This window comes from Buteo buteo, chromosome 4 (genome assembly GCF_964188355.1).
Source record: "Buteo buteo chromosome 4, bButBut1.hap1.1, whole genome shotgun sequence".
NCBI classification, from domain to species: domain Eukaryota; kingdom Metazoa; phylum Chordata; class Aves; order Accipitriformes; family Accipitridae; genus Buteo; species Buteo buteo.
The window spans coordinates 51,182,122-51,452,650 of NC_134174.1; the positions used below are offsets into that span (position 1 = coordinate 51,182,122).

At 38.2% G+C, this 270,529-nt stretch overlaps 4 protein-coding genes across 10 annotated transcripts; 2 read left to right on the top strand and 2 right to left on the bottom strand.

Moving 5' to 3' along the window:
* The first annotated feature begins 2,716 nt into the window (after positions 1 to 2,716).
* Positions 2,717 to 54,151, top strand: TBC1D12 (TBC1 domain family member 12). Of its 4 annotated transcripts, none has more exons than XM_075026059.1 (14): positions 2,717 to 4,564; positions 24,115 to 24,238; positions 31,657 to 31,713; positions 38,388 to 38,503; positions 40,510 to 40,592; positions 42,220 to 42,337; positions 42,680 to 42,786; positions 43,444 to 43,524; positions 46,785 to 46,879; positions 47,609 to 47,680; positions 49,593 to 49,721; positions 50,040 to 50,149; positions 51,957 to 52,215; positions 52,442 to 54,151. In XM_075026059.1, the coding sequence occupies exons 1-14, from the start codon at positions 3,492 to 3,494 to the stop codon at positions 52,508 to 52,510; spliced, it is 2,493 nt and encodes an 830-aa protein (XP_074882160.1). In that variant the 5' UTR covers positions 2,717 to 3,491; the 3' UTR covers positions 52,511 to 54,151. The 4 variants fall into 4 exon arrangements, with proteins under 4 accessions (XP_074882160.1, XP_074882161.1, XP_074882163.1 ...); XM_075026062.1 differs by lacking the exon at positions 2,717 to 4,564 and adding an exon at positions 4,971 to 4,985; XM_075026060.1 differs by lacking the exon at positions 31,657 to 31,713 and having other exon boundaries at positions 2,720 to 4,564.
* A 397-nt stretch (positions 54,152 to 54,548) lies between these two features.
* On the top strand, positions 54,549 to 72,462 carry NOC3L (NOC3 like DNA replication regulator). Of its 2 annotated transcripts, none has more exons than XM_075026070.1 (21): positions 54,549 to 54,624; positions 55,929 to 56,136; positions 56,553 to 56,679; positions 59,551 to 59,708; positions 59,820 to 59,876; positions 60,932 to 61,062; positions 61,710 to 61,871; positions 62,652 to 62,745; positions 62,955 to 63,130; positions 63,348 to 63,476; positions 63,942 to 64,073; positions 64,399 to 64,479; positions 65,065 to 65,165; positions 65,633 to 65,705; positions 65,783 to 65,846; positions 65,934 to 66,005; positions 66,979 to 67,160; positions 67,399 to 67,527; positions 68,172 to 68,269; positions 70,117 to 70,201; positions 71,936 to 72,462. In XM_075026070.1, exons 1-21 carry the CDS (start codon positions 54,616 to 54,618, stop codon positions 72,065 to 72,067), a joined length of 2,400 nt encoding a protein of 799 aa, XP_074882171.1. In that variant the 5' UTR covers positions 54,549 to 54,615; the 3' UTR covers positions 72,068 to 72,462. The 2 variants fall into 2 exon arrangements, with proteins under 2 accessions (XP_074882171.1, XP_074882172.1); XM_075026071.1 differs by lacking the exon at positions 54,549 to 54,624 and adding an exon at positions 54,722 to 55,339.
* Positions 72,463 to 74,092: 1,630 nt separating this feature from the next.
* On the bottom strand, positions 74,093 to 240,328 carry PLCE1 (phospholipase C epsilon 1). Of its 3 annotated transcripts, XM_075026066.1 has the most exons (35): positions 240,136 to 240,328; positions 212,782 to 214,381; positions 169,783 to 170,071; positions 135,398 to 135,714; positions 120,078 to 120,223; positions 117,976 to 118,234; positions 117,057 to 117,265; positions 114,465 to 114,506; positions 112,108 to 112,774; positions 111,422 to 111,604; positions 110,421 to 110,538; positions 109,869 to 110,028; positions 104,404 to 104,526; positions 104,182 to 104,318; positions 102,959 to 103,197; positions 101,905 to 101,966; positions 101,623 to 101,788; positions 99,683 to 99,790; positions 99,139 to 99,255; positions 98,897 to 99,055; positions 97,762 to 97,885; positions 94,889 to 94,930; positions 94,014 to 94,138; positions 93,175 to 93,292; positions 88,794 to 88,925; positions 87,329 to 87,619; positions 86,372 to 86,535; positions 85,183 to 85,444; positions 84,165 to 84,283; positions 82,874 to 83,002; positions 81,913 to 82,122; positions 79,927 to 80,088; positions 79,590 to 79,808; positions 78,613 to 78,822; positions 74,093 to 77,565 (listed from the first exon to the last, which is right to left on the bottom strand). In XM_075026066.1, the coding sequence occupies exons 2-34, from the start codon at positions 213,967 to 213,969 to the stop codon at positions 78,646 to 78,648; spliced, it is 6,963 nt and encodes a 2,320-aa protein (XP_074882167.1). In that variant the 5' UTR covers positions 213,970 to 214,381; positions 240,136 to 240,328; the 3' UTR covers positions 74,093 to 77,565; positions 78,613 to 78,645. The 3 variants fall into 3 exon arrangements, with proteins under 3 accessions (XP_074882167.1, XP_074882169.1, XP_074882170.1); XM_075026068.1 differs by lacking the exon at positions 114,465 to 114,506 and having other exon boundaries at positions 240,136 to 240,327; XM_075026069.1 differs by lacking the exons at positions 94,889 to 94,930; positions 114,465 to 114,506 and having other exon boundaries at positions 240,136 to 240,327.
* A 6,822-nt stretch (positions 240,329 to 247,150) lies between these two features.
* Positions 247,151 to 264,425, bottom strand: SLC35G1 (solute carrier family 35 member G1). Its single transcript, XM_075026072.1, is given in 4 exon segments — positions 247,151 to 259,233; positions 259,756 to 259,936; positions 264,040 to 264,132; positions 264,135 to 264,425. Coding segments are annotated over 4 exon segments (1,134 nt in total). The 5' UTR covers positions 264,235 to 264,425; the 3' UTR covers positions 247,151 to 258,473.
* Positions 264,426 to 270,529: the final 6,104 nt, after the last annotated feature.

Consider the following 270,529-nt stretch of genomic DNA (forward strand, 5'->3'; position numbering starts at 1 on the left):
TTCACAGAGTCTTATTTGGTAAAGTTGCCTCCTTCATAAGGGTCACCTTGGAGAGAGCCAGGAGCACAAAGGATCTATGTTATTACATGCAAATTGCCCTAATCATCAGTTTGAGAACAATACAAAATCACGGCCTAATAATTTATTCACAATGTTCAACTAAGCAGCTATTTTCTTTTCACTAATAAATTATGCCATTTCTCATGTGATTATGTCTAAAACATTGGATACTAGGGATCTCACTACCAGATCAGAACTATAGTATAAATACTGTCATTTTTAACAGTATCAGGCAACAGCACAGTTACTGTATGGTGTGATTGAGAATCCCGTGTTGTAATTTCTTCAATGTCAAGGTGAAGGTAGGAAGTTCCCACTCTGGCCAGTCATTCCCAACCTCCAGCCACAGTGTAACTCTTTCACTTGTGATGATTCAATTGTTTGGGAGGCCTTGCCCTCAAAATGAATCAGTGAAATGATGTGGCATTTTGATTTTCTGAACCAGGTGATTTCACAGGATCTGCTGTAATAATTGTAACATGGAACTGCACTCTTGCAAGGCTCAAAATGTGTTTCTTCGCTCCTAGTTCTTTCGGCAGCCCTGCTCTTAAAATTCCTGGATTTTATAACCACCTATCTGCTGTTTAGTCCCCACTTCTTCCCTGCGGATTGCAGACAACCCTCTACAGACTCCAGATTACCTGCTCATCCTTGCTTATACAAATCAGAATGACCTTCTAACATGAAACTTGTTGCCAAGGGGAGCATGCAATTTTCTGTGAATTATCGCCTTGACTTTCAGATACTTGGCTCAAAGCTGTTTCATTATCAGCTATGTGAGAACTGTATAATGCATATCCCTGCTAATGACATCTTTAATTCTTTAGTTCATCGAGATATTCCCCAGGATTGAGCATTTCTGGAAAATACAATACAGAGCTTCAAAATCCTCATTCAGCTCTAAACTGAATCCCACAGGAGTGATTTAAAATCCAAAATATTATCAGGAGATCTGTTTTTAAAAATATATATATATGTAAGATTAGTCTGCCTGTCTTACAAATCCTAGAGGTAGAAATCAATGCAAGTGCAGTGAACCAAGTGGTTTCATTTTGTGCAAAACAACCTGCTATCCTTTGGAATCCCTGGCATAATTACTAACTATCTCAGCTGCACTGACTGAAATAAGTTCACCATAAGCCAATCCTGTGTTACAATCTCAGTGCCCAGCGTGTGCTATAGAGGATGTTCAGTCAGCAGGTGTGGTGATCAGACCCCATGTATCTGAGATGACCCGGATCACAGAGGAGAACAGAAAACCTCCCATCTTAGTTACAGCAAAAAACTTAATTAAAAAGCTTTAGTTAACCAAAAAGCTTAATTAGTTCATCTTTGCTAACAGTTTGTTTTGACCAAAATGGCCTCCAAAGTGCTCCCACAAGCAGTTCAGCTGGCATATCCAAAGGATAGGTAATCCTGGCAACCTTAACCAGGCATTTTTGCAAGCAGCTGAGGCCAATGGTCCTTTACCTGGCACAGCTGTAGCTGGATGAGGCTGCATGCCTGCTATCAAGATAGGCAAGACAAAACAAAACAAAATCACATTTGATTCTTCTCCAACATCTGGGATCCCAAGTATTTGCCAGCTACTCAAGTCAAAAGGGGCAAGATCAGACTTGTTACATGTACAACACCCAGTGTTGCATGCCTGACCTCAGAAGTACAGTTACAAGATGGGGGGGGGGGGGGAATCACAAACTTCCTTTGTTTATTTCTTTACTAGAGCAAAGCCCAGAAGGCTTTATATTGCAAAGTCCTAACAAGAAGTCATGACACAATGAAATGCATCAACTTTTTATTTAGGTGGAGATTCCCAGTTTAAACCTTTCTAAAATGTCCACAACTGTCAAGAAAAAACCAAAACATTTCCATGTGGTGGGTAAGGCCTCTCTCTCTCTGGGCATGCCCCACTTGCCTGCCTTTAAAAGCAAGGACCTCCACCACACCACAGGACTTTTGAAGGTGGGGTTACCAAATGGAAGACTTTTCTGGCCAAGGATTTCCAAGAGAATGGCGCTTCCCTTGTCACCAGCTGTGAGTATTTACTGTAGGAATAGAAAAGTAATCCGTTGGGTCGAGGTGCTCGCCTGGGATGAGTGGTAGCCTGCTAGACCTATGTTGTTACTGCTTCTCCCCGTTGCCTTTTCTTTCGCCTGTGGCTTTCAGCCTTGCTTCCTCACTGGGCAGAGGGTGCTGCGATAACTTGGTTTTTCCTCTGAGAGATGCGGTAGGAAACACGCAGGTGCTGAGACCTGCCTTCCTGCGTGTCCTCCCTCCCTCCACCTCCCCAGCGTCAGCCTGAGGAGCTTGGCGATCCCGTCGCCGCTCCGGAGAGGGTCCACCCCACCATTTCCAAGTGCCCACCCCGTTTCCCTCTTCTCGCTCTTCCGTTCCCCCCAAAAGCCGAGGGACGTCCTAGCTCCTCCAGAAGGAGCCCCGCCCGACCCGTCCCCCGCGGCCGCCGGCACCGCCCGTTGGCCAGGCGGCGGCTCGGCGGCGGGGGCGGCCCTGCGGCGTCCCGGCCCGCGGGCTCGCACTTGCCGTGCCCCCGGCTCTCTCCTCCGCCTCTCCCACCCCCCGCCGCGGCCGAGGAGCCCCCGTGGGACCGCCCGCCCCCTGCCCTATCTGAGGGGGGGGGAACGGACACCGACGCCGGGTGTCCGTGGGTCCTCCGCCGCCCTCAGAGCCCGCCCCGCTCCGAGGCCCGGCACTGCGCGGGTCTCGGCGCAGCCCTGTCTGTGCGACGCTGCCGCCTTCCCCGTCCTGCCGCAGCTCCCGTTAAGCGCACCTTAACCTACGGCACCAGGCGTCCCTCGCAACACCCTCGCTGCTGTTCAACGTCTTTTTATTATTGTTATTCCCTCAAAAAAAGAAAAAAAAGGAAAAACCCCGTCAAAAGTGGAGCCGCTGAACGCCCTGCGGTCCCCTCCGTAAGCCCGGGCGTCCTCTGCCTCGGGTCTGCGGTGCCCCGTGCGCTGCGGTGCCGGGCAGGGCGCTGGGGTGGTCCGGGGGCGGGACAGGGCAAGGCGACCGCGGGGCGCGTCTGTGCGGCGCGGCCCCCGGCCCTGGGCGCGGGTGGAAGCGGCGCGCCCGACGCTTGCGGGGCTTCTTAATCCCAGCGCGAACGGGCAGGCGGCGAGGGCCGGCGCGGTGGCGCGGGCGGTAGGTGCGGGCCCGGCTCTGGCGGAGGGAGGAGGCTGCCGGCCGGCGGGCCGGGCTTTGCCGTAGCGGAGGGGCGCGGCAGGCCGGCGGAATGCGGTAGAGGCTGCGCGCGGCGCGCCTTTAGCTGGAATACGGTAGCGGTGGGGGGGGGCGGCCTCCGAGGCACCTCTCTGGCGGGGAAGATCCTGTCTCGTTGGCATCTCTATGGTCCCGGATGTGGTTGCGCCGGGGAGGGCGGGCGCCGCTCGCTCTTCCTGCCCTGCCTCTCGATGGTGACTTTCCGGGGGGAAGGGCCGCCGGCGCCGCCGCGCGCCTGCGTGAGCCGGGCCCGCTGCCCCCCCGCCGAGGCCGCTGTCCGACGCGGTGAGCGGCGGCGGCTGCCAGCGCTCGCGGCGCCGCTGGTGCGGAGGAAGGCGCGCGCCCCGCCCCCCCTCGGCCCCCGCCGCGCCGGGGGGGCCGCGCCCCCGCCCCGCTGCGCCGCTGGCATCCCCGGGGCTGCGCGGCGGCAAATGGTGGGGCCGGACGATGCCGGAGCTCCGGGCAGCGCAGCCGTGCTTCCCGCGGGCCGGCAGGAGGCGGCGGCGGAGGAGGCGGCGGAGGAGGAGGAGGAGGAGGACGGGGAGCGGGATGGGAGCCGGGGCTTGAGCCGGAGGAGCGGTGGGCCGGGGCAGGAGCGGCTGCTGCAGCGGTACCTGGCGGCGGGTGGGAAGCGCTGCCCGGAGAAGCCCGCCAACGGGGCCGCCTACGCCGTGGGCCCCCGCGGGAGGATGACCAACGGGGACGTCGGCTTCCTGCTGCTGCCGCCGCCGCCGCCGGAGGAGCCGCCGCCGCCCCCTCGGGCTGGACGGGCCGAGCCGGGGCGGGATGAGCCGGGGCCGGGGGAGGAGGAAGCGAAACTGCAGAACGGGGGCTTCCTCCCCTGCCCGCCCGGCCCGGGGGGCGGCGGCGGCGTCCCCGCGGGAACCGCCTTGGAAGAGCCGCTGAGGAGCTGCCGGCTGCGGAGCGAGGCGGAGCGGCGCGGGGGGGCGGCGGCCGGCAGCCCCCCGCCGCCCCGCGGCCCGGGGGACGACGCCGGCAGCCGGGCGCAGGCCGCCCCCGGCGTGCGGACCGCCCGGTGCCGGCCGGAGCCCGCTGCCCCGCCCCCGGCGCCCCTCGGCTTCACGGACGTGAACCTGAACTCCCGCAACACGTACGAGGTGAGCCGCCGCCGCAGCGCCCCGGAGCACCTGCCCCACGGAGGGCCGGCGCCCGCGGCCCCGGCGCCGCCGCAGGAGCCGGCGGAGAGGGCCCGGCGAGCGGGCATCGCCGGCGCCGGCAGCAGCTTTGCCGAGTTCTTCACCAGGTAAAGGAGCGGGCGGCGGGGCCGGGGCCGGCGCTCCCGGCAGCGCCCGGCCCCGGGCCCGGGGCGGGGGGGAAGGGATGCCGCGGGAGGCGGGGGCTGAGGTCTGCCGGGGCTTTCAGTTCACGGGGGGTGGTGAGGCTGTCTGGAGGACCGTGTCTGGGGTCGGCGGTCAAAAGACTGCCGGTCAGATGGCGAGCGGTTCCAGCCCCGACGGGCTCTTTTGCCCCCAAGTCAATATTGCTGCAGCGAGAGAGAGGCTTTGCGTTGGGCGTGAGGGTGGTACGGTGAAGGTACTCTTGCCGCTACAAACGGTGTGGACTTCTCGCTGGAATTTGCTTCCTGTGCCAGAGCGTTTTACTGTCTGAATGAACCCATGAGCTACTTTCGGGTGATTCTGAGAATCGTCGCCAAAGTTGCAAAGGTCCGTAAAGCTCTTGCTACCTGTTGATGCTGTAGGTACCTTTTACTTATTTTTTCTGAAGCGTGGCGTGGAAAGCTTCAAGGACCAGGCTTTTTGCTCAAATTAATTCGGCTTCCGTTAAGTTTCTAGCACAACCCCAAAAACTTTTAGGACATCCAGCTTTGTTACCCTGGGGACTCCGTAGCATCGCTCACTTTGTAACATATGACACAGGAGATCCATCTTGACTGTAACAGTTTATGGCATACTCTATATTACTTTTATTATGTTTGAAGAGGGGAGTTTAATTTCCAAATTTCTAACAGGTTTTATTTTCCGAAGCCCCAGGGTTATAGTTGTTATGTGACAGCCACTCCGATAGCACAGTGGGTCTCTAAGTGTCTTGAGAAGACCGATTAAATCCATTAGCTGAAGAACTGACATAGGAGAGGTTTGATCTCAAGGCAGGATCCCAACTTGAGAAATAGGCTCCTTCTGCCAACCCTCAGGAAAGGGAGAGATGGATTCTTGCCTGAGGATAAGGATGGTGGCAGTTGCAGGGCAAGTTTGATGCCTCTACTTTGTTTCAAGGATGGGTTGAGAGATGTCCCTCTATTCCCACTATTTCCTATTAGTGTTCTTCCCTCCCGCACTTTTTTTTTTTCTCCCTGCTGTACATGGACTGCAGTACATTACCTTCCTTTTGCCTCATTACTTGAACTTTGACCAGTAACATTGGTACTTGTTGCTTTTTGCCCTAGAGCAATATCTTAATGACATTCTGGAGAATTTTCCTCATAGAAAAGGCTGAACTTGATGTGCAGTAGAAGTTGTTGTCAATATACACTGACATTTGCTGTTTTCAGTGAAGGCTTGGGTAATACATGGAAAAATTTAATTGCTTCTATCCTGGCAAAAGCTATAGTGCTGGCACCTCAGTGAAAAAAAGGGTTTGCCAGGGAGCCAATTTCATAGCCTGACTGGCCCAGCTGTCTGTGCCTCTTGTACGTTTGGCCTGGTGAGCAACACTGGCCTCAGAGACTTTACCTTCAGCTCTGCCTATATGTTCATAAAAATGCCTTAGTTAAAGCTGGTTTCATCTGAGCAGCCGAAATGAGATCTGCTAATAAAAACCACTTTTACTGATCTTTAAAAACAAACCCAGACTTTTCTTCCTTGATAGATTTCTCTCTAGATACAGTAACACTAGAGTTTGTAATCTCCATTGCTTAGGAAAGTGGTAATAAAACTTTCTTTTCCTCATTTTTTTGAGTAGTTCTTGTCTTCTAAACTATTCCTGAACCTTTAAAAGCTTAGACTTCTCACTTTTTTTTTTAAACTGCTCAGATTCATTCAAAACTGACAGTTGCCATTGTAAGTGGATTTTTTCTCTAGTTCTTAGAGAAATACCTTGGCTCTCAGTAATGAGGGCTCAAATTGTGTAAAAATTGTCCTGTGATTGAATGTTGGTAGCAGCTATTCTTGCTTGTAAAGCTTCTCGGCAGATGGTTGCTTGTATTTTTGAATGAGCACAGAGCCATAAATGATGTTGCTCCCAAAGTTTAAGTTGTACCGGGTGGCTGTATGCTATCAAAAGTACTTGCTGAGAGAGAACAACTCATTCATGTGTTGTCAGAATGCGTACCTGCTCCCACAGTGTATGAGAAGAGGTACTGGATGTGCTAAACACGGGTAGTTCAGCAACCTGGAGCATCTTATATAGGATATTTCACTTGTAATGCTCTTCGTCTATTTTACAAACTGTCTAAAATTTGGTAGCTCCAATTGTTTTTTTCTAATAGTCCTAATTACATGGAAATCCTTTTAAAAGGTGGACATTTCTTGCTGTTAGTTAAAAACTGAGAGAAGGCAAGGGGGAAGTCCTACTGCCTTCAGTGTGAAAGCTTCATTGTTGTAATTGCCTGGTCAGACAAACTGTTTGGTCATGGCAGATCTGGGTTAGGAGGCTGCTGTTTCCAGCTGCTTGTTCTCAGCTCTTCAGTTATCAGACTGGCCTGCTTTGCAGTTCTTTGAAATCATCCATGTTAATTGTCTGTCTTCATGTCACTGAACCAGAGGAGAAACCGATGAGGTGAGTTAGGGGGAAAAAGTGAGCAGCTGTCAACAGCAGTATCTTACCTGAGCTCTGTGACAGAAAGAGTGGCTGTGCCCTTGAGATTGTCAGTCACAATTAATCTAAGATCATGGGAAGGTTTACATCAATGATTAAAACTATTTTTTTTTTCAGGTAGGTATTACATGTAATGTTTGGCCCTGGGATCTTAAGTTGTGTTTGTGCCAAATTATTAAGCCTGTCAAATCAACACTAACAGCTTTTAACTGAAAAATATTTTTTTTTGCTGTCCTCTTGCTCTACATCTTTGTTTCTCTCAGCATGTGAAGTGGGATGCCTCAAGTAAATCAGAGGTATGTGGAGCAGAGTGCCGTGGCAAGGAAAATTGCATGACTATGGTCACTTGTCTCCACTGTGCTACTGTTATGGTCAGAACATTAAGTGGCTTCTTGAAAGTCACCTGTCACTGCTTCGTACTCCTGTGTATGATTCATAATGCAGTCACATGTAGGCACTGTTCTTATGGTTTGTGGTCTTACATAGGAGCTTAGAAGTGCAACGCTCTGTTCTTGGGTTACTGGATCTCTTTTGGGTAGCCCCAGTGGATTGCTGTTGAGTACAGAATGGTTCAGCAAGCAGGAAAGTTGTGTGGACAGTTGAATTAAAGCCATGATGATTACCTTGATTGCAGTATACTTCATCCCCCGAAGCAGCACATACAGAGCAGAACAGTAAATCAAGGGCAAGCAGCAGTGAGTATTCCAGGGCTGAGGTAAAGCCACGGTGATTCTGAACCTGTTTTAAAGATGCATTGTACTTCACAGTTCTGTATGTGTACCAGTTCTGTACCAGGCATCGTCTTAGCTTGTGTAGATATTGTTCGCTTCTGAATTGTGTACTTACTAGATAAATTTAGGTGCCTGGTAGTTGGCAAAGTTTCTTATTCTTGGATTCAAAGCTTTTTGTTGACAACAGCAGTGAACTTTGTTGTAGTAAAGCACTGTTTTCCCAAATACTTGTTTTCCAGAATTCCTCTTAACAAGTTTTCCTGTTAAAATTGCGAAGAGCTTAATTCATAACTGCCACTTCTTATGGGTCTTTAGAACGTGCTGTGAGCAATAGGTGTAAGGGGTTGTAAGCGTATATCGTAGTTGGCATACATATCCTTATAAAATCTGTCTTCAGTCTCATACACCCTTCCTTCCTCACCCAGAATGGTTGTGCTTATTGTCCAGAAGTTTTGAAAAATCTTCACTTGGGGAGATGATGGAAAGTTGAAGGGAGTCAGTATATGTAGGACCAAACCGAGAAATCACTGAAGCCCACATCTTTTTCTCCCTTTTTGTAAACACAGTTCTGTGGTTTAGTAAGTAGGTAGTTCTTCAGAAGCTCCTAATCTTCTCGTTCCTACAGGTGTCCTTGACAGAGACCATGGAAGGTTGCAAAGAGGTTCACTCCCCTGAGTATTGTTACTTGTGTATATAGTAATGTCTCTAGATCTGTAGTTTATATTTCAATTTATTACCAAGTAGTACCTGCAGCTCTTTGAGCTGTATAGGCATATACCTAGTCTACAGTTGCATCTTGTGAATGTTTAATACCAGAATCAATGTTTCTCTTTGTATACAGAGCTTTTTTGTTTCATAAATCAGCATGAAAATTCAGGGGATGTACTGTGCCTCTATGGGAAAGAAATCTGTTTTGTGGGGTTTTGGTCAAAAATGAGAGTCAAATGGGGAATGAGCTATCTTAGTTATGACAGATCTTCTAAACCTTCTGTTTGTGTGAAGATCAAAGAACAAATTGATGGGGGCACTTCATGGTGCTTAATTTATATTCCTGTATTGCCTGTCATATATCTTGGTCAGCTCTTGCTGATGTCCTGAAGGACTTGTGTGTTTGGTTTTGATTTTGGGGGTTGTTTTTACCCTGTCCAAATAAACCAACCAACAAAAAAACCCCCAAAACCCACAATAGAGTGCCCCTAACAGGTCAAGGAAATATACTGACAATATATTGGGAAGATAATTGGAGGGAAGAGCTAAGGGAATAGAACAAAGCTTCACCCAAAAATTGTGAGAGCACCCTCCACCCTTCTGTCTTTGTCAGACCTAGCTTTTTGCTTTGTCTAAACAATCTTGTAATTTAAGTGAACAAGCGGATACTTATATTTGATTTGAATTAAAGCTGACTGGGGAAAGTAGGCAAGAGCACCTGGACCCAAATCTGTGACTAACTTCAAACAGTATTCTCTTTTCCTGAGTCAGAGACATAGTTAACTTGGTATAAATAGGAAAAAACGTTCATGAAAAAACATTATATCAAAATGAGAAGTTTTTCTGTAGATTCTTCATTCACTGTTTGCAAGAATGATTTATTTTATGAAGTTGTGTTGACATGTCCAGTTTCTGGCTTTCAGTCATATGAGTAACAAATATAATGACAACTTGAGTAAATGTAATCTCCAAAGTAAAACAAACTGTAGCAAACTTTGAAGACGAATGCTCAGTACTTACCTTTTTTGGCTCCTGACTTTTTTAATAACTGTGTACATAGAAAATTTTACCCAAATTATATGAACTCTTTATTCATAAAAAGGTCAAAGAAATATCTCTGCACATCTAAAGTTTTTCTCACAAGTGTGGATGCCACTGTAGCAAATTAAATCTATATGACAGCAGCCTTGTTTTTTTTAATGAACCAGTTCCAAGCAGCTCATGAAAATGAGCAAGTCCTCAAGGTCTAGGAGTTGAAAATACCTGTTTGAGAAAGTTTCACTCCCAGGCTTCATGATGCAGTGGTTTTAAGGGGTCTTGTGTTACCAAAAAACATTAGCAATGGGTGTTTCACCATACGTATGTAAGATGCTGTGCACCTGTGTTGTCATTTTGGCTAGGATGTCTGTTGAGTAGCAAACCAAAGTTAAATTTCAGGCGCACAAATGGAAGAATCATATGCTAATTTAACTCCGGATAGGTATCTAATTGCTATATTGCTCCAATTTCTGTCTGCAGTCTGTCTCCTTCCCCCCCGCAGCTGAATAAATAGATGTCACTTATAAGACCTTAGAGCCATATGTATAATCTTTATCAGTTTAAACTACCTGAAGTATTATTAGCAATTTCTCTGCTCTCCTTGGTAGACAGTGTAATATTCTATGTTGGTACAGATATTTGCACTAGGAGTCTTATAATCCTGACAGGATTTTCTCTGAAGTAAGGTCTCATTAAACTAATGCTGTAGGGTTTTTTGGGGGCGTGAGGTTGTATGTAGGTTTTTTCAAGTCAAACAGCTGAAATTGCTGTTTAGTGTGCAACAATCTGCTGGAGTCATAGCTTGTTTTGCTAAGGAGTTTTTACAGAGGCCTTTAAACTCAACTTGAAAGTATCTCCCCCCCTCCATTTTGCAGAAGGCCTTTTTCATTCCTTGGTCTCTTCTGCTTATTTTGTGTCACAGAATTTCTTACAGACTCAATGTATTGAGAGTAGTGTGACAAAGTGAATGGGACATTTCTTCTGAATAGCCTCTGACTAAAAGGAGAATATTTTACATGGAAAACAACAACCGAAGGAGGTCGCTTTAATCACAGCTGGCCTCTAAGAAAATGACAGTTTTATGCTTTTGCTCTCCTGGCTGTTCAATTATTCATTAGGCTATTTTGTCTTGATTGTTTAAGAATAAAAAAGGAGTTTAAGGGTTTTGATCAAATTTCATTCACATGGATGCAAAAATTGTTGTTCTCTTCAGTTTCTGGGAACTGCTGAGATGTTTATGATATAAAGCCTGTCCTTTTTTTTTTTTTTATCCCTTACTGGTCTTGTTTGTTGTTCAGCTGGGAAGGGACTAGGTTTGTTAGACTGGGTGGCAGGCATTGCTTTCAGTGTCTCAGCTTCAGACTGTGCTGTGCTTCTCAACCTTTTTATTATTGCTTTCTAGGGAAGTGAAGCTTAGGCGGTTACTGCCTGGTCTCTCTAATAATGCAGCCTCTTAGCTAGGTTCAGTCAAACTTCTCTAAGATTGAGAGGACTCGAATATAAAAATCCTACAGGTTTTTGAATGAAGGCTGAGCATAAGGAGAGCCTACAAAAGAGACTCTGTTAATTTGGCTCTATTTGGAGGAAACAGTCTGTTGTGCAAACCACCTGCAGAGCATGTTGCTTCTAGCCCGTCACTGGAATAGCAGTGTGAGAGGTGGATGGATGTTGTGTGGGTGAACTTATGACTTTGATTAGTGGAAAACTAGTTCTGGTGGTCATAGATGAGTTTATTCTTCCAGAACTTCTGAGAGCCAAACACTCAGACTGGTGTTCCTGTAAATTCCTTTCATGCTTTCTTACCTCCTGACTGAAAATAATACCTGTAGCCTATAGGAGGAAGTTCTTTTCTGTTTTTCTCCATCCTTCTCCAAGTTACTCCTTTATTAAGAAGAAGTCATGTTCAATTTCCATTGTTATATTGGGAACTTTTATTTAATGTGCTCTTGGGTAAGTGAAAGAGTCTCTCTTGATAATGTAGTGTAATAAAAGCTGCCTTGTTGGCTTCCCTCACCTAGGGGAGTTCTGTTGATCTAAAACTTCTGAAGGCCAGCTATAGGAATAGGCAAACTAAGTGATTGTCTAGAAGTGAAGGAGAAAAGACACCAGAGATACAGAGAACAACAAAACGGCTATAGCCCTTCTGCCTCTGCTGGAGCCACAGACACCCAGGCTTGCTGCTGCTGCCTCTGTTGCTGAGGTCTGGTCTGATGTGCTGAGGAAGATGCTATGAGAGAAAGGTGTACTTCACACGTCTTACTTGCTCTCCAAGAACAGCAGAGTTGTTGATGCCAGCTCCTCTGCTTTCTGTAGCAGGGGAAGCTTGGCCCTGGCTGTGTCTCAGACCCCACAAAGCTCAGTCCTGTCTGTATTGCTTCAGTTGCCTAACGCATCTGTTAATGTAGGATCTGGTCTGTCTTGCTGCTGGGCAATAATGAAGCTGTTTGTATGCTGGATGCCAGAATGCTTTAAAAAACCAAACAAACCATGAACTACCAAAGGTATTTGGGCAGTTGGTAGCTGTGAAATGGGAAGCAGCGGAGATTCCAGAGCACAAAATATCTCTGCTTTGGGTGGCTGAGGGAACTGGAGTTGTTTAGCCTGGAGGAAAAGAGGCTGAGGGGGGAGACCTTATTGCTCTCTACAACTACCTGAAAGGGGGTTGCAGTGAGGTGGGTGCTGGTCTCTTTTCCCAAGTCACAAGCAATAGGATAAAACAGCCTCAAGTTGCTCCACGGGAGGTTTAGATTGGATGTTCGGAAAATTTCTTCGCTGAAAGGGTTGTCAGGCATTGGAACAGGCTGCCCAGGGAAGTGGTGGTGTCACCATCCCTGGAGGTATTTAAAAGACGTGTAGATGTGGCACTTGGGGACATGGTTTAGTGGTGACCTTGGCAGTGTTAGGGTAATGTTTGGACTTGATGATCTTAAGGGTCTTTTCCAATGTAAATGGTTCTATGATTCTAGCTTTTTGTTGTTGTAAACTTTAGGTGTTTTGCAGGTTGCTTGCTGTTCCTCAAATCCTGTAGGCAGCCGAGTGGTAGATTGGGAAATTTTGTCCTTGCTTTGTAAAAAGCCATCAGGCAAAACTGAAGGGAATCAGGCTCTACATATTAATATCAGCTGTGTAACAGATTAAAAATGGATTCTTGCATTTTGTAGTATTTCTGCAATTTATCACTGGAGCAGTGACATAAAATGTATTGTGAATTGCTAACCACAGCAGAAACCTGATACGCTGAGTGGCTACAAAAGTAGTACAGTAGTACTTTGTAGTGCTACATTACACAGTCGAGTAGTTGACAGGCACTCTGTCTGGGACCAGAAAGGAAAAATACTAACTGAGGCTTAACCAGGCTGGTTGGAGTAGTAAGCATCACCAACTCTTGGGACACTCTTCAAAATAAAACTCTGCTCAGTGTTTGAACTTACAGTTCACAGACTTGCAGGCTGTGTCAAAGGCTGGAAATGTTTCTCACCTTTGTCTTGACAATGTATCTTTTATAGGAACATTTGGACTAGAGGTATAGTGACTGCCCTGATAAAGCTGGTGACTTTTGCCTTAACTGAGAGCGAGTCATTGCTGGAACAGTTTTAGGTAGTTTGCTTCATTGGGTTGTACTTTCTTGAGATATCTTGGTGAGCTGATTGAAGAATTTGCTGTTATCAGGAGACAAAGGGAATGTCTCTTCCCTGCTTCTGGTATTTATTTGATCCTCTGTGATCTGCTGTAGCTCATTAAGCTGGGGAATGAAAAAATGTGGATGGTTTTCTGTGGGATTAGTGAGTTGAATTGACTTGCAAGGTATGGAGAGTCTCAGAATCGATGCAGCAGAGGGAGTGCAGTACATTACTGGTGCAAGGAAGAGAAATGGGCTTCCCCTTAGTGGAGCTGAAGCAGCTTGGCCATTGTGTGTGTGTGAGGAATACGTCTTATTCCTCTAGTGCTGTCTTGCTTGGAGTATGTTGCTGGTTAACCAGCTGTGGCTTTGTTGGAATGGATATTCCTGGCCATACAAGAAATAGCAGAACATCTGTAGTCAACTGGTAGAAATTCTTCACTTCTTGCAGCTGTGATCTAGGATTTTGGTTTCGATTCTGTGGGCAAGTGATGTTTGATTATTATTACAGAAGATTGACCACAGTGTTTGGTGTAGTGTAAAAATAGCTGCTGAACTGCCTGGTAAAATATGAAGATGATAGAATAGTTTGGCATAGAGTTCTGTTTTGCTAGTTCACTCTGAAAAGTAAAGGTGAGACTACACTGATTATTTTCCTTTACTCTTTTTGTACTTGAGCATTCTGAAATTTAACCATGTCTGTTACCTTCTGTATGTGTCTGCTTGTTTACATATGTTTTTGAATGCTTGAGCCTGTTTGTAAAGCTGACCTGTGCAACAGCTCTTTAAGAGTATAATGTAGACTGTTAAAATACTGTTTACCAGTAAGTGTTCTGTACAGAGTGTTCTGTAATATTGCTAAATGCTTTCAACTCTTAAAACTTCCCAAGTGTTTATGTACCTGTAGTAAACCTGTTTTGCCAGCAGAGTTTGTAAAGCCACTTGGGGACTGGTAGCAGTACTTCTGTTAATGTCTGTGGCCTTTCTAGGAGGCCAGAAACCTCCTCCTCCCCTACCCCTCAATCCTTAGCAGCTACTCGTTGACAGTTCATTAGATTTTAGGTATACCTAATTGTAGCTGAGGCTTTAGTTGACCAGTGATATCAATGGAAATGTCATAGTTTCATTAAAGAAAAAATAATACTGCAAGCTTGGTCTTGCTGAAGATGCATGTTCTCCTGGATAGGATTTTTTGGTTTCCTTATTATAATTCTTTTGGGGGAGGAGGAGGAAACCAAAAACTTCCTTGTATAGCACTTAAGACTGTAGTTTCATACTGTTACAGGTGCAAACATTGAAGTTCTGTTGGAGAGGGTAGTTTTGTATACTCTTTGGGTTGTTGTCCTGGTTTTGGCTGGGATAGAGTTAACTTTCTTTCTAGTAGCTGGTATATTGTTGTGGTTTGGATTTACGTTTTTCCCTGATTCCCTCCCCCATCCCACTGGGTGTGGGGGGGAAGTGAGCAAGTGGCTTTGTGGTGCTTAGTTGCTGGCTGGGCTTAAACCATGTGTGATGGGTTGACCCTGGCTAGATGCCAGGTGCCCACCAAAGCTGTTCTATCACTCCCCCATCCTCAGCTGGACAGGGGAGAGAAATATATAACATAAAGCTTGTGGGTTGAGATAAGGACAGGAGAGATCATTCACTAATTACCATCACGGGCAAAACAGACTCAGCTTAGGGAAAATTAGCTCAATTTATTACAAATCAGCCAGAGTAAGGTAATGAGAAATAAAATGAAATCTCAGAACACCTTCCCACCACCCCTCCCTTCTTCCTGGGCACAGCTTCACTCCCGGATTTCTCCACCAAGCCCCCCCAGCGGCACAAGGGGGACAGGGATGGGGTTTACAGTCATCACACGTTATTTTCTGCCGCTTCACCTCCTCAGGGTGAGGGCTCATCACACTCTTCCCCTGCTCCAGCATGGGGTCCCACCCACGGGGTCAGTCCTCCACGAACGTCTCCAACATGGGCCGTTCCCACGGGCTGCAGTTCTTCACGAACTGCTCCAGCATGGGTCCTTTCCACGGTGTGCAGTTCTTCAGGAGCACACTGCTCCAGCGTGGGTCCCCCACAGGGTCACAAGTCCTGCCAGAAAACCTGCTCCATGGGCTCCTCTCTCCACAGATCCGCAGGTCCTGCCAGGAGCCTGCTTCAGCGCAGGGTTCCCACGGGGTCACAGCCTCCTTCGGGAACCCACCTGCTCCGGCGTGGGGTCCTCCCCAGGCTGCAGGTGGAGATCTGCTCCACCATGGACCTCCCTGGACTGCAGGGGGACAGCCTGCCTCACCAGGGTCTTCCCCACGGGCTGCAGGGGAATCTTCGCTCCGGCGCCTGGAGCATCTCCTCCCCCTCCTTCTTCACTGACCTTGGTGTCCGCAGGCTTGTTTCTCTTACATGTTCTTACTCCTCTCTCCCGCGGCTGTTTCCCACTCTCCCAACTTTTTTTCCTTCTTAAAAATGTTATCACAGAGGCATTACCACTATGACTGATTGGCTCGGCCTTGGCCGACGGCGGGTACGTCTTAGAGCCGGCTGGTATGGGCTCGCTCTCTCTCGAACACAGGGGAAGCTTCCAGCAGCTTCTTACAGAAGCCACCCCTGTAACCCCCCCCCGCTACCAAAACCTTGCCACAAAAAACCAATACATTCCACCCCTAGTGGAGAATGCGGGCAAGGAAGCCCAACAACTGGGATCCCTCGCTAGAAACCGGGGAAAAGCACCCCATTGTGACCGGCCCAGAGGCCCCTTGTATCCTTGGCATAGACTACCTCAAGAGAGGGTACTTCAAGGACCCAAAGGGGTACCGATGGGCTTTTGGTGTAGCCACTGTAAATGCAGAGAAGATCAAACAGCTATCTACCCTGCCTGGCCTCTCGGAAGATCCCTTCACTGTGAGATTGCTGCAAGTTAAAGAATAGCAGGTGCCAATTGCTACCAGGACAGTGCACCGTCGGCAATATCGGACAAACCGAGACTCCCTGCTCCCATCCATGAGCTGATTCATCACCTAGAGAGCCAAGGAGTCATCAGTAAGACTCATTCACCTTTTAATAGTCCTATATGGCCAGTTGTCTTGGTGTGGAGAGAAAGAAGAGATCTTTGTTCTGCTTAAAGGTGGTAAAACTAGAAACATCCTGTAATAGGTCTGTGTTTGGGGGTAACAAAATTTTAAGAGAAGCTGGTGTCCAGCTTCTCCTTGTAGCAAGGTGGTGAAAGATGTGAACTGTAAAATCAGCTGGGTCACCTCTCCTCCAGTATAGGGCAGAACTTGGAAACTTGTGCTCAGAGCAACTGTATAAATGTATTGAATCAAAATGGGCTGATGTTATTCTAAATTATTGAAACTAAAAATGTAGAATGTGTAATAAGTTCTAAATTTATCAGTGTTTTGTTCTAAAAACAGTTGCATGTTAACTTACAAATTAAGGTTGAAATGCGAGAGTAAAGGATGAGTTGATAAGTATATTTGTGAACTAGGGGATATTTGCTCTTAATGTTTTTATGTTCATGTCACTTTTTCAGCCATAACTAATAATGTGAGAAAACACTTCTGAGTATGTGAAAGTGAGCAAATAGCTCCTGGACAATGTCATATAATTAAAATCTAAAATAATGGGGACACCCTAGCCATTGGTCTTAAGAAATAATTACTGTGTGCACTCTGAACATACATTGCAACTTTTTGGATGCTTTTTTATCAATTCCTACAAATGATGTACTGTATATAAACAATTTAAAATGTAGAAATAGAATCCTACTTTTGTTGCTTTGCAAGCTTTGTAAGTGGCTAACCAAAAAGGTTTTATTTCCTTTTAATGATTCATTATTTATGCTTAGAGTTGAGTTACATTTGTTTCTGTATGTAAATTATTGAAAAGTCTTGTTTAAAGCAGAGGAGCTAATTGTGTATAATCAAGCAATGTTTTTCTGCTGTTATTTCCAAATTGTTGCACTTAAGACCGTAACAAATTCTGCTGTGTTCTTAAGCAGCTTATGCGTTTTACACATGGTAAAAACATGCCAATGTGAATGCAATAATTCTTGTTATGTACTCACTTATAGTCATGAAGGCATATGGAGTTGCAGGCTTGCAGGGGCCTTCAGAATTTGTGCAGACTATTCTGAAAGTATGGGTTTAAGTAAAAATGATTCATTTTAATATTATACCAGTAAAAATGCATCTGTAACAATTCCTGGGACACACCTCTTCTAACTCCTTACCGATACAGCTCTCTGGGTAAAGATTATTAGGTACATAAGTAGTTTCCTTATCAGTTTGTCTTTGGGCTAATTGAAATTTCAACAAATTTTAAACATGGACCTATTTTGTATGCCTAGGAAGCTTGTTTAAAAAATAGCATAGGGGTGGAGCAAGAACAGACTGTGTGTAGAAGCAGAACTCTGTTCTTTCTGGAGATGCAAAATCAATTGTATCGTAATACATACACAGTTTTTAATGAGTTTTGTACTTCATATTCCTTTTACAAATTCTGAGGCTTTACTGGAAGCAGTGGACTTTTAATGTACTTTAGTTATTGCAGAGAAATGCAACTTCCAGGGTTTTTAACTGCATTTTTGTAATTATATTTAAAACAAACGAACAGAAAACCTAAACTGTTTTTTGTCCAACTTGGTGCTCATTTGTAGCATTAATTCTATGCTGGATTCCCCCTCTAAGCCTCTGTGATTCTGGGAGGAAAAGTTGTATAGGATAGAGTGAGGATGTTCTTGGTGTGATGCTGATTCCTTCCTGTTGGTGTCTTGCTTCCCTGGATTTAACATGAGACAGTTGTCTTATGCAGTGTCTAGATGCTTAATAAAAAGGAGAATATAATCAACCCTCACTTCCTTTGTCAGTTTTTGTGGCTTTCAAAGCTTGTTTTCTCGGTGCTTCCCTGTTATCATAAATCTTGAAAGGTGGATGCAATGAGAAGAAATTATTGTTGATTGAAAATGACAGTAAACCAGGTTGTTATGTGTGTAAAGTAAAAGTCAGAAAAATGTTTTAACAGTAAGGGTATTTAAGGGCATTTAAAAAAAAAAGTCATTTTTAGTAGTCTAACTTAAAAGGTCACTTGTTGGAACTACTTTATTTGTAGATTAGTGAGTAAACATTTTGAGCAAGGTCAAAGTTACTTTGCAAGGGAAATAAATTAGAGAATAGTAGTCTAGCTTTCAGCATCAAGATTTAAACACAATGTTTATTTATTTTTAAGATAACTCTGAATTCTGAGTATTGTGTTTGGAAAAAATTGTTTCTTTGGTGCCATGCTTCAAGTTTTGCAAGGATTGCTTTCCAGGGATGCCCACAGTTTTTTGTTGTCTAATATGGTGCAGTGTTTTAAATTAGATTTATCTGTCTATTAAAATGAACCGTAAGGAAGCATGCTTGGTTGCTCTGGTGTAACAGTAATGATGATCATGTGTTTTATGCCCTCTTCTGAGACTGTATCCTTGTCTCAGTAGTTGATACCACTTGATTTTTGCTGTTTTTCATAGTGCAGGATTAACAAATTGGAGAAAGGTAGGCTCATCTTAATATGCTTCATACTGATACTCATCTTAAATGGTTCAGGTGTAAGACTCAACCTTCCTCTGCACTTGAAATTTGTATCTAGAGAACTAAAACCAGCAGACCAGGTGAAGCTTGAGTCTGAAGGTGGAGTTCTAATGATTTGATTCTCTAACACTTAAGAAGTAGAATGATGCTGCAAGCTTTCCTTTGATACGGAGGAGGCAAATCCATGTTAGGACACCTGTCTGCTTTGGCTGACTAATTATCTTTGAGTTTGCTATGCCTTCTAGAAATCTGATTGAAACTTCATTACTAGAATCACTGGCTAAACAGTTAGGATGGCTTTCTAGGCAATCACATTAAAATTACTTTAACAATGCAGAGTAAGCTATACAGACCAGGACTGCATTTTAGCTTGCCATCTCACAGCTTAGTTGCATTTCACAGATTTCTAAACTACTGTTTTCTTTCCTCTGTGGTTCTAGCACAATTCATGCTCCTGCTGCTCTACCAGGTTAGAGTAGCAGTGCTACCAAATGACTTCCTTTAGTCCTGTAGTGTTGAAAGCTGGGGTTGGAGCTTAACAAGTGCTGTTGAATGTATGGGTTTAAAGGCTACATGTTACAGTTTCATGGAGGGAGTGGAGAGATGAGTCAGGATCTATATCTTGTTTTAAAGCTAGAGGACTAAGGGCAGATACAGGCTTATGAATGCTGTTTCCAAGTGTTACTGTTAAGAATGCTGGACTCAAATGGGAGTTTTAGGGAAAAATGGGAAGTAAATAAAGTCAATTGATTCCAATAATGCAGTACTATATCTCAACAATATCAGAGCTCTGAATCCTCAGAGATTATTCTTCTGGCAGGCTCCTTGGAGGCTCAAAGTTAAGATTGGAAACCCAAGGATGTGCATTTGGAGTGGGAAGGAAAGCAACTTCAGGTTTTGTTGGGATGCACAAAGCAGCAAAATACTCACAGCCTGTTGTTACTGACACACAGTGGAGTTGTAGAAAGGGAAGATCCAGATGTGTGATTTTTGTTGAAAGAACTGTAGCAAAATGACATCTAGCTTGAAACTAGATTTGAGTTTGACATTTTTGGTCAAACAGAAGACTATCACAAGACTACTTGGCCTTATGGAGAGGTGAATCAATTGTACATAGAGGCACAGTACTGGAGTTGTGTCTAGCCTGGTGCCTTTCCTGCCTGCTGATGTTTGTGGTTGTTGCTATTCAGAGCACTTCAGCTTTCTTTGAGTGGCTGTTGTGCAAATATGGCAATTCAGTTTCTAGTCTGGTGTTGAATGAAATTTAAAATTAAGCTTGAAGTAATTGTCTCTGATGTTTTTCAGTAACTTCCTCTAAAACATGGAAGTCTGTCATCCTCTTGGGCTAGCATATAGCTAGCTTAAAAAGTGGAAAAAAAATTTTTGGTTTCAGATTTTAAGGGGGGGGAAGAGAAGCCCAAACCCCCAAATAAACAACAAAAAAATCCCATTAAAATATCAAGTTCCACCTGTCCCCTTCTGAGACTTAATTCTAACTGCATTTAGACTTCACCAATTTACCTTAAACAGCAACAAAAAAGTGATTTGAAAAGCAAAAGCAGAGTGGAAACAAGCAATTACGTTACTGAACATCACATTAATGCCACCTGTGGAAATGGTTAACATCTTTGAATTACTGTACCATCAGTATGGTGAAACTTGCACAGAGTGCTGTGGGCACAGGCAGGAATAGTTGAAAAAATGTTGTTAAATAAGGAAGAAAACTGCCACTTGTAGCTGTTACAACAGCTGTTGTAGTTGTGTGATCAGAGCCCATAGGTTTTTGTATAGTGTAATCCAAACAATGTTAGGAATAGGTGTCTTAGTATGTGCCAGTAATGTCGTCTTGTTCAGCGGCACTTCAGTTACTTTTCAAGCTCTTCAGTGCACCTACTGAAACATTTTTGAGTGTCATTTGAGAGTGTTAATATGCATTCCAGTGTGGTTATATAAAACTAGCAGGGAAAAAAGCTTGTAACTGTTCCACTGGGCTTTTGTAAACTAGAGCTTAATTCGGTGAACTGATTTAATACTTGTATCTCACAGGTCCTTTCAATAGAAAGCATTATTCAGTTCTAAAGTGTAGGCTTCTTTTTAAGGAATTTTGAAGTTTTCAAATGGATTTTGAGATTCTGTACCAAAATGCTACTGACTTTTCAGTCCATCTCAATGGATGACTTTTCCTGGGATCAGTGAAACTCATGAATATTCTAAGCAGCCACAAATACATCAAATCTAGTACACTTCCTGCAATTCAGTGAATGCAACTTGTAAGCATTCACAGATGCTGTTCCTTAACAGGGCTTTTGTAAGGCTTTACTGTTGTTAACAACACATCAGATGTGATACTGTTAGCTGCCAAAACAATGTATTATAAGTGTCCTTCCATCTTCAGAAAAGCTTATTTGTAAACATCCCAGTAATTTCTAATGGATTAGAATTCCTGTGTGAGGTTTATTCTGACATGATAGCAAGTTTGACCAGCTTTTTGCCTTTGCAAGAAACAGACTTCAATGAATATCTACTCAATAAAAGTGAAATTGTATATTTTCACTCGTGCATTTATAAAAAGTGAAACAAGCCTTTGCTTAATTCAGTACACCAAAGAATATTTTAAAAAACCCCCAAGATTCATTATGGCAGGGACTATGTTCTGAAAGGTTTGTTTTAATGTTAGATTTGTTTTTTTTAAAAAAAAAATCTTGTAAGAGCCATGAGTGTGCCTAAATCTTTTGTACAGAAATATTAATTAAAACCTTCTGTGTGTTTACACGCTTTGCCTTTTTAAATCTGCCAGCTTCCTGGTTAATCATAAACCAGTTTTGATACAGTGACAGATTGCCATCAATGTTAAAGGCGTACATCTTTCAGCTTCCACAAGTGCTAGAAGCAATGGAGCTGAACTGCCAGGTAATCCTGGTGGTATTCTGTAGTATGTGCAGAGACTGGATGGTCATTGCTATCCATGAAGTCAGGATGCATGAGCTATTTCTTATTTTAAGAACAGTTCTCCAGAATGTGTCTTCCTGCGTACCTGCTCTTGGGAAAACAATCTCCTCCAATTAGGTTTCAGATACAGGTGTATCTGCAGTAGTTGCAGATTTAAGGGCAGGCTGTAGTGTAGTATTTAGTTGCCTGTTGTCTTTAGAATGCTTTGTCTTGTTTTCTTAATGATTCTTTGAACACTCCTCCTTCCCTCCTGAAGACAATGTAAACCACTGTGAAAGGTGTCCTGTACTTGTGAAATGAGCCTTTGTTATTAATGTGAGCACACTTTTTGCATCTTTTTTTTTCTTTTATGGATGGACCTGTTCATTTCACTAATGGTATGCAGTCCTGGGATTGACTGAGGACAGTGTCTTTTAAAGATGTTTGTACCGTGGCTTGGCTTTTTCATCAGCTCTTCCTTCCCCGTCATGTGTCAGAAACAGCTAGTTCGGTGTTCTGGGTGCTTACTTTGCGTCCACAGGGATGGACTAAGATACTGCAAGTTTCCGTGATGGGGACAGAGTTGTGGGATGATCACAACCAATGCTACTAGAACACCTTGTATTGATGAAGCTAATATTAATAGCAACAGCTCTATTCCATTAATGGCAGGTAACTGTTCATGCAGTGCAAGCAATTATTCTCAAACATGTTTACTCAGTTACTGGGTTGGAACAACAGCTGGGACACCTCCACAGAAGTGGCAGGGTGTACTAATTCACCAACAGCTTCTATGTGGGTGTTCAAAAAAATCTCTCAAGGCCCTCCCTCTTCCATCAGGTGTGTGTGTAATCCCATACTCCTTGCCTGCCTATAGCAGCTGCTGCTTTCTTGAATGCAGTCTTTTTCCTTTTATTTAACAAGCTGTTGTTGATGGTAGTGTGGGCTGGTGGCCTTGGACAGACAAGCAGAGTCTTGGTGTTCTGAGTTTCTCTGTTCTCCTGGATTCCACAAGACCGCTAGTCTTGAGCTTACCGGTTCGTGGGAGACTTTCACGCTTTATCAATACCTGCTTCTACTCTCCAGCTTGCTGTTTTCCGGTGGTTAGATCTTCAGCTACACACAGGCATCTATAGAGTCCATTCACACAGACTTGCACAGAAAGGATTTTTGTGACAGGCATTTGCTTGTTTCCCAAATAACAAAAAACATTCTGGAACTGAAAAGAGAGTTTGTATGTGAAAGCTATGCAATGTCTTACAAACACTAACAGTTCCTAATTGTAAAACTATGCTGCATGGTCAGAGACCTTGACAACGCTGGAATTTAAGAGCGACTGTGCGCTTTTTGGACAGATGCAGTTGTTGAAGCATGCAACTTCTATCTGGGCAAAGCCATGAGACTGTTTTCTGTGCACAAATGTGAATGCATTCAATTTGAGAAGGAAATGTATTTTAAAATACAGCAAATGCTGTAAGTGAAGAATAAATCTGGGGATCTCTTTCCAGAGGAAGAGTGTGAAAGTACAAGGTTAGCTAGTTAACACTGCACAAAAACATCTTCCAATAAGTGCTCTATATTTTGTTCGCTCAGAGGTCACCGTGTAAGCATCCTGAGAAGTAACCTTACAGACTACTTAACTTTTAATCTCTTTGTGTTTTTCATAAGTTTCTGGAAAGTAACTTTCCAATATTTAGAATAAATGCACTTCTTTCATTTTCAAAGCACTCGTACATAGCATGCTCTGTGGGAATTTGTGATTGAAGTCCAATAGTACAGCTGAGTATCTGAACAAATGGTTGCTAGTATGATCTTGTGATGGTTGGCTTTCTAAGAAGTAATAGAGCAATGCAGTCATCTGCCTGTTTGCCAGTGTCTAAAGCAATTACACTCAAATTTTGCCTGCTAAACTGAAACTGTGTGCATGTTCCCTGGTTTTCTAGTCCATGTTGTAGAAGTGTGAAGGTTGCTGAAAATGCTAGTAGAAGTAATAGTTCACAATTTCTTTTTTAAATCGAAGTTACACAGTGATTTCCAGCTGTTTTCTTTTCAGTCTCCAAATAGTTCCATAAGATATGCTAAAACAAACCCCAAATAAAAGTCTGAGAGCTGTTGCATGCTGCTAAATTACAGTTAAGAAAGTGTCCAATATTACTAAAAGAGCTCTGATATTGCATAAAGTAGCATAAAATTCAGAGGTAAAACTAAGTCTTAAGTACAAATATTAGCATCAAAGCACCTGTAGTGAAAGCTGCTGCACTTCAAGTTCATTATTTTAAAGTATAAGAGAAAGCTAAGGTAGCTGTGCATTTGCTGAGCAGTAAATTTCTACAGTGGTGAACTTGGTTTAAAGAACTGTAAGTGGGTACAAATATCATTTGTTTACATGCTTATAATAAACAAAGAGAAACCCCTCCTCTCTTTCCAGAAACTTTTTCACTAAAAGGGCAAAGGAACTCAAACCTGCTGTCCAAAGTGCTCCTGGTTGGAAGTTGTTTGGAAAAGTCCCACCCAGGGAAAACCTTCCGAAAGATTCTAAAATTATTCAGCAGGTGAGTAAACATCACACAACTCTAGGTACAAAACTTGTAAAAATTAATGTATAGGTATTGCAGTTCTCTGCTGTTATCTCCACGTTGTTACTGTACAACCATAGAGTGCTCTGGGAAGACTCTAAAGAATAGTAGTTACTGAGAAGAAGTTTGAGTTTTATGATTATCTAGTACATTTTTCAGTAAATCTCAGTGCTTATAAAGAGGTGATACATGTTCAAAAAGTGTTTAAGCTGTTTTGATCAAAACATAAGAACTTGTAATAATTTCCTGTAAAACTCTGCCTTATTTAACATGATATGCTACAATTTTTTTAATGGTAAAGTGATTGTAAAATGCTCTAGGCTTCCTTTATGAAGTTCAGTTCTGAGTTACTTTTGCCTGTGTTGTGCAACAAAACCATAGTCATACTTTGTGTATTCAGTTTTTCTTCAAACTAGATATTACTCTAGTAAAATTTATCCTCTTAAAGCATTCTTGGATATTCTGGTGTTACAAAAGTGTTGGTTTCTTTTTTTTTTTTTTTTTTTTTTTTTTATCTAACTCATCTTTCTATAGTTGTCCTTGCCTAGAAGACTTACTATCTGGGTAACTTGTGAGAAATTGCTTAGAATTCTGAAGCATGTAATCTTGTTTCATTTAAACTTTTAATCTCACTCAATGTATTTTTGTTTCAAAATAGTACTGTAAGTTGAACTTGTTTTGGAGTTACTGGGGTACTACAGAAAGGTAATTCTGATTTTCTTCCCCTGATACAAAGTTGCACTTCCATACATTCATTCCTGCGGAGTCTGTCTTTAATTTGCTAAAATAATAAAATGGCATAGTTTTTAAAGATGAGCAATTGGTAATGTATTGTAACACTTAATGTTAACATGTGATCCTGAAGTTGAAAGATTTGTTGATATAAGAAAGTGAGTGTCCCTTGTGTTGGTGAAAACAGTAACTTGAATCTCTTGAGAGCTGCTTTCTCTGTCTCCTTTCTTAAATTCCATATAAGCTGATGTGTTTGGCAGGTGCAAATGGCTGTGAATGAAGCAGTGTTCAGCCATCTTCTAGAAAGAGCTTCATGGCGAAGAGGGCCTTTTGGGAGCAACTAAAGTGAAAAATAAGAGGTTCTTTTTGAAGGACTTCAATGTAATGGGACTTGTCATACAGTAAAATGTTGTAGGAAAATGATGAGATTATAGAAAGTGCAATCTTGGAGGTTGGACGAGATGACCTTTAAAGGTCCCTTCCAGCCCAAACCATTCTGTGATTCTGTGATTTACTCTGAAGTAAACTGAGTGCTTTTTTCAACATTTTCAAATACAATTTTCCTTATTTAAGTTGTTTCCCTTTTTGGGTGGGAGAAGGCAAGTGTTCTTAGTTTACTTGCAGATGAATGCTGTTGGCCTTGTGCTCTGAAAATACTGTGGTAAAAATCCAGATGTCTCTTCCTTTCTGAGAAATGGAGAGTGTGCACAATGCTACCAGTCATCTGCTTCCCGTTTTCTAGTAATGAAGATGTTTGTTCTGGAGACCAAGTAATCATCTGCAAAAATAGTCTTATTTTCTTACCGTGTTGTCTCTCAGTGACTGTTTTTCTTTTAAACTGTAGTGTTCCCATTTTTTTTTTAACTTCTCCGAAGTGGCAGAAAAGCAAATAATTAAAGCAATGCATTGCCTTTTAATGTGACTGAGTTGGTCCTAGCCACTAATCATGTGGTTTGTGTTATAATGGTTACCAGATTAGGGTCACTGTTGGATTTATATAATCTTGAGTAATGTGTCAGTAATAGCTAATGTTTTTAGCTTTTAATTTGGCTAAAGCAAGCATGGTCTTTAGATAACTGTCTATCTTGGCTCATGATGCTTTATCAAAGGGGTATCCAGATTGACAGTATACTCTGCACAGAGTTAGATCGGCAATACCTCAGAAAATTTGATTCTTAAATTGAGAGGTGACCCTAATGTCTCCATATTTAACATGTATCAAATGTCTTGCATGCGTGTTTAAAATTTATGATATAGCTCCTTGTGCATGTGCCTTTTAAGAAAAGGCAATGGTTTCTTTTCTGAAAAACATTCAAATTTGCTAAGCCGGTGATGGGTTAGAATGAATATAGGCACACTTGGTTATTGAAGTTATTGACAATGAGTGGAAAACAGTATCTTCACTTTGGAATGGCTGACTGAAGTCCCTAGACTAAATTCCTCACTATGCAGGAGATTTGAGTGAAAAGAATATAGGTAAGAATGCAGTTATGAGGCCTTTAAGAAGTTGATAGAAATATGATGAAAACTTACTGTTCACAAGTAATTCTGTGAACCTGGCAGAATACTTCATATCCTACAAGGAGTGTCTCTACAAACCTCCACTTTGACTTTCTTCTAAGTTGAAGTCAAGGGATCAAGTGTGATCTGAAACACAAAACCTGCATTTTTCCCCAGTTTTTTTAGCCATATGTGGTCAGAACAATGGCTACTCTCTGTTTACCAGCTTTTGTAAAATGAGCTTCTGGATGTAAGACTATGCAGGTAGAATGGGCTTAAGCTGTAGGCAAGCTGCCTGTGAGGGAGTTTAACGGTAGTTTATTATTAGCAAAAGGTCTCGCCATTCCTGAACAGCTATGGCATTCTCTATGTTGAACACAAAGTCCTCTGACTTTACTGATGCCAGTGGCCAGCTGTGGGAGGGTGCAAATAAACCCTTGGTTAAGGAAACTCAGTAATGAGTCAGCATCCTTCAGATGAAAAATGAGATCTTAAGAAGCCCTTTTGCAGGAAAAATTAACTCATGGGAGGAAAAACTTTGTAAGTAATAGAAGGAGGAAGCCTCTTGGGTAAGGGTAATACTTATATCAAAGCTTTATGGCAATAGTGCCAAGCTTATAGGACTTTCCTATCAGTAAAACAAGCAAAAAAATTGCATCATGGTAAATTTATAGTCAAAAGGGTGGTGGAGCTCACATGCCCTGTTTCCATCCTGGCTGATGGAAGCCTCCTTTGTTATCTTTGTTTTGGTAAGGATGATGTACTAAATTGATAATTACATTTAAATGATTGCTTGTGGCTCCCAGTCACTGTCTATCAACTAGACATTGCTGTATATGCCTCTGCAGAGAAGTCAGGTAGTGATTCTAATATCTTGAATAACTTCCAAGAAAGTCTGGAAACTTAATTTGGGATACTGTTTCAGACATTTTTCAGACAACAACACTAGCCAGCTCTGGCTTTAGAGACTGTCTAATGAATCTTACTGTAAATTACTTCTTTGCAAGTTTCTTAGCATGTGTAGAAGATGATAGATATCTTTGTCGAAAAGCAGCCTGCAGGGTTTGGCTGGCTGGGGAGACAGCAGAGTCCCCTGCAGCTGTGCTGCCATCAGCATGCTTTGGGCGAGATGCTCTGGCTCAAACTGGGTCAGAGGTTGAAAGTTCTTGGCAGCTGCATCTCCCTGCTCGCAGCTGCTGGCATGCTCGGCTCTCCTTGGATTTAGAGCTGCCCAAGCAGGATGTGATTGAGGCCAACTCTTTTGCTGGACATCCCCCTTCTCTGGGCTTCCTTCCTTCACTGTTTTTTAAAAAGGGAAAATAGCAACTCCTTAGGACTGCAAATGTCAAATGCGTTTGACGGTTTTAGGAAGTGTACCTTTTTTCATGGACTGCAGCTAATAAAACTGGCTATTATAAGAAGTACGTGGTCATTAATGATCAGCATGGTAAATTCTTTTCGGTCTGTACAGAAATCTGCTTTAGGTTAGACTGCTGAAATATTTTAATACAGAAGCATTTAAAGCAGAAACCGACTTCTGGGCTGATGTGTAACATTTTGGTGTGTATTGACTGAAGTCCAAGTTCTGTTTAAAAATGCAAGCTCAATTTTACTTTTCGTGCTTATGGTTAAAGAAAAGAGCTTTTAATCTATGCTCAAAATGATTCTGAATGTCAAGCTATTAAGTTTAGCTCTTGTTTTATATTAAAGCAATCTTGAATACTTTTATTAATTTGTTTAAAGAAGTATGGTGATTTTTTTCCTAATATGCCCCAATTAAAGTAAAAATATGGAAATACACATTGCAAGATAAAAAAAGTAAAACATACACCAAATTCACTTTATCAGCAAATACACATTGCAAGATAAAAAGTAAAACATACACCAAATTCACTTTATCAGCAGTTTTAACAAAGTACTGTCAGTGACAGACTTAAATGGGGGTGGGGGAGGCTTCTTTTCTATTTAAATCTGACACACCATGAAAAGCTTGCAGTGATTTAGGAATGATCACTTACTCAGAAGAGAAGCCATCTTTTCCAAAAGCTGTCACCTTGCCTACAAAATGAAAGGTATTAATGTTAGTCTGTTAAATACTAATGCTGATTTTGATGACTGGGTCACTGTCCTACAACTAACCTCTGAAAATATTTTTGGGTGGCTTTGAAATCTTTTTTAAAAAAAAAAAGTACTTGATGGTTAAAAAACTCAGTGTCTTCACTTGCATATTTTTCCAGTGTTGTTATCCCCAGTCTGAAATCTAATGGAGAAATTGCATTCACTGAATCGGCAGAACTCCCATGGTCTCCCAGGGACGAGAGTTGTCGGAGGTTTCTATTCAGAGGAACAGATGCATTTTGAATCAGTTTTCATATGACTCAGACCTCCAGACCTCCTAACTTGCAATATTAACTCTTCCCTCCAACCTTTGTTGTTTTAGTTTAATAGTGCATGAAGCTCTTAATGCTTTAGAAGTGTATATGGCATGTTTGTCAACAAATCTAAGGACTTAATATCTGAAAGAAGTAGGTAAATACAGTGCTAGATGCTTTTGTTCATAGGAGTGTTCTTAAGCAGATTGTTACCTAGATAGGGGTCACATTGGCTGGTCTTGCAGTACTACTGGAGAGAAGAGAAAGGTGAGACTTCTACCTCTTTAACACATGTAGGGTAGAAATAGATTGGTAGCAAACTGCCCTGAAACCAGGACAGACAATAAATGGGGGTATTGGTTCTTGCAAGGAACATGTAACACCTGAATAACAATTTGTCTACTAGCAGCAGTGAGAAGGCTGTGGTGGTTTTCTTGGCAGACACTGTAGCAGTCAGATTCTCAAGAAATGTCCCTCATCTTTCCAGAGTCACACATGTAGTCAGTAAAATCCTATGTTAGAGGTGAAACAAAGGCATTCCCCAAGGTTTTAGACTTTTGCAATGATTATCTTGTCAGTAAAATGATAATAAAACTGGTAGGACCTCAGTGAGACAAATGCTTCCTTTTGTTTGCATAAAGGGCATAAAATAGAGTTCAGCTCCTAGTACCAGGACTTACCCAGCTGCTTTGACAAGGAAAACTTGTCAAGGAGAATTTCACATGATGTCAGTGCTATGTTGGTGGCACAAATGCATCTTCAGGGGAGTACTCTACAGTGAGCATGCGATTGATGTTTTGGAAATACTGCAGAAGTGTTGACTCTGCTGATGAAAATCCTTCTGATTGCTGGTTTGGTTTTTTTTTTTAAAATAAACAAAGTCTTTGAAGTCAACTATGAAGAGTATTGAAGCGAACTTTCTTTCCTGAAGCTTGAAAAAGAAAGCATAAGCATTGTACATATTTTCATTTCTGTCCTTGGAAGTTGCTGGGTTTTGGGGAAACAAAGAATATAGAAACAATCTTGAGGTAATAAAAATGATAGAACTTCTTTTAAGTTTGATTTGGTGGGACACTAGAGTGGGTTGTTTTTTAGTCTTCTGGATCCTCTTTTTGATGGATTGCCTCCTGTTCTATTGGGGCTTTGAATTTCTTTAGCAAAGAATGACACAGATAAGAAAAACCAGTTATTTTTAAGAAGTGAGCGTTTGCCGGTTAAGCAGACTTATGCTGGTGAGCTTGAGGTGCTGCGATAGCAAAATCATCATCTAGGCAGACTATCAAATTCCAAAAGGATAGGATTTAGCAAAAAGATTCAGGTGGTAAAGATGCTGTCTTTCATGGACTTTTTTTAAGTGTGGGGTTTGGGATTTTTGTTTGTTTGTTGGTTTTGTGGGGTTTTTGGTTTTGTTTTTTTTGGGGGTGTGGGGTGTTTTTTTTTGGGGGGGGTGTTGGTTTTTTTTTACATAAGCCTTATCCTTCTGAGGCTGGCATGGTACTTCAGTACTGAAAAGGAGAAAATAGTATGGCAAGGGAGAAGGAAGCCTTTAAAATGCTTTTGTTAGTCTGGGGTATGCATGGTACAAGAACATTGCAGATATGTTCAGAAGTAATGTTGAAGGCATGATAAAAACCTTATTTTTCCTTCTTTCAGGTGGTGTAATCCAATGCTTAAAAGCAATGGCTGTGTCTTCCTGCTTCCCTCCCCACCCTCCACCCTTAAGCTTGGCTTTTCCATTAGAAAACCAGCTCTGACTTTTGAGCGGAAACCTCCAGAGCTGTGGTTGTACAGGGTCTCCTGTAGTTGGGCATGCTTTTGCCTGATTGCCTGGCTGCAATGTGGTATGAGGGGTTTCAGACTGCTGCTTAGAATTGTACTCTTAATTTAAGTGATTGTTGCTCAAAACCTTAGAAATGTATCTTTGTTCTCATCAGCTCACCAGTGAGGTTGAGGTGTAGTCCACTTCTGAGCTTTCAATTTAGAAATACTAATTATAATACTAATACTAATTAAGGTGGGGGACTTAAAGGCCCACTCTAAGTCACTGTGCTATTTAATGACATTTTCTACCCTCTCATGTTAAATAGAAAAACCCAAACACTAAATGTGAAAGTTCTGTTTGAAAGCTACCCTAATATTTTGTTTCCTGCCAAATGCTTATCCAAGTCCAGTTATGTTTCTTTTCCCTTTCTCTGCAGTGCAAGTACTATTCTTGAGTATTCAGTTTAAGCTTTAAAGCTAACGAGCTTACAGGTAAAGATCTAGTTGGGTGTGAGATGCAATCTAAGATGCGCTGAATGAAAGCAAGGTCTTCAAGATTCATTTTCAGAGCAGTTTATTTTCTTGGGTCAGCCTATAGACAATGTTCTTTCCTTTTTAACATGTATCTTCCACGACTACTGTTTAAGTAAGTGTAACTTTTATGCTGATGTGGACTACAGAGAGACAGCATATCAAGGAACACCTTTTGTTCTGCACCTGAGAAATGCGATGGAAAAAGATCTCCCTTTGGGCAAAGCTGCTGATTGTAGAAAATATACAACTTCAATTAAAACAAAAAATTAATCCAATAGATGTCTATACACATCATGCACAAGTGGGAAGTCTTTGTATGTGTGTTTGTATATTTTGAGGGCTGGAGAAAAAGGAGGAACAGACACATTTATGTTTCTTCAAACAGAGTATAAATACTCTATATGTGAATTTAAATTTTGGCTTGTATTTTGCTATATTTTAATGGTCTTTTCCTTCATTTATTCACTAAGGCTTTGCTTCTGTTTTTCTCATTAGGATGACAGTTCTGGCAGTCTTGCGTCAATATCTGCTCTCAGTCTATTAAACACGGGGGTATGGAATTTAATATATTTTTTTTAGTTGTATTCAATGCCATGCATGGGACTACGTAGCACTCATTGAAATAGAGCAAACATCACATTTTCACGGTAGCATGAATATTTTATGGCACTAACCATCAACTCATTAGATATCATTAGTAAAATAAACAAACAAATAAACTTCACATGTGAATCTCACTAACAACTTAGTGATAGAGTATTATTGTTTATTGTTTATATTGCATGTTCTTGAATTGTGGGAGATAGGTAATGCTAGAGCTTGACAGTAATTTACTTTCTGTGTTTGCTGTGCCTCCTTGCTCAATGGTAAAAGTTGTTAAAAGGCTTCATTTGTAATATTTTTGAACACCTTGTATTAGCTTTGAAAATTGATATCCTAGAATTTTTTTTCCCTGTCTCACATGCTATTAACAGCGGCACTTCAGAACTCCAGATGCTTTTAATCACAGTTTCCAATATGAAATTGGAAACCTAGAAAAGTCTAGCTATTGAAACTTCTGTTATATGTTGTATCTTCTATTTGCTGTGACTGGTATCCTTCTGAAATTGGTCCAATGCACATGCCTGTTACTTTGAAAACTTTTTATGTAATCCCACACTCTATGTTAAACAGGAATAGTACAAGTTGGCTTTTTAGTTCTGTGGATCTGTTACTCTGGCTATGTGAAATAGAGCAGTAATGTAACTGCTAGTTGATACCTGATTCCCATGGTTCATGTTAGGTAGTCCAGCCTCTCTTAGCTCTTCTTTACTGGGCCCAAAGCCCCTGGCTTCATGCTCTTTTGTAAACAACAGAAGATGAAACTTGTTGCAACTTGTTAAATAGCCAGTTGAGGAAAAAATAAGGTGAATGAACAATTGAAGATGGGTGGCATTAATTTGGAAGGTTGACCTGGAAACTCTTCAGTGTCTGTTTGGTTGTTCTCCTGTACTATGTGAAGATTAGTATTTTTCCCTCCTTTGATATAGGTTCTTTCTATATCACCTGCAAGTTAGGAAAGAATGTACTGTTCTGTCTGTCCTGATAGCATCTGGCATTCTTAGTCTGGAAGAATGTCTGGTTTATGACTCACAGAATTTTTTAGTGACGTCTACTCTTGCTATAAGCACCTTGTAACCAGTGCTAGCTCAGCAATTTTAACATTTAACCGGGGGGACACACACACATGATGACATAGGAGGGAATCCTTATGCATTAGCAGAAATTCTTCTTACATAAATTTTCTACTAGTTTTATCAAGGTGATGTAGATGGGTGCCCTCCTAAGCAATTCTATTAATGCTTCCATTCTTGGATGATCAACCCTGCTTGAATGAAGGGAAATAATATTTCTGATGATATTTCTAGTTAGCTGTACAACATTGTGAAAATAATCATAGACATGTTTTTAGAGGCCATTCTGTGCCACAGAGTCACGTGTGTGTAGAGAGGAGAGAGGTTTAAAACCACCTGCAGAGTATATGGCAATCCGCATTGTTTCCTCAGGAGAAGTCATGATTGATTGAATAAAACCTGTTTCAGTTTCAGGCTTAGAATTTTGGGGGAGTAAAGCATGTTAAAAGAAACTGTCATACATAGGGTTCATGCTTTATTTAATTGGAGTATTGGTATGCCTTGACATTTACTTTAGAGGTAATCCTCAAGGTAGTGAAAGTTAATTCAGTGTTGCCTATCAGGTCACTTTCTCCTCCAGCATCCCTAAAACATAATTGGATCTGTGGTACTTAATCTATATAATTGGTACTTTCAGGACTGTGAGGGCTTTCACAATCCTTGTAATCCAAGGCTTTTATCACTCATTTCCAGGAGTTCAGCTTTTGTTGTTGGGTCCTAGATAGATCAGAATTTATCCCACCAAGATGCATGTTGAATTTCATGGTCAATGTTTATTCCTTTAAAGCTCTATAGTTTTGGCACTATAAATGCAAGTTTGTCTTCTAAAATTGAATCATTACATGCAGACTTAGTGAAATGCTTTATCCCCACAAGCATATCCTACTCAAGGTCAACTAATGCTTTTGGAATGGAGCTGGTTTTCCTTTCTGTAAGCTAGTTTGCTTAGATGCTGGAAGAAGCAGCTATGTGCAATTATGCCTATGTTACACAGTGCAGTCCAGTAGTGTTTAGAGATAATCTAAAATAGCTCTGAATGGTCTAGCTGTTCTATATGGTCCTTGTAAAGAAGGATGAAAGAAACTTCAGTTTTGTATGGTTTTCCATATAGATATCAAAAAGGTACAGGTAATAAAGACCTCTGCAGGTTTATTATTTTTCTTTTGTTGAAAAGACCAGGGGATTTTTTTGGTGTGTGGGGTTTTCTTGTTTGATTGGTTTTTTTAGAAGAAGATACAGTGTGGGATATCTTTACCTTCTTGAGCACAAAGGCACTTTATAAGCAAAAGACTTTTTTCCCAGCCCCATTTACCTGTTATCTGTCCAAAGGTTAATAAGCTTATCTGTATTTCTGTAGAAAAAAAAATTCCAGAAATACAAGTCCTTCCACATATGGAAGTGCTCTTATAAATATATTGTCACAGTGTTTTTCAGGAAAAACATGCTTTCAGCCTGTTAACAGGTTAATTATTGGGAGTAGATGAGAGGATGCAGTTCCAGCCTTAAGGAGATAACTTTTCTTACTTTCTATTAAAGCTGAGATTTGTTTTCCTTTATTTTGGGATTGTGAAATGTTCTGTAACTTTCAATAAATACCAGATATGTTGCAATAAAGAATTTTTTTTAACAACATTCCCTAAGCTAGTGAAACCATGCATGTGACACATCCAAAATTTATTTTTTTTTACATAAACACGTCTTACATAGTCTTCAATCTTAATTGTCAACTGTTCTATCCTCTGGCATATGCTCTGTGTGTTAAGTATTTGACAAGAAATTTGACTTTAAATTGTATTTTTACCTTGTTATGGAAGAGTATTAGCTCACATCTTTTGAAGTGAAATTCTATGTCACCTTAAGCTGCTTATGCCATGCCAAGAATTTCAGATTCTGCATCAAATGCATGGATAAGGCTATTGGATTTTTTTTACATCTAGTCATACAAAATATTCCGGAAGAAAGTGGATATTTTAGTTGCACAAGCTAGTGAGTTCCGTGCATGTCTGGTGGTTCTGGGATCTAATCTTCAAATAAGTTTCCTAGAGCACAGGCTTCTTGAGGAAGAATTACCTTCCATTCGGAAGTTCTGATACTTTGGAATATATTTCATCTTAGGGAATGTGCATTCATGACAGTTTGAGCCTGAAGCTGTTTTGGTCTCTGCTTTGACTCTTTCTAGTCACACTTACAGTTTTCCTTCCATGTGTTCTTTTCCTGCAAAAACAAACTGTTCATAAAGTGTACTTGCTTCCAGAAACACAGCTGGGTGATGAGTTCTGTCTTTTGTGGGAATCCCTGTTGAAGATTTTTTTTTCTTTCTCTGTTGCTTTGGAAATAGTATATCAGTTCTTAGCATGTATGATAGCCAGAAGCACTAGCACCATTCAGATATGTTGCTTGTAATAAAAAGGTGAGAGTGGCTTCATTTCTAATGTCCCATCTTGCAGTGCTTTTTTTATTTTTATGTAACTTGCATACAAAATAGGTATGTAGGAATGTTGAAAAGGTTGTTACTGTTTGAGCTTCCTCATCTCTGACCACTAAATGAACTTGATTTTGTGGCTTCTGTTACAAAGTACTGGAAAATGTTGAAAGTAAATTAGAACTTCTACCAAGAATGTGAGGGGTGGCGTTGCTACTGTACTGCAGCCTGGATGCTGACCTCCAGGTGCTATCACAGGATACATTCCTGATTAAGAATGTGCTGGGGTATCCTGAGGTATAAAGTATGGCAGGAGTGCCTATAATGTCTCTGGTTTTATGTGGAATGAAGTAATTTTAGGCTTAAGAATACATATATTCATTTATACAGTGAATGTTGGTTTTCTGATGTTTCTGGTGCTTGTGTGAATTACAACAGAACTCTACCAATCCTATATGTTCAGTTGTTCAAGATGCTTGTTTGATTGTGCCGAATGATGTTGGATGCATATTATTTCCAATCAAAAGTTGTCTTGAGAATTGCCCTTCAAGAGAAATATGTTCTAGGAAATTTGTATAACCACTGTTCTTGGCCAGAGACTTCGAAATATTTAGAACTAAGTTGTATTTAAGAACAGTTGGCCAGTAACTTTTAAGTCATTGTGTTTACAAAGAATTAGGTTTTTAGTGTGAATGTATGTATAAGTGATAGCAAACAGCTGCCTGCTCTTTTTTTTTCCTCCTTTTTTTTAACAAGGTGCACATTTGGGCTCTTTTTTTGAAGACAGAAAAGCAACAGAGCTTCTTCTCTAGTTGAAATAGTAGGCTGATTGCTACAGATCTGTGCCTGTCTTTCCAGGGTGCTAACATGGAGTTATTTGGTATGCTGCCATGGGGCAGAGTATGGTACAGTGGTGAAAGGGTGGATAGTTGGAAGGATAGCTGAAGACTTTGGGCAGGGGGGCAGGGAGCTGAAACCACTTCAAAAGATACTGAGAATGTTTCAAAACCATTCTTTGGCTTGTTTTGTGGAGGTGCAATCACCTTTTCTCATCAGTTAAACTATTGTTCCAACTCCCACAGGCTAGAAAAAGAAAAGGGCAGGAAGTCCAGGTAAATCCTCAGGATCTGAAAGGTATAGTGGCATATAATGCATATGGCCTTACCACTGTGAACACACCCAACCTCTGATCTCTGAAGCTAACGGGTTGGGCCTGGTTAGTACTTGGATGGGAAGCCTTTTGGGAATACTGGGTGCTGTAGCCTCTGACTAGCAAGAGTGGAGTCTCTGTCCTTGATGGTATTAAAAATCTGGCTGAACAAGGCACTGTGCGACCTGCTGTATTTGACCTTGCTTTGCTCAGGGAGGCTGGACTAGATGATCTCCAGAAGTCCCTTCCAACCTCAGTGATTCTGTGGTAACTTCCTCTTGAGATGAGATTAACATGACATCATTGAGGTTATACTTTTCAGATCATTTAATTTATTATTCCCCATATGGAAGAACAGAACTTTTGTTAGAGTTAAATAAGATGGGTAGGGTAATGACGCTGTTGAGCAGAAAGCTTTAAGCCACCTTCATGTTGGGCAAACACTGTGCCTTCTCCAGAAATCTGAGGCCGCATTGTTGCATTTGTAAGAGGTCTTTTCCCATTTAACCTTATGGACTTCAACTGTGTACTGAACTTTTAAGCTATGTAGTAGCTTTAAAGTTGTCAGGTCTGTTTCTATAATGCTGTCAATGAACACTGAATGTATAAAGCCCTCTGTTTCTCCTTGGGAGAATTAATGTGTACAGGAAGGTGTGTATTAGGTGTGAGATTCATTTGGAAGCCATTTCTACAGACCACTTATGTTTGATTGGGAAGATACATGACCTAAGCAGTAACTGATCAAGTTTTTCATTTTGGTGGCTTAAACATAAGATACTTTGGTTAATCTGAGACTGAATTTACTTACACAATTATTAAAGCAACAGATGTGCAAGAATAAACTGTGTTTAGATTAAAAAAAAGCTTGTACAAGTTAGCGCTTACTTGGCTGTGCTTAAGACTAGAGCTGTGTGATCTGTGAAAGTACATTACTAAAGTACATTGAATTTGTTCTCTTAATGTGATTTTTTCAGTTCATAGTATTCTATGTTTGAATTTCAGCATGTGGAAGACTTGCAGAGAAACTAGTATTTAGCCTTCATGCCTAAGGAGAGTGTGAACCCACAAGCTAACTTGGTTTGGGATTAAGTTGAAAGTCTTCTCACAGATAACCTTTTAAGATTTGCTGGATCGTAAGAATGGGTTTCCCAGTAACTTGGCAGTATATTTCTATTTACAGAGGCTAAAAAAGAGGGAATGTGAGATCTGAGGTTTTCATCTGGCTATGTCTAACCTTTTTCCTAAAGACTGACTTGTATTTCTGTTTTGTGGAGTTGCTCTTGTAGAAAAAGGAGTGGGATTCTTTCTTCCTCAATCTTCTGTGTATTAAAGGCTGCTTTTCTGTATTTTTTTCTAAGTATCAAGTTTTAGTAGTTAAGTTTTAACTTCTGAGAAAGAAATGATGTGAAACAGACTTGCAATGATAAATACTGTTAGATTGCCACTGAGTATAGTGTAGGTAGTTCTGGATAACATGGGTTTGGTGGTCTTGCTAAAGGCTTCAGAAACATGAGGAGTACCGGATCTTAAGGGTGGCTAGAATCAAAGGGGAGGAAATGGGAAGAGACACACATTCCTGGTTGGTGGTTTCTGGTGGTGGTGGTGGTGGTTGGGGTGGTTTTGTTTTTTTGTTTTTTTGTTTTTTTTTTTTTTTTTTTGTCAACTTGACATATTACTTAAATATACTTGTGCACTAATTAGTTTGGGAAGATTATGCAGATTTCCTAATGAACCGATCCTTGGACACTCACTAGTAATATTGAACTAGAATAGATCAAAGATTAAGTTGATACAAGAAAGTGCTTTCTCATTCATCTTTACTTAACAGTCCTGGAAAGCCGCACTGTCTTGTTATAAACAATTTCAGCTTGTAATGTTAGCTCCTTGCTTATTAAATAGTGTTAAACAAGTAATATTATGCTCGCTACTTAGAAGTGAGGCTGAAAGTTGAAATTTAATTTTTATCAATGATGTTGTTTAGGAATATGAAGCACGGACAGGAAGAATGTATAAACCTCCGCCCCCATCAGCAAGACGTAAAAATATTGAATTTGAACCCCTTTCAACTACTGCTTTGATTCTGGAGGATCGACCAGCGTAAGTATGGTTCTGCTGTGGAACTGATGATGACTGAATTTATTAGATCTGCTTCTGATGAGCTAAACTTCACAAGTCTTACAGGAAAGTATCATTGGATTATTCCATCCCAGATGATAGCCTAACAAATACCTCCAGAAGAACCTTTAAGTATATTATAGTCTATATGAGGAATTTCTCGCTGTAATGGGGCCACCGGTCTGTTATCTACCGTATATCACAGCTGCCTGTGACAGTGTTGTGGGCATCCTTAATCAGGAAAATTCCTGAAGACTTTTATGGATTTCTTCACTGCCATCTCAGTGCGCACTCCCTTCTCCTTCCTCCATTCTGGAAACTTAATTTCCTAGACCAGTTGGGAAGACTTAACAGTGGCAGTTGTCACTTCAGGAAACCTGGACTTGGCTTACCAGAAGAGTTTTTTAAAAAAGAAAAAGTATTAGGTAGGTAACAGCAGGAGTGGGAGGAATTGCCTTTGAAACACAAGAAATACCTTCCTGTCACAAATGCTGAATGCTCATTTTGTATCTGGCAACTACAGTTAAATGCTTTGTTGGTACCAAGATGATAGTGTTCACTGAAACTGTTCCTTGCCCCTCTTCCAGTTATGTTTTCATGGCTCCTTAAAACTACAGCTGAAGGCAAGGAAACAGCAGATGAAGATGCAACAAAAACTACATTAAGTACAAATAAGAGTAGAATTAAAAAAGTGTAATAAATTGGTCAGTATTTTCAGCTATACACTCTTCAGCAATTTGAAGGAAAGAGGAGGACCTGCTGACTAGGAACACATGCTGGAGGAAAGCAAATGGAGCAAAGCTTTCAAATTGCACCTTGAGAAAGCTTGTGATGACACTGTTAAATGTTTGCTCTAATCAATTCCAATTAGGATTCCTTCAATATTTTCTCTAGTGGTATATAAGCTCATTCAGTGCTAAGACAGAAATATCCTGAATGAATGTATGGATTGGTATGGTGTTTTTTTTTTTTTAAGTGCATTATTTCTTTTCCTGTATGGTAGAGAGTAAGATATGCAGTAACTGGTTTGCTGATGCTTTTCTGTACTTTCAGAATACCACAATTCACAAACTACCATAAGTATGTTTTTACAAGTGACACTTCCACTTGTTTCAAATTGGAGTGCCATCCCAAGTGTGTAATGGGTTGCCACAGTCTCATCCTTGAACATATATTCTGCTCTTGCTTTCACTGGAAATGTAGTAAAGTCATCTTTTCTGCTTGCATAAGAGGAGATGGAAAACTTCTCCCTGCCGCCCCCCCCCCTCCCCCCCCCGTATTAAAAAGACAAAACTGTCTTCCATTTATTTTGAACCAAAGTAAACTAGAAATTGGGTAAGAGACTGAGACCAAACATTGTGTCGTGACTTGTTTTGGAATGAGTCTGCTTGGTCAAAAGGAAGTGTGTTTGGCAATTAGGAGATCACTGTGCAGCCAAAAACACATCTTAAGCTGGTGAACTTGTAGCACTGCAGCAAGCTTCCTTAGCTTTACCTTTGACATAAATGGGGATCTATCCTTTCTTCCATTGGTAAACCTGTCGTATTTTGTGGGAGTTTTAAAATGCTAACTATAATGAATAAAAACCTTTACATTTTATTGAAAATAGTTCATCATAGATTTCAGATGAACAAATAGAGTATCAATATGCAAGTATATTTAATGATTAAAATACACATGTGCAGAAATGCATTGGAATAAATAACTCTATGGAATATCAGTATTTCCCTTTTGTCACTTCATGCAAACTTCATTTGAGCATCATTCTGGATGTTCAACAAATCCAATAACCCTGCTTTAGGGGGAAGCTATAGAAGAACTAATAAGCAGAAGCAGTAAACATCTGGTAGTCTCTACTGCTGTTACTGAAACACTGGTAGTGTGACAACCCCAAAGCTCACCTTAGAGAGAAGCCAAATTCAAACCTGTTTTGAAATGGTTTGGAGTGTCATTTTTGTGTATTGAATTCAGGAACAACTTGTTTTCAGAAATCTTCCTGCCAAATCAGTGGAGGAGGCTTTACGTCACCGACAAGAATATGATGAGATGGTGGCAGAGGCAAAAAAACGAGGTATGTTAACTGCCAATAATCACTATAATTCTTTTTAACTGTGCAGCAATAATAAAGTAATTTCTGGCTTGTAGGCTAGTAGATACAGTAAAGAACAACCTTGTTTAATATCTAGGTTATCCTCTGGTACGTATGTGCATGCAGTTTAAAACAAAACTCAATGATCAAATTGTTTTCTTACTCCACCATAGTGAACGCAACTAGGTTCAGAATTCAGTTTAATGTTTTCTTTAACTTCTAAGTAGAACCTTGATGATTACTTGTGTAATGTGATCAGCTAGAAACTTTCTGGGTACTTGGACTCTTTTTTTCAAGCTGTGTTGCTGCAGTTGCCACTGAGAGCCAAAGTATAATAAAGCTGACTGCTTAAAGATCTTTTTTTTTTTAGGAATTTGAGATCAATTTCAATATGAAGACAGATGAAAACTTTGGGTGTTTTTTTTTTTCTAACCAGCTGTACCTGTGTGAACCTTCCTACTCCCACTAGATCTGTTTTTTTAAATTAAACATATCTGTAGCATCTGGTACTGTGTCAATCAATGATTAGTTGTTGAAAGGACTTCTGTAGCCTCATGCCTAGTATTCAGGGAATAAGCTATTTTAAGAGTCTGTGCTGCATGTTTTACTTGGGCTGTTGTCAAGAGATACAAGCTTCTGAACTGGTTGAGCCTCTATGGATCTGTGGCAGCTTACTCTGAAAGATGTAATAAGAAATCCCAGGCATCTGACCACTCATTTCTCTCTCCTCTTGCGGTGTGCATCTTGTAAGGTGTGATCTGTGGTCCATGTTCTCTGACTGCATCTTTGGAGAGTCATGCATGTGTAGTGTTTTGGTACGTGTGCCCTAGTATTCATTAAATTAACTATTGCTACACACACAAAGCTTCGGTAAAAACTTAATGAAGCTGATCAGCTGTATCAGTTTACCAGGGATGGCATGTTTACTCCATTGATGTATCTAATGCATGCATAAATAGAAAATGTCCTGCAATTTCACAGTGGTGCTTAGTGATGTCAAAATAGCACTGCTCTGTGCTTCTTTTAGCCTTTTTAGTAAGAGGGATCCACAAATGATCCTTTTTTAACAGAAGGCAGAATACTCTTCTCTTGTTCAGCATTGTAGCTTTGTCTCAGATCTTTAGGTCCTCTTTCCAGAAAAGAAAATACATAATCCTTCTAGGTGGCAGTTTCAGTACAATTTGAGTAATTTTAAAATGGATGTAGAATTGCACTTTTGAATAATAGTTTTATCTATAGTTATTGCTGATTAGTCTAAGTAGTAAGTAAGGTTTAGGTAGAACGTGATATGAAAGTCATTACAGGAAAAACAGCACTGATGATGTACTTGCTTTTTGTCATTCTGTGTGCTGCAGAAAGAGTGCTATGAGTTTTCTAGCCAGATTTTTGCTTGTCTAAATTGCTGTGTATTTGAATAACTTAGCATAAATTAAAAAAATTCCTGATAAATACACCTACAATCAACAGAAATAATACCAGCTAGCCCACGCGCAACTGTAATTTACCCTTGATCTCTTTCAGACATCTAAATAATTAAATGATAGCGGAATTATTTACCTAATAATTTATATACGCTAATACAGAAATATTAACGTGTTATGCCTAACAGAAATTAAAGAAGCACATAAAAGGAAAAAAATAATGAGAGAGCGTTTCAAGCAAGAAGAGAGTATTGCCAGTGCTATGGTGATTTGGGTCAATGAAATACTACCTAACTGGGAAGGCATGTAAGTAAAGTTCTGTCGTGTAAATGAGGCAAGGCTGCTGACTTGTTTCTCCTCGGGAAACAGGGGACCCACATACCTTATTTTCCTTTCTGTTTTGTCAAGAAGTCAGTTTTGTTGCAATGGTACAGTGAGAGGTCATTACAGAGCAACATGAAATGTGCTTTCTGGGAGCTTAATGGTTTGGGTTTTTTAATGGAGCTTTAGTGTAAGCAGAGATCCTTGAATATTGATTTGGGAAGTAGTATGTTATTTTGCTTGTAAGTTGCCCAATGATCGTAGAAAACAAGATGTGCAATATGCTTTTTTTTATTTTTTTTCCCCTCCCCTGCTTTCCTATCGTAGGCGTGCTACCCGAAGAGTTCGAGAGCTGTGGTGGCAGGGATTACCGCCAAGTGTACGTGGGAAGGTTTGGAGTCTAGCTGTGGGAAACGAATTAAATATCACTCCTGGTATGCCTTAACAGATCACATTTTAATGCAAAATTAAGTTGGTTATTTTAAAAGAAAAATTTAAATTTTTTTTAAAAAGATATAAATCAGGGTATATTTATTTTTTGAAGAACTGTATTTTGCAACCTTAGGAACAGCTGTTTTTTACAATTAGATGACATAGCCTGGTAAATTATGGAAACAAGGTTCAAAACCTCCTTACAAAAACATTTTAGTCTTATAAGAGTTAAGGTGGCACTTCCCCCAAAAAAACAATTTTTATGTTGAAAATTGAGAATTTGTAGCTTTGCTTTCTTAAGGGGGTGGAAAGGGGGATTGCTTTATTTCACAATTAATGATTTTGATGAACTGGAAATGTTATAACCTATTCACAAAAATAAAAATCTGAATTATTTAAGACATGATTTCCCTCTTGTAATTTGCATGTTCACCACAGAAGACAGCATAATACAGTGCACACTATAAAACTGTGCACAGTAGTACTCCAGTGGTTAGTGGTAACCATCTAATTGCTTCTCCCCCTGCCCCCAGTGGCTAAGATGAAACCAAGCAACAAAACCAAAGCCAAGAATACTTAATGTGCTTTTGTTTTTGATGGGTGCTTTTCTTACTTATCTCTTCCTTTTTTGTTGTTGGTTTTGTTTTTCTTTCCTGCAGAACTTTATGAAATCTTTTTGTCGAGAGCTAAGGAACGATGGAAAAGCTTCAGTGAGACAAGTTCTGAGAATGACATAGAAGGTAAGATCTCCTGAAAGCTAGACAGCCTCCTATTCACTTTTACAAACCCAGGAAGTCTCACAAGTTCAGCTGCAATTGCAGTATTATGAATACTTGTTGAAAGTGCTCCAAGTCATTCCCTACTTAAATGTTTGCTTTCTTATAACAAGTCGGTGAGCGAGAGGCTTAACGGTATTTACTATATCAATAAAAGATGCATTGAAATATTGCATGTGCTAGTTCACTTTCAAATGAATGTATTTTCCTTTTGAATTCCTGAAATACCAGGAGTAAGCTCTCATGAAAATTTTACATGAAATATGGAAAGAAGAAATGGGGAAACTAAATTACAATATATGCTATTGCTTAGCTCTGCTTAGATGGTTCTTACGTTGGTATCCCTTCCACACTTTTGGGAAAGAAAAAAATTATTCTCTCTTTTTTGATTGTGGAACTAAGAGGTGAAGAATGTGTAACATTACACATTTCAGGTCCCACTTGGGTTTCCTTGGCTGCCCAGGTGCCCTTTCCTCCCAAATCTATAAGTGAGGATGTTAGCACACTTGGATGTATAATAGTTTTATCACTGGCATGTTGCTGTCTCCTGTGGGTATTCTTTCTGTTAAAAATAGCATCAATGATGTTTTTAATAGTGGGTATATCCTGTCAGTACCAGCTGCTGTGAAATAACTATTTATTTTTGAGTTGGTCTCTTTTTGGGCAAAGAAAATGGCATTGTAATGCAAGTAATTTTTTTGTTTGCACTTGCTATAACCAGTCCTGACTAACTGGCTACTTTGACTGGAAATTATTTGGGTCTTTCTTAGGCTACCTCTGTGACTCATCTGAAGCTTGTCTTGAGACAAACTGTTTGTAAAAAATTCTGTGTGTACTTTTTCCAAGGAAAAGCATATTTACAGTCACTTGCAATGCCCCTTGGTTTGTAGGGTGGTGGTTTGTTTGTTCTTCTGTTGTGGGGGTGTGGGCTGAGCATGGGGGAAAGCTTAGGTAACTTGTTTATTTTGGAAAGATAGTAGTTCTGGATGGGAATGAAAGGGGGAAGGGTCTGTTTTGATTGTGTCATGTTCTGGGAAATGTAGTAAAAAGAGAAAACTTAGAGTAATAGGATTTTCGTCTCTGGTCGAAAAGCAAACCAACCCCCTGTGTTTATTACTAATTTTTGGTAACAAAGTCTGGAAGATCAATTATTTTAGCCTCATTTAACGTATTTAAGTAGTTGTGAGGGTTTTTCCTGTTCAAATATCTTTAACACTTTATTTTGGCAGATAAAGATTAAAGCATGAAAAGTATCTTCTTGTGTCTTGTCTTCAAGACATTCATCAAAAGATGTTATCTGTCAGATCTGTTCAATACGCTGCCAGCCACTCCTCTTTTGGAGTTCACAGGACTGAATTTCTTGTATAAATCCAGAGTTTCTTGTGCTCTACATCATAGATTCTCATCTTCCTTGGGAATCACTCTAAGTGGATACTGTCTGAAATGAAATGATCCCAAATGATGCCATATAATGCCTGTGTCTTTTGAAAGAGAAAGGAAGGATTAAGCAGCAGTTCTTGAACTTTTTATTTTAGATTGTGTATGTTCTTTCTCTGTAATAGTAATTGCCTTCTTTCTCCCAAATACCACCTAACACAGCCTGCAGCAGTCCCACTCACTCCTGAATGCAACTATCGTAGTTGTAGGATTGGAAGGAAATGCTGCTTTCCAGGCTTCAGCAGAGCAGGTTCTGTTTACCCTGTTCATCAAATTCTGTGATCTTCTACTTCCCAGAGGGCTTTTGGTTGGTTAAAGCCCTCTGAAAGAGCCTTTTCCCCAAGTGCCACATGTATTTTTCTCCTCGCTATTGCTAGTATTTGCATCATGTCCCTGTGTAGAGGATAGGACACAGATCACTCAAGGGCCAGCTAATTTCTTCTAGAGGTTCTTGAGTGAATGGTGCCTTCTTTCCTGCTTTTTGAAGAATGCCAGTCCTAAGGATGCAAAAAAAAAAAGTCAAATGAGAGCTAACGAGAGCTCAGGAGTAATGTAACTTCTGCAGATCGTAACTGTGTGGTCAATTCTGGAAACTTCAGGGAAGTGATAATGATGTAATTAATCTTTTTTCCCTCTACTGTACATAGTATATTTTAATGCTGCTGGTTGAAATGAGCCACCAAATGAGCTGATAAGGAATGAAAAATTTGAAAAGTGAGATCTCACTGGATCACGTTTAAATCAAGAGCAGTACTCTCATTCTGTGCTCTCAAAACAGATTCAGTAACTGAAGTCACAGTAGAATATAAGAAAAAAAACCAGGATTCTGAGGACTGGGCTGCACAAAGTTCAAATTCTAGTGAATGCAGGGCCTGGGCCTGGATAGAGTATTATACAGAAGTGAAAGGTAACCTGTTGGTTTTAAGTCTGAATGTTGTAAAGGTGTATGACTTGAAAAAGAACGAGTAGACAGGTAGTAATTACTGATAGTTTCCCTCACTTTTTGGAGTTGCTGGCATATACCAGTGCCCTGGTTTCAGTTGGGATAGAGTTATTTGTCTTCCTAGTAGCTGGTACAGTGCTATGTTTTGAGTTCAGTATGCGAAGAATGTTGATAACACTGATGTTTTCAGTTGTTGCTCAGTAGTGTTTAGACTAAAGTCAAGGATTTTTCAGCTTCTCATGCCCAGCCAGCAAGAAAGCTGGAGGGTCACAAGAAGTTGGCACAGGACACAGCCAGGGCACCTGACCCAAACTGGCCAACAGTGTATTCCATACCATGGGACGTCACATCCAGTATAGAAACTGGGGGGAGTGGGGGCGGGGGATTGCCGCTTGGAGATTAACTGGACATCGATCGGCGGGTGGTGAGCAATTGCACTGTGCATCATTTGTACATTCCAATCCTTTTATTATTACTGCTGTCATTTTATTAGTGTTATCATTATCATTATTAGCTTCTTCTTTTCTGTTCTATTAAACTGTTCTTATCTCAACCCACGAGTTTTACTTCTCCTGATTTTTTTTTTTCCCCCATCCCACTGGGTGGGGGCAAGTGAGTGAGCAGCTGTGTGGTGCTTAGTTGCTGGCTGGGGTTAAACTGTGACAACCAGGTACCTGTGGACAGTTTTAGCTCTTGAAGTATAGCACTGTAGAAGCACACTCCAAGAATTAGAACTACGTAACTTTTTTTCCTTAAATCCTAAAAGTCTCTATGTGCCTATGGCAGTTTTATTCTGAAGTCTGTAGAATTTATCAGTTTTAGTAAGTGTTGGTTTTGCTTGCAGATGCAGGTGCATCTGTTGCTGATCGTGAGGCCAGTCTGGAGCTAATTAAGTTGGATATATCACGCACATTTCCATCTCTGTATATTTTCCAGAAGGTGAGATTTCTGTAACTTTTAGTTATGACAATTTTAAACTTTTGAATGGTTAAACAAGAAAAGAAACTTAGCTGGCTAAATATGGAATGGTTTCTAGAAGTTGTTTGTATAAAATAACAAAACTAGTTCTTTTCTACATAGAACAGCAAATGGTCATCTCTTTTATTTTATTTTATTTTTTATGAGAATGAAGTAGGGACACTTCATGATGGACTATAATTGCATGTGGTTCCTATTAATGTTTATGAAATTACATACAAAAATGAGATTATTCTCACTGCTTCTACAGAAATCTTGATGTGTTTTAGTACACATTTTCAGGCTTTATGATTTTTACATAGATATAATGTATGCACACACATGTATATAAAATAGCATGCACTATTGTAATACAGTAACTTGTGTTACTAAGAATTAAAACATTCACTGTCTCTGAAAAGGAAAAACCAACCCTGGATGTGTACCAGATATCCTCATTTTCCATTATGTACTGATTTCCACTTAATTATTTCATAGGATTATTTGTCTGTTTACTTTTCCTTTAACATCTTAAAAGCATACATGGTAATGCTTAGAGTAAGAACTGGTATTATTTTAGATGTGAATAAAGCAATAATTCACTGGTGTGCTTGCATCTTAAAATACTGGCTTGTTACCTTCGTGTATTTATAAAGTGATCTGAAAAAAACTTTTGTTTTCTTTTCCCCCTCCTCTCTCACCTTGTATTAGGGTGGTCCTTATCATGATCTCCTGCATAGTGTTTTAGGAGCATACACATGTTACAGACCGGATGTGGGATATGTAAGTATTTGCTGTAAAATGTTTATAACATGGCAAATAAGCTTAAGATGTCATGTATTAAAGAGTATTTAATAAGTAGGTTATCTAAACCTTATGCTACTAGCACTTAAAAAAAAAAAAAGTAATTTGACTTTGTCACTTACTCATTTCATAGCAGTTACAATGATGGTAATTCTTAGAGATAATTAAATAGCTGAAAATTTACTGAATGTCAAGGATGAGTATACTATCTGGCTTGCAAGGAAATTTTTAAACAGATGTGTTCACAAGGCATTACATTTATGACAGTCCCAGAATATCTACCAAAAAAAAAAAAAGCTACCAGACTTCCAGTGAGGATTTAGCCTGCTCTGTCCTAGTGTTGCTCCCACTGCTGCCATTTCCATAGTGATACTCTCAGCTTCACTACTGCACATCCTAAAATCCAGAAACTCATTGGTTCTTGTTGTAAAAGATTAATTGCTCCTTCAGAGTTCAGTGAAGATAAGATTGTTTGCAGCAAACATTACTCTGTTTAAAGCAAAACAGAAACCATAAAAAACTGCCAAAAAGACACAAACCAACCAACTAACCCTAACATCTCTCTGAATGGTGCTGGCTTACAGAAGCAGTTGAATAACAAACAGATGCTTTTTTTTTTTTTTTTTTTTTTTCTTTGTTCCTGGGGGTAGCTAGGAACACCTTTCACGAGCTCTAATTGCTTCTGGGCTAAAAAGAACTTGAAGAGTTTTGAGTCTGATCCATGCACCAAAGCATTATTTAGCACAGGGTGTGTTTTCCTCTTTAAATCAGATATGCTTGGGATTGCAATGATATCTAGTTGGGTTTTTCATGTTCAAATGTTCTTAGCCCTGAATTCTGTCATCTGTGACCTCATTTTTGGAGACTCTCCCATACTCTTTAAGTGAGATTACAAACTCTGCAGGTTCTGAGACTGCTTGTTCCCAGGGTGGAGTTTTAAAAGGCAAATAAGTAATTTTTCATGGATAGGTTTTCTGTTTTTTTCATTTAGCAGCACAGCTAGCCTGGATATTTCTGATCACAGATTTTTTTATTTTATTTTAATGTTAATATGGCAGTAAATTAAATGTAGTCTTATTTCCACACCCATCTATCCCACAGAAATGGAAAGCTGCTGGACTGTTTCTGATGCATATCCATACTGTTTTCCCTAGTTGGTTAAAATACTGAGTGCACTTTTTTAAAATGAGGAACAGGGAGCATAAATGGCTAGAAACAGCTGAGTAATCATCATTGCAGTTGAAATTGGTAAAATTATTTTTAGTATAATGAGTATTCAGATCATCAGTTAACAACTACAAGAATAATGCTCTTCACTTTTATTGCAGGCTAAAGTGTTTTTGAGAGAGTAATCATGGAAAAATGTAAACTTGCATTGTAGCTAACCACTTAAAAGTAATTTTACGTATGTGAACAAATACTGTTTGGCAAGTGGTAAGATATGTATTGACTGTTCTGAAACAGAATTTTGTCTCAATTCCAACGTATCTGTCTGGGTCTAAACTGTCCCATATGTGAGGTTTTTCTTCATGTCTGCTTTTTCCATAGCTTAACAATGAGCTTAAGGCCAAGTTTTGTCTCTTTTGAGCTCTGCGTCCAGCCTGTGTGGTTTTAACTTTCTTGCATTCCAAGTCCCGAGGACTTGTGATCACGAGACCTCCCAGAACTTCCATCAAGCACCTAAAACCAGCATCTGAAGAAACTCTCTATTTCTTGCTGAAATCAAATTGACTGCATGCATAAAAATTATTTGTCAGTGTTGTTTCTGTTCATCTGGAAATGTTACGCAATGGTATTTGGTATGTTGCAGACTGTAAATATTTGCATTTCCAAAGATAAGATGTACTGAACCTACTCACCTATATTTGCCCGATGCTTTTCCCACTTGAAGGTACAAGGGATGTCCTTCATTGCTGCTGTGCTCATTCTCAATCTGGAAGAGGCAGATGCTTTCATTGCCTTTGCTAACCTTCTAAACAAGCCATGCCAGCTGGCCTTTTTCCGTGTGGATCACAGCATGGTACGCACAGAGTTTTCTGGTTTTGAACCATAACATTCCTTTGACTTGAAGCATTTGATTTATTGATGACTTCCTTTTGTCCTATTGAATAATGGAGAACTCTAACCTGTGGTTACAAAATTGAGAATATCAGATACTAATCCATAGAACACATTCTACAGTTTTGATTTTTCCTCTCGAAACACTTTGTCGTTGTACTTATCCTAAGAAGTCACATAATGCTATGTTGACATCCTCAATTCTTGGTGGGGTTTGTGTTATTCTACAACTAAACTTTCTTTTGGTGACTGCTTATGAGGTGCTTTACTATCTCTACAGATGCTGAAATACTTTGCAGCCTTTGAAGTATTCTTTGAAGAAAATCTTCCCAAATTGTTTCTTCATTTCAAATCATACAGTCTTACTCCAGACATATATTTGATAGACTGGTGAGTTCAGAGAACATAGCAAACCTAACCTCAGAACTGTTGTAACGCTTTTCATTTTGCTATAGGTTTTTCAGCCATAGAAATACAGCATAAAAAAAAGCATTTAGTAGGTGTTTGTGTACCTTGGCTTTCTAGGTATTGTGAAATTGTGGTGAACTGTTTTGTGCAACCACAGTTCCTCTGGCAGGATTCAAACTTTATGAACTGGGATTAGGAGTGACATCTATTCAGATAGAAAACGAGACACACAGGACTCCTATGTGTCTCACTTTCTAGTTGCTGCAGGTAAGAGTCAGCTGTGTGTAACATAAGTAGGGGAGAGGCGGCTACTACACCATACTTGTCTTATGACTGATTGTAAGTGACTTGATGAAATGAGCATAATCAGCGACTGAAGAAAGTATGACTATAGGAATATAGACTTTAAAGCAGAAGGAGGGTGAAATTTAGGACCTGGTTTGGGAAGGGATAAACTTGGAAATACAGTGAACATTTTGAAGTAATGAATGTTCTAAAGCAGAGTACACCAAACTACATTATGTGCCTGTAATGGAAGGCAGTAATGCAAGCATCCTCGAGGTGTGTGTAGTGCTGCCAAATACGGAATGTCTATTTATAAGTGTGTGTGGATAAGGATGTGCTTTATACAGGATTATTATAGGGGTTAGAACTTTATAATAGAGTAAATTGAATTGGGTAGAATTAAGTAATAGAAAAATGTCACATCATCTGAACTTTGGCTATAACGTGCAGCTTATCAGTTAACATAGCTTATCAGTAAGTCTCAGCAGGCACAGGTTATACAGTAGCAGCATTGAGTCAAGAGTGTGCTGCAGTCCTGAGAGTTTAGGCAGATCAAGAGGTATATATATATGTTGCAGAAATAGTGCTGCTGTACAAAGTACTAGAATATTCTGCTTCCAGTTACCTGTGAGAAATGAAGATTGTTATTCCTGCACATGTTCCAAAGATGGCCTTGAGAGAGAGAGAGAGCTCCTTTTATAAAGAGACAGTAGAAGAGGTTATGGTAGTGTGCGGCAAGGAGTGTTCTGAGGTTCCTGAACCACTTCTCCATAGGAATAATAGGGAAACAGAGAACACTGTGCTTTGTATCAAAGGAACCACTACGATTTTATGGAAGAGGTTCTACAATATGGTACATGACAGCAGACTGAACTCTCTGCCCGTGTATAATGAATGTTTTTTAAAAATAAACTTTGCAAAAAGACATGCAATTGGACTCTTCCCAGTAAGAGTAGAAGAGTGACTGTCTTCAGATTTTGGCAATTTTTAACATGACTAGAAATTCAAAATGTATCACAAAAATGTAGTTATTGAATTCTCATTAGTAAATTAGTGGGATGTAGCCTTCTATTGAGATTATTTGTGGCTTTAGATTCAGTTTAGAAAACAAACAATGAACAGAGCTATTAAACTGTATGGATTAAATAATGGGAAGTGTTAAGTTACACAGTTATGATCTTTGTTGCTAAAATTCTTAGTAGTATATTATACCCTGTTTGAGTGTAAAGATGTTTGTAACTTCTCTAGCCAGAGCTTCCTAAAGGAGGTGGCTTTCAAACAGAGGATTTCCTGTAGCGTAAAAAGAGATGCTTTTCAGTGTAGGAGTTCTGTCATAAAAAACTGGAGACTTGGGGATCTTTGAAATATGGAAAAAATAAGAACATACGAAATAACTTGTCACCTGCTCGCTCTCAGCTAATGTAACTGAGATTTAAAGGAGGTTGTATTTTCCTCTTTCTGAAATAGATGAAAGTTATAATTGTGGCTTTTTTCTCAATTGTAGGATTTTTACACTCTACAGCAAGTCATTACCACTTGATCTGGCCTGTCGTGTCTGGGATGTTTTCTGTAGAGATGGAGAAGAATTTTTGTTTAGGACAGGATTAGGAATCCTTCGGTTATATGAAGATATTCTCCTGCAGATGGACTTTATTCATATAGCACAGTTTCTAACAAAACTTCCAGAAGACATTACATCAGAAAAGCTTTTTAGTTGTATTGCAGCTATTCAGATGCAGAATAGTAACAAAAAATGGGCACAGGTGAGTTTCTTGGATATACATGTCAAAACAGACATGCCAGCACTTGAGTATATGGGGCACTTAATGACTGCTTTATGTTGCATGTCTGCTTTCTGAGCAATGGGCACTTCCTTTCTAGGGTCTCATTCTAGAAATTAATCTCCATGCTAATATTGTGTGGGTTAATATTGATCTTTTTTAAAAGACTGGCTTTTGTTAATATTCATTAAATAATTTTCTCTTCCAGGTGTTTGCCTCACTGATGAAGGACAACAAAGAAGGGGACAAGAACCATAGCCCAGCACTGAAAAGCTAATCGTAATGTTGAGGTCAGTTGAAAATGTGGAAAACCACTTGATGACAAAGGAGTTTTCACATCACTTCTATGTGGAAAAGCGCTATAGAATATGTGAAAATGAGATGGGAAAATGACACAGCTCTCGGTGGAGTAATGAACTGATGAAATCTTCACCCTTTTGCCAGTATTAGCTTTTGTTGTGGGAAGACTTGTTTTCACACAGAATACTAAAACCTATGAAACTGAGAAGTGGGGGAGTTAATACTTAATACTTTAAAAGAATCAGCTCAATGCAATAAGCATTTGTAATAACTTCTGTTGGTACTTTAAAAAAAATTTTGAGGCATAACTTTTTTTACAAATACCACAAAGGCACTTTTTGGGGGGGATGAGGGAAATGCTAAATCTTAAGGCCCCAAAACTGCTATCCAAACCAAATGCTTTGGTACAAATATTACCTCCAAAATTAACCATTTGAAAGTATTGAGGACCAAATAAGGTTGTTGGGTATGTTTATGTGCAAGATGGTTAAAATTTGAGAAGGGGTATTGTCTTATTTACTCATGTTTTTTGTTGGTTTTCCTTTTTTTTTTTTTTTTTTTTAAGTTGCAGCTTCATTCTTCAGTCTGGGCAAATGTAATTAACTCAGGAACTGTGGAAGTATTGTGCCCAAACCTGTTAGAGCAAAAATCATCTGAATTTTAAAACAGCAGTAAGATCAGGGCTATTATTTTCAGAGTGTACAGCTTTCAAAGCAAGTGGTGTTAAGCATTTGTTTTGGTGTATTGGTTGTGTAGCTTATTAAAAATGGAGTGGGTATTCTGTGAAAGGGTTTTGCCACCACAAGTTTTATTTTGTTGAGCCATTTCCAGCTGACAAATACTTGTATGCAATGGTGAACACTAGAAAATGACAAAGTTATCTGCAGACTTTGTGTTGTCAAAGGAGCAGCCACTTTTAACACTTAGGAATAATGCAGACACAGAATTGGTTTTGAAACTATCTTTTATTAGTGTGCAATACTGAAATCCAAAAAGCGTCTGGTTTAGTGATACTTAATTCTTTAACATCTTTTAACTGTGAGACATAAGGTCATATTTTATGTGTCACAGCAGCTATTTTCAAACATTTCCTGTTCTCAAAGATGTTGTACAACAACTTGTGATTGTAGAGGATGGAAATTTAAAATGGATAGCACTGCAGGTGAGGAACACTTGCGCTCTCTTGGTCCATTTTTGCTAATATTTAATGTAAATAAATTCCTTACATGTGGGTTTTTGTAACTGGTCCCTCTGTGGAAATCAAGTCAAAATTACCATTATGTGTTTTTAAATGCAGGAATCTTCCAGTTGTCTGGTGTTTAAAAGCTACATAATTGGGGTAAAGATTTAGTGTGGTGTAACTTACGTTGCTATCTGGTTTAAAAACTACATATACGCTCCTCATAACATTACAATTTGAAATGTAAATGTCAGATTTTTCTTAACTTATGTATTCACTACTTTAATTGGATCCAATTTGTCTTATATTTTTGTGTTATCTTGTACAGTTTTCTTACTTTTCAACTATAAATCTGTATATAACTGTAAATAGAAGGATCAAAACTTCCTTTAAGACCACTAGTAACAATTCCAGTGTAAATAAAACTTATAGCAGATGCGTGCTGTGATTCTTTTCGATTCCCCCGTAACTTGCTGCGACATAGGGCAGGAGAGTGCCTCGAGGGCAGTGGTGTACTGATGAGAACGGAGCTGGTTACTGCACTAAGTAACCCCGACTTCGGTACCTCGATTCCTTGCCTCCCTGAGGAGCTGAGGCGAAGGGCAGGTTAGTACGCTTCGCGGGTAGACGGGCTCTTTTGAGGCTCGGGGGTTGGGCTCGGAGGCGGACAACTGTGCTCCCCGAGGGAGCGTTTCGGTGCGGGGCAGAGGGTGGAGGATTTATTTATTTTTGAAGTGGGAGCAGCCCTTCCGCCCCCCCTCAGCCCGCCGGAGCCGGCTCGGCCTCCGCCGCCAGGGGCCGCTGTGGCGGCGGCGGCGCGGGGCGGGGCAGGGCTCGGCTCCGCCCCCGGCCGCCACTTCCGCTGCACGTCTCCGGCAGAGCACGCGCTGGGGGCCGCCGCCATGAAGCCGGTAGGGCGCTGCGGTGGGGGACGGCGGGGCGGCCCTCGGGCCTCCGCCGCGGGCTCCGCGGGAGGGGGCTGCCGGCCTGTGCTGGCTCCGCCTGCCCTCGGGCCGGCGCTGCCGCGGGGCTGTAGGAAACGACGACGCTCCCAGCGTCGGGGGGCGGGTGGTAAAATGCGGCGTGGCGAGGGCGGGCAGCAGCTCTTCCCCTCACCGGCGGGTTCCCGGCAGAAGGCAGGTTCGCTTCTCCCCCCCTCGCAAAGGTGATTTTGCCAAGGCTGAGGCACGGAAGAGGAAGAAATGAATCGCTGCTGTTCGTTATACCGAGGAACGAGGCGTGGGAGCTGTAGCAGGGAGCGGGGTGGTCTGCGTCGTGTCCTGCTCGCAGGCGCTCGGGCGGTGAGGTGGCATCGGGAGGGGAGAAGTAGAGTCCGAGCTGACTTGTGGGCAGGGGCAGCGCTGTCTGTAGCTGTTCTAGCTCAGCGTTGTGTCTGGGGTGCAGGGGCAAGCGTCAGCGTTGCTTCTGTCTCTTCGGCACCTTCCCAGTAGTCAAAACTAAAACGGGAAGCTAAAGGTGAACTGACAAAAATTCCACATTCGAGGAGCCCCACGCTGGTCCAGCCACTCGTCCCCTTACTAAAGGGACGCATCTCCCCCTACCAAGACTCAAATACGATGGCCCATTTTCTCTCCACAGCCCTTGCCTTCCCACGCTCCTCAGTAGGTAAGGTGTGCCGCGTCCGTTTCCATCCCGAACGCTCTTGGGAGCGTTTTGCAGTTTTGGCACGTACACAGCTTCTGCATCGTGCTGTTCTGAGCCTTGCAGTGGGCAGCCTTGTCTCGTCCATGCAGCTACTGCTCATGGAGAGTCCTCATCTGGAGGACGCTTGCCTGAAGCTGTGGCCTCGTACCAGTAGCTTAAGGTGCTCTAAGGTACCTTGTACCTTGTTGTGCGTTGGGGGAGAACAGCATCCTGAAGAGAGGAGACAGAGTGCTTGGGAGCGCACAGGGCAAAGAACTGTGCCCTAACAATCTGTTTACCATACTTTGAGTGTTCATGTGTCTAAAAGTGATAGACAGCAGGTTTAATAAATAGTTGTCAAAGAATGTTTCTGTAAAACATTCTTTGCAGGTCTCTCTTAAAAATGTAACGCAGTTGGGTAAATTTGGAGCTAACTGATGATATTGTTTGGAAGAAACACATTGTTCAGCCCTGTTAGAAATATCGACTTAATGAGATCTGAAACAGTGAAATAAATTTCACAGAGGCTATGAACATGTCAGTTACTTGTAGTTTTCTGTTTGTTTCCTAGAGAAAAAACACAAAACGAGTTCCAAGCTTTCGCAAATTACTGAGAACTAGTAAAATAAAACTTGACAACAAATTAAAGAATAAACAGTACAAGCAGCAGAGTGCTGCTAAGAAGTATCGAAAAGAACAAAAGAAGTTAAGGGAGGCTGTCAGAGATGCTATCTCTAGAAAACCTTTTCCATTGGAAGAATACAAGAAAAAACAAGTTGGTAAGTGTTTGCTCAGAGTTATTTTTTGTAAGCAAAAAGGTATGAGAGTTACTAAATATCGTGCTGCTTCATGTTGTAAAATTATGTATCAAGAAAACAACATTTCATTTTCTGTGTGCAAATAATTGCTGTTCTTGTTTAAAGGAAAGGGAGAGTTAAGAAAAATATAAAATGTAGCCATGCTGGCAACAAGATCTGACGGTTGGGGATGGCAGAAGTGCATTTGCTCTGATCGTTATTGGATGTTACAATAATGGGGCAGTTTTCAAGGATAACACAAAACACGTGCATGAAGGTTGATGAGCTCCAGGTTGAAGTAAAGTGTAAAATGGTCTCACAAGTGTAGGCAGGGTTAGGTTTCCAAGTTTGAATATACATACAGAATCTTAATCTGTACACATCATCTTCTAAAATAGTTGGAAAACGGGAAGAAGATGAGGAAGAAGATGCTCTTCCACTGGACATGATGGATGAAGATGACTTAAAATTAATGGAGGATTTGGCTCAAAAAGCATCCTTTTTAACCAGAGATCTTTCTTCTAAGTGAGTGGTGTTGTGATGTCTACTTTTTGTACTAGTTCAACTTTGTGTGGTTACTATGTAATCAATATGTAATGTAATACAAATATCAGGACCTTGCTTTCAGTCTGGTATTTCATTGCCGTTCTGGCTTAGTGTTTCCTTAGTCTGTCAGTACATTCAGTATTAATGTATTGATGTGTATCAGTACATTCACCTGCTCTGCCTGACCTTCAGGATACTGTTTCTGCACACTGTTCCTTCCCATGAGATCCCTGGCTGTGAAATGAGTAGCATTCCTCAAACCGAAAGAAATGCTTTAATCTGTATGCAGAGTCTTTTATTCTATGTAGAGTACCCTGGACGTTCCCTGCACTTTGGGCCACTGTACTTTCCATGTTGCATTGCTAATTGCTATTAAAAAAACCCAAGGGTTCTGGAAGCCATGTCTGTAAACACATGTGACACCAAAACATTCATACAAAAAATTTGTTACCAGTTTTCCGGAGCAAGGTGTTAGGTCGAGTTCGCAATGAAATACATAGAAGGATAACGCTTCTAGTTGTAGAATTGTAAGTCTTTACAAATAATGCTTCTGCAGAGTAGTCTGGTTACATGATTGTTTGACAATCTTAACTTGCCTTTTTTGGTGAATGTGAAAAGACTGTATGCCTAGCTGCTGTAGAGTGGTTTTAATTTTCCATGTAAACTTCAGTTTTCTTTAGTTCTGGAAGTGGTTGTTTCAGACTAAACGTTGAAATGAGCAAAAAGCATTTTTTTTATTGTTTTCAAAAATAGAGAGCATTTCTTCTAGCTTTTTTTTTTTGCTAGTTCTAGTACAAATTGTTAATTACTAATTAATAGTTTAGTCTAGTTTCTAAGGAAAGTAGTAAATGGCTTTTTATTTCCAAAATTGCAGTTGTGTTGTACTCTATTGTATGGTCTCTTGTAGCCGCATTGCAAGTTCTTGAATTAAAAGAATTTTACTTTAAACCTTCCCTTCCCCCCAAACTAACTGGGTGTCACATAAGTTTCAAGTCTCGCAAAACTCAAAATTTATTGTGTGTTTTTATTTAGTGACAGTTTGCAAGATGCAGTTCTATGTGTCTTGCATTCATTATGACAAGGCATTTTTAGAATAGTGGAAAAACACAATGGAAGTAGTTGCTCTTTTACCTGTTTTACTGTTACTAGCTTTTAGCTCCTTTCATAGTGTTCCCTTAAACTGGAAAATTTGTCTTTTTAATCTGTTTGATCAACTGTAATCATTTGTAAGATCTTGCTAAATATTACCTCACTTATAAATTATGTGTTCATATTAGCACAGACACTAATACTTGTGTTCTTATATACTTACGTGCAGGTTAGAAATATAGCCTGTGAAAGGGTGGTACACCACACTGCATTATTTCTTTTATCCATGGAGAGTCGGGTGTGACACAGGCTTTCCAGTGAGCAGAGTAAAAAAGCGATAGTAGTAGTGGTAAAAGTTAACATGGACTAGGGTTAAATAAAAATGTGCACTGACCCACTCATTATCACATCCTGGTTAAGTGTCAATTGGGAGGTCAGGGCATCAAGGCACGGTAGGGGAGAGTGAGGCTGTGGGATATCTTAAGGAAGACACTGGACTGTTTGTCCAGTGAGAGGGTCCTAGTCCTGCTTGCTTGCTGGTGGAGTCCTTCATGGCACGACTGCTCAGGGTTAAGTTTTCAGTGAGCCTCAGCCCTGCCAGGGCACCTGCTCATGCAGTGGGGGAGCACAGTGGGGAGGGAGGCAGGTAAAACAGCACTCTGGCATAGGTGAGAGACAGGCTGTGCTGATATCTTAGTAGTTTCTGTTTTGCATCTTTGTATTTTCCTTACTATTTTCCAAAATTTTTAATATTTTAGAGCTGAAATCATGTTTCCAGAGGATGTTTGCCTTTACAAGCTTCAGCTGATTTGTTCACTGTTGCCTTACTTTGAAGGGTCCCCAGGTCCCTTACTGCTACATGAATGGGAGCAGTGCCATCTTAAAACCAGTCAGCTAGTACTAGGGTTTCCACATGTGTGGTATGATGCAGAATTTCCCTTGTTTTCACAGCAGCTGTATTTTCTTCATGCCCAACAGATCAATCACAGACGTATAGAATTCCTGTGCTCATTGAGTAGGATTTGGGTACACAGGAAAGGTTTGGTCTGCACAGGGACAGCAAAGCTGAGGCTGGTGCACTGTCCTTACAATGCATGTGTAGGGTGACTGTGTCATGTGTGCAGGGAATCTGGATAGACTCTGGGATGTAAAACTACTTCTCATGCAAGTGATTTTTACTTTCTGAAGCCTCGCAGTGTCTGAACCCAGAGCTTTCAGAGCCCTTCAGATGTCCATAGTTGAAACTCTGCCCCTTACAAGAACAAAAGCAGTGTTCCTGTTACAAGACAGACCATGTGGCATAAAACAGATAACACACTTCATGTACCTGTACTATAAGCAGTTACACCATTTAATTAATTTTTTTTTGTGAATTCAAAATCAATGCAAGGATTTTGCATGCATGTGTTTGTTTACACTCATATGCCAACATTTCAAAATTCATGGAGTTGGCTGCCTTGCCAGATCAACTAAATCTCATTTTGTCTTTGCTCCGTTCACATTTAGTTTCCTATGAAAAGGAGATGGGAAGCACTGTATTGTCCTGAATTCAAAGATTCTATATGGATACACATTAACATTGTTCGACTGAGTGGTGACTGGTGCTGTCAATGGTGAACACGCTCAAACATTCCACTTAATAAGATCAGCCATTATTTATTTTTCTAAGTGCAGACTTTTAATCCAGCTAGTATACTGTCATACATGGTTCTTGTCTAATTAGATGGGTAATTCATTTAGTTTGCCTTGTATACTTTTTAGTGAACCTGTTCATGTCAAAAAACGAAAACGTGAAAGTGTGATTGACAAATATGAGAAGGTGCCAAGACGCATGCAGACTGAGCCAGAAAAAGAAGTCATCCATCTGCTCCCCATCAAAGACAAGGGTGGCATTATTCCCCAAACTGTGGAAAAACCAGGTAAGACACAGATTCTGGAATTGGTATAGTAGCCAAGATGTGTATAATTTATTCTTTTAAAAGTCCACAGTGTTTGTTACATACTTGACACTAAACACTCTATTTTTGCAGTTGTCAATGTTGCACAGGATGAAGAAGAGGATACAGAAGAAATGGAGGAAGAAGAGGGTAATAGGACATCATGTTTGCTTTTTGTTGTTTTTTTTGGTTTGTGGTGTTTTGGTTTGGTTTTTTTTTTTTCAAATCACTGACATATCTGAAGAGTACTTTGCTATTCCCTAAGGAAGTTTGTAACTTAAGTGTATTTTGTTTAGGGTGTTTTTGAATATGTTTATTACCATGTTGTCCCCAAAGCGTAACAGTGATTCGGAGCTTGCTTTCTTACCTATTAGGATCCCAGGACCTGAGGAACAGCTGGCTTCATAATCTGTTCCTTAAAAATTATTTTTATTTTCACCTGGAACTGATGTTTGCATGAAGTTCCTTATATCAATTGTGTCATCTTTGCTAGTGAGAAGGGAAATCTTGGTCTTACTTAAAGAATATATGCTGTGGTTCTAGTTTGATTACTCTGAGATCATTTTGAAATGCAGTTCAGGGCACAGACTTGTGCTTAAAAGCATCTGTCTTTGAAATTTTTTACTTAAAACATCAGAATAACAGGAAATTCAGATTTCGATTTGTAGTTTGCTATCCAGTTAAGAGTCATATTCAGATGCCAATTGCAGTTGTAACTCTGCCATTTCTGGGTCATTATTCTCTAAATATAATCTGAAGTTGAGGAAGGACATACTTGTAGCAAAATAATACTCAGAAAACACAAATAAAACAATTGTATTTTAAAAGAAAAAGTGAATAGTGAATAATTTGCTGCAAATTGCAGAGCACTGCAATTTCTTGGCATAGTTGGGGTCGTATGTTGAGTTTATCTGTTCCCACTGTACTCAGGGAATACCGTTTGCAGATTCAGAAACATTTGGTGCATTTCTTCTTGAAAGCATAAGATTTTGGAGTGGAGCAAAATTAATCTCTGGGTTAATATAAGCCCTAGCAAGGTCATTCTTAAAGCTTCTTTTACTGTGGAACTGCATGTGTTACTCTTAATGTGGGGTTATCGTGTTACCCATCTGAAATGCAGTATCTAGAACTGTAGTTCGCAATGTGGTATTTGTAAAGCGGCTTCCCTAGTGACCCTCTTTTCTAACTCTTGCACCTTGTGCTAGACTTTAGTGAAGAACCCCTGCCTGTTTTCACTCCTGAGGAAATGGCTGCTCAAAGGAGACAAAAGCTACAGGAAAGGAAGATGCACATAGCTGCCTTAGCATCTGCCATTCTCTCTGAGCCAGACAACAATGTAGGTAGCATGCATGTATGTGTGCCTGTGTTGTGGTCAATAAATAAAGATCTGAAGTGACCATACAATAGCAAAAGCAGAAAAATACCTGGGTAGAACAAGGAAAAAGGTCAGTGTTGTATCATTTGTCAGGGGGTGGCAAACAGTGAAACTGCTGCCATAGGTTGTTACAAAGGATTTGAATCAGTTGAAGATCCAGGTGACTCTCTTTGCTCTGTTTGGGAGTAATTTGTCCCTCTGAATATTTGTGGCTTTAGGAATAATACTGTCTGTGGTATTTCCTATCCAAACTACCTTGTTCCTTAAGCATGACCCTTATTTAAGCTCTTATTTTGTGGTTGTATCTGACAGTTCTCAATGTTTCAGGATATGCTAGTAATTTTCTGTAATTCTGTGCAAGTTTGTAATAGCAGGATAGTTTGAACGTTCCCAAGATAAAAATTTTGTTGGGATACCTAGCATTTCTTGGCCCTTTATGCAGTGCTAAGTAGTGTCTGAGTAACTGCTGAGGTAATGGCTTTCTCTTTCTAGTATTTAAAAACGAGGCATGTTTCTTATGGCAAACTTTTGCTGAAATGTACGTTGTGCTTGTAGATTGGTTTGTGGCTGATCATCAGCTGACTTCGTGTGCCTCTTTTCTTAATCAGATTAAAAAGTTGAAGGAGCTGCGTGCCATGCTGATGGAACAGGATCCTAATGTGGCCGTGATTGTTCGGAAGCTGGTCATGGTTTCTTTAATGGAGGTTTTCAAAGATATTGTGCCTTCTTACAAAATTCGGCCTCTGACTGAAGCAGAAAAAGCTACCAAGGTGAAATATCAAATTTCTTTGTATTGTGAGTAGTTCAGATTTTTTTAAGTTATGCCAAATACTAATACTGATTTGTTTAATATGAATTCATAGTTTTGAGTGAAGGGTGACAAAGACACAAGTACTTGTGGAAATTCTGAAACTGTGACACTTTCAAGGGCAGAGGTCTTCGTTTTGAACCTTTAATTCTTATGTACTTCCTTCAATAAGTAGGTGACATGCTGGTGGTAACGGAGGGAAAAAATAGTATATGAAAGTAGTATACCAGACCTGGGATTAAAGTAGTATACCAAACCTGGGTGACTTTCATTATAAACCTTGGAATAAGATGGTGTTTTGTGTCACACTGAAGGGAACTAGAAAGAAAGCAAATTATGCAACATTGTCACCTAACTGGCACAGATTTCTTTGAAATGTATTTAATGATTTGCTGAACAAATGCAGAGTAACTTGTTTTCTGGAGTTTGTTTTTAACAAATTCTTGAGAAAGTTTCTTGAATAAAGGTAGTGCAGTTTAGACTCATGGCTTTAAAATAACATCTAGTTGAAAATTTCACTATAAATGAAATAGGCCTAGTTGGAAAAAGCCCTCTGAGCGCAAGAACATGTATAGAAATATGCAGAAATGTTTTGGTTTTAATACATTTCTAGGAATGTCTGTCTAGATGAAAAAACTACTTAGGTATCTGATATTTGTTTTAAAACTTTGGGTTTTTTCACCATTGGCTAATTTCAGGATTTAGCTCTCCAAATAAAATTTTATTTGTGTTATGTTTACAGGTTAAAAAAGAAACTCAGAAACTGAGAGAATTTGAAGAAGGCCTTGTAAGCCAGTATAAGTTTTACTTGGAAAATCTGGAACAAACAATTAAAGGTACAGTCAACACTTCCCATTTTTTGTAGTAAATGCAAAATTGTTTGCAGCATCACAATTTACCTCCTCTGATTGAATGTTACCTGCTGTCTTTGAAATAGTACTTGCATAAAATATGCAGGAGAATGCCTGCAATAACTAAAAATGTAAATATTTAGAAGCTCCCCTACATTCTGAACAGTAGTCACTAAAAATAATATTTTGTGCAGATTGGAAACAAAGGAAGTTGAAGAAAAGCAATGTCATCTCATTAAAAGCATATAAAGGTCTAGCAGAGATAGCAGTGAAGTGTCTGTGTGAGCTGCTTGTGGCCCTACCCCACTTCAACTTCCACAATAACATTATCGTTCTCATTGTTCCGCTCATGAATGATGCATCAAAAATGGTAAGTGATTTTCTGATTAGGGAAAGAGTTTTTGTTTTGCATGAAAAATAATCTGTTTCTGAGCTTTATTCCACAATATCCAGATCTTGTGGCCATATCTTTTTGCTGTTTCACTGGCTGTGTCCACTTTCTAATTAGTAAATAACATCAGTATTACCAATTAGCTGTTGTGGTGGACTTGGCTTTACAGAAGAATATGTTTGAATTCACTTTTCAGATTTCTGAACTGTGCTTTGAGGCAGTTAAGAAGCTCTTTAAACAAGACAAGTTGGGCTATGCTTCACTTGGTGTAGTTAAGGTCATTTCTGGCCTTGTGAGGGGTAGAAATTACGATGTCAGACCTGAGGTAAGAGTCTTTCTGTTGTACTACACAATTTTCTTCTGTCAATGGTTTAAAAAAAATCTGAAAGTTCAAGTTAGTGCAGCTGTTGGCTATAGACAAGTAGAATTTTCTCACTCTGTCAGAACACAGGCAGCTTAGGAGCAGGCTGAGCCGGAGGGTTAGGAAGAGAGATACGGGGCAAGGGAAGGAGACTGGGAGGAGGAGATCAGATCCTGACAGAGACGTGGGTTGTTAGGCAGGGAGGCTTGAATTGAGAGAGGCAAATGGAGGAGTGAATAGAAATGGACAGTGCTGGGGAAGGAACTGGGAGCAGAGATGAGAGATAAAGGTGTGAAGGAACAGGAGAGGAGTAAACAGAAGAAGCTTGGGCCAGCAAAGCCCACTAGCTGGAATGGAATTCAGGATTTCTTGCCCTCCATTCCTCTGTTGTGGATCACCTTGCATTGTATTTATTTTATTTTACAATAGGTGTTAAAAGTATTTCTTCATTTAAGAATTAAGGAAGTAGAATTACAAAAAGATTCTGAAGACATTGCACCAAAGAAAAAGTTCATGACTTACAAAGAGAAAAGAAAAAATCTTTCAAGAATGCAAAGAAAGGTATGACCTGTGCTTTCTCATGCTTTACTTCAGTGAATTTATCTAGCAATTTGTTCTAGCAATGATTGCACTTGTCCTGTTGCCATTGTTAACTCTCAGCACCAGTGATTAGTGTTTGCGTTGAACATTTATGAGGTTCTACAGGGAATTGGTTGTTTCTGATAGGAAGGAATATATCTAAGCTGGTTACCCTATAGCATCACAGGGTAACTTAAGCAACTCACCAGGCGTGGAAGATTTGTTCTCTGGGTATCTTTGGAACCGGATATCCAGGCTGGTTGGAAACATTTAATCTGTTAGCTTAAAATCAACTGTATGTTTTCAGTGGAAGAAAGCAGAAGAGAAACTGGAACGAGAGCTCTTGGAAGCAGAAGCGTCAGAAAGTAAAGAAAAAAAACTGAAGTTGGTAAGTAATTTAGAGATTATTTTCCTATTTTTGCAAAATAGCAGCTCCTAACCCTTTTGTAACCAAGTGTCTCCTCTCCATTCCAACCTGTCAGCATTCCACACCTCTGGATAATGTTGGCAGCTTAAAAACATTTTGCCTGTGCCAGAGGTCTAGGTTTTAGTAAACCAGGCCCTCTCAGTTTACCCAGGAAAGCCAACTTAGCCATTCCTATTTCCTTCTGTTATCTGCACAAAAAGGTATTTGAATCCATTGACATATGTCCTCCAGGTGCCCTGTTCTATATGACACTATGTAATGACTGTTACCAGCCTCTCAGAGTGGCCTTTAGGCAAAGGAAGAGTGTGGCTAGCATGGACTGAGGGGTAAGAGAGGCTGTTTAGCTAGGAGAGTGTGAGGGGACAGAGTAGGGAGCAGGAGAGCAGGACTTGAGCTTTTCAGCATAAAAAGAGCAGAGATGGCAGTGCCAGGACTGGTTTGGAAGGCCTGAATGCAGGCTTGGACAGAGGAGCATTTTCAGTTGAGTTTAAGTGCAGTAGAAATGTCTGTTTTCCATGCTTAAGTATTTTCTTTTCTTTTCTTCAGCACACAGAGACCTTGAATATTGTGTTTGTAACTTACTTTAGAATCTTGAAGAAAGCTCAGAAGTCTCCACTTTTGCCAGCTGTGCTAGAAGGTCTTGCAAAGTAAGAACTTGTCCACCTTCTTTTGTGTGTGTTAGAAAAGACATAAAGCACTGAAGGGATTTTTGACTTTGAAAGGGATTTACAAGCAGTGAGAGAAGATGGTCCCTGACAAATTGGTTGAAATTCTTTTATATCTCAGCTGAAGTTTTCACCTACTTCTAAACATATTTCAGTGTGATGTGAAATTTCCCATGATAGAACAGATGTGATGCAAACCCAGCAGGGAATGATGTGATTCCATTATTTTGTTTGATTACTTCCTGAAGAACATGAGCATGTCTCTAAAGCTATAGGGAAGCCGTGATGAGCAGCTGGGGGGCTAAATCATCCATCTATGTGAAGATAATAGATGTTCAGCATTTGATTTTGCTCCGCTTTTAAGGTGCAGATTTTGGCAGTTCAAAATACTTTGAACTGAGTTTGCAGATAATGTTATAGTTTAAAAATAAAAATCTCTTTGATTCAAGGTTTGCTCATCTGATAAATGTGGAATTTTTTGATGACCTGCTGATTGTCCTTCATTCTCTTATTGCATCTGGGGTAAGTTGAGCGAGCTTCTATTACAGTTACCTTAAAATTATGTTCTTTTGGGTACTTAATCAGTTTTGTATTCTTAGGGTTTAAGCTATCGTGAGAGTCTTCATTGCATTCTCAGTGCTTTTCATATACTCTCTGGTCAAGGTAAGAGATCTTTAAAAACAAACTTTTGTCTAATATTCTCTGATAAATTAATGGAATAAATGTATTTATTTGGGATTATGTTAATAGGTGATGTTCTTAACATTGATCCGATGAAATTCTACACACATCTTTACAAGACACTGTTCAGCCTACATGCAGGTAACTGCAGATTCTTATTTTCATTTTTTTTATCTAGATAATATTTATTCTGCTTGTTTGGTATCATAGCCTTAATATAGTGTTAATAAACTACAGTTGTTTTAAGATACCTGAGTTCTGATGAGATTACTGTCTATTTTAATGTACTTTTTTCTCAAGTTGCACATTGCACTACTGCAATACAAACACTAGAAGTATTACTGCAATACATGGTAACAGGTTCTAATCATGTAATTTCATTAGGGAACTCTAAGTATGTGATCTTGGATAAGCATTTATCCTGACCTCGGTTTATGTTTTTTGACTTTTAGTTGTTTCTTTTAGTGGCATTTTAAAAATTATCTATTTTTTCTCTAATAGAGAAAAATATCTAATTTTTTGTAATATAATTTTTAAAATAATTTTAATTTAAATTCTGTTTCCTAAAATCTTCTGGTTTGTATTTCTCATTTTTATAATTCTGATGTTCTAATTTTCTAATCTAAATTTTCTAATAATTCCCAGAAGCTGAATAGTTTATGAAAAAAGATATTTATAAAGTTTGAAATTAACAATTTTAATTAAATTCATAAATGTATATTCACTAGAGAGGAAAGATTGAGAAAAAACATGGTACAATTCTGGATGGGTAAAAGACTAAATCTTTGCACCATTTAACAATTCATAAAAGATGATATAATGAATGTACTTAGGGTTAAAACACTAACTGCTTCTAATGTTTAGACATTTTTGATGGAACAAATGTTTTCTTACAAAGGAGTACAGAAACAATGATACATTTTTTCTGTTCAAAGCTGGACTATTTTTACCAAAAAAGGATGGATGCTTATGTCTGTATCGCATTAGTGCTGTGTTTGAACCTCCTAGCTTTCATGCTATTTCTCAGGTTCCAGTGTACAGTCAATAGCAGAGTATTTAGCTGTATGTTCCTCGAAATGGTTATTTACTCTTTTTATGAAATTCTGCTTTTGAGGTGGTACCAATGGTGATACAGAGATTGTGCTCCAGTGCCTGGATGTCATGTTTGCCAAGCGGAGAAAGCAAGTTTCCCAGCAACGAGCTCTTGCTTTCCTAAAGCGACTTTCCACGCTTGCTCTTCATGTACTTCCAAACTCCAGTGTTGGCATCTTGGCAACAAACAGGGTGTTAATGCAAGTAAGTTTTACTTGTTGGAATTTTTAGCTTACTGGTTAAAGGTTATTGGGTTTTTTGAACAAATCGATTTTATGCAAAATATTTTGAAGCATCTTAAGCAAGAGTGATGAAAACAGAGTATCCTTAGATGCTGCTGAGACTGAATAACATGGAATGAATCCTGAACTTAACTTAACCATGGTATAATTGGATGTGTAATGTAAGCTACTCAGTCTTTTTTTTTTTTTTTGTGTTGTAGACATTCCCAAAGATGGACCTCTTACTAGACAATGAATCTCAAGGCAGTGGAGTTTATCTTCCAGAACTAGATGAACCAGAGCATTGCAATGCTCAGAACACAGCTCTGTGGGAGCTGCATTTACTGCAGGTTAGTGAGTAGCTGAGTGATTTGGGAAGCAAAAGTCAGCAGTAAATAGCTGCTAAATGTTTATATGCTTTACACAAACGGACAACAGAGGTCTTCAGGCTTATCAATCAAATCTGGCCCATGTGAGCCTATTCCATACAAAGAGGAAGAGCAGCACAGTGGTATAGGGAAGGAGTGAGCTCAAAAGGGGTTATTACACAGCCCCTATGATAGTACCACACTGGATCTTGCTGTAGGTTGCCTAATAAGACTCCTTTAGAGGCTTTTTCAATCTGTTAAGTTCCCTTGCAGTCCAGCCCTTCTCCAGGGAGTAGCTGACACCTTGCTCTGTCATTCCAGCCAGGGCTTAGAGTTTGGGGCCTGGGGACGGCTTCCTCTGCCCTTTTTCCTGCCTCCTGGGAGTAAGAGTTAGATTAACTGTGCAGAGTTATGCTCACAGCATGACATACTAGTGAATAAATGTATGACTGGGTGTTCTCATTCACTTAACTCCAGAAACTGACTGATTTTGGGGTGCTTAGTTTCTCTGTCTAAAAAAAGCAGAACCTTCCATCTTATTGTAATGGAAATAAATGTGAGAATCCATGATAAATACATTATCCCTTATCCCTCGGTCAATTGCCTTCTTTCTTCCTTTCTTTCAGAGACACTATCATCCAACAGTGCAGAAATTTGCAGCTCACCTTATTGTTGGAGCTCCAACTGAAGGCTCAGGAGCTCTTTCACTTGATTTGAGCCAAAGGTCAGTTGTCAAAGAGTAGTGTTTTTAGAAGTAGTGCCCTGAAAAGATGCTGTTGCTCATACTTTATTAAAGGAATCCCTAAAAATAATTATCTGTAAAATTAAAAGATTCTGTTCTTCAAACTCAATTTCTTTGTTCTTCTGCCAGTACAGAATGTTGGCTGCTTTTTTCTTTTTTTTTTTTTTTTTCTTTTCTTTTGAGGCTTGTTGCCAGGCTGTGACAAGGGTAAAAAAATTTCAAAGTGCAGTGTGCTTTCTTCCCACGGGAGCAAAATATCTGCATTTCCTCAGTAGCAGCCCTGATCTGAATATGAATCAGGATCACTGAACCATGACTGTCCAGTGTAAACCGGAAACCACGTTGCAGCGTAATGTCCATAGTATGTTAAAACATAAGAACAGCCATACTGGTTCAGACTAAGGATCTAATTCAGCATCCTGTCTGGCAGTGGCTGGAAGCAGGTGCCTCAGGAAGAGTAAAAACAGGGCAAGCATATAAGACACATGCTCTGAGCAGTGTCCTAGCCTCCGACTGGTTTCAGCCTGGTAGATTTCCTGAACCTGATACCATTTTCTGTTTAGTACCTCTTCATGGAATTCTTTTCAAAACTCTTCATTGTCCTTTGAACCAAAGCACACATCTTGCAAATACAGCATTGTTTGGTAAGGGTTCCATGAGTCCACAGCTCATTAAGACCTACCTTCTTTTGTTTTGAACCTGGTGCCAGCATGCATCATTTAACAGTCCCTGGTTCTTGCTCTGGGAGGTGAAATAACAGTCTGCTCTAATACACTCTTTCTGTGCCTCACATGACTTGGTGGACCTCTATCATATTGTCAGTCTACCATCTCTTCTGGCTGAAGGGATCCGGCCCAGACAGGAGCTGTTCCATACTTTTCATCATCCTTGTTGTCTGTTCCTGAACTTTAACCAATTCAAGTATTTCAAGATGAGGAAATTGGAGACTCAGATGCAATATTTGAGATGTGGGCGATTGTGGATTTATACACTGATGTAGCTATTTTCTATCTGTTCTCTGTTTCTTTTCAACTGCAAACAGCATTAAGGTCACAATCCCATGAAAGTACCTATCATAACAACAGGATTTTTTCTTTAAGTGATAGTGGTCAGCTCAGAGCTTATCATTTTTATGTGAAGCTGAGATTGCTTTTCTCTCTGTTTTTCTCCACACTAAATTTCATTTGCCATTTTACCAACCATCTTATACAGTCTATCTGCAGTTCTTCACAGGCAGCTCATTCTTACTGCCACAAATAACTTGGTACTCTCCAGCTTATCTTTGAGTGTATTGAAAAGCGTAGGTCCTGGCACAGACCTCATAGTTTCTTCCTGCCATGGCAAAAACTGATCATAGACTCTTGACCTCTGTTTCTTGTCTTTTAACCAGTTCTTCTCCCATGTGATGGTCTTCCTGGTTCTTCCATGGCTGCTTAGCTTTCATAAAACCTGTTGGTAAGGAACTGTTGGAAAGTCTAGCAGATTGTATCAGCTAGATAACCTTTATCAACTTTTTTTTTTACTTTTTCAAATATGTACAAGGCAAGCAGGGACTGCTTAGAGCTCTGCCAAGCCAACAGAAGAGTTTTCTTGTCTCCCATTTCTTCCTCTGTCCCCCAGCTGCGTATTTAGACACATTTTACGTGCATTGTTTCCCAGCTGTTAGCTTCTGATCTTTTCCAGGTGATGCTCATCACTCTGAGGTGTTCCTTAAAGCATGGTGGAGGGTGTGAATGGCGTGCGTGGGACAAGCTGCTTTTGGTTTGGTGATGTATTATTTGAAAAATGTATCTAAAGACATTTTTCTTTAACTGTGTTTTTTGCTATAGGCCTGCTACAGAACTTTTTGAGGCATACAGTATGAGAGGAATGACTTTTAATCCCCCTGTTGCATCAGTAACACCCAGAAGAAAGGTACCATCTCATCTCTCTGTGTCCTTTTTTAACCATGATATACCAATATAACCTGTATCTGCTGGCTCACTATGCAGTGCCCAGGCATTAGCACACCTAGTTTGGCTTTCTGGTTTCTGTACTTTCTGTGTCAAGTATTTTGTTTAACTGGCATAAGATAGCACTGACTATAAAGAAGGAAGAAAAGCTCTATGAATAGTTTCACCTCCCATAGCATCAGTTAATGTAGCAAGATGAATGTGGTAGCTATTATTTTACTTACTTACCTTCTTTTGCATTTTGCAGTGGTTCAGTGCAGATTTCTTGTCCCTTTTCTGTAATGATGAACTAATGTTTGTTCAAAAAGCAGTAATAAGAAGCTAGCTCTCTTTCCCCAGTGTGGGTAGCTGGATTTCCAGAGCCTTTCATTCAGTATGTAGAAGGATACTGATGCCCATTAGTGTCACTTTATAGCTTTAAAGTGTAAATTCAAAGGGAACAAATATATAGAGGAGAAATGGGTGAACACTTTTTAAATCCTCAGCACTGGATGTGTTCCAGATGCCAGCCTCCATTAAATGTCCAGTGAGTGGTGTGTCCTCTTAAAAAGTGGTAATTAATTTTCTTTCTTCCTAATGAAAACATTGTAACCTATTAACCTTGTTAGTGCCTCCAATTTGTAACTCAGTAATGTCAAAGCCTTGAGAGCACAATTTTTTTTCCATTTTAGAGAAGCAACTTCCAAAAATGTATTTGTACTTAATTATTCTGTCTTTTTACAATGACTTCTTGACGTGTCTGTCCTACTAGGGTGTTAGATTAGCAGCCCTGACAGAACAAGGCTGGGAACAGCAGATAGGAGATTTGTATAGGGCTTGAATAAGGAAATGCACAAGCTCTTTAAGGCAGCAGAAACAAAGAAAGAGGCAGATAACAGAACAGACTGTGCATAGGTGGTTATAATGGACATAACTGGGAAAATTACCTTGGGGTCTTGCCTGCTTTCTGGCTGTTTGGCTCATTTATCAAATTTTGGTAGTATCTAAGTTTTACCGTACCTGTCCTGCATATTTTTCTCTGTGTGCCATGCTGCCATTGTCTGTCAGCACCTCCTCCCCGCTGACAGAAGCTCTGAATTGGAGCTTCCTTTCCCTGTGCACCACTAAAGAGAGGATCTTATTTGTCCCTGAAGTGCACAAAGTACTCGACTCTGTGAGTGTTAAGACTTTAACAGGGAGGTATAAGTCATGTGCATGACTGTCCCCATCTGAGCACCAGGAAAGAGTGGAGGGCTCCCAATCTGGCTGCAGGCAGAAGGGGTCTCTTGAGGCAGGGTCAAGGCATTCCTTTCTGACTCACAACCTCTACTGTTAGCATTATTGCTTTCACTGGCCTTTTGATCAGAGATGCTCGATTTATTTTTATAAGGTGTGTTGAACAGGAAGCAGTGTGTAAGCACCTTCAGAGCTGGAAGCTGTGGCTATTTGTACTAGGTATTCTTCCAAAGCCCAGCTTACAACAAAAAAAAAATCCTCACGAAAACCATGAGCTTATGAAGGACTGCCTGACACATGGCTTTGTTGCTAGCCAAGTGAAACTTACTGGCATGCCAGATATACATGAGCTGCCAGTTCCATAGGTCTAGTCTAGATGACCCGGGGCATGGGAGGGAAACAGGACTGCTAATTTAAGCTATGCATGGAAAACACATACTGGCCTTGTTTAGTAATGCAACTAATATTCTGTAATTTTCAGGATACATTCTCACAAATGGATTCATTTATAGATGAAGAGCTAAACAAACAGCTTCAACACCACATCAGTGAGACTGTTGTTCACAAACCCTTGGATTTTGCTAAACACTTGAAGGAATCATCCTTTTCGTAAATGTATCTATCAATCAGTCGTGTTCAGTTGGCTTCTTAATTATGGAGGAAGATTGGCTGAAACAGATATCCACTCATCTTTAAAGGAATTCAAGTAGGCTTTTGTCTGAATATAGAAACACACAAAAAATGTAACAGCTTTTCTTAGCACGGAGTTACAAGGCCTCTCCACTTAACCACCAAGCCCATGTGCTCAGGCTTGGGAACCACCATAAACATTCACATCAGTAATTTAAAAAGACACAAAACCAGGTCGTTTTAAAATTGTTTTAAACATGCATTGTAGTATTTTTGTTTATATATTTTCTAATTTTTATAACAGAATATAGACATGTTTCTGAAAAATCACTGGGTTGTGTTGATAAATTAATAAATATATTGGAAATTTTAACATAATATTGATGGGTTTGATGTTTAAGATACCTAGAGATTTGGAATATGTATTGCATTTTTTCTGTTTTTCTAACCATTTATCTCATCTTGAAATGATTTTGCAATTGGTGGGGTTTTTTCCCTCCCATGAATCTTGGTATTGGCAAATTGACACTACTGAATTCCAGTTCTGAGCTATCATCTTGATTGAATGCGTTACTACAATGTCTTCAATAAACCATTGCTGTCAAGAATACTGGACAAATTAAAGGTAAGAATTTAAATTTTTATTTTTTTTTTCTTGGAAGTAATTTTTCTCCCCATTCTCCAAATATTAGTTACTGCTTGGTTGTTTTAGAATCCATTTTCAGCTGCATGTTGGCTTTGCAAACAGTAAGTAGAATATATGAAATAACTTAAAAATGAGTATTGGCTTTATGTGAATTCCATTCTACAGGGGAGTGTGGTGGGCTGTCCCTGGCTGGCAGCTAATACATTTTGTAGTGTTTAGTCTATGATGTGATAATGATGATACGTGTTGTAAGTTTTGCAAAGCTTCTGTTCAAGTCGCTTAACCTCCTTACAATAATCAGAAAATGATTCTTTTTCTCTAGGTATTTAGTCGTTTATCCTGATTTATGGTTCTTAGATAGTTTTATAAGTAATTTATGTTAATACACATTTTTAGTATTAATCAGACTAGTTCACCAAATTTCAAGTAGTTAAACATGAATTCACAAACATTTTTGGAAGACATCTATCTAATAATGGATTAGAAAATAGATATTTTACTATGTAGATTACAAAACTGCCTACATAATACTGATGGTAATACATGTGTTTCTATCTGTTTAGGGTGCCATTCCCATAGCTTTTGAGTAATTCTTTTTAGTGGTTAAGTGTTTGCAACTATGGATGTGATTTAAATTCTGAAAAATTCCAAGGGGGCCATTTTCCAGTACGTCGTCAGTTCAGGAAGGCAAAAAGCAAAGAGTCAACATCTTAAACCATTTATTTTTTTTACAACATATACAAATACAAGTTTATTCTTCAAGTCAGCAGAGAGAAAATAGTCCAGGTGGAAAAGTAACTTTTAAAATTGTTCATTTTACATAGTTTCCAAACAATATTATAAAGACTGGCACGTAGTGACGTTGCATTGTCAGAATACTTTGACAGGCAGACGAAGACAACTGTACAACTAAGTCATTCTGAAATATCCTATACATGTATTGGAGCGAAATCTGTTTACTGTTGTTTATTTTTGTGTTTAATTTGTTAACTCTGCCAAATGTCTATCACTATTGAAGTTACAAAATATTTATCACAGACAGGAAAAATGCCACCATTGTTTGTTAACATTTAGTGGGCTACCCTAAAAGTAAACTGAGTTTTATAGTGGACTAGTAACAGCCAGTGATTAAAACCCAAATGTTAATTGAAGCATTCAGAGAGCTAGAGCAGAACAGACAGTTCAGTTTCAGAAGCTGCAGACTCAACCTTTCACTGAAATGTAAAGCTACCCACAAGTTTTTTTTTAAAGACAAACTATGTAAGAGAATGTGTTCTTGAAATACTTAGATATTTCCATGTTAAAGTCTTTAATTCTTGAAAGCACGTGATTTCTAGAAGCAGATGGCTTTCTGAAGATGGCTTTTGAGATATTTCATCTAGTAAGATTTGTAGCAATAAAAATAATATGACCAGGTTTTAAAAATTGAAACTGACATAATATTTTTTATTCTTATAACTACTAAACTTGGGATCAGTAAGATAGATACAGGAAACCCTCCAGGCGATAGGAAGTACCTCCTGGTGTGCCCCAGTTCCTGTAAACTGAGTAGTACTGCAATGAGGCCAGGATCTGTGGCTGCCCAGCTTTTGTCCCGTAGTGTCACACCACTGCAAGCAGCACATGCTACACAAGGAAAATATGAGAAATTGATAGAAAAGTAACAGTGGTTTTAGAATAGTACAGAATAAAATACTTCTGTATTTTTGCCAATAGGCAACAGCGCATGAGATTTCCACCTGTAAACTGTTCAGCGTGAGACTGAACACAGACTGCATGTTTCTGGAAGGTGTTGATTATTTACATTCCTTTCTTTCAAACTTTATCCTGGAAGCAGCTTCCTGTAAATAGTTTGTAATGTAAAAATGAATGTATTTTCCTAATTGATGTCCATGCCCAGCCAAAAGCACAGAAACGGACAAAGTTATTTTATCAGTCTGTCTTTCTTGTCATAGGAATGTGTGGACAGGTATTCCTGCAGAAATAAAATCTGTGGCTAAGCAGAATAAACTTTCCTATTAGAATAATAACTCAGCACATGAAATTGGTTTAACTGGGCTTTCACAAAAGTTAACATCCCCCCCCCCCCCCTTTAATGCTTCAGCTGGTGGTGTATTTTCGTTATTACAACACTTGGAACCAACACAAAGGGAAGGATACTGTATTCCTTTCCAACCCCAAAATATATACATTTCGCTAACAAAAGTTTACTCAGATGTTTACCAATACCTAAACTTGAAATTGATATATGTACATTAATGAAAATACTGGAACAGTGTAATTAGCCTTACACAATTCCAGATGTCTACATGCCTATAAAGTTGGGGGTTTTTAATAGCCAAATATTTTGTTGTTCTCTTTCACTGTGATAAACAGCAGCAAAAGCAGCTTTTGTCTTTGATGAGGAAGATACTTATATTAATAAACTATTCCCACAGCTAGAAAATTATTGTATTAGCATCAATAGTACAAAACTACTGTTTTTAAATTGCCACTAGACTTGAGGCTAGTCTTAGACCTGTGTTACACAATGTGACATTTTCTCAAGGTTTTTTTTCCTTTTTAAATCTATGTGACAAAACCATTAGTGGATGATGACATGGGCGTAAGAACTTTCTCTGTTGAATCTAATGAATTAGCAAGCATGTCTTCCAGGCTACTGTGATACTACAGGTGATGTTAAGAATTTTCAGTGCTGCTCAATATAAGGGAAAAAAAAAAAAAAAAAGCCAAACAGGTAACGGTAAACTCCATAGGAAAGTAAGTATTGTTTCTAAAATGCCATAAAAACACCAAAAGAAAAAAATTCTTAGTGATGTGAAATTGCTACTGTTAAAATAAGAGCGAATGAAACTAACATTTAAAAAAAAAAAACCAGTTGCATTAGTTGAATTGTGCAGTAGGTTGATGTAACTATTTCCCAGTAATTCCAAAGTATTCCAAAGCAAACTGCATATGAAACTATGGATAAGTTGTCACTTTTAACATTTTACTCGCTATCAGTCTTGCATTATGCATGTGCCATGAGGGTGGGGCAGGGAGAGAGCATACCTCATACTTACAGAGGCTGGCTCTCTAGTTAGAATTCATAACACGCAAGTGAAGAGGCTGAGCTAGGAGGTGGTTGGGTTTTTAATTGGATCATAGTGCTGAATTGCAAAATGCTGTTTTGCTACATCAGTATTGAAGATAAGCAGTGGGAAATGCATGGCCTCTGGGAAGGTACACCATGGGGAAATTTGACTTTTTTGTGTGTCTGTGGTTATTTTGGTTATTTTTCCTGCAAGCTGGAAATGACCTCAAGAGGGCACTTTTTTGCTTTGGTAATGGCTATGTTGTAGGAATTTTCTGTAGTGTATAGTGAAAGACTTCATAGCTTCTGGTGACAGAATGCAGGTTCTCTCTGCTTGCTTGTGTGCCAGTTAATGACTTTGCTTTCTTTTATTTCATTTTCTAATTACTGGCGGGTGGGGGTGCTGGTTGTCACAGGACTACTGCCTGTAACTTATTGCCCTTTCATCCTTGCACTATCAAACATAAACCTCATTTTAGTTACACTGCTGTTTTATCCATTGCCTGATACAGCTGCTTAGGAGCAGCAGTGTTTCGTACTCAAGTGCTGAAGTTGATGTGGAATAATGGAGTACATGAATCACTCCCTGTATTCATGGATTTCTTGATGTAGTCACACCAGGTAACTGAAATGCTTTGTTTAGGGATTGCTCTAGGGAGACAAAATGGAGCAATTGTTTCGTTTGTGCCCCTGTAAGTGGGTATGGATTCTTTTAATTAACTAAACATGTTAGTAACTCCCATGGAGGGGAAGAAGAGACAACCACAACTAACTTAAATATCAAAAGATGAATTCAGCAAACATAAAACTTTACAACAGTGTTTCTATGTAAACAAAAACATCAAGAGTTATACTATAAGAGCTCTTTATACTCTCTGGGTTTAACAGACAGGTAAAAAGACATTTCCTGACTGTATGGAAAAATGTATTTTGAATTCAAAATTTTGAAATATTAATTACATTTATCAATGCATTGTTTTAAGTTTGGTCAGTTTGGGGTATTAAACATCTTGTGCTGAAAAGAAACAACCAGAAAAGTTCAAACATTTTTTCCTCTAAATCCAGAGAGAGGTAAAAATTCTGCATTTTCTAAAAAGTAGTATATGATAAATATACAATGGCATGTACTTTGGAACATGATAATAAATATTCTTTCTTTAAACACAAGCCTGGAAAACTAGAATTCATAAGAAGAAAATGTTGTTCCTTGTCAAAGTACCACTACCAGTTAGGTGTATTTAGCTATTGTACATTATTTTGTTAAAGTAGATAAACCATAAATAATTTGAGCTTTTTGTGTATATTCACCAAAGTTAAACAGATATGCGAAGGAAGTTACAGTATATTTAAATCTCTTTACAATCACTTAACACAGTGTTTAACAGAAATCTCCAGGTAAAAGTGCATTATTTTAATATAATACACATAAAAGAACACACTGGTTCTCTGCCTTCAGTTTCCCTAGAGACAACTAGCTAAAATTAACTTTTGTTTAAAAAGGGGAGGGTGACAACACATGTTTGTTTACAACATATAGTCCAAGAAAACTTCTTCATCCTCCTATTGAGAATCTGCAGATGTGAAGATACAGGAAGAGGAGAATATTCCAATAGCTGACAGGCATCTTTCAAATCTATGGCATCCCATTTAGGATTCCCAGATTCTGGATGTTAATCCAGCAGCATTGCCTGGATTAAGCACCTATAGCACAGGGCACACAATTGCTGACCAGTTCAGTCCGCAGCAGGTTCCTTCAAAGGCACTGCAGAAGGATTCAGTGATGTAAATTCCGGTTTTCAAAAAAATGAAAGAACAAATAGAGAAGAAGAGGGAATGTGATGGGGATCTCTCCACAATTTACTTTGCTTTTCTTGAATTCGGATTGTTTTGAGCATTTAGGGTTTTAATAGTAGCCTAGAAATAAGGTATCAAATTTGTGCCTTCATATTTGAAATATTTTGCAAATTAAAGTATTACTTCAATTCTGTTAATGTAATGATTTAGCAATATTATGCCAGTGCATGTCAAATAAAGCTTTAATAATTAGGTGTATGTGAAAAGAAAAATGTAATCTTAAATTGGCCATATGTGAGATGGGATTATCAACACTGAAAAAGATTTCTTCATTTACAATGAGCTGTAACAGCACTATGCAAATATCGGGTTAGTGTACATCAGTGGACAAGTTACATGTACTATCTTCCTGTAAACAGGACAGCTTATGTTGTGTATTCCATTTTTGTTTTAAGTAAGTCAAGCAAGATGGAAGAAATTGAAGAGATACAGAAAGGATAGTAAAAATGTTTAAACATTTCTGGCAGAATTTCCACAGAGAGAAATTAATACTATGAACTTGTTTTAACTAAAAAGATCATCGTCAATCCTGATGATTTTATTATAAGCATGTAATAAAAATTAACAAAAGCTCTACTGGATACTTCCATTTACTTTGGCCCAGAGCAAAAGAGTAACAGGACATTGTTAATTAAGCACAGTTAGTTGATTAAAATGCGCATTATAAAATCAACCAGGATGCAATTTTTTGGGTTTGTTTTTTTAAATGAGCAGAGAAAGTGGGTGAAACTCCAGTCTTCACACCGTTCTGATTCACTGTAGCAAATGCCATAATAAATAACCAGAGCCCTTGCTGATCTTACCATGCCGATGCATACCAATGCATAAGGCTTTTAATGGATCTTTCTGTCAGTCCCTTGTACCTCGCTATCATTTAACCAACCACAACTTTGAAAAAATATTCTGTAAACCCTGTATTAAATGATTGCTTAGCGTTAGAATCAATATCTCATACCTGAATAGACCGTACTGTAGGCAGTGGTGGTTATTATTCCATGTCACTAAAAGTCAAACTGCACGCAGACCTTTCATCCTTGCTCTGCGGACTGTCTGGCAAGACCTGCAGAGGTGGCGATATGAATCCCCGATACTGTTTACTTGACTTGGTTAACTTCTTGAGTTCACTGGTAAAGGAAATGCCTTTTCTTTTGTCATCTCGTGCTGCCTGTAAAAAAAATAATTTGGATCATAGAAGTGGTTTAACAGGCTGTCTGTTAGCTGTGAAATACAGAGTTAACATGAAAACACTTAACGTATTTCTAAGCAGGCCTCCCTTTTGAAATTCAGTGTTTCTGTGCTTTCATAGCCAGGCACATTCTTCTGATTGTTCTGGATAAATTAATTGAAAATTATGTGTTGTCAAAGATAAGTTTAGCAAATTTGGTATAAACTATATAAAAATCTGTGCTTATGACACAGTTAGTTACTTTAAAGCAACTGCTGTGGATTGGTGGCATCTGCTGGAAGGGAGAACACAGCTCCTTCTCCCAGCAGGCACATACTTTGTTCCTGCCATTTTCCAAAGCCTGAGATAAAGCAACAGAACAACTTTTTCACTGGACAGGAATAAAGAGGACTTTATTCCAGTAGTTTTTAAATTAAGTTCTGCCCATTTGAATAGTCCTGCTTTACTATGAGGGGGAGCATGCCATGCACAGCCAGAAGATTTTGAAAACAGAAAGCTGGTAGCAAAAGATAAAAGTAGTCCTGGGATTTGCAGGCTGTGAGGGAATCATGTTGCTGGATTAACTGATGCAGGTTTGCAAAAAAAGTAAGGGAAGTGCAGAGAAGAGAGGAATCTGCTTTTTGTTGTAGTCTCTTCTCCCCACTAAGCCTCTTGCCAGTCGTGTCACCCTCCCGTTGAAAGTAGGTTCCCATTAAGCTGATCATGCACCATCTATAAAACCTGCTGCAAAGTATTTAATCTTTTACCTGAACCTGTTCTTTGAGTTTAAGGATAAATTTTCCTGCTCCCTTCCACTTGCTTTGGGCCTGAAACACACACTCTTGATCAGAGAGAATCCTCTGAGATGGTTTAGATGTCGAGGACTTTTTGTTTGCTGGCTCTTTCGTCACCTCTTCCAAGAGCACGTAATCGCTTGGATTTGGATTGCTCAAAATGCTGTAGGAGTATTTGGCTTTACAAAGAGTCTGTTTAAAAGCAGGAAAAAAAGAAGGCACTCCCTGAGATTCGATTCCTCAGCTAGTGCTGAGAACCAACCTCCACCCTACATGTTACAGACCTACTGAATGGAAATGTGTTGCTTACCTGCTGTATGACATCCTGAGCTGTGCTGAAGCGGGGAGCTTTGATGACGGTGCGTGGCTGCTCTGGGGAGACATCATGTACCTGAACAAAGAAACTGTCATCCTCAGAGCTGATGGCTGCATCTTCCTTTGCTTCTTGAAAGATGTTTCTCTCATTTAAATTCTATAGAAAAAAAGGAGAGCCAAATTAATTTACTTCAGAGTGGTAACTTCATAGTTGGTGGTCACAAAAGGTTTTTAACACATGAAAATTGGAGACTGTGCTGCTGCCCCAGCTCCATTTCATTAAATGCAAGTCTTCTACGTAAGAGTTTTGACAAGTCACTACTGCTAATAATAAATACCTGTGTTTCTAAAAATCAGTGTCTGAAATACCTTTCTGAGTAGGTAAGGAATTGGAGACATATGCATGGTACCACATTATGCAAAAATGAACACTTAAATCCTTTATTTCCTTATGTATGCAAAACCATATTTTGTCATGTAATGGTGGCATTATGATAGGAGATGGGGGAAAGTGTCCTCTTCTCTCCTTGTCCCTGCATGAAAGCCAAAAGAATTTAGAGAGCAAGAAGTCTGAGGGAACATCCTGTGGAGCAAGAGGAAGGCTGCTTCTCCGTCCTTTTTCAAGCTCTATGACTACTGCAGTTTTTAGACAGAATTCCCACCTGCATCTTCTCTCAGATAATGCATTTCTCTCCAACCCTTTGTAACGTAGCTTGAATTCATAAACTGTAAATACAGGCTGCGTTATCACACCCTACAAGTGGACCCATTCCTTGTTTTTCCATGCAAATTTGCAGCTTCATTTCTAGCTCCAAGTTCTGAGGCTGCTATCTGCAGAAAGGCTCAAAATTACAGATAATGCTTTGGGGTACTAGCACCACAGAACAGAACTACAGCATAATTTTCACATAATGCTAAGACAGATTTTAACCCATGTTTTCTGAAAGAATGGGGTTTGGCAGTGACACGTTTGTGGTCACATACACTTGAAAAGTAAGTGTTGCAGTCAGCTGAATTCAGTAGGCTATTTCCACAAACAAATTTTACCTAGTAATTTTTTGCTCCAAAGATTAGAAATAGAGGAAAACTACAGATTTGTGTAATATAATGGTAATTTGTCAAATTGAAGCTTTATCAAAAGTTGTATCAAAATAATCAGTTAAAAATACATTTTTTCACTTTAAAGTATCCCAGAGTATCTCCGTCATTTGTGTACATAAAATCTGTGTATATAAACATATGAGTACATATATTACTGTGTTCAGACTAAGGAAGCATTATTATATGCTGAACTGACCACAACAGTGCCTCTAAAAATGAGATCAGTAAGTGTCTTTCTGCTTTTTTATATGTCTCTCACAAGCCTGGGCACTAGCATATTTTCAGGCTGTGCATGTTTTGCTCATAGTTTAAACTAAAGTCATTGCTCCATCTTCCTCTTTTAAATTAAAATAAATCACCTATTTCATTATTTTAGGCTATCATTGATAATTTAATCATCCTTTGAGGTTTTTAGACTTCTTTAATATTAAAATCCTTTCTGATTTTTCTGAACAGGGAAGAAGTTGCTGACATCTAAACTGACTGGTAATTGTAGTCGAGTTCTGTTATCTATGATTCTTTGGTATTAACTATTATCTTTCTTTCTTTATATGAACTTCCTATCACATCAAAATCTAGATTTGCTTTAAATTAGAACTGTCAGTCAAAACAGTAAGCTAGTGGCATTGAACTGTTGACCAAGTGATTGATTAAACACCACATAGCTCACGCTAGAGCTGAGTGAAGTCAAGTTAGTGTCACACAGGTACATAGAGTCTAGCTGTGCTCACCCAAGAGTTATGTTTGGTTTTAAATGACGTACACAGCATTGACATTACTCACCAAGTAGTGAAACAAATACTGCACCCTTTTGTTTCCTGGTCCTAACAGGTATTTTTAGCTACCTTTGTAAATAACAATTTATCTAAAACAGACTTACTTCCTCTCGGGTTTTAAAGATAATCCTTCCAACATATCCTTCTTCTGGGAACCAACTGTTCAAAAGCTGCACTAGCCCTTCTTCAGGACCAATCACTCTCTGGAATGGTGGTTTTCTGCATTCACTCTTTTCTTTAGATATAAAGCTTTTCTCTTCCATCAGAAAATAGTCTGCAGCACATGACTCGGTGCCTTTTGTGGTAGCCAAGAGCTAAGACAGACCACAATAAACACACAGCAATGAGAATGCTAAATATAAACACTGCATAATTAGTAGTTATAAATGAGAATGAATAAGGAAGCTTTAAGAATCAATAACTATTCTGATAGTGCAGGGAAGATTTCTGATGTCCTATTTATTATTCAGATATTTTACTTCAGGGTAATGTACTGTTCTCTTTAGCCTTGCCAAGCAGTTCAACTATTCCAGACAAGGCAGTACTATTTAAGCTTATTTCTGTCCTGTGTGGCTGGCCAGACAATTTATTCATAATCCCAGGACAGTACAGTCTTTTCCCACTGCTAGAATAACAATCCCTGTTGAGTTAACTGGCTTTTCTACTCATGAACTTAGCCCTCTAACTTTTACTCTGTATTCCTTTGGTGCTCAAGTTCAAAGAATTGCACAGAAATGTTTGCCCTTGTTTTAAGGACAGCCCACTGCCTCTGTCAGAAAGACTGTTTTTCTCATTTGCTTATGCCCAAATATTAAAATACTAACAGGGAATATGTTCTAAGATTATAAACCCATTCTCTGAAGCCAAGATGAGGAAAATTTCACTGATGATACTCTGTGTTTGCAATGTAATTAATTCTACTGCAATGCATTTCTAAAGCACCTCCTTACTGTGATGAATGGACTACATCGACCCTGCATGTGGGAAATGCAGGGAGACAAATGTCCAGAATGATGTTAGTGTTGATTCTTGCAATTAGAGTCTGCAATTCAGCGGGCAACGTACCTGATGGAGAAGCTGTGCAGCCGTGGTCCCCCCACTTACATTAAAAACAGTGAAAGGCTCCGGGCCTGGAATTCCATGAATTGTCACTTTGTAAGTCACAGCAGGTTTCCTTTCCGCCATGCTAAACAACTGTTTGGACAACATTCAACAGGTTACTGAATTGTTTTTACACAGGCCTGTTATTTTTAGGTTGCTTAAAAGAAACTGTACGCAGAAGTTGTAATGACCTTGACAGAGCAAAGCTATCGAGCTAATACATGGCTCTTACACTACAGATCAAGGCATTACCCCCCCCCCGCCAACCCAACCCCCCAAAAGACCCCACTCCACCCTACCTTGAAGCTGAAGAGAAAGAAGAAAAAGGAAGTTTTACAGTGACAGTACATAACTGCCACTGGACAAAGGGTAGACCTCCATTGCTCATTATCCATTCTAGCTGAGCTCAGACTATTTGGATTTAGCATATGAATTAACTGGATGAAAATCTATAGCTTCGTTTTACCCTCCAAACCATTTATGTTCTTCCTTTCTGCCCCAGTAATTCACCAAGATACGTGTTCAGCACGTATTCACAGCAGGATAACATCTGCAACACATCTGCTGCACACACAGTAGCTCAGGAGGTTTTATCTAACACTTTAGGAATCAGCAAAATGATAATATACATGCTTAGAGTTACTAAAACACAAGTAACTCAGGTAACCTAACATTATGAGCTATTTAAAAAAAAATACATCATATCCATAAATGGATACATACATACATATTTTTATATATTATACACACATCTGTATGTGTATGTATACATATTTGTACATATAAACATAAAGATGTACACACATATACATAAATACGCATGTATTTATGGAAATACAGACTCCCATCTTTTCCTGTAACAGAATTCAATTTTATTCTCATTATCTCAAAGTTGTTGGTAATTTGCATCTTTTTTTGTCCCAAACACATTGCCTATGATTCATGCATAAAGGAATACATGAGGCAGCTTTGAACCTACTGTTCAACCACTCTCCTCCAGCACAGAAGTTCTTGTGCTATACCTAAGTACACCAAGAAGCCGGACTTTGAAAATATTTACCCTCCCATAGTTTCAGCCAGGTGGGATAACCTTACTTCCACCGAAGCCCAAAAGAATTAGGCATCAAGGTACTTCTGAAAAATGGGCAGGTTTAGAGGTTAACATCTTTGAACATTCTGGTTCTAGAAATCTTCAGACCATAGTAGTCATTAAGACAAGAATACATGGCATTCACAAAAAAAACAATTAAATTACCATCGATGCAGGCAGAGTGTTTCCAGAGGGACTTTCTTCCATTCTCCGACTGTTTATGAACAAACTAGAAATTTCCAATGCTTCATTGTGCAGGTTGTGAAGCTGGACGTGTCTATAGCCTAAAGAGAAAAAATCCTTCTGTAAGTACTTTGCCACATCCTAGGACACAAGTCTCATAAATGGAATTTCCCACACCTATAGGATTTAAAGCACTGTAACAACACTGCATTAACACTCTTTGTCTGTACAACAGTGTAACCCAAATGCTATGAACTACTGAGTGGCTCATATAGCTGCCTACCTTTGTTTTGCCATATTATTCAATATATTCATAAATGATATAGCTAAAGATTAGAATATGAATGAAACAAGGACAAATTCTCACTGGGAAAATGCACGTCTGTGGCCACATCTCCTCATCTACTGAGACCTCTCTGTTGTGTTACAGGGGCACAAAGCGAATGTGAAAGTATTTTTACTGTTCTGCTAAAGAGCTGCTGGCAATATGGAAACTCCCTCCCTCAGGTGCCACAGAATTCATGATGCTTCCTCATCTCTCTCTCACCTTTTTTCACCCTTCCTTCACCTCTCCTCCAGCTATGGCTGCAAGGAGTGCAAATCCCCTCTGCCCAGTGATCACCAGTTACAACAGTTTCTTGGGCAAAGGACAAGGCAGGGAGTGAAACCACTCCACACTTCCTAAGGGAGCACCAAGTCTCAAGGTGAACACAACCTCACGACCACAGCTCAGGATCGGTGCAACTGCCTACAAGATGCCCCTGTCTCTGCAAGAGCACGGGGTCTGACTTTTTACAAGTCACTGGGGCAGCCTCCAGCTCCCAGGGAGTCTATTAGATCAGCATCATACTGCCAGGGCAAAGTATGTTGTCTGATATTTGCTCCCTGTCTCCTCTAGAAAAATGCAACCAGTTGATTAAAAATATCCCTCCGGCAGGACTCAGTCCAGGTGTCTGCTGCACCATTTTGGCATAGGATGTCACTACAAACTATACTATACCTCTTTTTAGAGCTTTTAGGGGAATGATTCTCTGAGCTGTTACCGCTGAGCTGTTATTTTCAACAACTGCAAACCGAAGAAAGACCAAATCTTCGAAGTGAACCCGGAAAAGGAACTGTTCATTCCACATGGGGTTGAGAGTGTTGCGATGAATGGGCTTTGTCCGGAAATGGCAGCTATCCAGAGGCATCCCCAGCACATCGATCTCAATGCACGGACTGCCTGTGCTATTGCTAGGGCAGACGTTCTGTCCAGACACGATCTGAAGCCGAGGAGTACACAGAGAAACCAATTAGTGGAGTAATTCTTTTACTGTCATGATTCTGAGCTAAATATTGTTTAGCACACTGCTAAGCACAGTTTGTTAACATGCTGATTTAATTACAACATTCCCCTACTTTGGGAATTGCCAGGGCAGTAACTTCAGAAGCAGAGCTGCTTCAACCCCCCCGCCATGTCATTGCTATGGTATCTTTCCTTTGAAAAAAATACACTATACATCACAAGTGTAACCATTCAAAGCATCTGAAAGTTAATCCAGAAAGAATGTACCAGTAACGTAGTCAAAAAGGATCAAATTTTCGTCTCCATTACTCTGGGGTGATGGCACTGACCTCTGGCTTGCTTTGGCATACACAACAGAAGAATTAGGTGTGCAATGACCGCAGCTGGGAGAATTTTGATTCTTATGAATCTCACTTTTCTGAAACATTTCCTGGAAGGGACTAGCTTCTTAGAATACATTTTTTTTGGCCATAAATCCATGAATTATATATCTTACTATATAACTTTTAAAAATATTTTTTTTTTAAGATTCAGTACAGCTTTTCATAATGGCTTTTTGTGTAGCTTCTCAAGTGTTCACAAACATGTGAAACATCCAGGCGCACATATAATTTTACACAGTTGTGTAGTCACAGGGAAAATGCTTTCAGGACTGGGTTTCAACAAATATTGTGAAGGAAACAATGAAAGTAACTATGGATACAAACCAGCCAATAAAATAAAATAAAGACAATTATTTGCTCCTTCCCCCTGCAATTGCTGTTAGTTATGCTGACCTTCAAAAGTACAAGCAACAACTAAAGGTTCAATCTTTTCATACACAAGCATGATGGGTTAAACTGTAGCTAAAAGTTGTCTACTTCTATCTGTTTGGCTGTATGAAATTCCCTTTTAATTTACTTACTGTTAAAGAATATATAGCTGGCTCCTTATTATCAAGATCTCTTTCTAATGGACAAAACTGCTGGTACATTGAACAATTTTTATCCCACAGAACAGGAGGTTTCAAAACATATCCACATCCACCATTAGCCTCAAACATCGCTGCATTAAGTTGCAGAGGAAGATCTGTGAAAGTAAGGCAGCCAAAACTGACAAAGAGCAATGGTACAGTGGAAAAACTGTAACAGTGAAGACAAAGACACGTTTTAAGTATTTTTTCTTTTTAGTTGTGTACTATCAATTCATTCTTGGTTTTCAGAGACAGCTGTAATTTATGTATCCAATCTATCTAATATTTATACAAAACTATAAGAACAGTTCATTCTTTTCTATCCCTTTCTGTTGTCTTTATCCAACTGTAGGGCTTACCTACACTTACTCTCTGAGAAGTTTCTAGGCATTTTCCCTGAACTGCAGAATGAAAAAAGCATTAACTGTGTAGCTTTGTAGATGACTTAATGGATTCCCCATCAAAAAGGTGAAGGAACACAAGATAGGATAGAAAATGGCCCAAAAATGGTTTTGATCAACATTAAACCAGCATCCAAGGTGGCACTTCTAATAAAAAATAGTTCAGTACCTTTTCATACTTGAAATTATCAGAAAGGGATAACAGCTACTTGAACTGGGGGAAAAAAACAACCTTCAGCAATAAAATAAAAATAAAAACGGAAGGTGTTGCTGTCCAGGCGCTTCCGTGCTATCAGGAGATCTGCTGTATTGGCATAAAGCTCCTGAACTCTGGGATCGCTACTCTCAAGGACCAGATTGTGATGGTATGAACCTGCTTGTGGTGGGGTGCACAGACAGGTACATACCCTCATGACAGGGGTAAAAGCAAACGTTAAATACAAATTCACAGTTTAAGGACTTATTTCACGTTTAAAATGTATCAGAATGTGTGTTCGTGTACCCATACCATCTGTTTGGTAGTTAAGAGCCACGAGCTGTATGCCATGGAGCCAGAAGATCAGTGGATGGGGATTTGAGGAGTCAATGCGCGTGGCAGCGGGGTAGGTCCTCAGGAGCTGACAGGTGGTGTGCTGGATCAGCTTCTGAGAGTACCGCCTGCACAGCCGCTTGGCAGCGTTCTCATTCAGGGAGGAGATATGATAGCACTTGGGCGTCCTTATGATAGCACTGAGAGAAGCTGGAGAGTTGTAAGGAGAGCAAGGATCTTCCCAGGTCTGCCGCATCACGTCAAAAGGACCTGGAAAATAAACAGTACCCTCAAGTTACAGCTGCAGATCCAGAGACTCCAAAAATTCAATGTTTTCTAGTGAAGTATATGTGCATACTTTGGTTATTGGAGAAAAAGGTGATCCTGGAACATGACACTACTCAGTGTGTCACATTCCTTCTTACACAGTAAGAACAATCCATGAAGGGAAACATAATGTTCAAGTATTGAAATGATACCGTGATTAGATGTGCTAACAACCATTTTCATAAATAAATACTTAATTGGCATTTGTCTGAATAAAATAAAGGAATGAAATTCTATTCTTCCCATTTATACATTTCACATGACAAAGAGAGGCAAGATTGAAACTCATCTGGTAAGTCTCCAAACAGGCAGTCTACAGAAGCCATAAGAGTTAGGGGACAAAGCCAGCAAAATACTTATATCCTTTACAATTAGGCACTAGACTTCTTCCTTTTTAGGACACTGGCCTCTAGAAGGGAACTGAATCTGTCTGCTGCAGCCATGCCCTTGGGCTGAAAGAAATGCAATGTTCCTTGAGCCAGAAAATGAGTACAAGAAAGGGTACAACTCTGTAACTTTCTGTTTATGGCAGTCACCTGAAAGGCAGGGGTCTGGGTCTCATCCCTGCTCCAGAACCTTTTCTGTACTTTCTTTGTATTTCTTTGTATCTGTTCATATGCAGAAGTACAATTTCCAAATTCACAAACTGAATCACCTGTGGAGCCTAAATACCTCCAAGGTGGAATGTGGGAATTTGCACAATTACACGTTTGGACTTGGCTGAATTTTAGGCAATTAAGTCCTACTTCAGACACTAAAAATCCTTTTCTGGATCCAGCCCAACAGTTCTGCCTTCCATTTGTACTTTGAAAATACTCATTCACACCTTTTAAAATACAAACTTTACGATACATCACTTAAAATGTATGTTAGTTTTGAATCATTTATGAATTAGGGTCTTCATACTCCTGACCAAGTAATCCTATTTTAACATTCCACACTCAACACTTTGGTTATAATAGTGTTACTGTAATCGCTGCTGTGCTAAAGAAAAAACATTCCGAAGTTCAACATCTTACACATTGTCAAGTATTTGATCTTTAACAACTTGGTCTGGTACATGTGTTGGATTAGAGAGTCATTCCACGTGACTGGTGAAAGAAGATGCTAACTTTACCTTTTCCAGATGCTTTGGCAAGAGTAGCTGACTCCCCAGGGCTCAGCCTGCCAGGATTGTTGCCAAAAATGGACTTCCTGCTTTTTCTTTCTTTTCCTCTGCTAGAGCCAGATGGGTTTAGAGTTGACAAGCCTGTTCCCATAAATGTAAAATAAATGAGCCAAAAAACATGACCAAGAGGGCATGACATTTTCCATCATATTTTACATTATTTTTGAAGGCATGAATACTCCTGTTATATAGTACACAGGGCAAGCAGTGTATTTTTCTCCAAAATTTAATTTTAACATCTTTACATACATACATGCCTTTATATATGTATATATTATGTATGTTTATATAGAAAATGTATATAAAAACTTTTATGAAGCAATACAATATACAGTTATCTCTCCGTGATATAACTTTTCTCCATTTTACTTTTTGACTTGAGGAAGGTAGTGGCTCTGTCTCAAATAACCAAATGGTCCTAATTAATAGTAAAAACATCTGCAGTAACAGTCCCTATGTATTCATCCTTAGAATAATTAAAAAAAATTATCCGTTTTACAAAAGCAATAAATCTGTACAGTAGTGAATATCATGGAATTCATCTAGGATAGGATACCTACATAATTAAATAAATGCAAGAATATGATTTAAAGATACAATGTAAAGGAGCAAGCCCAAATGCTGTTGGTTAAACAGTTTAACCTCAAGATGTTTTCAGAGTTATCTTCTTCTGTTTAGAATTTGTATTTCAATGATGGGAAATATGGTAGGTGTGCAAAATCCATTAAGCATTTAATGGCCAGTATATACTAGAAGTGGAACTGGAAAGCTCTAGTATAGCTATTATTTAAACATATGCATTCTAGCAAAATAATCATTAAAATCATGATCTAAATCCCAGTGAAGTAAACAGACTTAATCTCCCTTAAGGTCAGTTTCTTTCTGTCGACCTGGAGAGAGCACATGGCAGACCAAAATTAATGGAAGTCAAAAAGCACGATAGTTATTCTGATACCCACAGCAGTGAGGTGTGGGATGCTCCGAGAGACCCAAGATGCATTTGTGATATAAAATATAACAAAGCAAGTACCCTGTTATTTGCCTAACTGTGACTCATAAAACCACCCTCACGAACTCACATCAATTCACACCTGCCTAAAGACAGTTCTGGATTTAATACTAATATTTCAACTACAAATGTAAATCACAAGGAGGACACATTGGACGCTCTTCTACTGAAGTCTGTCCACAGCTGTAAATTTTCAGCTCTTAATCTTTACGGCATGTCTACATGTACTTAGTAAAATTATGCTCATAGTTTCAATGGAACTGCTTGGGTCAGTAAAATTCAGGATATACAAAAATGTTTTCAGCATTGGAGACGTACTGTCTCTTTGGGCCAAAGCATACACATAAACCACAGAAAATGGTAGAAGCTGAGATAAAGGAATATGAACTGACTAGAAGAATGAGGAGTTAGGCACTGTGTGCTTCCAGCACTATTTAATTCCAGTTTTCAGTGGATCAAATGGATTTGGCAAGCAAGATCCAGGTTTCAAAATCCTGTTGTGGAGACAGTCACTGAGGAAACAGAGTAACCTCATAAATCACCAGGGAGTGCAATACAAAACACCAGGGTTAACGGAGCCCAGTGTGACGGCCACATGGTAAGCTGCAGCTGGGAGTTTTCTTTCAGTCTTTCCCATGGCCATGCTTTGCATGTGACACGCCTCCTCCCAGAGGCAAGTTCCATTTTTCACTCCAGTTTAAACTTGACTCCAAGATACAGCATCACCTATTCACAAAATCATAAATTCATACAATCATGGAGGTTGGCAAGGATCTGGAAGTCATCTGGTCCAATGCTCTGGTCAAAGCAGGACCAGCTTAGATCCTACCATACTGCACGTAGATCCTATCATTCTGCCATAATGACAGAGTAAAGGGTTTGTATATCCCTCCAACCCCTATGCTATATCCTTCAAGTTACAGAATTTAGTGCCTGTCTCTCGTGTTAGATATAACTACACTGCTTTACTGCTTTTAGATTTTTAATCCAGAGGATGGCAAACTTCTCTGCCCTTCTTATACTAACGATGCTAAAGTAACAGGTTAAACTGTAATTGTCACCTTCTCACCACGTGTTCCAGACCAACAGTCAGTTAGTCTGCGGGTTTGCAGACCTTGAAAAAGAATTTACGGAACTTTTGTATGTAGGGTGCCCTTTTTTATGTTCACTTTAATTTCTTAAAAAGTGATACCATAGGGGCAGATAATCTGATACAATGGAGATGGTGACTGATTTTCATGCTGGTTAGCTCAGGTGACTCCCTGCTCTCTGCGCTTGATTGTGCAGATCCTCTTTTTATCTACTCGACTTTCTCTACTTTTTGTGTAAGGATCCTCAGCACCAAGGCAACGAGCCATGTGCCAGTGGGCTATAGTAGTACTGTGCTCAAGTATGCTTCGCTGCCCTCATCTCGGGTGACCCAAAAGAACAGACCTTCACCCTCTTACAATGGCATGATGATATCCAACAGACTGAAACTGAAGTTAAGCAAGAACTGTAAGGGTCACAAACCACTGAAACAACCAGAGCTGTGGTGGGTTCCTTGTTACCAGAGATTTTATAAACAAGAAATGTTATTTTCTTGACATGATAAATTCTGTTTTGACCAGGAAGCACTTAGGGAAGTCTGTGTTACTCAGTACAAGTAATGGTTCTTGTCCTTTTTTATAGTCATAAATCACTGATTAACATTCAGGGACATAGGCAACTGTAAACACAGAACAGAAATACGTGAAGACAGAAGAACTAAAATATTTACACCACTGATCAGCCACTGACATGAATTCTGCCCTCCCTATTCCCAAACCCTTGCATTTTCTGAGTTGGTTAGGAACCCAGTCAATAGAGCTACATAGTCATGGATCTACCAGCCTTGTTCTCATTATTAATGGACAATACTGGGGTATGGCAGTGCACCATGTCTGTGCCCTCTAGCTGAGCAGAGGAATCAAATCAGTAGCATGGTGGCCATGGAAGTCTACATATCTTGCAGAGAAGGCAGTGTTTGTCTCTAAGGAAACAAAGTCTGTTGGAAAACTAATTTTACAGCTTCATGTGTCCACCTGTGAAAGGAACTATTTTCCTAATTGTTCTATTCATGTCCCCTTTAAATCAAGAGGAAGAAATCCAACAAGGAAAGCAGGTATTTCTTTTCTATCTGAAATTACATTTAAAAACTGAAATACTTTAAAGTCTCCTTAGAACATCAGAACTTTTTTGTGTGTCAAAATGCTTGGAACAACTTAAACTATCTCTGTTTAATCTTGGATATCATTCTTTGAAAGAAAATATTTTATTTGAAAGATATCTCATTGCAGATTTCATTAAAAGGAGTATCAGATTTGAATTTTTAGAAGTTATTATTTTTACAAGTGACACCTACAATTCTTAAATTTACAGAAGATTATAAAAGAATGTCTCTCCATTTTTCAGCATGTTTATCTTGCCTATTTGACACTGTTTTATGTTTGGATAGCTTCTCTAATCTGATTATAGTTCTATTTGTATAAGATCATGATTTGGCACAATTGTTCACTTTTCCACAGAGAACCACTCCATTAAAAAGCAGACTTTTTATTCAAAACATTAAACACATCGATAAACAATAAATTCTCAATTTAAAAGTATTTATGTACATGGTATGAGCCAAAACATACTCAATCTTGTGTTTCAGTACTGAACAAGTAACTATCAGTGATTTCCTCTTCAGTTACTCCCTCTCCTTTTCCTCTGCAAACATTATTCTTCCTACTGTACAAAAACCCCTCCTATTTCCTTAACCCCTTCCATAAAGAGTGTGTGTGAGCATGCCATCAGCTGTCCTCACCCGCCCCATGAAAAGGCTGCTTTACCCCCCCCCAAATGGCTCCCCTCCTATCCACTTAGGAAAGAACAGAAGATGCAGCTGTAGACAAAGGTGAAACGCACTAAAGTGAGGTCACTTAAAGAAATGTGACAAGTTCTTCCTGTAAGGTTTTATGAATATTTTCCTTCCTAATTCAGTAGGTCCTTACATGGAATCTCGGAACTCTTAAGATAAAGCTTTCTGTCGTCTGTAATTTGGCAATGATGCAGTTGTCTAAGTTGTGAAGACTGGCAAATTTCACTTTTGTAAACATTTTAATATGACAAACAATATGTCTTCACATAATTTATGAATACTACTTCTCAGCCAGGAGCTATTATTATGTAGACTACCAAATCAAGAAAAAAGCTCCTCGACTACTTCAGTTTGAAAATGCTCATACTAATTCAAAACATAAGCATAATGTCTCCAAGAATTAGAAAGTTTAAAGCAGTAAAACAGGACAGTGTACTTACCAGGGAACTTTACAGCTTGACAGTAAATGACAAGATCTGATAGCTCTGGGGCTATCTGTCTGCTTTCCTTCTTATTTTGCGGAAGATAGAATTCTTCACCCAGCTCCATGTCATAAACCTAAGTGACAATTCCAAGAACATGTAATAATAAAATCACTGAATGTGAAAGTACTCTTGCATATCTTACTTATGTCCTTACAATACTTTATCTCATTCTTCCTGTGTGGTTTACTGTCTTCACCTAACACATCTCCATGCGCAGGTTTATGCATCAATACCTGTTACTGATGCTGCGGTAGTGCACAAAGGCCTCAATCAAAGTCAGTTCTACAAACATTAAGACAAAAACCGTCTGTGTTCAGGAGAAACTACAATTTGCTAAACAGCAATGCACTGGTTCAGTTGTCAGATGATTTAATATAAGGTAATGTGGCCATCTGCTATCACAGTGCAGTATTTTAAAGTTATTTAGATACACAAAGATGCTGAAGATTCAGATGAAATCTTCAGTTCCATTGATTTTAATGGAAAACAGTTATCTAAACAAACTTCAGGATCTAGCCTCAATGAAGTCTTTCACTGAGAGCAACAACAGTTAAAATTTTCAGCCAAACAGCCTGTATATACAATAGCCTCTGAGGACTTTTCTTGAACAGTATGTTGCGCATTTGTTCTATTTAATCTATTTTCTCTGGTGTGTTTCCATGCTTTCTACTATTTGTCTTCATTAAAGCACATTTGCCATCTGATGTCTCAGCTACCTAAACTGCTCAAATTCTTTTGAAGCTAGTTATATATCAAAGTGTGGCTGAGAAGAAAGGGGGAAAAAGCAGAACTACCTTTCCTTTATTATTGTAAGTAGCACAATCAGCCTTCTTTATTCGTTTGGCAGTCTCTTCATTATATTCAAACTGCAGTTTATCACTTGATAATTTATTCTCAGGTCGGTCTTCAAGAATGTTATCTAAAAATTAATGGGATTTTAATAAACATAAAGCCAAACAATTTCAACTGGAAAATTAATTTGAATTAACAATATTTGTGGACAATGCTGTGAATCTGAATAACCAGATGCCAAAATAATGCACTTACTGGTCAAAGCATTCTTTTTTAGTACTTTCTACTTCAAAAATTTAATGCTCGGCTTTGGTTAATATGTTGCACTTCTTTTAAAGCCCATCCTTTTGTGCTCAGAAGATGCTTAAAACAAAATCAGCTAATGAATTAATCTTGCAATCTGAAAACAACTGATATTCCTGAACAACAAAGAATTGCTCAAGTCCAAACACAATTAACCACACCAAACATGTACACGTCTTTGTACAGCGAGTTTTGGCTTTCCTCTCCTTACATCACCATGAACAAATATTTTTTACATCTACAGAAATTCCTCTTCAAAGCTGCATATTTATCAGAGAATAACACACCTACTAATTTGGTCTTTCTGGACCAAAATACTGTAACTGTCACAAAAGGAATGGTTTTGTTTCATTCCTGATATTCCTGATGCTTTGACCATATTCTTTTTATGCATAACCAGTGCCACACATGCAGCCTTCTAACAGTTCCTGACCAGTTAACAATGCCATATAAAAATATCTGATTGCATTTTTAATATGAAGTAGAAACCATATATTCACACTGTCACATTTAACAGGCTGGAGATGCAGTGCTGATTTCATGCAGTTAAAATGCTCAACCAAATGGCCTTTACCTTCCTGGCTGTTAGGAGCAGGAGAAGCATTAAGGACATCAGCTACAGGAAAACAGAGTCAGAGAGGGAATAAGAGTAAAGGAAATTAAGATTTACAGCCAGAGAAATGAAAATTAAGTGTCAGTTGTAAAACTATTAGCCTTACGCAAACCTAATATATCAGTAAGGAAAATAAAACTGAAAATCTTTTAGAAAGTTTTCAGACCATTATTTAGATTAGTTTTGCCAAAATATTAATGTAATTAAAGATCCCAAAGAATAATAATTGTAATAAAGCAGTAAACCATGCTGCAGATTCCTTCATATATTGGAAGACGTGAATGTTTCTTGCTAGCTTCAGATTTCTCAAACCTTCTCTTAACTAGAACACTGCTGAAACATCACTTACTGCAGTTAGCTCACAATATTTTCCTGGCAAATCTGTTAACAGAGATCTAAGTTTTTCACAGCAATTTACATCTACACTATCTCCACCCTGTCACACACAAGGAGTATTCCCAAGTAGCCAGTTAGGCCAACTTTCTAGCAAAATGCAACTGAAGGCAACACTGGCACCAAACTCATAAATTTTCATATTAGCATAAATAATACTGCTATCCCACAAGCAGTGTCAGGTCCTGAACTGCATTCATTAATTTTGTGACTATTTTTTAAGTCATTCAACACAGAAGCAAGTAAATTAAATATGAGACCAACTGGAAAGAAATCCTGTGCTGCAGGGCATGCTCAAGCCTTACATCTTCTCTGAACATGGTACCTAGAACTTAAACAGGTACCCATTAGACTTGAAGGTTCAATGAGTGAAGTACTTTACTGTTTACCTGGGAGAACATGCGCAACTGCGTCAGACCAATGGTCCATCTAGCTCAGCATTCTCTTTCTGACAGTGGCAACAGCAGATGCTGTTTAAAGAGAGCATCCAGCCACTAGTCAAGGTCCGCTTCCCTAGTACCACCCTAACATCCACAATTGCTGAATATTAGGGACGTTGGACCATCCATTTCTACCTGTAACATTTGCTTATAAACCTGTCCATGAATTTATCCAACCCTTTTTTCAATCTGCCGATACAGTGCCTCTGCAATTTCCCATGGCAGTGAATTCCAGATGTTTACTACCAGCTGCACAAAGAAATACTTTATTTTACCTGTTTTAGACTGATCTTCCACTTGTTTTACTAAGCACCTCCTAGATCTAATGAGTAACAGTTCTGTACTCCCCTTATCCACCACTTCATGATTTAGTAAACATGCTTCAAATTCACCCCTCAGTCCTCTTCACTCCCAGCTGGAGAATTCCAGCTTTTTCAGACTCGTGCAAGGCCACAACCACATTCCCTTTACTTTTTTGGTTGCCCTTCTAGCTTCCTTAACTCAACCATATCCTTCTTGAGATCTGGAGGCAAGAACCGGACACAGAACTCAAGTTGTGGCACATCAAGGTTTTATACAGAAGCAAAAAGATGTTTTGTTTTCAGTACTGTTCCTGATGATCCCCATCTTTTGGCTGTCACTGCACACAAAGCTGAGGATTCAGAGAACCTTCAATAATTCCATGATCTCCCAAATTGATACTGTCATTGTTGAGCTTAGAATCATACAAGCAAGGTTTAAGTTTTTTTCCCCAAATGTATTACCTTATGTTTATCTACACTGAAGCAAATCTGTAACTTTTTTGTCCCCTTGGTCAGTTTTGTGACCCATCTATGGAGTTTAACAGTGGTGCAGCATTTAACTACCCAAAGAGCTTGGTATCACTTGTACCATCACTGCTGTCTCCTTGGGTAAATGCACTGTGATCTACTTTGATATATTCTCTGAAAATTTCCGACTAAAAATAACAAGTAACCCATGTAGATGCATCCAGCTTGTTCAATCTGTGCATGGGAGTTTTGACAAATGTCCTTTCACAAAACTTTAGAGGATTAAATGTTTCTGACTCCAGCTGTTTAGTCTACCAGAATCTGCCAGCCCCGCAGCAAGAGAAGCAAAAAAAGGACGCATGACTTCAGCTCAGCTGCCTCAGTGTGGCACATTCTGTCCTTCATCTGTAGTTGAATCAAACGTGTCTGACCGAACCGGAGAGCTAAGGAAGTAGTGGAAGTTACTAACTGCAGTATTTTTTTTTATCACCTCTAGCATGCCAATCATTATATCCAATCTATAAACTGCTCCTAAAGGTGGATTTATGCTAACCTGCCAGTTCCTGAAGGCTAGGACAGCTGAAGCGTAGACAGCACATGAACTCAGAAGGCAAGTCAGTAAGGCATGACTTGCCATTTTTTCACTCATCAGCTGAAGCTTTAATAAAGCCATCTTTATTGAACAAGCCAAGGACTCAGGGGCTTCTCTACCTTTACGCATGAAGTGAACAGTTGATGCTGAAAGTGTAACTAAAACAACTACTTCAGGGGTCTCTGGGATTAGACAGTAACCACAGAGGACTTTGGAGAATCTGCATCTTAGGTCAATTTAATGGCAGTCATACAGATGCAAGAGCTAAGCCTGTTGTGAACCTTGAGCTTTCAGGTGTTTAAACTCCTTATGAAAGACAATACAGGTGAATGTAGACAGAGTACACTATGAACACAATCATTTTTGCATAACATAACTAATATAAAACACAACTTATAAAGACTACAATTTAGCATACGCTGCACAGTTAAAACATCTAATGGTTAGAGTTAAAGTCACACTCAAGTACTCTACACAGTCAAATTATTTTCACAGTATTATAGACTATTGCACCAAAGGGCCACCAAGGACATTTAGTACATCTTCGTCTCACAAGGTAAGATCAACTTACCTACATCATTCCTGAACTAGAATATTTACATGCCTTATTGCTACAGTAATAAATAAATATATTGTTACCATCAGAGAGAGATTCATAGTCATAGTCATATTCATCCTCTTCATCATCCTCCTCTTCATTGGTAGGTGTGGGGTTGCTAGCACCATTGCTAGCCTGTGCTTGCATATGTGCCAGCTGGTGAGCCTACAGCAACAGAACCACTTATTACATTATTGGTAAGTACTTTTAAAAAGCAAAAGAGTTTTCATGACTGTTTGCATCTTATTTTTATTTATATGAAAGCACTGAATATATATAATGAGAAATAAGTAAGATTGTTAGGATCAAACTAAAATACCATTTTAAGGGTTTGAATATAAAGAAAACATGTATTGATAGAAAAACACCCAATAAGATATGAAACCTTGATTATGGAAAACTGTCCACTTTGCACGTTATTCAGAGCAAGACTGCCTTTTTCCAGTCTGAGGTATGCTGTTTTGGAAGCAATTTAAAACTTTTTTTAAAGAATGTCCATATAGTGGTACAATTAGTGTGATTTACTTACTCTGATATAAGAATTCAATTCTAATTCAATTGTGTTTACATTTTGGGTAAAAGCAATTAGTTTTCAAGGATTCAATCTAACTGCTGACTAACCACAGACATTGTTAAATTGAGGCTACCAGAGATGCAGCCCTAAATTTTAGAAACCAAAAAAATCCCCGTATAGGTATAAGCACTACTTGAATAGCACAGTCCCACCAAAAAGGGAGTAGGAAAGAGAGTATTTGCCTGGCTTGAATACAAAAAAAAGAAACAAAGCAGAATTCTGCTAGAAATTACTACATACTGTATATATACACACATACTCAATGCATATCACTATTTCTCAACAAACATGAATAGCAAATGCCATAGCCTCTGAGTGTAACTTCATTTATGTTTATCACATAGGGCATGTGGTGCTAATCATAATATTACAAAGTATTATAAAACTAAAATACACTAAAATTTTGCTACACTGTACCTATACTTTACTATATGTCTTGTCTACTTATTTGAAAGTGTTGCAATCCACTGTGAGAATTCCAAGCATGAATACGCATTAGATTATTCTGCTGTACATATTGGAATGGCAAAAACTTCAAACGTAAATGAATTATTTCTAACAAAAGTTAGGGCTCACTGCTTGCTATTAGGGAAGGACTTTACCTTTTGTTTCAATATATCCACTGGTGTTTGATGGGCTTTAAGCTTCTTGTTTTTAAGCAGGATTTTTCTTTTCAGTTGGCCAGGTGAAGGAAGCATGGGATCATCAGAAAAGTCACTCTCAAATAAAAACTTTGTTACCAGCTTATCTCCAAATACATTCTGCAATATCAAGAGCATGTGATACAATACGGAAAAATCCCAAGGCGTGTGCTTAGAATAATTTACCACAATTTATGGCCTACCTTGAATATTTCAGCCATCTTGCGTTGCTGAGGCAATGAACAGTGGTTTTCTATTGATATGATAATTGGCATGTCAGAGGTGATAAATGCATTGCGATCAATAGCTTCAACTACCTCCTGTGAGAAAGAAAAGTCATTGAAAGAACATGTGATTATTTTGCAGCATTCAGTTAACTTACTGTTAGTTGAAAGGGGAGAAAGGAAGGCATCTGTTTTCCCCTCTAAGAAGAAAGAATCCACAATTTGCTTTCAAAACAAGCTCCTACAGATCAACCCTGCATCTTGTTACAACAGAACCGGTAACAGCTACTTATGTTAGTTATGTTGACAATAAAAAGACAGAAAATTACAGTACATATGCTACAAAAACTAATTTGAAAAGCATAATGTTTACAATTGAGGAGTTCATGTCTGACGTACTCCATATTCTATTAGGATTTAGCCCATTAGGATTTGTATTTTTCTAGTAGGCAAATTTTTTCCTTCATTAAAAGTTACTGATTTTCTTCTCATTTTTTGTTTCTCTGTGCAATTAGCAGCATACCTTAAAAGAGATCTTAGTGGTAAGAGTGTGCCCATGATAAATGATAGGCATCCCATCATCGCCATCCCAGCAGTCTAATTCTACACTTCTGCAGCCTTGTAAAAGAACCTACAATGCAATTGAACAGTGTAAGCACGTATAAGCCATAGTTTCATGCCATCAAAGCAGAAGACAGACATTGCAGAGCTAAATGAAAGCCCAGTGATTCAGCAACAGCGCTGGAAAGAGCAATCTCTGTGGAGTAAACGTAGCCCTCAGAAGCTACAGTCCCCCGCTAACTGCATTCCCTAAGTTGAGAAAGAGTGGGAAAATTAAGAAAGCATTTATGTTCTTAGGAGAAGTACCATAAAGCTTTGAAATTCATGGTATCTTACAGGACACATGGAATCTGTTTGCAGAAAGTGGTTCTTGATGTATAGCTTAGTGTTCTGAGGGAGAGAAACATTTCCATATATCTATCTGCAAAAGCAGTTATAAAGCAACATAGCAATTTATTCCAGGTTGCTACCACGACAGCTTATGGGCACGGCATCTGCAGTTTGTTTGCTGGTTCTTTTTGTTGATGATGTTAGTTTTTTAAATAGAAGATGGTCTGAAGATAATGTCTTATGAACAACTTCCATGAGGATAGTTAGAATGGAAATGTGCCAGGCCATCTTATTTAATGATATTAAGCTAATTTACAGCCAGCCAGCCATCCACCCACCCATCCATCCACTTTTTATTTATTCATTTGTTTATTTCAGAAAGCCCTGCTTGCTAGAAAACTACTGAAGAAAGCAAAGAGGAAGGATGGAGGGAAAGATAAGCTAACTCATCTGTTGGCAGCCCAACTTATTATTGCTATCAATATTTAGCATGCCTGTCATTGAAAGAGTTATCTATATTACAATTTAGCATTTTACTGAAAACAAAGATCTTGATAATCAAAACCATTTCCAGCAAAAACATTCATGAACAAACTAAAAATTACCTCTTCTATTCGAAACCTGAATAATTAGATTTCAGGCAGTTGTGTCCATAGCTGGCACACCACCACTTCTGTGAGAGGCAGACACACTGAGCCAGAACAAAGTGCCCCTTCTCTTTGGCAACAACTGCTTGAGGGACAGGAAGAAACTCTTCTGCATCATGCAAATTTTGGAGCCAGCTGAGCTCTCTCTCACTTCCCATCTATTACCAACACAATACTCGCATACCTCTGCAGTGCTACCACAGGAACCTCCTTTGCAATTGCATTCTTCAATGCAATCTTGTTATTTGGGCTTTCCTAAGACAGCCTCACCCTCTGTCTTATAACTCCAAGCAAAGCAGCACATGGGATGCCACATGAGCCCTTCTCAATGGTGAGTCATTAACATTTAGAGTAACGAAAACACTACTCACAGGAAGTTTGCTGCATTCTCTAGCATTTGGTAAATACACAGACACACAAATATATATATACACACAAACACACACAGAACCAAGAGCCCTAGGGAGAAATCGCTCTTTTCCTGTCCACTACCAATCAGGCATAAAGTCTAAAAAACTGTAGAATCTTCCTAGAAGTAATGTTTTTAGAAGTTATAGTTCTATTTGAAATTTGTCCTTGCAATGCAACGTACAGTATTTGAGTACTGTTTTTGACATCTGAATGAACTAAAATATTAGATCAGTCTTTCCTGTGGGAAAGTCTAATTTTAGTAGTTTGGGTCAGACCGACTGATGTCTAAACGCTATGAATCTCAAACTAAACCTATTTTTTTGCCTTAGAAAAGGCATCTTGAGCACAACTGTGCTTACAGGCAGCTTTCCCACACATCATGTTTTCCAACATTTTGCAAGCAGAGGTTTAGGACATTTAGATTTTTCAAAGCAAAAAGGTCACGTTTCTGAGACTTGCCAGTTAAACAAAGAAGTTCATGCTGAAAACTACACAATGGTCCAATCCTCCATACCTGGCTGTAGAGCTCTACCGACGACTCCCCTTTAAGCTGATGGCCAGTAAGGTAAGTATTGTGTGAAGATTCTATGTAGTAATATGACAGTGGAAAGTGCAAGTCCTCAGCATTCTCTTGTGACTCATCGTTTTTGGAGGCAAAGTTGTCTTTATCCATCAAAAATCTAAAGGTGAGAAGATGTGAGGAAATTTTATGCTGTGCTGAGGATTTTGTGACTGTCATACAAACATCAATACACTATATATATATAAAAATAAAAATTTACACATAAATATTTACCTTGCAAATCCTTCAAAAGATAGCAGCCCCTGCTGGCACATGTTCACACTGGGTTCAAATTTCTATAAAGATGGAGAAATTTAAGAGATCTGTAATAATAATTCTTAGAATTACAGCTTTTTCATACTTTCAAAGTGTAGCCTGCTCATTGAACTAACCAGTTAGTATGTAAAACCAGTCTGTCTGTGGATAAAGTAATTAGGTGCCCGCAGTATGCTCATGCTTGTTTTACAAATCACTAAACAAGCATACTAAATTCATAATTGTAAATCATAGAATCATTTGGGTTGGAAAGGATATTGGGAGGTCATCTAATCCAACTTCCTGTTCAGCACTTAAGATGAAATTAAAAAGGATCTATAATCAGGCATCCTCCTATCTATTGTGCTTAAACACAACACACCACCATTTTGAATTAAAGAGATTTGTGGTATGCTAACTTGATGTTTCTTTAGAATTTCTGTCTTTTAAACTTTGCAATTTTATATTACATGTTGATAGTTGAAACATACAGTTTTTAGCCTTTGTTAACTGCCAAGTGAGGGCTTAATTTTGGAGTATATTATGCATGTTTGGAAGAATTAAAAATTTTCTACATACTTTCTAATCACTTCAGTCATTGTACATAAGGAATAAAATGTCCATGTTTGCATAATATTTTTTGGTAATAAAATAAAAATATGTGGAAATGGTGGGTTTTATGTTCCAAATTAGGGTTAAGCTCTATCAAAGGTGGTCACAGACAAGGAGAAAACAATGCACTGTCATGAGTGCTTTCCCAAGTGGTGACATCCCTGTCCAGATAAAGCACACGTAGCCAATAAACCTGTTTATCTGCATGATTTTTTTTAATGGACATCTCCACAATATTATAGCCCAGAATAAAGATAGTATTACATTTTAAATTCAAGTATACTGTAGTGATAACATCAGTGTGAAAGCAGATATCCACATAGATATGCTATTCTAACTACAAGGCAGACAATGCTAGTGAGGAAAACAGAAGTAACAAGAGCTCAAGTAACAGGAATTGCACGATGTTTGTATTACAGACCTGGATAATACTGAGGATTTCATCATAGGTGCAGTGTTCTCCTTGGCAATTCACTAGGAAGTCGTTTAGCTGCTGGATTCCCACTCCAAATATTCCCAGCGATGTGCTTTCAACTCCAGTACCATTGGTTACAATACTGGCAGCAGCAATAGCATCAGATATTTGCCTCTGGTTGTCTGATAGTTGCTGCCTGCTCTTGATGAACAAACCAAGGTCTGAAACATTCCTCGTCAACAAATCTTAAAAGAAAAAATAAGGAAATATAAGCTATATAATTATGTGTATTATATATACTGTATATAATATAATGTAATATATAATACACATGAATATCTGACTGAATATTTTAGCACTGACATAGTAAATTAGAACAAAACCATCTTGTTTATATTCACTAATAGAAGAAAGAGTATTAAGCGTGAAGTATGAAAGTACGTATATATTAAGTATGAAAACAGTGAGAGTAGACTGTAAGTGTTCAATTACTATAAACAAAATCCTGGAACCTTTAACATGGATTCACACCCTCTCACACACTGTCACCCAGAACCCTCCTGCTTCCTCTCACCACCACGTACAGCCTCAAAGCCCTTCCTTCGCTGTGTACAACCCCATACCCTTCCTGTATGATCACCATTTATCTTGTCCTAGTCCCATATGCCAATTGTACTGTACCCTCCCCACGGGCTGCTTGGCAGAAAGACTGTTTTCTTTAAATGTGGACAAAGCTCCAGACTTAGATTATGGTAACTGGGGAATGTAAAGGGCGACAGAGGTTTCCTTCCCCCTTGTCCCACACAAAGCAGATCTACTAGGAAACCAGATAGGAAAAACCCAACCAAATGAGACACAGGGCACAGCCTCCTCATTTCTCCTTCCTACATTTCTTTGCTCAGTGTTTTAGCCCTTCCAGAGCTCCTGCAACCAGATACAGATCCCTATGTTGGGCCCAGCCATTTGGCAACAAGTTTTATGCCTCCGCTATATCGGTTACAAATATATCTGGCTAATGTAAAGCAGCAATACTTTTCCTCCCCATCATTTCCGAGCAAAGAACCTGTCTTACATCCTGCTAAATAGGTATTAGTGGAGGTACAGCAGCAATCCTCTACTTAAATTTATAATTGATAGCTCTTTACAAGACTGTCTGAGACACTTTTTCTTAAGGCCAATAACTGAAGCTGTTCAGCAGGCTAACAGCTGTATTTTCCTCTTTAACAAACCTAAATCAGGCTGGAATCCACTGCTATTTTCATCAATCTTCAAACTAGTGTAAAGTGGAGCAGGCTCTAAACGAGATCGATTGCAAGGCACAGCATAGACATCAAAAAGGTCTTTCAGATCCTTGCGGCTACGGACACTGCGAAAAGAGTTTAGAAGTTCAATTTTTGCTCTTTTATAAACTTGGATGAATGAGATCAGTACAGAATAAAAATATATTTTACCTGAAAGATTTGAAGAGCTCTACAAATTCCACAAAAGTCATGTTACTATCAGACACCATGAAGTTCTGAAACCCCTTCATTCCTCCTTTAACACGGCCATGCCAGCTACTGCTGCTCCATGTGCTAAATCAGAAAGAGACTGCTTAGTTTGGCTACGTTAAATTTCTACTTAGTGAAATATTACGCATTACTGCATTAACACTTTGTTTGTGCTCTCCTTAATGCATTTATTACCAATATCTGGAAGAAGCAAATAAAGCAGTATCTTATAAGATGCATAACAACAGTTTGTACCTTCTTGTTTTATAGCAGCTATTCTTTGCCCTCAAGACAACTACAGCCTTTGCCAGAATTAATAATGTATATGCATGCTATTTAAAACTCTTCCATGTGCAAAAGGGCCTGATGCAAATGGCATAAATGAAAGCATACTCATTTTCCCTTTAAAGAAAACAATGCTAGCATTCTTGTAAGCACAGGTTGTTTATGAGGTTCGTTGAAGATTTGCTAAGGGAAATGGATGTAGAATTCCTTAAAGCTCTGCACTGTCAAAATAAAATAGTAATACTGTGACTGGATATGCAAGAAAAACAAATATTTTCCGTATGAACCTGGGGTTTCTTATATCTGGGAGCATTAAAGGTGCAGATTTTAAGAAGTATAACCCTTCTGCTTTCCTGGCACTCAACCCTCATTGATTCCCAGCCTATGGGTTTCCCAGATACTTCCCAAGAACAATTGGGATTATCATCAGATACCTCAAAGACAGGTCAAGCTACAGTCCTCTTCTTTTAGGCTTGGAGGCCATTTCCTTCTAGAAATGACATTCTAATTATTTCCTTCTTTCAGCATTGTGGGCTGAAGGAAGTAAAGTAGACTGCAATTTCTTGAGAGCAAAGGCAGAAAATGATCACTGAAACAACTAGCTGTTTGGTGCTAATTATTTTAGTTGACTTGAGTAATACCAAGCCCAGCCAATTTCATTATAACTGCAATTGTTAACCTAAGTTGTGCAGCTGAACAAAGTTTTTGAAGCAGAACCAGTAAATTTCCAAAAGCCACATCCCAAAATCTTTAGGCTACTACAGGATTTACACTAGTAAGGGTAGTTAGGCACCTACTTGAACTATCCCTTGAGCACTATGAACAAGTCCTTCATGAATTTTATGTACTAATCTGCAATGATGGGCTGAGCTCTTGAGCCCCTTCCTGGGCCTAAATACCAATGAACACACACTGCAGGAATCGGATCCGCCAGCACCAGCATCCTGAAAACAGAGGGATCTAAGCAGCCAGCACAAATACCAAGAACTGTCTAGTTTAAACCATAACTAACTCCATAAGTTACAATATTTGTTTCAAAATATCAGACTAGGTGACTGTGTGTCAGACTTCATTGCTCTGTAACATTCAAATCTACAAATCCATTAATCTATGAATTCTGCCATCAGGTTCAGTACAAGTAGCTCCAACAGCTGTGATGGAAAAACAGGACCAGCTTGTTGTCTACTGTTCCTAAAGACATTTCCAGTCACCTGCTGCAAGCAGGCAACTTTTTACGTAAATATGCTAGATCAGATTCCTCAAATCTCTCCTGGCCTGGGATGGATGCATGCAATTGAAAACAGAAAGTTATTTAAAAGTATTAAAAAATACCATCTACTTTAGTTGATAATGTTCAACTTGTTTGACATCACTACGGCAAGTACTGACATACTGCATATCACTTTTTGGTTAAAATCATTCTTAACATTTTTATCAGACAAGAAAAATAAACAATGATGAGGAAAGTCTCTTGACTCCAGAAAACAGACTGAACTGTAGAGCACCAAACGGAAGACCAACAGCAGATGATAACGCTCAGCATTTCACTAGATCTGATCACTAAAGAGTATCATCCACAATCATTCCACAGGTAATAAATACAGGTTGTTAAAAAAAAGGCACTAAAACCCCCAAGAAACCCCCACTACCACCAACAACCAAAACTGTAATTAGTAGCAGTCTAGATTATACCTGTATACAGCTACTTTTACTCTCTCTCTGCAAAAAAGCCCCCATCTCTAATTTTCCATATCCTGTTATCTGTTTCCCAGTGGTGTTACCACCCATTCCCCTGTTTCCTCCACCTTACAGGCAGCACTAGATTTCCAAAGAACTTGGGAATTTGCTGGATGCACATCTGCTTTGAAAGAATGACAGAAGACAGCTGCAGGCTACCCATGTTTGGAAATCATCTGGACATCTGGATTGTACAAGGATTTATTCTCAACGTAAATTATTTATAAGGAGGTCAGGAATATCAAGGTTGTGAGTTATATATGTGAAAATACTGATTTTCATTCTCTACCTATAAGAATTACTATTATTTAAAATGTACAACAAAGATAGCCAGGTCCTCCTCTTTTAAAATTGCTATCGTTATATTTAGATATTTTTTTTTTCACTTTAAGAAATTTTATTTCATTTAGCGCTTCTCTCTTGATTGAGATGTTGATCTAATTTACTGGTCAGATAAAGTTAATGCACAAATTATATGGCAGGAGAAGAAGAATTAGAAATCTCTCTTGCTCTCCTGCTCCTAGCTGCTACACTGCAGCTAACAATCATTTGTCACCAGCTCAGCTTTCTGTACTGCAAAGGCTTCTGCACAGCTGGTTGGGACCCTCTGCTCCCTGCTCTCCTAAGCTCTGGGTTCTGCGAGGGATCATGCACTCACCGAATGCGCACAACCAGCATGTGTCCAACACTGCCTCCAACTATGAAGCCTTGTCAGTGTTTCAGTCTAAATCCAGACGCTAATCTGAATTAATAAACTCTTGGCTCTAATCTGTGCAGAGCCATACAAATGCGTACAAGCACTCCCAGTGGATCCTGTATTTCCTAGGTTATTTCATTATCTAGGTCATTCCAACTTTCTGTTACTTTGGAAAATGGATACTTGACTTTATCTTAATTTATGATGCTACTGACAAAACTGGTTGGATATAACTAAGAATATAACTTGATTTTTATAAGACTGCAGAATTAACAATAAAAATGGAGCAAAAGGAAACAAAAGATGTCTGTGTTCAGCCTGTGTGGCTTCCCAAACTTACTTTGCTTGTGTATCACCGCTCTTAAGAGCGGCAGCTTCCAGGAAGAATATCACACTGCTCACAGCCTATACATACCACAGCTTGTGGACACTGCCCCAGTCTGCTCCTCCATCAGTTATACCTATACTGCTAAAGGCATCTATCCTGCCACTTTTTCTGAGGCTCAAGTTCACATTGCTCTGCACTGCCCAGCAATTGGCTCAGGTCTGGTTTGGTCCCCCATGGTGCTTGCCTGTCTCTAAGACATCATTTTCATTTTTAATACGGTTTCTATCTGAAGTGGCTGTAATAAGCTGTGGCATATGTTATTGCCTGACAGACCGCCATTTAGTTAATGTAACACAAAGCAATAGGACATACCACGACTGTGCGTGGACTGCCTGAAGGTAAAATCCTTGCAGGGAGTGTGTCCTACAAGACAGTATATTGTAGATGGTTTGAGACTGAGTAAGCTCTCCATCCATACTATCTAATTAGAGATCTCTCTGGAGCAAATATTCCCAGAACTGTACCTACATTCCATCTTGGAGGCAACCAGCTGGTTTACTCTAGAAGAGATCCCAAGAGTGAATTAATACACATACAGGGTGGGTGATCACAGGACTTTGCAGCAAAGTAGAGAGCCAACTATTTGATAGCTCAGACTTACTGATCACAGTTGAGGCACTATAGGTATTTCTTTCTTTTAGCACATGTGAAATGTCCACACACACGAAAACTGGCAAGCATAATTCAGACCTATCAAGGGTCCAAAGGGTAAATACCAAGAATAAAACTCTCTCCACTGCTCCAAGTCTCTTAATGGCTCATGACAACTGCGTCAAGGTAATGGATAAAACATGTAATTCTGTTCTGATGAAGATTTCCTCGGGACAGATGAAACAGGCATACAGCTGTATCCTGAGCAAATTCTAGCAAGAAGGGTCGTATCAAGTTGGGGAGAGCTCTACCAAGCGATGCTGTGGGGTTTCCAGACAACTTTGCCAGGGAAAACCTGTCATAACTCAGGGAGGCCCACAGTGCTAAGCTGCACAGGGATCTGTACAGAAACCCAGGACTGAGAGGATTTAAAGGAACGTTAGCTGTCCTTCCCCCAGGAATGTGAATTCTCTGTTGAGCCTTTTAATCTCATTTAGAGAACAAGAATTATTTTGGCATAAAAACAAAAAGCAGATTTGCAAAACAGAGAAGCATTTTCCAGAGGTAGTAAAGCAGTATTTCTTCAGTGTAATGTAAGAGAAAGCTGTTCCAATCCTTAAAAAAATATGAGAAATGTCTTACAGAGGTAAATCCTAGTCTGGCATGTTCATCCCATGGCGGTGAATGACAGTGAAGAACAAAAAGTAAAGAACATAGTAAGAGTCTCAGACAGCAGTATTAAAAGGAGAAGCAGCCAACCACAGATGTCCACAGGTGGCCCTAGTACTCACACCTATTTCCAAACCCAGTCGGTTTAAGTGTAAAAAAACCCCTAAGAAATACACAACATAAACCATTACATAAGACATGTCTCTTCAAAAATAATGTTCTACCAGCAGCAGTTATCTCTTCCACTGTTTACCATTGCTCTCCTGGAAACCCTAAGATTCATACTCATAACCATACCTCAGTATTCATTCTGCTAAAAGGCATTGGAAGGCCTCTGTTGAGACTGTCTTCTTGTATGTCATAAAGTACCATCCACAACCCCAACATATTAGCACTGTTATATTATTATTACTGCAACTACTAACACCACTACCATCACTGTTTATAGAATTAATACAATAGTGCACCATGTCACTGCACAACCACAGCATAACTTTTTGCACTGCCTAAGTGACACAAAAAGGATGAATGTTCAAGGAGGAGAGGCCTGTGAGAGAAAGATTTCAAATCTTTTCCTCCAATTCCCCAAGACAGTACTACAATCATCACCAGGAATGTCAGCAAAAGTTAATACTCCCCCAGGTAGAAATGACTTGTGCTGAGAAACCTCAGAACTTCAGTTCACACATCTATAACATTTCTGTTGATTTTCATTATATAGAAGACGTCTATAACTATGTTTTGAGGAAGATCTGGAGAAAGAGTTAAACTCCATATTTGTGTAGTTTTGGAACAGCATTCCAATCTGCTTCTGTAACACACATAAACTGAAGCACGCTGCTCAAGGACTTGGTACAAAGCCATCCTCAGATTCATGGTATTTCAGCTTAAATGTCCTAAGTTGTTCTACAATGTTTTAGATGTCTATCAAAAGGCTAATGACATTTCTAACATTGTTTTTGTCAGTTTTCATCAGTTTGGCATGAAAACCACATTTGATGATAATTAAGTAACAGTAACTTTTTTCTTTTTAAATCAAAGCATTGATTTTGTCCTTACCTAGACTGACTCTTGCTTGAAGACATTACGGGAGAGGAGACCGGTCTTGCTGGTGAAGATGTTGTAGCTCCCAAATTAGGAGATCCAGATGCTGTCAGAGAGTGAGCTCTTCTTGATGGCAGGTTGTTAGATGGAGAAGCATTAATAATAATATTGTGATCTATGGAGAAAACAGAAGTTTGCAGCACGATTACAACATCTGGCCCAATAAAAATGCTTTTGTCCAGGAGATTTATATCACAATTCATTAACACATAGTAAGACACTAAAGGGATTCTAGGTTTGTCCCAAGACAGTCAAAAAGATACATTCTGAACAACACTTATATACCCATTTCATCTGAATAGAAAGGAAGTTCTACTGAAACTAAATGAAAGAACAATCACAAACAACTACAGAAATTAATTTAAAAATTTATAGCATTTGGAGTTTCAACTGCAAAAGTAGGCTTATATCATAAATGTATTTTTAACACCATTAAAAAAATGTCTATATAAAAAGACTTTGAGCAAAACCCTGAGGAACTTTTAAGTACTGAAGCGATATATCTACCTGGTTCTTCTTGTTCATCAATATCTTGAGGATCTGAACCACTTCTATTACGATATTCTTTACAGCTTTTGGCCTTCCGAGTTGCCATTTCGTCATCAGTGGCCTCTCCACTTTCACCCTAGAGATAATGAGCACCATAATAAACATCCCAAAACCACTACTATTCCCATTCTTTACCAGTGCAATCTGTAAGAAACCATGAGATAAATCAGCTATTCTTTATGAAACAGGCTCCTGTAAGGCTGATACCAGCAGAAGAGACAACTTAAACAGGATATGTAGTGAAGTGTGGGACCATTAGGTGTTACCTCAGTTTGACATCACACAGAAGATGACAATGATTGTGCCTGTCTAAAGTGGTACAGCTGGTTTTACACTATTCTACTGGTGCATAGGAGCCCTAAAGAGGATGGATCTTGTCACTTGAGGATCTCCCCCACCTGCCCGCTAGAACACATGGATAGCGTAGAGCTACTAGCCCCTGCATTTTCCTCTCTCCTGGCTATTGGTGAAAGTGGTTGAGCCCAGGAAAAGAGCGGAGACTGCCAGACGAAGTCCTATGTTCCTGTCACCCACATAAGATAAAACTGCGTGCTAACCTGAGGCAGAATAACTGTGGTGATGTTTTTGGGAACATGAAAACAAAAAGGAGAAAGAAACTGACACCAGTTTCCAAACGTCACTTTGCACATTAATATTTTTATTACCACCAATATTTTACCTTTATCCTGAGGTAGCACCTAAAGATCTCAACAAGATTCTGTCCCCTTCTGTTAGCCCCAGTGCCCACATGTCCTGAGAATGGTTCAAGCATGAGGAAAAAAAACCCCAAATTATTGGAAAACAATAAGCCCAAAACCTGATACTGCAATAAACAGTTTTTAAACTATCATCTAATTTCTTTTCTCTGGTTCAGAATACAGTTACCTACACAGTAACTGTAGAAAGGAAACAAGTCGGCCAGATAAGCAACAAAATCCATGAATAACAAAACAGTCTACCCTCGTGAGAACTTTCTTCTTTTTCTTAGCTGCACTTATTCCCAGAGTGTTGTTTCTCTGTACACTAGGTTTCTCGGTGCTTTTGGTGAGAGTTCCTGTGCTTGTGTTTCTTGCACTCCATCGTCTGCCTCCGAATAGTTCAACAGCCTGAGCCAAGGTTGGGCCTTCAAACCTTCCATCCTCCTACAAAAATTCTCAGCGTTAACAAAACAAGGAGAATAAGAACAGACACATTTTTTTAAGCAATAATATAGACATCTCTAAGGAACCAATGAAAGACAAAACATCAAGAGGAGGCAATTTTTAATTACTGCATGAATACCAAAGGGCTATTTTGTTTGCTATTTTGAGGGGTTTTTTGGCCTTAGCTCTCATCACTCAGTATTTCAGCACCCTTTTCAAGTACAGTCATTGCTTTTTCTTTAATAAAATACTTATTCCAAAACTCCAAACATATGAAGAGCTTCAAAATAAAAAAAGATTTAACTTCAGAGTATTGAAAACATGCAAGGTTTGACAGAACATTATGTGGAGGATCAGATCTTCCTGATTTAAGCCATGTTACAAAGTTGGAGATTTGGTGCTCATCTTTAATCTTAGCTTACTTATAATAGAAACTAATTGCTTTAAATTAAGTTGTTGACATCTTTGAACTTTTCTTATAAAAAAATCACAGCATCTTTTACCTGGTAAAGGCTGACATACTGTTTCCGTAGCCACTGTAGTCTTTGATCAGGGAATCTCCTCATTTTTCTTACAGCTTTAGTCAATTCCAGCAATCCACCATACAGCATTCTGGCAGTGTATTTTGGAGCAACAAAGTGCAGCAACTTATTATCAGTAGTCTGAAGTCCATAAAGTATTGTTATACCATTTTCTTCAAGGGACATGTTACAAAGTTTATTCTGAACACACACAGTGTGCATATCAATGCCGGAGTGTCCCATATATACAGCCTTGGCTGAAAACAAGTCCAAAAAACCTTCCACCAGTCCAGTATTACCAAGAAACTGGTATTTGCCAAGCTCAGCAGTATTACCCAGCACACTCAGTTTTGCCTTAGCATTTGCAGGGCAAACTGTTGTGGGTTTTGTCCAAGTCAAGGTACTATTATCAGGTTGAAGTTGAAGAAAGCAACGTGCTGAGAGATGTGTCTCCTGGTCATAGTGAATGACAGTTGCCCCTTGTTGCATGAACTGATGGACATCAGCCCTGATGGATAACACGTACCAGGGTATGAGTTCTATTCCGTGGCAGAAAGCCTTCTGTTGCTCTTCTGTTGAATTTGTGTCCCATTCCTTCAACTGCTCAAATATATCACTTTCAGAATCTGAAAGATCTCCAATAATAAATCTGCATGTGAACAAATATGAGAGACTTATATTTAGTGATACATGTGCTGATTTATGCTATGATCGATGAATTTTTTCTGCTTTAGTTTAACTAAAAAGAATACTATCATCACTATATAATTTGGACTTACAGGAGCAGCTGTAGTTTTTACATTATTGCAATTTATGTTATTGCAATTTTGAATTAATTAATAGATGCTACTACAATTAATTATTACTCTCGCAACAATATGATTATATTTTCTTAGAACTTACCAAACATTAGATTAACAATAAAAACCATCTGTTTGGATCTTAAAGCCAAGTGATTCCAGTTTCTAAATCCACAGCATAAGATAGCTTCAGTTGAAATATCAAGTACCATATGTGGAAACTGTTAGCAGTATCTACTGGATTGAAGACAGGACTTCTAATCTCTATTCTACTATTGACTTAATGTGCAGAGCTTTCACATTATATAAATTCTCTGATTAACACTTGTAAAATAGTGGTTAAAATACATACCTTCCTCATAAGAATGCAGCAAGAATTTGATCAGATACTTTCCATTAGAAAATTTAATTTTACTTAAGCAAAATATTAACATGAAACTTGTATGCAGCAACCAAAATTTTTGAAATATTTTACCATAATTAGAAACAGCAGATACAGAGCAACAATGCTGAACTAATAAATGAGGTAGTTTAAATAGAATTTCTTCCCTGCAGAAGCTTCTAACACGTATGAACGCACAAATGTTCAATATTTTGATACTGCTTTAATGAACAAAAAAAGAGCAAACTGTTCTGTCTACAGCAGAACTAATGAAGCACATTTTTCTAAGGATATCCAGCCAATAAAATCCAAACCAGCTTCCTCTGCATATTCTTCAAGGCATCTTGTCCTAATACCCTCAGTACTTCCCCTTCATATTGCCACAGTACTCTCAGCTCCTGCCCACGTCCCACCAGCTGAGCAAAAGCCGATTCATGTTGTGCCTCGTTCCAAGTCACACATACTATCTCCTTAACCTAAACAGCATGGATAACCATGAGCTCTTCCTCAAACTCTTCTCTACTCAGAGCACTAATTAATTTTAATTCTTCCCTTACTCCATACATCAATTCTAATGATTCCTCTATGAATTTATTAATCAGCGAGATCTCTACCTCTCCACCAAATCTAGCAAAAAGTGGCCAACAGGCTGAGGATTTATTGCTTATGGTGAGGGGTTTAGACAGGCAGAATAGCTGTATCAGCCTTAACTGTAGCTCTATTTCCTTAAGAAATCTTCCTAAAAATAAAGGTCATGCATTATAACTGAGCTGGTATAAACTGTCTTACCAGAGTCTTACCAGACACACGTACATTAAAATATTTACCTGTATTATACAAGATTAAGATTTTCAAATTAAACAACTAAAGCAGGTCTTTCTCCCCCATGCCCTCAAAACAATCAAATAAGTCTCTGCAAAAATTCTAGAAAATGTATTCTGAGACTAGATGGCTGGAGGAGTCTTGTACAGTGGAGACAGAAATGGCAGAGCTTTGTTTATGCCTTATTTCACATTTGATAGCACTGGCATGCTGCAGATTAAAATGTACAAGAAGCAGGTAAGCCAAGCACACACACGTAATCATATCCAGAAACATAACCTCTGACATGAGCTGCCAAAAGCAACACAGCTCTCAGTTCTTGAGAACACACTTACAGAACTCGGTTTGAATCAGAAGCTTTCTTTATATGTGCTGCACTGAGGTGCAAGGAAATGAAAAGAAAAGATAAAGGAAACATTAAAACAGATTTCAGTTTTAGAGGGAAAAAATGCATGGGATACAAAAAGAAAAAAACTTGAGGTTTTCCCCTATTATTTTAAAAGGTATTTACTGTAATTAGGAAAGCTTAAAAGTGAAGATGAGATCAGGCTAATAAAGTGATGCATCAAAGTTTAGAGTATCTTAAGAGGTCATTTGGTTAACAATTCTACAGAAACTGTATTTCAGATTTGAATTTTTTTGTCTTTTCCTACCTACCTTTGTTTATTTGAGAACTGTCAAGACGGAGTTCTAATAAAGATTAAAGTTTGATATTTATCTGGCATGTACAGAAATTCAAGGTGATTAGACAGGTCACTGATTACAGAGTGATAGACTTTGTTTGCTAACACAACTGGGAAAGTAATTATACCCACTATGCACTGATTCTATTAGATGCCTTTCATTTTTTCTTCAAATCAAACTAACCTACCAGCTTTGGTGGGTTCATGTTCCACAATACTAATGGAAATCAGCAAAATGCAAACTAATTGAAAATCTTCCTTGCAATTTTAAAGTAATGAGAAACATGTTATACAGTGTATTCTTCTGCCTTTATGACCATAATACTATGATTATCAGGTAATACATAATTATTATATAACTTAGATTTTATAATACTGTATGCAGTATGACTTAGGTCTCACAAGAAAGAGAACTAAGTTTCTCCCTTAGAACTCTTTAGGTGTTCATAGCATTAAAAATAAACCAAACATTGCAGCCTCCATACAACAGGGACAACAGAATATGGCCCTTCTGCCTCCGCAGCAATTTGCTCCTGTGCCTCACTCAGGTCCCTGAATGCCCAGGAAAGAGATGGCAGGTGAATAAGGAACTTCCAAAGTCTATGAGGTACTTGAGCTAAGTTAATACTTTCAGAAGTATTTTTCTACAAGTCATTATACTGTTAAAATCAGTACTTACTGCACTGGAACTACAGATACTAATAACTGAGCAGTTAGTAGCCTGAATCAGGAAACATAACTTTAATTACCTATCTGCAGTTTCGTTCATTTAAATTTTAAACTTTCATTTCAGTGTCATATTAGTGGTTTTTTGGGTTTTTTTGCATTTAATTCCTACTTTAGAGTGGAACTTACTAGATTATATCTAAATATAAAGCATAACTAACTAATTTACCAAGAACTGATTTAATAAACAGATAACAAAGAGAACTTCATTTTCTCCGTACTGTTCTTTTATATTTAAATTCTACTTTGTTCATCCAAGAGAAATGTTGATTTCCCTAGCTTATTCTCCATTTCAACTGTGAGTTGCTAGCTGACTTTAAAGCATATTAATTAACAAAAATAATTCCTGGAAGAAAGTATTTGAACTGAAGTAAGTCAATAGACAACATAAATGGATAGAGAAGTGGGTCTGTCTTTCTTGGCTTAATCTACCATTCCACTTTCCAGAAGCAACTAAAGCCAGATGTGAATAATTCTATTAGAAATCATTCTCTCAGGAAATAATGACTATTTATTTGAAATGAAATTTAGAATTGCATGTTAATGAAATAAATGCATTTAAAACAGGAAGATGGTAGTTCCTTCTCAGGCAGTCACTTATTAGATTTTTATGTGTAAGTAGCTGAAATACATTGGATACTTCTGAACATATGGATATTTCTGATACACATTATCAACAAAATAACTCAAACAGTGACCTAAGCATGCTCTTGTATACAAGTCCTCATGTAATTTTACAGCGCTTCACCTCTGAACAGTACAGTTCTGTTACTGAATTTGAAGTTACTCTAACATGGTTACTTAGTTTAAAGCTGACCCACCTGTGTCTATATGGGCTGCAACTTCACTGCAAAGCAATATTCTAGAAGATCAACTGATGTCTTAAACTTTGCCATACCAGGTCTTTGAAGTGAAAATCTGAGATTACTGAACACTGGGCTTTTTTACATGGGGCACAATTTAAGTAAACTTCTATGCAAAATAACAGGACTATAGCAATCTGAAAATTCAAAATGTGTACTGACTTACAAATGTCTTCTGGATATAATTTAAAAGCCTCAAACGAACATGTCCTTAAAAGAAGAGGTCTTTTGAAGGATAATAAATAACCTTTATTTTCAAGGGGGCAGAACACCGCCCGAGCATGCAGAATATAATGTTCTAAGCTCTGATAACAGATATGTCCTGGTGCTATTCCTGTCACCACAGATCAAAATTGTAATCGTAACTGTGGATTTTTAAAGCTCTATGTGTAAGACAAAAAGGATTTACCCTTATCGTGAGAGGAAGTAATTACATCATGAGGGAAAATATAACTATACAGAGAGTTTCCAAGCATTTGAGTATCAGATACTTAGCATAACTGCAGGGGAGAAAAGTTCTGAATTGGAAGAGGATAAATACAAGGGAAGATGTTAAAGTCACCCTTATTTCTAAATGTAAGCCGTGGTAAAAGAAAATTAAATATTAAAAAAAATGAAACATAAAGGTGACGACAGAAAATAAAATGAGACCTACTGGTACCGGGATTTGTCCTTTAGAGAGTTTCTTCTTGAACTGCTCCCTTCACTAAAATTATCTTCAACCTCTTCAGATTCCAAACTGCGATTGCAGCTCCGAATAGTTTGAAAGATATTGTTTGCTGTTGATTCTTTTTCTGGATTATTTAAACCATCTTGGCCTACTCGTTGCAAGAAATTATCTTGTCCGCTGTAATCTGAAACAAACTAGAGATATCTAAAAGATCAGTACAGTAATAGATAGGATATTGTGTCACCTACTTCTCACTGGATAAATTTTTATAAGAATTAAGACTATTTAGCATATATTTCTGATTAGCTCCTAATAGGATTTCGTACCTATTTCCAATCCTAAACGGACCAAATCACTGCATAAATCAAGTAACATAAGTTACAATAACTCCTGAAAACTTCTTAAAAGCCTCAGTCTTCATCTTTTCATGTAACGGGCATTTTTCTTTTAAAACCAAAATGATAAAACTCAAAGGAATTGCTTCTTTTCACAGAGGAGAAGTTTGATCCACTGAGCTTCTGAATTCCATTTTTAAGGAACTGAAAACCTTCCAATTCCCAATGAGTTAAGTGGAAGGTCAGAGCATTTAACAGAAAATAGTTACATCTTTAAGGATTTACATGCTTACTTTACCAGAAGTATAAACATGCTCCTCTGATACTAATGTTACTTTCTCAGTACTCCAATACTGAACGAGGTATAAACAACCAAATCTAAATTGCTACAGTAACTATGGGCATTAAATTGAGGTCATTGTAACTGAACAGTCTAGTAACAGTGGTTTAGAAAACTTTACTTAGATGATGCCTTCATATAAAAGAGTAAATAATATAAAATAAAATAATATAAAATAAAGCACTGGATGGCTATGAACATAACCTCTTAGAATATCAATCTCATTTACCTCTAAAGTTTCATCCTGGGAGTTATATCGTGGACAGAGTCTGATGAGGCTTGATGCTCCATCCAAAACTTCACAAAGCTCTTTTAAAAATACACCACAGAAAGGAACGACTTTACAGCCTGGAATATTGAGTGCTCGGCTGACCACTTTCCTGTATTCAGATGATGACTCATGCTGTGCCATAGCATCTTTCAGACTTCGCATAGTTTCAATATCAGACTGGTCCATAAATTGCCACATTTTTAAAACTTTTCTTGACCTATTGCAAGAAGAGATCGCGATATTTATTAAAAAAATTAAAAATGATTTACATTCAAGTTCAACACCCGCAGCATATATGTAATAGAGGAAATTATCATCATTACTGAGAAATGAATGAATGAAATCAAGCTTATTATTTTTATGAAAATTCTGAGTAGTGGACCATTTTCCCTCTTTTAAATTATTAAAGAACAAAACTGAAAAGGAGAAACAAGCAGTCTGATCTACTGGAATAACATCTGACATTGTAATAAAAGCCCAGCTGCATAAGACATACAAGCAGGCTTTCTAATATTTTCGTTGTGTCATTGCCTTAAATTTATAAGGGCCTGGGAAGAAATAAGAAAAGATTAAGGAAATGGCATAAAGATAAACCAGACAGTTTATTACAAATTCCTTTAGTTGTATTACAAATAATCCATAAAGTTAGCAGACGTTGTTGGGTTGTTTGGGTTTTTTTAATTAAATTGATTTAAAATAATTTACATTGATTTTTTTCCCATTTAACTCACAAAATAAATTATTTATTTTGATGAAAGCAAGTAAGTCAGGACCATGTTCCAGCTCTCAGGCACCAATGCAGTGCTGCAGATGAAAAGAATCTTTGATTTCAAACAGAAGTAGCTCCTGATGCTCCCCGAGGACTGCGAGTACCTCTGGGAGTTCTCTCATCTTCTGAGCTGTATGTCTATGCAATGATACGGCCTTTCTACCCACCCCTGGCCCCAGACATACCAAAAGGTCTGTAGAAACACTAACAGTAGAACACCCCCAACCCCACTTTCTGTCCCTGTCCCGGAAACACTGCTAATCAGCACTAGCCTTCCTCTCCTCTCTTTCCCTTGCACTGTGCAGATGCATTAGAGAGAAAATTAAGCCCTTAATTGGCTTTGCATTTTTCCTCACAACTTCCATGGCTTGGAGACTGTGGATGCATTCTGCTCAAAAAGACTCCCCACACCTATGAGTGTTTCAAATGTGGTTTATATACTAAAAATGTAAACAAATAGCTCAATGAGAATCCTTACTAAAGCAAAAAGAGCAACAATACACTTTAAAGCTTTGTTACACCAACACGATATACCAAGAGGCTCAAAGCTAAGAGCTGGGAAATCTGATCTTAACTCTCCACTGTTCAGTCCAATTTGCTGCCATCCGAACTGCCAGTGCAAAGGCACCGCTTTCCTGCTCACCCAGCCCCCCAAAAAGCTGCAATTCTGTAGGAAAGCTAGCAACAAACCGTCTTTAACCTCATACTCTGTCTTTCTCCTGGAGACACTACAGGTCTGGCTATGTAACACCACAGCAGCATGAGGTCTCAACATCAGTCAGTTTAAGTAAATTGAAGGGGTTAAGAAAAGAGGTTTAGCTGTTTGGTTGGTTTTGTTGGAATTTTTTTTGTTGTTTTGGGTTGGTTTCAGGTTTTTTTTACAATGTAAGAATGACCCTTTTAGAATGATTATGTTTCACTTGTGTTCTGGAAACTCCAACCCCAAGTTACATTAGTTTTGGTTGATTAGATAAACCACAAGTACTTGCCCATCTTCTTTTCACATTTTAAAAATTTCTGTTTAAAAAAAAAAAAAAAAATTACGTTTTCTAATGTAACATACTTAGCATGTACCAGGAAAACCGATGATCTTTCCAGAGCATTTTGGAAAAAACAGCTTTTAGCATGCTTCGTTTTTCCAAAAAGGGATTACTAGAAAGTCACAGGGTGAGATGATGTGATTTAGCCACAGATATCTGTTTAGTCCATTGTTCTCCAGAGACATCTGCTTAACAGAAGCTGCAGCGTAATCTATCACTGAAAAGCCATTTACAAAAAAAGTTGCCAGTACCTGAGCCCTGCCAGAAATTCCATTACAGCATTGTAGTTGCCCATATTCCAGCAGCATTTTGCCACATGTACTAAATATGAGAAGACTTCTCGTTTCTCCTCCATAGAACCTGCAGTCAGGATCAGCCAGGTAACCCACGAGCTCACCTTGTAAAATAAAATGGACAGTACAGTCAGCCAAAGCAATGTCATTTGGAGCATTCATGCATACTTGATGGATAACATGGGTTTTTTTGGTTTCCTTCTGTCAGGAGGGGATCAGTCAAAATTCTACTTATACACTTATGGCCAAATCACATATGCAGTGTAAACACACCTTACCCACAAACATACTCACATTACAACAGTAAAATCATTAACTACCCTAGAAATACTTTTATCAAACAAAAAACTACGGTATCCTAATATAAGATATTCTGAATATGCTTTCAGGCCACAGAAGAAAAAGCTAAGGTAGCGCTGATTTCTAAAGCTGCCAGAGGGATCTGCAGTGTAAATTCTCATTAACATAGCTTACAAATCTCAGCCTCACGCTGAATAACCCTTGTTCTTACAACATGGACAGTGAAAGTTGATAAATTGGAATTTTTATTTTCACTTAATTTCACAAAACTGGTAGTTGTATTTAATGTACAAAATTTGCTAATTCCTATATGCACTGAACATTTAAAATAATTCACATTATCTGTCTGCAAGATCACAAATGAAGTAAACAAAAAAAACCCTGCCTTCCTAAGTGTGACCATACTACCAACTTCTGTTCAGTGATTCATTAATGCAAGAATCAGAAATTAACTAAGTATATGATTCTGTTTGCATTTAAACAAATAAAAAATCAAACCTTCATTTCATCAGTGTGCAGATTTTCTTTCCAGTTTGTGTTCCCACAACATCCATAAAAAGTAGCTATATTTCACATGGAAACCTAATTTAAACCAACTGCTCTTTTTTACAATATGATTCCCTGGGGGCTTGATTTTTGTCATTGTGTAAACACTTAGGAAGCAATAAACATGATTTGTTTACTGACACCAAGTTCCAGTCTTTGGTCCTGAAGGATTCAAGTGTTTACAGACAATACCAGTGTGAGGAGAGGCTTATAAAAAGTCGAAGATGTTAGTTAACCCCTCAGGGGGCACAGACTTTTATTTAAAAAACCAAGCATGTGAAATAAAATGTAAGGACATTAGTACTAACAGGAAAAAAACCCCACTAAAAATATATAGGGCTTCCATTTATGCAAGTCTATATAGACACAGTGTTCAGAGCCTCTCACTCCTGAGGGAGAACAGTCAAAGAATATGAAAAATCTAAGTTACTATTTAATCTTCCTGATGCCCAAATCAATCAAGAAGAATAAATGAGAAATGCGCAGATAAGAAGACAAGCCATAGCTCCAATATATGCAATGCATAAGTGTGTACAAAACAAATCAGATTTTTAAGACTGAATTCCTGAAGAAATAAGGTGACAAAATCATTCTGTCTTTCATGCAGTGAGGACATAATTGGGAGTGCGTACCATGGGGATGGAGATGCTCTAATGGGATGTGAAACAGGACAACGGACCTGTTAAGAAACAGTGTTCCACCTGCTCTAGCCCTCATCGAACAACTTGGGTGTGATAGGCAAGAGCTGGAAGAAACTCCCTTCAAGTCTAGTGAGAATCAAAAGAAAACAGGTTAACTACTGTTTCAGTAATTACTGTACATTTTTATAACTAACATGTTACAACAGAAAAGATTAGTAGCAGATAACAGGTACAGAGGTTATAGGTAGAACAAGTACCAGAGTCCGATGTTGTACATGTAAACATGCTCAAGAAGCTTTCCCAAACACAGCCTTAATGTGCTGCCACTGCAGAGGCCACAATACAACAATAAATAAATAAAAACTATTAATATTTGCTGCCCTATACAAGATACATCCAATCGCTGCACCAGCTCTGAATGAGAATTTGAATTTAGCTGAAATTGTATTTGAAGTGCTCAATTGGTTATTTCTAAATGTAAAAACTGAATCAACAAAGAAGTGCATACCTGAAGAGCATGAACGTATGGAAAAATACAAAAAAACCCAGAGCGCAGCATGACACAGAGGTCAAACAAGGGCAAAACAGAATAAAAGGTAATAAAATAAATGCATTAAAAAAATAATCAGAAATTGTGAAACAAAACAGTTAAATCTGTGATTCAATGTTGGCAGAGATTTGTTTGTATATGCTGCAATCAAATTACATATTGGTTTTGGGTATTATTCCCATTTTCCAGAAATGGCTCTGTTAGGAAATGCAAACGCTAAACGTCCAATCTCACAAAAAAATTAATATTTGTTTGGTATGAAATACCAAGTGTGGTAATGACAGTTTGATTAATATGTGTTTAAACATTTTAAAGATTAATATAATTACACAGATCTGTTTAAATCTAAGGTACTAAAGATGTAATAGGCAGGAGAAAAGAGTATCAAAACTGAAAAAATGTCTAAAAAGGCAATTGAATTCAGATTCCCCACAAAGAAGAAACCTTGAAACTAGGACAGTCACTTGTTGAAATTTTATTTAATAGAGAGTTTAGGACTGCTATAAACAGTTATGATGAACTCTTACAAACATTCTGTAAAAGCAAACAAAAAATTATAAAGGTCAGCATGAACAAGCCTTTGCAGCCTCGAGATGGCATATGTATATGTAAGAGCAAAATAAGGGTGCAAAAGGCAGTAGTCTCCCATGAAGTTTACGATCACTCCTCTTGCAGGACAAGAATAGAATTACAGGAAGAGTATAAAACATTTAAAAAATCTTGCACTAAACAAGAAGGAAAAATAAAGTGTCTGAATCTCTAAATTTTAAAACAGAATGGGCAAAGGCAGATATAAGGGCTTGGGCAGAATCAGGAGACAGAACTGAGCATCTAAAGAGACAACCCACTCCTGAAAAATAATGAGTGTGCCTGCTTTAGAAACTTCAGTATTTTCATATTCCCTTGAGATCAGGAAAAGTGTGAGGAGTAGGCTGGGATACTTCAGTCAGATGCAGATAATGGCAAATTTCATTCATACCTTTTTATGTGTTGATGAACTTAGGAATGAAACAGAATTGTTCCTCTACATATGCTACAGACTGTTTCGACTTACAGTTCTTTTACGCCACATCTAGCAGTAGCAAGAGTATAAATTGACCTTTCTGGTGGTTCTGAATAGCATCGGGTCTCCACAAAGTTTTTCTTTTAATTATTCAGAGACTGTTGGTTGATTGATCGGAATGCATTATACAGCCCCCAGAAAGTGGGATTATGGGCTTCTCAAAAAGCATAATAGCCTGGTATCACAAAACTGATTTCTTGGAAGGTTTCATCAGTCTGAAACTAGAACAGAGATAATTAAATGCAACAGTGCTGTCAGAAAGGAGGGAGCAGAGGAAAGGAGCTGTGAACAAAGGTCATCTCCTTTCATTCAGTGAGGTTTTTGCTGAGTGCTATGCCTAACATCTGCAACAGCTTTTCTATTCCTAGCTTTTTTAGTGAAGACAGTTGGAAAGGGAAGAGAATTCAGTCAGGTAACAGAGCTGAGGGGGCATTTCCCGAAAATTAAATGTGGTCTTGGAGCCCAGCTAGGAAACAAACACAGAATTCATAAGCAGAACTAGCAGTTATCCACTTAAAATGCCATGGGGGATTTTTCTTATAGAAGTTTTGAAGGTGGGAGACCTCATTGAATCAACAGCCTTTAAAGGAGCAGAAAATTGAAGCTGAACCTCAGCTGACTGAGGTCACTTCCCAGCTCTGAACTCCCTGAAGATTTTATTCTACCCAGGCAAATTGAACTGATGGATCCAAGATTTTTATCATGAAGAACAATATTCTAAAGCTCTTCAATAAGCGCATACTGGAATAGCTTGAGTATGACATTAATTTGAGATGATTACTCATAATGGCCACAGATAAAACGAATGACGTACAAACAACACTGAACTGCAGGTAGGTTGAAAGGACTGAGATCTTTAGGAAAAAATCACGTATGACAGCTTAGAGGAAACTTAAGTATATTAAGTAAAACATACACTCATTAAACAATACTTAGTAAACATACTCTTGAATTTTCTGACTTATTGATAAATATGTGAGCAGTCCAGAGTATATCCTCAAAGGTGTGCCTCCATAGGAATCACTGACATTCTCAAATGACTGTATAGCTGCCACTGGATCCTGAAAATACCTGGTAATGCATATAATACATTTCTGCTGCCTAGGATGCATAAGCTTCCTCTGCACAGATGATATTCAAGAAATAACAAACTTTTCAAGATCTTCATTCAAATGAAATTTCAGAAGTGGGGTTCCTCAGATGCTGTCTGTGTACATGTGAGCTAGATGCACCTCACACAAAAGAAAAGCAGAGAACAACTCTGTATATGTACTTAATTCTTGGTGGCTATGGAATTCACCTGGAAGTTCAACTCAAAACCCTGTTTCTTCCACTTTGGCAAGCAAGCAACACAGACAGTATTTTGGAGCAGCACAGCTTCTCTGTCACTAAAACCGGGTATGATCTCTACATTCAAAAGGGGTTTCCTAGCAGGGGGAAGAGAGCAAAGGGAAGCTCCATCCTGGCAGGCTCCAACTTCTGGACACTCCAGCCAGCTGGATGCAGAACGGCACCTCCTCTTCCAGAAGTTCATTCTTGGTTGGCTTGCAGAGCTACCTCCCCGGCTGCATCACAACTGAGGAGCATCTAACCTGAAGATGAAGTACCATCAGGTAGCAAGCTCCCTAGTCATCAGGCTGCCACGACAGAAACATGGGGGCTTCGCAGCTCAGGCAATGCCTGAACTAGCTAGCTCCGGGACCACAGGCAGCACAGCCCAGCCAAAAGAGTGCGCAGTAGTAGCCTTGCCAAGAAGATCAAAATACATTGCCAGTATTCCTCAGAACGAGCAGTAACACTTTTTGGACCTGGGTTTTGTGTTAGATATCGCTTTAACGTCAGATCACAATCTACATATTGACATATTGTCATTATTTCCTTAGTTTACTTTTTTTTCACACTCAACTTACATAGTTCTGTTTAAGTAACTCATTTTAAACTCCCTTCAGAACAGAAATCATCACAGCAAACCTATAATTAGATTTCCGCTGCACTGCTGCTGAGTCTGAAAAGTATGAGAAAATGTATCCTGGCTTCATTACTAGAATCCACATGATTGTGAGACACAAGAAAAGTCATAAATTAAAACATGATCCACTTAAACAAGTTGATAACAACACTGTCTTTTCATTCAGATGGATAAAAATGAGTCACATTCCGGATTACTGCATACTAGTATAAAGTACTAAACAAGCAAAATCAAATCAAATAGATACTTAGTTAAGACTTAAATATTTTCTGGTGCCCTAATACAGAGAAGCACTGACAACATTGTGCCAAAGTAATTTCGGATACATTGTAAAGTAGCCTCTTTTGGAAACTTTCAGAGGTACAGAAGCCTCCTTCAAATCTGAGTCTGAACACAGAGGATCTGTATCAGATGTCCAGGCAATGCAAACGGTAGCTAAGCAATGACCTCAAGCACAGAAGTACAAAAAGATCTGTACAATTTTAGGACTTTTGAAATTATCTTTTTATATCACCCCTTACTATTTTAACTGCACTAAAATCTATTCTTTTCAATAAACTTTTCTTTTTTAGGTTTTTAGGCTTATCTTACTTTGACCAAAGTTTTCAAATAAATTTAAGTTAGATACTGCTAATGCGTTTGGGAAAGGCATATTGTAACTCAGCATTAATCTTCAAACATACTGCGAATATTTTTAAGTCAGTTACTGAGTTTCCTTCAATGTTTCAACTTGAAATTTTTCACAGCTGTAGCAATGAGAGACCTTTATTTAGGATAGACAAATCTTCCTTTTCCAGGTCATCACATTCCCAGAAGGCTCCAGATATTTCTGTTCTGATTTTTAGATTTCCCTTTTCATTTGTATTTTTTTTAAAAAGGCAATTAGACAGAAAAGTTCCTATAACTCAACTGTCAGAATTAACAGCAGGAATTTTTTTTTTTAAACTTACAGCGTTTTATTAACAAAAAAATAAACAAGCCCACCCTGAACTTCTAAACATGGGAAATCTATATCAATCATTCAAAAAATAATATAAGCCTATGTTTTTGATTACCTAATCACTGAACTACCACTGATTTAAAGTCTATACGCAGGCAAAAATCTCCCAATTTGTCAGGGGCAGGATATAGCTTGTTACTGATGCTCAGCTCCTTTTACTAATAAAATATGAAGGACTTAAAAGAGACACCCATGATGGAACTTGATGCTCAAGGTATGGCACATGACCTTAAAGTCCTCACAAGTGTGAACTACAGGACGGTTTGCCATTTACTCTATGGGAATCCTGCTCCATGTAGTGCACAGGATGGAACAGAGCTTAATGCATGTTGAATTATTAACTGTATCCCTAAATTTACCATGGATTTACTTGACTCCTTTTCTTCTTTTACTTCTAATACTAGAGATTATAATAATTTTTATATATATATATATAAAAAAATTATTTACTATCCTTTATGGAGCTGCTAGTGAACATATTCTGCAATTATTTTTTTTTAATTTATTGTTTAACTTTGATCAGAATGTAAATGCAGGGGTGGTATTAAGGGAGGAAACCATTAAGAATCCCCACCGGCAAAGCCCAGTGTTTTGTCATTTGTACTGCTTTACACTCATATCCCCAGCTCTTAAGTTTATAAGGCTTTTTACAGCAATTCCCAAGCTACATACTTCAGTGGGTGATGCTACATGGAAGAAATGATGTCTTCTATTTTTGTATTACATTTTTTAGGAACTTCATAATACTTGAGAGATGCAGCTTTCAGAGATGAAATTAGGAAACACAGCTGTCTACCTGAAGTTTAACACTTAACCATTGCTAGCAAGGAAAATTAAATCTTTTGGCTTACCATAAAGTAAGATGATAGTACATACCTTCTCTAACACCTAACATATAAAAACTAGCCACGGATATCTTTCCATAATAAACTGTAGCTGAATTAACTACTGCCTACACTGGAGCAAGAAAGCAAGCAATTTAAATACTGATGAAATAAAGTATGTGTATGAGAAGTCTCTGAATACAAAACAAGAAGTTGATTTTTCAGGTATCCAAAGGATAAGCATGACAGTCTGTAACCCATTTAACCAAGCCATTCTGGTTTTAACAATTTTGTTTTATAAAACCAAAAAATTTAAGTAAAATCTGAAGAACATGAAAAATCCATATTAAAAAAGTAACCCTCATCAGATAAAATAACCTTCATCAGGTATCACGCAGTATTTATGGCAAGAGGGAAAAACCTACATTATCTTGTTTAAAAGCAGAATTCTTAGTGTACTCTGATTTCTCCCTCTTAAAAAAAAAAAAATAAATAAATCCACCTTCCACAATGTTACAAAGTCTTTCCACAAGGGTATATTATTCTTATAAAACTATAGGGAGCAGATCCATATTTATGAGGCTTTTTAAAACACTAGCAGTATGCACCATTAGCACTCATAGCTACTACAAAGAGTTCCTTTGTATTGCTAACTGCACAAACCCACCAGTGCATACTGATGAATATAAGAATCAAAGTATATAACAGAGAATTGCTTTATTTTACATGGGTTTCACTAAAGTTTCATTATTAAAATTTTTGGGCTTTTGGTATAATATGCAACATAATTTTCAGATGCATTTTTAAAATCTGAGTATTTTAAATTGCATATCTTATGAACAGATGGTTCACTGTACATGCTTGACTGAAATTATATAACCTTACAAAGAACATTTACCATTTTAAATCTGATTAAACACTATTCCAAACAAGGACTGGAAACAGTTTGATATTTGTACAAACATAATCTTTTTAAAAGTATTATGCAAACCCATTTAGGCATTGCAAAAAAATGCTGAACTAGGAGACAGAGCGCAATATTTATTTACATTCCATTATTTCAGTAAAATGATAAGTCTCTGTTTTACTCATGAGGATTTAAATGAACAATGAAGAAAACTTACAAACTTAAACCATCAAAAATAAAACTATCATGAATTAGTGACCTAAATAGCCATATTTTTAATTAACTTTATTGAATGTAAGAATGATTTAGTGCATGATGAAACCACCCCAGTAGCAGTGCTAAACTGGAGCAGTTCAAACATTTTTACCTTCTTAGCTTATTTTTTGGCAATTCAATCTTTCAAAAAAAATCACCTTATGTATTGAACTTCTTATTTTGCATTTTCAGTTCCACAGTGGGACTACATTCAGACAGCTGTTTGAATGATGTTTCAATCTGGTGCAACTTTTAATCTAAGACATCACAATTGCTTTGCACACATACCTCAACATGGAAAATTAAATGCTTCATTTTGTTTTAAGTTTTTATGGCTTTTCTTTTACTTGAAGCTGTGGCCTGAAAGATCAAGTTACAAGAGACTCCTTTCATGTTTATATAAAGCAATGCTTGGAATTATTTAAAATGTTTACATAAACATAAATGTTTACAACATGTACACTGAACTTGTGTTTCTGTGGTTGCTTTGCTGGCGAGAGACAGAAGAGTAGCTGAGAGTAAAAACCATAAACGTGCAAGAGACTGGAAGGGTAAAGATACAGAAAAAGAAACAGGTGCCCAAGAAGACTGTGGCACACCATAAAGGTATGATACCGACTAAGGACCACATGGCACTCGAGGGAAAGAAGCAGGAAGAACTCATAATGCCATAGAAGAATCAGAGAAAATAACTAAATGAAGAAGCAAAAGGCACAGTAGACAACAAAAAGAGATGGAAAAAAGTATGTTGTTACAACTCTCAGCATCCTAAAACACATTTAGGTACCATTTTCCTAATCTCTTCCCAGTTACCAGGGCTCTGCTAACTCTGCAGAATCTCCTTAATAGTTTCCTCCCACAGTTTTTATATATCCATGAAAACTAAACCTCTGGTAGTCAGTGCTCTATCAGAGCAAAAAAATATATTACTACTATTATTACATGCACAGTCTTAGAGAATCCAAAAGCCAATAGTTTTGCAAAGCTAGATGTTACTGTATTTCACTCTCCTCTTCCCACGCTAGCCACTAGTTCAGAATCAGCTTTTAATTACATTTAGTAACAGGAAAGAATATCTGTCTTTAGCTTGATCCACTGCCTTGCTCTGACAAGACTCTATGATCAATTTGATATTATTAGAAGCAAATGAAATATCAGCTGTGTCTTGCTGATGAGTACATGTTGTGCCTAAGCCTCCACTATCATATAACTACAGTTTTAATTAAACTTCTAAAGACTATGGGCTTTACTTATAGTTGGTGATACTGAGTGTGAGTAGCCTAAAATCTTCATGACAAATAAAAACCAAAAAGCAAAATACCTTCTAATTACTTGTATAGATGTATCACAGGCTAAAATATAGCTTTAAATTCTTCTAGCACAGTAAAAAAAAATAAAGCTAAAAAGCTAAAACATTTAAGAATATTTGAAATATCTACAGGTGCATTTGCTTCTTTGACTCCTGTAAATCTGAATTAATTACTGAATCAAAGTTACATGCTATAAACTGGCACATGTAACAGACGCACAGTTTTTTCTCTCAAATACATCTACCTTAGCAATATATTTATTCTTATTTATATAGGGATGCTATGCATCCTTAAACATACAGAAAGATTCTTCTCTACTTGAAAAAGATTTAGAGAGATGTTAATTCCTATATTGCAACACTTCCAAGTCTGGAGCTATACACTGTCTAAAAATACAGGAGAAGTCCATCTTTTAAAGAAGGCTTTCCTTACTGTCTTCTGGCAATAAAACCAGAACTGGAAAAAAACTTAGAATATTCTAATTTGAACCAAATGCATTCAGAGTATCTGAATGTTGTCTTCAAAACATTTATAAAGAAGTAAGAGAACTACTGATACTAACAAGTAAGGAAACAAACAACCCATAGGAACAAGATGTATAACACAAACAGAATTTCAGGTCAAATAGGTTAAAGAGACAGAAATGTCGTTCCCTTTCTCTGAGATCATTTGAAACCTCAGGCTGTTGCAAGAAGAAAGTGAGAGTAAAAACAGGATCTATTCATTCTGGTGCCCAATTTTTCTACAATGCTTTAAGTAAAAAACAAAATTACTTTCCACATTTTCAGTTTCTCCTTTAAATGTCTTCTGAAATATTACAAAGAATTTTTTTTAAGTTTTCTATACAGTACAGAGACAAGAGGTGAAAACACAGAAACTTTATGACAGCTGAGACAACAAACTGCCATTCTAGAAAACTAGGATAAGCACTGGATCAATGAAAGTTTAGGAACATATCTGGGGTCTAAAAGCACAGCAGTTAAACTTTTTCCTTTTACCATTTCTTAAACAGCAGTGACCAGGCTTTCTATTGCAGCATTACAGAAGTTATTTAAACTGCAGTAGCAATCTCCACCACGACTATCATCTTTCTATAGTACCTCTAGGGAAGCAAAACCAGAAAAAACATGTCTATATATGTAAACATTACCAATCTTAAGTGACTGGGTTATATGTCATATGAAATTCCGTCTGTCTGAAAACTCCATCAGAGAGAGTAAATCCTGCAGACAAACTGCAACATTAGCAGAATATAAGATTCTTATTTTCCTGTGAATATTTTATTTCCCTGTGAATTTCTGTACAGACTTGAGAGCTGGAATGACCCAAAACTTTTAAAATACAAATGAAATGTATTCCAACCCATTTGGTTGGATTCAAGCAGATCATTCATGACTGACCTTTCTCACAACATATTTCTGAAACAAGCCATTGGGTGTTCAAGCTCCTTGTCGTGGCACCCACCTTGATTACCACAGTAAGTAATAAACTGATACTTGGAAACCCATGACGAGAAAAGATACAGGGAAATACATAATGCCTGAATCCCCTCTAGTAACTGTATGTCAGGTCTAAGCCATAACCACGCTCTCTTAAACAAAGGCAGTTTCTGTTTCCTAGCCTCAGCAGCACAGGATTTGCCAGTTGCATGTTTCTGCTACTATTCATGGAACACTTGACAGTAGCTTTAACCTGTGCTATCCATCTTTCATGTCCCTACACTCCTTACACTACTACAATTTTTCTCCCTGTCATTCTTGACAGTGAAAAGAAAAAATGTATACATGAAGAGGATCTAGAGTGCTACACTTGCCATCTTTTGTGAATATTAATTCAAGATTATCTATTTCTCAAATCTTTGTTGTTTACTTTTTGAAGATCTTCATATATCAGAAACAAAAGCCACCCAGTTATTAATTTCATACAGTTTCTGTGACAAATAAAGGGCTCTCCAGCTGCAGTAGAGTTCCTTGCCATACACCTGAATTTAAGGTCAAAGCACTCACTAAAGCCACAAAAACTGGGGCAAGGTGAGTGGTTATCACAGCTCCCAGAGGTAAATGAGTTGTGCCTCTTCCACAATATAAAGGACTGAGTCCACTGACACCCTGAGCAGACACTGACATTATGACAACTATTGTTAGATTGTTGCAGGTTAAAACCAAATTATGTGGCTCTTCAGGCAAGGTGTAAGCAGGCTGCGGAAACCTTGCGACAAAGACAGTAACAAAGGAGCTCTCCTAAATATTTAAGTTGGTTACCTTGCCTTTAAAGCAGGAATAGAGCTCCTATTTAAAAAAAAAAAAAAAAATCAGGCAAGGCCCACAAATTAAATTTATACCACCTATCACAACTTATTTTTTGCATTGTCACTTGGTAACACTAAGATACCAGTTAATGTCTGGCTGGCCAAAAGACTATTCAACCTTCGTCAAGAAACGGACTCACGCATCCCACTTCAATGCGAAGTCCTTCTCGCCTGAGACACAACCACAGCTTTTCTCCTTGAGTTACTTGTGATGCAGATTTCTCACTATATGCTTCTCAGCTTGGTTTCTGAATTTTTTTTAATCCTTTTTACACTTTTCAGCTCCTCTCACCAGGCTCACAAAGCTGTTATCCCAGAACAAGAGTATTTGACAAAAATGTATTTCCATCGTCATACTAAGAGACCCAATAATGTTCAGAAATTTTGCAAGACTCTCAAGATGTTAAAACAAACTACAGATAATAATGAAACACTGAAGTTGACAAAAGCTCCAGCTACTGTCATCCTGCCTTTCTACAGAAAAAAAATTTTTAGGAAGCATTCCTGATGGTTCATCAGCATTAATGTCATCACTGAATCACTTCCAGTACTTTAAGTCAAAACACCTTACCCAGGTAATACAGCAAAAGAAAATGCACATTACGGGCTTCATCCAGTGTTAGACAGTATGCCCACTATTATGCTTTTCTACAAATGAGAATTGAGTAGGAAAAATAACAGCAGTTATTTATTGCACATTGAGCTGTGGTAATTGTCTTCAAGTACCAATTTTACCTACTGCAGAGGGCAACTGATTTCTGATTCAGTCTGCAATTCTTTGTGGACCATTTCCATGCCAAACGCTTAAGGCTGACCTCACCATAAGTGCTTTCTCCTGTGTAAGTCTTTCCTATACCTTTTAGGCCTCACTGAAGTCTAAATACCGCTACTTGTATTAAGCAACACTAACCAATAGTTTAATAGAAAGGTTTAAACAAATGATTACAAGATATTCATACTCTATGTATCTCACCAGTAACAGTATTTAAATCATTCACGTCTAGGAAACAACAGTTTTGTAATATATTTGTAACATAGCAAACATATTTAAATTATAAGGGAACCACGTGATCTTTCCCACTATCTATGCTTGACCTTGCATTCTGCAGTCAATGAGAGTTTGCAACTTCAGTCATGAATGGGGGTTTCTGCGAGTTACTGGAATTTAAATAGTAAATAATACTAGTAAAATTTATTTCAGTAAGACCAAATTTTTCCCCTACTTTTCACTTAAACTCACTTTTAAAAAGATATTTTAATAATTTGAAAATATTTTAATCTTCATTATTTTTATTAATTTATTTTATAATAATATAATTTTATAATATAATAATTATTTTATAATTCCTGAAGCCCTCATTCAATCTAAGGTTCCATGAAAATGTCAGTATTTTTTCTATTAAATAAATTTCCTTTGTGTCACAAAACAGCAATTATTGACTGTCATTTTAAACAAGTGTTACAACTTGCTCATTAATATGTAGTGCCAGAAAAATTACTAAAATCATATTGCCTTATGAAAAATCCTCTGTATACTGTAATTGCTCATTTAACAGAACAACAGCATGAGATTATTTTTTTCCCATTACGTATCAGAAGCCTGTCATCCTAAAAGTCATTCTGGCTCCCACATTACAAATACACTTCAGTATTCCTATAGGCAATGCCAAAAAAAATCAGCAAGTGCTTACTGACTTTTGCCAAAAAAAGCATGACTCTCTGCACAAGAATTTTCTTGCCATTTATAAACAAAGCCATTTTAAAAGTTCACGCTTGTGATCCGCTATGGCAACTGATATACTCCACCATAAGATAAAGCAGATCGCAAAACAGTGATTTATTACAAGTGGTAACTATTGTACAATAACTCCATTTAAACATATAGCATCTATGTTTAAAAAAAGTTATTCCAGATTATACTTAAAATAATCCATTGCACTAAATATTATATAATCTAAGCACCAGATATTCAGGAATTAATTCAAATTATATGAAAAATCATCCTGTAGCATTACCAAACAAGTAATGATAGACTACAAAAATTGCAGAGTCACAAACCTCTAACACTAAAAGATAATGTTGACTATTTTACCAAAAGGCAACTTTAATGTTAAAATTCTCATTGATATGGAATAGTCTTAGTCATTTCTGACAAGACTTCTTCACTACCTACTTGCTCTTCAATCCTGTGACTGTTCAGTGTCAGAACACATGATGGTCAATCCAATCTGTACAGCCAACTGCAAAATGTCCTAACAAACTTCTCTGGCATTGTGCCTCACCAGGTCATCCTAGAGCTTGACTGCTTCACATTTTTCCCCACTGCCCTCACTATGGTGATCACCGTAAGAGAAACACCCCAGGAAGGAGGACCCTCACTGGGTCAGCAGCTAGATTCCTCTCCAGCTATACACCAGCCACAGTGTTTTCCTAAATACAGTAACTAGAGCTAATTTAAACAATTTTTCGGCTCTGTCTAAAGACTGAATATAGTAGTCGCTACTTTTTATTTATGTTGCCGTAATAGAATTAGGTGAGAGAAACCAACATATTTACACTACTTTAGTTCCTAAATCTCAGTAACATGCAAGAAACAGGAACAGTTCGAAACACGCTAAATATTCAGTCACTGATTCTTATTCGCCCAGGAAGCAGGAACTTCACTGGGGGTTAATACATACTCTGTTCTATCTACTTAATTTTGTGCTGTCTTTTTTGATACCTGCACAATTTTAATCTCTTACTAAAGCACAAGAATACAGTGGATAACAAACTAAAAGAGCGTAAGTCAAAACTATCTCCATTTTATTCCACTTAGGAATCTAGAAACTGCTAACATTGCATATGGTTCACACAAAAAAGGAAGAAAGAAATTATTCCTTTTTTCTGCAGCTAAAACCTGAGGGTTTATTTAGCGGTGGGGGGGAGGGGAGGGTTGGTTTGTTTTGGGTTGGGTTTTGGGGGTGAATTTTTTTTACCGTTTTCTCAATCCTTGCTCAATTTTCTATTAAACTCATCAGAAGATCACCTTACTAAAAATAAAGTAAAATCATAGTAAAGAACTCACGATTCGGCTTATGGAAATGTGTCATGCCAAATGACACTTCTTTGTATAACAATATTCAAGACACACGCGGAGATTAAATAAATAAATAAATAGTGCAGATTAGTGTAGTTATATTATACAGAATACAGAAACTTCTAATTTACAATACTTCTGTGCTGAGTCCTAAGATCATGCTCAGTCTACAAAAATCCAAACAAAATAAATAAAACTCCAATTCCTGAACAAAATAATAAACTGGCTGAAAGTATACCTCATACTGTCATTATAAATACAAAGAAATACAGGTCTGTAATTTCTTTCTTCCTGTTTACTTTACAGCGTGCAAGAAAAACCTAGGTTGCAGTTTTCCAAACTCACTGAGCAAATCGGTCACATAACTAATACTAAATTCAGTGGAATTTAGCTAAATCCCCTGGTCAACTTACGTTTTAAAAATTTGTCATTACAGCTAAATTCAGCTCTGAGAGATAAAGGAAATAACTAACTCGCAAATCAGGTAATAACCTTTATGAAAAGTAAGTTAGAAGTTTTGTCTTACCTCGTTAAACCTTGTCACAAGATCATCTACAGCATTATGTTCACCATTGCCAGAAGAAAGAATAGTAGCAGATATGGAAGCTTTAATAGATGGCAGCTTGCTTTGACATTCAGCATTACCCAAATCCCTGGTTAAAAAGCAGAGGTAGTCAATGGGTAAGACTTTCCGGTAGAGCTCCTGCTCCTGCTCAGTCAGAATGCTGGCAACCTCCTCTGGGAACTGGATGAGGTGCTGCAGTTCAATCAGCTCTTTGCTGATACCAGCCACGTTGTAGGGAAGGACGCTGGAGCCAGCCATAGATGTACACGCTTGACGTTCTAAAACAAAACAAATAAAAAATTTATTAGGTTTCACCTTTAACTCTTGGACTGGGCTGTGCAAAAGCAAGAAAACTTGTTCTTCTTGTTTTGTTAAACTGTTCATTCATTTATTCAGCAGTACACTATATGCTAACTACTTTATATTTAAACAACCTCATACGTTCTTTTAGTTGGGGTCTTTCTGCATATATCTATATCTGGTATTAGCTAGATAGCTGGTAACTGGGGCTTCTGAGATTGTTAAGCTACCTGCCAAAACGTGCTTGCTTCCTGACTTAGCCGAACGCCTGCTCCAGCCACCTGCAGTTTTGTCAAAACTTCAAATAAAAGGATCATCTGGACAGGGTGTGGCTCTGGTTTTCCTCCATATTGGAGTCCGCGGTACAAAGGGGTTTGACGCCTTGACTGGGGCATCAGGACTCTACTGCCACAAGAAATAATGTATAATGATCACATAAAACCTACGTGGGTCAGCGTTTTTCTTCATATTCCTCTTGCTACAAAATAAACTTGTATCTGAGCTCACTGCATCGTGAAACTAAATGTCTGAAGTTACAAAACATTTTTCATTCCTCTGGGAAAATGCATATATTTGGGAGTATACACTTTTTATACATTATTACAAAACATTCATGGTAGCTTTATAATATCCTAGCAGTGATCTCCCTTGAAAGATAAGACTTCTCCTAAGAAGGAAGAAGCCAAGCTTTGTAAGACCATGTGGGAAGCCTGAAACATCAACACAATGATTCCAAAACAGTGAGTATGAGTATTCTGAATAGATAAGTTTAGAATGGGTTCTCTGAACAATAATTTTTTCAGCATTACTTAAATGTATAAACAGTCATAGTATTCTGTATTCTTCTTCCTTCCCAGGAAAAGGAGGGGTTTTTTTGCATTGCTTCACAAAATATCTTTAGAGATTTTTTGCACGCATAATGGAGGTACACTCCAGATCTATCTTTTACTTCAATTTTTTTTTTATATCAATAAACTCTCATTTCGTAGAGGAAGAAAACATCCTTTCTGTTCTCTAAAAAAAACCCCAAGCTCATAATGACTGATTACAATTCATTCTCTTATAATAAACATAAAATACACTACATGAGGTTTCCCTTGTTGCATTCATTTTAGGCAAACTCTATTCAATCAGTGGGAAATTAAAAAGACAGAAAATTGCCTTTTCTTAATATATTCTACTAAAGGTCAAAAGATAAATTATAGCAGCCCCAATTAAAGCCTTTGGGCTAACAGAACCTGTTGAGAAATTTTCAAATACATAAAAGGCTTCAGAAAGAGCCAAAGAGTAATTGTTTCTGTAGCTAGACTGGGGAGGAAAAAAGCAACAGACTTCAATTTGCAACAAGCAATATCCTGGTTACATAGTGGGGAGCAGGTATAACTTCAAGCATAGCGAAGTAGTGCTGTATGGTATCTGCAGGTATCAAGAAACTGTCACTGAAATTCCTGCAAGAAAGATCAAGGGACAAAAAGACAGTTAAGAACACCATGTTGACATGTCAATCCTGTTTTGGGCAGCAGGTGAAGCACATTGAGCTTCTGGGCTTGCCTTCAGTCTTGTTTGCTTTGATTCTACATGGGACTCCAATTCCATTTTCTACTTCAATCTGTGCAGAACAATTCTGAAAAGTTCCATACGAAAAAGCTCTTAAAGCTCATTTGCACTGTTCTTGACTTTGCAACAGAAAATAAGCTTATGCCAAAATAAAAACAATGCAAAATATAATGTTCATTTTATATTACAGGGATTGTATATTTGCACAGTGCTTTGCATATACAGACCAAATTGTCACTGTCACAACCAGCATTCTCTCAGAAAGAGGAGGATGTGGAAGGCATGATGCAAACATCTGCTACCACCCATTTGCTCCCTAGAAGTCACAGTGCCTTGCTGCCCCATGTGTGACAGCTCTTCTCACTCATGGACTTTCCCAGGAATTACGAGGCACCCTGTCAGCCAGAAGGCAGAGAATGTACAGCCTGTACCAGCCTCTCCTGTGCCTCACTGCTGAAACCGAGGGTGTACAGGTTGTGTCTACGTTGTCAATTTCCTTCAGCTCACAAATACACTTTTGAAGCGCATCTCCCAAACATCCTCGCTTACTGTGCTTTAGTTTACAGTCTTGGAGCACACGAAGTGGATCCTTTTCAGATGAAACTGCACCAGAAGACGTGCTCCCAGAAGGCAACTAACACATCCCAATTGCTAACAAGCCGTAGCTGTTGGCAGCATCCGAGCTCTGGAGAGGACACTTGAGGTCAGGAAAGGACAGTTGGGCCAGACAGCTCAGATCATGACTCGGCTGCAGGTGATCACGTAACGCAGGAGACAAGACAGCAAGTACCATGGACAATGCAATGCCACAGAAATACCGGTGCTTTGCGAATTCAACGTTATTTGGTATCTACAGTTATAAACACCTTATATCTATCGATATAGTAGGAAAGGAAGGCCTAACTCTACAAGGAGTGCCCAGTCAAGTAGTGACTGATGGAAAAGAGATAACACGCAAGTGAAGATGAGCTGTTCCCTGATGCCCTGCTTGCTGACGAGATTTAGGGGTGCATTCTCAATAATTCACCTTCTCCATTATAGTACCCGCCGTACATTAAAAAACCCGCCCACATTCACACTTTCAACAGATCCACATTGTCTCAGAACTCCAGCTTTGCTCAAAGACCTCAAAAACTGGCAAAGGTTGACACTGAATTTGCAACAGGCTAGAGCACGCTTCATGATCCTATCGCACACTGCCTTGCCTAAGCATAATCACCCTTCAGGCTCCATTTATTATAACCTCTCACATCTAAGAACAAGGATCAACACACTGATGTGACCAACGGTAAGAAGGTGACTCCACAGTGTATCTCCGGACTGACAGAAACTACTAGAAATACCTCATTTGACTTTTATTTCACTAGACTGACTGCCCATTGATCAAGTCCAGCAGAAAGCTAATGCAGGGATTTTGAAAGCCTTTAATGAAACTACCTTTAATGAAACTACCTTTAATGAAACTACCTTTAATGAAACCATGATCTTCCATAACAAAAGCCTCATAAGCCAGCTTCATTCTAACAGAAAAATGAAACTGTCAAAAAGAAAAAACTTTTCATGGAAGCTAAGCCAAGATGATTCAAGTCACAGACTAAACAAGATCAGCCACTGGTATTGCTGGATTTGGAAGGAGATAGAAAATAAATAAAACTCTTCCTGATTCAAAAAACTGAATTTCAAACTAGCATTTCTCAATTCTTCATTAAACTGGAAGAACTAAACAAGTGCCACATCTTTAATGTAAAAGCACATGGAACAAGCTGCTGCAGCAAGAGTGCAGCTGATATCCAAGGAAAGGCACACAGGCCAAACAGAATTATAAAGGCTTGCAGCTCATGGCTGAAGTATGAATATAAATACTGAGAAAGTAGAAGTATAACTTATTTCTGTTGACTATTTCTACACCTATAAATATTTCTATCATCCATAATTCACATCTTTGCAAGTCTTGGTTGTTGACATATTTCACCTCTCCAGATTCTGATTTTTTATCTTTCTTCATTCCAGTCTTAAGTGTTTTATCACAGAAAATCCAGGATCCTCATTCTCAGCTTCACCACCCTCCATGATTTACACTTTGCACAAAAGTCTACTCCTTTTTCTTTCTCTCTTTTTATTTGCCTGTACTAAACTAGTCCTTTTTCTGGACTATTTTTTTGTCTCTTTTTCATGTCTAAGACTTTTGTTATTTTTCATGCCAGGAACTGACCTGCACTTCTCTGTTTCTGCTATAAAACTCCCTAACCAGTCTCATCCACAAGTCCTCTAGCTTTGTGTTGTCCATTTATGTTCTTCAGGAAATAGATCATATCTTTCTGTGCTTCAAAGACCAACCAGGTCCTTAGATTAACTTGCAGAATGGACCTGCTGTCAGGCCAAAATCAGGGTAGATTTTGTTAGAGTTAAGGCAGGATACAATCCTCACTAAAATTAGCTGCTGCTGCAGTAAATGGTGTTATTCTTTGGGCTCTACCACATCAAGTTAATGCTAAAGCTAGTAGAAGAAAATGAAGACCCTGACTATTCATTTGCAAGTTGTCTAAAGCTGGAACTGATAGCTTTGCTTATCCTTCTGATACACAGCTGAAGCAGATAATCTTTTAAATAGCAAGGACTGCTTTTATTAATCAAAACAAGATAACCTCTGCCTAGCTTTCAAAAAAGGACTCATGGGTTGACTTAAGCATTGCTGATACACATGGGAACAAAAACGCCTTGTCTTCTCTAACAAAAGAATTATCTATTCAAGAATGGGAGGAAAATACAGAGTGCCTGCTTCAGGATATTACTCAGCCTAGACTTGTCATAAGCTCTAAAAAAACACTGTCTCAAGAATTACTTTTTTTTTTTTTTTAACTTTCTACAAGGTTTAGTAAGGAGCTCTTCTGTCAACAGATCTACTTCAAATTAACTCAGCCTTTATTACTATAAAACTCAGAATTTCCATACATATTCTATATGTATAGGCTTTATAAAAGCTATACTGAAAAAATAAATTTCAAGCATGTATGTAAGAACTGTGTGTGCATTTTTGTGTGTGTATACAAAAAAGTTGAGACAGTCTTGAAAAACTGGGTTTTTTCTTGTGTTTATTGAACCATATTATGTTTGTGTTTGCTATATTAGCAAGAGGTTGATTCAGTATGTTTTTAGTACGAAAAACAGGGAGTTCACTTTAAAGAAAAATGCAAAGAAACTTTTATAAATAAACCCATGAAAAATACTGCTAGAAGGCTAGTGTTAATTATCTGTAATCATTCATAGAATTTTTCCACACTGGTATGTTCTACTACACACAATAGTGACGTGACATGTGAGACATCCTAACAATAAAAGCAAAATTACCTGTACATTTACCATATTTCTTGTAAAGTTAAAATTAAAAGGTGCTTATTTATTAAATTTTATTTCACCATGCACACCGGTAGTTTATTAATACACTATATGATATAAATATTGGGCTGCTGCCATCAATTTTCTCCAGGCAGAAATTCAGGATTGGGTTTGAGCAAAGTAAGTGGAACTCATACAAAGACAGAAGGAAAATAAATACAGCCCTGACTGTAATCACATCAATGTTAAAAGTGCTAATCCTGCATAAAATTACAGTTGCCAACCATGCAATCTGTACTTTGATAAAATCACATCACATTCAATGTGAACTGTGACCAAGTAAGGCCAGTGGTACAGAATTACTTTCATCCCAGCTCAAACACAACTCTTACTTTTGATACTTGTAGGAATGTGCTATGCATACGGGAGTACACCCAGGGAAAAGCCACTGTACTTTTTAAATGAGCACAATCTCAAAAGTGTAAACCTGCCAAAAAGATTAAAATAGACTTTCAACAAAGTTTGATGAATTGACAAATGAGATAACTGGATTTGTGTCTTCATTTTATTTCTAGGTTGCTTTTCTTTCAACACTTCCTTTGAGGAAAAAGAAGTATTCTCTCCATACATTCAAAAACCAGCAGTTGCAAGCAGTAAAGTGAAAATCACAATCATTAAAAAGTGCTCACTCTCTAGAAGGCTACTGGGGGAAAATCCTGTGACTATGACAAACTGTGTGTTCTAAAGCAGAAAACAGATTTCAATAGCTGTAAAAATAAAAGTAATTATTCAACCTATTGTAACATCTTATAACTCAGTTGCTTTTTTGAGAACAGACTTTGCTTCCATGAAATTATACCACTGTGACTGAAATTACACAAAAATCTTAGAGGATTATTTTTCTCAGTTGTTATTGAAAGGTAATGCAATTTATAATAGAAGCCTTTTTAACAAGCCATGCTACAGACATCATCCAAACTGTTCATAAGCTTTAAGAGAACATATGGATTATGTTTACAGTGAGAAAATAAAAGCAGACCGTGGAAAAAAATCAAGAGCCGCAGGTGAACAACTGCCAATATATCTGTAATACTGACGTGTTCTGTTCAAAAAAGAGGAAAAATACAATAAAAACCTCCCCCAAACAGAAGACACTTTCATATGTAATATATGACAGTTGAATTGAACACCAGCTTCAGATACCGATCAGCATAACTGGGACAGCATTGTTTTGCTGTCCCTTGGATGCAACATATCTCAGTACCATAATAACCAAGCCAACAAGCTTTTGTTAATTTCCTGTTCCTCTTCTCTATAATTAAAAACATATATCTCTCTTTTAATGAACATGAATTCACTGTTATCAAGTTTGAATGTGGACAACTCACTCCAGTATCAAAGGGCCTAATATTAAACTCAGTGGGAAGCTTGCCACAGAACAGGATCAAGTTCAAGTTCAATTTCACTGTAGAAACCACTGAAATTAATAGATTCCATTTCTTCTTCCAATTTACTTGTGAGTCAAGTATCAAAGAATCAGAAGACACACATAGTCTCTCTCCATATCCCTAAATCTAGCAATATGAGCTACCTCTTAAAACTACGTATCAGCATGCATTGCAAATTATTAGCAGGGGAGCTCTGGAGCTACAGGGTACTTGCACAAAATAAAGTTGGAGTTCAGTATGACCTGAGTACCAGTAAACAGAAAATAATACTCTGAGCAAAGAAAGATTCCCAGATGATGAGTTGAAGAAAAGAAGATTAACTTAGCCAAGGTCTGGATGGAAAATAATCTTTTATTAGACCAAGCAATATTACAGACACACTCTGGGGGCATCAGATCTTTTTCACGTTTGGAATAGAAACAGCAAACTTCACAGCTAGTTTGAGAATACCTGCTTTGAGTTTAATTTGATCATGGTAATAGCAAGACATTGGAGCTCTCTGGTGGAGCAGAAGCAAGTCATCACAATGGGCCTGGTGAAAAGAACAATAGTTTCTACAGTACAGAGGAAAAAAGAAAAAGGTAGAAATCAGCTGTAGAACAGAATTTTGCTGGAAATAGATCACTATGAAACTATAACTCACAGATATTTCTATCAAGGCTGAGATTTTATTGTTGAATAGATTTATTAAACCTCTGGAGAGGATTTAAAAAAAACAGGCAGCAATCATGTTGAGGTATAATTGAATTAAATTACAATTATATACCACAAAATCCTGACTCACAAACTGACCAGCATAGTGGAATTCAGCAAATGAAAGATAGGGAGCACTTGTAATAACAACCACTTATTCCTAAAATCACTTCTTGCATTAGGAAATGGCAAAAGGTTCAGTTCTGAAAATCAGACTTTGAACTGTGTGCTCTTTTTTTTCTTTTGCAATTATAACACCAGTCAAGTGAAATTCCAGAAAAAAAAAAGGAAAGTACTGTATAGTTAGAGATACAACCTGCCTATATAACTTCTGACTTGAAACAAATTTGACTAAACAAATGACATACTTATCAGGACAGTTGAGATGTATAGGCATGGGAAAGAATTACCTTTTTTTTTTTTTTACCACAAAAGTTGTGGATAAACACTCTCAAAGGGTAAAACGTATGCACAGACAAACATTCATTCAGATTTTTAAACCTGAGTTTTAAGACCACCAACATTAAGGATTTAGTAATATATTAAATTTAAATTAACAATTACATAGCAATCCTTACATTTTTCAGAAGTTCCTACCCATAAGTATGAACTTGAAAACCCATTTAAACCCTGTTTGTGGCTGGATTCAGAAGACCCTGGTTGTAAACTATATGTATGAGCACTGACATAAAATATGGAAGGAATTTAAAGTATCACCATGATTTCACCACACCTGAGACTGCCATGTCTGCCTCCCATCATCCCCAGCGAACAGCTACACACTGCCCTGTGTAATTACATCTACACTGCTGCTCAGATTTCTGGCAGTGTATCGCAGGGCTTTTACCACTCCGCTAGCCTGAGTCATTCACGGAAATATTTTGCAGCGTACAAAAGAAGAACTTGGCTGCTTGTCTCTGCATTACCATATACTGTCAACACATTTAACAAACCATTTCCTGCTCTGTATGCAGTCTGGCTGGTACTGGCTACAGCTGATAGAAACAATCACAGACCTGTCCATAATAAACGGATCCATTGTTTTTGCTTCTGGCTGTATACTCACCAGAAAAGAAGATGCAGACAGTGGCATTGTAACAGTGATTTTGACTCTGCAAAAACAGTAGCAGATCTCAGAACAAAATTTATGCCATTTGATGCTGATTTCCTGATTCCTTTCCATTTCAGGGCAACTAGCAAAGAGCTGGGACTGCATCCTCACGCAGACACAGGATGACTAGCGATGCCTCCAGAGTATCTGCGTAACAATCAGTGTGATTATGCGGGTTAACCCCAGCCAACAAATATTTCTTCTGCACCTGAAATAACAGGCTTTGAAGGCAGTGCCCTAACAAATGACCCTGAGGCTACCACGGTAGCAAATGGATACTTCAGGTACAAAGAGCACCTAGTGTTACGCAAGGTTTGGCTGAACATAGACATGTTCATAGATACTAACGAGAGAAGAATCACCAGAGTGTATTGCCAAAAGTCTGAAGAGATCCACCATCTACATGTTTAGTCAGAAAGCAGCCTTATTGCTTCCAGTCTACATGTTTGGCAACCAGCCACCTGGGCCCTGCTATTTTAGGGGACCTTCACCTATTGCTATAGTTCATGAAACTATATCCTGATTTCAGAACACCTGCCAAAAGAAGGTTTAATTACAAATTTGCTAGATAGACAGTGAGTGTCCAATCAGCTGGTTGAAAATTAGATCTCAAAAGCTGTTTGATACCAACATGCCACCTGTCTTTCTGTGGCATGCTGCAGCCTGCGCTGTGCAAGAGCAGACACAATATTTTATTGCTTCAGAGGAAACTATCATCATGAAGGCTGGGTGAAGGAATTAAGGGAAATAACGCCTGACTTGTAAATCTACACCTTTACATGACAGTGTAACAGATACACAGAAAGGCTGTGAAGACATTAATATGATACCGCCACCCTTGCTGTTGAACTGTTCTCAGGTTTTTCATTATTTACCTGCAATGAAATCCCATTTCATGAATCCCCTCCTCTGCCAATCTCCTGGAGATGTTTTCAGAAATATTCCACTTTCACATACATTTCACAAATCTTTCTCCTAAAGGATGTGATGGTGGTAGTCTACCAGAATCTTGACTTGAGCAACACACCAGCAGAAGGATTCTCTATACAGCATCTGTACTCGAGACCTTTTAATATACTGGCTATAAATACAGGATAGCATATGGAATGTTAAGTTCAAATGCTAAATAAGTGTATATATATAAATTACCAGATAAATTCCAGCACATAAGAAAGAAATGGTCAAAAGGGAAGATTTATGAGTTGGACTTTGGAAGAAAAGAGTGTTCTAGAAAAAGAACTGTACAATTCTCACTGCAAAATGAACAAGTTACAGCCTGAGTTAAAGCAGAACCCAAGTTTTAACCTCACCCACAAAAATTGATACAAAGCATGTCCAAAATCAAAGCAGGAGTTTCTGTGCACTGACAGAAAAAATTAAAACGCATACAACTCTGTCTTAACTCTGCAATGGAGAAATATGCAGTGATTAAACAGAGCGCAAGAATCTCAGATCAGGTTCCAATATTTGAGTATTTTGATCAAGATGGATCAAAATTAAATTTATTTTTTCCATTTACATAAAGTAGAAATTAAGTAATTTTTTCAGTTTTAAGAATAACACAACTCTGTTATAAATCAGTGAGAATAGGAAAAAAGCTAAACAAAAATGTAATTTGAGAATACATATATACCTGTGGAAAACAAGGATGTTAAAAATAACATGTATATAAAGTTAGGTACCCATATTAAAGCAGGGGCTCATGATCTCAATTTTTCATATTTTCTTTTTTGGTTAGGCACTTTTAAATTTGAAAGAGTATACAAATTGTAGTTGCAGTAAAATATAGCATTCATAATGTAAATAATTGCAAAACTGCAACAACACATTTTCAATGTTTCAGAGCCTCAGCCTGGAAGCATTCCGCTCTAGCCTGAGGGCACTGGACTTCCAAATCAGCAATCCCTGCATTTAGTTAATGCTGGGATCTGCTGCAGTTTGCTCCTTGGCTGCACAACTTCTAACAATTACCACAAACACAAACCCAAATTGCATTTTTGGCTTCAAGAACCTCAGAAATACATTTTGTAACAAACATCATCGTCTTTACTTCGGTCTCACCCTGAAGGCCACATTACATGTGACAAGAGATCCTTCAAAGATTGGGGGGGGGGGGGGGGGAGAAATGTCTGTTCCCGTCTTGCCCAGTTATGCAAATACTGCAGACAATAGGAATGCAAAAAGTCAAAAAATATTTCAATAAAAATTGTTTCACTTTGAAAACAATCATTAAATATAGTCCTTTAAGGTAAAAATGATACGAATGTTCACTATGGCTTCAGTGTCATACCAAGTGAAGCAAAGCATGACAAAGTGAAGACCAGATGCCAATCTGAGAAATTAATTTTAAGTATAATTATGTCAAGGAATAATATGAGAATTAAGTAAGATCTGATAAGTGTACAGTCTTTATGATTAATGATTCTTGCCCTTTGAATCTTCATATAAAAGACAATCTGGTGCATGAAAGATGCTACCAGATTTTCCACATAAACCAAACGAGGCAAATCTGCTGCATAAGGTATTTTGGTTATTATTCTTACTGATTATTGGAATAAAATTAATCCAAGTCACATCCAGTAAAAACAACAACACTTGATTAAATGTTCCCAATTTAAGCCCTGAAGCTTAGCAGTGAAAGAATTTTAAAGGAACGTAATACACTTCAAAAATCTTTGACCAGTTCAGAGGTTCCATCATTCTGGCCTGCTTTCAGCACCTAAACAGAATCTGATCATAACACTGGTTTGTTTGAGATCTGTCCTCTACATAATTATTTCACAGAAAAAGGACAGAGAATAGAACCATTAGCAGCAAATACTGTTGATCGTGCACTCGTGTTCAAAATATCTTTGTGTGATCTGCTAAGGAATCTTGTTCACTTTTTTTATATTACGCTTTGAATAATACAAATTCAGCTTCTTATCTGCATAACTGTGGCGGAAACCCTTCAATCTACACCTTTGCCACTTAGCTTTGGTGAGGTTTCTGTTGCTCACTCTACCGCATGCTCTGAATGTTCCCTGATGATGAGAACATTTTGTGAATGGGAGAATTATTGTATCAACTATCATTTAATTTGATATTCAAGATTTTTAGATTTCAAATAAAAATAAAATCCAGGAAAGATATCTGTATTTAAACAAAGAATACGCAAAAAAATGCCTTAAGACACAACAGAGAAGGTGGCATGATGTATGAAGGCATCAGTCAAAAATCTGTATTGCAACATCACATAAGTATTGTGATAATATTTTTATATTATTCATGTCAGCAGTGTACAGCAGGAGGAACCAACCAAGAACAATATGGCCTTTCAAAGTGCTGTTATAGAAAGTACCAGAATTTAGAAAGATACTTAACAAAGAGTTAATAAAAATAGTGAATTCTATACTGCAATAAAGAAATAGTTATTACAGTGCAGTAATTCTACCTCCAAGTTCAAAATTCACTATGTAGAGGAAAATATGAAAAGACTCTCTCATACAAGAATAAACGAATGAACCAAGGACACATATGTTTAAAAAGATGCCAAAAATGGAGAAGAATGATGAACTGGAAATAAATTGATGGGTTTCGCAACAGTGTGAAAGGCAAAGACAATACTCTTAAATCACAACCATTTAGCACTTGCACTTCATTATTAAAGAAATGGCATACAAGTATTTTAAGACATACTAAAAGAGTATTCACTGGAACTGGTCAAAAAGAGAGGGGGACATTTAGGATGTGAAAATGAATACATGATTAACTGACAATGACGGTGTCGGTAACCTGGCTGCAGCCACAACACCCACTGGGAATGCTATGCAGCAGATGCATGGCTCTTACGTGTCCTACAGTGCACTGTCACAGTGGTCAGCTACCTCTCCCCCCACACATCCAGAGCTGTGCTGCCCCACGTTTGGTTTCTGCATTCAAAATATTATTTTGCCTGTGTCCTATTTAGAGTGCGCAAAAATACAGAGGTAAAATCAGAGCCCATGTCCTTGCTGTAATCCTTACGTATAGTCCTACATAAACACAGGTTCAAGCTCTTAAAGTGGGATTGAAAGAAATTAAGGCTAGCTATTGCAGTTGGACTAGATGACTGTTGTAGGTCCCTTCCAAGTGAACTATTTTGAACTCTTCTATTCTACATATTATTTATATTTTCTTCTTGTAGTTGGAGTTAAATTTTTATTCTATATATCATTTACATTTTTTCTTGTAGTTGGAGTTAAATGTGGACTATCTTCAAAGCTAGTATTAATACAGTCACATTTATGAACTACCATAAAAGCAATGTTGGACTATACAGGCATAGCCTCATCAAGTTAAGCATGTACGTTTTAAAGGACTATATTTGGAGGCAGTATAAAAGGTACTTTGGCTTAAAAATTATTTTAAGAACGATACATGTCATCAACATTTATTGGTTGTGATGGAGAGTCATAATGAAAACAATAAAAAAGGATATAAAGTGAAGACAATGAACTAGAAACGGGTTTTACTCTTTCTCTGAGAAATATGGTATCACGGGCTAAGTTGTACAAGTGCTCTCAGGTCAAGTTTGTTATTTAACAAATACTTTAAAGGAAAAATTTAAAAATAATCACAGTAACGTAACATGCTTCTTCCACATACATTTTGCAATATCAAAGAAACAAGCAGGTGGAGTTGCACACTAGCTGAAAGCTGTGGGAACCTCTAAGAGTGTCTGCCAATGCAGGCAGCTAAGGACACCTGGAGAGTATCTCATGTATAAAACTACAATACACACAACATGGAAAGGGATCGGTGCAGGAAAAGCACAGGTGGCTTTCCTAATACGTGTTTATTGTTTATTTTGGGGGTGAATTAATGTATGTTCTTTTTTTCTTCCCCCAGACATAGTCTTTTCTCCAAGCTTATTGGTGAATATGTAGTATCTATTAAAACTAGATTACTGTAAATGTACAAAAAACGTCAAGTTAGTATTTTTCATGTAGGATTAAACTATAACCCAGGAACCCAGCCTGAGAAAAGGAAAGCCTATAACTGCAGAGGAATAAGATCAAATTTTTGCCATAGCGTTGTTTCAGAAGGGAAGTAATTCAGCTGTTTTCCTGTGTAGACTACTTCCCTCTCTAACTTGGGAGAATTAAAACCAATCTCTCTGCCTAGAATAGTAGCAATCCTCTTAGTTACCCCGTCTCACATTTTTTCCTAAGTTGCAATTTGAATGCAAGTTTCCAGTGTAGTACAATACCTATTTGGTAAAGGCCAATTACCATAGCTAAATTTATAGAGTAAAGAAAAGGATTGCATAACTGGTTTATAAAATTAAATGAAAGAAGCTATTCCTCATTTTAGAACGCAATTACTGAATTTTAAAAGGTAACTTTAAAAGGTATCTTCTAATGCAAACATCTAATTACACCAATTACCAGAAAATTTTTGAAAGGGTTATAACAGCAGGCATCCTTAACAAGCTCATTTCTCCCATGAGGAGGATGATGGGAAGCTAAAGGAAATTTATATACTATTTTTATAAAGGATTAACATGATTTTACAACTTCCCATCATCGTAAGTCATGTTTGTGATGTTATAGAAGTATTATATCATGCCAGTATTTCTTTTAAGAAAGTACTGCTACTAGCCAGCTATTCTTAGCAAGGTTTCTGGAATCACAAAGACTGTGCCAGAAGCCCAGTTTAAAGGATGCTGGGAGGCATTTTAAAAGGAAAAAGAGAAATAAAATTTAGCAAAACCCAGGTCAATATGATCAAAGTCCTTCCACTGACATACAGAACACATCAAATGCAAGGTCACTTAATTTCAGTGGCTATACCAATAACTGAAGGACCTAGCCATCTTGGGCTACCTCAGCGCTCCAGTGAGAGCCACGACTGCCGTGCAGTACAGACATGGCCAGGTGAGCTACCAGGTATCCATGGAATTTAATGAGGGCAACCCAGAATTTAGTGTAAATGGTAAAATTATATATAAGGAGCAGTTTAGCTGGGATAACATGTAACTCACTGAGCTAGTTACTTGTGGGGTCAAAGGCAAAATTCGCATACATGTTTTAGCAACAGATTCTCATGTTCAACGTGTCCAACTATGACAGAAAGAGTATTCATCAAACCAAATACTTTTTTTGACAGTACAGCCAAGAAATCTAGAAACAGAAACACAGCAAACATTAAGAAAATGTATTATTCTTTATGATTATATAACTGGTCAAAAGGATTCCCTTATGTGTGAAATTATTACATGTATTCTATAGAAAATTAAAGCTCTTAGCATACATTTAAAATACTTTTCCAGGAAAAATAATTAGTATTCCAAACAACTACCTAAAAAAAATGTTTTGCCTAGTAAAAAATTAGTTTCTATAAAATTCTAGTATTTTACTTCATAACACCATTAGGTTTGAACATTCACATGTCATATATAATGCAATGTCTTTCACTCTTTAAATCCTTCCATACATCTTTCTTCACGAGCTAGTAAAACAGCTTTCTCTGCTATATTCTCAGAAGAAAAGTCAGCAAACATGCACTGTTCATGTGCAGGTCAATCTTCATAAATTCACATATGAAATTACTACACTCAAAAGGAAAATTCACCTGTATATGTAAGTCAGCAAATGCTAGAGCATCTTTTAACCTCCATGAAATAGGGTGGTGTAACCTAAAATTAAGCTTATTAGAAATTCTTCAATCTTTTGCTACTCCTGTACAAAAAGGTAAACCTCACTAAGTGAAAAACAGCTGTATGAACAAACTAGAACTTTTAAAAATGAACCAGAAAGCAAAGAACTTATTGACAGAATTAACATACGACTGTATATGAATTTATAAAATTTCCATTTAAGGAAATCCTCAAATCATGTAGATTATAGCAATCAACAAAATATGCATTTCTCAGCTGCTCCAAATGAACTTAAGTACATGCATTCACTTATATAAAGCACTAATAATGGAGAGCAGAAAATGAATGACCAACTAACTCTTTCGGATACTGCTTCTTTGATTACTTAACATTCAGATCCAGTAAGTTTAATTTCTTTGGCTAAATTATTTCTAGAGCTATACATCAGTATGGAAAAATTGATCTGCAAATTTGCTAGGAGAATCAGCAAAAACATATTTCAAACTGAATTACTTGTTGAACAGTAGAGTCTTACAGTAAATGGCATGGGCATGGTCTTAAAGAACATGACAGATTTCCTGACAAACTACAGCAAATGTCTTAATCTCTCAATTTGTTATTTCTTCATTTTTTTAAATAATATTGATAACAGTTTCTTAATATGATGTAGCAGTTAGACACATCGCCATTTTTTTTAGCACTTCTTAATAGCCTATTTGGCTTACAAAATTTCCATTCTGTTTCTACTAGCGCTCTCAGTTCAGTTTGTTCCAATAGTAATGATTTAACCAGGCTAACAGACACAAAACAAATAAACTATTAAGTTGCCTGCTGAAATTCACTGATGCTCTCAAAAGCTGTTCTAAAGCATGCGTCTATTTCAGTGGAAATGCTGGTATGCTTAATAAGACTGTGAAGTCCAAGAAAGAATCTATAGTCCTGAGACATAAAAAATACTACGTAGCTTAATGAAAAGCACTCCACACAATAACAAGAACTGCTGAGAAGTCAAAGCCGAAAAGATTTTGTTTCTTTCCTTCAGATGTATTTAAATTACAGAGTGGAGGAGCCTGTGTGATTCAGCCTTAGAATTGAAACCCATTCAATGACTCAGGAGCTTAAGACATAGAGGGGTTAGAGGAATACATCAGACTGCAGAGAACAGGGCAGGCACCTCCCTGGAAGCAGAAAGAAGTAAAACAATAGACTACACAAACTATTAAATCAACCCTAACTTCATAATAGAGATTTCAACATCTATAACTTGCCTCACTATCACTTACTACTTCTTACCTCAAATATAAATGCTTTAAATACTTATTTATCCATGCAAGCTTTTTTACGGCCTCACTAGTGAACTGCTGTAGTTCTGCTAGACTAAATCCTGCTATAATCAATTATTTTCTGTAATTGTTTTTGTTTACTTCATGTGATTTGGGAATTAATGTAAGCTAAATTAACAAAGATATGGTTATACAAGATTGTGTTCAAGCAAACAGAGTACAGCTATATGTATTACACTTGTAACTAGTTATCTTGTAAAAATGAAAGGATTAATACACTCACTACATAAAAGCTCTTCTAAACAGTCACAAGACTTTTTAATGAATTGTGTCTTTGTCATTAGCTTTAGCAGATTGTACTAGAAAAGGTGTTTGCAGTCCTTTTCTAACATGAAAACTTTCAAAATTAATGATTTTGCTATCCAAAACCAAACTCAAAATTAGTACCTTCTGAGATCCTCAGATATTAAGATATCTCCCTTAATCTGAAGACTTCAAATGCAATTAATTCTTTCTCTGAAAGTACATAGTAAAAATTCACAGTTCTCTTTCTTTCCCTTCCTTGTGGTGCCACTGCTACCTGTACTGTGGTTAAGGTTTAAAATGGAATTAGAGCCAACTTTGTCAACAATATTGTTCACATAGTAAGAAAACAAAACAACTAGGAAAATAAAATACATCAGCCTTGCTTTGAGCAGCATTGGATTAAATGACCGGCACAGTCCCTTCTAACCCAAATGATTCCAGGATTGTTAGATGGCAGTTTAGCATTTTACCTTACAAACCATTAAGTATCACCTTAATAGTGAAGCAAAAAGTAGTCACGTTAGTGGACACACTTTATATCTATTGGAAATAGTATTCTAGACACAATAAATGTAGATCCTGTGTATGGAATGGAGTTCTGCTTTCCTAAAGGCAACGGCTCTGAAAAAAATAAGAAGGGACACTAAACCCAAATGTTTTCTATGAGTTTTTAAAAGGGAGAGGTGGCAAAACCAGGTCACCCCACATAAATCACCGATGACACTAATAATGCAATGTTTTTAAAGACACAGACAAACTACAAAGCGTGCAGAAGAGAGCTATAAAATTATTCCAGGCTTGAATGCTGAGACCTGGAGGAAGAGATTTAGATCAGAAATGCGTAACTTCAGTTCAATAAAGTGAGAATTGAGACGTGACTTGACTGCAGTAGATAGGTAAGCAACTCCAACAGCGGAAATATGTCAGTTTTTAAAGACTTTAATCCAGCAGAAAAAAAGGCGTAACAAGAACAAGCAGTTGGTCCTTGATGACAGACAAACTCAAACTAGAAATAAGTCACCCCCCTTTGACTGTGTCACTGACCGCTGGAAAAAGCTGTGCACAGGGATGATAGTTCTAAGGCATCCTCTGAGGGCTGTACATTAGCACTGCTGCCTTTCATCTACTGACCTTAAAACAGAGACAACTGGGTTTAAGTAAATGACATCTTAAAAGGATGTCAGACTATAGCTAGTGGTCTCCACTGACATTAGGGTTTGCAATTCTATGAGCTCTTACTTTCCCAAACAACAAGCTCTTATAGCCCTCCCATCTTAAAATTTGATGTGCCATCATCCACGCAATCACTAAACTTTTTTTTTTTGCCTCTCAAGCTTTCCCCTTCCTGTAACAACTTTTTGAAATTAGTCCCTCTGTATTCAGCCACATGCATCTCTTTCCTCCCTACCCTTGCTGCTTATGTCCTGCTGGTTATCCCAGCCAACACCACCTGTGTCCATTTTCTTCAAGTGACATTTAAAAGAAGTCCTTCAATTTGACTGGATCGCTCCTCTGTCAAATCCCCCTCCTATAAAAATACCTATGGTGAGGTGTTTGCTGTTCAGATCCAGTTTTTGTCCCACTCCCAGAAGACATAAATGACAACTGCTTACTTCCTCCTTACAGTAATTATTATCTATCTGAAAGTTACCACATACCTCCTGAACTTTTCTCTATAGAAAGTGCTCAAAGCTGGACAGTCAGCAATGATGAGACTGAGAGCACTACTGCACAGCTTTTACATATGACTTATTTATTCTTGCCTTCCAGTAAAACAGCAAACATATTAGCACAACATGGCATACTTAACCAACAGACAGCTTGTGATGCACTGTAACCAACAAGTGCTTTTTTGCAGGCTGTTTCTCACCAGTCCTCCCACACTGACATAAAAAGAGATATAATTTTCTGCCCAGTAGAATCAGAAAACTGTTACTTTCACGACTCCATCAATTTTGTTATTGTAGCTATTACTAAGAAATAAAATATTACACTACTAACCTTATTCTACCATCAAACAAGCAGCTGTAACTTCCATTCATTGTGGTGGCCAAAAGTAATGGAACAAATGCAATTTTGTTTCTCTTTTTAAAAAAATGTAGTGCATTTCCAAACTATGAAAATATTGGGGTTTTGTTTTGTTTCTGACACCCAACCTGCTTGCAGTTCTTTAACTTTCAATCATATGAGAAAGAGATCAAATATGCAGGAATGTAGTCCGCAAGAATTTGCTCTAAGTCAAATAAAATGTAAATGTAAAACTACCATATTAATGCTTTTTACATGGCTTATGGAAAACGTGAAGAAAGCAATTATGTTTGTTAAAAGATGCAACATTTTATACATAAAAAGGTTTTTTTAAAAGAACATATTTTTGCAAAAGTAAGCATGTTAAACACCAAATCTCTGCACAAAACTTTGGATAAAATTATTTCATATTTGTGTGACTAAAATGTTTATGAATTTATATTGATTTTATCCAAATGTTTTGGCTAATTATTTGATAGGTTTTGCAAAAATTATATTCTCAAAATAAAAAGTATCAACTTCCATTTTGAAGCAGATCTATCTTTGTTCTTTTTAAATCATATAATTCCACATAGAAAAATCAAGACTATTTTCTCCTCTTGATGTTCAAAAGAAGTTGGGGGGGGGGGGTGTCAGCTGTTTCTTTTCCACAAAAAAATTCCAGTATTATTTGGTTTTGGTAGCAAATAGAAATTCTAGTTACAGACACAGTTCTACCTGTATCTCTGCATACAGGAATTTTAAATACATTTTAGTTTTTCCTTGTTGTCTTTTTAAAAACAATTCACTCTATATATGGTTATAGAAAATTCCTGAAGCTTTTTCCTCCCGAACACTAAGCTTGTATGCAAAGTCCTATCACCATCTTCAAGACAATCAGCACCTGAAGCTAACACCTCTTTCTCTTTTGTGTTCCAAACACATGCTTGAATGGTGGGTGTGTTGACAGCTTTCAGGAGGTTTTACATTCACAAATCCTTTACCTATATGGCAGACAAGAACTATGCAATTTAAATTGATCCCTTCTACTTCATGGCAGTTACAGAACAGCGTATTATGAAGATCTGAAACCTAGAAGAAAATTCTACCTTTAAGGTTCATTTTCTCACTTAAATTGAGGACACTATTAAACAAATAATAGCAAAACTATTTCATGGTGCTTTAATGTATGACACCACAAGTAAGTTCATAAAATATTAATTAAATTTTCTCAGTCAAGAAAATTCCTACACTGACAAAACCAGAACTAATTACTATGATGTAACTCTTTTCAGCAAATATGGCAAAAGCATTCTTTTCTGACCACACTAACCATTTTTTAATCTTTTAAAGTTCAAATTAGTTATTATAATGGTTTCTTAGCTTGAATTATTATTGTGATAATGGTTTATTGTGGTTTTTGTTAACACTATTTTTGGTTAAATTAATCACTGATAAAAATGACATTTTAAAGATCTCTAAAAAGATCTATCAAGTCTTTAACCTTAAATTCTATCATGACCTTGTGCAGCTCAGGATGGTTGGGTACATGAAAATAAACTTGGATGTTTGGCACATTATGCCCTTCTGAGATTTGCAGAAGTCTCAATACGGTGCCAGTGGCTGCAGTTCTATAGCTGGAGGTAGTAAGAAATGGTAGTATTACCTAGAAATATTCTACAAAACAGAGTGTGTAGAAAAAAAGCCCATGTAGTTTAATGGCTTTAGGTATAGCTATTTTCAGGATCAGGTCCCAAAGACTAACAATGTTTCCAGTTTTAATTCTGATTTCCTGTCTGAAACGTCTAGAAACTCAGAAGAGCAATTTATTTGAAAAAATATTATAAGAATTTTTAGAAAAGGTCATACATATTTATGATATTTCAGTAACTACTGCACTTTTATAAGGAAATATCCATGTTAAAGAAATCTTTGTTCCATTTCTCCGCAGAGCTTAGCAATTTAATTCTGAACAAGCAAATACAGGCGAACAACTTCAGATCAAATCAACTGCAAATGTAACAGTAACATATAAAAAGGCACTCAAAACTATAGTTTTTCCAGATTAAGATTTCTTTTTTCCTCCCAAAGAAAAATGCTCTCAGAAGACACTACTTCTGCCTGTGGCAATACGGTTAAGTCAAAAGGTAAAGTTGTGCTTTACTCCAAAATATCAGAGGAAAGAGAAATTGAAAAGGTGATTGGGGGCAGGGGGGCAGACCTAAAGCAACAGCCTCAGATCTATCCCATTTCTAAAAGATCTGAACACTTTATAAAGAAAGCTGAAAATGTGCATGAAATCTATTGTACCAAGTCCATGGGAAATGAAGGATAAAAATATTTAATTGCTGTACAATTGTGCAAGGCCCTTTAATTAATCACAAGAAGCAATTAAAGGTACTTTTAGCATGAAATAGTATTTCTAGTTCTTGTATTGTTGTTTTGGTATTTTGTAGGCAAAATATTTTCAATTTGTGCTATAACAACTCTTTCCAAAGCAAATACTTAAACATTAGAAAACTGTCAATATGAAGCCCCTTAAATAAAAACTAAGCAAATTATGCACTAACAAAGATTCTCATATCTGCTTATTTTCTAGAAAATGCTCGCATTGTTCTACCTCAAATCAAAGCTAAAACCACCACAAATCAGCCTGTCAAAGGCAGGGTCTGAGTTTATAATTTTAGCATTTCTGAAATTAACTAAAATAATTTTCCCTCCATTTTTGTAATCCTACTAGGTATCTCAGATTAGTTATCACTCACTGAATAAAGGGAAAAAACCCACTATTATTTTGCAATTAATACAGATACACTTGATACCAGGGCTTTTTTTTTCTGTGCTGTCTCAATCACTGAGGTGAAAATAAAGGTGTTGACAACCAATAAAAATCTTTCTATTGCAATGGGATACTATCTCTTTGAATGGTAAATGTTTGTCATAGCCTTTAGCTAACAGCCAGATTAGGGAAATGGGAGGGTTAGCACATAAAAGACATTCCTTTCAGAGAGTAAAATATTATGAACATTAATTTAAGTTACATATGCCAGTTTAAAAAAAAATGTAAGTATAGGTGTTTCTTTATGACCAATTAGTAGCGAAACATTGCTTTTACATCTTGCTATGCACTCATGTCATTCAGAAAGTGAAAAAAATCAACTGCCTTCAGTATCCACAAAACACAAATTGGTTACAAGTTATGAACTTGTATACTGAAGATCCAAGAACAAAAGCTTGCTAAAGAAAAAAGCAGCAGTGGATTTACATGCAAAAATATGTTACTAACTTGTAACATTTAAGTAATTTATAAACTTTATGGAAAAAATAATTACCAGGTTCTATTACTTTCAAAAACTTTTATTATATCTGACATTCATATTTTGTCTAGCATTTTTTGTAACACTTATTTTTTGTAGAATAAGAAACAAAGGAATATACCACAACATAATTTGATATCAAAATAGTTGCAATGTTAACTGATGCAAAGTATACCTAAATTACTTAGATTTACATTACATTCCATTTCAAACAAGTTGAAATACAAAATACGCACTTAAGACTGGGAGACGACTTTATATTTCATATTGTTTATATTAAATCCTTACTTCATTTTCCCCCTAACAACAGTTTTGTGTCCTTAAAGCATTGTTATTAAATGCAGACATTATAGATCCAACATTAGATTAGAAACCCCTCACCCAATCTACTTCTAACTCTGGAATTAAAACTATTGCTTTGTTTTCACTACCTACATATAACCAGAATTGTGTACTAGGAGCCATAGAAATACAAATCTTACCAGCAAACGTGTCTTCCATTGAATCTTAGATTCCTCCTAAAATGCCAGAAGAGCAGGTACTTCCAATACCACAAAAAGTCTGCACGCTGCACTTGTCCAAACTAACAGTCAGGCAACAGCTGCTCAGTTTAAAGCTACAAACTGTGGCAAAATGCATAACTGACATGCCTTGTGTAAGCCATGAAGAAGACGAATTTGGCTGGCTCACTGAAAGGTCAGGTTACCTACCTCCCCAGATAAAAGTTGAAACACTGGGATTCGAATGGAAGGAAGTTTAGAAATTAAGGACGAGCATACATCCTGCTAAGACTAAAAGCATTTGATTTTGACAGCAGAGTTATAAACAAGAGCGATTTAAATTCTGCTGGATTTTTGTCTTTAAATATATTAAGAAATAAGTTAGCCTACACCCAAGCTTTCGTACAAGTTATATTTATATCAGTGTTGTTTAAACAGGCCAAAAATAATAAACGGAGTTAGCTTTGTTTTAGGAAACTTCAGCTGAAGCATTACAAAAACCGCGACATGGGTTTCTTTATTAGCAAATGCCCTACCTTTACAGCTATTATGCACTCGGCACTGGAGTCTCTAACAAAAGGCAGTAGCATTAGCTTTAAGGGGACAAAGGGCTATGACTTAGGCAACAATCCAAAAAAGTTTCCTTGAGAGGCAAAGAAGAAGAAAACCTCCATGAGGCTCCCAGAAGTGTGATCAACCGTAAAGAAATTACAAATAGAGGGACTTTAAAAGACAGCATAGCCTTTCAGACTGCATCTATGTTCATAAACTGAGTAGACACGAAAACTCTGCATTGATCCCACCAGCCGTTAATATCAGTCTCTGGCATTTTAATCACTTCTTCTCTTCATTCTAACCTTAGCCTTGTCTACACACAGTTTACATCACCTTTACAAGCAGCAGGACTACATCAGTGAACAGTTGGTTATGAAATTTGCTAGAGTACGCAAGACTGAAAAACAATACACTGCCACAAGAAACCTTTTCTCCATTTCCCCCGGAAGTCTGAGAGAGCGATCCATGCAGAACTGGAATGCAAGCAGTACACTCAGAGTCACTTTGTTTATAAGGTGAATATACGTCTTGTCTGAAAAACCTCTACTGGAGGAACAATTGTGGAACTCGGCCAACGCACCGTGATTTTTCATTGACAATACGAGCATATTCTTTCTTAACTGGAAGAATGACAATTTATTGTTGTGTCCAACTTCCAGCTGAAAACCAGTATGCTTAGATTTCTGAAGAATTCGTGTTAAATATGATAATATAAGGACCCTCATGGGGATACAGTATAGAATTTTTAAATTAATTTGATTTATAAATACCAATTTTATTAATGCTATCTGCCTACAAAACCCAAAATAAACCATCAGATTAAACATTTCTCATCATTATGGGGTCAATACTAAAGAATTTTCCACTAGTTATAAAAGCAAATCTCTGAAAACCTAAGGGAAAAAATCAGAATGTTCTTGATTCTACAAAGGAAACTGTATAGTATATCTTAGAATTTAACAACAAAAAAAATTGTGTCTGGATAGAAATAGAACAGCGTTATCCTACAAAAGTTGATTTTTCTTCTAATTCATTTCCTAGAAACAAAACTTCAAGGGAAACTTTAGAGATGACTCTTGAAGTCATCTTGGGGCTTGAGGTCCTTGGGGTTTTTTGCTTATGATTGACATGCTAACATAAACATACCAAAAAAGTTCCATTCTACACTAAGAGTTCCCATGGACACTACTTTTACAAGGCCCATTCAAACAAATGTTCAGACCTTTAAAATAATAAACAATAATAAGCAGTTCAGGGATTAACTATCTGCACTTAGAATCCCATCTCATTTTTTCTGAAGACTAATTACTCTTCATAAAAAACAAGTTGTTTGATTTTAAAACTAACATCACTTTGCACAAACTTCTGCTCTCTCAGCCTTCATCCACAGACATTAGTATATTCTTCATTCCTTCCCTCACAACAAAGCCCTAAGAGCACAGTCAGACTCATTCTATGAATTTAAACTCTTTTTTCTGCTGGTGGAAACAACAGCTACAGACTACCAACAAAAATACTGCTGTACACAGAGACTCAGCTATACAAGTTGAAGGATCATCAGTATACCAAATGGTCACATAATACTATTGGAACTAAAATCTATACAAACCCATCCAAAACTCAGTTGTTTCTTAACTGCTTAGCTCTATACACTGGTTAGGATATCCAGATCCATACAAACATGTGCCTTCCTGTACCATGAGTATGATACCTGTTCTGCCCAAAGGAGCAATTTTACAGATGAAATTTTTTTTTTTTTTTTTTTTACTTGGATGTCTTACACTAGTCAACCTCAATCTACTGCCTGGATCAGTCACGTATCTTTTCATCTTGCAGTAATATACCTTACTGAACCCAGAAAGAGCACTATAAGGACGAGACAAGCTATGCTGGCAGAGCTTATAATTCTTTGTGCCTACAATGTATTAAACATGTTGGGTTAAAGGAAGTTTTTTTTTAAATTAACATTGGCAAGGATCCTCCTTCAGTCCTTCTCCTACTTCTCTTGCTGTGACCAACCTGCCTGCAACCAGGCCTGACCAGACGGTGGCAGGTCTGGGAGACTGACTGCAGTGATCTTTCCCGGCTGTCAGTTTACAGGGACAATCATAGTAGCCAGCTCCTGACAGTCCCAGCTGTCCCTTGGCTATGGCTGTCCTCCCAAATCCTTCTTCTCCTTTCTGCCATCTCAGCCTTGAACTGTGCTTCCTGCCGTGTCACTCTTAATTCTGCCCCTAACCAGGCGACCTGCACTTGTTGCTGGTCTTCCTGACCTACGTCCTGGAGCCAACAGAGCAGCATGAAATCCTTGGTTTCCTGACTCACACTCTTGCCTCAGGCCCCATTATCTACTTACTGTCTGACGTATCTCCTGGATTTCATTTCCTCTCCTACAGTGCGTTGCTTGACTTGTCTTACCTCAGACTCTAAGCCTGAAACATGTTTCATCTTTTCGGGTCTTAATGTCAGCTCATTTGGCTTTATCCCTCACTCTAGATGGTCTTAACCTTTGGGCCCAAACACACACAGACGAGCTAAATCACGCTGGCTTTCCTAAATCTGTGCACATAAAGCTTGTTATCAGCCATGACTGACACAGAGCTGTCAGACAACTGCCCCAGCCCCAGGGATCCTGGAATTTCCCCAATATTGTAACAATAAGCCTTGTGTGAAGGGTACAAGAAACAGCAGTGGGAAAAGCTACAGAGACTTGGGTCCTGTTGGCTGCCCAATCTTTGCTGATGGCAAAGTCTGATTACAGAAAAAGGGAAATCTCTGAATACTGAGGGATGAATGAAGTAGGTTTTCTTAAGATCAATAGAGTCTGCCTCTACGTTCACGACAAATCAGTTTCCTTCTGTTCTTTATCAAAAATTGCTGTTGTCTATTCAACAAGTTCTGAGTGAGCTTTCTCCGGAAGACGAATAACAGTGATCAAGGCTGCAGTCTGATTTATATGACTAAAGAAAGTGGCATCAGACTTGAACAGCTTTGGAAGATGCTAAAGAAGTGAAAAGAATCCTGATATAAAATGTTTACAGTCTGCTCCATCCTCAGACACCTCTTTTTACTTCCCTTTTGTTTTTCTTAGATTACAAAACTACAGAAATTATCCTTGTAAGGGGAGCGGGGGGGCGGGGGGAGAAGGAAGGGTGCAAGTTTTTTTCCAACAATGATTCTAGATACAGGTATCAAATACAAAGCACAAACATTTTCATATACTCTTTCACATTCTTTCTTTAAGACTGAAAAAAGACCCAGAACTTTTTTTCACTTTCTGCATAAAAATGTCAACACCACATGAACTGTGACAATGACTGAGTCTTCAAATATGATTCCAGCGAAAGTCCTGGCCCGTTCACAACTATGAAAAAACTTCTGTAACAATCAATTTCTAAGAAACAGAACAGGCTGAGAAGCAGGATTTCCCTTCTATGGGAAGAAATCTGGTTTCAATCCAAATCCCACTGAAAGACATTCTCAAAACTTCTTACTAACCAGAAATTCTGAGTTACATACAGAGGTGCTAAAACAGTGCAGCTGAAATGTCTTCAGTGTTCATACATGAAAATTATGTTCTCTGTAGTAACAAAGATGTGACTGTCACTGACCCGCTGTGGGAACTCCAGGCATCTGTGGTTCCCGAGAGTCTACTCTTAGACTGTCCCTGTGCTACCGGGACCAGAGTCGCAGCTCCTCTGTCGGGAGCCTGACAGCTCTGTGAGCCATGAGAGCAGGGCTTGCAGGCTCCCTGCTCCAGACCCAAGAGACGAGTCTCCTACAGAGCAGGCCCTACATGAGTTTTCAAAGACTCTCAGTCCCAGATCCACGTGACTGGGAATTCTGGCTTTGGAGGTCTGGTATGTTTGAAAGCCTTCTCTGGAACTAACACCACTGGCAACTGATCTGCCTGCAAGACCATCCCAGCCTTGGGGACTCGGAGCATTTTGGGTCCTTAGCTAGCGAACAAAACCTTAGAGCAGTATTTCCTGGAGTTGGACTACTTGTGACTGTAAGGTTCATTGCTCAGGTCATTAAATAACTCCTGAAGGACTGAACACAAAGAACTTGGAATGTGCTTAGTGATAGGGAGACATAAAACCAGGAGGCTATCCCAGCATTAGGGACTCTCTGTTTGCAGGATCCCTATTTCTGGGGCAGAAATTACATAAAATCCCTAACTACAGAGCATATAAAGGTTTTGAGAAGTCTTCCTTTTAAATCGTGAAGGACATTCCCCACTAAAGTAATGGGCTCCTCTTTAAACAGACTGTGCAAGAGAGTGCTGAACTTTATCTCCACAAATTACAAACATTTAGAAAGAAAAGTAGTGGAATGTTGTCTGGTCCAGAAGAGGTCCTCCAAACACACATCTGACAGTCCCTGAGATCTTTTCAAGACTGACCGATACAGACTGGTTTTAATAAACAAATTCACTTCCACTTTTGAATCTTTTTAAGAATTGTCTTGAAAATCATTCCAAGTGCAGTAATAATCACTCTAGAGTTGACAACTGTCTAAATTGTGTTCACAGGTTCACATCTGTACTGAAGCTTAACTTGTAGCATAGCTGAGGAATGGTTTTACTTGGTGGAAGATACACATCTACTTGACATGGACCTTGCTATCATGTCACATGTCGTTGGCAAAAGACTGGATATACTGCAACCCAATCTGTATGTGGGCTGCCCCTTAGAGCAATTCAGAAATCATGAAGTGTGGAATTCAGTAGTCCACTCACTCTATGTCCCCTGCGCATCAGCTTTCTACTGAACTTAAGTTATTGGTCTGAGCTGTAACTTTCTAAATGGCTTGTGACTGTCTTAACAGAAAAACTTCATTCTCCCTCATACTGGTGTACTAGTGATCAACACAGGTGCACAAACTAGATTTGTTTTTATTGGTAAAAGAAAAGGAAGCATTTCAAGCACTTCCCTGAAAGCCTCTGAGCACCGGCATCTATTGCCAGTCTGAATAGTAAAGGTCCATATACACTGTTGCATGTGCTACTGTGAGGGCTTCAGTGACTAGATGAGAGGGTAGGAGAAGAGCTTTGTGCTCTGCTGGCTGTTTCAACTGTTTTGGATAAGATATGACAATAAGTCACTATGGTCTAGACAAAAAATAGAGACAATTTCAGAAAATAAGTAAAAAGCTTGTGTGAGTGAAGCACTTTGGTGCAATTCCAAGTACCATTGAGTTAAAAAAAAAAAGCCACTAAAACTGCAGTTCCCACAAAGCCAAAAGGCATGAGGAAAAGCAACCAGGCTGTATACCTGCTGCCCAGCCACATGCCCATTAAGTGATATTCTACAGTTTACAGTCATACGTTTAATGACATGGCTACATTGAGCCTATAAATGAACTCCATAAAAAACACTAAAGATTAACTAACTTGTTTATGATAATTATTTTTACAAGTAGAATAAAACCCCTACCTTTCAGGTTCAGCTGGAAACTTTTTCTCAAGAGAGCTACCATCCTCACTGGAAAAATTGCATAGGTGGATTACTCAACTTTTCCTTTCAGTACAGTCACACATTTGTTAGTTTCTACTTCCTCCACCATGTCATGTTTCTGTGACAGCACAAGAAAAGAACTTCCAAAAGAACACGGTCAGTAGAAATATTCCCCAAATCTGAAGAAAAGGTTTGACCAAGCTGTTTCCTAATTTGGAACTGAAAGAACTATACTAAAAAAAAAGTTTTAAAAGCCAGTAAACTGAAGCCTACTATATTCACTTGCAAGATAACTCATTTAAACTAAATCTTGTTTCATATACATTAATAAAGACCTTTTTCTTGAAATCATTTGTCACTGGTGATTTTAGAGTAAGATGCATACATAACCCAAGGTTAGGAGTAGGACTCCCAAATGTTTTGCAAATTAAAACTAGAATTACCCACATAATCCATATTTTTCAATCAATCAAATAAAAATAGAATCCTCTTACATTCAAGAATATATTTGCATAATGCCTGCACAAAGGTAATTATATGTTTACATAAAATACATGACAATGTATGCAGGCATTAAAAACTGAAGTATTAATCACAGCATGTTTTAAACACAATTGTATTTTGGCTATATTACAGGTAAACATTTTGATGAAGGCCTATTAACTCATTGAACTGAAATGTATAATACATATACAAATATCTAAGGCAATTTAGAGATCTCTAACTCAGGATGTGATTTGACAAAATGAAGCACTCGGTGGCAATACTACACCAAGGTGACTTTGCCCCTTATTGTTCCCCTCTTTTACAGGATTTTCTGAAGTGAAATCAGTTTCTAGGAACAAGAACCCAGAAAGGGGAGAGAGGTGATTAAAGCTGATGCTGGCATTGCCACTTACCATCAGTTCAGAGCCTCAGATGTGTAAACTTTTACTCTAATATGCAAGAGTATTTGTCATTGTCTAACACTGTAAGTAGTAACATGCAATACAGCAAAATTCTTCAATAGCAACTTTATGTAGCGCATCTTTACAAGGTAAAGATCTATTGAACTGGATCCACCACAAAAATGTTTTACTATAATTACTTCATAATTATTCACCACTTCTTTCAGTTTTTATTTACAATGTTTTTAGGTATTACAACATTTATAGGACACAAAGGAAGTTTGAGTCCAAATTTCTGAGTGGCAGAACAGTAGATAGTTCAACAATTCTTTTATTTATGCTTATATAACATTGCAAATTACTTTTGAAGACATTTTAAAATAAATTTATATAACCTTTTGTTTTAATCATGCATTCTAGTTCCAGCTATGTCAGTGCTATTGGTGTTCACATTTTCATTTGCTAGTGATTCCTTTTACTTATTTCAAGTAATCAATATAATTGCTGCCTTTGGGCATGGCTACTTCTGTATAGTGATGTATGGTGCAATGATACTCGAACTACCACCATCTCAGCTAGTGCCATCACCAGAAAGGGTCATATTTTGAAGGGTTATTAACTGGGACTGCCTATATTGTTTTCAAACCAACTACTATAGGAGATTTCACTGCATCATGAAAATACTCCAGTTAGGGTCTGAATGAGTCAGCAACAGGTTGAGTGTCTCTACACTGCACTATCCCACATAAACCAGACATCTGTAATTTCTTTCTATCTGAAAGAAACGAACATCTCATCAGTGCTCTCCTGCACTTCCATTGGGACCTTTATGCCTGGACCTTCAATTGTACTGTGACATCTTCCTACACTGCAAATCCTTTTTCAAGTACAATTTTAAAGGAAGAACTGTTAGACATGTTCTAAAACAAAAGCTGAAAAATAAATAAATTAAATACAAAGACCTGAGAACCTATTGTCCTGGTTTCAGCCGGGATGGAGTTAACTGTCTTCCTAGTAGCTGGTACAGTGCTATGTTTTGAGTTCAGTATGTGAAGAATGTTGATAACACTGATATTTTCAGTTGTTGCTCAGTAGTGTTTAGACTATAGTCAAGGATTTTTCAGCTTCTCATGCCCAGCCAGGGCACCTGACCCAAACTGGCCAACGGTGTATTCCATACCATGTGACATCCCATCTAGTTTAGGAACTGGGAAGGGGGGGGGGGGCAGTTTTTTTTGGCCGCTCGGGGACTGGCTGGGTGTCGGTCGGCGGGTGGTGAGCAATTGCCCTGTGCATCATTTGTACATTTCAATCCTTTTATTACTTACTGTTGTCATTTTATTAGTGTTATCATTATCATTATTAGTTTCTTCTTTTCTGTTCTATTAAACCGTTCTTATCTCAACCCAGGAGTTTTACTTCTTTTCCTGATTTTCTCCCCCATCCCACTGGATGGGGGGGAAGTGAGTGAGCGGCTGCGTGGTGCTTAGTTGCTGGCTGGGGTTAAACCACGACACCTATACTTGAAGATTTTATGAAAGCAAGCCAACACTTGAAAATCACAGCTTGTGAAACACAATAACAAGAAGCATTTGCTATTCTTGATCAAAAAACTAAAAACAAAATCAGAGAAGGGGTCTTCCCTCCATTCTTCAGCAGGCTGAGCAACATGAAGAAACCCAACCTAAAAAGACATAATGCTAATTTCCTGCTGCTGATACTACTTCAGGGCAGTGCACAGCACTGAAATTACTACATGGGCACTCAAAACCTCTGACTGTCAAAGCAAATATTTATTTTCATCTCCCTGGTCTCTCTGCAACACATGACACTTTTAACTTACATATACTGCTATCTTGTCTGCAAAAGGTTGGTAGGGCCCTGATGAAATGCACAACAGTTTGAACTGTTTCTGGAGGGCTACAAACCACAAGTGCTGATGGAAATATCACCTTCACTATTGTAACAGTTTGGGCTGAGTCAGAGTTAATTTGCTTCATAGTAGCTGGTATGGGGCTATGTTTTGGATTTGTGCTGAAAACAGTGTTGGTAACACAAGGATATTTTGGTTACTGCTGAGCAGTGCTTACAGAGAGTCCAGGCCTTTTCTGCTTCTCACCCCACCCCACCAGCGAGGAGGCTGGGGGGGCACAAGAAGTTGGGAGGGGACACAGCCAGGACAGCTGACCCCAACTGACCAGAGGGATATTCCAGACCGAATCACATCATGCTCAGCAATAAAAGCTGGCATAAAGAGGAGGAAGGGTGTACATTTGGAGTGATGGTGTTTGTCTTCCCAAGCAACTGTTATGCGTGATGAAGCCCTGCTTTCCTGGAAAGGGCTAAACATCTGCCTGCCTATGGGAAGTAGTGAATGAAGTATTTATTTTGCTTTGGTTGTGCACACAGCTTTTGCTTTACTTATTAAACTGTATTCATCTCAACCCCTGAATTTTCTCATTTTTACCCTTCTGATTCTCTCCCCCATCCCACTGGAGGCGACTAAATGAGCAGCAGCATGGTGCTTAGCTGCCTACCAGGGTTAAACCACAACAACTATTAAACCACACCAGGATCAATATATTCCAATTTCAAGACCTCCAAACAACTACTAAGTGAAGTGTTCCGATGACATGCTGTATCCTGTGATAAATACTCCATTGTGTTTTACAACAGAGTTGTTATCAGTGTCAATTAAAAGTTATCAGTTTTAGAAGAGTTTAGCTTACCGTTGAAGTTAAATCCAGCAGTAAGGGAGGATGTCAGACAAATCAAAATAACCTTTTTATCAATCTGCAGGGACAGGACAACTTTCCTTCTTAAAAGGTACACACCCATTAATAACTGCAGCTCTGAATTTAAAATACTGTTGGCTTCCTTGCTAATGTCTCAGTTAATAACATCACCAAATAATATTCTGTAAATGTTTTTAGAGAGGACTCTGTTACTGATACCTTTCTCATTTCTCAGATATATTAAATCACCATGATATACCTGAACATGAACCTTCCACATTCAGAAAACTTCAGTATCCTAAAGCTGCAGCACATCTCAACAGAGACCAATACAGTAAATCATACCTAGGCTGCTACAGTAAATCAAATCTCTACTATCTACACAGGTTGTCTGTGGAATTGCAAATCAAGTTCAAGATCTTGGCCTTTTCTTTAAGGTCACACATCCTTGGGCTTAGAATACAACAACAGAAGCATACACCACGTAATACAGGCACCACAGAGATCCCCAAACTAGTGCAAAGTGTGCTAGTACACAGAGCATACATGTTCAGTCACTAGCTCAGGCTCTGTAAAAAGATACAGCCATATTAGCATGTCAGTGAGCCTGAGCTAATTACTGCTGCTGCTTCCTGGTTCAGAACTCAGTCGGAGCCTGCAGCTCTACGATGACAGTCACCAGCTGGGCTTTTTGGGCACTGCAGCAACATGCCCCATGGGAGGCTGACATTTGTACTCAGGGGACAGAGCATCCTTAGAGTCTCAATCAGGTCTGGGGCATCAAAACCCTGTGCTCTCTTCTCCCACTCTGTAGGAGGAGGGTCCACCACACCACACCACCAAGTACATGACTCAGTTCTTTTAACCTTGCTTTCCAGAGCTGTCGCAGGACTGTATGTGTTTATCTTTCTAAAGCACTCATCTCCCCAGAACAAATAAAATCGAGACGAAATAGAATGGAAAAACCCTACCGAAATAGGACACTGTACTGTGCGTATCTCTGTCTCTCACAGATGATAAGTGTATGTGAAGCTTAGTAATGTTGCTCAGCGTACTACTGAAATTCACTCAGATGCTGCAGTGGCTGTCTGTACCTGTTGTTCTCATGCCATTTTAGTGCCTCTCTCTGCCATTGGATTCATCTAAAGAGAGACTAATTAAAACTAGAAAGGACCACTTTGGGATAAAAATAAGACAACCTGATCTGAGCACAAACTATATAACTATTTACCTGTAAAACTGAGGTCAGTATCTGTACTAGTTAAGGAACTGCACTGAGAATTCTGTACTGATTTTGTCATATTCCTGGGAAAGCTGTATTATCCATATGCTTCAATTCTACAATTGTACAACTGAAATACTACATCCTTTTGTTACAGTATATCAGATGATGATAAATCCCCAAATGCTCGAGTACCTTAGGAAATATTCTAGGCATTAATTAAAAATACATTTACTATTCTGTACAAAACCCTGTTTTAATGCAATGAATTTGTACCAAGAATGTCTTTGTCCTGTTTAACTTCCAAAACTGACCAAACTAAATCACATAATAGTATTCTTACTGCAGAGGAAGATGATCAGCATGGAAAGTTAGTATGTAACATCCATTCTCCAATAGGCATTTTCCACAAAGGCAATACCCACATTATTTGAAATGATCCAGTACGAGAAAGATGACAGATCCAGGAGAAGACCAACAATAAATCAATAACGAATTGAATGTACTTACCACACAGTGCTATGCTGACAGCTAGTTGTATAATGACAACAATAATAACTGAGTAGAATATATACTCCTTTCTCAAGTCCTGAACCAAGTCAGGCTATGCGCAGGAACACTTGGTAAATGAGAAATACTACACAAAGGAACACCCTAACAACTGCAGCTTAGGTATTAATTTGGATGCAGACAAGAATGTTTCTAAAAAGAAAAAACCAAAACAAACAAACAAAAAACACCTGAAAAGCTGTCTGTTTTGTAATAAGAATCTTTTCAGTTTTGCATGTATTTTTACTTTATTAAACTAACATAGCTAATCATTGTGACACATAATGATTGCAAAGGAAAATCTTTGAAAACATGAAAATCTTTTTTATCTGTTAACTTCATATATGAGTATATAAACTACAAAATATTATCTAGTATTATATATTTTGCAATACATCCTATATTCTGCAATATACTCTATACTTGAAGTGGACAGGGTTTAAAAAATTAAATCTTCATTACCTTTAAGCATTGTTCTTCCAGTTGAGCCTCCGAAGATATTTAAAAGACCACTTCTTGCTCCTAATGACGTAGTTGCTTCTAGTAAAGCACCAGTTATATAGTTAGAGAGTGCAGTCCTCTGTAAAGTGGCACGATATTGACAGTAAGCACCTGTTACACATGGTTTTACACAAAAACCATCACCTTTGCATATACAGTCTGTATCAAACGTTGGGAGCTTTCTCAGAAGGTGAGGAAAATATTCAAAAATATCTTCTGCTGCTGCTTCTTCTCTCACTGTATTGAAGATCTGTGGAGAATGCAAAAGCGTGAACTGTTAGTTCCTTTGCTTAAGATAATAAACTGAACATCAAAAAATTCCAAACTAGCATGACTTCTTGTAAAGTTCAACAGCCTCTGCAAAAAGGCACTAAATTAAAATACTGCATTTATGCATTAAACCTGAAATATCTATGAATCCAAAACTGATTTGTGAAGATTTTGAGTTGGGTTTCCAAACAAGCTATTTAAATAAGATGACATTCTGGCTTTCAACCTATGGTTAAAAACATTCTAATGAAAACCAGTGTTAAGGATCACCATTAGACAAAAAAAATGCCACATCAATACATCTGGTCAACATTTAAAATAAAGAATATACACAAAACTATTTATAAGAATATTGAATGTACTGTACTTTCAGTAAAATCTCACAGATATCCGTAGCAGAAAAACAGGTCTACTCAGGGTTTTCACTTTTTCTTGCTGAGCTGGGCGGGTCTTTGCAAACAGAAATGGTTTTAATCACTGTGAGCAATCTTTCAAAATGTTCTGGTGTCACATTCATTGCGTTACTTCCAGCCTACACACAGGTCTTCTACCTAATATTGGTTTAGTACTCTTCTTCCAATATTTGTGCTAACACACTAATGAACTTCAGACTGCAGCATAGCAACTAGGTAATGTTTGCTTATGTAAAAGAGTCTAATTATCAAAGCAAGAATCTGGAAGAAATCTTTTCATTTAGTATACAAGGAGAGACTTGGTTCTTTGCATTCTTGTATGCTGACTTACTGATTAACATTAATAATTCGTCTCAATGATCTGTGCTTTGTAATTACAAAGTATAAACTACCAAACTAAAAGTTAACATAGGAAAAGGTCATTATAACTGTTACCAGAACAGGTGCTGAGACAATTTTCATGGGGTTGTTCCCCACCAGTCCTTATATGTGCACAAGAAATAAGCAGATGTCTTAATGACTGTTTTTGTGAGTAATGGCTTGTTTCTTGTTGCCATCCTTCCCCACATATAAACAAAATGCAACTATCCATCAACACGGCAGAGATCGCATCCAGTCCTATGACGCAAGCACACATGTGCTCAGTCAAATGATAAGAAACTGTTTGCACAGTCTGTGCGTGCCACATGTTAGAGGCACCGGCACCCTCACCACAGGACACATACGTACCTGCCATGTAATGAAGGAGGGAAGTGGCTCCCAGCATGGGGATCTGCACACACATCCACTTCTGCCCTAAGACCTGCATTTACCCTGCCATGTAAGTGAGGAGGGTTCAAATGCCCTGCTTCCATGAAGTATCTGACCCTCTACAAACAGAAGTTGTGAACAATGATGTAATTCTTTCAGCCAGGTAAAGAAACTGAGAATAGCAGAAGCTTTGATTCAGCTACTAAATTCAAAATTTGGCAAATTTTTACTTCTTATTTATTTTTTGCCATAAACCAGAAAATCAAATGCAATGCAATATTTATTAAAGTACATATTTCTTCTCTTAGTTTTAGTTTTTGTATTAACAATTTCTTGGGGAAAACAGTAAAATTTTACTCAAAATGTAACAATTTATTAACTAGTAATGTAATTCAATGATTTGAAAAAGAGCACTGACATTTATTAATATATAAAAAAAAAGTCTTTCACATGTTGACAAGGACTTTTATAACTCAATTCCATTAGAAATATGGCTTCTGTGATTCATTACACAGTGAAATGCTGCAGTATCTTTTTGTTTCCTCTCCCTGCAAATTTTCCAAAATTTATTTGGTCTCAGGCTTTTAGAAATATTAAGCCTTTACTGAAGCCTCTTTATCTTCTTTTCTTTGGTATACAACAGTTTTATGGACTCTCAGACTCTCAGTAAGAACACTGCTCATCTCCACCTTTATTCAGAAAGAAAATGCGCTCTTCAACTGTGCATTATCTGAATAGGATATATGCGTACCTTTAAATCAGGTAAGTGTCTGCAAGGAACAGTGGGGATGTGCTTATGACACACCCTTCCAAAAGGTGTACTGTAAAATAGTGAAGCTGCCTGCCTTATGCATGGATGATGAGTGTGTCACACATAGCAGACATTAGTCTTTTTACCTTGTTTAAAAGAATATTTAGTTAATGAAAATAATTTAACTTCCCAAAACTACAGTTACCTTCCAAAATATTTTTTAAATTGTGTTCTGCAACATACAAAGGCCTACACAACTAAAATTTCTTTCAGCTGCCAAAGCAAAGAAACCATTTGTTGACAGAAACAGGCGACAGTGTTTTGCCGGAGAGATTATACATAGAATAATTGTGTTAATCTCTTTTGTATAAAGTAGACTTCAGGGCACTAGCTGTCTCCAAAGACTCTGCGCTTCACATAACATTTTCAAATACTGTTTGTTTTGATGTGTTAAAGCTCTGAATGTGTTACTTCTGCTGCACACAGATGCATTTACAAAAAAATACAGACTTACAATGTGTATACTTACCAGCCACTGAAAAGAACTGAAACAATCAAAATAGGAACATATCCCTCAGGTAACTGATAGGGAAAAACACCTTTCAGTGAGATTGCACCAGACAATTGGGGGAACTTAATCTTGCCTGGGAGACAAAAAAGTTGATTCCAAGCCAGGGCTTACAGTTCATCCTGGCAGATGTGGTTATATTGACCTATATCACTACCAAAGAATGATTACTGTAATTAACAATGAATGTGAACCAAAAAGAGTAAAATGCAGCACTAAACTGACATCTACCTGTCAAAAAACAATGATTCACAAGGGTGTATCGCTCCTGATTCACTTTTGCCTTCCACATCAGATCAAAGATTTCAGTCATCTGCACTCTGATTCTGCAGTATCTCACATACTACATATCGAGCAGTAATTCACAAGAAACTGAGGACAGTATCTGGATCTAAAAGCATTGCAATATTAAATGTACTTCAAATTTCTTTTTAAGCAGTGCCAAGTACTGACACAAGGAGTTTAGGGTGAACTTTCTTATCTATACCACTGTAACGAGCACACATGTAAATGGTAAAATTTATATGCAGTTATAGTACCTCAAGATTTACTTTAGAAAATAAAAGCACAAATTCTAATATTTTTTATCTTTTTTTTTTCCCCCACAATACTTTTAAAATAAGAAATGAGCTGAAACAGGTAACTCCATATTCCAATGAAAGTATACTATGGCTTTGATAGATTTTTACTTTCTTCTATTTTTTAAAGAGATTTTAATAGTAAGTAAAATGAAAATAAAAATTACTTGCAACATAAAATTTTCCAGAATACTACAGAAGAAAAACATGTCCTCCAACTCAAAAATGAAAATTAGCATTAAAATAAATATTAAATTCAGGCAGATTTCCATCCTTGTAGTTTTACAGCCAAGTCCATATTTGGAAAATAAATGGAAACAAAGAGATTTTTCAACTCTTAATAACATATGCAATAAATCATCAAAACTTTACTTTAAAAAAAACTCAGTTTTGCTTCTAGTAACTTAAAATGGTATCTGCAAGTTAACTTGTTGATAACCTTCAGGCAATAAAACTTTCTTACAGTGACAACAGACATATTTTCTTAAGATATCATTTAAAAATAACTATAAGAACAAGTAAGTCATGCTGGCCTTGAAACTATTCAGTATTTTTCTCTTATAATCTTTTCTTCTGTTTAATCATCACTACAATTGCAAAGTGCGTTATGTCTTTTTCTCCACGCACACTACTGTAGGTTTACTACATAAAAGTGGCAGAAGCCTAAGCACCATAGCCATTCTTAGTCCTATAGTTTATGACAGATATTCCCCCAAAACAAAGCTGGAGTTTGTGGGTGCTGCTGTACTGGAAATACTGGATATAGCAGTTCACAAAAATAATCGTTCTGATTTCTTATGTAAACTTACATGTATCTCTTCCTTTTTACTGTAATCTTTTATTTGTTTCTCTTTTCATATTTTTTCTGCCTCAGGTATTTAGCTTAGAACTTGGGTGCATGTTATCATTTTGCCAAACATCTAGCAACTGCTTGGCACATATGAAACCCAGAAACTGGAATTAAGAACAGACCAAAGATTCCTGTTATTAAGAAGCAGGCTTAATTTCTCTAAGTTTATTATAATAATAAAGAATATGTGTACCCCAAAAGTTCATTGTAAAGAACAGCCATGAAAAATTATGTTTATTGCTACAACACTATAAAAATAACAGAAAACAGGCCCTAATGAGGCTTTAATAATTCACTGCATTGCTTCTGACCAGCACCTGTCCAAACTCTAAAAACCTCCATCAATATATCCTGAATGATCAAAATGAAACACTGAAATGTAGGAGGTATTATATATATATATACACACACACATATGCTCGGTTGCTACTATGCATTCCACTCTGATTTCCTGGCTGTTTACCTACAGAGTGTTTTTCTATTATAGAGGGCTGCCAACAGCCCATGCCCTGTGACACAAAGCCTTCATTAGTTGCACATTTTTAAAGCAATTTTAAATGTCTGTAAACCAGAATGGTATATTAACAAGTAATAACTCTCAGGACAGTATGTCTTGAAGATCACTTAAATATCTCCTTTGAAAACATGAAGGTTTTACAGAACATACAAGCCTAAAAGCAATTAATAACATCACAGGAAATGCTGCTCTTTCCAACTTTGTTCTGTTCCCAGAAAAATTTCATTAAAATGAGTAAATTCTGATGGTGATTTTTCATTTTGGCACTACAGGTTTTTCCAAAGAAAACCTCATTAATATGGACCAAGCAAAGCTAACAGCGATCTCTTGGAAGTCATGACCAAGGACCATTCCAATTGCTTTTATATGTATTTATTCCACAACAGTGTAACTCAAGCATCTATACCATGGAATATGACAGCAGTCTACTATGAAAAAAGCACCTTGGGCAGAAAGAAAGGAATATGTAAAGTGAACTTGGGTAGAGGAGAGGGGGGCTGAAAGAGGAAACACACTTATCAGAATGAGAATTTGCTCAGAACAAAAGAATCAGGCATTAATGCACAGTTAGACAATACTTCAGTTTTATGTCTTCCAAAATGGCACTCCAGCATCACACTTCGGAGCATTTATTTAATAAAATTTAAAGAAGAGGTGATGCTGATAGTCACATAATTTTCTGAAGGATCTTGGGGTTACTCAGATTTATCTCATTCAGGTTATGACCATACATGCACTGATTAGCCTGTGACATCTCAAGATCACTGCCAAAGTACAAATGCAGAATAGATTAAGAAATGCTTTTTTGTAAAGATGTTGCCTACCTAGAGCCAGCACTTGTCACTGGTCATTTTCTTCCAAGGATATCGTGGGGTCGGGGCGGGGGTGGCATTAAATAAAAATGAAAGAATATTCTCCTATTACTCCTTACTATTATAACCTTTTAGAAAAATGGTATTATTGTAAAAGTGGAAATAAACAAATTTCCTAATGAAGTTTCTATTAATAAATTACTTTTCCCAACATTCTTACTGAAAAACTGTTCATCTTATTAATCTCAAAATACCACCCAATATTGTTCTGTTTAAACAAGAGTGAGGCCATAGCCTGAGGGACATTTCTTTTAGCTACAAACACAAAAGCCATTTTGGACATAATTATTTTTAACATTTAGCTCTTGATCTAGTTCACTGTGAGAGAAACAGTCATTTAATTACTCTCTGAACAATGCTAAGTTGCTAATCATTTGATTTTCAAAGATCCTGGAACAAACAACTGTCAACTGGGATCTGCAGAAATGCTGAAAATCAGACCAATCTATGAAAAAAGGTCTGCCACTGATCTGGGATTTAAAGTCAGGTCATGTGAACTCATACAGATTTCTAAGCCAATACAGAATAATTACAGACCTTGTTTTTAATCTAGCTCATATTTTCAAAATAATTCCTGCTATGCAAAAATAGAAATGAATCACACTATTTTGTACAGTCAGTTCTCCACATAATTTACAATTATCTAGTCTGAGTAAACATTACAGGTACAAAGACACTTGGACAATGCTCTGAAGGCCAGGTCCGGAAAAGCACTGCAGCTTTCTGACCTAAGCTAGGTCCAAACAAATTACCAGTTTCTCAGCACTGTGCTTGCCAGATATCCCATTTCTGAAAAGGCTCACTTGCTTGTGCACGCTTGTTGCTTACAGCTCTACAGAATCTAGTTACAGTGCTTCCTTCATCAACTTCCTCTCTGTGTTCTCATAAAGCTCAGGCATCTCTGCAGAGAAATTCACTACAAAATTTGCTTAAGATGACAGCAAGAAATCAGATTCTGAATGGATGGATGTTTGCAATGTCAAGAGAAAAAAACGCTTTTATTAAAAGAAAACTTTAAAAGCTACAGCAAAAAATGGTTGTATCATATTTTCTATCACTACTGCTGAAGTCACCCATTAAAATTTTGAAAAAATATTTTACTTAAATTGCAAGAAAATGTAGATGAAAGGCATACTTAAAAGAAAAAATATTTAATATGGAACAGCAAGTTAACAAACATCTGTATTCAACTTCATTCCAACTCAAACTTCCCCTGCAAAAAGTCAAATCTTTGGCAAAACTACAAACTTATACAAACACTCTTTTTTTTTTTTCCTTAGCAAATTGATAAATTTACCATATTTTTTTGACAATTTTACACCATTGGTCTGTTACAGGACAGTTAATCTGTTACAGGACAGAAGCTTCATGTTATTATGCATTAAGCATGGATTCAAGTGTTCCAGCTACAAAATTACATTTTAAAAAATTAAAGAAAATAACAGCAGGAGAGACTGGAGGTGACCAAGTGTTGGGTTCAAATGTGTATCACTGCAAATGTTCTGCACTCAAAAAGATCAAAGATTGACCATCCCTACATGACACTCATAGATGAAAAAGAATGAGGTGCCACAAGTTTAATATGTATACTTCTCTGATTTTCAAGAAGGAGGAAATCTTTAATTCATGAACTTTCTAAAACAATAATCTCTTGTAACAACTTCTGGTTACATGTCAATGATGAGAACTGAAATACATTGAACACTGAAGGCATTTTCTGTTATGTCTAGAATAGTGTATATACCTGTCATTCTATCATGTACTTAAGATTCTCAAGAAGACATACCAGAGCTTCATTCTCAAACAGTTATGCAGGTTGTTCAAAGCTCAAGGATGTTGTTACTATGTTTGGTAGAGATGATGCTCTTGAACAGCAGAAAGGTCTGCTCTGTCAGGACTATTTCTTAGCTCTGTTCACTGACATGTCTTGTTCATCTTAGCAATCAAATAGGTGAGGCCTTCAGAAACTCTTTTGAGAAATTGGAGCTTTTTTGTAAGTATTTTTCAGTGTTTGGAGTACAAAAGCTAGACATTCAGACTGTTAGAACATTATCTTCTTGGTGGACTTGGAAGCCTTGTGACCAAATAAGCACACACCATTCAAGATGAAGTGGATGATGACACAGTCATCCACAAGCTTTAGTAAATTGTACTGCCACTCAAATTTGTGTGAGATCCACTACCTATCCCAAGATACTCTCTGATTTCTTGTTTGTCATGACACTCTACTGCAGAGTTTCTCCCTAGGTGCACTGTGGCAAATATGGAAACAGCTATCTGGAAGCAATGCAGTTTTGCAAGTTGGGGTCAAACTCAAAAATTCCCACAAATCCTTTCCCAGCATCTCATGATCAATCTCTTTTTGGCTAACAGGCAACATTCTTCAAGTATTAACAACGATCCCAGATTAAAATAAAAATAAAATAAAATAGTTATATATTATGACGCCCTTCATCATACTCAACAGGTTTTGGACATATATTTGAAGTCAGCCTCCAGCTGGGTCTGCAAGCCAATGACTGCCTTGCAACGCAGAACTGATAGCAGTTTCAGCAATGGCACTTGCCATCTAGCCTGCCTGCAGCTTTACCAACAGGAGAAAAAGAACTGTCATCACCTGAAGAACTTTTGCTGAAACACAGCCATCTGGTGCAGGTTTGCATTTGTGTTCAAGAAATAGCAGTAAAGGACTGTTTTGGCACAGTGTGATGGTCACCATACACCACAGCATGTCAGGGTGACAAAGAATAGCCTCGGAGATCCGTATGCAGGTAATCTCAGAGTTGCAGTAGCAACTCATCAGCAAGAAAGCCTGAGCTACAAAAACACATTTGCAGTGAAACATATGCAACTGTGCAAAGACTATTCAGATCATCACGGGTTAGCAGTGTTCTTTACGTCTTAATTTTCTCATATCTTGTCTCTATGTATTTTCACATCGTGCTTAAACAGAGTATCTTGACTGCTGAGATGCTAATTTTCGTGATAGAAAAAATCCTTAAAATATCCCTACACTGCTGAAAAGCTGTTTTGTTTTTGAAAAAATGCCTATAAAATAAGAGAATACAATGCCATGGTGCAATCTGAAGTGTACCTCATAACGTACCAGGAATACTGCTGTCTTGAGGGAGTGGGGGCAGGAAGAAAACCTTGCTCAAAATACGTGCACAGAGTCATCAATACTGCTACAATTCTGCCCAGTACTTGACAAATGCATTATTTACTCTAGGGTGGTTCAGGCATATTCAGGGCAGTGTGGTTCACAGGTGTTGTTCGTCTTTTGCCTGGCACACTATAAAGAAGAAAACCAGGAACTACTTTAAAAACAAAGGAAATAGAAAGGTTTGTTTACTGCAGCAGCAGACCAGCATGGAAGCATCAGGAGAGACAGAGGGGAAGAATTCTGAGTAAATAGTTGAGGTATAAAGAATTTAACTGTCACTGCATTGAGGATGCTCTGAACGCAGTCAACAGAAGGAGTAGTTAAAAGAGGAAAGAAAGGAAATACAGTAAAATGAAGTAAGGGGGGGGGGTGTTCTGCATTGGGTGCATTTTTCAATGCATTTAACAAGATTGTGATTTTTAAAAAAATCTCTGCTTGCATAATTTGCAATTGCAGACAGGGAGTCAAGGCAAACACTGTGTGTTATGCCCTCACTGTGCAGAAACTGGGGGGGGGGGGGGGGGGGGGGGATGTGATGCCAAGATACAGTCTAGCATATACTATCACTTTCTCCGTACAACAGGAATAAATCTACTGAGTCAAAAGGAAGCTGCCCTCCCTGGGGCATGGTGTGTATGACTGGCATATGAGGTGCGTGCAGCAGAGTCTGTCCAGTCCCCTTACACATCTGAAGGAAAGAACACATCACAGGAAAGGAGTAATGGTCTTCAAGTACCTCTTCATCATAGGAGTCAAAGCTTGTTCCAGCATACTCACGACAAACTAATTCACTCATAGCTTTTCTAAGTGTCTAGCATTACTGTCACTGTGGGAGGCCCAGATGTTTTCCTTTGCTTTTCTGTACATGAGCTTCAGGTTCTAACAATTTAGATAAAACACTGCAGTGACCTGTCCCCTTTGGTCACCCTTCCAGCAATTGTTTTGTCAATATTCTTGTTGCAATGTCTGTTCCCAAAGGCTTTTCAAACTTTCGCTCTCTCTTCAATGATTAAGGAAGATGTGGATCTTTGCAGTGCCAGGACAGAGCACAAGACAGACTACCATGCCAGAGAGCAATAACGCTCACTTACTCCACAGCAATTTTTGCTGTGTATCAAATTTCACACAGTAACTGGGCAACATGGCACAGAGTAGCAGAGGACACACAGGAAAACAGATGAGTTTACCCTGGTAATATGGGGAGCGGTATCGATGGCAGCTGGAAGGTTGCCAAAAGAGTGAACAAGCGCAGATGTGCCCAAATATTAATATTAATTAACTGATGTTCTGTGAACTTTCTACAGCTTCAATTGCAATTACAGAATGTGCATTACCTCACCAGCCAATATTTCTTATTAATTGCATCCTGTTAAGGATGAGATCATTTCAAGGAGCAGAAACTGAATTTAATGAGGGTGAAACCATCTTGCAGAGGCAATCCCTAAATGTAACTCAACATTCTTCAGAAATAATATCAGCCATCCCCATTCAGTTCTGGTATATGACCTATGTCTTGAGTAGGGAAATCTTTTCATTTGTGATCATGAGAAAATGATGAAACAGTTTTAAAAAACCAAATACATTTGAGAGTTGGATTTACTTACAACCAGAAATTGTAACAGCAGGCTCAAACTTCTGACAAGTCATCATCTTCACTTTTGATAAAACTTGGTTGCTATTACTAATTTTCCATTTCTGTAAGGTAACAGTACTAATTATTTTTAAAGCCATTACCAAAGGAAAGATGGACTTCACAGATTTGGAAGACAGACAGAGCAGTGCGATATAAATGGGGCACAGATTTACCACAGCATCTCCAACCCCAGAAAATCCTGCTTAAAGAATCATCAGTCCAGTGGAGAAGGAATAGTAAAATAGTCCTTGTTACTTCTCATGGCAGGTAATACACTTTAGATCCAAATTACTAAGAATCATCTTAAGATATAAAACAGAGGCTGACAAAAGACATCAATTAACTGTCATTTGAAAGATTGTTCATAAGTACTTGAAATTTCAATTTGATTAAGGAGAAAATGAAAGGATGACACCAAACACAACAAAGGAGCTCTTCACATCACTTTTCAGCAACGTGAAACAATGCCCTTGCCAGTGAGAGAGACTTCTGTAATCTTACCCAGAAAGGGCCAAAAATATCACTTTCTGGTCAGCCAGATCAGCTATATATATTTCTCTTGGAACAAAAGCATATGTGAACAAATATTTTTCTTAATAGTTATTAATTATTTGATTACTAAGTTCTCTTGTAAAATTCTTCAGTTTAAATCATAATTTTCATATTTTTCTAGAACTTCTCAACTTGGTATTCTGAGTTAAATTTCTGTTGACTGTTCTACTCTTGTCAATTCCTCATGCAGCCAGTATTCTCTTTTAATTTTCTAAATGAGTGCTTATTTACTTCCTCCAAACTTTTATCAACAAATTCACTTACAATCAATATGCTGTCTTAGTAACTAAATAAATTAAATATACTCTATTCAAACATCTGTGTTATTTCAACTTTATTCTAAAAATAACTACCTATTCTAAACATAACTACTAAGCTAATGCACACCTTTATTTATTTACTGAGAAGATGACAGTTTTACTAGTCTGATGTGGGTCATGTCTTTGAACACCTGATCACGTGGATTGGAGTTTCTTGAGTCAGCAACTTTCAAAATTGTCTACTGAGTTTTTAACATAAAAGTATAGGCACCACACATACTTCTGTTCTAAAATTGTATTACTTTTTTAAAATACATTTTCATAATGACTTTTGATACCTCTGATGAGAAACAAAGATATTCCATTCATATAAAACTTCTCAGGTGTGCTATAAAAAGTATTTAAACCAAGAAAAAGACTAGCAGGTTAACTTTTCAATAGAGAATAGAAGTTTTACTGTAGCCAAGTACATTACCTAACATAGACACTAATTAGGATTCAAACTCCATGTCAGAAAGCAAACTGAAATAATTCAAACAGCTTAGATGTTAGAATATTGAATGTGCCATGACTGAATAAGTTCAACTTGAGAAATGCACATTTTCATTGTAAATTCCACCTTTTGTTGTACATCTTTAGATCATCAAACTGCAATGGTATGGTACTATTAAAATGGATCTCAAAGCTTTCCAAATGCAAGTAAAAAATAGTAAGAAATACTAACAGAAGCCACTGAAAACTCTATTTAATACATCCTTAAAGGCTTACGTTCTTCAAAGGTAGACACAAATTAATTACTTTAATTAGGTTATTAAAGGTTTCAAACAGGCATTATGTTCATCTTTTCCATTTCTGAAACACTGACAGTGTGATGGGCACATTGCAGACAAGTGAATGCCGAGCATTCAACGCAGAGGAACCCAACAGCCCCTTTCCCACATGTCTCTCTTTTCAACTATTATTCTGTATGTGGAGCGATAGCGAGTCTAGATTTTCTCTAAGGAACAAAAAAAACCAAAAACCCCCCCACACATCAGATACAGGCAGAAATCTGTATGGTTTTGTACCACACTGACAACCATAATCTTCCCATTGGAGGAAAGGCTTCCACAGAGCTCATACATTTAAAAATAACTGCATCCTCACACATGTGAACTGATTATTTAAACAACTCTGAAAGATGAGGTTAGTTGCATATTTCTGAACTGCAAATTGACAGCAAGTTTGAGGGGTAACCCACAGTACAGAAAAAACCTTAAGACATCTCCTGTCAACAAGATCATCTTAAAAAGAAAGAACCAAACAGAAAACCTAAAAATTATGGCTGTTGAAGACCATGTCTCACCAGTCCTTAAACGTTTTGTTTGTTGTCCTCTTTCTACAATCATATCTATCTGCCAAAGGTAGCCGTAACTACTTCTGTAAAACTCTGGCTTTACCTGTTCTTTTAAAATATTATTTTAATATGTATACTTACATAACTGATTCAGAAAGCATACAGTCTATTCCATTCCTGTGTGTCTGATATTAAAAGTCAAAAGATAATCAACGGTAGGGGTTAAAGTTCACAGCATTGGCTAATTCAGTTTTTCCACAGTGCGATATTGCATGCCTGAGACTAAAGAAACTGCTTAGAATTGCTTATGAAGGTCTCAAGCTCAGAGTAAACGTGTCAAAGCTCAACGATGAAGTACATGTAATAAAACTGTCTTCGTATTTATACAATCACTATTATTATTTGTATCAAAGAAAGACTCATATTGGGATATTATTGTACTATACATTGTGATTTTATATTGAAAGGTGGATCTTTCCAAATCTATCAGAAACAGCCTACAGTTTAGATCTACAGTCAGAAACATAAGTATTACATAAATGTAAAGTGCAACAGAACCTTACTGTATCTCTAAATATTTTCATTTATAACCAATTGTAATTGATATTGTTGTAAAAGATCAGTAAGCATATTACTACAGCTGTAAAATATATGCACCCTACCCATCGCATACAGCTAATAAAAGAGCAACTTGGAGCATTTTCCTTAGCACAGGAAATCTAGTTCTCATTTTCTAATTTTGTAGACACTGAATCCATGCCTATTTGTTTGCTTGTACTTCAGCTGTTGGGTTCATAGGGTCACATGAATAATTATAAGATTATTTTGGATAGTACTTAGGGGCCAGGAAATTCTCAGAGTTTTCATGACTGAATTGTTTAATAGACTTTTAGGTCAGGCTACAGAACATGATTTCATGAAACAAAATACATTTGTTCTATAAAGAGGCATTTTCCACTTTAAGGGTTTTTTTTGCTACCTAGAAATAGAAAAGGCACTATTCCTTGCCCAAAGTAACAACAATATATTGATACTCTGAACCTAATTTTTAAATGACACATTTAATATTAATTTACTGATAAAAAGCGAGTCTTCATTCATCACTGCTCACAATGAACACTTAAAAACAATCCTTAAAAAAAAGAAAGAAGGGCTCAAGAAAGGGGCTCTCTTGGGCTATCCTGTAAACTCTTAGAAGAAAATTTTTGGCTAAAACTAAGCAATCACAATAATCCAGCATGGTACAATGAAGCAATTTTACTGATGTTGGTATCTCGAATCAGTATCCTAGGACCTTCAACACTATTCATCTTCCCTAGTCATTAGTTGCTAAGGACGACCATGGTGCATCTATAGAAAGTAGCTAAAGTTTAGGAAAGTTTAAGATAAGACAACAGCATGAACAGGTAATACACAATGCAGTGACCTGAAGAAATAATTTCTTCTTTTCCTTTTTTTCAGCTGGTGTGTTCAAATCCTGCTTTAAACTGAATAACTGTCCTGCAGAACACAGTACATTCAATTTTCACATCATATTTTTATGTTATGTCACAACTTTGATGATGGACACCTAATACACACTAATAGCCATATTAAGACAACTGTATACTAGAATAAAACTGTATTTACTGAAGTAATTGTTACTGGAAGAGTTTGAGTTTCATTCAAATCTACTAAAAAGATTAAATGATGGTAACACTATGATTACATTAAAATCCATGGGTTTATTTTGCTGTCTCCAAATAGAGTTTTGGAAGCCAATTCCAAGATCTAAACATGGGACAATGATTCATTAATTTTATTTCCAGTTCAGTTCTACTTGCCTGAAATGCACAAAATGGAATCTAATGTTCTGCAGTATTCAAAGGTCCTAAATTCTTCATCGCAGTTAAAAGATGTTTTTTAAAGTAAATATGCTTGTTTTAAGAGAGAGAATGAGAGTGAATGAGGAAAAGAGTGACCAAACAAGGGAGTGGGAATGAGAGAGCATTAGTTCAGTATTTAAATTACACTTTTTAATTGTTAATGAAGCAAAGATGATTCTGCAGGACCAGAGTATTTGTTCTCCTTTCTTTTCCCACTGGAGTGGAATGTCACTTGAGGCTTGATTTTCAGAATTTAAGGCATCTGGCTTCAGACCAGAAGAACAAAAATATTTTAAATTAACTTTCCTTATTCTCTGGGGATTGTTACAGACCCAGGGACTACAGCTTAGTCATCCATGAGATTTATTTTGCTTTAGCATTAGCTTCAACTAAACTTTGTATATACAACAGCTTACTTACCAAAATTCATAGCCACTCTGCTCAGTGCAATGATTTTTATATTACACTGAATTACCTGCATAAATGACCTATGTATATGCTTAACTTCTCAAAATGAAGGATAAAACTTAGATTCCCATTATAAGCTTCTCTTTCATACCATCATACCAATTTTGAAAAAAACTTTGACTCATTTATCTATAATTACACAGGCCCAATTTAGGATTTTTCAAACTTTTTCAGAAGCTTCATCTTAGTAAGAAATAGTGCCCCTCAATAGCTTTGGAAGAGCTGAGTACAGATTTGTTTTGAATTAACTGCACCAAGTTTGCACGTACATAATAAAGTATTCATGTACTTGAGGAAGGAAAATTTGTAGTGGATGTTTCGGTTAACCCCCAAGCAAAAATAGTTGTTTGCTCTCTCATTTTAAACGATTATCCTAGAAGGACAGAAAAACCTTGAAAGCGCTGTATGTTTCCATGAAACTCTAGTAGTAGCATAACATTTTACTGAAGTCTCAAATACTCTAAACTTGACAAGTACACTGTTAAGATCTTTAGAGATCATTTTTGTCACAGTAGCATCATTGTGAGAATAAGCAGGAAACTTTTTTTGTTCAAATAGTGCTATGGTAAGAACTTGAGGCAGCATCAGGGACAAAAACCAGAAAAAAGTCCTTTATAAAGATTATATCGATCTAATGGATCCTTGCTGTAGCATAGAATAAACAAGCAGAGATAATTTCCAGACCCTTATTTTCTCAGTAGCATATCAAGGACAATCTATTCCCATGAAAGGTAAAGTTTTCGTATGCCTTTATTAACAGAGGTCTCATCAAATCCCAAAGCTACTTAAAATATATAAACCTGTTATAATACCAGCATAGAAAAGGGCAATACTATGGTGAAAAAAAAAGTAATTTCCATCTGAGACATGTACTTCTAAAATCTATTTTAAAACTGAGTCTTTATATTCCAAAGTTACTCTACAAAGCTGCACTAATACATTCTTCTACAATGAAACATGCCTATGAAGATTCATCTCTCAAAGACTGTATGAAAACAGAAAGTGAAGCAATGAAGTTTAGTTGCTTATCAAAATTTAAGATTAAAAGTTTGGGCACTAGTTTAGTATTATTAAAATAACTGATATAAAAATGACACCTAAGAGTCACAGCCTCTCTCAAAATTAATAGAGAAATAAGAAGGAGTAAAGATGGCAACAAATACTATTCCATAAACTAAGTTAAGATGGTTTTGATAACTCTGCACCCTCAATATGTACTTGATAAACATGTGACTGTAATTTAACATCTTAGTCTAGTCATTCTTTTTTTATTCTCCTGACTGGCTACCTGTGTATTTACTTTCTTCACAGGGCATTACTCCTCTGGACTTACTAATACATCAGTGAAAGCCCATAGGCACATACATGCTACTTATCAATATAGTCATTTAATAATATGTTATATCTGTATATCCCACAGCTCACCTTTTTTACCACTGTGTGCACACTTTAAAACAGGAATTTTATCTCCCTATGCATTTTTTCGGCTCCTTGGAAAGTCAGTCCCACAGCCTAATGCTGCCAGACATTATCACAGCATACATGACTTTTAACAGTATTCATAATTTATCAACCTTCAGTTACCCTTTGTTTTATCACTTCATAGCAGCACAAAGAAAAAAGTAGATATGTGGGCCCTTTACTGCCTCAAAGCTTTGTCATAATGTTCCCAGCCTATTTGCTTTTAATATAGTAAAGCTACAACACTAAACTATGAAAGCATCAGAGAGGTAAAACTCCTCCCGCTATGTAAGTGAAAATAAGTTGATACAGAGTTTGTTTTCATTAAGAATAACCATCACAACTTACTCTTACTAATAATCAGAGCTTACATACAAAAAAAGAACATTATTATGTTATTTTTACAAGTAGGTACTTGGATTCCTCATTAACCAACCTACAAAATAAAGTGCTTGGGCCAAGTCAAAAGCACTGTTCATAGTTTAAATTCCTGAAACACAGTACTTTACTGGAAGACTATTCCAGTACACTTGAACATTACATAATTTTCAATTTTTTTTTTTACTATTTAAAAGTACAACATATGTTCGAGAAAAGGAAACAATTCTCTCACTATCGTCACTAGTGTGTAGTGAGTTGCTTGTAATTTTAGTTTCATGTGCATATGATGGGAGAGTAAGACAACACAGTACTTCTAGTATTTACAAAAACATACATAATCATCAAATGTCATCCTGATTATATTTCTACTGAACATTCTTCTGTGATTACACTGGGTGAAGGGATAGGTACAGAATTTGCTTTCATTCATAATGAATATTCAAAAACCCAAATCTTATATATTCACTTTATGATTTCAATATACTTTACTAAAAAACAGCAAGCAAGCATTTTCTATAAATTCTTGCTGCACATGCAATGTTTCTTCATCAGTTTACAGTAACAGTGAGGTATTCATTGGGGGTTTTAATGCCGACTTCATTAACTGTGTCTAAGTATTTTATCAAAACAACAGAGTAAGAAAAATAAAAGCCTGTAATTATATTACTTTATAAATAAAGTTAGAACCCAATATTAAGCAAACAAGTAGAAAGAAGTTCATCCAAGTTTTATAACTTTAAGCACTGAAATCCTGTAAGTGGCTTTACAATAAATTAAACACAATGAGCTAGTAAACATTCACATGCAGTATGCCCAATTTAAATAAAAAGGAAACAACACAGACTTTTAGAAATTACTAATTGTTTACATCCGCAGGGTAAGTACTGACTGAAAAAGCAGCATGTTCCAGTAAGAAATATCCTGCTTAATATACCAAGAATATCTTTTTCTGCAGCACTACATTCTTCTTTCTGAAGAAGGAAAGCCTTCCTGTTATTCCTGCAGCAAGAAAAACTTTTTTATATTTCATAGTATATGAACCATACCTTTTCCCCTTGTGTTTCACCATATCCATATCCGTATCATATCAACTGGTAGGAAAAATGACAAAATTGTATAGAAATTGAAACAAGCAGACACAAGCAAAAACTGCAAGTTAGCTTTCAGCAATACAAGATGACAGTCTGTCCTCGTCTACAGAGACTGCCTAAGAGCCTGGAGAGAAAAGTAGTACATTGCCAAATCTTAATCCCATCGCTGCATTTCACATGGTGCTGCATCACCTCTGCAGCTGCTACAAGTCTACTCTTCCAACAGTCAGTGGAAATCTGTTCATTGTAAAAACTCCATAAGCATTTTAGTTTCACCACAGACACACAGATAATAAAATCTGAAATATTTAATATTTAATTTTGCTGACATATTGGAGTCTGTGTTTACATTACTGCAAATGAAATGATGCAATGCTAAATTTATCTGAAAGCACTGCCTTAGTCTCTTGGTGTTGTATGAATTTATAGAAAAAATATTTTACAATGTTAGCAATTAACTAATTTCTAAAATGTATTTATAAATACAGAAAATAATGTCACTGGCATAATGTAAACTCATTGTAAGTATAAGTAAAATAATTCTTCCCACATTAGATTTCTCATCTCTAAGCTACAATCATATTATTGCAGAAAATATACAGATTAATAGGAAAAATAACTGTGAGCCAAATTATACAAACACAAGATTATTTCTAATTAGTGTCCTCTTGAAACAGTGCCCAAGCATACTGCTGAGGTTGCTGCACACTGCTCTCCTGTAATGCTGGAGATGTCCTTTTCTATCGAACCACCATATTTCTTCACAAGGGGGCACAATTTATAAAGGAAAGGCCTGTTTCACAAGTAATTTTTGCAAACCTAAAAATTCCAAGGGTGACTGTATGCTACTTTAAGAGGGTCGCAGAGGAACACGAAGTGGATGGAAGAGAATTTTTCCTAGTGCAGGAACTGAAATAAGCAGCCGTACAAATCCATTTTCTTTTAGATAAAGTATAGATGAAGGAGCCAACGTGGAAGTACTACAGCACACTGGGTATTTTGTGCCTGCATGGCCTTACACTCCTCAGGAAGACTCCTTAAAGTGGGTCACACTTCAAATAAACTTGCATAAATCTGTATCTGGTAACCTGGGTAACTTTATCTCAGAAGTGGGCCTTATTACTATTTAGTTTACCCTCAAATACTGCTCTTGAATAACTTCATCTGTGGACAGACACTGATTGAAAAGCAACGATAGGCAAGAATAACATGTCATGGAAGAAAAAAAAAAGAATTATGTGATAAAGGTAGTGATGACAAAGGTAAAAGTGGAAAAGCCACTGAGTAGCAGAAACTGCTGTAAAGGTGACAGTTCCATATCTTCTGAAAACATACTTTAAATAACATGACTCACCCCTTACTGTCTTTAAAATACCTTCCCTTATAGTTATGGAAAAACTAACACAGAAGAAAAAACTATGAAAAGATATGCTGTAGTTGCATGCTAGTGTGTCAGGAAAGTAAACAACATGCAAAACATCCAACTATCAGTAAAACCTGATAGTCTTCTTCAGTGTCCTCTTACAATAATTAACAGCAACAAATACAGGAAAAGGATATATGGCAGAGACCGTTGTTAATGACTTCTATGCACAGAAAAAGATACAATGATTTCTGAAAAAACTGTAATAAATGTTTTAATATTATTGCATTAATATTACTTATCAGGACTATCATTATCAAATATAACATCATCTAGCAACTAATGTAAAAATAGCAGGAAATAACTCACTTCTATAAAAAAAAATTACAAAAATTCACAAAATCTTGTCATTAAACACTCCAAAGATCAGTACATTACAGACATTTTAAGTAATGTAGGCTCTGGCATTACAATACAGTTTTCTCACTGTTCCAGAAATGAAGCAAAGACCATTTCACATGCATGTGTTTTTTGAGTAAGACCTTCTGGAATACATTGTATCTATTTTTCTACAGAACATTTACTTTTACTAAAAATAATGAAATGTAATACAACTACCACCCGTGGAGAACTGTTCTTTAGAGAAAATAATTTGTTTATCTCTAATCAATGATTTTCTGGTATTGCCTTGACATTACAACACCTGCTTTGGTACCCAAAATTCCCTAATACCAATTTGTGGTTTATTTCTTCAAGTGCTGGAAGCCTGAAAAAATTTCTTACCTGTTACTGTCAGGGAAAATGTACTTTTGCTTGAAAAGGCATGACTACAGGATATTCTAAAATTTGGCTCTTTTTTTCCTGTACAGATTTGTGTCTAGAAGACAACCCCTTTTCATGGTATCAATACTGACAGAAGTCTTTACATGGCTTTCCCAAGTATGAAAAGACAGGGTAAACACCTCTTCCACATACACCAATTTCATTACATTATTTGGAAATAGGGATCAATCAATGACATTTGAGCAAAAGGGCAACAGAAAAAGTATGCTGGAAGGAGAGCATGTGTAGGTGATCAGTGGCAGAGATAGCTGTACTGTCTTTGCCTACTTTATGCCCAATAACGAGTGTTTCTATGTAGAATGACAATATAGTAGGTACATACACTCTGCTGTTTTCTAGGTACTGATTAACTTTGTTGAAAAGCATCTGTCAAAATAGAAAATCTTTCATAGAGACATATCATATAAACATTTAAAGATAGCTCTCCCACAGAAAACATGTTGGATGCACTTCTAACCACGCTGAGGTTTGCAGCACAGATTAGCTCCTCGAAGAAATCCCCTATCATTATATGTCTCACAACTACAAGTTACAAAACCAGCTATTCTTCCTTAGCTGGCCTGTCAAATGTTTTACTGGAAACCGAGAGAAACATCTACAGATGTTCTAGCTGCTAATATTTGGAAAACAGACATCTTACATGACAAACTTATTCCTTCATTTCATTGAAGCCACTTTCTTCTTAATGGGTAGCCCCACTTTTACATAGGAGATATTAATGAAAAGATGCCCATCTTTACTATAATCATTCCAGTCCCAGGCAGCAGCTTCTATTTCCACTGTAAAGTAGGGGAACAACAATCATTCTGAATTAAGCAAACTAGGGAATATAATAAAGTTCAGATAAGTAGTTTTAATTGCTTTTATTAACTACAAGAGAATTTATTCCAAGATAAATTTGAAGTTTGTTGGCAAACATCTATGGGCATTTAGTTCATAACATATTGGCATTTTCAAGTCTATGAACATTTTAAAGGACACATTAATGATGTGTTAGCAAAATGGTTTTGAAAAAGGTAGTTGATAAGAAACACAACTAAAGTAAAAAATAACAGCTTAAAAATTTGCAATAGATTTAGCTAAGCAACTCTAGAATCTGTAGTTTTACCTATATATTATGTGCTGCTAGGGTTCACATTCTTTCAAAACTACTACTCTACAATTGCTGCAAAAGTGTTCTTTGAAAATTTAGAACAAAGCACCTGAACAAAACATATAATTTGAACTGAAAATTCCTAACTCCTGGAGTCCATAATAAAATCTTCACTCTAAGTGCCTATGACCACATCATTATCCAAATAGTGTGAACCCTGATACCATCTAGTACAGAAACTGCTTTACTCTTTTAAGCTTCTTTAATGTGCAGCATGATCCACTATGCAAAGAAGTACTTCAAGACAGCCAATCTGTTCTTGGCAGTCACAACAAAACAAAAATCTAACAGATTTGTTCAAATACAATTTAAGTGCACTTCTGGCAGATAAACAATGAAATTCTCTTTCCTCTTTGGGGTCTTAGAGTTTGTGCAGAAGAACAAAACACTATCTAAATTCCTTGTATAGTTTGGTAATGCTCTCTATCAGTTGAATTTAAGATCATCATGTCCTCATGGTCCTGAACATATTCTTTTCTACACAAACAGGCTTGTTGAACTAACTAAATTCACAGCACCTTGAAGTGCATCCCAAAAAAAAGAAAGACTGGGAGGAGGCAGCTGACAAGTCTGCATTCATTTACCTTTTCAGGCCTGAGCTGTTTCTAGGATCTGATCAGGAACTCCAAGTATCACATGCAGGACACGAGGCAAGTGCTGACATGCCTAAACCAGTCGGCAGTCAGGCACCAGTAAGACATCCTTGCTCTCTTCATCTTAGCACAGGGTTAGCAAGAAAACCAAATGCTTTTCCTGTCAGATACACTTTTTGTGTATCTTTCAGTGCCACAACATATGGACCTAATAGCATGAGAATATTTACAAGAGATTCCACTCTTCTGCAGAATCCAACACATGAACAATGTTGTTCCCTCCATCCCACATCAACATTTTATTTGTTATTTGTTGTTCTTCCAGTCCACGGAAGAAAAGCTATGTTTTCTCAATAATGTCAAGGAATTTTAGGTAAACAAACCACTGCAAAATGCCTGAGGGATGACAGTTTAGAGTTTACTGTGCCAGCACACGAGGCATAAATGGTGCAACCTGCTTTAGCAGAAGATGACATTCTCCCCAGCTGCAGGATTTTCTTGACAAAAAGGTGAAGGTGCACTATTATTCAGCTTTGTTCTCCTTCCAAAGAGAACAAACCATCTCTGCAGAAGACTGACTATATGACCTCTTAATTAAGAGCCTGTCAATTCTAAAATAGTTTTAATTTCACAGCGACCTTCTTTGACACTGCAGAGAGCAGAAAATTTGTGCTATAGTGTAGAAGCAAACTCCATTATTTCCTACAAATCATTAAATATGTATCTTATTAGCTTTCTACTTCTCTATATGAACAGAACTGGAGAGAGCACATATCTGCAAGGAATCATATTACAGTACACAGCTGGGGCGGGGGAGAGAAGAAAATGAAGACAACATCCTCTTTGGTCTGCTTGCCAAGTCTGTCCCAAAGCAGAAAATCCCAAATGCAGAACTCTGGTGGTACAAGTTCTCCCACATACCTTTCATGAATTTTGTCTGTTTAAGTTTCTCCAAAGGGCTTTAGCTTCTTAGACATTTTGGAACCTGCATCTGTACCAAGACCTGCATTTGCGATACATTAAGTACTCCAGTCCTTTCACTAAGGAAGTGTGAGCTATATTTTGAGCTCCAGTAACTTACGCTTTTCATCAAAAATACTCTGTATGATTTGATCCAAACCATACCTGGAAAGCTTCTCCTCAGTGAAAGGAGAAAAACATTCCCATGAAAAATTATTTCCTCCAAGAACATAAGTGGGAACCCTCCAGCTCATAAAATTACTGGTAAGAAGGAAAGATAACAAAAATTCAGGAGACCATTTCAGAGGAATTCAGAAAAACAGGCTGAAGCCTAGCTTGCACTTTTTATACCTGACAAAGACGAACTGGAAAGTCTGCGTTATAGCCTTGCCAGAAATGTCCATCACTAAAGACCTTAACATTTTTCTTTCCTGTACATTTCCTAATTTCTAAAGTTTATTAAAAAGTTTTACTAGTATTAGGTAGGTGAATTTTTCTCTTAATTTCCAAAATGCCCAGGAGGAGGGAAAACTATATGCCAAAATCAGTATGGAATACTACTACAGTTTGACAAACACAGAAAAGGTGGAGAAAATAAGTAAGTAACATCTCCAAAATAAGAACTATTCCAAGGAAGAGTCTGAAAGGAAATCTGTAACTTCTAACTTCCTGTATCTCACTCTTCACTGAACAACTCTCCTTCAACTGCCACGATTAAATGGCTAGACAAACCTTTGTCCACTCCCTGACCTCTTTCGATGAGTTGGGTAAAGATAAATGGGTGTACGAATCAGTCACTTAGACTGAGTTTTGTGCACAAACTCAGATGTTTCAGAGGAGATACAAATATACAACAATCTTGTTATCTTAATAATTATACATAAAATCAACAAAGAATCAACACTGTCAAAACTTTATACACACAATGTAACTGGGAAACCTTCATTCCCTTTTCCTTTTTTTTCCTTACGAATGCTTCTGAGACATAATTATAGTGCCAACTTTCTTCATAAGAGGTCTGAAACAAATCTAATTCTAAACAATTAGAAAGATGATCAGAATAATTTTCTAAAATAGTGTCTACAAAGTTCACATGTTCCTAGGTTTTTGGCACCTTATTTTTTTGCATCGCATAGGTCACTATTTCTAGCTTGAAGATTTTAATTCTAAATTTCTGTGAAAGAAAAAGTTGCCCAGAAGAAACTGCTTACTGGACAGCTATGAATATTAACAAATAACAGGATTTACTTTCACTCAGACAATGCAAAAATATGAGAACATGACTGTAAGAAGACATCCAGGAGAAAGTTTTACAGTCTGACAGTGGTAAACACCATATAATAACAGAATATTTTTAACCCATCCAGGAGTAGTCTCCAAAAGTGCACATAGGGAACCAGTATCAAAGCCATACAATTCTTAAATATAAATGCTAACTTCCTCTCAACCTAATTCATATTCTTCTGAGCTAAATAGTTTTCAGAAGGCTGCTATTATTATGCAAACTTCAAAACCGTAGCTACTCAGACGATTTCTTTTGGCCAGATCAGAAAACACAGCTACACACTGTGTTTAATAGTTAAGATTTTCATCTGATTCCACCTACTGGCAGGAAAATTGTTTTCTATAGCCATAACAATGGTACAAAGAAGCAAAAAAAGCCTTGCCCACAATCTTATTCAATTAGTAGAAACTAAAATGGGCAATCGGGTTTTTCCAACAAGGAAAAACATTTTATCCAACATTTAAAAATCTGCTAGTGAAGACTTAAAGGAGCAATATTCCAATGTTTTTTGAAATTCACAGGCTGTATTGAGGCTTGACTAACTTTTTGTAAACATTTCAGCTTTAAAGCCTAAACTTGTTTGAAATGCATAGCAGTGAAGATTGAAAAAAAATTTAATTTTAAATTTTTCTTTTCTATAATCTTATTTAGCATTTGCATTGTTCTCTACATGAAAAAATGTTTCTTTTCATCATTTTGCCAAAGTGCAACATTTTCATAAATACAGATTTTTAAATGTTTTTCAAATATATATGTGAACAGAGAACATTTTAAGCAACAAAACAAAGCAAACTGAATAGATCTTTCATATTCAGATGATTTGTTCAGAATAAATCTTTTTGTTTATATTCATATAAACATAACTGTCACAACACAAGACTATCCAAGAGAAAATATAATCTCGGTTTCAAGCCATATAAGCACGAGAAGCCAGGAAGGTTGGCTACATGATGGGTAAATTCACCTCAGGGAAAGATTATTTTGTCTGGTTTGTAGAAGAAAGTCAACAAAACACCAAACCCCAACTTTAAACCATTTTGTGAGGATATAAAGGGCGGCGGGGGGGGGGGGGAGGGGGTCTCAGAAAAGTAAGGTTTGACATATACATCATGGACCTTATTCTTCTAAATAAGAAGTGGGATCTAGACTAATTGAGCTACATGACATCATAAAGCCTGTGAAGAGACCTAACTTCTGCTTGGTCCCATAGGGTGGAAAAAGACCTGCCTCCCTAACTGTGCTCTTAAGTTGGAAATGGAAACAAGAAAATTTCTGCCCAGCTTTTCAATGAAAGTGGAGGAAGGCTTCAGCACAAATTGCCTGAAGGAATCCTTGAATACCTTTTAAATACCATAAAAATATTTCCCTCCCCGACCAAACATTAGGAAAACCTATTTAATGCACACACACACACACCCTTTTTTTTTTTTTTTTTAATCTCTTGGCCTGTTTTGGGCTAGCATTCACTTAGATTTCTCCTTTGGCTAACCACCATTCAACCAGATTGGGAATTTTTTTTTTTTTTTTTTAATATAATATGGTAGGAGTCATTCAGCATTCCATGGGAAGACAACAGCAGCACGTGGAAAATGCTTAAAAAACTGGCAGGAAAAGATCTTTTCAAAGCAACTTTAGACACCAGTGTTTGTTGAACCTTTTGAAGTGTTGTGGGCTTTTTGAGGGTAAATAATCATATAAAACACTTTGGATGCAGTAAGATTCATAGCACAAACCAGATAATTTACTCCCAGGGTAGCATACATATGTTTCTGAAAGAATACAGGACCAAGTGAAGAAGTATAAAACTGTAGCCATTTTAGCAATGCTCTACTGAACATGTGCTCCCCAACCAGTGAAACAGTTAAAAGGGGGTGGGCTTGTACATGCTGTTCCTTCATGAAATAATTCAACACAGAAAAGTGCCAAAGCAGCTTAGTTCAGAAAGAAGCTCTGTTACACTACGGTGCAAAAACATTTCAACTGTAATTTTTGCAAATAATGTGAACACTTGTTCTTCTGGATTTTTAAACATTATTTATCTTTGAATGTTGAGAAATAAATTAGTTACAAGAAGAGTAACAGAGCCATGAAATTTGGAGTCACATATAATAAGTCTGTTGAGTCTACTGTAAGTAAATTTACTGTCAAGAAGAATCTTTTAAAATACTTCTAAAGTAGCCATTTACTTCCAGTAATAAAATAAGCCATGAATGTTTCCATGTGCAATTAAATCTCCATCTTGTTTGTGCACCATGACTGAACTAATAAACCTTCAGAGCTGGGAATGTGGTGCAGCACAGTGCAGACACCTGAACTAACCCTGTGAAATCAGGAGCATGTGGAAGCAATAGCATTACCTGTTTTTTCCATTGTGTTGTATTTCAGCTCTCTCCTTGCTATTACATTAGCTAATGGAACAATGACGTAACATGGTGATGACAATTCCATTTCACACATGCATTGATTACAACGTATTTGAATAATTAATTCCTTTTCAGACTACAAGCACAAACTTGCTTTTATTTGATCCGATCTGTAGTAAATCACAGTATGAAAGACATTGTGAAGTACTTTTTCAATTATTTTCTAATATGCTAAGAATAAGTTTAGAAAAAATAAATATAATCTATTAGGTTCAATCAGTCTAAAAAAAAATGAGGGAGCTGCAATATCAGTCTTCCAGTAGATAACAGGATGTTAGGTTCCTCCATGTCTACTAAAAGAGCAAAGAATAAAAACTATCCACCAACGTAACAGAAATTCTCTATCAGAATCAATACACATTGACTGATCCACTTGTAATCCCATGCGGTATCTACTCTGTAAACTATCCTGAAGTCATGCACCCATGCGCCATTGTGTGAAAAGAAAAATGTTTAATACTGGCCACACTCTTTACTGTATCTGCCTAATCTAGGTTTTTAAAATGCCCAGTCACGTCTACATTCACATCTACTAATAGCCTAACATTTTTAAAAGAATGGCTTTCTGTACAAAATGGTACTTGATGAAACTGTGCCCCAAATAGCTGGCAAAAAGCAATTTTGACCTGCAGGCAAAGGAACCTGAAAGTTACTGTATGACATGAGCCTACGCGCTCTGCAAGGCTACTCCAGCCTCACCTGCCATGTCGGTGCAGACAAAGAGCAATATCCAGTCTTTCTGCAAAGACCAGGTCAAACAGATCATAATTTACAATAAGGCAGGGGCTTGAGAAAGGTGTATCAAAGAAGATCTTTGACTAATTGCCACACATTTTTAAACCTGTAGAATTAATATTCAAAGTGGGGGAAAATGGTTACTTTTCCATTTGGGTTTTGGGGTTTTTCTTCCAAGCATCCATTTCACTAATCATACACCAAAGCCAAGTTTGGAATTCCATTTTGTCTTGAATTCAGTTTTCAGATTTTTTTGCCCTTTACTTCTGACTAAAGAAATATCCACCAATGCCAATTAAAAGAGATAATGCAGCATAGAACAGGAATGGGTTTAAAATGTTAACACAAGCTGCTTGTTAAATATATCAAATTACCAAAAAAACTGTATGTATAATTCTATCCACCAGATGGCACATGCCTCACATTTTGCTTCAAATATAGTCAAACTTCAGTGACATGGGTGAAGATCAGACTTCTGTTTCTTTTTCTTCTTCTTCTTTTTCATGTACAAATTTCAATAACAGTTTAGAATTGATACAGTTTCAACAAATGAACAGATATGTGCTGTAATCCAGGTACAGAAAAATGAATTAATTTCCATATCTACAATACACAGTCATGTATGAGCTACTTTGAAACTTTAGCCTTTTCTCTCCTAGCAAGGAGATGCTAACAGAGTTCTACTAGGAAAGTTATACCTGTAAAACTATCCTTGCAGAGATTTGGGTCAGCATAAATATAAGGATTCTTCTACCAGTATAGTTTGTCCAGGTTCTTTAATGCAGTTGTGTTGTCAAGAGGACTGCAGCAAGACAAAGATTTTATCATTATGGGTATCATATCAGATATTCACAGTTACTTATGATCTGAATATGTATGCATATGCGTGTATGTGCATGTACATATGTATGAAAACCAGGTCTAAGTGGAAATAAGTGATGACAGTTATGCAGATACTGTAGTCAAAAAGAAAGAAACGCTGTCAACACTTTCAGAGAGTTTCAGTGGAATTTAGGCCCAAATTTTCAAATTGGACTCCTAAAATCAAACCTGTAAATCCCTAAGATTTCTAAAGGTTGCTGGTCTGATTATGAGAAATACAGGGCATTCAGCATCTCTAAAATCATGATAGTTTTATCCAGTTGACTAATCATGAGTTTTTTATGTCTAATTCGAATGCCTGTATTTAAAAATGTTGGCTATAACTTTTTTTGAGTAGTACTAAAGCGTGAATTCTACCTTCAAAAAAGTATAATGAGAATTACTGTATAAACAAAGCTTTCTCACATTGTCTCCCTCCTGTTTTGGGGGATCAGCTCTGATAAAGACTAGTTCAAACCTCCATGCTTTCTTTGACTGATATCAGTCAGATCATTTGCATCTGTCCATGGTATTTGGCTAAGACAAAGGTACCATGTTAGACATCATGTCAACAGCTGGTTGTACAGTAGCAACTTGCAACAGTTAGCATATACACCAGCCTTTGAACCAGGGATCTACAAAGTCTCATGGTCCTAGATCCATTTGATCCAAGCAAGTCCTACGATCAAACTTGACTCAGGCAGGAAACACAAAATAGAATTTCTTTTACGCCCTTCATTCTTACTTAGGTCTTGTGTTAATAAATGCAGAGGATCAACAGCTGGACCACGTGCGTTAACAGACATACTAGTAAGGAGATCCTCTAACTACAGAAGATCAGATGAAAAAGAAAATCAGGTAATGTCCTTCAATAAGCAGATGTTTGTGCTAGAGAAAAACTGGTATCAGTGACTTGCTAACAGTGCTTGCTTGCTTACACAAGTTAAAAATTAGAAAAATACAAAAATTAAAACTGCAGAATGCTCAGCGGCAACAACACTCTGCAGTCTTACAAAAACAGTGTGGTGTTTCAAATTTCCAGCTAATAAGTTGTCAGTGCTTAATCTATTTTTTATTTTATGGACTTTTTTTTTGGGGGGGGGGAGGATCATAATGAGGCAAATATCTAGAAGAAAAAAGAATATGGTTTTCAATGTTACACAATAATGATTAATCTATTACAGACAAATACACCCCAAACTACTTATTTTCCCACAATGGTAACCCTGACAATTCATTACAAAGTTGTTTCCCGGTGTTAAGGGGTCTCGAAGACTTTAACTTCTTAACATTTTGGCCTAAAAACAGGGCAAGGGTTTTTTCAAAAATAAATACCTGGAAAACTTGAACTTGTTTTACCATCTTGCAGGCATGCTGTGCCATCCAGCCTGTGCCCACCTAGAAGCTGCAGCTTCCCCAGATCCCTGGTACAGCTGTGGGATTCCCTCCCAAACAGCTGGAGCTGACACATGCACAAACAGCACAGACAGAAATTCTAGGATGTCATCCAGGACAAGCCTAAGAGATAAGCAGCTCAGGTACGCTAATAGGAGGAGCAGTTTCCTTTTCCCTCCCTTTAAATCTGGACATAAAATGGTGGATGTGGAGGGTGTGTGAACCCCTGCAATAACTCTGCCTGGGTCAGCAAGGTTTCAACAAACCATAATTTTAGTGGGGTTGGACCCTGGGCTTAAATATCCTCAGGCCACTCACAGTGTTGAAAGAAATCAGCGTGCCTGACAAGAGGACCATAGCAAAGAAGGCAACAGTTTAAAATCTGAAGTTGAAAGTTATCTACACTGCAGGATGTAGGGCAGAGGAGAGGGAGGCAATGAAACAGGACAATATGGACGTGGCTGGGGCAGAGGCACAAGTTAGACTACAGCATGATGATACAACGCTTATGGGCTTTTCACTTTAATTTCTTTTTAAAAATTACATTTAATGTCAACTTTTCTTCTTTTCTCCAAAAAACAAAACCAACTTATGGTCTAGATTGTCTTAGATATGAGCTAACATAGTATTTATCAACAGAACATGAAGCAAATAATCTCATCTCGGTGAAAAACTACAAAATTTGATCCAGACAAATCATGGACTCAGTCATGGGTTTCCAAGCTGTGGTGCACATACTATTAATGATACACAAATGTCACCTAAGCAACAAACAACCCTTCTTGCATGTGCACATGCCAAGTACTGCTGCTACCATGATAACGGTAACATGAGCAAGACAAATTTGGGAGCTCTGTCCCTACTCTGTGGGAAAGAGGTGGAAGTCTTTAAGCCTCTGGAAAGCACGGAGACTCAAGATATCAGTAGCAGTGTTGAATTTTCTGATATGCCTCATCTTAGTCTTCTAAGAAACTTTGTTATTCTAAGCTTTCCAAAGTTAAGTTTCATTTTATTTCATTTTATTATTTAATTTCATTTATTGCCCAGGTAAGAATTTGAAACTTATTTTTATCAAACCTGAGATTCAGTAACTCTGCTTGCAGATTTGAATTTTTTAAACTAACCACCATTTTAAAAAAGCATGTTATTTTCATCAGATACTTTCCATAGCAGAAAATATTCCTGGAAAAAAAAAGCCCTATAAAACACCATCTAATTAAAAACCCAAGAAGCTAGCAAAATAGCCCAACTACTGAGCCTTGCCACACATGCTTGGCCTTGTCACACCAAGCCCTGCCACAGTGCCTCAGTTCATAATGGTTTACAAATCAAATGATGACTAACAATCTCTCTCCAAATTCTATTAATTTTGTTTGTATTTCTACTTGAAAATGCAACCTTTGTACATAACCATCATGATAGCACTAGCACTAATTTACATATGTCTTAGTTCCACAGAAAAACAGCAAAACTTTTCGTTCTGGTTAGGTTTGGAAATAAGACTTTGTTGTTGTTTTTTGCAATTTACATTTTTAAAGTCCCAAAACTCAAAGGACTCTTTGTCAACTATCTCTTTTATTTTCCTTCCAAGTTTTTCATAGAACACTGGCTCCTTTTCATTAGTTCTTTCAGTTAACTACCTCTCATATCTCATTAGCAAATTCTGCCCAGTACTGTTAAATCAATTTCCACTTCTTTTACTTAATGAAAAAGGTTTTCTCTTGGATCCACTGAGTCATAACCACATGGGTATGTCCTGTGAATCTGCTTTCATCTTGGCTGTTGTTTTCCTTGTGTTTCTTTGCAGACTGGAGAAATTTAAATTAAGCAAGGATCAGAGGAATCTGGTCATTAATGCCTAATATAAATACTAATTAGCAAATACTTCTTTTTTCCTGATGACTACCACAGGAAAAGTTACAAATATACTATTCTCTATGACAGTTTAATGAAATGGACATTTAACTTCAGCCAAAATTACCAGCTCTTTTGAAAAGCCAATTTCAGTCTAAAAGTGTAATACTACAACCATGTGCATATCAATCAACCAATGTGAAGTTTAAATGCTATTTAGTAACGTTCACTGAAAAAAAAAAAAATCCCTATAAAGAACATGGAAAGGAAGAGGACCAAAAAAAAGCTAAGACCTAAATATAATAGCTATAAATGGTACAGACGCCGCATGTAAATTTGTATGAGCTCAACAAAGCTGGACATAAGGCTAATAGAAGCAGGAGTGCCCATTAATACCACACAACTGCATGAAGAAGGAACTTCAGTCTTAACTATTAAGACTCAGCTGGAGCAGACTGTGAATACTATGAAAAAATACTATCTAGTAGTAGAGAACTAAAGGGAAATATATTAGGAAGTCTTTTCTCTATATAAAAGACTAAAGGATAAAGGAGGCTCCATAAAGACCACCAGTCTAGGGAATAGTAAGGAAGCTGCAGGTAAGTTCAAGAATGGCACTAGGGAACGAGAACAGACAACTACTGATAGGCTTGAAGGAAAAAGAGCAAAACTAGTTAAGAGGAGTTATAAAAAAAACAGTTTTCAAGGGGGGGAGGGGAACGCTCCCCCCTTCCCCTCACAGAATTTAATGAGAAACCCCATGGAGTCTTCCAAGGTCAGGAAGCCTAAAAAGAGAGAGCAGGTCTTGAGTCATCCACCAAAAGGAACCTGGGGAGAAGGAGCCTGGAAAAGCCATAGGGAAATAAAGACAGTGCAAGCTGCGGGGGCGAGTCTTTTTCAAATGGCAACAGCTGGACCACACCCTGAGGTAAATGCTATTAAGGCTGGCATTTGTAAAAGTTTGTAGGGCCCTAAAAATGGTATGGAATAAGGCCTATAAAATGGGTAAAGATAAAATAAAAATCAAGGGATACAGCACCTTGTCCAGGGGAGCAAACTCATGCTTTAAGGTTCTAGGGCTGGGACCTTCACCACAAAGCCCCAGCTTTTCCTCTGCTGCTCGGTGATAAGAAACTCAGTGACCTAACAGGTAAGGAATACTTAAAGCCCTCAGTCGAGGGAGGATCACTGGCTATGGGAGTTGACATGCTACTAACTGTCTCTGTGTGCTTTTCTATCATGCCAGAGGGTGCAGACTAAATAAGATCTGACCACTTAGGTCACAGGGGACAAAAGCAGAGCAAGGGGCAGGTGATGCCAGATGCCACAGAACAGCCTGCTACACTAGGACATAAAAAGAAGGAGCAACAAGTGATCCTTCCACAATCCTACACAGTGACAACCTCAATTCCAAACACAGAGGGCAATACTTCCATTACTACCTACGTAAACACCTTTCGGGTTAGTAAATAACTCATTTAAAGGTCCTGAAGAAAGATGTCTGCAGCCAGGACAAAACGCAGCTGCTATCTGTGTGGATGTGAAGTTCACCACGAACAAAAAGAAGTGACGTGTACTGCACAAGCCAGTCCTAATAAACATGTAATATACCCACTCTTCCCTGTCTTTCCTGGTAAACCACCCTGCTTTATTCTGCAAAAATACATACACAAACTCAGTTCTGAAATTCTAAAATAGTTTGTATGGTTACAAAAATGAACATTTCCTCTATCCAAATCAGTCCAAAAACCAGGGGAGGGGGGGTGGGGGGGGTGGGGTCAAGATGGAACCAGAGAAATAGGATGTAATGGTCAGGTCATTATGTAGATTCTAGGTCAGATAAATCAAAATATTCTCATATGAACACAAAAATTGGAACTGCTTGAAAAATTCCATCACACACACCCAAATTCCCCACACAAAGCTTCACCCTGGTGTTTCCAAAGCTGGATTAATCTTCCTGTATCAAATGAGCTCCCTGTGTAGCAAAAGCTTTACAACCTATGAAAGAACTAGGTACAGCAAACAATACTTCATCTTCTGAATTTCACCATAACTTTACTTGTAATAGTGTCCAACTGACAAGTTTTACTCTTCCATCATTTTATAAAGGTAATTTTAATTCTGAAACAAACCATTGATGCATTTATCTCCTCAGCAGCTGAACCACTGGGAGAAAAAACAGGAAACAGCTGGTCAAAGTTAAAGTGTGATGAGAAATGTGTTCAAAACTAAAAAAAAAAACACCAAAAAAAAAAAAACCACACCACACAAAAATCCCACTCAAAACTGATCATCATTTACAAAGGCTGGATTTGCAGTTTTTCCAAACCAATGGCAAAGAAACACTGTGCAAGCTAAACAAAATATGCAATGATTCACAAATGCCTTCTAAAGATGAAAGCCTAAAGAACTTTGTTGCTCAAAAGCAGCATTCAAATTATTATAAAAGTCCATCTCCAATCTGTTGGTTCAAGAAAAAAAAAAAAAAAACAACAACAAAAAAAACCCTCTATTTCTGGACTGCCAGAGAATAAGAAAATTAATACACTGCTGTTGTAAATATGATCCATGTTATATTTCACGCTTGTTGATAACCTCTACCTATCTTTTCTACAGCCTCAACCTGTTGAGTGACTTGGTGTTAACAGACAAAAGCCTCCTTTTATGCTGATGGCAAATCACTGGATGATAATGAAATGTTCATGTAGCAAGAGATTTTGCACTCCTGTAGTTCTCCCTGACTGTATTTTAAGTAAGGTAAGTTTCAAATGGACACGTAGGTGAGCCAGAATGCAAGTTAATTTCATAGAAGGGAAATATTCTGAATGTTTGTGAAATAATACTTTTTCCCTTTAAAATATATACATTTACATACACAAGCCACCTAGTGCAGTCCCAAGGTTGTAAACAACAGACAGGAAGTTCAACATTATGGTTCCTACTGCAACCATAATGTGCTTATATAAAGTAAAATATCTTACATATGCACAGGGTCAGAACTATACCAACCTCAAGTTTGTAGCATGATGCTCTAAGTCTGCAGCATCATGCTCTAAGTCTGCAAAGTTACTCAAGATAAATTCTTAATTTAAAACAAAGAAGATTGATGACAGTTTTCTCTGAGGTCTTTTTCTTGATCCAACTCACAATCACATTTAAAACAATTCTCCACAGCTCAGATACATTCTTATATTTTTGCTGAAAGATAAACTATTCAGAATTATCATTCAGACCTTTATTCAGCCTAGAAGTATTTCAGTGTTGATTGGCTACATACATTAAAAAAAACAACCAAACAAAAACAACCCTTGTTTTTTCTTTGCTTTTATGCATATAACTCCAAAATTACCAAATATTAACAGTTGGAACTGGTGGGAAAATTTTTTTCTTCCTCCCCAACCCCCACCCCCTGCCCCCACTGGAAACTTAAGTTATGTCCCTTCTGCAGACTACAGTGCAGCACACAGCTACTAAGCCTGCTGAGGTAAAAGAAAATTTAGCCGCAGCATATGGAGAGTGTTTGGGAGAAGTTTATCTTCTCCAAAACCTGAGTGAGCTCACTAACAACGGCCTGCCTCTTAAGTCTACAGAACAGATGAGATCATCACTTGTTTGTAAAACAGCTAGGACAACAGATTCAAGTCCAGAAGTAGGGCTTCCAAGCAGTGTGGTAACATGAACAGTAAATAACAGCATTTGCACCTGAAGGGCACTGAAGCAAGTTTTATATATCAAGTTAGTGATCCCACCTGAATTATTTTACAATACATTATACATATTTATATAGACAATATTTTTAGTTTAAAACTATAGTATTAAAACTGCTTAATATAAGTTTGGCATATGTCTGTCTATTAAAATGTAAAATTACAGTTCCCATGAAGCAAATAGCTCCATTGTGCACATGCTCCTTTTCTACCTCCGAGTAATATCATCCCAATAGGAAATTTTAAATAGATTACAATATGACCAGGAGTTCACCCATTCTCTAATACTTGAAGGGAATGCCTAAACACTTCAAGAACTAAGACTGCTGTAACACAAAACTAGAGCAGCTAATAATACATCCTTTGTTTTGCCCACACTTCACTAATGAAGGTATGTATCTGTTGTGGTTTCTTGAAAACAATTTTTATGGTGTCAGGAGAATAAAGTAAAAATAATCACGAAGAGTACGTAAGAATCACTTTTAATCACCTTAAAAGAAGCTCACATTATTTTATGTGGATTCAAAGTCCAAATGGTGGCAACAGTCAACAGGCATTATGGTTACTGAAAAAGCTAAGAAAAAAAAAAAAGAAAAATCTCCTATTTTCACAAGAGTTAATGAGATTATTCAGACTCCTCAACAAGTGCATATGCTGATTTCAAGATAAAAACAAACTTTTTCATTACAGTTGCACATTTCCATACTATGACAGCAAATTTATCTGTAGTTATCTATCTTTGAGTATCTGATATACTAAGGAAATCTTAAGGGTTTTACAGCAAGTGTTGTAAATCCAGAGATGAAAAGACTCTTCTGAACTTCATACAAATGGGAAGACAAGAATATTATCTGTAAGCAAGAATGATCACAAGCCAATCCAACATATTTTTCTTTCTCATACTCAGCTAGGGGATTGACGAGTGCATCTCAAAAGTGAGTCTTCAATCTCAGTTCAAAAATTATTGTATCTGGTTACATTTCAAAATATTTTTAAAATGGATACTTTCACACAATTTGCAGGGCAATATGAGCACTTTCTCATATATGTGTTTTGCAGGGAAGGAACAGCTTCTAACTATGTAATTTTCTAGAGAAATTATTAGGAGAATTGAAAAAAAAAAAAAAAAAAAAAAGAAGAAAGTGGTTACAAATGCCAGGGCTGCATGTTTATGTTTCCAGCACTGCCCCACTTCCGACATTCCTGATGAAAGCTGAATGCTGTCACACCGCCCTGAGCCACGCTGGTTCCAACTGCTGCACTGATATAATTAACTTTGGTTAGTGTGGGAGCACCCTCAGAGCTCTCCTGTCCCTTGATACTCCACCTCATATGTACTTGGAGAGTACCTAACAGCTGTATTATGTTCAATTGTTATTCCTTTTTTTTTTTTCAGCTGTCACCAGTCTGTATTTTCAAACAAAATTCTTCGTGACCAGAGGCTCATAACCATACTATATCAAATCACTTTTCACAAACAGAGAAACTAAATAGCCTCATATCTCTTGGAGGATGCCTTAGAATCTGTGACAAGTATAATTTTACAGTAGAAATTTTTCCTATAAGTCCTTTATGAAATTTCATACCAATAAGATATATGCCTACCAATTATTGTCAACCCAAGCTTCTACCATTTTAGAAAACTTTCTTTTTAAAAGATCCTGAAAGACTGTAGAAAAGCAAGATAAATTAAAATGTATATGAACTCTCATAAATTCACATTTTAACTATTCACTCACCAGCAGAGTGATCTTTATACAGCACAGTTTTTATTCACTTATACCAGAGTAAACAACCCAAACTTTTCAACAGTTCATATAGGTAATGGAGACAACTTAGTTTCAACTGAGAAAGAATTTAGAAGAGTGTCCAACTCTAACACTGTAAAATGAACTCTTTAATGTGCTGCTGGGAGATTTTCTAAAACAGATCTTCATGCTTCTTTACAGTTAATGAACAGTCACTAGAAGGAAAGTCAGAAAATGTGGAAAAACTGAAGGCATAATATATTGCTCTTGCCAAGACTCCCACACTATTGGCTCTAAATACCTAAGTGTGCTCACAGCTAAAACTTATTGTTCGTAATTTGGCCCAAAATTGTTAAAGCTATAAGACAACTACAAAATAATACAAAGCATTAAGAGATTTATCTCTAATTCTGTCACACAGTATGATAATAAAACTGACTACTTCTACAGACAGAGGGTAAATTTTCTGTTTTTAAAGCTAGCCTTTAAAACTGGAGTAACTCAACCCAAAGCAAATATAAGTATAGACCTTCATTTAACAAAGTTCAATTTATTTTTACAGCACTTACTGAAGGGAAAACATAATTTCATGCCTATTTGGCTTCTCTTTTGCTTCCCTGATTTTTTTCCAAATAGTCAATTTTGCTCATGAACTTTTTTCTTTAAATATAAGACTGCAACTCCTATGCAAAAAAAGCAAGAAACACATGGTCCAGGAAGAACAAAAACCAGCTCATCCATACCTACTAACTACTTAAAATATGAATATAAACCTTTTTGTCTAAAAACATGATAACATTAGTAATAGGCCAAATACTCATGCAGAGTCAGATAAAAGAAATTATTGTTAGAGTGGAGGAGAACCCCAACCACTTGCAGATACTTGTTTTTTGTCATTTTTTCCTGTAAATTCCTTCCAGCATGTTGGACTAGAAATTTTATTTCAAAACGGAAAAACAAAAAATCTCAACCCCCAAACTGCTCTGTAATCCATAATGTAGGATCACAAACTATCTTCTTTTTTTTTAAACAAAAGTACAAGTATAGCATAAACTTTAGCATAAAGAGCAGTGTTACATTTTAGGTATGCTTGCAAAACTGGGAGGGAAGAGAGTAAAAGTCCATTTAAAGAATTCCATCTTTTTAAATATGGAGCAAGAAGAAGGAAAAACCTGTGAGAAAACCACATAATCCTAACAGAAGGATGATATCACAGCAAATCTAGACCTGAAATTCCTACAGAAACAAGTAAAAGAACCAAGAAGTGAAAGCCTGTAAGAATTCAATTTTTTATGCTGCTTTGTGGGTTATGAATCTCACAGACTTTGGCAGAATAACTTCACTAATAAGACTCCTATTGCCAGGTGATTTCATGTGGCCACTCCAACAAGCTTTGTGTCTGTTCTACTAAATCAGACCAGTTATCTGAGTGAAACACAGCACATACACAAGGACTCTTATGCTTCGTATTATTATCATTAGCACAGAGGGTAAGTCAGATGGTTTCAAGTTTTTGTTTCACTTCTTAAGAATCGATATAGGCCTCTTCATTATATAAATTATGTTTTGAATACTCTGGAAAAGTGTATCTTCCAAGATGCTACTAGATAAAAAAGAGTGTTATACTATTCATTCTGACAAAATATTGACAATAAAAGGTTACAATTAACCCAACATCTGAGAAAAGCAACCAAAAAAACGTTCTTCTGAACATATGGCATAACTAACCCTTCCTTTGTTCATAAACATATGTTAGCATTTGATGTAAAGTGCTCCTGTATTTAGCTAGTGCAACTGGTTGCCAAAACAGTCAAAGCAGACATTACTTCCATGACTGATAATGAAATAATCTATCTGTATTTTCAGAAATGCCACAAAAGCATGCAACATGAAGATATACTGACTAGAGCTGCTGATACACCTCGGCAGGGGGGAGAGCTACAGATGGAGGAAATCGAGCTTTCTATAGGTTCAGAATTAAAATTAACATTTATATTAATTACAAAATATTCATTTTAATTCTGAATGTGTTCAGAATTTAATAATCAATTCTAAACCAAAAAAAGATTCAGGCAAATACTATCTTTTAAACAGAAAATTACTTGTGCCTGGCTTGCTTTCTTTAAAAATATTATCCAAGATGACTAGTTTAGATATCACATTAATAAAACAGGATAGTAAAAACTTTTTACCTCCAAATCTTTTTTCTCTCCTTGACTCTTTGTTAACAGATGCCACCAACTGGCTATAGTTCAACATTATGGAAATAAAGAAATCTTAATACAAGACTCCTTACATTAGCCATGCATAATCAAAAAATCCTTGCATTATATTGATTAAACAGATGAATCATAAAAACACTATGGACACTACATGTTAAAAATACATGATGCTAACAAATGCTGAACTACTACACCAAATCATTAAATTAACTGTGAAACACTCCTACAAGGTAAATCTATAATAAAATCATTATTCTATCTGGAAACAGATGTGGGGGCAATTGCGTTTTTTTTTAATTGTTGCCTTATGAGTATTTGGCATTTCAGTAGCCCCTTAGCAGCTATGAAGAGCAGAAGATATATTAGCACGCCAACTTCTATCTGAGCAGAGTTAAGCAAGCCAGCAGAATTCTTGCTTCTTAAAGCTCAAACTACTGGCATGAGGAATGTAATGACACAGCAAAGATGGTACTGACGCCTACAGAATAAGCTTAACTAAAGAATTCAGCTATTATGTACTGCAACTATGTTGTTGCAGCTGTCATCTGGAAACCTTGAGGTCACTTACCTGGTTTGAGAAAACCACCCCGTGGTAGTCTAGTGAGATGCTCAATTTAATATCTTAGTCAACAGTGGACCTGGCTACTTTTGCCGTTTTACATTACCACCACTGCAGAAACACCATCATATCAGGAAAAAAAAAAGAAGCATACTTCAGCACTATGAACCTAACATCTCACAGACACAGATGGTTCAATGATTCCAGAGACTCTGACTGTTGTAATTAGTCAGATTGCTAATATGATGCAGCTGAGCAGAACCCAAGTAGTAGATACATTGTGCCACACCAAGCAAAGCCAACACCAAAGACTGCACTCTCGTTATTTGTTTCTATGGCAAACTCTTTGCGTTTGCGACATCTTTAATATGTACTAACATGAGGGGCTTGCACTGTTCCAACACAGACAAGCAAATTTCTCATTAATAGATACAACAGCCATGTTACACACATCCATCTGATAAGGGCAAGTACTGCACTGTATATAGCCACAAAAACTACCTGCAAAATTAGAAAAAATATTCAACATTAAAATCTTCTCTCTTCATACAACACATACATTAAATCCAGAGCAGAGGAGTCTAAATCTGCATATAAAATATCTATAAACAGTAATCATATGCTACATTTAAAAAAATATATCATTTCATCTATTTTCTATATAATGCAAAGCCTCAGTCCCACCTTCCTATGTAGAGAAAGAAAAAAGAAAAAATTGTTCAGCAAGACAACAGTTCAGTGCCTTTCCTTTATTAACACTAGAATTTTTATGTAAGGGATATGCACAAATGAGACCCACATTTTCCTACTTAAAACATAAAGGTCTCTATTGTTCCATGTTACACCAGTACTGGTATGAAAACTTATTTTCTCCAACTTTTTTTTCCCCTTGAAGAACAGAACTACTGTTCACTTAGCTGTTCCAAACAGAATGCATGCTCAAAGGGTGAGATAAGGGGAAAGAAAGAACAAATTACCACATTCATTTACTACTTTCTCCTTCTTCCTTTGATTATTAGCATGAAAGCTTCCTACAAATGCTTATAATTCATTAAATTATTTTAACCCACTTCATATGTTCAACAGGTCCATATATTTGTCACATCCACTGAGTTAATTTCTATGTTTGTGTAAAAACCATATATAATGCTAATAATATAAGCCATAAACACATAGAAATATTACTGCAGAAATTATATTTGACACTAAATTAACAGAAAGATAAAGCTAAGAATGCTTGATGCATATTATACATAAAGATATAAAATACAGAGGTTAGAAGAAAAATATTTGTATTCGCCATTTAGAAGAAGAAAGAATCATGTGGGTTTAAGCTTTTTCTAACCATGAGAAAATATTCTGTGCATTGTAATTATGTAGAGTGCTTTACTGTGAATGTTAATCTTTTTTTATTTGTAGACAGAACTTTTCCTATTTAAATAATTATTCACTGAGTACTTACTACATTTATATCTGAGTTTCTGTATGTACTACAAAAAAAATCTTCAAATCAAAGCCCTCACACCCCAAAATGCTATACAATCAGTATTACGCAGCAGTGGTGGCAAGTGGTGAAACAGGCATGTATGTTGAAAGTTAAGGAATTCAAGTCAAATTGGAAATGCCCAATGAAGAAACCTAAACACATTCTTCCCTTTTCATACCTATATAAATGAAAATTACACTAGATCTCAGCTACAAAACATTCTCCCTCCTCTCCCCCCGAAAAAGCTTATAATGATAATACAAACAGACCAAGCAGATATCATGTTAGGTAAATACATGGCTCATATTCATCCCTTCATGGGACCAGGACCATGCACCATGCAGTGCATGTGCTGTACCAGCAAGTTTGTACTTCCACCGATTAGGATAGTGAATATCACAATAACAAACAGCACCACAAAGCTTTGCAACCTAATACAAAAACCTGAGATACGCATGTTCATAGAACTCTTCAATCAACTATTTAAATGGAAAAAATACTAGTTTCTAGAAAGACATGAGGATATTACTGGAGGGCACAATTGTCATGGAGCCCCTGAGACACCAAGTCCACTCTTCTGTTAACACTGACGAAATTTCATATAATCCATTCTACCAGTTTTACAGTTGGACTCAATGATCTTAAAGGTCTTTTCCAACCCAAATGATTCTATGATTCTATACAAGTAGATTATGTTTTCCTCCTTTTCAGTCCTACTGAAAGCTGTTGCAGAGTCTGAGCACTAACTGCTAGAAATTTCTTCCAGTTTCCAACCTACATTTATTCCAGACCAGTTTATAAGCATAGCTTGTCTGACCACACTCTCCTTTACCTTGGTTATTTTCCCCTCCCTAGAGCTTATTCATACATTTTAACAGAGAAAAATCACACCTCCTTTTTTTTGCTAAACTCAGTAAACCTCTCTTCTCTGACTCTTCTTGAAAGAATTTCTCTTGCTGTGATCTTCCTGCTGGTCCATTCCTTCTCAGTAGTCACATTTCAGGTGAATCTTTGAGAATCAGTGGTCAAAATCTTTTATAGATTCCTTCAACAACTATTTAATTTCTACCATCACAGAAAATCTTTTACTGCTTAAAATAATTTATTAAGGAAGTGCTGTTTCATTTCTACAATAATAATTTATGCATTCATTATTTCATTCTAAACTTAGAATTTTTTGTATTATCTAACTTAAGAGAATACAAATCAGGGCAATATCAGCACATTAATATATGTTATTCAACTATTACATAATTTTTTTTAATTATTTGCAAGCATAGAAGCATTATAAATATTTGTAACTTAGGGAAAATACTATGCTTTCTTTTTTAGAGCAACAAATTTTTTCACTGGGATCTAATACTGCCACTTATCATTTTATACAATTTATTCCATGTCATTATTATATCATTAATATACCCATCAAATGTTTATATACACAAATATGCCATATATATTCAACTGTGTATATCTATAATATATACTAATACATCTATTTTACATATATATGTATAAATATAAATGCATATTATATACATTTTCTATTTAGAATATAAAAATCTATAAAATGTGTATATATTTTTGTATCTGTATATAATTACATTCTTACATATAAATAATATATAAAGATACAAAATGTATATATATCTATGTATATGTACCTATATACATTTTATATAGATATATATGTACATACATATGTATGTATGTATAAATTTTATACAGATATAAAATTATACATTTTACCCCATGCCTATTTTAAACCACAATGATTTTTAAAGGATGAGAATATATTCTTCTAAAAAGCAGTATTCAACTTAAGGTTCAGCGTGGTTAAGTGAAATATCCTGTTCAGTGTTACTAAGTGTTTACTAGTCAAAGGCTTTTTTTTTTTTTTCCCCCCAATGAAAAGGTCATCAGTTTATCAAAACTTTTATGAAAAGAAAAAAAAAACAAAAAAAAAAAACCAAACAACACTATGAAAAGCTTACCTCGTACCATAAAGACTTCTCAAGAAAGGAATTAAATTCCCATTTTATTAAGGACTGAATTATAGTTAGCTGTTCTGTTGTAATCCTAGAAAGCTTCAAGCCACTGTTGTTTCTCCTTTGCTCAACATAATTCCAAGCAACGGTTCCTATGTGCCCTGAAGGTAAAGTCCTAACAATTGCTCTCGTTCCAGTATAAACTGATTTTTTAACCTCTTTATCATTTTTACAGAAACGTCTTATTAATAAAGTAGAACGTTCCTTTTTGTTTCTAAAAAAATCCTCTTCCATCTCTTCTTCACAGTTTTCATTACAGTCTTCAAAATGGCTCAGAAAGGGCTTTGAGGGCATTCTTCCAGTAAAGTTATTTCCACAGAAGTTGTGACCTGAGCACGCCACTTTAACCTTTCGTGGGGCTCTTTCCAGACATAAATACTTATCCCTTAAAGTGTCTTCATACAACTGCTGCCCATTTTCATTCTCACAATTATTTGTCAATTCCATTAATCTGCAAGTGCACGCTGGGGAACCAGTGGTGTTACCATCACCAACACTTACTGGCTGCAAGCAGTCATCCAAAATGAAGCTGTTGTGTAAACTGCACAAAGCCGTTGATATATTCCTTTCACTAGCACAATGAAAGTGAAAAAAGGCCACTTTATCAGTATCATTGCTGTCATTCTTATTTACTGCTGTCTGGCTTCTTAACGGAGGTCCATTCATTTCCAACTGAATTCCAGCAAGCATGGCTCTTTCCAGTGAAACAGGAATTCCAGTTTCCAGGCATGCCTCTCCCCCTGCTAAAGGATCACAAGATTTATACAACTGGCTGCACGGGATATTGCTCGTGTACTTTTTCTGTACAATGTTACAGTTAATGTTTGGAAATTCCACTGAATCAGGGATGGAGCTGTTCCTCTCCCAGAAGTTTTCATTGCTATTGTCATTAGTCAGTTGTTCTTTCGCCAGAGAGAGTATTTTGGGCACTGAGCCCTGAAGACTTTCTTCTTCAAGTCTGTGTAAGTATGAGAGAGCATGTGTGGTTTGCCTTCCCGGACTGGCTGTATGTCTTTTTATAACATTGGTGTCCAAAGCATTTTCAGTATTTTCATCTTCAGCTGACAGAGCAGGTATCACTTTACCCTGTGCCACAGAGATGAGAACAGACGCTGTCATCTCCTCAGAGGTCATCTTGACACAGTCTTTAGTTGCTAGATGTGTGTTGGGGATGGGGGAGGGGGGTTGTCTATCAATCCTCACACCATGATTTCAGTGTAATAAAAGATTCAGTGCTAATTAATCAGGGAACACATAGTAAAATATACATTGAGTACTTGTTCTTTTTGAACTGGGTTTAAAAAAAAATAATTTTTTTGACAGTTGGGCTAGTAGGCTTTCCCAGCCTTGGATTACTGGCATGAAATACAAACATTTTTAAATCAGTTTCTTACTGTGATGTAACCATTTGACTTGTCTCTTCCCATAATTAATTATTCTATCATATGTAGGACACACACTGTCGCCTCAGGCTGTAGAAGACGACCAAACACATAATCCATGTCAAAGGTGCACCTCCCCATAGGGCATCCAAAAAGTTGGTTTTCTGTAAAGAAAAGAAGAAAAATATATATATTGAACAGAATCCATGGCACAAAATCCACCATCACAACTACAACAGAAAGAAATTTTTTTATGTAAAGAGAAGGAACACAAAACAACAGAAGTTAATTATACTGAAACCTAGAGAATTCCAAAACACACATTTAAATCTGTCTTAAAGTCTCACTTTACAATGTAGGGAAATCACAGTCATGTTTTACCTATTTAAATAGCTGTCTTCACTTCACTATGGAAAGCTACATGACTGCAGAAAACTAATTTTACTGAAGCTGTAACACTGAAATTGAATACACAAGATATATACAAAGAAAAAAAAAGGAAATGTCTTTTCTATAATTTTTCTGACTCATAGCCAGGGTAAGTTAAAACATGTTGAAGAACAAAATCATTTTTAAACCTACACTGTCATTTAAAACTAATTAATTTCCTGTTCAGAACTGAACCCTATCACTATTACAATTGGTTTTGTATTACGTGGGTTTTGTTTTCATTAAACTTCATGTTATTCCCATGAAATCATGAAGAAAACACAGTATTTTTGCCAGAAGTTTATGACTGAAAAGCATGAAGGCAGAGTAGGGTGAAAGACTGAAATATTATCAATAATCTTTTTGACCCCTTTACTTATATGCCTTGAGCTGAAAAGTTAACCTGCCCTTCAATGTTGCCATCAATTCTCAGCTTCTTTCCTGCAAACAGCATAATAGAAGTAAATCTTGGAATCAGAAAATAAGAGGTTACAGATAGTTCAACAAAGGAAACAGAATAATAAAAGAGACACACCCAGAGAAATCATGGTGAATTAAACAGATATACTCTTATATTTCAATTTATCGTATTTAATGTTTAAAAACATTAAGTGTGTTATTAAAAATGTGGAAAATGCAGAAAGTTACATTAAGGCCTAAGTTTACCAAAACAGTCTAAATTCAATAGAAACAAGCAAAAAAAAATTATTTTGAAACTTCAGTAGCAAAACATATCACAAAACTGAGGCAAATCAATGGCTAGGTGTAACAACTTGACTACTGAATTGATCAATCAAATGTTGACCCAGGCACTATCTACATAAGCATAAGGGACTACCTTCTTCAATTCAGTTCATGCAGTTTAGCTAACCATAATAATTAAATCATCTGTAGCTGATCAAACAACTAGGAATGATGGGAGGAATAAAATCAGGAAAGCTTAATAATAAAAGTAATTTGAAGTGTAAAATCTATTTTGATACTCTTCTCGAGTAACTATGATTAACAATTTTATTTTAAACCATTTTAGAGTGCCAGCTTCCATTTTATTGATTACTACTACTCTTCATCCAAAAGCAGTTTGGCACAAATCAAAAGGTAAAACATACAACATAGTCTTTTGTTAACAGGACATTTGATATGCTATTTTCTCACACAATGAAATGCAAAGGTGTAACTAAATGTATCTTGGGGGGGGGCTCATCAAAAAGGAAAAACAAATTTAAGAAAAGTTACAGTTCGCTACAAAGCCATGGCTTAAAATTTTGCTAGCCTGTCAACAGCTAGCAAACTGTCTCTCTTCAGACAGTAGCTACCATAAAACCATGGGGGAAAAAAATGCCATTTAATATTTCAATCAAGATTTCAATTTTATTGGTTTAACAACACAAGAGAGATCAAGGGTCGCAAAGGAAAGTGACAGAGACAGAACAAAGAGCCACAATTACATTCTCCATGCATTACAAAATGCATGTGCATGCCAGAGCAGCCAGAGGAGAGTCAAGATGGGAAACTCAGATCCTGTACAAGAGAGAGATTCAGCACCAGAAAGTAAAATAAAAGCTACAGTTCATAGAAGAGTTGTGTTGAAGGAGATAGCAGTAGTTGGATAAGAGTAGCGGGGACAGGACTTAAACTGGGGTCATGTTACCAACACTGTTTACTGAACACCCTATAAAATACTGCGACAGCACAACTGTAGAGGAGATACACTGAGAAGCCAACACACAAGCAATTCTTTAATCTATATTCCTTGATAGTCCCTGTATCATTAAATTATATCCTGAAATTCATTTTTAGTTCACTTTCTTCAATCTTTCCTGCCCTCCTTCCTCTTCAAATGCCCAGATAACAGCTTACATAACTTTTTGCCACTATATGCTTGAAAAAAACCTGCAAGCAATCCATCTACAAATGTTCCCATTTTATTTCTTCTGGCAACCATTCCATGTCTTCGAGTCCAAATCTACATACAACAATGCTGATCAAAGGAGAAAGATCTAGAAGGAGCTAGAAGGAGAAGCAGCTGGGTTTTTTCTTGATCTCTTAAGTTTCTTTCTTGCTATATCAAGTAACAATAATACTTTGTAAAAGGTATAAAACACATATATGTATTAGTAATAGTCTTCAAGTTTTTTTAAGGATTTCTTTCATCTATCAAAACTTCTCTAGTCTACTGATTCATCTTTCCTGTTTGCATCAGAAAAATTCCAGGCAATCAAATGAAAATACAAGCCACCAAAATACAGTCATAAGTGTACTCCCTGTAATATTGCTAAGCCAGGAATAAAAATTAATGGAATGGATTGTCACTGCAAATAATATACCTCTTATTAGGCTGGCTGCCAAATGAAATTCTTACAAAACAACAACACTCTATGAGGCAAAAAAGACAACATCATTATGCAACTTTAACATCAAACAATGAATTTGAGATCACAAAACTGACCATGCATGTTAACTTGAAATTTTTTACATCATTCTTTATGGAGAAACTTAAAAAAAAAAAAAATCATATCGCTGATTTGCTTCTGTAAACAGAAACCTGCTAAAACCAGAGGTCCATTTATATCCCAGACTCTGTCCACAAAGCTCATTCAGAGGCCAGGACTGGTCTTCCACAGTCCTCCTTCCTTCAGCATCATTCTCCCACGTCTCTCATGCCAAAATGTCTCCACAGGTGTCCTCCCCAAACTGCTTCTCTCAGATCTTTTTCTTTTCTCTAGAAACTTTATCTCAAATCTTCCCCAACAGTGGTTTTGTTTGTCACCTCTCTCCTCAACTCCAGAGGCTACATGCCTGCCCATTTCTGTCTACCAGCATCACTCTATCTGTGCCCATGTTTGAAATCCATCTCATCGAGAATAATGTCTGCTTAAGAAGCTCCCTGTCTATGTCCAGCTGTTCCCATCCTCTCATGACCATTGCAACATGATAGGGAACGAATCCATCTCAAGAATTTTTTGCTCAAGTTACTTCACAGCTAGATCATTTTCCCAATCCAGTTCATACATGGTTGTACTAACATGTGTGCCGTAACAGCAGAAGGGAGAAAATGAGCAGCATAGGGAAGGGAAGAAAATGCTGCTTAAATTGGTTTACACAGTTCTGCAATCTGCAAATGTAATTTTATGTCAGCTATGTCAATCTAGCAGGTAGCTGCCACTAAAGCTGGCAGACTCGCTCCTCTCCTCACTTTTGACCTTCGGTCCCCATTTCCCCCATCTCATGCAGCTAGAGATCATGAGTCCACAGAGTTAAGTTGATTCAGCTGTCTGATTTGTCAGGAAAATATTCTTTTCATCCAAACAAATTGACTCACCTTGTGGCCACATGATCACTACATTCCACGAAAAGGAAATATTAGGAATGCCTGGTAAGGACCACACATCTCAGTAGTAGCTTCAGTTTAGATCATGTTTGCTATGATGTCTAAATGCACCCTGAACATAACAGATTAAGAGAAAATTTATCTATTGTATGAGTATGCTAAAATCTCATGGAACAGCAAGTAAAAACCATGATGGAAGAGCCTCTGATCTATGGACAACTGCAAAAATATCTGAAGCTGCAGCTCTGCTGAACAGATGACAAGGGTTTCATGTGTCCCCCATTACACTCTTCTCAGTCTCTGCTTTCCACTGTAATCAACAGATTTCAATTCACTGTGCCCAGCAAATTCCTTGAACTGTTGGGATTCATTAGATATGTTATGAAATGTGTTAACACAGTGTTATAAATGCTATCAAGTGTAAAACTCACAAGCTCAACAAATAAAACAGTATTTTGTAACTTACTGTAAAATTGCAGAATTACCACTCCCTGGGGCTTCCCTTACTTGCCTATCTGCATATGGGTGGCCAAAGCCTAGATCCTCCTATAAAATCCTCATACAAACATATACATGCATTTGCATATAAAAACAATGCTGAAATTATTCAAAATCATATTCTTCTTGTTGCACATCCAACTCAAAACACAGATTCACAGTTAAATCTGAATATAAAAGCACATGAAGTAGACAGCTACGCTTGCACTGCATTCAACACATGCTGACATTTTCTAAAGCCAGTAGATTAGCTGATGAAATCCATTAATAACTACACTGGTTCATTTTACAAGGCTTAAGTTATGTCAGAAATGTAATGTGCTCCTTCTATCAGTAAAAGAAAGTACAAATATAAGAAACTAGATCCAGCACTAGTGAATCATCTTGGATGCAGAGGTCAGCCAACTAAGACAAACGAATAATGAAAATAAACAATCCGGCAACCTTTCAGCACACACATTCACAAAATGTGACACAAAACTAATTTGTCTACTTTTTTTTTTTTTTACACTGCTGCATACACTTTATGACTTAAAGTCCAAGCTGGTTCTACTTAGTATTAATAATAATTAATAATAACATTTAATAATTCCTTATTCCCCAGCCATCTGGGATTAAAGTCTACAACAGTCTAGGTAAAACATCCAACATAATCACAGACTATAAAACTGTATTAACTTAGTATCAGTGTAACCTACAATTCATTATTCAAGCTAATTTCCTTTTGAAGTCAGCAGGAATTCTGCTTCAAACTAAAAAAAACAGAATATTTTAAGACTTATACTATTATTCAGTCTAAGGAAAGGCATATGAAGGCTCAGAACCATCACACGATGTGGTAAGTCAGAAAGCCTTTCAACTCCAGGCTGTCAAGGAGAAGATTATTAGATAAATATTTGAGGATGCTGGTTGGACTGTGGGAAAAAACAGCAACTGTATGAGGGGGTAGTAAGGGATACATGTCATGGTAAAGATGGTGATTATTTAAAGAAGTTGCATGCTGCCAGAGATACCAAATGCAATTCAGTATGTAGGATGCAGTGGGAGCTTCACAGGGAACTCGGTGAATGCCCAGCAGGGGCCAAGATTATGGGTACAGAGAATGAGGGGGACTGACAAACAGACATGGGGTATTACAAAACCCATACTCATCGTTTCTGTGGGCAAACTGCTATTGGACTGGTACAGATGGTAATTCAAGACAGCTAAAGGGTAAATGGAGGCGGCCTGACAATCCTCCCTTCTTCCCTGGCTGCGCTGGGACACCCATAGCTATTTCTCGAACTTTCATCTTACATGCTACATATACATGGTAACTATGTATCCTAAACAAAAGATGTTTCAGCACACACCACAAAAAAGCAGCAACAAAATAATTATATTAATTCAAATTAAAATATATTTATACAGGATCTAAGGCACAAGCAATCAATGAGTAAGAGATTCTTGGGAAACAGTAGAGAAATAATTTGGCATGGTAAGTGGATACAAAACTATTGATCATCTCACTCGGATCACCCCAACAACTGTGTTTAAACAATATAATCCCAGTTCAAGCTCTTAAGAAAACAACTGATTCATGAGAAAAGTTGTTTGTATACTACAACTATCCATTTACAAGTAAAAAAAAAAAAAAAAAGCTTTTTTTTTTTTTTTTTTTTTTAGTAAATAAGCTACAGTTTCTTCCAGAGCAATTCCTTGAAGAGAATAAGAAACCCACATTTATTAACTCCTCTTTAATTTATCCAGTATCATCCACACTGTTAGTTTCTCATGACAGTGCCTTATCTCAGAAACAAGCAGAAAATACCAGGAGAAGAACAGGGCACCGATGTGTCGTCATCAGTTTTCTAAACCCTTCTTCTGCCCAGGGAACCAGGGGCAAACAGTAAGGAGGAAATAGCCAGACTCTTTAAGAATCACTCAAGATGTGCACAAACTCTATTTGAACAGTTGGAAGCAAGTTATAACAACATTTTATTTGGCACAGAGCATCATACGGAACCTCAGATTTATCACCAGTGTCTGTGTTTCAAAAACAAAAAAAAAATCTCAAAAAACTACAGTATTTATATATCCTGTCAAGTTAGAGAGTCTTTTTTTAATTTCTAGAATACCTATCTAAACATGATCAAGTATTACATGTCTCAAACTATGCAAATGGCTGCCAGATGGTGAACCCTCTCAATTGCCTCATCATTCATCACTGCATCAGGCAGAATCTGAAACTACTGCCAGATACCAGCTCCACTCCTCATTTCTTTACAGAAATTCCTTTTCTGTATGAGGAGATGCGCTGAGAGAACCCAAGACTGAATTTATCTTACTGTCAGGGTCAATTCTGTATTTCTTTCTAGATCTGACCTGCAATATGCTGTTTAAATAAACCTTTTGTTCAGTGGTTACTTGAATGTCATGATAAGTGGCCTTATCCGAAAACTGTAATTTCATCATCAACACTCAGATGAACGAGTCCTTCTATCTGAGATGCATGACAACTCTTAACCATTAAAGGTGGTATTATCCTTCTCCATCTTTGAACAAGTACTTCTGGAATAATTTCCTTAACTTTTTGAAGAACTGTGAAAACAGTCTCAAATGGGTGAAAAATACTTTGGAGCACTGAGTCTTACACTCAAAGGAAAAGGGAGTGCAGCAGAATTTAAAACAAAATTCTTCAAAGTGCAGAATTCAATGAACTTGACACTGGTAAGTAGAATCTCTTGGAAAGATTAGATAAACTATAAAGGAACACAAAATAACTGACAATTAATAAAAGATATTATATAAAACAAATATGTACCACTGTGATCTTGAAAACCAGGAGCATCAACTCAATTCTCCAGAGTTATATTCATCAGAGTTAATAACTGTAGTTACTAAATGAATCAATTCTTTCTCTGCCCCTTACCAGACCATCATCAAATTAGACATAAATCTGTTTAAAGCTAATACAAAGAATTATACATCTTAACCACACTCTCTCAATTTTTAATCACCAAAATTTCTCTAGTTCCACTGCTGCACAGATTTAAGAGTACCTGGTGATCTAAACAAAGACAATATGTCCTCAAAAGGAAGACTGTAATTCTAACTTTCTTACATTTTCACTACAGGAAATTCAGCCGAAGACATAACAGGGAAGATGCATCATAAGCCAGGCAAAACTTTAAAAATGAAAATGTACAGAATTCCTGTTAGAAGAAATGAAACAAAGACTGTAAACACCTCCAACAAACAAATAAAAACAGGAAATGCCATTCAGTAAAGCAAAATAAACAAGGTAACCTTCTTGATCAACAGTGACAATTATTATGATCAAATTAAAGTGTCTTGTAAAAACAAAGGATAAAAAAGCCAGAAAGGAATCCCAGATGAGAGAGCTGACTTCTTTAACAGCTTAAGCAGTATCAGCTGAGCAGGACCACTTTCCTATAGTTTCACAAACACATTTTCATTTAATCAACTTGCAAGACTTGTTCAGAAAAGCTTTGGTCAACCCCCCTACACCATTCTCAATATCTTATGTTCACTATATCCATCAGGATTAAAGATCACTGTATTCAAAACATGTATTTTTTTCCATCCATATAGTCTCCTGGAAATTTTTCACCTTAAAGACAAATGTGAGATCAAGCAACTGAACAGCAGCTGAAACCTGTCTCAGATATGTAGAAATAAAAAACAAGATGCAAGGGACATGGATGCAAGAGACATGGTTCAATTGGGCAGCAAGTTTATTAGCCTTTTCACCTGGCAGTGACTGGCAATAACTTGCACTATGCAGATGGTGATTTGTCCTTCATCAGCTCCACGTGGGGAAGGTTTGCCATCAGTTCTTCACAGCTGATCCCTACACCAATGAGACAGTCCTCATTGCCCTCCTTCTTTGCATGATTACCAGCCTAAGGAAAGGGGAACGTCATCTTCAATGTGAAAACACTGGAAACCCCAATACTCCTTTCCAGCTTTTGTACAAACTACCCTTTTCTAATTTCAGTTTAGCCCTGAAACAAACTGCTATGAAGGAACATATGCACTGGACACAACATGAAAAGACAAGGGCAAGTAACAGGTTTGTCTCTTTCAGCCCTGAGCACTTACCTGGCTAGTTAGCTCAGTATTTAATATGGGGATTAACTGAACCTAATAATACATCACTCTTGCCACAAGATCAGAACTGCCTCACTCAGGCCCACTGAGGATCTTGTACAGATCTGCAGCGAACAGCAAGTAGCATGTTCACAGCACTGCCCACGTGTTCTGTGCATATATAAGTACCAACAATCGATCATTCAGGTCCTTTGAAACACCTACAGCTTCAAACTGGGAAATACTTTAGCCATCATCCCCTTTCAAGGCTTTGTCCACCTTTGAAGATTTTGTGGTTCCCCTGGACTACAATGCCATCGTTCATATCTTCATTTTATCCTTTAACAAAGTTCTCAAGTTCTACACACACACATCTTCATTCACGTGGTTTCTCCTTAGTCAGTTTATGTCATTTCTCCTCAGTCTATAAAGCACAGTACGTTCATTCACTAAGGCCACCCAGTGTTAAATATGTTGGAAAATAACAGGAGGATCTTCTACTGATTGGAACTCTTAGTAAAGCCCTGTAAACTGAAGAAAAGAAGCAGAAGCGGAGGGGTTTTGTGCACAATGAATCTCAATTACAAATAAATTTTAAAATATTGCAAATGGTCAACAGTAACCTGGGACTACATACTAATGCCATTTGTAAACATGGTATACTCCCTCTGTTCTAGTTTCTAGCAAACACTCTCTTCAAAGAATCACTATCACAAATAAACTCAGTACGTAAGCAGGAAAAATTACATTATTTGAAAGCCAGATGAGTTCCTGAATGCGAAGGGAGAGTAAGTAGGAAATTGATTGCTGGCCTTCACTTGCAAGCCATCCCACCACAGATTCACAATGGCCCACCAGTGACAGAACTGGGTGTTTCATGCTCTGATCCCATTCTCTTCATACTACACCTGTGAAAGATGCTTTCAGAGATGTTGCCTTGACCAAAGGATACTGTTTGTCTAAGTTGCTTCAAGCCTTTAGAAGTTAATGCCTTGGTCAGCCAGCCACCAGGCCAGCCCTACAGTAGGCTGACCCTTTCAGACTGGAGGACAGGGTTCAGACATCACAGCATGCCAGTCACACCCCACACTCTGCCTGGAGCACCACCTATGCCTCCCAGCAAGGTTTCTCTCCCTGCACTGGGATCCAAGCTTCAGCAGTGATAGAAACCAGCACATCGGTTTCTACAGAAGTAGGTTTATTTACCTGGACACTGCAGTAACAAGTACTAATTTGGAGGATCTACAAGCCTTAGCTCAGCAGCTTGTAACTGAGTGACAGTTCAGCCTCAAGGTAAAGAACTGTTTCCCAAATATCCTAGCACCATTATCCCTCATCCACCTTTTTCATAAAGTAATACCAGAGAAGTTAGCATCACAAGGCAGAAATCCATGCCTCTCCAGCAGGAATACTCCAGCACTGGCTAGCCTCTTTCTTACCTAGTTCCACTTAATAACAAAGTGCCTTCCCATCTGAGCTCATCTAGCATTTCTGCCCAATGTGAAACCATACCTGTAAGGGACTTAAAGTGGCACACTGACATACATTTCAATAAATTCCAATTATAGCTTGCCATAAAAAACTGTCACCCAGCCAAAGTTTTAAAATTGATCTGAACCAGGTCACACAATAAGCAACAAGAACCCCTCAGGCTCCTTGTCTTGTTCGTTCTTCCTCACAGTATTTTTCTTGTGTGAGCACCCAAGTCTTCTCTCATCTCCCTCTCTCTCACTGTCCTGCATCAGCTGTGATTCTAGCCACACTGGTAAGAACAGAACAAACGTGTAATAAAAATATTTCTGACTACTAAAATGTCTGATGGTATGTTAGAGGCGCATACATCACTACAGTTTATCTTCTGTAAACCCAAGCTAACACTTTTATTCACATTATGCTAAGCCACAGCAGTCCTATTAAAAACATTACTTGAGTAATAACTTACATATTATTGCTCAGCTGTCATAACTGCAACAACAGTAAGTCTGAAACCCTAGTAATGTTTCAAATAAAAATGAAAAGCTAATCTGTATGTGAACAAGAGTTCAGACATCTGTCAATCTATGCATTTACACTTTAGTTTTAGAAAAGCAAAGAAAAACATTTCAAATGCTGAAGACTAACATTATTAAATAACCGCACCACTCTTGCACTTTCTCAAAATACATTTTCTTTGTATACCATTCCTGACTTATTCATACCATTCACTCAGGAATCATAATATTCATTCTGTTATTATTTTTACTTTCTCTTTTTAACATCTGCTATTTCATCTGCATATTATTACCATGCCTAATAGAGAATGCAAGAGAAAAAACAAGGTTTTTTGCTCAGAGGGTAATTAATTATCTGCTTGAGAAAGATGTCATTTGCAGAAGACTATTGATCAAGCATCCCTGAAAATACATTAAACAATTTCTATACTACTACTGTTCTAACTTTTCTAGATATTAAGCACTGCGACACTGAAAACAGCACTACTCTAATATAGCAAACAATATTTGCTCAGCAAATCAACACTACATTCATTTTTTTGCCTACAATGGCTTTACCAACCTCATAGTACTCTGGGAGACATCTGACTCATTGAAGCCATGAAGTAATCTCTACAATGTTGGCTCTTGCCAGAACTAAACATGCAAGAAGCAAGTCACCACACAACTGCAAATTATTTTTTCGCAATGTTGCAAGGTATTTACTACATTAACATGAGAGGTCATTACCAACATAAACAATTTTAAGCAATCATTTTAAATTAAATGTTTTAATGTTTTAAAACTCTTGTAGGCATCATTGTAATTCACATTATAAATACTAGGAATTCAATCTTATTCAATAAATAAATAGGATGGAAACACACCCAGGGTCAAAATTAGGTTTCTTTTATAATATACCATCATGTCTTCTAAGATAAATGGAACCAGACACAGAGAAAACTGTACGTTCACAGCAACTGCCATGTTCCTTAAGCTCCACTTGCATTTCTTTAACAACTTAACTTATTTGAAGGAGAAACACGCCTGAAGATCAACATAGCATGTCTCCATATATGATTATGACACATTTAGGCGATCCTTTATTTGAGGATCTTTAAAATGATTGCAATGAATGTCTATATCCTTGCTGAGCAAAAGTGGATTTATTTGCTTTTCTTGGTTATCTTTCAGAGCCTCTATGAAAGTAGTCCATTAAGCATTTCTGACTACTTGTGAGATTCCTGTTTAGAACCCGTGGCTTATAATTGTACATTTAGACTTCACCCTTTCTTTTAGGATGAAACCTTCAGCAAGTGTTCAACGTAAGTGCTGTCATCATAAAACAACTCACTCTTGGGTAGTACAGTCGAGCTCCTTGCTTCAAGAATAGTAAGAATTTGGAATTCTAAACACGAAAATCTGCTCCCTTGGTAAGATGGGACTTTATCCCAGATTTTTAGTCTACTTCAGTCTTCACAGTATAGTTAATTGGGATAAGAATGTGTGGCAAAAGCTAATTCTATACTTACCTAATGCAAACAATCACTTGTTCAAAGTTTGTTACATTTCTTAAAGGTTCTTGTACTTTCAGCTGAATAGATGAAATGCAATTTTAACACAATGAAATTGTTAGTAAAATTAATGGACAAGTATTTCAGAGGATATTTAATGTCGATGCAGAGTATTCAGTAGCTAAAGGTACACTGAAAAACAACAGAACACATGATAAACAAGCATTATATACCTTAGTTACTTCTAGAAATAATGAGTTCTGAGTAATCGTGATGTCTAAGGAGATGCCAGTTTCAACTGAAGCTTTTCTTATGGTTGGGGTATTACTAAGGACTTTCTCCTACATGGACCCTCCACTAACACGTGAGCTCTCAGAGCAACTTCTTCACAGCCAGAATGATTTACAGAACTTCTCTTCTGTACCCAAGTAACATCTGCACAAAATTTGTTAAGTCTTTAGCATCTTTTGAGATCTGCACTTTTGTAATAAACCTGATTGCTGATTGCTACAGGCCAAGTTAAAAGCTGGCAGAAAAGACACAGACACACAGTGTGACTTTGCAAAGTTGTTTCCCTAAGAAACCAGGCTAAAAAATGCAGTCATAATTTGGAAAAGGACACTTCCTTCTCTGGAACACCCATTTTTATTTTGACATAAGCAGCAATATGTGCCAGAGACTCTGCTAATATCCAAACAACACTGCTTCATTAAAATCTGAAAATGCTGCTAGGGAATCTTGTTGGGTTTTTTTACCCTAAACTAGATACACGTATGTTCCAATATTGATATGCCTCAGTAATAACATATTATGTAAAAATGAGTGCTACATATATAGGCTACGCTTTCTCAGTCAAGCAGAAAGATTAGCTTGCATGCATTTGATTGCGCATCCCTGCTGCTATCATGTTGTTTAATATCCTTGTGTTTAGCTCAAAAAGTTCCTAGAAGGGAGGAGGCATATACATATGCCTGATGTATACCCTAAGGTTGAGCAGAGAAGGGAAAGCATCAGAGAGGAAACTGCCAGTGCCACAGTTAAACAAGCCAAAGAACCCAACCACAAAAGGACTGTAAAAGATAATGAACCAGCAAACACATGCTAAAACACTCAAGGTTATTTCTGCTGTAACAGTTAAAGAGGATGAAACTACTGTTTTCTGTAATGTACTTGGGCATGATAACCACAAACCAATGTTGCAACTAGCACATGATATGTGATGGTAACCCAGGAGGGGATCGCCACAGATCTCTGTCAGAAGGAGTGTCAGGGCCCCGAGCACACCAAGTCCTTAAATGCCATAACTGGCCCCACCTGTGACCCCCACCAACGGGCCCAGGAGCCATTTCAGCTCAGGATTGTCCCCCCAGTCCTGGGCTGAGCTATGTCGTTGGCCGCTCTGGGCCCAGGCCTGTCCTCCGCTGCTCCTGACCTTTCAACCAGACCCGTCAGATTGATGTCGGACCCGATTCATCTGCTGGTGCTGGTCTCAGGATGAGCAGCCCACAGCAGAGCCTCAGCCCCCAGCTCATCCTCCCACTGCCACCTCCTGCGCTCCCCGATGAGGGAGATCGTTGGCCTCACCATCAGCCACGACCACGTGCTCACCCCAAACGATAAAAAGAAGTTGAGGAAATTTAATGATCAAGTAACACCCGAACAGCACAATGAATACAGACTTTTCTATGTCGCCAGCAAGGCCAAGAGCAGGGACGAGGAGGTTACCCTGAAACACTGAATCAAACACTATCAGGCCGGTACTGAGGCAGCAAACTGCAAGATAAGGAGCAGCCCAAGGCCTTGTAATCAGGCTTCTCTTGGGCAAGATGACAACACTGACTTCATCCTGCTGAGGGGAAAAACCTGTAGACTAGATGCAGAGGGCTCACCTGCAGGACTGACTGTTCAACGATGACCTTAGCAGGCAGCTGAGTGCGTTACGAAGTAATAACTGGCATAAGAAAAGATCCCTGAGGGGAGGCAAAGCAGCAATGAAAACTAATGATCTGTGCAATCTACACAGTTTTGAACAAAACAACGGCTGATGCTAGCAACGGTGCTCTGTGTGCAACAAAACCTATGCAATATTTCAAAACAGCGTAAAAACAAAAAACTGTTTCAAGACAGTTTGTAAGGCAATGCATATCAGTGGTTTGCCACAACTCGTCAAGCTCATTGATAGTACGTAGAGAAAGTGTTTTTAAATGGTAATTCAGTGAGGATATTGTCACCTGTACCAGCATTCACAAGGTGCAACAGACAGTCTGAAGCTCTCAGTTTTCCCAACTATTATCTTGCATACTATATGGAGGTCTTTGTTTAAATAATAACATCTAATTTCTAATGTGGATGTTATTACTTTCCCGTATGTCACTTTCTGGTTGCTAGGAAGCCAACAAGGAAGAAGCAGATCATGTGTGAGAACTGAGGTGAGGAGGAAAAAAAAATAGTACCTATACATCTGGAATAAAGTTCATGGCTAACAGTGGATGACCTATGAAGAAACAACATATAAAACTAGCATACATAAATGAAAGCAGACTAACCTGTCCCTTAAGATTTCAAATTAAATATTGTTCATCTGTCATCTTAGGCACACTACTGCCACATCTCAAAACAGTTACCTGCTCCTGCGGATCTTTTTCATTTCCGTCCTTTCCAAATCAATTAGCATCCATAAGTTCTAGGGCTTCTTTTTTTTCTTTAATCAGTAGCCCTCTTATTTTATTATGAACTTATCTTGCAAACTGTTAAGTGCCTTCTTAGACCTGCTCCTGTTAATTTAGCAGGGACTGCTCAGACCCCCTATATATTAAAGACATCTTTTTATTGACTTCTAAAGCTATCAAAAATTATTTAATGAATACTGCTTTCCCTTTTTACCTACCTTCAAGAAAAATAAAATCAGTACAATGAAATTTAGTTTAGGAAAGGCAAACTCTACCTTCAAAACCAAAATCTACTGTAGATGTCTCAAAAGTATTTGACAAACTTAGAACAGTTTCTGAGAGTAATCTGAGAACAGGTTAAATTAGAAACAGAGCGCGCACTCCTCACACTAAGGTCTTCATGGATTCTGTATAGTTTTCTGGCTTTATTAACTGTTCATTAATGCTGGCTGGTTTTATTTAAGCATTCTATTGCTGTTCTAAAAGCAGAAACAACTATGGAAGTAATAACGCTAATAGTACTATAACGTTTCAACATATTTTTGAAAATACAATACATGCATTTCATCACTTATTTTACATGTGACCTCTCTGAAAAATAAAGACTATACCCACTACAGAAAATATGCCATAACTATAGAGAAAAAGCCAACAGTCAGGTGTACATTATTTATATAGCTGTATAACAGTTGTACATAATTCAGGTGTGCATAATTATCACCTATAATAACCATAAAAACCAAAACACTTGCTTGGTTTTCATGATTCACTCACCAGAAAAAATTACATAGCATCCTCTATATAGTCTTAGGTACAGTTATGGTAAGAAGAATGTGGAAGAGGTATTATTACTGTACTACTTTTAAACTCAAGATTCTGATTTTCAATGCTTTAAATTCAAATATTTGACAATAATGAATTAAAGATTTAAAAACCATACCAGTACATATTGAAAACAAACCTAAATTTTAGGGATAATTTCCTTTATAATTTAATATTCTTACTTTATTTTATATAGTCGCACATCATTCAACAGATTGTCAGATTACCTGAATACTGAAAGTTTGAAAGCCCTGTATGGGAGAGGACCACATAGTGGAACTGTCTACAGCCAAACACACAATAAATAGTATGATACTAGATGACAACATCATCTATGCTCTTTTAATTATACACTCATATGTACATCAAATATTAAAAAAAATGAAGCAAGCAGGTCTTTAGATTTAGTAAAAAGAATAACAGAGACAAGCCACATGCATAAAAACTGTATTACTGTAGAGAAGGGATTTTTTTGTTGATGTTTAAGACTGTAATGAGAGAGAAAAAAAGAAGTACAGTCAAACTGATAATCGGAGGAAAAAGTCCAGGTTGATCTATACAAGTTCACTGTAGATTAGAGGTCTTTTCCGGGGTGCTTCAGGCCACATCTAGCAAGCAAGAGACAGACAAGTCCTACCAAGAATAGGTCAGGAACTCAATAGTTGCAAAAATCTGTACACAGAGATATCAGAGCTTCCCTTTCTCTTTGACAGAGGAAAGGCCTCAGCTTTCATGCTTTTCTGGCAAGTAGAGGGAACATGGCCAACTTTCTTCGCATTCACTGGCCAAGTGCTGAGACAGTCTCTGCCTCAATTCAAACTTTAAAACCTTTATTGGGATGCATATGGTTGCTAACAAAACGGAGCTTTACTGTAAGCAAGATGGGTAAGGTGGGAAAAACAGGAGACGGAGGCTATTGGGGTTTTTTAAAATTATCCATTGATTTCATTGAGTTAAACACACCTGAAATGTTTGGGAGAGTTTTGGTAAGTGTAAATTCAAGCAAGAACAGCAAGTGAAGGGGTTTGGGGTTTTTTTTGTTTGGGGCTTTTTGCTCTTCTCAATAGCGTCCTCAGAGCTCAAGGGAACAGAGAAAAGCTGATAAAAGACTGAGAATGGCATTACATAGCAAAAGAAAATAATCAGAGCGCCATGTCAAGTCAGAGGAAAGCACATGAGTTTAGAGTAGAGTGACTCATGTACAGATTAGATACTTAACTGGCCATCATAGCTTCAATGCTGTTATGCAAAACAATTTTCCCTTGCTTTGAATTTGTGCACACACCTTCCTCAAATATTTTTACAGCTCTCCCACTAACTTGTAAGTCAAGTCCATGCAGCTTTCTATAAAGCACACAGTTGAGATGAAGCTCAGGGGTGCATAGAAGCTGTTACACAGGATGATACTGTGCCATTATAACTGTGGTACATTATCTTTTGTCCTCAAATTTTAGCCTCAATAACAGCTTTATGTACCTAGACAACAGGACAACTGACTGTTAAGGACAAACAGTTTCATTATCAACTTGCATAATAGAATAGAGTATATGGAACAAAATGAGGGGATGACACAAACATGGAGGTAAGCTTTTGGCAAAGTAGAACAACATTTGCAAATTTTAAGAGAACCCGCAAACTTGCCTCTTCTGGAGGGGTGGATGTGAAGACCTCCTGACAGCCCTTTGCTGACTATGCATCTCTACCATTCCTATGTCTATCAGATAACAAAACTCCAAACAGATGTTATGATCTGAATCTTGAAAGAGAATACAGGCAGACATAGTAGTCTAATACTATACAGACGTTTGAAAGATGTTACTGCATATTTTAACACTGACCTGTTTTATAGCCTGCTGTCTAGGGAACTGTTTATTTCTACAAACCACTACTGAACCTGGCTTGCAAATGTAGAATTGCAGTTCAAATAGTATGGAGAATTAATTTCCAAACAGACTTCACAGTATTGCTAATTCTTATAGTATTGTACTCAGAAAATGCACTGTTTTTCTAGAAGCCCCTAGTCATACCATTATATAATTACTCAGAATCTCAGCTTTAAAAACAGACCATTTAGTTATAAAAACAAGAGGAATATGGGAACAATAAAGGCTTAAGAATTTTAAGACAAAAAAGAAGGTTCCACATTTATTACTTTTAAGCCAAATTAATCGTAGAAAGGGAAGGATAATGAGGATTTGGAGCTTGATGCACTGAACAGTTGGTGCTGACAACACAGTTTTCATAATAAAATCAGTTTGTTGGCATGCCCCCAGAATGGATTTGATTTGAGTGACTAGAAAAACCTGTGAAAATAGATTTCAATTGTAGATATTATCCATTTATTAATATCACAAATTACCCATTCTTTTTTCTGATTCTACCAAAGATATCTAAAATTTAAGTATTTCCTTACTTTGGAAAAGTAGGAAGGACCATTTACACTCCAAAATGTTGCTGATTTCCAAGAAATTCCTATTCCTTTATACAAATGAAACTACAAAAATTTAATGAAGAGTTCCTATTTTCCCTCATTTCAAGTCATTATATCTCCTATTACACAGAAATAAGAAGATTTAAGACAGAGTTCCAGAATTTGCTGCACAAACGTAATCACAAGCAAAATATTCTTGCAAAAAATGTTCATAATTGAGTGACACAGAAATTCAGTTAAAAATAGAACATTTGCCATAGCTCAGAATTTGTTGGAACAAGAAAATTTCAGCTGACCGCTAAAAAAAATAAAATCCATTTAATAATTTAAGAGACTTGTAAACCCCTCTTACTTATGGCCCTAAACTAATGTTTTAAAAGAATATTATTTCTTTATAGCAAATCCAATATGTTTCCATAACATAAACAAATTTAATCTGTGCAACTAGATTGGTAGTTGACAATATCTGGTTAATACAAACAAGAAAGAACAGTATTAACATTATACTCTTTCTCTACAGAAAAATTGGCCACTAAAGCTAGATTTTTAATGACCACAACATTCTGATACCAAGGTACTATGTATATACTTAATTTTATTTCAGGAAAGCTAGATGAGAATGGAAACAATTGAATAGTGCATTTTGGGATTCAACTGTATTCCCAAACAAGTGTAAACTCTAGATCTTCATCTACAAATGTTTTCTGGTTAAGTACCAAGAAGGCTAGTTTGGCTTAGCTAAAAAAAAAAAAAAAAACCAACCCAACAACAAAAAACTTCTTCAATTTCCTGCATCTAAAAAAAACAAAAACAAAACCAAAAAAAACCCAAAACACCACATTTCTGTTTCATACTGCAAGTTAGTTCAACCATATAGTAGAAGCTTGTAATACAGTCTCTGAAATCTGTTTTAATAGGGGACCAAAAGGCAACTGGATAGCAAAAACTGTATTTTTTACACACATCATATTTCTGCCAACATGGAATAAGTAACGCAATAAAAACAACAGCATCCAACGTTACATGGATTTGGCCTAAGCTAATATAATTTTCAACAGGGGTAAGAAGAAACTATCCAGAAATACCCTGACAGATATACAACAGATCCAAGGTTTACTGTTCCTTAAAAGAAAAGAATTATATAAAGTCAACATCATGACTTTTCCGAAGTTAGGAAACCTCTCAACCTTTCAAATATGAGGTAATGCTATACACGCAGCTGGCATTTTTAAATCTCTGCTTAATTAGCTGCACGGTAACATCTTTATGTTAACTATTCCATAATTTTATCTTAGAGGCATATTACATAAAATATATACCCAAAATGTAGGAAAGGTATATAGGTTTCTATGACATGGTATACTCAGAAGAGCCTGTATTTTCGAAGATATAGAAGGCAAAGAACTGCTTTTAGACATGAGTCAGAAATACAGACAGAGCAGTTTTAATGCTTAAGAAAAAACTGTGCACTTTTCTCAGCAAATTACAGTAATTCTCCTTTTTCAGAAACACTACAGACTTCATATAACACTGGGAGGAATGTGTGACTGAGTTCTTCTGCTAGATACTGGCTCACCAAGAGGTCTTGGGAGAAAGGGAACAGTGTTGTTAGGCAATACACTTCTAGATGAGTAGACTCTGATGTGTGTAAACACACTGTCAACCTTTTATTTGATTTGACTCTTTCAGCTGATAGCTTTTGCAGGTGTCCAGTCTGCAGCAATACAAGGGTATTCTCACCGAGACAAGTATCTCCGATAGGAACACACCCTGAAAATAGAGATACTCCTTACTTCCATGCACATAAAGTCGCACCGCAGGGAACTGAAAGTACACAACCATTGAATTTTCTCTTGTGGAAAGCAATCTGTAACTCCACATACCACAATATCAGGTAACAACTGGCAATATGCTAATACCATACTGCGGTTACGTCAAACCAAAAGTACTAAAGACATAGAAGAATGTAATGGTACCACCCTCCCCAAGTATCAACCACTCCCTCTTGCAACCTAACTCTGGGTAACAGGACACAAGACTCAACACTATGGAGAAGGAAGGGAAACTGGAACACATCTAGAGCAAGAGCAAAATTCGAAACTGAATTAATTACTACCAGTGGGCAGGGAGCATAGAGCAGCAATTACCACTTTCCAACAGTGCCCTCTAACAGCCCTATCTTACAAGAAGAAAAGATCTTTTTGAAAACAAGCAAAACAAAACCAAACACACAGAACTGAACCATTAAGTGTACTTATTACATATTGCTAGACATATCAAGACTATTCAAAGGAACAGTATATTTCATTTGGATGGTATAACTTGTTGAAATTGTTATACAGTGACAGGTGATGAAATAAGTGATAGCTACTTTCTGAATTTGTCCTATGAAAGTAAAATAAATAAAAAGCCCCATAGTTGGACTTACAGATTTAAATTACCCAGGCTAATGATATTAGAATTGCCTCTAAATAGGATTGCCATGGAGATTTTAGTTAATGACACATATGAAACCATCCATTTTTATAAAAAGTTTCCCCATATTTCATTTCTATGTCTACTGAGTGAACGCCACTGAAGTGGAATTTCTTCTTTATACTTTGCTGAATTAAACCACAGAATAAGAGCAGATGTATATTCAAATCAATAACAGCAACATTTTGAGTGGTTATTAAGATTAAAGTATTTCCAACATAAGCAGCTGTCCAACTGCTTGATTTTATTGTCTCTATTTTTGTTGTCTCTTCCATAAATTCACTATAAAGAAAAGCAAAAACAAACAAAAAAGGTGCAATCACAACAAAGGTAATTATGCAAGATCCTCCCCTTTTTGTATGTCCACTTTGGGGGAAAAATACAAACAACAGACTATTCACAAAAGTAACAGCTGCACTGAAAAATTTCAAGGGCTCTAGAGGAGCCACATTAAGAAATATTTTTCATCTAAAAAATGCTGAAGTACCACAATAATGCAGAAGTACCACAATACGAAAGACTTCAAGAAGCATAATCTATCTGGTACTCTTTGACATCTTTGCCACACAAGCTGTTACAGAAGAGCAGCCCACAGTGTAGCTGAAGAGCGAATATGAATTACAGAACCAAACAGGGAGGCAGCCTGTTTGTCAGCCCCTCCTGCAGCCAGAAATCTAGGGGGTTGCAGCCTTAGACAGATATTCCTCTACTTTTACTGCTTCCCATAAGCCTGTTGAACTAAAATGGGTGCAGAGTAAGCAGAAACTCAAAGCTTTCACAAGAAATACCTGCAATCAGATTATTTTCCCACAGTAGAAACAAGGAATATGCTCACAGAACATCTGATATATTTGAAAGTCATCAGAAGTGTGAATTTTTCCAGTAAAAGTTAGAAAAATACTAACCAATTCTTAGAAATCTCTGCCCACCAATGAAACAATCTGATTATAAATGCATTCTAACATACTTGTCTGAACTGAACAAAAACTAACTGGTTGAAAATACCTCTTTGACAAATGTCAGAGCATGAAAATTACCTAAAATAAAGACCAGAGGCAGAATACTGTCTTCAGAAGGCAATTCAGCCTGGATATTAAAACACTGGGTTTTCTTTTTCCTTTGCGATTTGGTACATAGCTGTAATCCAAAACAATCATAGCAACTCTAAAGGAATTAAAAAGGAGGCATTCACGTCAAGAAAGTTCCTCAAGAGGAATTCTACAGGTTGTTCTTTAATGTGAACTGTTGGTAGTGCACAAAGCAGTAGCTACTCTGCTACATGACCCGTTTTTAGCTTGCTAAATTCCAAAGGGAAACTAAGTTGGGTTTCCCCAATACTGCTGAAAGATATTTGCACTGCTACAGAAAGAAATTAACCTAATCCAAGCAACAGAGTTTTGTACTTGGAGTAAAGGAATGCATTATGAAAATGTTAGAAAGAAGATGCAGTGTAACAAAAACCTCAAATACCAGCGATCCCTGCAGCAGCATTCTTGCTGTATGCTGTAGCACAGACAGAGTAAAATACTGTGGGAGGAGAGGTCTCGCATCAGAGCATTGTCTGAAACAGCAGACAGCGAGGTCCTACTACACAAGGCAAGGTCAATGCAACTGAGAGTCATCTGTTTCAGAAAACACACTATTATTAGATGCAAGTTATGCAGCACTTGTGCATACTAATAGAATAAAACCATTACCCCAAAAATAAGTGTTTTCAAATGGTAGCTTCAACTTTGCACTCAATGTTTCCACTTTTTGCATCTCATTTAAAACATTCAGATGAGTAACATAAAGAAAATTGAAAATACCTGAGTATTTCATTTTTAATTACTTATGAAATGTTACAATTGAAAAATACAATAATGTATTTTTTTTAATGAGGTGGCTCCACTGAAAATGTCATAACAAAATATTGAATATTACTTGCTGATAGCAACATAGAATAAAATGTATCCCAGAGTTGCCAGCCTATTTAAACTATTACGATATGTCTCACACTACTGTGAGTAAAATATTACAGTAAATATACTGGCCTACAGAATACACTTCCTTGGACAAGACTCAAGCCTGCACTGTCTCCATACTTGAAAATTATGCTGGAGTGCCTAAGTTTCGGATCTAAAGAAGGCAGAAGGCAGCTCCCTGAGGCATGTCACATATTCCACAAGGTGTGTGTCCCTGCTACTTTAAATCATTCACTGAAAGAGCTGGTATTACCTGCAGCACCATCACTGATACTTGATAAGCTGGAGAAGTATAGCGGGCTCTGGAAGAAGCATAATTCTGGTGGAGAGTTGAGCTCATTCCTTCTAGCTCTTGTAGTTTACCAGGTTTTGGTAACTGATGGCACATCTAGCTTTTGTTGGAACATGTTGGATTATTTATGAATGACTGGGCAGTTAAGAAGAGAGTATTGTGGATGGCCTAGTTTAAAATCAGTGACATTAATTAAGTCTCGCATAGAGATGTCAGCCTGAGAGAGTGTATGAAACCACCAAGGACTAGACTTTGATCCCACAGTGACATATTTACAAATTAACTCCATTGTTTCAAGTAAGACCAAAATTCTGGGCCTCAAAAACAGAAAAGAAAGATTAGAGAGCTCCCAATATAAGAAATGCAAAGAAAAACTGTCACCACTTTATCCTCAGCTCTTAAACACAAGTGTCATTTCAGTAGATGGATGTTTTGCTACCCAAAAAAAAAAAAAAAAAAAAAAAAAAATCAAAGAGTGAAATATGACCAATACCTGGCAGAACCATGACTACGGAAACCCCACCCACAAGCAGATATACGTATAGGTTTGCCAAGACAAATAAAGCAGTATGCAGAGTAAGCTGGACTGCTCTCATATAATATGTACTCAGTCATGTAGGCCCTCAAGTACACGTGCAACAACTCTCTTCTAAATGAGATTAAGAAGGCTCAAGAAGGGACAGAATTAACCTAAGGAAAAACACAGATTTCAGGCTAGCATGCTAATAGCTTTCTAAAACAGAGCCATTGTGAAAAGTATTATTTAAAAATTAATCAGACTGCATAATAAAGGTATAGACAGCCATTAACCTGCTGTCTGCATAATCAAATGATAGCCATTACTCAAATGAAACCATCAATGGCTGCATTGTCAACAGGCGTGAGAGTAAGTCTGTCCACACTGGAGCTGCGTGATTCGTTCCAATGTTTCAGTTACTGGTATTTTTGAAAAGTATATATAAAACAAAAAACATGTGAATTATTGCTAATAACACTATCATTGTAATTCATAAAGTTTAGGGCTCATAATCATGACCCAGCATCCATTTTGCAGTAGACACTGTACAAACAGAAAACAAAACAACCACCCTTGTTCCAAAGCGTGGTCTTTAGTGTTTTAAAAGAAGAAAATGTTAAAGAAATATTTTTGTAAATATGCAGGTAAATTAAGCTGATCACTAAAAAAACCTTAATGTTTAATGAAGAATCTCGGTGCAAATCATGGACTTCTAACGAAATAATAGATAATTGTTTTTTGTCTCCTTTATAATTCAAGTCTTCCTTTAACTAATTCTTGTTTCAAATCCAAGAACTATTGCTAAATTACAGCTGCTCTTATTCAAGAAAGAAGAGCTGCTAACTTGAGCTAAATGTTTCCAACCATTGTAAGCATACCACAATCCTTCATGAACAGTTACAACTGTCACTTCTGAATGGGTGGCTTGCTTCTATACTGGATTTCAGTGTAGGTTCTAGTCACTGGATCTTAATATTAATATTTCTCTTAAATAGAACAGCCCTTTGATACAAGAAATACTTCTTCTATGGGTACTCACAAATAGCTCAAATTGTTTCACAACATTCTTTTGGATAACCTATATACAGAGAATTTCTTTTTCTCATTTTACAAATCTCCCAAACCTCGAATTATCTTATCATCTCTTTCATGAACTTGTTCTATGATTTACAGTAAATATAGTTTTCAGAAATTTTTTATTCTGCAGTAGGGCTTTCATGTTTCTTAAAGTTTTACTCTGTTATTTTGGGGTTTTTTTCCTTATTATATTGTTGGAACTCTGACTTGAACACTACACTTTTATTGGTTAAGATGCATCACATTAATGTGAACTGAGAGGACAGGAACTACACTGTCTGGTCTGCAGTCACAAAGTCTTAATAACAAACTTCTTGCCATGTGCGAAAATAGGAATGAACTCATTACAGTATACTAGATGAATACCTCAATATGGCAGAACATGAATAAATTCTGTTTAGATGACTAAAAAAGAAAGACTTTAGCAATCCTTTGCAAATTTATGTACAGACTGGACGTGTCCTTTTATGATTTGGGCATTTCTCTCTGAAGCATTTCCTAATACACAAAACGTTCTGTCTCCTTCTGGTTTTACCTCATTTGTTTCATCGATCCCAGATTCATTTAGGTGTTTTTCATTTTGTTTTTGTAACAATCACAAACATAGGTTGTTTGCCATTGACTTTTCACAGGATGACATACCACAGATCAAAGACGATTATCTTCAGTTGGAAACCATGACTTCTTAAACTACATAATGGTCACTGCTTCGCAGTAATTGCTAAACAGCTTTTTCATAATTGGAAGGTTCTTTTATCCCCTTTCAAATATACAAATACATAAAACGTAAAGGATTGAAATATTTAGCAAACTTGTGTCATACAAATACAACAGCAAGCCCAATTCTGTTCCTCACAGAAGTGTCCTACTACGGAACAGGAAACATTTGATGGTTCCCTTGAAGTACAGCTGATCTTTTAGGCATTTCTCTACCACTCCACCCAGCTGTTACACCTCCTTCATCAGAAGCCTAGTTCGCAGCCACCTGTATAGGCTCTTCTCTGTATCACCTGTGCTGGTGGCATCCGAAGAGCGTGCAGCAGAACCGATAAGCATTGCACCCAGCCACTCTGGTCCTGATCTCACAAACACTTCAGCGAAACTACTTCTGTAAGTGTTTGCAGACTTAGAGTCTCAACTCAACCGCCCTTCATGGAGCGGGCCAAAGGGAAGTCTGGAGCTGGAAGGAATGCATTTGCCCTTGTGCCTGGGCGCCAGGGCCCGCGGCACCCGCGAAGAGTGCTCAGAGCCCGCAAGAGGGGCTCACCGAGACCCGCCAAGTGGCGGGGGGAGAGAGACATCATCATCCCTGGCGCTGGCAACCAGAGGCTCCTTCCAACGCCAGATCTCCCACAAGCTACACCGCTCTTGTCGGATTACAATCAGCCAGGCTTTAACGTTAAAAAACAACCGTTCGTACAATCACAACGGGTAAAAAAAAAGAGAACGGGGAAGCGAGGGATGAATTTGTAACAATTTGTAGCACGTGGGATAAGAGCAGCCCACCCCAACTTGCTTTTGCGTTTAGGATTTTCATGGACCCTCCCGGAGGAAGAGGGGGAGCCCTGAAGCCGAAGATCAGTCGGGGAGGGCGGGGGCACCGGGGGGCACCGGGTCCTCCCGCCGGCGGCCCGGGACTGCGGAACATGGCCGAAAGCGGAGCCCCCGCCCGCCCCCGGGCACGGCCGCAGCGGGCAGCTCTCCCCGCCCCCCCCACCCCGCCGGGGCCGGAGCTGCCGGGGTCCTGCCCTGGGGAGCCCCCGGGGGAAGCGCCAGCCTCGTACGGGAGCCGGGGAAGGAGCCCGTGAAAGCGGGCGGGGGTGAGCAGGGGACGCACCTTTCAGCGTCCCCCCGGCATCTTCCTCCTCTTCCTCCTCGGGCCGGCCGGTGACTCTAGCAGCGGCGGGGCCTCAGCGGCGGAGCAGGTCTGCGGGACGGGGCCGCCCCCGCCTCGCCAGCGCTCCACGGCCGCCGCTGCCCGGGGCGGCGGAGCGAGCGAGGCGCCTACCCCGACGGGCCGGGGGCGGGGGCTGCGGGCGCGCACCGCCCCGCCCGGCCGAAGGAGGGAGGTGCCGCGGGACAGCGCCGCCGGCTGACTCAGCCGAGGGGCCGCCGGGGAGGGTTCCCCCGGGACCGCCCCTCCTCGGCGGCGGGGAGGGGGGATGCCCCCCGCCGGGCGGCTGCCCCCGGGCCGGCTCGCTAGGCACATCCCCCGCAGACGCAGACCGGCGGGACGCGGGCGAGCCCGCCGCGGGCAGCTCCTCCTCGTCCTGCCCGCCCGGCAGCCCCGCGCTCACCCAGGCAGCGCGGGAACCGAGGCGCACGCCGGCTGCGCAGCCCCTCCGCCGGCCGCGATGGGTGCGCGGCCCGCGGCAGCGCCGCGCCCGCCGGCGCCTCGGGGAGAGGGACGCGCGGTCCGCGGCGGCTACCTGCCGCCGCTCCGCTCGCTCCGGGCGGCGCTTGAACCGCTCCACGTCCTACGGGCTTGGCGGGTGACCCTGCCGGCAGCAGCGCCCCCACGCTACGAATGCGACTGCTTTCCCCCGCTCCGCGTGTGCGTGACCGGCCATAAGAGACCAGGCGGCGCCCGCAGAGGGGATCCCCGAAGCCGGAGAGCGCGCCCCGGCTCCCGTCCGGCCGCGGGTCGCACGTCCCGGCCCCCTCCCCCGGCCCCCCGCACCTCGCTGGGCCGCCGCCAGCCGCGGTCACCCGCGGAAGACCTTCCTCCTACCTCCCGCAACCGGGCGGCGTGCCCAAGCGCCCCAGCCCCGCGCCTCCGCGCCGCTGAGTAACGGCGCCGGCCCAGCGCCATGGCCGCGCGCGCCCCGCGAGCGAGGGCCGGGGCGGGGCCGGGCAGGGCGGGGCGGGCCGGCCGGCGGCTGCCTCACCGCATCGGAATGCCGCCGCGCGCCGCTCCGCGCCCCGCGGTGCGCGAGGTGCCGCTTTCGCCGCCGCGGGCTGCGGCAGCGGGAACCGGCGCTCGAGCGAGGAGCGGGCTGAGCCGCGCGGCGCCGCGCGCCGCCTTTGCCCTGTGCTCCGCTGCCAGCCGTCGTCGCCGCGAGGAGAGGGGAGGGGGAAGCGCCGCCCTGGTTCCGTCGGCGCTGCGGGAAAACGGGGTTTCGGCGAACGCGGCTTGAGCATCTTTGCGTGCCATCTTTTTCCACGCGGAGTGCAGCAAGAAGAAAAGCAGTCTCATAAACTTTCACTTCAAAGGAAGCATTCTCGCTTTTTAAACAGGCGAAAGTTGGCCACAGATAACGCGGTGGTGTTTAGGACATTTTTATGTGAGGGGCACCGATTCTCATAACTAAGGTATGTGGAGATTGTGTCCCAGTGCACAGGGCTGTAAAACTTACAGTTAATTTACTTCGTTCTCTTCCAGTGTAAGGAACTCATGGTTCTATTTTCAAAGGGCAGAACAAAGCCGAACGCTTGAAAGTCGGATTTATTACTATATATTCTACTTTGTTACCCCAGCAAACACTCTGCACCTCGTTGCGATAATTTTCTTGTGAGGATAGTACGACGTTACTGATGCCCTGTAGGTAGTAATCACAGCGGAGAAAGTCTGTTAGTGGTTCAACATATATATCAAAAGAGTCAATGAAGTTACCCACTGAAAGTCTACAGAAATTATGTCTTTTCAAAAAGTTGGGGGGCGGGGGTTTAACAAATTAGGTCAGATATAGTGTTACATACATTTATTCACTTACAACTTCCTGGCTTTACATTTGTTGTCTATTCCGACTCTTTCAGTGACTTACAGGCTCTTATTATTAGAATAGTGAGAGAAAATACATCCGCTATAGTAAAGCACCTTGATCTTTTTAGTAGTGTAATGTCAAAATCATTTATTGCTTAGGAGACATGAGACATAGCCAGTCTGAACTAATACAGTTAACTCATAATATTGATAATTCTATACTGGAATACAGTACATATTGGATAAAATCCAGGTCCTACAGAAAATGTAATATTCCCTTTGCCTCCAGCGTGGCCCAGATTTCATTCACTGCATATAGTACCCCCAAAAATGCAATAATACAATACTTTGCAAAAAAGTAAAATTTGAGTAGTCAATCTTTTCTTTTCCAATTCATGTTTTGTCTGATCTGTATATTTTTCCATACATTCATACACTGAATACTGACCCAAAATACATTCAATTAATAATACTTCAGTATACTTTACATTTTGTTAGTGTCAGAAGCATAGTAACTACATCGTAACAAATCATGCAATAGGTTTTCAGCACGACAATAGTGACAATGAATTATCCTCTAAACACACAGGCAACAGGAACCTTTCCATGGAAGCTCTTTCCAGTTTCTCTCTGCTTTTCCAGTTGTTTTAAAGAGTGCAGGAAAGTTATTATCACATTATTCCACTGGAAAATATATATAAATTTTCCTTCACAACATGTTCGCACTTTATTTTTTTCAGCTTGCAAAACTCCAACAATAAAAGATATCCTGTACTGAAAAGAAAGTGATACATTTTACAGAATGCAAAATTTGGAGAAATCACCATATCCTTGACTCAACAAAAGACTAAGGCATCTGTCTAACTTCAGGCACACGTCAATGGGACAACTTAGCATACCAGCAATCAATAACATGCTCAATCAATTTGTTGCATTAAGGATTTCTTCCTGAGATCCAGCTCCTAACCTGTAAATTTAAGACTTCCACATTTCACCGGGACACTGGAAGATTATTTAATAACAGTAAGATTTTTGAACACTATGATGATGGAAGATATAAAAAAATCATGTGAAACAATGTGAAAGTTTTAAGTCGGATCCAACAGGTGCTCTGATGCTCATTTCCTCTGGGATGAAATTCACTTCTCTGTATACTGTAGGAAAGAAGAAATTACCAAGGTTACAAAGCTGTAGGACTGCTGACGTAGCTGCTCTCTTCCTAAAATATATTTATGCAATTGATAGTTCAGAAATTGCATCCCTGAAAAGCATTGCAGACAGAGAAAAGTTTAAATATGAAGGAATAACGTGCCTAGATATATCTAACAAAACAAGTTGCTACTTAATATTTTTAATGTGATTTCCTTCTTTAAAAACAAGTCAGAAGTCATAGGCAGATCATTAGAAAGATGAAATTGCATCCCAGTTACACATCTACAGTTGAGACAAGCCATCTTTCCATTCCAACAGAAGTACATGATCCTCTGAGGTGCTGCAAGCAGATTTACTCGGGAAGAACCTCATTTCCTTGGGGACATGTTGGAAAGCTGCCTGTTAGAACAGTTACCCAGGAAATCTGTTTGCCTGTGAGATTCATCAGGTTTGGACCTCTCTTCCTGGTTGTACGCACAAGCCGGTAACTCCCCCTCAACAAAAGTCACTGATCTTCTTTCAAAACTATTTTGTTCCCAAGGTGGGAGAAGTCTGCAGGCACTCATTAGCATCCAGGACTCCACTTCCTCTGCGGGGAACTCCTATGCCTGAGTTTTGCAGAATTGAATTTGGAGCTGCTAGATGACCTCAGCACTACACAGATGAAGAAAATATTTTTTGCTGCACTGGACTTGACTCACGGTTTCTTTTTAACATTCTTGGCCAAGCAGAAAGTGCTTTGAGAATGCTTCAATTTTCTTTTTTCTCTCATTGTACATCAGTGTCCACATGTTTTCATGAGAACTAGCTGTTGATCATCATACTGTACCCTATGCCATCAGGCTTGACCATATAGAAAGACGAAACATCCAGCTCAAATTTACCATATTGCTAGATTCACTAGCAACACAAAGTGAACATATAAGCTCAAGGTGGAGATTCAAATATGAAGTTTCACTAATCTAGGATTCTACATATAGTATTTATAGGTAAGGAAAAAAACTGGACTTTCAGAAAACGTTGATCTGTCTTGTAGCTCTTACCACCCAACAGTCATCTCCTGACCATGTATTTTGGAGTGTGAGTTACAAAATTGATTTAGAGATGAACTTCAAAGTGATGCATAAATATTAAATTCCACAAATTCCTGCAAGATGGTAAGTATTATTCACATTATACAGATGGGGAAACTAAAGCAATGTGAGTTTATTTGGGCGATTTTCCCAGCATTGGGAAGAAAAAGTAGCTACAGTGGTACGATCAGTACTCAGGAATACCTGTCTTTTTTTCCACGCTCAGTCTGAACTATACATCGTTTGCCTAAACCCTGCAGTATAATATATAAAGGAATATTTTGTCTTTAATCATGGTATTCTGTAGCAATATTTTAAAACAATTTATTTAACAAATTACATAAAACACTTAAAATATGCTTTTAATTTAAAAATAGCCAAAAGGTTTTTCCTTGGGCTTTACTCCAAAATTCACCCTTCAGCTAGGACTAAAGAAAAGCATGCACTCTTGCGCACATGCAGACAGAAAATCTAAAAGAATATTAGAAACACATGAAAATAAGGGCCAAGACTGTTTTCTTAACTGCTGTCTGGTTTCAGTACAGCAAAATTTTCATTAATTTACTAATAGATAGCAATATTTCTTGTGAAGGAACACATAGGCCTTATCTGCAATTAATTCCTCATTCCATTAGACCAATTATCATTCTACACAAGTACAGCCCGTGGACGCAGGGTAGCCTGTGGACTGCTCTGCCAGGGCAGCTCAGCTCCCTCGATAAAGCACAAGTCTATTTCCATCGTAAGATAATTCTGCCCTATGAGAAGAATTTTTACAGAGAGACAGTTTCAGTTAAGACAACTATTATTTTAGTAAAAGCCCAATTTTGAGACTATTTTCTTGTGATTGCTAGATAAATAATCAAAACCAGTACAATTTCTATACTGTTTAAAAATTATAAATATATGGAAGACAAACTACTTGAATTTCAGAAATTGTTTTTAAATTATCTCTGGACTGGAGGTTTCTTATCAGGCCTGCTATTCTATGAGTGTTGCAGGGGCTTTGTAACTGTATTAAAGATAAAACGTCGCTTTACGTGATGTGAAGTCTGTTTTGCCCATCTGACTATTATAAACACCAGCAGTAACAGAGGCAATTCTGAAAGCCTAACGAACATGCTCAAAGACTTTCTGACATTTCAGTTAGGAATAAAAAAGTAAACTAGATAAAATAAATAACTGTCTAAAAAGACTAATAAGCTGAAACACTTAATTTAGAGTTTTGGAATTGACATCAGCTGCTTGACTTTCAAATCATTAGTAAAGTCATCTTCCAATTAGTCTTTGGAAGAGATACAAAAGGTTTTGGAGTAAACTTAAAAAAACCTCCATGCATTATTTTCAAATATGTCTAAGATAGAACATTTCTGATAAAGTTAATTAATTATAAATATGGAATAATTGCATTATAGCTTTTTTGGCTATACAAGTTTTAGTCTGACAAATTTCATATTTCAGTGGAGTAACTCCTGATATAGATCAAATTAAAGGAAGCCTTTTATGCCTCAACTGTATTCCCATTGTATAACTTAGCTATATTTTTAGTATCAATTTTTGCTACATGATTATTTCATGACAGTTGTTTAAAAGTTAGAGACTATATTAGAATACAGGTGTTCAAAACACTGGAAGAATAACTCTTGTTTACATCATATTACAGTTCAGGCACAATGGAAGTCAAAGTATTAATACTCGTAATTGAATCATAGAATCATAGAATGGTTTGGGTTGGAAGGGACCTTAAAGATTATCTAGTTCTGCCTTGGGCAGGGACACCTTCCACTAAACCAGGTTGCTCAAAGCCCCATCCAGCCTGGTCTTGAACACTTCCAGGGATGGGGCATCCACAACCTCTCTGGGCAACCTGTTCCAGTGTCTCACTACCCTCACACTAAAGAATTTCTTCCTAATATCTAACCTAAATCTACCCTCTTTCAGTTTAAAGCCATTACCCCTTGTCCTATCATTACACGCCCTATCACTACTAGTACCTCTCCGGCTTTCTTGTAGGCCCCCTTTAGGTACTGGAAGGCCGCTATAAGGTCTCCCAGGAGCCTTCTCTTCTCCAGGCTGAACAACCCCAACTGTCTCAGCCTGTCTTCATAGGAGAGGTGCTCCAGCCCTCTGATCATCTTCATGGCCCTCCTCTGGACTCACTCCAACAAGTGCGTGTCCTTCTTATGTTGGGGGCCCCAAAGCTGAACACAGTACTCCAGGTGGGGTCTCACCAGAGCGGAGTAGAGGGGGAGAATCACCTCCCTCAACCTGCTGGTCATGCTTCTTTTGATGCAGCCCAGGATACGGTTGGCTTTCTGGGCTGCAAACACACATTGCTGGGTTACGTTGAGCTTCTTGTCAACCAACACCCCCAAGTCCTTCTCCGCAGGGCTGCTCTCAATCCACTCATTGCCCAGCCTGTATTTGTGCTTGGGATTGCCCCGACCCATGTGCAGGACCTTGCACTTGGCCTTGTTGAATGTCATGAAGTTCACACAGGCCCACCTTTCCAGCCTGTCAAGGTCCCTCTGGATGGCATCCCTTCCCTCCAGTGTGTCAACCACATCACACAGCTTGGTGTCACCAGTAAACTTGCTGTGGGTGCACTCAATCCCAATGTCCATGTCATTGACAAAGATGTTAAACAGTGCTGGTCCCTGAGGAATGCCACTCATCACTGGTCTCCACTTGGACGTCGAGCCCTTCACTGCAACTCTTTGAGTGCGACCATCCAGCCAATTCCTACCCACGAAGTGGTCCCTCCGTCAAAGCCATATTTCTCCAATTTAGAGACAAGGATGTTGTGCGGGACAGTGTCAAATGCTTTGCACAAGTCCAGGTAGATGATGTCAGTTAATAAATTTAATAGAATTGAATACTACACCATAATTTTCTATTAATTCTCCCTAAAAACAGAAGATGGAACATACATATCTATTAATAGATTAATCTATGAGAATTTGGGGGTCAAGATTAGAACATAAATATTAGCAATATTAAAGTGGCAAGTAATAAACAGGGACGTTCAAAATCAAATTATAAAGCCACAATGAAAATGTATTGAGAAGCCTGCTTTATTACTTTCCTCGTATAGTCTCAGATTTAAATTTCCTCAAATGTACAGTAAGTCTTTAATACATTTATAATGATAAAATGTGTTGTTTCTTGAGTGAAATTACATTCAAATGGTCCCACCAGGATGGAATATTTTCCTGAGCATCTAAACAATAAAGCCTGATTTATCTAAGCTTATTAGATGTGTCTATCTTTGTATAATCCCATTAACTGTTCAGGTTCACCTGTTTAATACTGTTGAACAGTATTTTATTTCTAGGCTTGTTTCTCCTGATTGACATTTTCAAGGAAGCTTTACCAAAAGGCAGTTCTTCTATCACCTCATAATTGTGCCTTTAGTATGAATAACAAATTTGTACTCAGGGATTCACTTCCTCCACAAACCAACAAACAAGCTGACTTACCCATGCTCTGTCATCACTTGAAACAAGCAGCCAGGACAATGATTTATTCATGTAATAAATTATAAAACCTGTATTGTCCTTAATGCCCATGTCTAAATAACAACCAGTCTACAGGGTCAATTCTGTTCCTTTACTGGCAACCTGCCATAGTATACACTTTACCAAATCCAAGAACCAACACAAGAACTTGTTTAGGTAACCGACTAGAACTGTTAAAGCCATAACATATTTTAAACATTCATTTATTTTTCTTTCAATAGCTGAAAAATTTGGGTGCCAACACAGTGAGCAATAATATTAGAAAACATGTAGTTACAAAGTACGTTAGTACTTTTGCTTTTCTTAATGTTAAGATACTCCATTTCATGTTGGAAGATTCAAAGTACCCTCTACATGAAAAGTTTAACTCAAAATCTTGTAGTGTTTTCCAGTGAAGCTTGGCAAAAACCGTTCCTTTGCACAGATATATAATACATGTGCACATTGAGAGACTTAATTATTAAAAACATGGAGGATATGGGGAAGGAATTGCATAAAGTTGCCAAGAAATTTGTTGCCTTTTTCCAATAGGCTGCTCTTCTTTTAGGACTTAATTCTGCTATTTGATATTAGTATAATTTGTCTTTTGTGCTACAGAAAACATGTATTCTCACTATAGCCAAATAAGGCCATTTTATGTGTAATCTATTTATTGCACATACACACAAAGTTTAATGTCCACAGCCATTTTATTTTCTGTTGCTTCTCTAGATATTCTTAAAGGATATACCTGTAGATGAAAGGTTATCAGCTCAAGACTAAGATTAATCTTTAATTAAAATTTTAATGCTTGAAATAAGCAATTCTTACTTCCTAATGCTATACAGTCTTAGCATCAAATTATGAGATTTTTACACCTGTATAATACAAAACCTTCTTGAAATTAGTAATATCATGATAAAAATACATTTTGCAGAAACTGACATCTGTTTCAAAGTACAAACCTGGGTATTACCTGATTCTTCCAAGACTACTTGAGAAGAAACATTATAAACCTTGTAAAAAACCCCAAGCATATCTAAGTTACTTCCAGCTTTCCAAGAAAAACTCAAGTTGCTGGAATTACTAACGTATAAAGGCTGCAAAACAGACCAAAGTTTTGTATAATGTTGGCATACACAATTCAACTGAGAGTTTGCCTCATCCTGAAAGTAGATATTTAGGTAGTGCTTTTTACAGTCTAATGCTGGGACATAAAATTCTATGTGATAAAGTCTAAACATAAATGAGTTATATAAGCTTCTATATCATTCTTATGAATTAGGGTAGAGTTTAAAAAAAAAACAACTGACAACTGCTGTTTAATCTAGTAAAATCATATTTCAGAATTCACATACTCTGAATGTCTTCATCATGTGTTTGTTTCATATTTATTGTATTTTCCTACCTTATGCAAATACTTGCAAGCAGACATCTTACAAATGCTGAGGAATGACCTTACATGTAATGCACTTTGATCTGCTACCAATACCACTAGCTGGCTGAAGAAGTCCAAAAATGCATTTGCTTTTGGGAAAGGGATGGGTTCAGGAATAAGGGCACTCAAAAATCAGGACACAAAACTTTAATAACTGGTTTTGGGAGGTAATATCCTAGAAAAAGAGGTAATACACACACAGAGATTTGTATGATTGTTAACAAAACAGTGTTTAGACAGGGAAAAGGAAGTACATTGACAAGGTGAGTAGTAGATGACTGAAATTAAAGGAGAGCTGAAAGTGAGAGTGCCATTCTGTCATGGTTTAACCCCAACCAGCAACTAAGCACCACACAGCCACTCACTCACTTCCCCTCCACCCAATGGGACAGGGGAGAGAATTGGGAAAAAAAGTAAAACTCCTGGGCTAAGAACACTTTAATAGAACAGAAAGGAAGAAACTAATAATGATAATAATAATGATAATAAAATGACAATAATAATAATAAAAGGATTGGAATATACAAAACAAGTGATGCACAATGCAATTGCTCACCACTCACTGACTGATGCCCAGTTAGTTCCCGAGCAGCAATCCCCCTGCTGGCCAACTCCCCCCAGTTTATATACTGGGCATGATGTCACATGGTATGGAATACCCCTTTGGCCAGATTGGGTCAGCTGCCCTGGCTGTGTCCCCTCCCAACTTCTTGTGCCCCTCCAGCCTTCTTGCTGGCTGGGCATGAGAAGCTGAATGATCCTTGACTTTAGACTAAACACTACTTAGCAACAACTGAAAACATCAGTGTGTTATCAACATTCTTCTCATACTGAACCCAAAACATAACACTATACCAGCTACTAGGAAGAAAATTAACTCCATCCCAGCCAAAAGCAGGACACATTCATAGGGCTAGATCAATCTTCAGTCTTTGCTGGAGAATTTGTGAACTACATCTTACAAGGAGTTAACTTGGGCTAGAAGCCTCGCTCCCATGTCACATAACACAGAGGCAATATTGTCCTTATCACTCTTGCATTCTGGGATCCCTCATTTCTATTGCAGATGGATGGCTTCCAAATAGAAAGCATAATTCAGACAATGTTCAGGAAACCAAGGCGGTTTTGGTTATACAACCCAGTGTTTAAAAGAGCCTGCTGCGTCGTGTGTCTTTTTCAAATTTAGTTCTTCAGTGATGTTTTTCTCATTAAAAGCTATTGAACTGAAATAGATTCCAACATGTATTTAAACTGTTATTTTATTGAATCTGGCAAAAATAAAACTGAATCAATTTTATAAAGAAAACATATGAATGGACTATTCAGATATTCCAATGTGCAACCAATTACTTTTTTTTTTTTTTTTTTTTTTTGCCAGCTTTGATTAGCATTTGCTAGCACACATGAATTCTGGACATGTAAGAAAAGGTCTTGCTTTGCCCACTATTTTGACATTTGATACTAGCAGGAAAAAAAACAACAAACCCTCAAGAATAAGTATCTGACAGTTAATATGTTGAAGGATCCATCTTCTCCATCAATGATGGAAGACCACATCCTGTAATTTTACATTTAAAAGCAATCCACTTTTTAGATTAAATTCCATTGTAGTTCTGTTAATATATTGGTTTTGCTGTCACTGTGCTTGTGTACATGCTGTTTCTCATAGCCACATATAGTTATACTACTAGCAGCATCTGATTGATACATAAATTCAACATAATTTCTCTGATACTTAGGGACATAAAAGATGCATGCGGTTTTGCCACATCATTTTCTTTTTAGAAGTGCTAACAACAGAATCAAACATAATGAGCATATTGCTCTAAACAGTAGGTTTATGAAAAGGAAATAAGTCTGTTATCTGCCTAAATTATTCTGAGAGGTCATGAATAGTATTTCACACTGAATAGTAATTCACTGCAGTTCTAATGTAGCATTACACTAACAAATTAATTGAAATTAAAGTGAGAAAAATGTTTTAGCACTGTAATAGCACCCATGTTTTAGCCTGGTAGGCACTTCAATGCTTCACTGAAATCTATAAAAGGTAAGTAAATAATAATCTACTGTTTTCTACAAAGTCAGGCTGGCTGATTAGGTGTTGAAAATGTGAGAGTATGGGAACACTTGTGGTTAACCTTAATAGTTATTCAGAACTGAGTATATATGACCAGGACTTTCCATGAAAGAAGCCAGACAATCAGACTGCAAAAAAGGGTAATCACTATTTTGCTCTTTGCTCATGAAATTAAAATAAGACATGAATTTTGCAATATCTATTATAGTTTTCTCCCCCCAAAGGGAACATTATTAAATTTACTGTAAATTCTAAAAATACATATTTCTAGTACTAAATATTTAAAGGAAAAATTTTGCCTTGTTCCATTGTCACATCAGTGCACAGTTTCACAGCTAGTCCTGAACAACTCAATTTTGTGTAACCTTAAATACAATAGAACCTTAGTAAAGTGTTCTTTCTTTTATAATAAAAACAAAATAAACTTCAGCTTCTGTTTTATATGCCAGTTGAGATTCTTTGCAGTAATTCCTTCCACATCTGCTCTGCAGCTTTCAGGTTTATAAAAGCAGTATCTCCCAATTTCCATATGCTGTGTTTTATAGACATGCTGGTACACTTTAACACTGAGGCACTAATTACAACTTGGAATCATATGCTAAGGCTAAGAAAATAAATACATGTGGTTATGAGGCATCTAATACTGAAAATCCTGAACAACCTAGCCAAAAATTCCTCTAAGTGTGATAACACACTAATATAAGTACACCTGAAATTATCACAAAAGTTGTAAAAATAAAATTGAGAGGTAAAGAAAAAAAAGTAAATAATAAAACTAAACACAAGTAGCACCAGATTCTAAACTAATGACCTAAGATCACATGCAGAAAAGTTGCCATCCAGATTATGATAGTAAAACTGTTGCTAAAGAACCAAATTGTTTAGGAAAGGGGCTGGTATGGGAAAGGCTTGATAAACCATTTGTCCAAGATATAAATTTCTAGGATTTCTGAAGATAGTACAGTGTTGGTATCTCCTCCCGATTTCAGTTTCCAAGTTGCTAGGGTGTTGTAAATGTCATCGGCTTTCCAGTGAACAGTCCATCAACAGGAGCATTTGAGGGGACAGTGAGCATAAGATTGATGATCTCCAAATCACATTAATCTTTACTATATGCAGGATTAGAAGACGTTTGGATTGTCCTGACCAATCTGTAGTGCTGTATTCCCTTTTTTGTGTGCTGTCACTGCACACCCAATATTCCTGTCCCCTCGAGGGTACAAGCATGGTAGCCACTCTCACTTCCACGTCTAACAGATGACAGTCTAAGCACGAGTGAGAAACTGAAGGCAGCTGCTGCTCTTTACAGCAAATTGTATGTAAGCATGGTATGATCTATATACAAATTAAGGGGCCTAAAAATATCCATTAACCTCAAGAGAAAGAGAACTAGGCTGTAATTTTAAGAGGTGCAGTGTAATCTTTCATGCTTCTGTCTAGAAGTTCCTAATGCACTAAAAACATTTCAGTGGAAGAAATGAAATGTGAATAACACTTTTTCATCACTTACCTGGAACATATTTGTAAGCGTGCGTATGAAAAAGGAAATATGTGTTCTCACAAAAACTGATCAGTAAAGACTGCAAATAAATGTTTTCAATCCTGAAAAGACGCTCTAAATATCCAATAAAAGGAGAAAAAAGGCAAATTTTAAAAATATGCTACAAAATATCTGTGGACATCATAAAACTTGGAAAGACCAAAGAGTCCTCTAGAAAATTTAAAAGAGCTGAATCAAATTGGCAAGTATATTCCTCTCCAGGAAAACAGTATATAACTTTGTTGATCAAAACTCTGACATCTAAAGAGCTACAGGCTAACATAAAGTAGCAACCACTACCTCAAAACCAAGGTTTCCAGATTTCAATATAGACATACTAAGGAAACAAAACTGTGGGTTTAACACCAGTTTTCCTATCTTCTTCCATGCTAACCCTGGGATACGAGCTATAATCTGAAGCAAGCAACACACTGTCTAGGATATTCTTATATAACTAGCAGAGAACAAACTGTCCCTTCTCTTCCTTAAATCTGCACCCAATCACACAGACAGGGTTCTTCGGGACAGTTTTGGTACAGAGTACTTGCCAGTGAGAGAACAAAGATTTTCCTTCACACTTTTCCTTTGCCTTTTCTCCCTCCCACCCCCTTCAAGTGAATGCAAGATACAGGAGGCTGTTCTCTAAAGTTGGGTCAAGATTATTTATGATAGACATTTACATTAAAATTTAGAAGTTCTGCTGATGCAGGAACCACAGTTAATCTGTAAATCTTACAGTTTGCAGAGCTTAAAAAAAAAATATATATATTTCACACCTTCCTTCCTTCCCTGAAAATACAACACAACCTAACTGTTGCTGATAACATCATAAATTGAAATTAGCCACCTTTATTACAGTCAAAGAACTAATGAACTGCAAGGGAAATACAGCTATGTGGTTCTGGCAAATAAAGCAAAATAGTGAGATGAATCACATGAGCAAACCAGGCTTCTGGGGTAGAAAAGGCTACCTTGCTATTTATAGTCCTCCCATAGGAGATTTCAGATTGTAGTATTTCTTTATCACTTTCCATTTTTAATAATGAAGAAAATGTTTTGCCATATGGCAAAAGTAAAGAAATGTCATCTAAGTGTTTTCGTATGGACTTCCTACATACATTACTACAAATAGTGGAACATAGGGCCTTATTCATATTATATAAAGATGATGTTAATGAAGAAATTGAACACACATCTATTACAAGGTGTTGGTTGGCATGAAATATTTCTGGTAATATGAAAAAAAATTACACAATCAGGATTACTTTTTAAAAGCATACAGCTTTTTCCTTCACTTCCTGATCAAAACTCAATAGTGACTGCACAATTTTTATGGTAATATAAAGGAATATTTGTTTTAAGAAATAAATTACTAATGGGAAAGCAGAAAGTAAATATTAATATCTGATTTACAGTGCACTTTATATGAAATAAAATGGATTTGTCACATAGCCTTTCCAAGTAATATTTAAAAGGTTTTCCTCTCCTTTAATGTTGATTAGCTTCCCAAAACCTGTACAGTACTTCCTATTAAATAGAACAACCCCTACCAGTGCCAGCTAACACCAGCAAAAAAATCCTCCAGCCAACCTTGCAATGGAAAACAAGTTGACAAGTATTTTTTTTCTAGCTTGCTGCAGTAGTTAAATGTACCACCTCCTCCCTTTCTAATATTTCCATCTCTTAAATGAAGTTGAAGTTGGAACAACCATTCCCAACTCTACCAGGCTTCAAGTGTGGTGCCTCTATGCTCAAAAGCTTGCATGACTTCCCACTTCATCACCTGGTCTGACTCAAGAGGCTCTTCCAGGCCACTCAGTCCTGCCCACAACCCTCTGTTGTGCTGACTAGACCTGCTGGTTTTGGCTGGGGTAGAGTTAATTTTCTTCATAGTAGCTAGCACAGGGCTATGTCTTGGATTTGTGCTGACAACAGCGTTGGAAATTCAGGGATGTTTTGGTTACTGCTGAGCAGTGCTTACACAGAGTCCAGGCCTTTTCTGCTTCTCCCCCCACCCCACCAGCGAGGAGGCTGGGGGGGCACAAGAAGTTGGGAGGGGACACAGCTGGGACAGCTGACCCCGACTGACCACAGGGATATTCCAGACCATACAACATGCTCAGCACATAAAGCTGGGGGAAGAAGGAGGAATGGGGGGGACGTTCAGAGTGATGGCGTTTGTCTCCCCAAGTAACTGTTACGCGTGGTGGAGCCCTGCTGTCCTGGAGATGGCTGAACACCTGCCTGCCCATGGGAAGTGGTGAATGAATTCCTTGGTTTGCTTTGCTTGTGTGTGTGGCCTTTGCTTTACCTATTAAACTGTCTTTATCTCAACCCACGAGTTTTCTCACTCTCACTCTTGCGATTCTCTCCCCCATTCCACTGCGTGAAGTGAGCGAGCAGCTGTGTGGGGCTGAGCTGCCGGCTGGAGTTAAACCATGACACCAGAGCAACACAGCTACTGGGAAACCCTGGCATTGGAAATATTTGGCAGTAGGGCACGGGGCATGAGGTGCTAGAAGATGTACAGGGCCTCACTGCCTCAGCATCTGCACCAGGAACCTGCTCAATAACTATGTAGGGGTCTCATCCCAGCCCCAAGGTAAAAATCAGAGTGGAACAGAATTTTTTTTTAAATCCCCTTGTCAAACAGGAGAAAAATGGGGCAACAGCTACAACCTGCTGCAACTACTCAGACAGCATATATGCTTTATTTCTGTGCAAAAGTAGAACCTACCATTTCAACCTACATTTGAGAGGAAGAAAAATTTTAAAATTGAGGTGGTTGAAAAAAACTTAAAGCTTAAATGTCTTCCATCCCCAAAATCATCTAGAAAAGCTAGTTACAGAAGCTAGCTTATCATGCTTTATGACTAGACAAGCCTTAGTCAAGTCCTTCATTCTCACACCAGTTAAACAATTCTCTAAAAGATGGATCAAAATCAAAATAATGTTCCAAAAAAACCACAATGTTCTCCAGCATAGGATCTTGTTTAAATTATTATTTTAACAACTTAAGTATTTAGGAAGTTTTGGGAACAGCAAAAGGAAATAAGTAGATGGAGCCATAAGGAAACCCTATAGGTTTGGACAAAGAAAATAATCATCTGGGGTTTTTGGCACTACAGGTATGGAAATATATCAAAAGAGTTTCTGCAAGAAGTTGAGAGAAAAATTACCAATCTCTCTATCAGGTTGTTGATTTCAGGTCAGCTTTGTTACGGGCAAGAAAACAGTCCTTTCTTCAGTAGTCTGCTCTTCTTTATTAAGTGTAAACAAGATTCATTGAAATCATATGACCTAAAGATTTTTTTGATATAAACTTCCACACCATTTTTATTCTGTACTGACAAAGCAGCATTCATACGATATAATTTAAACTATTATCTAATTCCCCTTCCTAATGTTTTCACACTGTCATCAAGTTCAGGCTACTCTGGTTTTGCCCTCTCCAGCAACCTTACTAAAAAGTTATGTAGCTGGATCAGCTCCCAGCTCACTACACAACCACATAAGCCTGAGCACGGAGCCAACAGGAGGGAGCAGGACCAGCTGACAACCCAAGTTGATATCAATATGAACTGCTTTGGAACCACACCTTAATAACTGTCAATTCAAACACATGCATATTAATCATGAAGTGAAGCCATAAAAAATGCAGTCTGTTTTCCTTCCCTCCCCTGAAAGCTGTTGCTCATGGCAGTGATGGCTGAGCAGCAGAAGAAACAATCCTAGTTTACAATTTCAAGTACTAAGTGAAATGGGTGCCAAACTGGAAATTTGTTATTACATCAGGCTTTAAAGAGATGCAAAAGCAGCTCATACTTACTCCTGACCTTGTCAGCAGTAGCTGAACTTTAGCCTTCAGAAGAAGCAGAGAATAGACAGCTATAAGCAGGAACTGTTTCTATCACTCAAGTGGAGTCTGCTCATGTCCATAAACATATATGGATTCAGTGTGCTGGTTTACGTACAGAATCTTGCACAAAGATGGGACATATCTGGGTGTGAGGAGCCAAAGTACTATACACATTCCAGTCCTTCGGGACTCAGGTCCCTAGATCTGTCCTGCCGGGATGCAATGCTTATTGGCAAAAGAAAAGATATGTGACTGGAGTAAATCAAAATAAGGAAACACCTGCCACCTTTAGCGATTTTGAAAAAACACATGTATCAAGTCTACAGAACACAGCATTCTCCTTCAGAAAAAAAGACTAGAGTGAGTAAATAACTGAAAACCATCTGATGATGCGAAGGACCAAATAAAGACCCAAGTTAAAATTTTCTTTAAGCACTACTGAGACAAGACCCAAAAGTACCTAAGATTCCATTTGGGAAAATCCCTCTACCTGATACTAAACATATATTCCTCCTCAAACATGAAGGACACGAAGATCAATAACACAAGCCTGTTTTCTTAGTATTTGTTGCTATCAAGATAAAGCCTACAAAAGTGAGAAGATGTGTAAGAGAAGTGACTAAGTGCAGATTCAAAAGGGCCAGCTGGAGAAATGGGGCTGTAGCTGCCCACTAGCTCTGCCTGATGTAGTGCGGATGCCTCCATGGCATGAGATGTGTATGCATAGCTCCACCCTCCCATCAAGCTCTCCTCAAACCTGTTCTGTAGAATCTCTGCTATGATCTTGGCCAACCTGCATTTTCTCTGCAACTGTAATTACTCTGCACTCTTGTAAATTCTTAGGATATACGCAAATGCTTTATTGTAAATCCTCCTAACTTTATGAAGGCCAAGAAGACTTAAACTTGGTCTCATAAAGAACTTCTGTACAAAAGAATCTAAACAAAAGGGTCATAAGCAGCATTTAAAATAACCTATATTAAATATCTAAAAAATATAATTTTTTGCATAGAATAAAGAAAAGTGCAGCTACAGCATAACATTCCATACCACAAGAAATAGCTAATTTACAAGTGGTATACAATCAACTGTTGTCTTGCATCACCGAGACTGCAGCAACTAAAGACACGTTTATTGGGAAAATCACATTAAAAAAGGGATTAGGTTGTTTCATTATGCCTGTAAAGCAAGTGCAAACATTTAAAATTTGTTTTAAAAGAAAGCAAAGCAGATAGATAATTTTCACAAGTTAATTTTCCCTGGATATTGCTTGGAAAGATGAAGTAGCCTTTGTTCTTTTAGAATCCAAATTAAAAATAAATCCCCCATTTGGCATCTGTTTTGTGGAAAAAAAAAATAGAAAGCTTGTAAATATGCAAACTTTATCTGTTCTATAAAAGTTGGATGTTTATAGGATTATAACTCTTTGTTCCCTTCTAACTTTTGTACTGCAATCCCTCTGCTAATCAAGCACAGAATAGTATTAAGTAAGCCTGGGAGACTGATTTGCACTGCTCAGAAGAATAGAGAAAGGGTCTAAGAAGTGGAGAATCAGGTATTGTGGGAAAATAATAACCAAAAAACTATTGTCCACTTTTGACAGGAAGCAAACAACCTTTAAGTATCTTTCTACTTCTCATATTTGCATGCCTAAATATAAGAAAAGCATATATCTAATCAGTTGTAAAAACATCTTCAATTTGGCTTTTTTTTTAAATCAACATATTTTATTGGATATAACTTGATAAATGAGATATTTAAAATAAATAAAAATAAATATTGTATATATATTTCAAGATTGCTTGTTTCTGTAATGAGTTAGTGTCTGTATTGTTAGATTTCATTTTGTTTAGCTTTTTTCAAGCTTTGTCGCCACTTACGAATGGCAGTTCCACAACTACTAGCTACTACACAAAGGGCACCTCCCACAGTCCACCAAGTTGGTAGATGATTGAGAAAAAGAATTTGTAAAATAAAAGCAAACACCACATCCATTGTTTTCATTATGGCTACAGGTCCAGCTTTCTCTATCTGTAATGCTTTTGTGAGAAATATCTGACCCCCTAACCCTAGCAAGCCTATTAATATTAGAAGAACCCTATCTTTACCACAGTATGGTAAACGCCATTCATTCATAACAAACAATGCTATAACACATCCAATTAAACCAATGACTGCGTAATACCAAATTGACAAAAAATAATGCACAGATTTTCCCACCTTCCTTAGTATAACAAAAGTCAAAGCTGCAGATACTGTGCTTGTGATCGCTGCTATAGTTCCTTTAAGGTGATCTGTATAACTTCCTTCAATCCCCGTAACGTTTGACCCAAACAGAAATGGTGGTCTGGCAATAAGAACTACTCCAGTGATTGCGAAGAGGGTAAACAGAAGATCCCAAATACTGTATTTCTCTTTGAGAAAGATCCATGCCAGCAATGATGTAAAAACAGGACTGCTAAAAGTTATAACAGTGGCATCAGCTAGTGGCATGACTTGGAAAGCATAGTAGAGAAGAATCATTGCGCTAGAGCCAAGGAATCCTCGGAAGAAAAGAAAAATTCTTTTACCTTTTGGTCCCAAAAACCCTGTTCTGAAAAACAGAAATGTCACATTAATGTCACTGGCTTGCTTATTTCATGACCAACATCCAATCACATTCAAATGTACACACCCTTCTAGATTGTACACACTTCTCTAGATGAGGGATTTATCTCGAATATCAAAATATTTTTAACTGTCTGATCACAGACCAATTTACTCCCATCACCACATGCAATTACATTCAGAGTCCAGAACCTGTTCTTCTAGCTATTAATTTTTTGCTTGCAAAACAACCCAAGAGTATCTACAAATTACCTTCTATTTTTTAAGAACACCACTTCATGGAATATCACTACATTTGATATAATCCCTGCAGAAACCTCTACAATTCAGGGAGTCAAAGATCTTCAGTTTTCTGAATTGTATTAAGAAACTATCAACTAATCCAAAAGAATGCAGTTACACAACTAAAGTCTGAATTAAAGTAATATTACAATCTGAGTTAAGTGAGTGATAATTCTAGATCTATTTTTAAGAAATAACTTTAAATTTAAACATTTGCTCCACTTACTTGTAATATATTAAACCAGGAAGAACAAATGCCATTTGGAAAACACATCGAAAGGCACTCACTTCCACTGAATGTACATCTTCTATTTTTTTAAGAAATAAAGAGGCCACTGAGAAAAGGAAGGCAGACAGTACGGTATAAAACAGACCAAGTCCTGGACACGCAGCTTTTTTCTTTGTTCCTGCAACAGATAAACTCCAGTTAATAATAATCTATTAGAAGATTTCTCAGGTCAGGCGGCTGTACATACTGCAGCGCTCCACACATTTGTAGCTACTCTTGTGGTAGAGGACGGGGGAAGCAAAAGAAACAAATGCAAATACTACATGTATTTACCAGACCTACCTTGAAAATATGTTTCACTGACCACCACGGGTCTCCTTTTTTTCTTAAAACAGGAGATAAGAGATGAACTCTAACACTTCGGATACAGAACTTCTCACAGTTCTACATGAGTTAGTAGGCTTTACTTCTTGGAGGCATCAGACTAGCTTGAGTGATTCACTATAGGACTAATCGCATGATTATGACCACTGCCCAAGGACCAATAAATACCCATGACTGCAAAATGGTCCATGGTCAGATTCTGAAACACTGAAACTCATTACCTTGGGAATCATCTGATTATTGAGTCAGTTAATTAAGGTTCATAAGCAACAATTCAATTTCCTTTCTCGCAAACACACATATGTAAAAATTGTGTGCAGAACCTCACTTTTGTTATACCTCATGTTCATTGTGCAGCTAAATCACTCCAAATTTGACCCAGACCTACAGAAGTTTTATATAACATTTTTATCTTGCTCCAAGAATCCAACTATTTTCCTCAAATAAACATCAAATACACATTTTTAAGCAGGAGAAATTTAGGTGACTAGTTTTAAAACATCATAGGCCTGCTTAAGGTACTGGTAGCTATCACAGTTCCACTAAGACCTTCATTTCACCTTAGTTTATGCTTATTTATCAGACCTTCTCTTCCTGAAGTAGCTTCCCAAGTCTAATGGTTTCTATTAAAAAAAGAAAGCAAACAGAGAGGGTGAACTGCTGCTGACCTCAACACTGTCTCCAAAGAAACCAGCCTTTTTTGTTATTGCTTTGCTGCATAAGAGGAACGGTCTTTCCACTGAACCTAGAGGTGAACACCATGGAAGAGAGAACCCATCTAAAAATTTGAGTGGGATGTTACTTCGCTACCTCTTTTCTTTCTGTCTGCATAAAACATTGGGAGTTACCCTTTCTTCTACAACACCCTCTAAAGATAAGAGCAAGAACTCCATGTCCCTGAGGCAGTGTTTTGACAAAAGGGTGCCTCCTCTCACATTAGTGCGGGAGCCCATGAGCCTCCTGGCTCCTCTAAAACATTATCAGCAGGGCACTGCTCTAAGTCGCTTAGCAACAAAGTATGGTTTTGAGGTTTTTGTTTGGTTTGCTTCGGGTGTGGTTTTGGGGGGTTTTTTTGTTGTTTTTTTTTTGTTTGTTTGTTTGTTTTTTAATTAACAAAACTTATCACAACCATTTTGATCCTCCTTGAGATCAGGCTGAGAAACTGCATCTTACTACCTGAGAGCTGAGACTGTGGGCTGATACAGTGTGTATAGAGCATTGGTTCTGGCTTTAACAGTTCTAGGGGCCCAGGCTTTACACCTGCAACCAGAATTTGAAGTAGGCAGAAGGCCTGCTTTTCAAGGAGTCCAGCCACACTACAGCTAAAAATGGATGACAGTTTCTACTAGAAATATTTCTATTTAGCAACAGCCAATTACATAAAAGTGACTATAAAAACTACCAACAACCAACACTGGACCAGGACATCTACCAACTATGAAACAGAGTGGATTTAAAGAACGCTCATGAATTGCATAACGTCCTAATCCACAGTCACGCAACATAACTACAAAATCAACATCTCTAATATTATAGCAAGAGGAATCAGACTGGCCTATAACTGAAATGGGAAATCCAAACCCAGGCTGGCTTATGGATGAATGCAGCACAAACAGAACTATTTACTTTTATTTCAGGCATGATAGCTTGTCTGATTACTACAGAACGAAGCCAATCTAAACAATGGAAGTGTTGAAATGGAAAAACCAATCAAATTAAAGCAAAGTAAGCTGAAAGGCTCTTATACCCAGAACTAAGCTTTGGATTTGAAGGAACAAAGAAAAATCAGAAGGAACTCATTTTTGTAAGCTACCCAACATGCCAAGTCTATCAGAAACAGTATCTTGTAATACTAGAATTTAAACCATCAACATTTCATATTGCCAAAGCATGTACTCAGTGCAATAAGAAAGTGGTTTATTTCCTTTTAAAAATAAAATGGTACAAGTTCTTCCACCAGAAACAAGAATTGCAGTTCTGAAGAGTACTTATTCCAAAATACGTTGTAAGGAGAAGTTAGGTTAAGATAACATTCCCACCCCACAAAATATTAAGCCTCCAAACACTAGCCCAACACCATCAAAATTCTCAAGCTCTCATGCTTTTTTAAAAAAGTGTAGCAGTATGAAAATAAAAAAGTTTCAAGTAGTACCCACGTCCTCTTTTATGAGTGGCTACAGATTTGAGATTTGGTTTTCCAATTTTATTCCCTGGCCATCTCCACACATAAGGCTTTCAAACAATCTTCCACTCCTGTTTTAAGTCCTAGTCAAAAGCCTTCCATTGCATGCCATTTTCTGGGTAAATTCTTTTTGTTTGCGTTTTAATGCCATGCTTTCTTGCAAACAGTTTTTATACTTGCAAAATGTATACAGTGAAGAAAATCACGCTTCTCACATACATGCATCTTGAGAACAGTAGCAGAGGCAGAAGGGTACTGGCTTTAGGGAAGGCGGTCAGCGAGAAGATGATTCTCCCAGACCTTCAGGAGAGCCAAAAGAGGGTGATCTGTTCTTCACACCACAAGAAGCAGAACAGCTCTTTCACAGACTTCAGGAAAGTGACAGGAGCACAACAGCCTGCGTATGAACTAATCACGGTCATGCAGACAAGATCTAGCATGATTCATAAAGTTCAGCCATTGACTCAATTAACATTTTGCTAGAGAGACTACCAAAAAAAAACCCCAAACAAAAACCCAACCTAAAATGTATTTTTTGGTGAATAAATGCAAGTTTCTCAGGATTTCAAATATTGGGGTTTTCTTCCCCCAAGCTTTGCCTCAGAAGTGATACTAATGTGAATTTCACTTTAGTTATGCTATCACTTCCAGCCTCTCCACAGCTCACCAGCTAACAAAGATTGTCATTTTATCCATTTTCTGCTGGAAGGTCAACTATAGTCCATATTTAATGAGGAACACACTTCCAGTGAAGTTGTTTAAAAATTACACACGCTGAAGTACTTCAGATAACAACTTCAAAAATTATTTTAAGATGACATTTATGTTTTAAAAGGAAGCCACATTAAACTTACAAAAACATGTTGCGTATTCCACTGTAAGTCTGTGGCTTTAACAATTCAAAGTGACCAAGGAGCGAAGCACGGATTAAGACAAAACGAGCAGTATGCTCACGTTAAAGCGAGGTAAGAATTGCCAGGGAAGTCATAGCTGCAAGTACACGGACTTGTCGAACAGCGCTCATGCCCCTTCTCCACACACTTACGGTGCCAGAAGTTCACGCTGCTAGAAGGCACCTCGATTTACCCAAACCAGGCAAGCCTTACTTTAAAACTTTGGCAACAGGAAGTACTCTTTTCCCGAGGGATAATCCCTACGGCAGCTCTCGCAGCCTTACCTGTCGGAGCGACCGAGCAGCAGCCCCCCCCCGGGGACGGGAGCGAGCGGTGCGCGGCCGCAGCGGCCCCGAGCGCTCTGCCCGCTCCCGGGGCCGGGGGGGGGGGGCGCACCGGGCCCGAGCCGAGGCCGGCGTACAAGCACAAGGGCCAGCGCCACGGAGGGAGGGGGTCGCGCCTGCCGCCTCACTTATTTCTTCACCAGGGTCCGGCCAGCCCGGTAAAGAGCGGGGGGGGGGAAGAGGGCGAGGCCGAACGCGCTCGCAGGGAGCCCGGTGTCCCCCGCCGGGCAGCAGGTGTGAGCCGCCGCGGGCGGGGACGGCTCGGAGGCGGCGGGGCTCCAGCCCGCCCCCCCGCGGGCAGCCGGCGGCGGGGCCGGCACAGGTGCCGGGCCCCGCTCCGCGGCCGCCCGAGCTCGCTGGGCGCCCCGCCGCCGCCTCCGGCGAGCCCCGGTGCCCGCGGGGCCCCTTCGTCTTCTTCCGCCCCGCCGGCAACGTCACCCCGAGAGCGGGCAGCCCAGCCAGACTCCCCCCTCCTCACCAGGTGCCTTGCAGCAGCGCGGCCAGGACAAGCCCGAGCAGCAGCCACGAACGCGGCGCTCTTCGGCGCCCGCCGCCTCCATGCCGGGCACAGGCACGGCTGCCCCGCACCGTCCTCCCGGCTCAGCGGCGCCTCCGGCTCCTTCCCGCCCGCGGCCGGAACAGCGGCGGCCTCGCCGCCCTGACACAGCACCATGCGGACGCCGGGCTGCCCGCGATGCTACTGGCTCCTCGCAGCCAACCTGGCCTCCTGCGCATGCGGTGCCGCCGCCCAGCTCCCTCCCCCGCCCCGCAGCGCCGGGCACCCGCGGACCAGCGGCGGCGGGGGGGGACGGGACACGACACGACACGACACGACGCACACACGCGACTGTTCCAGGTCGCGGCTTAACCACCCCCCGCAGTCAGGGCCCCGCCCGGAAGCAGCGGGGTTGCCAGTCCCCCTCCCACGGCAGGCACCTGCCCGAAAGCCCGGCGGGCGCCACACGCCCCTGCCCGGCGTCCCTCAGCCCCCGCGGTGCCCCCCGAGAAGGGCACGGCGCGGCGCGGACGGCGGAGAGCCCTGGCCCGGGCGAGGGGGCCGAGGCTCGGCGGGGAGGAGCGAGGCTCCGGTGCCCCGGGAGGGGGAGCTCTCATCTCGGCGGAGAGAGGAGCGGAGCTGGCCCCCGCCGGGCGGCCGGTGGGGTGGGGTGGGGGTGCTCGGCGGCCCGCGAGGTGCGGGGCGGCACAGGCCGCGGCTGCCGCTGAGCACCTTCGTGGGGCGGTGCGCTGGCGAGGAGTAGGACTGTGGGAAACGATGACGCCAAGTTACTTCAGGGGCGTTGTTGCGTCATCTGAGCGCCTGAAATTAAAGTGTGTAACTGTTACCGTCCGAGGGACGGATACCTCACGGTATCGGCTCACCGGCCTGCTCACGGGCAGGATCGGCCCCGAGATAATAGAGCTTTTATTACAGCTTCTCCATAGTCTGAGTGTCACAAATCCTACTGGTCCGAGCTCCGCACCGATTTAAATAGCTCGGCTTTCCTTCAGTGGGTCCATTAACATTTAATTGCCATGTCAGCGAGCAGCAGCGGCAGCAGCCTCTCTCCGTGGAAGCGCTGCTGCCTGCACCAGCCGCATTCACAGAGGTCAGAATGGAGATGGGAACCTGGTGGGCGATTTAGTCATTCTGTGTGCATGTGAAAAGCCTTACAGGATTATTAGTAGGGTACAAAGATCATTTAACCGCCTTCTCACAGTATGTTTTCCTTAAAAAAAACAATGCCACCTATGTCTTTGGGCAGGGGCATCAGAAAGGGGAGGTGGTGCAAAGAAATACGGAGTAGCCCCTTTTCCTTACCCACCAAAAAGTGCAGAGAAAAAGAACCAGAATAAATTTCAAATGCTAGAGTTCTTCCCTTTTGAGCAAGTTGAGCTGTTACCAATAATTAAATTAGGGAGGAATTTCTGTTCAAAGCAGCTCACACTCATCCTTTAGCTGCATAAATTAATCTGTGTTTATTTCTTGATTCTTAACAAGGGGAAATGTAATCTATAGCTTTAACAAAATGAGTACTAAGTGGTAAATCCAAGCTATTTCACAAAAGCTATTTCAAGCTTTCCCTCAAGCTACCTCATAAAAGCTATTTCAAGCTTTCCTTGTCTCTGATTTAGTACGTTTTATAGCCCATGCTAACCCACCAGAGGCCATAAGTATTTCATTATCTCGGAGCTAGCATTTGATTAATATGACCAGAATTCTTTCCCAAATTATTCTTAACTAAAAATTAGATGTGTTATATCAATTATTAAAAGAGAGAAAATACATCAATTAAAAAGTTTGTGTTGAAATCAGGATTAATAAAGATATACATTATCTGAACTCCTCTTACTATAAACTAAGAAAATAAGTAAATATCCGCTGCACTAGATATAAACTACTTCTATTAAAGCTCCTGTCAGCATAGTCCTCTACAAAGTCTGTATTGAAAGCTTTACTAAGTCTTTCCTCTGTGGAGCTGCAGTGGCAGCTATATGCCCCACAAAAGGCAGAATCAGGCCAGCAAAGTTTCCCAAAGAGATGCCCTTAATTAAGAAGTTACTTTGGCCTGATGCACTTCCCTATCCCTCAGAGTTTGTTTTAATTTAGAGAGGGAGGTGCAAATAAACCTGGCAGCCTGCTGCTTTCCCAGGAAACTTAGACTTCTCTCTACTCCAAGGCAGCTTTTACAGGTCACTGTTCCATGAATTGCCAACACAAAGTTAGAGCTGTCTTTCCCCAGAGAAGTTTTGTTGAAAGACAGCAGTGCAGATTCTGCCTCTCGCCAGCTGTCCCGGGGTGGCAACCCCGCAGGTCTCTAGGAGGAAGACCTGGCACATCCCCCGGCCAGCCAGCGTGAAGAAGGCTTGCAGAGCACACGCACCCACAAGAAGGCCTATCTTCATGGTCACTAGGTGACTTACCTCTGTAGTCATCAACAGCAGAAACAGTTGGCTAGCTTGAGTCTTCAGTGAAGAAAACCAGAGCCAAAACATTTAATCCATAGTATGGACACAGAACAAAATTTAGTGAGTTCTTACAATTTCTGGCTATTTGTTTATATACTTTGTTAAAATATGCGGATTATGTATTCATTTTATAATGCTGCCACTATGAAACCCAAAGTAAAATTTTTAAGTGCCACAATGCCGAATACTGTGCTGTAGAGAGTTTTGAAGAGACTCTGCAACAACCCCCTCTGCGCCCCCCCATGTCTGGCTTCAAAAGGGAACATCTAAGGGCAGTGTTTGTTTATGCCAAGATACACAAAGTGTTCTGTTTGCTCCTGGTCAAACTGCCAGGCTTGTCTCAGCCTGAGAGCTTCCAAGTTCTACTAGTCAAGTACAACCCTCTTCTCTGAGTAACGAGAGTACTTCCAAAATGACAGAGCAGTTGCAGCTGCCCAAACTAACCAGTAGGCAAAAGTAATTTGCAGGCACGCTGCCCTAGATTGGAAAATTAAGTAGCTGCATAAATGTGACAGGTCAATGTTTTATGCAGCCCTTTCAAGTACAGATTAAGCCTCATCCGTGTAATACGGTGCTCAGAACTAGCTGTTCCTTTCTCCAGCACATTGCTAGCTTGCAACCAACAGTAGAGCAGTAAAGACCTCCTATAGTATCTTTCCTGAGTGCAAAGCCCATAAGAAAAGCTTTAGTGAACCTGGTCAATTTGACCCTTGAAAATTAAACTACAGCACCAGCTAGAATGGCATTTATCTGGTTTCCGTAACATCATAAGCGCAGAGAGGGAGCCACCTTCTCCTGCATAATCACCACTCTCCAACAGAGAGTTTTCTTGGGTTACTCTTTTCAAAGGAGGAATATTCTCATCCTCATCCAGAATTTAGGCAGACCGTTTTTGTCATAATAAATGCCAGGAACAAGTCAGTGCTTCATCGCAGGTTGAGATACTGGCAGGTACTTAGTAAAGTACTGTAATGCATCACTGTTCTGGGTCTGTGCCTGGTGAGGGATCCTTTAGTGTTCGGTTTCCAACTCCCTGCCTGCAAGAGCTGTCTCTGACTCCTCAGAGTGGCTTTTCAGAAACTCTAACAGGCACAAATGACAAAGCAATTATGTGAGTTTTGTGGAGAACCGTGGGAGTTTTCAATGAGATTATAAGAACTTTATCCACTATCACATCATTTCTTTTATCCACCGCTGAGCCATCCTAATAAGCTTTTTGAAACACTGCTGCCTCATGGAGGTTTAGTGAGAACTAAATAATACCAACCCAGGGAGCCCTGGAACTGAACTAGCCCTTCCTCGCCCCACCTAAGGGCAACGCTAAGGGCTCTGCAGAGCACCGGCAGAAAAGACAGCAGGCTGGGTTCCTGGGTACTGCACGTGGAACACCCTGGTGACTTCTATCCCAGTTTGATCTTAACATAGCTGTGCCAGCACAGTTACGTACTGCTTAAGCTATAAAAATAGTAGCAGATTTAAATCAAAACAGCAGTCTGTATTGATGGCTTTTATTCTGTAAAAATGCTAATTCTGTAAAACCACTTTTAAGATGTTCATTTGGGATTTAAGTTGCTTAGCAATAAATTCATTAAAACTAACACAGGCTAGTGCAAAGGAAGTAACACAATAAATAATAAACTTGCATTTGTTCCTTTCCTTCTGTAAAGGTTTAACAAAAAAATAGATAAGAATTACTTTATCAGCTTCTGAAATGGATCCAGCTCTTAAGTGCATTGTAATAACCATTTACCTCTGCACCTGAATGCCATAAACCAGATTATTATTGCAGCACCAAGGAGTTTCATTGTCCCGGTCATTCATTTAAACTTCTGGTCAACCCGGAGTTGTTGTTTGGGAACCATAGAACAGCTGAGGTTGATGGGCACATCTGGTGCCTTGAAAGGTTGTCTAGTCCAAACTCCCCTGCTCAAAGCAGGGTCAGCTGGAGTTCAGGGCTGTGTCCCTTGGGGTTTTGAATATCTCCAAGGATGGAGACTGTGCCACCTCCCTGGGCAACATGCTCCAGTGTTCAATCACCCTCACAGTAAAAAAAAAAATTAAAATGAATGAGCCCTTGTAGTCTCGCAGCCCAGTGAAGATGTGGTCCAGATGAGCTGCTGCCACTCCATCAAAACTCCAGTGCATGTCTTAGTGGTTTTTATATCTGTCTTATGTGCTAGAAGAGACCTGTGTTTTTCAGCTTCCCTGTTAAGGTGGACGGTGAATGATACTCAGTTTTGCCATCACCACAAATTGCTTCCACATCTATATATACGACTGTTGTACAAACATTTAATCTTGTGTCAAAGAGCATGTTCAGAGTATCACAGTTTTCCTCCTCCTGAGTTGGTGGTTGTACTGAATAGTACTACAGTAATAGGAGATAGGATAGAACATTGTCATAACAGGGAATCCTGCAATTACAGTCAATATAATGGAGAGATCCTGGGGCTCTTTTTAATTGTGTTTTTCAGATTGCAGTATTAGCAGTTGCTCTTCAGGAAACTGAAAGTATTGAGACAAGTACATTCAGGTAGAAGTAAGGAGTATGTAGCAAAAAACTTCTGTGGTTTTCAGAATGAAAGATTTTTTTTTTATTACTTCTGAAGAGTTGAAAAATAATGGCTAACCAGGACAATATTCAAATTCTGCTTCTATACTTGTTCGTGTGCTTTCAATCCAGTATTAAAGGTGTGCTGCTTAGCTGATTTTGGTCACATAAAGGTCATGCAACATTGCTTCTATCCTCAGATCCATAACTACACTGCTTGCTAAGCACTCAATTCTCTGTAGCTAGTATTCATGGAAGGATGAATTAATAATTTTCCATGTGCACTGAACACTGTAGGCTTAGTGTTTTCTTTCTTGTATTTCACATAAACTTCTGAAGAATTTATGCAAATCTAGATGGTGATCCTTAAATTAAAAATATTATATCATTTTTGGTTCTCTTTAAGCACGTGGAAAAGGCTGTTATTCCAATACAGCTTGGACAAAAAAATCTTTTATTTTAAACTCTTAATAAAAAAGCTATCTGATTCTTTCTCTTTCTTTCTCTATCACTTTGTGTCCACTGAAGAACCTAAACATCTAAGCGAACCACTAGTAGCTCGCTGGTAGGCAACAAAATGAACAGTAGTACTGATTTTGTTGATCATAAATGTATTTGCCACAGGCCAAACCACTGGAAGTTTTGTAAAGCATGGTGGCTGGTGGCATTCGGGTATTTGCCCTGGTACTCAGAGGAAACAGCAGCACTTGCTGCCTTACTGCAGTGAAGTTTTACATATTGTTATCATGCAACAAGTATACCATGCTAAAAAAGGCAAAACTTAACTGAGTTAATCTCAATGAACAGAGTTTTTAATGGTAATTGTATATTTATATATATATATATATATATATGTATATAGACCCCGTGTGCCTCTATCTCAGGTGTATCTTAGGTACATACACATATATGTGTATGTATTTAGTTTATACTGTGACACAGTGAAGGTAATTAACATAATTCCTACATGTTTCAAACTAGCAGTGCTTGATAAAACATAACATTGTCAAGGGTATTACTTCTACTTCTTTAGGAGAATCTATATTTCGAATATAAACTTGGCAAAGCAACCAACATGAAAGCTTGAATTTGGAAAAATCTCCTTTCTGGCAAAATAAGTGTGGGTGGTGTTTTATTCAGACATATTGTTTCATTTGGTTGGTTGAGGGTATCTGAGTCCTCACTATATGTAAAAATTTTCCAGGAAAGTGCATATACTATTTTATTTTTTTTATACTAGAGGAACATGGATTCGCTGTAACACAGTAACTGTCAAAATTCCCTTTTCAGTTCTTTATTGGGGCCATTTAGGCAGTGAAGAGCTTGCAGCCTTGGCATGTTACCTTTCCCTTACTGTACCTTCTGATCTGATGTGTCAGTACAATTGCTAGGAATGCAGAACATCATCAGATAATCTGTAAAACTAAGCTCTGTTCCCTTTGAATAACTT

Coding starts and splice junctions, on each gene's coding strand:
- TBC1D12 (XM_075026059.1), top strand. CDS start 3,492: ATGGTGACTTTCCGGGGGGAAGGGCCGCCGGCGCCGCCGCGCGCCTGC. Junction 31,714..38,387: donor TCAGTCTATTAAACACGGGG/GTATGGAATTTA, acceptor GATGTTGTTTAG/GAATATGAAGCACGGACAGG. Junction 42,338..42,679: donor CTACCTAACTGGGAAGGCAT/GTAAGTAAAGTT, acceptor TTCCTATCGTAG/GCGTGCTACCCGAAGAGTTC.
- NOC3L (XM_075026070.1), top strand. Junction 56,137..56,552: donor ATACAAGAAAAAACAAGTTG/GTAAGTGTTTGC, acceptor CTTCTAAAATAG/TTGGAAAACGGGAAGAAGAT. Junction 67,161..67,398: donor CAAACAGGGTGTTAATGCAA/GTAAGTTTTACT, acceptor TTTGTGTTGTAG/ACATTCCCAAAGATGGACCT.
- PLCE1 (XM_075026066.1), bottom strand. CDS start 213,969: ATGACCTCTGAGGAGATGACAGCGTCTGTTCTCATCTCTGTGGCACAG. Junction 135,715..169,782: donor TGGAAGAACAATGCTTAAAG/GTAATGAAGATT, acceptor GTTTTGTTTTAG/AACGTCAAGCGTGTACATCT. Junction 112,775..114,464: donor TCTGATTCAAACCGAGTTCT/GTAAGTGTGTTC, acceptor GTTCACATGCAG/ATTTATTATTGGAGATCTTT.